The 251,998-nt window shown below is 46.3% G+C and overlaps 5 protein-coding genes and 1 long non-coding RNA gene across 30 annotated transcripts; 3 read left to right on the forward strand and 3 right to left on the reverse strand.

Moving 5' to 3' along the window:
• Positions 1-40,753: 40,753 nt before the first annotated feature.
• On the reverse strand, positions 40,754-51,139 carry LOC122457478. The gene is made up of 3 exons (XR_006277012.1): positions 50,835-51,139; positions 42,278-42,366; positions 40,754-42,093 (listed from the first exon to the last, which is right to left on the reverse strand). It is a non-coding gene; the product is annotated as an uncharacterized LOC122457478 (long non-coding RNA).
• Positions 51,140-53,979: 2,840 nt separating this feature from the next.
• Positions 53,980-177,810, forward strand: DOT1L (DOT1 like histone lysine methyltransferase). 16 transcript variants are annotated; one of them, XM_038384309.2, is made up of 28 exons: positions 53,980-54,177; positions 104,133-104,176; positions 107,622-107,696; positions 110,938-111,001; positions 112,754-112,982; positions 120,707-120,801; positions 125,390-125,452; positions 133,566-133,621; positions 137,168-137,247; positions 141,019-141,087; positions 142,986-143,092; positions 144,151-144,192; positions 145,821-145,904; positions 146,687-146,921; positions 147,407-147,520; positions 149,563-149,654; positions 153,437-153,538; positions 155,016-155,153; positions 156,033-156,158; positions 157,020-157,504; positions 157,780-157,903; positions 158,881-159,027; positions 161,937-162,066; positions 163,675-164,291; positions 165,015-165,220; positions 167,478-167,542; positions 168,129-169,103; positions 174,152-177,810. In XM_038384309.2, exons 3-28 carry the CDS (start codon positions 107,659-107,661, stop codon positions 174,157-174,159), a joined length of 4,491 nt encoding a protein of 1,496 aa, XP_038240237.1. In that variant the 5' UTR covers positions 53,980-54,177; positions 104,133-104,176; positions 107,622-107,658; the 3' UTR covers positions 174,160-177,810. The 16 variants fall into 16 exon arrangements, with proteins under 16 accessions (XP_038240237.1, XP_038240227.1, XP_043358690.1 ...); XM_038384299.2 differs by lacking the exon at positions 53,980-54,177 and adding an exon at positions 78,356-78,646; XM_043502755.1 differs by lacking the exon at positions 53,980-54,177 and adding an exon at positions 78,388-78,646 and having other exon boundaries at positions 158,881-158,976; positions 165,099-165,220.
• PLEKHJ1 (pleckstrin homology domain containing J1) lies at positions 103,086-196,067 on the reverse strand. 4 transcript variants are annotated; one of them, XM_043502761.1, is made up of 8 exons: positions 195,873-196,043; positions 194,407-194,474; positions 192,304-192,370; positions 189,261-189,351; positions 188,635-188,698; positions 143,295-143,357; positions 105,636-105,666; positions 103,086-105,532 (listed from the first exon to the last, which is right to left on the reverse strand). In XM_043502761.1, exons 1-8 carry the CDS (start codon positions 195,964-195,966, stop codon positions 105,435-105,437), a joined length of 576 nt encoding a protein of 191 aa, XP_043358696.1. In that variant the 5' UTR covers positions 195,967-196,043; the 3' UTR covers positions 103,086-105,434. The 4 variants fall into 4 exon arrangements, 3 of the variants coding, with proteins under 3 accessions (XP_043358696.1, XP_043358697.1, XP_038240241.1); XM_043502762.1 differs by lacking the exons at positions 103,086-105,532; positions 105,636-105,666 and adding an exon at positions 140,820-141,931 and having other exon boundaries at positions 195,873-196,041; XM_038384313.1 differs by lacking the exons at positions 103,086-105,532; positions 105,636-105,666; positions 143,295-143,357 and adding an exon at positions 183,544-187,543 and having other exon boundaries at positions 195,873-196,067.
• A 41-nt stretch (positions 196,068-196,108) lies between these two features.
• SF3A2 (splicing factor 3a subunit 2) lies at positions 196,109-206,520 on the forward strand. Of its 4 annotated transcripts, none has more exons than XM_038384388.2 (10): positions 196,165-196,276; positions 196,572-196,750; positions 197,743-197,913; positions 199,530-199,601; positions 201,084-201,130; positions 202,563-202,672; positions 203,648-203,697; positions 204,179-204,319; positions 204,929-204,997; positions 206,034-206,520. In XM_038384388.2, the coding sequence occupies exons 3-10, from the start codon at positions 197,788-197,790 to the stop codon at positions 206,367-206,369; spliced, it is 951 nt and encodes a 316-aa protein (XP_038240316.1). In that variant the 5' UTR covers positions 196,165-196,276; positions 196,572-196,750; positions 197,743-197,787; the 3' UTR covers positions 206,370-206,520. The 4 variants fall into 4 exon arrangements, with proteins under 4 accessions (XP_038240319.1, XP_038240317.1, XP_038240316.1 ...); XM_038384387.2 differs by having other exon boundaries at positions 196,184-196,257; XM_038384391.2 differs by lacking the exon at positions 196,572-196,750 and having other exon boundaries at positions 196,109-196,257.
• Positions 206,521-207,430: 910 nt separating this feature from the next.
• AMH (anti-Mullerian hormone) lies at positions 207,431-220,135 on the forward strand. 2 transcript variants are annotated; one of them, XM_038384435.2, is made up of 6 exons: positions 207,431-209,362; positions 212,825-213,003; positions 213,424-213,519; positions 216,042-216,165; positions 216,580-216,763; positions 217,675-220,135. In XM_038384435.2, the coding sequence occupies exons 1-6, from the start codon at positions 208,735-208,737 to the stop codon at positions 218,591-218,593; spliced, it is 2,130 nt and encodes a 709-aa protein (XP_038240363.1). In that variant the 5' UTR covers positions 207,431-208,734; the 3' UTR covers positions 218,594-220,135. The 2 variants fall into 2 exon arrangements, with proteins under 2 accessions (XP_038240363.1, XP_038240364.1); XM_038384436.2 differs by lacking the exon at positions 213,424-213,519 and having other exon boundaries at positions 207,433-209,362.
• A 935-nt stretch (positions 220,136-221,070) lies between these two features.
• On the reverse strand, positions 221,071-238,368 carry JSRP1 (junctional sarcoplasmic reticulum protein 1). Of its 3 annotated transcripts, none has more exons than XM_038384438.2 (7): positions 238,189-238,368; positions 233,923-234,060; positions 230,095-230,141; positions 225,389-225,536; positions 224,494-224,646; positions 222,896-222,990; positions 221,071-221,870 (listed from the first exon to the last, which is right to left on the reverse strand). In XM_038384438.2, exons 2-7 carry the CDS (start codon positions 234,038-234,040, stop codon positions 221,322-221,324), a joined length of 1,110 nt encoding a protein of 369 aa, XP_038240366.1. In that variant the 5' UTR covers positions 234,041-234,060; positions 238,189-238,368; the 3' UTR covers positions 221,071-221,321. The 3 variants fall into 3 exon arrangements, with proteins under 3 accessions (XP_038240366.1, XP_043358611.1, XP_038240365.1); XM_043502676.1 differs by lacking the exon at positions 238,189-238,368 and adding an exon at positions 237,920-238,008; XM_038384437.2 differs by lacking the exon at positions 238,189-238,368 and adding an exon at positions 236,545-236,702.
• Between the last annotated feature and the right edge of the window lie 13,630 nt (positions 238,369-251,998).

Consider the following 251,998-nt stretch of genomic DNA (forward strand, 5'->3'; position numbering starts at 1 on the left):
TCCGCCTCCTATGTAGAGGCACAGCCAGGCGACTCTGCGCGCTGTCCCGTCAGCAGGCATCGCCCCCGCAGCTCCCATTGGCCATGGTTCCCAACCAATGGGAACTGCAAGGGTGGGTCTTGCGGTGGGGGCAGTGTGTGGAGCCCCCTGGCTGCCCCTATACATAGGAGCTGGAGGGGAACATGCCACAGCTTCCTGAGAGCTGCATGGCATGGAGGCTAGCAGGGCACCTGCCAGCCCCGCTCCACTGCACTGCCAACTGGACAGTCAATGGCCAGGTCGAAAACCGGACACCTGGTCACCCTACACCGATATCCTGAGATTCAGAGTGTTGTTGCTAAAATGCCAGGCAAGTCACACTACGAGGGAGCAGTCCAGAATGATGAGTCTATGACAGCACTTCAACTCTGAGGCACCCACCATCACTAGCTGCTTTTGAAAATCTTGGCCCTGCAAAGCACCATGAGGAGAGATGTATGCAGTGCAGATGTAATGCTGCTTCTCCCAGTGAGAGGCATTTTGTGGTAAGCCTATTGATCAGAGTTACTGCTAGCAATTCTCCAAAGCAGAAAATAATATGGAACATCACCCACTGTGCATGCACAGGACGTGCTCTCCAGAGTAGGTGACGTCTCTTTTAAAAGGCAGGTGGTGCCCTGGATAAGGAGTGACAGAGTAAAGGGAAATGTGGAGTTAAGAAATACATGATTAGGGCCCATTCTTCCATCCAGTCCTTTTCTTCCAAAAGGACAGGAATTTAAAGATGACCTTCCACAGGTAAAAATGTCTGTGTCCTCCTTGGCTTCTTTTGTATGGATAAAGAAGGGATGAACAATTTTTTACCTTTTGTTTTTTGTTTCTACGTGTTTTTGACAAGGTTCAGGTCTTATTTATGCTGTTTTTGCCTGAAGGAATCTATGTACAGCTGGAGCACTAACAAGATTGTGACATCAGAGGAACTGTAAGTGAAACTGGCTTAATTGAGAGAGGAAATGATGCAGGTCGTCTGTTTGTTTACTTGCTTTGTTTTATTCAGATCACTTATAAAGTCGTCATCCCCTGTTCATTCAGTTGGGGCATGCTCTTGCCCCCATTCAAATAAATGAAAAAACTCACATTGACTGGCAGAGGGGCAGGATCAAATCTTTAAGGATTGACTATGAAAGCCCTCAATCCCCATCTGAGATCTACAGTGAGGCTTCTGGGAAAATCAGAATTCACTTTCCTGATATTTCTAATATAAAAAAAGATGGGGGGAACTACTTTGGATTTTAAAAGTATTTAAACATCACAAAAAAGGGCAAAATCCCAATTTTTCTTTTCCTCTATAGATGACAAAACTCTCCTCCCTTTTCAAGCTGAAGGTTTAATCAAAATATTCCCTGACACAGAGACATAGGTCATCAACCTTAACAGGCTTACAGAGGAGAAAAGAGCTACCAGACCCAGTTGTGGCCAAATTCCCATAAACATGGGTTGGCTCAGATTACCAAACTTGGATCCAGTACTGTACTTGATCTGGTTTTAAAACACTCTACATTTTGAGGACCTGGCAGCTTTGGTTCCTGATGGAGATGGGCCACAGACTTTCCTATTTGGTTCAGCTCATTATAAAGATTTCTAAACAATTGGGACAGAACCAATATCTTGGATGCCACACCACTCCCAAACTTTGGCTGGTGTGAAATCTGCTTGGGATCATCCCTAATTAAGACCCTGATCTCACTTATTGTCAGGTTAATGTACAAGGGCCTTCCCTTAGCTCTAGAATTCTGTTCGTATGTGACACTAGCAGTCCTGATTTTATGTTATAAATAATGTTACCTTCTGCTTTTGCTGATGTACATTTCTAGCAGGCATCCTCTGGAGACAAAGGTTACCATTTGTGCCAATATCTCCACCCACCTCACCCCAGTCTGTTCACATTTCAGTTATGGGCTCCAGCATGAGCAATACAAGATCCCCAGGAAGGCACTGCAGTTATAACCCAGTGTAAACAAATTAGCAAACAGCTAATGCATCGTAATATCTTTTTATGAGAATTACTGCTAACAGCCTGTCTCCTCTTAGGGGAAAAACCAAAAAGGTGGCATTATCAACCACTGTTTCTTTATACTCCCCCATCTATCTGTCTACCCCTCTGCTGTCTTTTGTCTTAGATGGTAAAATTGCTGGGGCAGGGACAGCCTTTTTGTTGTGTTTGTGCAGTGCCTAGCACCATGGGGTGTTGGTCCTTGATTAGAACTCCTAGTTTTAGTTTCTGATGGAGATGGGCCTGAGCGGTTCAATTCAGATGCCGATCCATATTTTTTCCCCAAATGCAGGAATGTCTGGACCCCGGGTTTTGGTTCCAGCCCATCTTTTGTTTCCTGTTGAAGTATCAAAATTCCAACCATAAGGCTCAGATTGGATCATAGCTGTGATTAAAATTAAAGACCTCCCAGGCGGGAAATGGGGTGGAGAGGTGGGAATAATGAAGACACAGTATTTTATGCTACATAGTTTGAAAGAACAAGGGTTTATATGACTGACTGAACTGTAGGCCCATAGAAGTTAGAGAAAAGGCTTCTATAAGCCCCCTACTAGAGGTAGTTTAATATTTTAAAAAAGATTTAAAATGTGAAAAAAAATAGACAATTTTTGCTGGGTTGTTTTTTCCCTTGCAGCCCTCCCGGCCATTTTTTTGAGCAGCTCTGGTCCCACCTAATCCATCTCGCCAGACAGTTCAGGATTGCTCCCAACCTTCTCCAGCCCTTTGTCCCATCTAGCTTCAAATAGACTGGCTGGCTTTGTCCTTGTTATCAGTCATGCTAATCAATATCCCTGTGTAAACTGATTCCCCCTTAGAAGAAAGTTAAAGGAGCACTATTGCTCAGAGCTCCAGTATGAAACTGGAGAAAAGCCTTTGAGAGTCTTTGGGTTACGTTTAGAGGTGAGAGCAGCAAGGGTGATGTCGTGGTGCGCATCTGCTACAGACCACCAGACCAGGAGGAGGAGGTAGACGAGGCTTTCTTCAGACAACTAACAGAAGTTTCCAGATCACAGGCTATGGTTCTCATGGGGAACTTCAATCACCCTGACATCTGCTGGGAGAGCAATACAGCAGCGCACAGACAATCCAGGAAGTTTTTGGAGAGTGATGGGGACAACTTCCTGGTACAAGAGCTGGAGGAACCAACTAGGGGCCGTGCTCCTCTTGACCTGCTGTTCACAAACAGGGAAGAATTGGTAGGGGAAGTAGAAGAGGGTGGCAACCTAGGCAGCAGTGACCAGGAGATGGTCGAGTTCAGGATCCTGACAAAAGGAAGAAAGGAGAGCAGCAGAATACGGACCCTGGACTTCAGAAAAGCAGACTTTGACTCCTTCATGGAACTGATGGGCAGGATCCCCTGGGAGACTAATATGAGAGGGAAAGGAGTCCAGGAGAGCTGACTCTATTTTAAAGAAGCCTTATTGAGAGCACAGGAACAAACCATCCCAATGTGCAGAAAGAATAGCAAACATGGCAGGCAACCCACTTGGCTTAACAGAGAAATTTTTGGTGAGCTTAAACACAAAAAGGAAGCTTACAAGAAGTGGAAACTTGGACAGATGACTAGGGAGGAGTATAAAAATATTGCTTGAGCATGCAGGGGTCTAATCATGAAGGCCAAAGCACAATTGGAGTTGCAGCTAGCAAGGGATGCGAAGGGTAACAAGAAGGGTTTCTACAGATACGTTAGCAACAAGAAGAAGATCAGGGAAAGTGTGGGCCCCTTACTGAACAGGGGAGGCCATCTAGTGACAGATGATGCAGAAAAAGCTGAAGTACTCAATGCTTTTTTTGCCTCAGGCTTCACAGACAAGGTCAGCTCCCAGAGTGCTGCATTGGGCAGCACAGTATGGGGAGGAGGTGAGCAGCCCTCAGGGGTGAAAGAACAGGTTAAGGACTATTTAGAAAATCTGGACATGCACAAGTCCATGGGGCCGGATCTAATATATCCGAGGGTGCTGAGGGAGTTGGCGGATGTGATTGCAGAGCCATTGGCCATTATCTTTGAAAACTCGTGGCAATCGGGGGAGGTCCCAGACTATTGGAAAAAAGGCAAATATAGTGCCCATCTTTAAAAAAAGGCAAGAAGGAGAATCTGGGAGCCTCACCTCAGTCCCTGGAAAAATCTTGGAGCAGGTCCTCAAGGAATCCATTTTGAAGCACTTGGAGGAGAGGAAGGTGATCAGGAAAAGTCAACATGGATTCACCAAGGGCAAGTCATGTCTGACTAATCTAATTGCCTTCTATGACGAGATAACTGGCTCTGAGGATATGGGGAAAGCAGTGGACGTGATATATCTTGACTTTAGCAAAGCTTTTGATATGGTCTCACACAGTATTCTTGCCAGCAAGTTAAAAAAGTATGCATTGGATGAATGGACTATAAGGTGGATAGAAAGCTGGTTAGATCGTCGGGCGCAATGGGTAGCGATCAACGGCTCAATGTCTAGCTGGCAGCTGATATCAAGCGAAGTATCCCAGCCCCAGGGGTTTGTCCTGGGGCCGGTTTTGTTCAACATCTTAATGATCTGGATGATGGGATGGATTGCACCCTCAGCAAGTTTGCGGATGACACTAAGCTGGGGGGAGAGATAGATACACTGGAGGGTAGGAATAGGGTCCAGAATGACCTAGACAAATTGGAGGATTGGGCCAAAAGAAATCTGATAAGGTTCAACAAGGACAAGTGCAGAGTTCTGCATTTAGGATGGAAGAATCCTATGCACTGCTACAGACTAGGGACCGACTGGCTAAGTGGCAGTTCTGCAGAAAAGGACCTGGGGATTACAGTGGACGAGAAGCTAGATACGAGTCAACAGTGTGCCCTAGTTGCCAAGAAGGCCAATGGCATATTGGGCTGCATTAGTAAGAGCATTGCCAGCAGATCGAGGGAACTGATTATTCCACTCTATTAGGCACTGGTGAGACCACATCCGGAGTACTGTGTCCAGTTTTGGACCCCCCGCTACAGAAAGGATGGGGACAAATTGGAGAGAGTCCAGCAGAGGGCAACGAAAATGATCAGGGGGCTGGGGCACATGACTTTCCAGGAGAGGCTGAGGGAACTGGGCTTATTTAGTGTGCAGAAGAGAAGAGTGAGGGGGGATTTGATAGCAGCCTTCAACTACCTGAAGAGGGGTCCAAAGAGGATGGAGCGAGGCTGTTCTCAGTGGTGGCAGATGACAGAACAAGAAGCAATGGTCTCAAGTTGCAGTGGGGAAGGTCTAGGTTGGATATTAGGAAAAAATATTTCACTAGGAGGGTGGTGAAGTACTGGAATGGGTTACCTAGGGAGGTGGTGGAATCTCCATCCTTAGAGGTTTTTAATGCCTGGCTTAACAAAGCCCTGGCTAGGGTGATTTAATTGGGGTTGGTCCTGCTTTGAGCAGGGCATTGGACTAGATGACCTCCTGAGGTCTCTTCCAACCCTAATCTTATTTCCTTTTGTTTGGAAAATGTGTTGTGGGGAAATGTGTTGTGATTTCCATGACATGGTTAATTTCTAAAAGCCTGTTGCTTCCAGAAACAGCTAGTGTATATCTACACTATTGAGCTACAGTGGCACAGCTATGGTGCTGCAACTGTGCCATTGTAGCGCCATAGTGTAGATGCCTCCTATATCAACACAAGGGGTTTTCTGGTGATGCAGTTAGTCGACCTCTCAGAGGCGTAGCTAGGTCAATGGAAGAATCCTTCTGTTGATCTCACCAAGTCTACAGTGGAGGCTAGGTCGACCTAATTACGGTCCTCGGGATGTGAAATTTTTTCCAGCCCTGAGTGATGTAGCTAGGTTGACCTAAGTTTTAGGTGTTGACCATGCCTCAGTGTCTAACCTTGTGAAGCAGCTGACATGTGGCAGACATGTGGTCATACTGCTTAATGTGCAACCAGAAGGCATTCAGCTAGCCTGGTAATGAGTGCAGTATAAGGACGTACAGAGAAGTGAATAGCTGGTGCTGACCACTGTTGGAGACAGGATGCCAGAATAGGTGGACCCCATGCTACTCCTATGATTACAAAATACTCTACAACCATCAGTTAATGTAACCGTATCTAACACCACTATCAATGGGGGAAGTGTTACCCTCTTTTACAGATGAGAAAACTGAGGCAGAGACTCAGTGACTTGTTCAGTGGCTTGTCCAAGGGAGTGTTGCTAGTTCTCACAGCTTTATGATTAGCTGTCTGACCGTAGCACCTAGGAGCCCGAGTCACTGCTGAGGACTCCACTGTGGCAGAAAAAAGTAAGTTTCTAGCTCCCATGTCTTTGGAGAAGAGCTTGAAACCATCACACGCACACAAACACACACAGCAAGTAAAATAACCTGATATTTACTATATTTAATCCCAAACTCATGATTTTAGGTGCCTGTCTCATGGTTTTTGACCGCTTGGGGTTAGTGGTAGTGCCAAGCTCTCATGGGAAGCATGTGGCAGTGATAGACAATTGGAATGCTGGGCTCCTGACTCCCATCCTGTCCCTTAGCCATAAGATCACCCCTGCTCCCGTGCTACCTGGAGGGATATGTCTATTTATCTAAAGTATTTATAAGTGATTCTATTGACTGCCTTAACAAGGGGAATTCTGTCTAGTGGTTAGAGCAGCAGAGAGAGAATCAACACTTTTGGGCAATGGTGCTGGAACAATTTGTATAGTGGAGGTGCTGAGAGTCACTGAATCAAACTGTAAACCCTGTATATGATGGAAACCACTTCAAGCTGGGGGTGCTGTTGCACCCCAAGCACTCCTAGTTCCAGCACCTATGTTTTTGGGTGCCATTCCTGTTCTGTGGAGAAGTCCAGTGGGGCTGGAACATTTTTTACAGTAGAGATGCTGAAAGCCAGGGGTCCCCACCCCAAACTTTTTACCTTATCCCTCCCCACTTAAGTCAGTCCTTCCTCCCTATAATACAGAGAGAAATGTGTCTTTGTATGATGCTAGCAATAGATTTTCAGCAACATAAATGTGGAAGATACAGATGTTCTTTTCCACAGGGGTGGGCAAGCATAGGCTTATTCTAGGGAAAAATGACTTTAAATTACTCCAGATTTACAGCACATAAGTGAGTTCAGAGTTTGACCTACTATCTGTTTGTCAAGGAATGAGCATGTATGAGCTTAAAGCGATTTCTCCTTCGTTGTGGCCTGGTTTTCAGTGGATTACTCAGTGGAGAAGTCCTTACTCTTGTGAATAAGCCTATCCAATTTCTAGGGACTCCTTGTGTGGGGAAGGACCATCTGTATGAGTGAAGGGTTGCAGGAATGGGCCCTATGAGGTTTAATTTCTTTGACTAAACAGTTATTTCCTATGCTACCCCAGCACTCTTAACTCTCTCCCCGACACACACACACACACACACACTTGCAGAGATGAGATTCACACAGTTGATTCCATGTTTTAAATAACTTCATCCCCGGCCCTGCAGACAGGAGTCTCTGATGGAGCTTTAGGAGAGAAATTGGGCCAGTGTTTGAAAAGGGGACCTTGGAAAGGTTTGCTCTAATAAAGCCGAATTCAGTGCATGCCTCTGCGTTAGGGTGACCAGACAGCAAGTGTGAAAAATTGGGACAGGGTGATAGGAGCCTATATAAGAAAAAGATCCAAAAATAGGGATTGTCCCTATAAAATCTGGACATCTGGTCACCCAACTCTGCATGCAGCGTGCAAGTGACAGCAATGCACCTCCAAGGAGCTCTCCACAGATTAAAGGCTCAAGGCCACTCTGTGGAATTTGTAAGTTTAAAATATGGTTTAAAAATGTATAACATTCAACATCCTGGGGCCAAGCTACAGGGGAGGAGCACATGCAGGAGGCAGCATGTGGCTTTACCCTGCAGAAAGGGCAGGCAGGGTTGGGGGGGGGGCAGATTTTCAAGTGCTTGGGGCCTGCAAACAGAGCCAGATTTTCAGAGAACACTCAGCTCTCCTTTAGCCTCCAAAACGTGCAGCCATATGTAGAAACTACTCAACATGTTGGGTTCTGGGTGGTTTAGAAAAGCCGGCTCCCACTGCTGAGAGCCAGGGACCGGGCGTCTCAATAGCCTGCACCCTGCTCCCAACCCTTGGAGGGAGGCGGGCCTAGTGGTTTGAGTATGTGAGTGGGAGCCAGGACTGCTGGGGTCTGCTCCCAGCTCTGCAGCTGGCTCACTGGGTGATCCTAGGAGTGTAATTTCGCCTCTCCGGGCCTCAGGTGATGTTGCAAAAGCACAGAGGATGCTCAGGGGCTGTGCAGCATCCCGGTGAGAGCAGCCACCTGCTCAATTAAGAGGAAGCTTCTCCAGGCCTTAGCAGAACTAGCCCTGGTATAGTTAGGTGCCTAATTCCCATTCATTTCAATAGGAGTTAAGTGTCTAAATACCTGTGAGGATCTGGCCTACTGTCTCCAGCATTGCTGGATCTCCTACATGGTCCAGCTCTAGTGGTCAGGTTTTCAAGGCAGCTCGGTGCCCATAATCAGGGCCAGATTTCCCAAAGGGCTCAGTGTGCTGGGCTTCCTTGGAAGTCTGGTCCCAGCTGTGGCTTTCAGTGTCTGGGCACCAATGATTGGCTGAAGGGATCTCGGCAGCAGCCCAAGGATTTCTCTGGGTGCCTCTCAGCCAAGCCCAGTGGCTTTGGTTCACAGGGAACAGGTGTATGACCTCCTTAGAGGGCCGCAGTCTATAATGGTTGTGTCCCCCCAGGCAGGTCTGTAACCTCAGAGCCTAGCCCTACACCATCTGACACTGGCTCGGTGAGCAGGAAGGAAGGTGGGTGGAGAAGGCAGCCTGCAGCTCAGGGAAGAGGCACTAAACAGCAGTATGCAATTAGCTGTTTCTTTCTACACAACAAGCGGGGAGAGCCTGGAATCAGTCCACTGCCTAGGAGGGCCGGCTTCCCATCAAAGAGCCGGACGACGCCCCGGAACCGAGATATGGCCGTGTAACCGGGCTGTCTAGGCAGCACTCCCTTGTGGCCCATCATGGCATCACTTTCCTTCTGGGGGTCCCCTACAGTCGGGTGCCGCCCCCAGTGCCGTGGTGCCCTCTGGCTAACACACGCTGGAGTCCGACCCCTTCCAGACCGTTAGAGTCCAAAACGAAAAGGAAAACAGTGAACTAAAAGATCATCTTAATCTGCGGCTTCATTGACCAGACCCCACCCTTCTGCTCCAGGCTTGTCTCTGAGCATCTAAACCCTTCTTGTCCATCTTCCCGGCTCTGGTCGGCTCATCCACCAAATGGAAGCTGTCTTAGCCTCTTAGCTGGGTCCTAGGCTTCCCTCCCTAGGAAGTAGCAGAGATCTGGTCTCCTTCCATCCTGGTCAGCCCTGAATGGGGCTGGGTCTCCTCCTTTTCACCCCCTCTCCATGCCTGTCATTGGCTGCAGGTGTAGCATGGCGGGGTCAAATGGGTCCACAGGCTTTCCTTAACCCTCTCCTCGCCAGCGGGGAGCCTGTCTGCCTCATTGGCTGCGTGGGGCCCACCTGCCCCATCACAGGCCAGCTACCAGGAGTGCTAGTTGACAGGTGTCCTTGAGCACCAGGACTGAGATGGGGAGCTCATTACACACCATTCACTGGAAGATAATACAAAGCCCAAAGCGGTGCCGGTAACCTACAGGCGGAAGGCTCCATTCCCCTTACTGAGCCATGGGCATGCAGTCCCACCGGGGGAAAAGACTCCTCCCTCCACTCTCAATATAGCATCTGTGATAACTCTTGGCCTGCAACCTCACAGAGCTGTGCCAAGGCGCTTCTCTGCTGAGCCGACCTGCTCCTGTTATCCCAGTCCGCCCCCCTCCTCCCCGCCTCTGCCGACGTCCCTCAGTCCTGATCCACACTTCCCCATGGCACCCCTCATACCTTCAGTCCTCCTGGATTCTCTGTTTTATTATGATTATTCTCCACCTTTGCACCAAGCACTTCCTGGGGGGACTGAAAGTGTCTCACTCAGCCAGGCTGGATGAAGGGGCAGGGTAAATCAGAGATGGGCCTTTGATGTAGGGTGACCAGATGTCCCAATTTTATAGGGACAGTCCCGATTTTTGGGTCTTTTTCTTATATAGACTCCTATTACCCCCAACCTCTGTCCCGATTTTTCACATTTGCTGTCTGGTCACCCTACTTTGATGTGAACTTTGGGGCAGTTTGCATCCTGACCTGCACTATGCAGCTCCTGCCTACTGTGGATAGCTCCTCCACTGACATTTCATCATCATCCCCCATGGTAGGTGTGGGACGGTGTGTTTGCCTGCCCTCTGGCGGAACATACTATGAAAAGCAAAGCAGCACTTCCATTTGCCTTCTTGTAGTAGCGGAGGCTGTGAAACACGGCTGAGCCGGCAGATTCAACTTTGCATTGCAGCCCTGAGCGAAGGGAATTATGCTGAATGCACTTCAGCTTGTGTCCAGTGCGGCCCCAGCAATAACTTTTAACACAAGTTTCATCCTTTTCCTTGAGCTGAATCACACAGCAGCAAGAGAAGCAGCATGTAATAACCAGCTGGGTAATGTGGTTTCAAGCTAACTTTCATGCGAAAGGCTCGAACAGTTAAGAGTACGTGGTCACCTGCAGAGCTCAGCAGGATTTTTTTTTCCTGATGAACAATTGGCCAGATACACTTGGGGTGGGGGGGCGGTGCTTCCTATCAGGGATTGGCCACAGCTGGAGATGGGACGTGGTGTGAGGATATATGGGCCTGGAAGATGGGTCTGCTGGTTTCTGGGCGCCAGCTATGTCCATGCTGCTGCCTGACAGCTCTGGTAAAGTGGGGAACAGTAGCGTATGAGCCCTATGGGTTCAAGCAGCACTGGATGTCCTGCCCACAGAGGCTCCACCTGGCAGAGCCTCCCATGTTCCCTGATTGGCCCAGGTACAAGATTTACGCCCTATGGAAAACCCCTGGAGGAAAGAGTGCTGGAACAATTTCTGTAGTGGGGGTGCTGAGAGCCATTGAACCCAACTGTAAACCCTGCATATGATGGAAACCACTTCAAGCCAGGGGTGCAGCAGTACCCCTATTTCCAGCACCCATGCCTGGAGGTTGTCTGTGCACCTAGTGCAGCCTTGGCTTGCCACTGCAAACAGACCATGCTGTACACTCCTGATACCTCACTTTGCTCCTGGGTATAGCCCTAGCAACAATGACAATATGCTTAGACAAGGGTCCGGTGGGCCACACCACCTGGCTTTGTTTCAGGCATCTGAAAGCTCCACCAGGGAATTACTTATTTGAATCAGCCACGTCAGTTGTGAACTACCACATGGCTGCTGCCAGTCTATGGCTGGGCAACGTCTCCTCCTGACTTCGAGTCCTAACGTCAGGGCTCAATGCGCAGAGGCTTTGTCTCTGAGATGGGCTAAGTGACCAAAAAGTGCCAGCCGGCGGTGACTGATGGTGACTTTAATCCTCTCAAGGCCAGTTCTCAATGACACATCCCTGTTACTGATCAAATCAAACCCTTTTATACCCAGTAGTTGCCGCTGGCAATGCGTATGAAATACCTTCAGGTGCCTGATGTCTTGTTTAAGCAATGCCCATGTTTCAAATCTGTATAAGAGGATGAAGAATGGCCGGAGCTCTGCTCCTGATACCTGGCCCCGCTCCTAGTCTTCAGCTCTGCTCCTGACCCCTCATCCTGCCTCTGTTCTGCTAACTCAACTTTGACTAACTCACTTCACTCTGACCTGCTGCGGCCCATCGACTTGGACTCTGGCCTGATCCTACGGCATGACACTAGTATGGAGTGTTGACCCTAGACTGAACTCAGACCATGTCCACCCCAACCCAGGCTCCACCTCAACACGGACCCCCATAGCTGGGGGCCTGACACAGGGAAGGGGATACACTGGGGTGGTCCCAAGAATCCTTCTTCTAGGTGCCAGGCTGGTGTGCTGTGCTCAGGGTCTAACCAGATTTGGAGTCAGGAAGGAATTTTCCCCCAAGTCAGAGCAGCAAGGACCTTGGGGAGGTTTTCACCTTCCTCTGCAGCATGGGGTGTGGATCTCCGGCTGGGATCATCTGGGTACATCTCATGTAATCAATTCCCTGCCATTGCAGAGGCATGAGGCATTGCTGGCCCCTGGGTCTCTGCCTGTGGCACACAGGTTAGTCCCACTCAAGTTATCGGGCTCATCGCGGGCTACTGAAGGCCTGTGCTATGCAGGAGGTCAGATTCAATGATCTGATGGTCCCTTCTGGCCTTAAACTGTGAAATGATGGACTTACATGGGGCCTGGTTCGCTGTCACCCTGCCACTTGTGTCATCATTTACACCCAGGCCAGGAAGGGTTAAAACACCACCCTGCAGATCTGGTGGCATTTCACACTTGCTGTGCATCAGTGTGAATGACACGTGCAGGACCACAGCGATCCAGGCCTGCAAACTCCAGATGCATATTTGGACCAAGACACTAAGATCTAACACCTTGGTGGCAGCTATTAAGCTGCCGCGTTAATATGGGAAGACATTGCCTAGAGGAAGCAGCAATCGTTACCCACAAAGCAGCCGCTCTGACTTGAAGGGCAACGGGAATTGTTTTTGTTTAGAAAAATCTTGAAACAAAAAACATCCAGACGCTGTCACAACATCTTTTCCCAAAGATTTTAGAGTTGTCAATTTGCCAAATCGTCCCATTTCCTGCAGAGAAGTTCTGGTTCCAACGTCTCAGCATTTTCTGATGGGAAAAAGTTTAATTGAAAAATGCCTGACCAGCTCCTCTCCCAACCTCCTCTGGTGTCAGCATCTGATACAGTGAATGCTCCTTCTGGAAGGAGAGAGAGGGAACAACAAAAGCCACTTAGCTCATGCCCCTTCAGACCTTTTAATTTATTTATACTGTGTTCATGTTATGTAATGGAAACGACAGCCCGTAGCCAACAAATCCAAAAGCCTACAGTGTGGTGCTGATGGATAGAAGAGGCAATGTGGTCCAGTGGGTAGGGGCACAAGAATTGGGAATTAGGAGACCTCAGTTTCTCTCTGGTTCTTTTGGCCTGCCTTGTTTCTTTTGATTGCAAATTCTTCAGGGCAGGGCCTGTCCCTTACATGATTGTAATGGCCCCAATAATCTATCAATGTTTGTACAGCACCAAGCAGACTGGTGACCCTTGCTGGGCCGGGCCCTGGATGTGTTACTGTAATACAAACAATAACAACAGCTAGAGCACCAGCCTGATAGGGAAGAGACAGGATATAATTATATCGCTGACTTAGTGGGTGAGCTGGGGCAAGCCCCTCCACTTCTCTGTGCCTCAGTTTCCCCTTCTGTGAAATGGGGCAAACGATACAGCTTGCCACACTGAAGGGTTGTGAGGCTGAATTAATAAGGCTCTGAGATTCTTGGAGGACTGATGCTATATAGGTACACACAAGGCAGTGTGGCCCTAGTAGACAGAGAACTGGGCCTCAGGCAACCTGGGATCTACTCCCAGCTCAGCTGTGGCCCTGCTGGTGACCTTGAGCAAGTCACATTCCCCCCCCCACCATGCCTCAGTTTCCCAAGCTGTAAAACCATGGGGCTAATGCTTTGTAAAGCACTTTCAGACCTACTGATTAAAAAGCACCAGAGAAGAGTTCAGGTTGTTGTTATTATTGTAGTTGTTATTATTACGTCCTGCCTCCATTCAGGAGGTAAAGTAGCCGGGCTGGAGTCAACATTTGCCCACACTTTGTACCAGTACAAATCGGTTATAAAATGCTACCAGAATGGTAGCACTTTGCAATCATGTAAGTGACCGCACAAGATGTAGTGCCAGGGAGGAGGAGGCCTCAATAAGCTCCACAGTGTTTCTGAAATTGTCCTTTTCCTCTGGGTTTCTCTGCCAGAAACTGAAGCGAAGACGGTCAGGCCTACAAGCTGGAGCGATGGCAGTGCGGCCTACAGGTCAGAGCTGGAACCAGGAGTCAAGAGCAGGGCTGGAACAAGGCCAGAGTAGGACTGGAAGCTAGAGCAGGGCTGGAGCCAGAGCCTGGCTGGAGCAGGCTGAGGCCTGTGGAGGTTGTCCCTGCTATCAGGCAGAGAAGACATCCCTTCTAAGCCATGAAACAACCTCATTGATAAGACTGAGCAGCTGGTTCACCTGTGAGGCTTATATACCTGCCCTGAGAGCCACCAGACCAGCTCATGGATTGGCTGGAGCCTAACACAGGAATAACTCATCCCCGCCTGTGGCTTAATCAGGGATGACTCACCCCCTCTATGCCCTGGTCTACACTAGGCATTGAGGTCGAATTTAGCAGCGTTAAATCGATTTAACCCTGCACCTGTCCACATGACAAAGCCCTTTTTTTCGACTTAAAGGGCTCTTAAAATTGATTTCCTTACTCCACCCCCCACAAGGGGATTAGCGCTGAAATCGGTTTTGCTGGGTCGAATTTGGGGTACTGTGGATGCAATTAGACGGTAATGGCCTCTGGGAGCTATCCCAGAGTGCTCCGTTGTGACCGCTCTGGACAGCACTCTCAACTCAGATGCACTGACCAGGTAGACAGGAAAAGGCCTGCGAACTTCTGAATTTCAATTTCCTGTTTGGCCAGTGTGGCAAGCTGCAGGTGACCTTGCAGAGCTCATCAGCAGAGGTGACCATGATGGAGTCCCAGAATCACAAAAGAGCTCCAGCATGGACCGAACGGGACATACGGGATCTGATCGCTGTATGGGGAGAGGAATCCGTGCTATCAGAACTACGTTCCAGTTTTCGAAATGCCAAAACATTTGTCAAAATCTCCCAGGGCATGAAGGACAGAGGCCATAACAGGGACCTGAAGCAGTGCCGCGTGAAACTTAGGAGCTGAGGCAAGCCTACCAGAAAACCAGAGAGGTGAACGGCTGCTCCGGGTCGGAACCCCAAACATGCCGCTTCTGTGATGAGCTGCATGCCATTTTAGGGGGTTCAGCCACCACTACCCTAGCTGTGTTGTTTGACTCCTTCAATGGAGATGGAGGCAACACAGAATCAGGTTTGGGGGATGGGGAAGATGATGATGATGAAGTTGTAGATAGCTCACAGCAAACAAGCGGAGAAACAGTTTTCCTGACAGCCAGGAACTGTTTCTCACCCTGGACCTGGAGCCACTACCCCCCGAACCCACCCAAGGTTGCCTCCCGGACCCGCCAGGTGGAGAAGGAACCTCTGGTGAGTGTACCTTTTAAACTACTACACAAGGTTTAAAAGCCAGCATGTTTAATGATTAATTTGCCCTGGCATTCGTGGCACTCCTGGATATACCCCCAAGGCCTTTGCAAAAGGTTTCTGGGGAGGGCAGCCTTATTCCATCCACCATGGTAGGACACTTTACCACTCCAGGCCAGTAGCATGTACTCAGGAATCATTGTAGAACAAAGCATTGCAGTGTATGTTTGCTGGTGTTCAAACAACATCCGTTCTTTTCTTTCTGTGTTATCCTCAGGAGAGTGATATCATTCATGGTCACCTGATTGAAATAGGGTGCTTTTCTTAAGGGGACATTCAGAGGTGCCCATTCCTGCTGGGTTGTTTGCGTATGGCTGAACAGAAATGTTCCCCGCTGTTAGCCATGTAGTGGGGGGAGACAAAATGCGACTTTGTAACGAAAGGACATGTGCTATGTATGTAATGTTAACAGCAAGGTTTACCATGAAAGAGTGTACCCATTGTTCTATAAAATGTCTTTTTAAATACCACTGTCCCTTTTTTTTCCTCCACCAGCTGCATGTGTTTCAAGGATCACAGGATCTTCTCCTTCCCAGAGGCTAGTGAAGATTAGAAGGCAAAAAAAACGCACTCGCGATGAAATGTTCTCTGAACTCATGCTTTCCTCCCACACTGACAGAGCACAGACGAATGCGTGGAGGCAGACAATGTCAGAGTGCAGGAAAGCACAAAATGACCAGGAGGAGAGGTGGCGGACTGAAGAGAGTAAGTGGTGGGCTGAAGAGAGGGCTGAAGCTGAAAGATGGTGGCAGCGTGATAAGAGGAGGCAGGATTCAATGCTGAGGCTGCTGGAGGATCAAACTAATATGCTCCAGTGTATGGTTGAGCTGCAGGAAAGGCAGCAGAAGCACAGACCACCACTACAGCCCCTGTGTAACCAACCGCCCTCCTCCCCAAGTTCCATAGCCTCCTCACCCAAACACCCAAGAACGCGGTGGGGGGGGCCTCCGGCCACCCAGCCACTCTACCCCAGAGGATTGCCCAAGTAACAGAAGGCTGGCATTCAATAAGTTTTAAAGTTTTAAACTTTTAAAGTGCTGTGTGGCCTTGTCCTTCCCTCCTCCACCACCCCTCCTGGGCTACCCTGGTAATTATCCCCCTATTTGTGTGATGAATTAATAAAGAATGCATGAATGTGAAGCAACAATGACTTTATTGCCTCTGCAAGCGGTGATCGAAGGGAGGTGGGGAGGGTTAGCTTACAGGGAAGTATAGTGAACCAAGGGGTGGGGGGTTTCATCAAGGAGAAACAAACAGAACTTTCACACCGTAGCCTGGCCAGTCATGAAACTGGTTTTCAAAGCTTCTCTGATGCGCACCGCACCCTCCTGTGCTCTTCTAACCGTCCTGGTGTCTGGCTGTGCATAACCAGCAGCCAGGCGATTTGGCTCAACCTCCCACCCCGCCATAAACGTCTCCCCCTTTACTCTCACAGATATTGTGGAGTGCACAGCAAGAGGTAATAACAGTGGGAATATTGGTTTCGCTGAGGTCTAACTGAGTCAGTAAACTGTGCCAGCGCGCTTTTAAACGTCCAAATGCACATTCTATCACCATTCTGCACTTGCTTAGCCTGTAGTTGAACAGCTCCTGACTACTGTCCAAGCTGCCTATGTATGGCTTCATAAGCCATGGCATTAAGAGGTAGGCTGGGTCCCCAAGGATAACTAAGGCATTGCAACATCCCCAACGGTTATTTTCTGGTCTGGGAAGAAAGTCCCTTCCTGCAGCTTTTGAAACAGACCAGAGTTCCTGAAGATGCGAGCATCATGTACCTTTCCCGGCCATCCCACGTTGATGTTGGTGAAATGTCCCTTGTGATCCACCAGTGCTTGCAGCACTATTGAAAAATACCCCTTGCGGTTTATGTACTCGCTGGCTTGGTGCTCCGGTGCCAAGATAGGGATATGAGTTCCGTCTATGGCCCCACCACAGTTAGGGAATCCCATTGCAGCAAAGCCATCCACTATGACCTGCACATTTCCCAGGGTCACTACCCTTGATATCAGCAGATCTTTGATTGTGTTGGCTACTTGCATCACAGCAGCCCCCACAGTAGATTTGCCCACTCCAAATTGATTCCCGACTGACCGGTAGCTGTCTGGCGTTGCAAGCTTCCACAGGGCTATTGCCACTCGCTTCTCAACTGTGAGGGCTGCTCTCATCTTGGTATTCTTGCATCTCAGGGCAGGGGAAAGCAAGTCACAAAGTTCCATGAAAGTGCCCTTATGCATGTGAAAGTTTTGCAGCCACTGGGAATCGTCCCAGACCTGCAACACTATGCGGTCCCACCAGTCTGTGCTTGTTTCCCGGGCCCAGAATCGGCGTTCCACCGCCTGAGCCTGCCCCATTAGTACCATGATGCCCACATTGCCCGGGAACATGCTTTGAGAGAAGTCTGTGTCCATGTCCTCATCACTCTTGTAACCGCGCTGACGTCGCCTACTCACCCGGTTTCGCTTTGCCAGGTTCTGGTGCTGCATATATTGCTGGATAATGCGTGTGTGGTTTAATGTGCTCCTAATTGCCAAAGTGATCTGAGGGGGCTCCATGCTTGCTGTGGTATGGCGTCTGCACAGAAAAAAGGCACGGAACGATTGTCTGCTGTTGCCCTGACGGAGGGAGGGGCGACTGACAACATGGCTTACAGGGTTGGCTTACAGGGAATTAAAATCAACAAAGGGGGTGGCTTTGCGAGAAACTGAATGGCCGCCTCAAGGATAGAACTCAAAACCTCAAGGATAGAACTCAAAACTGGGTTTAGCAGGCCATTGATTTCACAGAGGGAGGAAGGGAGGGAGGAGAAAATGAATACAAACCAAATCTGGTCTATTTCTTGTTTTGAGCCACTTCATCTATCTTTATACATCTTGCTGGCAGCAGACTGTGCAGTACGACCGCTAGCCATCGTCACCTCCTGGGTGCTCAGCAGAAGACGGTGCAGTATAACTACTGGCCATCGTCTTCTGCTAGCTGCAGATTAAAAGACAGTGCACTGCTGGTAGGACTCAATCGCCATGAGACGAAACAAGGGAAATGACCTGGCTGAGTCACTCCCATGTTTGCCCAGGCGCCCGGTTAAAAGAGCACCCAGGACTACGTCGATGACAGCTACCAGTCATACTGCACTGTCTGCTGCCAAAAGGTAATAGACTGCTGCTGTGTAGCAATGTAGTACCATGTCCGCCAGCACCCAGGAGACATACGGTGACAGTTAGCTTAGCGGGCTCCATGCTTGCCGTGGTACGGCGTCTGCACAGGTAACTCACGAAAAAAGACGCAAAACGATTGTCTGCCCTTGCTTTTACGGAGGAAGGGAGTGAACGGGGGCCTGACGATATGTACCCAGAACCACCTGCGACAATGTTTTAGCCCCATCAGGCACTGGGATTTCTACCCAGAATTCAAATGGGCAGTGGAGACTGTGAGAACTGTGGGATAGCTACCCACAGTGCAAAGCTCCGGAAGTTGACTGTTGCCTCGGTACTGTGGACACAGTCCGCCGACTTCATGCACTTAGAGCATTTGTGTGGGGACACACACACTCGACTGTATAAAAACGCTTTCTACAAAACCGACTTCTATAAATTCAACCTAATTTCGTAGTGTAGACATACCCTATGACAGTCCAAGGATGACACCTGATCGCTAAAGGGATCCTATTTTTGAGATCAAATCCCCGGGTGATTTGAAGGGCCACTTGGTAGGGTTGTGAACTCTCCCTGCAGACAGAGGTGCCCTTTTAAAAAAAATCACACACAGCTGCAGCCCCAGCGACAGGAACAGATTTCTCCAAGCAAGGAAAATCCTCCCCTAACTTCATGAGTTTACTGTTAGCAGCCACTCTGAGCGAAAGACAGCTCGGTTGGCACCTGTGTTCATTCCACTCCGCTCTGGATCCATGCTGAATGCTCCTTCCAGTCCTCCCCTGGGCTCCAAGCTTCTGGCAGAGCCGAGCCACTGCCGCTCGGTGCAAACGTCTCTTGGACAAACATTTAGTATTAAAATATCCAAAATGTTTCAATCATTGAAATGAAAAACCAGGGTACTTCCAGGGTCCCCAGAGTTGCTCCCAAGACACAGGGAAACCAGGACTGTCCTGGGTCAGCCAGGGTCAACAGTCACTTCGCTAGCTGCATTGCCTACAAGGGAACCCTCTCAGCTGCTGTGACCCAGTGCAGTGGCCAGTCACAAATGCCCTCCTGTCTCTTTAAAATGAAGCCCAGGGTGGATCACACCCTGGCTCTGTCATGCCTGGCCACTCTCAGCTCCGCAAACCTGCTCTTTGGAGGAATTTTCTGTCTTCTTGACTGAGTTTGACACTGCTTTCGGGCAATGACACAGAGGCCACTACAGATGCCGGCAGGGAGCAGCTGGAGGGGAAGGATGGTCTAGCAGTTAGGGAGAACACATGGAACTTGTGTCACATCTCTGCTCCCACAAACTCTCATTGTGACCATGGGCAAGTCTCTGTGTCTCAGTTTCCTATCTGTGAAATGGGGAGAATAGCCCTGCCTCCTAGCTAGATGGTGGGGATGAGGATCCTAGCAGCACCATAGGTAGTGCCAGGAGGCGAGCGGCTGGACAATGCTCTGAAAAGAGAAGCTGGGTTTAGGAGAAATGGACAAATCCTCAAAAGTATTGTTATGAGCTGGATTAATTAAAACCCTATTGAGATTGGTTGGTGTGAACTCATCCTTAACGTAACTGTACGCATAAGGCCAAAGGTTAGGGTTGCAAATTTGCTGATGGCTGATAAGTGGGCCCCTGAGGCTCTGCCCCTGCCCTGCCTCTTCCCTCCAGGCCTTGCCCCTGCCCCGCCTTTCCCCCCAGGCGCTGTCCCCGCCCCACCTTTGCCTCCGAATCCCCCTTCCTGCACCGCCTTTTCCCCCATGCCCTGCCTCCTTCTCTGGTTCTTCCCCCGAGGCCCCGCCCCTGCTCCACTCTTCCCCTCTCCTCCTGTAAATCACTGCCCTGCCTGCCCCTTCCTCTGCTCCGGACCATCTCCACCTCCCTCCCCCCGCAGCTGGGCTCCCTCTGTTCCGGGGCTGGGACGGGAACTGCTGAGGTCTGACAAGGAGCCTGCCTGCAGATAGGGGGCAGCCCCGGCTGAGCAGAGGCTGGTGCAGGTTAATCACCCAGCGCTTACCCCCACCCCGCAGTATCCTGACTTTTGGTGTCCAGTCAGTACATCTGACTGGACACTGCCAGGTCCCCTTTTTGACCAGACTTTCCAATCAAAAACCAGGCACCTGGCCATGCCACCAAAGGTGTGTGTGAACCCACCCAGGAGCTTTTGGCTGAGTATTGTTTTGGGTGAGGGGCTACGTGGGGAGAAGCCATCACACAGAAACTGCAACAAGAACGTACAGCGAGAGACAGCTTGAAGGAGCAGCTGAAAGGTCGGTGGCTGACCCTAGAAGAAACAGGGGAAGAGGTTTGGTTTGGGTGCAGGCTAAAAGAGGCTGGGAGCAAAGCTGTTTCCTGCTGCTTGATTCCTTCTGCATTCAGAGACAAAGGGCTTTGTACATTCTTTGTAATAAAAAAAGCTGCACCAAAGAAAATACCAGACTCCATCACTTTGTACGTGCCCAAGCGGAAAACACACAGGGCCCCAACTTTGACTAGCTGCTCGGGTCAAAAAGGGGCAAGAGGATTTAGGCTCCTAACTTCCACTGGACCGTAAATAGCTTTGAGGATCTGGGCTTCTGTGACTAGTCCTCACCCTTCCTGCTCTCTGCTTTCATCCCACTGGTTCTGCACTGCCCATCCTTAGAGGACCTCAGCTCCAGGGGTTTGCACTGACTCAGTCTCCCATGCGTTCCCCAGTACTACAAGGCCCAGCTGGGAACAAATGCCCCAGCTCTCTCTCTGCTGGTCCCTTGCCTGCCAGGCGTTGTGGATTGCTCCCCGTTATTCATGGGGTGGATGCTGGAAGAGGCTAGCGCAAAGAGACAGTGCATTTAGTGCCAGCACAGGTCCCGCTGGGCCTCACAGCAGTTGAGTATGGGTGAGGGGATGCCAAATCTGGGAATGGTCAGCTAACGAGATGATTGGGGGTCACCCTGGCTCCGAACCGCACAGTGCTCCACCAATCCTGACTCAAGCAGCACACCAGCCCTGGGGGGTGCGGCCCAAATGTTCTAAAGACCTTGTTTAAAAGACAGGGAACTTAAGACAGGGGAGGAAATGACTTTGCTCAAGTTCATGCGAGTCATTGACAGAGCCTGGGAATAGAACCCAGGAGTCCTGACTCCCAGCCTCTTATTCTGATCATTCGATGAGAGGCGAGGCTCCGAGCCTGTGCAGTACGTCTCCGCCGGGCTCTGTCACTAGCGCACGCAGGCCCTGCCATGGGGATGCTCAGCTGTACAGGACCAGGCAGCAATCAAGTGCCGCTGCTATTTCCAGGGGGACCAGCCTCAGCAGAGACACCAGGAAGCATCCATCTTGGAGCATCCAACTCTCGCCTTTCCGGGGCCTCAGTGTCCACTAGATGGCATTGCTCTTCCAAATTGTGCCAGGAGGGCAAGCTCTGTGCCTGGTCTGACTCACGCCCAGGCAGGGGACAATCTAGGAGCTGAGAGCTGCTTGTAGCCGCCAGGTGCTGTCCTGCAGGTGTGCGAGCAGGAAGCTCCCTGCCTGGCTGACGGTGCAGCACCTCAGTGGCTGCTCCCCTGAGAGGTGGCCAACGTGGTGCAGGGGAGCGGGCAGGGAATCAAGGACTCCTGGGTTCTATTTCTGGCTCCGCCACTGGCTCGCTACGTGGCCTGCAACGCGCTGCACTGTGCCTCGGTTTCCCCATCTGTAACCCAGGGATCCCTTGCCTGTCTCGCGCTTGAAGGGCAAATGTTGATGAAGTGCTTCCGGGTCCTTGGATGGAAGGCGCGATGGGCCAAGTATTGTTACCAACACTGCGATGTCAGAGCTGGATGGAGTACCCGGCCTGGGATAGCAGGGGGTAACAAAAATCAGGACTGAAGGGCATCAGCAGAGCTGGGGTGGTCCAGGACCGGACTAGCTAGGGGTGCTGTAGGTTAAAATCACCTGTTTTTTTTTTCCACCAAATGCATCTGATGAAGTGAGCTGTAGCTCACGAAAGTTTACGCTCAAATAAATTTGTTAGTCTCTAAGGTGCCACAAGTCCTCCTTTTCTTTTTTGTTAAAATCACAGTGCATCTGCAGAGCTGTGTGAGAGGGGCCCAAGACTGGAAGAGCAGGGTGAGGTCAGGATTGAGATGCTGTAGGTCTGGGAGCTCAGGGCTGGAGATGGAGGGTGGGGGGCTGGGAGTCACGACTGAGGTGCACCAGCAGAGCGGGGTGTGGGGCTGCTGGCACACTGAGCTGGATATTGTACAAGGGCTCTATTCACTCCATGGCGGCACACAGCACAGCTGATTTCATGTTACTCTCAGCCACACAGTGAATATCTCTGAATCTGGCATCTATTTAAATTCTCTCCCCTCACTGACAGGGCGCCACTGATTTTTGCTTCCTTCTGCAGCTTCTTTGTCTTCTGTGATCCTCCCCTTTCACACAATCCCCTTATTAAATGGGAGGACAGAGCAGGCCTGGCTCCTACACCTGACAGCATCATCCCCGGACAGTAATGCCGTCCGGCAAATCCCCCTCGGGTGCAGAGTGAGAGTTAATCAGCCAGGGGGAAAGGGGTGCTGCAGCCCCTACCCTCTCCTTGCTGGGAGCCTGACCTCCTTTGCGCTACTAACATTGCTCTCCCAAGTATGTGACTTTCATTGTGTCACCGGAGGAGTGAGATCGAAGAGAGATGGCCCTGCAGCCACCTTTTCCCCTTCCTCCAGTGGGGAAGTGAGCCAGTGTCTGACCTTCCGGGCACTGGAGTGACCACTAAGGCAATAACATTAGATCAGGGTAAGCAACAGTCATGAGGACTCTGAAGCAAAGAGCTGCAGCCTGGTGCCAAAGAGGAGCTTTGACAGTGGGAAGAGGAGAGGCCAGACGCTCAGCTGCTGCTGTAACTGGTGTAGCTCGGCTGGTGTGGATGGATCGACTCCCATTTACAGCAGCTGAAGGTCTGGGCTGAGCCGTTCAAGATTCAGTGTCTGCTGAGAAAGCCCAGTAACCTCACATGGCCTCCGGAGACATCCCGGCTTTTAACGCAGCCCCGCTGCTTTGCAGAAATTGTGGGATGGGGTTTGGGTTTCTCCTTGGGTCACCTTTAACATTCATGGGATGATCCGATTTCCCAGGACTGCACTCTGGCTTCTTCTTTTCCTTAGCCAGGAGCAGGGCAAGCTGCCCCCAGCCCGTTCCCTGGCTAGCCCTTCTATTCCCGAGATGCCTGTCACCTTTCTACCCGGCCAACACATCTCAGCCCTGCTAAGGAGCACTCATCTCTGGGGATGAGTGTTCAGCCACCTTTCACCCTCTCAGTTAACATCACCCAGTTATGATAGGGACACCTGTCCCACTAGGAACTGGATAAAGGCCTGCACCTCATTAGAATCACAGAAATGTAGGGATGCAATGGACCTCGAGACGTCATCTAGTCCAGCCTCCCGTGCTGAGCCAGAACCAAGTAAACCTAGACCATCCCGGAGAGGTGTTTATCCAACCTGTTCTTAAAAACCTCCAATGACACATGGAGTGAAATTGATCACTGTTCTCTCTAACATATATCAGTCCTTAGCATGTTGGAAAGCTGATATCAGGTACCCCCTCAGTCTTCTTTTCTCAAGACTAAACATGTCCCATTTATTTAGACTCTCCTCATAGCTGCTATCCTCTGGACTCTCTCCAGTTTGTCCACATCTTTCCTAAAGTGCAGTGCCCAGAACCGTACGCCAGTCAGGGCCTCACCAGGGCTGAGTAGAGGGACAGTTACCTCCTGTGTCTTACATACTACTATGACCCCACCCAGTTGCTGCTAGAGGGTAGCAACTTTCAGTCAGAGGGCGGGATTAGAACCAGTGACACAGAGGTGAAAGGCTCTGGCTCCCATTAGCATGTCTACACTTAAAATGCTGCATCGGTGCAGAGCTTTAATGAAGATGCTCTGTGCAGACGGGAGAGAGCTCCCTTGTCGGCGTAGTTAATCCACCTCCACAAGAGGCGTTATCTATGTTGGCAGGGGAAGCTCTTACAGATATATACATAATTATCTTCAATGGGAATTTTGCTTGAGTAAGGACTGCAGAATACTGGCAGGTTAAGCTCACTCGATTTAAACAAGGGTTAGCTGGGTTCTATGTGTCTGCATTGGGAGTTTGCGCTGGTTTAACTAGGGCAATTTTAAATAGATTCAGTTAAACGGTACAATTTTTCTAAAATTACTATAGACGGGGACTTTAAGCAGAAGTGGTAAACAGGCTTCCAGACACCTGTCTTTCCAAAAGCTCTCATGCTGGTTTTATTCCACGGCCTTATCTCCAGATGCATTGATTAAACACAGGTGCAGATTGGAACAGCAGTTGCAACAATGGCAATATAATTGGCCAAAATTTTCAGACTTGTGTGCCTAAAGTTCAGCTGTGGAGTGGATTCAAGACCCTCCTGTCAGGCTCCCGGCTTTGAAAATTATACCCATTGCAGGTGATCAGGTACAGCTCAAATAACTGCAGTATATTTTATGCAGCCTTTGGGGACAGACATTTCAATACATGCCTGGTTCATGCAGGCCAGGATGTAACAATCAAAAACTCTACCTGGCTCCCCATAAAGGGGAAGGCTGCGCAAGGCCAAGTAAATTCTGCAAAGAGTAACTTCCCGCTGAGCCAAAGCTAGCCCGGCTCCCGCCGCCTCTGCCAGTAGCTGCAGAAGCCTACAACCTCTAAGGCTTCTGCTTCCAGGCCCATTTGTAGACAGGTTCAGGACACAGGTTTGGGTAGATCCTGCTCTCTTTGGAGGCAGAGGGAAAACTCCTGATGGTTTCAGTAGGAGCAGGGTTGGCCTTGTAGCAAATCCAGTCACTGGCCAGGGGACTCTTGAGAGACACAATCCAGCAAAGCACTTAAGCCCATGCTTAACTTTAAGCATGAGTCAACCCATTGAAATCAATGGAGCTTAGAGTTAAGTTTGCACCTGTGTTTTGCTGGACCGGGGCCTGCTTTGACTCTGAATTGTGAGTCAATGCAGAAGTGGGCCTGGCTCACATGTTCCCTCGGGTGAGCGGAGAGTTCTTCCTTTTTGCACTTTCCCCCAGCATCCTCCGTCAGGGGACCCTGAGGCCCCAGATCAGCTGATGTGGCCTGATCTGGTCAGTGGTGATTGGCTAAATCGCTGTGTCAGTCAGCTACCACAGAACACATTCTGAGGAAGAAGCCTGGGACACACCCTCTTAACACACGTAAACCCACCTTCTCCAAACTAGGACCCTCCACCAGAGAAGTAGGTCTCATCATGGAGCGGGCCCCCCAAATATCCTGAGAGCGCCCGCGCCAATACAGAAAAAAAAACCCAAACCCTCTTACTGCACACCCATAGTTGACAGCTACCATCCCACAGTGGAACCCGTATGGGGTATCGCTAAACAGTTACAGCCTATACTCGATGGGGAAAGCGTCCTGAAGAAATTGTTCCCGAATCCCCTCTTCTGGCCATCAAACACTTAAGTTCCCTCTAAGCTGTGCGGCCATGCAGATGGCAAGAGGTGCCTTTTCCCCAGCCCCAGCCCCGGAGCTGCCGTGGCCAGCGGGAGGCGCCCCTCCGCCAGCCCCGGGCTGCTGCGGCGAGAGAGGGCTGGGAGGAGTCCTCTTTCCCTGCCACAGCCCCAGGGCAGCTTTCACCCCAAACCCCTCATCCCCGGCACCACCCCAGAGCCTTCACCCCCAGCTGGAGCCATCACCCCCCACGCTCCAATCCTCTGCCCCAGCCCTGAGCCCCCTCCCACACCCAAAACCCCTCATCACCAGCCCCACCCCAGAGCCTGCACCCCCAGCCACAGCCATCACCCTCGCACCCCAACCCTCTGCCCCAGCCCTGAGCCCCTTCCATACTCCAAAACCCTCCACCCTACCCCTACCACATATCACCTCCATATTAGGCACATAACAAAATTCATTCCGCACATGGACGTAAAAAATTAGAGGAAACATTGTGAAACACCGCCCCCCGCCCCGAACCTCTCCAAGGTCATCATCAGAATCATCACCATAGACCAGGACCGACCAACTCAAAGCGACACCAGCCCCTGCCATAACAGAGGCAAAACCTGCAGACCTATCTTGATTGCTACAACGCTCACCCCCTTCCCCCCACAACACATCTTTCAAGACCCATGGGTCCTACACACGCCCATCACAACACATGGTAAACCTCATGCAGTGCATTAAATGCCCCAATAACAGCTGTGTGGGCAAAGCCAGACAATCACTACGCTCTTGAATGAACTCGTGGGATAAAAACACCCTATCGCGTTCTGGGCAAACACTTTTCACAAAGTGATCACTCCATATCTGACCTCTCAGTCCTCATCCTCAACAGAAACCTGCCCAACACCTTCAAAAGACGAGCCTGGGAGCATGGGCGGTGGGTATAATAGGCCAGGGAATGTTTGGTGCAGCTGCCGCCAACCTGCCGCTGGATGCCTGGGCCGTGGTAGCCCTGCCCTTTCCCCGAGGCCCTCACTGCGTGCTGCTGCTGCCTTCCAGTAAGTCTCCATTCCACCACCACCACCCCTCCGGAAGTCCCCGCTGCGTCCCACCTTCTCTTGGGAGGGGGAGTGAGGAGGGATGAGGCAAGCCAGAGGCCGGCGGCATCTGGTGGGAGAGTGAGGTGGCTCGTCTGGGCGCTGAGGCTGGCGCGGTGCTGGCGGAGGCGTGGCAATGTGGGGGACGCTGGGCCAGGTGCTCAGGGGCTAGGGGCTCAGCCAGGGGGCCTTCAGGGGCAGGGGGCCAGCGGCTTGGCCCAGTGCTGGTGCTCAGGGGGCTGGTGGCTTGGCCCGGCGCTGTAGTCGGCCCAGACCAGCAGGCCGGCGCTCAGGGGGCCAGCAGCTTGGCCCACGCTCAGGGTGGGGGCTCGGCCCATTGTGGCTAAGTTGGGAGGCCCTCAGGGCTCCTCCTGATGGGGGGGTGGTTTCAACACTCCAGTGTGTGGGGGCGGGGCCTCAAGTGGAAGGTGCACGGCCGGCAGGCTAGCCTCCCCAAAGCAGGGGTTCACCTGCCGCCCATGCCTGGGAGTTTAAATTTGTAACTTTGTTAGATGCTAAAAATCATGGAGTTAATAAAAGATACTGGCTTTTTGGCTCATTACAACAATCTGTAACTCACCCCTCCTTTGTCCTGTGACAGAAGAAGTGTTCACCGCCCACCTTACGCTGAACAATCTAGTCCATCTTGTATTTAGCTGTGGGACGCTGAGTGCCTTCCTAAGCCATTGTTGCACTTCACTGTGACTTCAGTGAAGACAGTCCCTATCCCGATGGGAGGGGTTCTCCTGTCCGCGTAGTTAGTCCACCTCCCCAAGAAGCAGGGTGTTAGGTCAACAGGTGAATTCTCCCATCGACCTAGCGCTGTCTACACTGGGGGGGCCCCTTGTTCTTACGGATTTTGGAAAGTGCTGTGGATCCACTGATTGAATAATGCCAAGAATTCTGATTGTGAATTAATATTTTATAAGCTAATCACTGACAGACATTATTACTGCTCACCGGTCTTTTAGGAGCAATTATTATGAGTGTGAAGCTGACACAGCAGCCCTGAAAGAGCAGGGCTTGCCAAGCTGTTTGTGGGCTCCTGCCCCATTGTGTATACAGAATCCATACCATCCGCATAGACCACTCCTGAGTCCAACATCTCCGGTCCGGTATGTGGGCCTCTAGAACCCATAGGCGCCAACTTCTGCTCCCTCCGGTGAGTGCTCGATTCCTCTCTGCCCCCGGCCCCAGCCTGACTCCACCCCTCTCATCCCTGCCCTGTCCCCATCCCAACCCCTTCCCCAAAATCCCTGCCCCAACTCCGCCCCCTCCCTGCCTCTATTCCGAATCTTTCCCCAAATCCCCACACCAGCCCCGCCTCCTCCCCTGAGTGCCCCACGTTCCTGCTCCTTCCCCCCGTCCCAGGAGTGGCCAAACAGCTGTTTGGAGGCAGCCGGGCAGGCAGCGCTGGGAGGCAGGCGGAGGACCGGGGACGCGGTGTGCTCAGGGGAGGAGGTGGAGGAGGAAGTGGGGGGGGAGCTTGGCTGCCAGTGGGTGCACAGCACCCACTAATTTTTCCCCATGGGTGCTTCCTCCCCAGAGCACCCACGGAGTTGGCACCTATGCCAGAACCACCGGAGTGGGTCTCTCTCCTGCTGCTAGATCTGCAGTAAGCTCTCTCTCTGGATCTGAGAAAAGGCCTTTCAGCATTTCCAGTCATGCATGGAGTAAATGGGTGGAAAAGGGAAAGTAGCAGGGTCCATTTCCAGATTGCTAAGAGGCAGGAGTCCAGCATGCATGGGTGGCTGCCCTTCTGCCTGCCGGAGGGAACACATACAAATGCAGCGCAGCTGAAGACACACAGAGAGCCAAGTGACTCTGAGGAAGGCTGTAGTAGTGGGAGGAGGGAGCAGATGAGGTTATTTATAGTCAGAGGAACAATATAATAATCATGATCACAGATAATGACAGAGCTATCCCTGAGTGCATATGCAGAGCAGAGAAATCCAGCTGGGGACACGTTATACGTGATGGGGCATAGAATCATCGTGCAGGAGGGATGGTTGAGTAAGAATAATCCCCAGGTTTGAAATAACTAGAATCCTCAAAATCACACATATAAATCCAAGCTAGCTCTGCCCTTCTTCCTTCCAAGCCGGTATACCTAGATCCGCACAATTTACTGCATGTTTCAGATAAAACCTTTCCAAGCCAAGGCTGTGTGTGGTCATGAAAAAACCCAAGCACATTTGATCAGAGCAGATGTCTGTGCCTTGTCCCCCTTAGCCAAAAACAGCCCTTCCCACCCACAGTAGATGGGGCACTAGATAATTCTTTCCACTGGTGGCACTGCTGTAATCAGATGATTCCTGCAGGAGTCTAGAATATAAAATGCTGTGGAGTGAAATGTTGAGGGAATAAAGTGGGAGCCTTCCAAGCTCTTGTCACAACCCCAGAAGGCCTGGAGTCTTCTGCTAAAATGATCAGCAATGAAAACATTCATGCTAATGTAACGCCCTGTCGTTGGGATTAAACCGGGGACCTCGGGAGCTTAGTGCATGAGCCTCTACTGAATGAGCTAAAAACCAACTGACTGTTAGCTAACGCTGTAGAGCAGACTCATTTTCTCTCTCGCTCTAAGTGGTCTCAGTGCCACTTGATGGGACAGAACCCCACCCCCAGAAGGTGTGTGGGTTACACTGATATTTACATTGTTGTCGTTAGGCTCCACAGTTGAATGGGGCAGGCTACGCCTCTTAGAGCTATCGAGTCAGTCTGTCTCTCAGAGCGCTGGCTCAGCATCAGAAAGTTGTATTTACAACAGCAAAGGGTAGAAACTGCTTCCCCTCTTTAGACAGTGAAAGCTTAGGTTGTACAGAAGTTTGATGGGACCTCCAGAGAAGCACTGGAACTTCTGACTCCCGTGAGGAGTGGGACAGTCCCAGTTCTTCTCATAGAAAAATGTTGAAGGCCCCACTCAATACAAGTGATTTCTCATTTTGGCAACATTTGTAACTTACTGTCTAGTAGCCTTAATGGCACAAGTACAATCCAGAAAGGACCAAGTTACAAAGCAAACAGCCAAAGATGGACCTCTTCCAGGGAGGGGGAAATTTACCAGAGGTCACTATCCTACATGCACTAGCCAGGTGGAGAAAACAGGGGGAGCGGAGATAAAAAAGGTGCCACCCACTTGTATTCACCTGGCGGTGCTCCGGGTCTTCAGCAGCAGGACACTCCCCCCGCCACCGAAGTGCCGCCAAAAACTGGAGCGAATGAAGGACCTGACGCCGAAGAGCCGCTGAAGACCTGGAGTGCCGCCTGACCACTCCCCTCCTAGCTACGCTACTGGTTTGAATGACAAGTTTCTGCACAATCAATAGAACTTGGAGGAGCTACAATACAAGAAAACTCTCTTTTCTATAGTGGTCCCTCACACAACTCTATCCCCAAGCATGTCACAAAGTTAAATAGAAAAAAAATCACTCCTGGAAGAACAGACATGTCAGGAAGGTTGGTCCTGTGGTTAAAGCAAAAGCCTGGCCTACAGGAAATGGTAGGTCAATTCCCAGATCTCTCACAAACTACCTGTGGAACCTTGGGCAAGTGCTTACTTTGTGCCTCAGTTTCTCCATTTGTGAAATGGGGATTATCATATCATCTCCCTGCACCAGAGGCTCTATTTATTCACGTTTGTGTGATACCATGGTGATGTCACATAAGCTCCTAAATAGAAATGTCAGCCACAACCTTTATGCTGTGTCGGTCCCAGGATATTAGAGAGACAAGGTGGGTGAGATCATATCTTTTCTTGGACCACTGCTGGTGAGAGAGACAAGCAAGAACCTCTGCAAGTTATAAGACATTGGAAAGGACTTTTTAGAATGAAAACCTGTGGGCCCCTTAACTACAGCTGTCACTGTGCCTATAAAAAGCCAAAAGTAAATACAAGTAGAGAGAAAGAATTTAAAAGGCAAAGGCAAGAGTAGGAGGAGATGAGGAGGAGAGACAAGAACAGCAGAAGAGAAATGTCTGTCATCCTGTCACTGGATGACTGCCCATTTAAGGGGAGAGGGGCCCAGCCCCAGCTGTGACTAATCAGCTGTCTCTAAGGGGTCAGATGATCACCTGAAGAGCACCTGGTCCTTATTAAGGACAGTGAAAATCCTGCAGGGAAGAGGTGGGAAGGTGGTTATTGCATGACTCCCAGAGAGGAGGAACTACAGAGAGGGGGAGTTGAAAGGCTCCAGCGTGGGGGCACTAGGCCAGGGCAAAGGCCTGAGAGAGGTGAGGGAAAAGCCTCTGGGAACTGCGCTCATGTTGGGTGGAGGAGGAACTACTATATTTTGGTCCTTTGCCCAAGTTTTCTGTTTAACCAATAAAGCATGTGCTGGGTGGAGGGGAGGGAGATCCTGCCTTATGGAGGATTTTGCTATTGTGGAAGCCCGGTTTGGTTCTGATTTGGAATGCCAAGCAAAAATCTCCAGTCTCTTTAAGGGGAATGGCAGTGACTGGCTGTGGGGCAGTCTTGCCTGGTGGGTTGCCCTGGAGTGATGAGCCCTGTAAGCCTGGATTGCAGAGGGTGGGTGGGCTGGCAGGAAATCCAGGTACGTTTTTGTCAGAACTGTGCCCACTTTCTAGAAGCACTGAGCTGAAATGGAACCATCTCCATGGAACGTTTCACTTTGGCAAACTCTAACTAAACTGCTTGGGGAGAGGTGAGGGGGTTCTGATCTGCTCTACCCACAAGGGAAGGGCCTGAAACACTGCTGAGGGGGCATCGACCCCTGAGGGGCTGGTGCGCTACCCCACTGGCTTACACATCCCTCTTGAATGGGGGAACTAAGGCAGAGTGGTGATGCATTTGGTGTACAGGCAGAAATAGGCATATAATCCATGCCCTGCTCGCATTACGGGCCTTGGTCATGTTCAGTATTGGGCATCCCTTTAACACTGCCCCAATGCAAACTGTCCATAAGGCTTGTTCTGTAACCCACAGTCCTCCTCCTGGAATCATCCATAGCTCCAGAATCATCTCCACTCTGTCATTCTCTGAGCCCTAGAGACCCAGGTTACTGCATGGGAACACATGGCCTGACTCCTTGGTATGTGACAAGACATGCTTCCTCTCCATTTAACTACCTGCCATATGTTCCTCCCTCAGAGAGGCTTAGTGCACTGTCCAGCTATTATTCCTTTGAACCCCGGGGCTATCATGAGAGATGCTGGTAAAATGCTTTCTTGGCACCGGACAGCTTGAGGGTTAACCACTTTCTTGTCTCCTCCACTTAGCACTGGGGAGAGCCAATGGCCATAATGGAGGCACTAAGCCCTTGCAGAGCAGAGCTGCGGCCGTGCATGGATCTTCACCACTATTGCTTTGAGCAGTACTTATATGTTGAACAGAGGGGACCCCTCCTCTTCTGGATTCCAATGCCGGGAAATGTTTTGGAACAGCTACGCTATCCATCAAGCTGGTGCAAGTCCCCAGGCCCCCCATGCACCCTGAGTTTTGTCCCAGTGGGGGCCCTGTGAACAGGAAGCAGCATAGATCCAATTCATGCCTCTCCCCCCACCACGCTGCCACCCCTTGAATGTGGGCATGTGGGATTGAATCACAGCTGGGAACCCCGGGCAACCCAAGGAGTTGGCCTTGTTCTTTAAAGGCTGGGAAAAGAGCAACACAAACAAACCCAAATGGCTTTCATGCTGTATGGCTTGTTAAACCAAGAGGATTGCGGGGAGGCAAAGGAGCTCACAGTGCCAAGGGTTTGACCCTGCCTGGCACATATAGGTGCCACACAGAAGCACAATGGGTGAGCAGGGCAGGGAGTTCCAGGGACCCTGATGCTGCACAAGGAGCCCTAGGATCTTGGCCTGGCAGACCTGCCATGTCCCATTCCCTCCAGCTGAGATGAAGTCAGAAGGAGCTGAAGGTCCGACTGTGGCTTTAAAATAAAATAAAATCAAAAAAGTCTGGGTTGATTTCTTTGGCAAAGCAAATCTGCTGATAAATAAATGAACACGAAGGAGGGGCTTGGGCTGGAAGCATCCTGTGCGGGAGGTTGGAAAGAAAATCAAGTTCATGTTGTTAAAATTGGGATGGCTTTTAAACTGTAACACAAACCAGCCAGCTATCTCCACCTGTTCCAAGGCTCATATGCCACTGTACACCCATGGGACCAAAGTCAGCCTTGGGGGAAATGAGCAGAACATGCATAGGAATGGCTGGTTACTGTGTGGTCCCAAGAACCTTTCAGCCCAGCAATGACACTCCACCCTTCTCCAAAGCCTTCCACTTGAGGATGTGAGAGCACTTTATAAACACGAATGCACAGTCAACCTGTGGAACTCTTTGCCAGAGGATGTTGTGAAGGCCAAGACTATAACAGGGTTCAAAAAGAAACTAGAGAAGTTCCTGGAGGATCGGTCCATCAATGGCTATTAGCCAGGATGGGCAGGGATGGTATCCCTAGCCTCCATTTGCCAGAAGCTGGGAACGGGCGACAGGGGATGGATCACCTGATGATTACCTGTGCTGTCCATTCTCTCTGAAGCACCTGGCACTGGCCATTGTCGGAAGACAGAATACTGGGCTGGAAGGACCTTTGGTCTGACCCAGTATGGCTGTTCTTATGTCTTAGCCCTTTCTGGGAGACAGGTCAGTACCCTTATCCTCCTCCTATAGATGGGGAAGCAATGTCCCAAGGTCCCAGATTCGGCCTGATTCTGATCCCCCTCACAGCAGGGCAGGAATAGCTCCACTGAAATCAGGGCATTTACGCTGCTGTAAATCAAGCGAGAGAAAAATCCGACTCAGGGGGCCTTTATTATCCTGTACTATGAGACCAGAGGGGCAGGACTTCACACAGGTGTGAATGAGGTCAATGGAGAAGCAGGCCCACTAAGTCACAGGCAGTGAAGGGAAGGAAAAGCCAGATCTCTTGACTCACAAGTCTGTGCTCCCTCTGCATGCAGGATTTCACTTTCCCAGAGGAGCCTATCAGCCCTGTTGCATGGATAGCATTATAGCTCTCAAGATGCTTTTCTAGCCACTGGGGGTGGGGAATCAGCAGGGTTCACCACAGAACACAATCGTCCTGGGGAAGTTTAGCAAAGGATCACATGGCTGATTACCCTGGGCTATGAGCAGTGGTGCTGCTCTGGTCCTATGATGAATTTGCCATGGGACTATTCCAATTCCTTGGCCTCCAAGCACAGTGTCTCAGGATCTCACTACTCCTCCCCCCATGTGCAGGGGTTCCAGTCTGCAGTGTAAACCCAGGGCAGAATACTGGTCTCTGACCCCTTTTAAAGGGACTGGGTTTTCCTTCACTGCTGCATAGCTTGATTTATACAATACCCAGCATTTTCCAATATCTGGTGAAACTTACGTTCTGGTTTATCCCAGACTCCCCTTACTCTTGGGTTTGGCTAAGGACATCTTCATTACATCTTGATTACAATCTATACCTTTGGGCATGGTGCTGTTAAACTGGGGCTGTGCTCCTCCCCAGAGGAGGCTGCAGCACAGATTTCCCCCTACCCCCACATGCATCTCTTTGAGCGCTTTCAGGAAATGCTACCATCACACCCAACAGCTGATTGTAGACGCAGCCCTGTCCTTCAGCTGATACATTAGGTTAGTATACAGCAGCTGGGGTGATTTGGAGGACCTGGGGTTCAGGAGACCAGGGTTCTATTTGCAGCTCTGCCACTGACCTGCTATTGTGACCTTGGGCAAGTCCCTTCCCCTTTCTGGGCGTGTATTTCCTGCTGCCCTTTGTCCACCTTGTCTATTTAGACTGTAAGCTCTTCAGGGCAAAGACTGTCCCTCCCACAGACAAATCTGCCCTGGCTCTGTATCTGTACAGCCCCTGACACAAAGGGGCCTGCCTCTCAGTGCCACTATACTCCAGACAGTTACAGTACGCTGTCCTATATAGTGCTGGTGAAGCCAAGGTTAATTTGTAACATCCTGGGGAAATAAAACTTGCTTGACTTCCTTCCATTAGGGAACCAAACACACTGAGGAATGGGGAAGTGATTTAACTTCTTGCATGAGGCCTCCTATGCAAGCTACAGCATAAAGGCTGTCTGAGCTTCCACATCTGCACCCCACAGCAATTCAAGGTGCTTTGGAAGCATTCTTGTATCCATTATTGCAACACGTGGATAGAGATCTTCAACTCAGGGCCAACTGAAGCCGCACTGGCCACAGCATACTGTCTCCAGCACGGACAGAAAGCTTCCCAGTAGCAATCAGTTCTCGCACAGCCATCTCACAATGCCATGCCTTCGTTTGGCATCTGCCACAAAGCCCTGTTCCCAGCAATAAAGCTGAGAAGCAGTGACAGGTGCTTTGGGAATCCCCAACTGCACTAGATCAATCGATTCCAAGGCCAGTGGAGATCAATGTGATCATCTAATCTGACCCCCTGTAAAACACAGGCCAGAGAACTGTCCCCACAACCATTCCCAGGGCAGATCTTTCAGAAAAACAGCCAATCTTGATTGACAGATGTCAAGTGATGGAGACTCCACCACGGGTAAATTGTTCCAAGGGTTATTTACTCTCACTATTAAAAATTTACACCTTATTTCTAGTGTGAATTGGTCTGAATTGCTTCTCTCTGTTAGATTGAAGAGCCCATTAACAACTATTTATTCCCTAAATAAACCCTTATAGATTGTAATCAAGTCACCCCTTAACCGTCTCTTTGTTAAGCTAAATAGATTGAATGAGCCTGTCATGATAAGGCAGGTTTTCTAATCCTTTAATCATTGTCATGGCTCTTCTCTGAACCCTCTTCAATTTATCAACATCCTTTGTGAATCATAGGCTCCAGAACTGGATATACACTTCCAGCAGCGGTTGCACCCATATCAAATACCAGAGAAAAATAATTTCTCTACACCTATTCAAGTTTCCCTCATTTATGCATCCAAGGATTGCATCCTTTGACCCACACCTTCACACTGAGAGCTCACGTTCAGCTCATGATCCACTATGACTCCCAAATCTTTCAGAGTCCCCCATCCTGTAAGTACAGCCTACATTCTTTGTTGCTAGATGCACACATTTATATTTAGTCACATTAAATCGCATGTTGTTTGCTTGCACCCAGTTTACCAAGCCATCCTGATTGCTCCGAATCAGTGACCTGTCCTTTCATTATTTACCACTCTCCCAGTTCTTGGCATCTACAGACTTTATCAGTGATGATTTTATATTTTCTTCTAGATCATTAATTTTTTTCCAGAACATTAAAAACATTATATAGTGTAGACCAAGCACTGATCCCTGTGGGACCCAACGATTCCCCCTTCTCAATTACATTTTATGACCTATCAGTCAGCTTTTAATCCATGTCATGTGTACAATGTTCATTTTATATCTTTCTAGGTTTTCGATCAAAATGTTATGTGGTACCAAGTCAAATGTCTTACAGCAGTCTATGTATATTACATCAACACTATTACCTTTATCAGCCAAACTTGTGATTGCAAAAACAAAGATCAACTTAGTTTGACAGGATTTAATTCCCATAAACCCATCCTGATTTAAAAGAGGAAAATATAAATTTATTTTAATACTTTGTTAATCAAATTCCATATAAACCACTGCATTATCTTGTCTGGGATTGAGGTCAGCCTGATAGCCCTACAATTACCCAGGTCATCCCATTTAGTCTTTTCAGATATTGGCACAATATTAACTTTCTTCCAGTCTTCTGGAAATTCCCTAGGATACCAAGAATTATTAAAAATCAACTTTAATGGTTCAGTGAGGTCCTCAATCAGCTCTTTTAAAACTCTTGGATGCACTAGTAACATGCTGGCTAAGCGCACGTGACCATGTCTCCCCCAGTGACTGTAGCAGCTTGTTACTTAGTAGCAGTTAAGTGGGTTATTCCTCTGAGGCCGCTAGGACAGTTTGTGTACCAGGTGCTGCAGTGTCTTGGGTTTAATTCCCAGCTGTCTGGGTGTGGAGCTGACACTCATTGCACAGATACACAAACAGGTGAGAGGCCCACGGCATCCGGATGGGCCAGGACACCGCTGCATGGACATGCTTTGTAGGAGCCAGCCAGCCACTCTGAGCCACTGGCGGCCCTCTGCCCGTTTCCTCGCTTCGCAAAGACACAACCGCCCTTTGGAGTGGTTCCTTATTTCCCGCCCCATTAACGAGATCTCCTTGGCAATGCTTGCTCCTCACTGGGATGGGACCTCCTGTAGCTTGAATCACGGGTGAGATCTGCATTTTAGAACACATTCCTGCTGGCGGGACCCTCTCTTCTTCCAAGACAAACAGTTGGCTGAAGTTTTACAGGAGTGGAGAGAGATTTCCGTGCCCCCCCACGCCCCCCTGACACTAATCCCATAATGGAGCAGGATCCCATACTATTCTGGGCAGCAGCCAAGGGTTTTCTCATGGGAGCCCTAATCTGGTATAATACAGCAGAAAGGGAAAAAGCTTTTTGAGCTCATTCTTAATCTGGAAACTGAAATGCAAACTGTGTTGGGGGGAGGGGGAGTTGAACAGAACAGGAAGGGCTGGAGCACAGGGATGGCCCTGGAAATTAACACTTTGAATAGGGAGTGGAGGGATTGGCATATTGGCCAGTCCTTTTTCAGTACAGATTTACAGCCTGCCTTTGGTAACAGGGGTGTGGAAGGAACCAGCTCAGCAAGTCCCTTGTGGTGTAAAAGGCAGGCCCCGGGGAGCGTTCCAACTGGTAATGATACGAGTCAGGTGACTTTAACCTCTTTTATAGCTCCCTTTATGCTAGGGCTGGGGGAATAGGCTGGAGCCGGTAATCTGCAGCCGGCACATGGAAAGCAGTTTGTCATTCCTGAAGGGGAACGAGCCTTTTCCAGCAGCTGCTCCAGCACCTGACTCTTCACCCTAAGCTAAATCATGAGCCAAATTCAACCTGTTGGGGAACCTGGCTGGCATGCAGAAGTGACCTTCCAGGCCCTCCCCTCCACCAATCACAGGTCAGTTGTGCAGTGTACAGGGGACTGCATGGGGTTTACAATGCCTGCACCTCGGATTATCAGTTGCATCGCAGTAGCTCCTAGGAGCCCTAGTCACAGAGCAGGATCCCCCACCCCTGCCCTGTGCTAGGTGCTGTACAAACACAGAATAAAAGGACACTCCCTGCTTCAAAGAGCTTCCCATCTAAGTAGAAGGCAAAAGTCCATGACTGGGGGGGGCCACACAAAGTACAGTTCAGTCCCATCTGCACTGCACAGCTGAACTCCGTTGGAGCGCGTCGTGGGACGCCCCCATTGTAAATGTAAATTGGACATGGCTGATCCCAGCCTCAGTGGGGGCCAGGAAGGCACAAGGTGGAAATTCCATCCCAGCTGATCCGTTCCACTGAAATCTCCACTTGCCTCGCTCGGGATAAGAAAGCATGGTCTAGCTGCTAGAGCTTAGGGAGGAGCATTCTCACTGCTGACGTGTGCTGGGACCTCCGTTTTCCCCTAACATGAGGCTAACATGGGCCTTATGGGTTGTTTCAGTGCTCGCCTTGGCTTGGATTTCAAGCTGTGCTGAAACATGTTCTAACCCACATGTTCCAAGAGCTCGCCCACATGAGAAAGTCAGACCAGCTTAAACATATGTAGCACCTGTGTTTAGACAAGGCTTAAAACCCTAGTGCAGATAAGGCAGCATTTACTAGGCTAGAGATTTAGAACCCGTTAGCTAATAAAGTGTGATCTGGATCAGATTTCAAGGTCTCTGCTATCCCCTAAAGCAGAGAAGTGGCCAACCCAAACCCCTGGATTTAAATAATCCCGGACTTTGAGGAAGCTATCCAGATCATAGCAAAAAAAAGGGGTGGGTGGGGGCGGACGGACAGACAGACAGAGGTATGATGCCTTCCCTGCAGAGTTAACTTGGGTGATCGGTGCCCGGGTTAGCCTTGCTGGAGTGTAAGCAGCCACACTCAAGTTGCTGTGTCTATAGGAGCATGCACCCCGCTGTGTGCATTGCTAGGGCTCAGAGGAGCACATTTCCATGCTACTTGGTGTTATAGTGAAATAAGCCACTCTATGAGTGAATTGTGGGTGAATGTGTCCTTCTGGGCAGGTGGGGCGGGGGGAGAATTGGTGGAAGGCACTGGAGGACTATCCGCATTAAAGTCAGAGCTTATATGGCCCCTCATGGCCTATTCCCACCTCTACCCTTGATCTCTCAATCAGTATCAAAAGGTCAGCTCCTGCCTCCGTTCGCCCCATACTGCCAGCCTCCTCTGCCCACGGGTTAAATTTTCAGAGGCCCACCTTCGTGGTGTCAGAGTTTAAGGCCTGAAGACCCCACTAGGTCATCAAGTCTGACCTCCCCAATATCACAGGCCCCAACACCACCCACTAAACTCAACAACTGAAATTGGATCAAAAGTGTTACAGCCCTCAGGAGACTTGACTGGTACAGGCCACAGGCAGGGAACAGGAGGGACTGAGGTGCACTAGTGCTTGAGCATCCCCCCACTTCCCCCCCCACACACACAATGGCAGGGAAATTATTTAGTGATATATACCCAGATGGTCCTGGCAAGTGAACTGCACCCCACACCACAAAGTGAGGCAAAAAACCACCCTATTTAGCAGACTTGGGAGAATATGCCCTCCTGACCCCACATATGGGGATCAGTTAGACCCTGAGCATGTGAGCAAGAACCAGCCACCCAAACACCTCAGAGCACTGGCCCATCTCATTCGGTGAGCCATCTCTAGCACTTCAGAGGAAGGAGACAAAAAAACCCAACCCCAGAATACACTGGGGGGAAAAAAAGATCCCTTCCTGACCCCCTGCAGGTGACCATCTGAATCATGACATTTTTAGCAACATAAAACATGTACTGGAAGGGATGCCCCAGGGCTGCCAAGCCCTGCCCCACCAACACAAGCACCCCCCCCCCCATCATATAACCTCACTCATACATTTATCCCGCTTACGCTGAAAACTAATTAAGATGTTTGCCCCCACAACTCCTGTTAGGAGGCTGTTCCAGAACCTCCCTCCTCTGATGGTTAGAAACCACCACCTCATTTCCAGCCTGTGTTTATTCCTGGCCAATTTATCTCCATTGGTTCTTGTGCCAGCTTTGTCCTTTAGATTCAGAAGTGCTTCTCCCTCCCTGATATATTTATACAGAGCAACCATACCTCCATCCCTGGGCTGCAACACCCCCTCCAAAATGTCAGCATGGCTATTTTCAGTGCCCTCGAGCAAGTCTCACAAGCCCGAGGCTGCAGACCTGGGCTCTGAGACTTGCTGCTGCAGGTTTTTGAGGGTTTTTTTGTGCAGTGTAGACATACCCTTAGGGCGATCAGGTAAATGGAGGGCCTGTCTTTCACAGCTGGGAGTTACACCCCACAAACATCTGCAAAGCCACTTCATTGTCCTCCTTAAGGCTCTCTTTTGCTGTGATGCCTCCAAAAAACTGACAACAGTTAAGCCCCTGGTGCACGGAGACCACTGTGCATCATGTTGACCAACATTGTCTTATTGTTTTCTTGTCCATCCCATCAGGCTGTCTCCTCTCGTCTCACGCTTGGAATCTTTGGGGCAGAGACTTTCTCCCCTCCCCGCATATTTGAACAGCGCCTAGCCTGGCCTTCTGGTCCAGGACTTGGGCTCTACCATAATACAAATACTAATAAAGTAGTTTAGCCAGCATCCGCACTGCAGAGTGGCCAGTGAGGGTCAAAGTGGTACCTAGGCTCTAACCCACACCCTCAGCTAGCCCAGGATTAAAGCACCTCTAAACTTGCCTGAGAGGGTTGTGTGTGGACAGGAGGTAGATTAGGGTAACACCCAGGTGAGAATCCTACTTAATTCTGCAGTGAAGCCAGCTGCTGCCCCTTGTGTGCATACAAAGGAACATTTGGTATGGAGAAATTGAGAAATGGACATACTGAAGTCAGAGAGGATTTTAATTGCCCTGGTCCACAGCCACCAAGACAAAATTAATTGCACTAAGAGGCAGAAAGGTAAAATTGAGTCCGATTTGAGCCTTGCCTCTTTCCCCACAACCTGATGGAAGGTGAATGAGCTTTGATTCTAATAAGCAGGTGGAGCAGAAGCTAAGAGGCCTCAGCTGATCTGAATTTGAAATCAGAATCACAGAGGCAGCTCACAGGCTGAGGAACATTGGAGGATGGGATCTCATTGATAAATGCCACAACTCTCATCTAATGGGGCAGTAGTAAAACCAGGGCATTAGTATTAAAGTCTGCTCCAAGGAAGAAAATGCTTCATGGAGGCACTTCACTACCTTTTGGGCATAGGGTGGTTTATTGACAATCATCTTAGAGGATACACCCCATACACTTGGAAAAAAACAAACAAACAAACCACCAAAAAAAACCCCAGGAGGAGGCATGAGGGAGGGGGGCAGGAAATGGGACCTCTGTGTCTCAGAGTTTCCCTTGGATCATCCCATTAGGAAGGAAGGGAATTTATTCATATAGAGCAAGCAGGAAGTTCGAGTCCCATCTCTCCCAAAAGGCCAATGCAGCCCCAAGCGGCATTAATTTTGAGGAGGATTTATTGTTGCTTGCCAGGAGTCAGAGTGCATGGGTGTCCTTGCCTCTTCCCCAGTCCACTCCCATCCCATCCTACTCATAGAGCATTGAGTTTCCCTGCAAATCTAGAGACAGGTGGAATGGTGCCAGGAGACAAAGACAACTGATCCCGCCTTCTGTGCGGGATACTGGGGTGTATGTATGTGTGATCCACAAACAGAAGGGACCCTCTGCTTGCAGCCTATGTATGTAATTTATACAACACAGTCGTGCTTTCCTGAAATCAGCAGTATTCCACCAGGGATGGATTTGGCCCCACATGTGCTATGTTCGGTGATGAAGTTGACACGCAAGCAGCTCCCTTGCTGAGTCACCGGATGCCAGGCTTGGCAGGGAGCAAAATGACATGACAAGGCCTGCACTCTGCCCCTAGAGATTAAGCAAACACCTTGGCAGTGCCAAGTCTCTTACAGCTGGTGCTGAAGTGTCAGCAGTTAGTAAGCTTGCAGCTGACTGGGGAGACAGCCTCGGTTTGAATCTGCCAAGGAGTTTGTGCAGGTGGCTTTTAGCCCTGCATGCCTGTGCCGTCTGTTAGCAATCAGACGTTTCCATGAAGTGCCTGTCTCATGCTGGCATCTGGACACACTTTACGTAAAGGAGCAAAGCAACGTTCTCCCAGATACAAAGACAGTGAGCTTCACAACACGGCTATGACCCAACCAGCTCCCGTAGTCTGAAAAAGCCAGTGATGGGAGAACCCAGTCAATAGGAGCAATGCCAGAGAGAACTTCATTTTTGTTTCCAGCATACTGTAACAGTTAATCAGTCAGTTTGGGCCTGATGCAAAGCCCGCTGCAGTCGATTAACTTCAACAGGTTTGGGATCTGGACCATCACCCTGGGAGGTTCTGCACAAACCTGGCAGGAATTTAGCTGGCTTTTTTTGTTCAGTGATGGCAACAGTCTGATAATTTTCCCGGCTTCCTCCACCCTGTTTCCTACTGAACCTGGCGAGAACAGTAATAGCAACAAAAATTTTCACCTCCCCTTGCAGAGCAGTTTACAGCCTGCCATAAAGGAAGCCTCGTAACACTACTTTGTTACCAAATGGCAAAACAGGATATTTGATTCTGCCTACCTAAGGGCCTGATCCTGCTTGCACTCATGCACAAGTCATTTTGCTCACGTGAACTGCCCCACTGATGTTAGCGGGAGCAAGTAACGTGAACAGATTACTTATGTGTTTGCAGAATCAGAGCCCTCAATTAGGAAGTCACCATTTTAGGCATGGGAAATCTCAGACACCATTTGCCAGTGGGTTCAGAAGGGCACAGCATCCAGAACTGGGGCCAGATTTTCAAAGGTGCTCGGCCTGTTGGGTGCTGATCTCTTTGGAAGTCTGAGCTCCCTTGAAAGTCTGGCCCATAAAGATTAAGTGACTTGCCCAAGGTCACACAGCAAGGATGTGGCAGAACCACCAACAGAATGCAGATTTCCTGAGTCCCAAACGCTTTATGACATATGCTGACCCTATAATTGGCTTACTCCTCAACAGTAAAGAACAGATTTATAGAGGATCAGGACGTCCCAGACAAACATGCTCCTGTATACATCCCAGATCTGCCAAACCACACTTAGCAATGAAAACTCTTGAGTGTTTCGGACATTCAGTTTGGATAAGATCTTTTCCAAAAGCAGAGCCATCACAACAACGTCAGCTGCAACAGGCAATCCCTTGGCAAATGTAATGGCCAAGTGAGGTTCAGTAGACTAGAAAATCCCTTGGAAAACAAAAGACACCCCACCACACAAACCTCTGGAGAGAAGAGATGAAATTAAGGCTTTTTCTACAAAGTGGGGGTTGGGGTTATTCTGGAATAAATATTCTGCTATTACAACGAGGAGTCCTTGTGGCACCTTAGAGACTAACATTTATTTGGCTGTAAGTTTTGGTGGGCTAAAACCCACTTCATCAGATGCATGGAGTAGAAAATACAGTAAGCAGACTATATATTATAGCACATGAAAAGATGGGAGTTGCCTTACCAAGCAGGGAGGTCTGTGCTAATGAGGCCAATGCAAGCAAGGTGACCCATGTCCAACAGTTGACAAGAAACAGAGCATCAGCAGAGGGAAAATTACTTTTTGTAGTGACTCATCCCCTCCCAGTCTTTATTCAGGCCTAATTTGATGGTGTCTAGTTTGCAAATTAATTCCAGTTCTGAAGTTTCTCACTGGAGTCTGTTTTTGAAGTTTTTTGGATGAAGAATTGCCACTATTCTGCTACTGTTAGTCTGTTATAATTTTGCTGTTCCGGAATAACTCCCCTATGTGGGCCTTGTTCAGGGACTTTATCCCGGAACAAATACTTCACTTCAGAATAGCAATGCCAGTCAATTTACTGCATACACTCAAGCTTTAAGACAGTGGTTTTCAACCTGTGGTCTCAGAGTAGCAGTCATGTTAGTCTGTATCCGCAAAAAGAAAAGGAGTACTTGTGGCACCTTAGAGACTCACAAATTTATTTGAGCATAAGCTTTCATGAGCTACAGCTCACTTCATCAGATGCATGAAAGCTTATGCTCAAATAAATTTGTGAGTCTCTAAGGTGCCACAAGTACTCCTTTTCTTTTTCCCAGGCATGGTATGTAGTGGGATGAATACCAGGGAAGGACTGGGAACCCCACTGTTTAGGACATTTCAGACTAGATGAGACAAACATCCCATATGCAACAATCCCATATGGGCTGCCCCCCCCCCATCATCAATGTCTATGGTTGCACAGGGGCAGCAGGTGATTAACACTGCTTGTGTATCCATTCAGCAATAAAGGGTTGCATCATTCTGTCGTTATGGCAACTGCAGCTAGAGATCCCCGGAGAGAATTAGCAGGGGTAGCTGCCTAGGACAGATGCTGTTACATCACATAGCTCCTTTCAGAGCAGGAGGGAAGTCCCTGAACGAGAAACAGTGCTGACGTAGCCATATAAGGCAGCATTGTAAAATTCTACTGGCCCAGTGTCCTGGGACGAATGGGACATTAGTTGATTTTATTCCCCTCAGCGTAAGGCCAGAGGAGCAGCATTTGTGCTGGAGTAGTAAGCTCTCAGGTCTGTTTTGCAAGGTTAAATCAAGGCTCTGCCCTGGAGACTGAGCTACGGGACACGTGTTGGCTCCAAACATATTTACAACTCCCATGTCGGGAGGGGCCCAGAGGAAGCCAGTTCCAGAGAACAGCATGGGTCCCGAGAAACCCAGGAACTGTGCTACGTATTCTTCTGCGCCATCCACTCGCACCTTACCTATGAGCTATTGACACGTATAAAGATATGGAGCACTCTTAACAACATGCAACTGCCTCTCCTTGCTGTACTAAAACAGCCCTCTCCAAGAGTTATATATAGGCTTTTCTCTGGTGCTCTGCATTGTGATGAGTGCCATGCCAATATTCATGAATTTACCTTCACGACACTGCTCCGAGAGGTCGAGAAGTATCAAACCTCATTTAACAGAGAAGGAAAATCCTCAAAAGCAGTGCCTAAACTATGGGTGCCTCATTTTTTACACCCCCAGCAGCAGACGCTTTGGGTCCAATTTTCAAGAGGTGCAGAGCACCTGCAGCCCCAATTGACTTCGGCTTGAGTTGGAGAGGCCCAGCACTTCTGAAAATAAGGTTTCAAAGGGTTTCAGTTTGGGGACCCAAAATGAGTGGATGCTTTAAAATAAATAAATAAGAAGCGTTGGCTTAAGCCTCTTGCCCAAGGTCACCCAGGCAGCCTGTGGCAGAGATAGGAACAGAATGCGGGTCTCCTGAATCCCAGACCAGTGCCTGGACACCAGCCCACACTTCTGCTCTACAGCAGAGTACAAAGCTCTGTAGCTGAAGCATTTGATGTGGCGGAACAAGACTTCCCTGCTCTATCTTGCCCTGTGAGGTATCCTAAACTAAGCTGGGTTCTTATGTGGATGGAACACTACCAAGGAACATGATAGCAGTGCTATTTCCAGGCAGGAACTAAACCCCCAGAGTCCTGACAGCGACAGCCTGGTTCTAGCAGATCCCACAGCATTTTTTGTCAACAGTGACCTAAATTGAGGCAAGTATCCAACAAAACACTTAACCAATGACTATAGTGGCAGGCACAGAGAGTCTAGGGCAGGGAGTAAAGGAGAATACCGCACACAACTGAAACCATCAGGGCAATTTTGGGAGCTAGAATGCATGCTGGGATTAGCCCAGGACAGTTGGGTTGTCATCCCTGTTCTTGCAAAAGATGTCTAGCTGGCAGCGGCAAGGATCTTTGATGACCCCAAATAGTCAGGGCCCAGATCCTTTCTCTCTCTCAGTTTGAAAGAGCTGCTGCTCTCTGGCCCTGCCTAAATATCTAACCACATGGTGCTGGAGTTACAGACTTCTCAGCTTTCTGTGCTGGCCTGTCAGTGCCATTAATAAAGTCTCTGCCCACTAGGGCAGCAAGGAGAAGACAAGCGATAACGGTCATGCCATCTCTTCCCTGGAGAGCAATTCTCAAGTTTTCTGCCATGGGCAGCAGCATGCGCCAAGGCCAGCCCAGATGCATAGGAACAGAGAGCAGTGGAGTAGCCAAGCAGAAAGGGAAAGCTGATGATTTATTATCTAAAAAGAAAGGGAGTACTTGTGGCACCTTAGAGACTAACAAATTTATTTGAGCATAAGCTTTCGCGAGCTACAGTGGGGAGATTTATATACATCCCTACTGTATTTTCCACCAAATGCATCCGATGAAGTGAGCTCTAGCTCACGAAAGCTTATGCTCAAATAAATTTGTTAAAGCTTTCGTGAGCTACAGCTCACTTCATCGGATGCATTTGGTGGAAAATACAGTAGGGATGTATATAAATCTCCCCACTGTAGCTCGCGAAAGCTTATGCTCAAATAAATTCGTTAGTCTCTAAGGTGCCACAAGTCCTCCTTTCTTTTTGCGAATACAGACTAACACAGCTGCTACTCCGAAACCGATTATCTAGATCGCTCCATCCAGTGAGTTACACTGCAAGAAATTGCCCCTGATGTTTGCCAGAGGAAGCGCTCTCCTTTCCAACAGCAACAAACATCCAGGGAAAGTACAGCGACATGATTTCCCATGCACTGGGTGCCTTAAGGGGGCTTGAGGTCCTAAAGGGACTAACTCTCCTCTCACTTGCCTCAGCTTTACACTGCGATGGAGTTACTACAGATTTATATCGAGATGGAACCAAGCCTCCAATTTACAACACAGAGGCCCTCGGGGCAAGCTCCCAGGAACCCAAGTGCCATCATGAAACTTGAATAAAAAGTGCACAGGCATCACCTTTGTATTCACTCGTAGCTGCCCTTCCCTGCCACAGCCTGGAGGCTGCAGATATATGCCACTTTTACCCTGGCTTGGCTCTATCGACTTAAGTTCTAGGAGGGAGTGAGGGGAGAACCAGGACCTGGAATCGAGGAACTCTCCTATTTAAGACAGGGGCCATGCCTCTGGATTGTTCTGGTTTAGGTCTTCTTACCAGTTAATGTTCTCCTCCTGGACTAAACAGTTCCTATGGAGAGCCAGGAGCCCCTCATTTCAGAAAGACATTGTGGGGGGTGGAGGGGAAGAAATGGTACCTTTGAAATCAGAGAAATTCTAAAGGCAGTGAGGCTGCCACAGGCAGGACGAAGAGCTGGGCCTGAATTTTGGAATGGGTTCCAGTGCTGCCAGTTCTTGCAGCTTTTAATCAGAAGCTTTGCTATATTTGTACTTTCATTAAGGCCCCAGCTTCCGGATTCACGGGAATCTCATCTTAAAAAAAAAAAATCTAAAGTAAGTTGCTAGCCTTTGTGGTTGCAAAGAAAACCTTGAAAACATGACCCCCTAAACATACCAACACCAGCAGGTAAATAAGAACCCCAAGGTTCTCTCCCCCCCAACAAATATTTTAAGCTACGCTCATGACTGGCCGAGGGGGCCCCCCTCCACCTTATGATTTTTTAACACTTAGATTTAGCAACACTGGAGCACCCAACTCTGGAGCTGGGGACTGTTTCTGAAAAGCAGCAGCAGAAAGGACATCCAGGGGATGATGGGCACTTGCAAGAGTGTCCTATAAGCCAGATCCATCCTCCTATAACCCCAAGGATTCCCCTGCAGAGACTGCTCTGTTTCATAGTGAAACACTGAAGGAGGAAGATACCCAATTGCAAAGAGCTCCTGGGAACAAGCCAGCACTTTGCATTACTAGCACCCCATGCAAATGCTGCCAGCTTCCTCCACCCTCCCCAGCGTTTTCCTTGCCCCTTCACCTGGATTTCCAGTCTTCTCCTTGCTTGAGGAGGAACTGTCTCTTATCCCCACTGCCCTGCAAGTCAGAGAGTCCCCATCCCTCCCAAGCCTATGGTTTTGTTTTTTCCCTTGCCTACCTGGCAATGGTTCTTACACAGGCCAGATGGCACCAAGTGCTTCTCTGGCTATAGCTACAAGGAGCAGAGCTTTCCAGGGCACAATAGAGCTGTTTCTGCTAGGGAGGCAGCAAATGGAAAACAAGCAGGCTCAGGAACTCCAGCGACACAGTGAAGCAGCAGGCAGGGATGATATAAAATAAGAGCTAGAGAGTGAGGAAAAGGAAGGGTTTTTCCCTCTTCCAGCTTTGCAGCATGAGACTGAGCAAAACGAGATCAGACCCTCTCTAAAAATGGCTCCCTGCTTCTCAGGGAAGGATGACTAGCTGCAGCTCCTTTTCTCAGTTGGCAGGGGCAGCACCATTGAAGTGCCCGGGGCCCCCGACAGCAATGGATGAATAAGCAGCTGGAGCAAGTTTAACCCCCAGAGAAGGCAGAGGCAATGCTGGCAGAGAGACAAACAAGCCAAACAAATGAGGGTATGCTGACTTCTTGTCTTCCCGGGGTTGATCTGCCACCCCATCACCACCAGAATACCCTAAATGCTTCATGTCCCCGTGCTGTAGGAGAAGATTGTTACCTCACTTAGGCAGCTAAGGTCTGGGGAGATTAAGTGACTTGCCCAAGGTCTTACAGAGCGTCTGTGGCAGAGGCAGAATTGAACCCAGATCTCCTGAGTCTGCATCCTGTGCCTTAACCACTCCCTCTGCCCTCTATTCATCAAGACCATGCACAATTTCATAGCATTGGAGTCACTGCTGCTCCTAGACTCATGAATAGAAACCTTAGTGAGACATGTCTTTTCCCACCTGTAGCTGGCCGGGAGGATGCACCCAGTATCTTCCAGATGAGGGCTCAGCCACAGTGAATCACACTCCTGTCATCTTCAGTCTGGATTGTGATAGCTGACTACAAGGACCACACAAAATAGCTTCAGACGCGAGATATTGTCTTGAACCCAGACCTGCAGAGTCACCCAGCGAGAGCCGTACCACCACGCTGCAGGGGCGGACGAGGAAACTGCAGCTGATAGTCCACAAACAGGGGCTGCACCGGTTGACTCACAAGGATCATCAGACTAGCAGCAGACCACTATAAAACTCCTCTTCACATAAAGCTGCCCTTTCCGGCCATGCCCCTTGTCTGAGCAACTGGTTGCTACTTGCAGCAGAGACCAAGTACCTGCTTCCTCCAAGTTATCTTGCCTTGTTCCTCTGACTCTAGTTTCAGATTCCAGCTTGTCTCTTGATGTGACTTCTGGCTCTGACTCTGGCTGTGACCCTTGGCATGACTCCTGACCATGGTGCTACTCCGGGCTCCAACCCGTAGGTCAGACTGCCCACGTTATTGGCCCTGACAGACCTGCAGCACACACCTTCTGGATGAGGAGGCTCAACAAGAGCCCATTTCACTGGCATTTTATTCTCTCCATTGATGCCTTGGCTGTTTCTGAAGTCACTTTGAGGTCCTGGTCCTATATTTCCAGGTCTTATGGGCTAGGATCCAGCTGTCTTGGACTCTCCATAACCCACAGTAACAGCTGACAGAGACCAGAGTCAGATAGGGTGGTCTAGCAAGGAAGAAATGAACTGTGGAAATCCTTTTGCGTTGGCCACCTGGGGCTTGTCTCCACAGCAAGGTTAACTCATGTTATATCTTGGTTGTTCCTGTTAACTTGATCCCAGTCCCCGCGCACGAACCCTCACTCATGTGCACTTGTGCTAATGACTCAAGTTGGCTGGTGCAGCTAGGGGTAAAGGCTAAAGCCCAAATGAGCCCAACCCGTTACCTGCTACCACCACCACGCTGTACAGCGAAGGCAGTCTGGTAACCCTTGAGTGCTGCTGGTCCTCCAGTGCCTTCCCATAACTCCCCCTGGGTCGTACGTTCTTGCTACCTACCTAGTCCCCGCTTCCAGACTGGAAGGCACCAACCAATTTATAGAGAGACTAGAGACAGTCCATAGTGGCTGAGTTTACTGCTGTGCTCAGAACCATGCAATGTGCTCCAGTGAAGACGTGTCTAGGTCAACAGAGAATTCATCTGTCTACTTAGCTACCACCTCCAAGAGATGGATTAACTACACTGATGGAAAAATCCCATCCATCGAAGTAGGAAACATCTACGCACAGCTCTTCAGTGGCACAGTTGCAGCACCAGAGCTGTGCTGCTATAGTGTAGATGTGCCCTTATTTCTAGCATGGCTGTTCTCACTTGTGCTAGGTTAACATGAGAGGAGTAATTCAAGTGTAATTCACTTGAGCTGACTCTGCAGCAAAGATGCTCCCTATTAGTCTAGTAACCTTTCCTAGATGTGGGGTGGAACAAAGACCCGACTCTCCAAATCCTTGGGGAAACCCACTGGGGCTGGTTTGCCAGACCAAACTTTGTAGGTAGTTTACCTGAAAGCCACAAGCAGGAGTTATTCCGACAAAGGTGGAGTGCTTAATGAAAGGGCGCAAGTCAGACAGAGCTCTCCATCACAGAACAACATCTTAAGGTGTCAAAAAAGAACCAGTTGTTCCATTTAGATATCACACATAGGCACGCAGCATCCAAGAGCCATTATTTCTAATTTCAGATGAGAGATCAGAGAAACAAAACAAGAACGTAATATATTAGTGTGGACGTGCCAGAAAAACAACAGCAGATCTATACCTGCCGCAATAAATCAATAACCTATGTGAAATTTCTGCAGGCACAGGCAGGATTCATTCAAGAAATCCTCAGAACTTACATTACTCTTTATTAACAACTGAAGAGTCTGTTTGGGCCACACAGGGGCTTTGACAAGGAGTTGATTAAGGAGCAATGTAAGGAACTCAGAGCAAATTCCTTAAACAATGCTGGCTGTCCCCTAGAGAACTCCTGCCATGTATATTTATTTAAGTGTAATGCAACTTTGTGGTAGGTTAATTAAATATTAATTGATTAATCAATCAGTGGCAACTATTGCCTTGAGTTATTATCTTTTATTCATAAAAAAGTGCCTAGTTACATATCTAGGGATTTTTAAAACAACCAGTAAATTAATTCAAAGCAATAAAGAGAAGCTTCAGCGGTAAGATTTTGCATCACCCAAAAAGCAGCCATCTGCAGTGGTCCTTTCGCGCACTGCACGGACCACAAAACAGAACCCTAGAATGTCAGCAGGGCCTTGGAGATCTTTTATGAAACACTCCAAGCATCACAAAAAAAACAACAAAGTCCAGACAACACAACAAAAACATTAAAAAACCCACACACATGTAAAAGTCAAAAATAGAGACTATACTGATGCAAGACAACAGCCCTCCCCTTCCTTCCAACATCTGCTAAGCCTCTGTCACTGCAACAAGATAGCTACATACCCCTGTCTCCCCACCCAACTCCTGGGCCTCCATCTCCTCCACCCAATTGGCCAGAGGGAAAAACTTGTTGCTCAACTCTATAGGTAAGAGAACAGGTCCCAGAAGGAGAGGAGAGGGGAAACAATCAGGGGCCCCCAGCCCCAGAGAATCCCCTTCATCTGAGCTAGGACCTGCCTACCTCACCACCCCTCTAGCTCTGAATGATAGGGGCTTCTGTGAGCTGTCCCTCATCCAGAGCAGAAGATGGAGTTGCCCTGGGAAGAAAGGAGATGCTGTCTGGGGAATAGGTGCGGAGACAGCAGCCCAGGGCTACTGCGGAGAGGAAGCTCCTCCCTCCCCATCAGCCCCACCAGTTGCTATTGCTGAGACCCTACCAGAAGAGCTCTTTGCATGGGGCCTACCAACCTGTACCCCTTTTGATACAGCTCCAGCACCAAACCCACCTTCTCCTCTTCATCTCTCCCTGCAGGTACCTCCCCCTCCCTTTTCTCCCCTTTCACTTCTAAGGACTCACTGGAGCTCTGCTCTTCCACCTCCCTGGTCCTACAGGGCGGGGCATTATCCCTGCTCCAAGCCGATGTCCTCTGCTGACCCACAAACTCCCCAGGCATGCTCTGAACCAAGAGCCTTCCCTTCCCCTGCCTGCCCCCTGAGCTTTGCCTCCACAGCCTCACCAGTTCTCTCTGACTGGAGCTCTCCACCTCTAAGCCCTCCCCAGCCACACCTGAGGCAGCTGATTCTGGATGTAGGGTCCCAGATGGTCCTGGCTCTGAATCAGGGTCCCATCCCTGATAGGCTCTCCCAAGACATCCTTCCTCACTGTGCCCCTAAACCCTGCATCACAAGCATTTATCCCTTCTGGGGCACAGAGCTGCCCCATGGCCATATTCCTGAACATTTGAATAACTGCCTGCAAAGTGTTCCTCAGACCCTTACAGCTGTGGGGCTTCCCCGCATAGTTAACATAACCCCTTTCCCTTACCAACTCCACCAAACTGGGCAAGTGCACTAGTCTATTATCTACCACACTCCTCCACAGCTTAACCAGAGTGGACAGGGGAATATGTCTAATGCCCAGCCAGCCATAACTTTTTTCCTCCCTTGTCAGTATTGTTGTTTCCTACCTTAACCAATTCTCAATTAATTCATAAGGTACTATCTTGTTTCTCATACGGCTTCCAAGAACTCTCCATTAGGGAGTTGTTACAAAAGCAGAGGTTGACCTCCCTCGACCCCGGCAGCCGAATTACTGCTATGTGGTCTGAAGGCACAAACCCCATGACTTTCAATACAAGATTATCGAGTAAGAGAGCTCTTTCTGGCATTGGTGTTGTTAGGAAAACTTAACACAAACAGACCATATGCCCCCACACCCATCACCAGTTAGTTGTCCCTGTACCCCACTTCCATCCTTCCTCCCCCATCCCACCTCCCAAACTCAGCCTCCTGCCTTACCTATTGGCCATCACCCCGTCCTCCTGGTTGCTTCAAGCCCTCTGCATAAGATACCCCCACCCCACCCAGTAGTGGCGGATTAACCCCTCAATTGTCATTGTCCTGTTCTGTACTAGGGGCTGCAGCTCTTGAGAGGACCCAGGCTGTGCTGCATCCATACAACACTGACCTCTGCAGTAGTCCCACTCTCCCAGAGAGCTCAAGCAGTAAATTTGCCTGTCTTATCATCCCCTTTTGCTTGTGAGACTCTTGTGGTGCAATCAGGGTGGTTCATCGCAACCTGCTCACTTTCCTCCGTTCCACAGCCATCTCCCTCCCTCGATCCAAGCTCCACAAGAGTAGCGACCCCCTTCACCACCAGCCCCCTACTAGGCTCTCCCCTAGTCACAGGTGACTCACCAGGTACCTGGGGAACTGCTCGCTGTGCCCCAGGCCTCAAACCAGTCTCCTCTGCAGCTGCCACACCTGCTGCTTCCTCCATCATCATCATCAGCAGCAGCAGCAGCTGCTGCTGCTGCTCCTCCTCACAGACCTTCTGACTCAATCTCCATCACCAGAGGTGAGAGCGAGGGGCCTGGCTTGTGCACCGGCTTGTGCCCCTGTTCTCTTTCCCCCATTCCTGGCTCTACCTCATTCTGTTCCTCTTCCTGGAATTTGCTCCAGCCACCCTGCCCAGCCCAGCCATGCCTGTCCTTCTGCCCCAAAGCCTGGGACTGTTGCTGCAGGACAGCTCTTCACCTTCTCCTGGATCTACTTCCCCCACCTCTCCAAACTATAGGCGTTCCTGAACCCCAACATCCTACCCTGTCCCCCTCACTGCTCTCAGAAGTCTGCTGGTTGCAAGAATTCCCCTGGGTGGGGAAGGCTCCTCAGAGAAGCCCTTCACCTAAACCAATACTGGGAAGACAGGCCCCATTTCTCCTGCCCCAGCCCTTCTGGACAGTTCTAAACCACTCCCCATAAGTGCCTTATTGTACCCTTCCCATTACTGCCCACCCTCCCAATGCCTCCTTCTGTCCTCCTCCCTTCTTTTTCCTTCTCCTTTTTCTACCCTTTGCTCCTCCAATGAGAGCCTTACAGGAGAGAATCAGACCTTCCCGACAAATCCCCTAGGCCTCCATCCTAAAACTACTGAGTAGCTACAGGCCTGTTTAACTCAGTAGTCATCTTGTTCCTCTCACCCACACCTAAAGCTGGCTAGTCAGGAACCTACCCTTCCTCTGACAGCCTCCATAAGGGGGAATGAGGCAAGTCAGATTCACCTGGGACTAATTAACTCACTGAGGACCTGAGAGGCAGTTAATTATACAGGGAAGCACCTGCAGATGATAAAAGCTACTCCCCCAGGAGAAGAGTAGGCTAAAGAACAGAGGTCTCTAGGGGAGAAGAACAGCTTTAAGAAAAAGAAAGGCCATAAGGGGAGGGCTTCTCAGGGGGAGCTGGTGAGGGTGCTCACTAGGGAGGGAAACTGAGGAAGAATGCTCCTAAATGAGAGAGGGTCTGACACGGAGGAGCCATGAGTACTAAATCTTAATGGAACCTGACCCCGTGGAGGGACTTCACCAGGTAGCAGCAGAAGCTCTAGAGCAGAGGAATTACAGGCCCTTCCAAGGAAGGTTTGTCATGGTCTGACTTCTGTGGGGACTGGACCCAAGAGGAGAGATGTTTCCTCAGCTGATCATAAGAGGCCCTGGCTCTAGAAAAGGATTCTGGGTCAAGAGGTGCTCTTAACCAAGGGGCCTGGAGATACTTTGGGTTGATGGACCAAAGTTAACTAACCCCCTTCCTCTCTAGCTAGAGATTCTGGGGTGGAGGCCTATTTATATAATGTTCTATCTTTGGGTTTAATAAGTTGGACGCCTGAAGGGGCATCATTCAACAGGCATAAGTCTCCTTGGGCTTATTGAATGCCCATTGGGGAAACTGAGGCAGTGATGTAATTGTGAATGCTGAGCTGGGCCTGACAGGGTGTGCTCCAGGAGTGAGGCCCCCCTTCACAAGCTGCCTGGCTCTTCAAACAGTAGAGTCCTGTGAGATATAAAGATGCAGCACACAGAAAGACCACCAAAATAACCCCAATGTGCCCCCAAACAAAAGCCAGGAAAGAGAAATGAGCTGTGCACCACTTTCTAAAGATCTACCAAATTCAGGCCTTGTTTGGCCGGTTGAGCAAGTGAATTCTTTAGGTGAGGCTGGGCCTTTTTTATGGCCTGGCCTGCCCCCAGTAAAAACACTTTGGTACTGGGTTTGGGATTTTCAAAGGCATCTAAGCTATTCCATGCTAGGGTTGGTTGACAATTTTCTATCAAGACTGTCTTTGTTTTCAGAAAAGGGTGTTTTCAGCTAAACAAAAGGGTTGTTTTTTATCAAGGGTCTGTGCTGCAGAAAACTTGACTTGTTTTTAATCAAAATACTGAACTCTCCAAATATTTCAATTTGGATAAGCCGCCACATAGGAGTTGTGGTTCTGTTCCGCATTTCTCTGCTGGGCTCCCCCATGGACTACATCTCCCATCATGCACTGCCTCCCGTCTCTGAGATGGGAGACTATAATGCATCATAGGAGATATAGTCCAACCAAGGAGCATAGCTATAGAGGAGAATGCAAGCAGGCAGCACCTGAACTACAACTCCCATGAGGCAGCCTGGCAGAAGTTCCAAATCAAACCATTTCAATTTTTGGCTAAAATATTTCAACTTTTTGTCAAAGTGTATTTTTTTTTTTTTTAAAAAGTGTGTGTGGGGGGGTGGGGTGTGGATTACAACTAGCTCTATTAAGAACACCATTCAATAGGGGTTGAGGCCAGATTGTTAAGAGCTCTGTTCTCTCTCAAAAGCCTGGTTCTTATTTCAGTGCCTAAGGAGATCTGTACCCACAGGCTGAGCTCTCTGAGAATAAGAGAGCTTCTCCAAATGGCTGTGGGGGAGGTACTAGTGGTGGGGATGCTTAGTGGCACTCCTACTTCTGGTGCTCTCTCTTTTCATGAATGTTCTTGTGAATGAAACTCGCTCACAGGATGGGGCTGGTTTTGCCGAGCTCGTGTCAAACCCTTGAACTGCAATCCTAAGGCAAAGAGGAAGCTAATGCGGTTGTGCTGAAGAACTGGTGAAATAGGCCGGTAGCTAATACTGCCTATGTCTGCTTTCTAGACAGTGGTTCTGGATGGGGCACTTTGTTCTTCCCCAGTTGGGATTGACCCTTATCCAGTCCCAATCAAGACAAGGGATCATATGGGTTGGCTGGGGGAAAACATCCAGAACATATGGGTGATGAGCAATATCCATTTCCTCCATACAAGGAGTTTGTCTACCTTGTGTGATGAAGGTGAAAATCTAGGGCAGTGGTTCTCAAACTGTGGGTCAGGACCCCAAAATGGGTCCTGATTCCCTTTGAATGGGGGTACCAGGGCTGGCTTAGACTTGCTGGGGCTAAAGCCCAAGGGCTTCAGCCCTGGGCGGTAGGACTCAGGTTGCAGGCCCCCTGCATGGGGCTGAAGCCCTTGAGAGTCTGCTTTGCCCTCTCCCCCCCCGGGAAGTGGGGCTTGGGTGAGCTCAGGCTTCGGTCCCTGCTTCCTGGGGTCGTGGAGTAATTTTTGTTGTCAGAAGGGGGTGATGATGCAATGAAGTTTGAGAACCCTGATCTAGGGGGGTGACTGGACGTAGGCAGGTCCTAGATCAGCGATCACCAATGCAGCGATTGCGATCGATTGGTCGATCCTGGGGACTCTCCCAGTCGACTGTGATCTCCAGTCATGGTGTCAGAGTGGGACTCCTGGAAGGTGCCGGCAGGGCCCTGGGGTCTCTGTGCACTGCTCCTGCCTGCAAGCACTGCCCCCATAGCTCCCATTGGCCAGGAATGGGGAATTGTGGCCAATGGGAGATTTGGGGGTGGTGCCTGCAGAGAGGGGCAATGCGCAGAGCCACATGCCCCCCGACCCTCCCAGTAGCTGCAGGGGTGCGTTGAACCTTCTGAGAGCAGTGTGGGGCCTCAATAGGCAGGGAGCCTGCCTTAGCCTCGCTGCGCTGCTGACTGAGGTAAGTGCTGCTTGGTGGGAGGCTGCACCTGAGCCCCTCCCAGAGCCAGCCCCACATATCCCCTCCTGCACCCCAAGCCCTGAGCCCTCTCCCAGAGCCAAACCCCCTCCTACACTCCAACACTCTGCCCCAGCCAGGAGCCCCCTTCTGCACCCAAACACCCACTCAGAGCTTGCATCCCTCACCCACTCCTGCACTCCAACCCTCTGCCCCAGGCTCAGTCCAGAGCCCCCTCCCACACTGCAAACCCCTCCCAAACCCCTGCCCCAGCCCGTTGAAAGTGAGTGAGGGTGGGGGAGAGCAAGCAATGGAGAGAGTGGGGCATGGAGTGAGCGGGGTGGGGTAGATCCTGGGTTACCCTGAAATTCAAAAAGTGATCTTGGGCACAAAAAGGTTGGAGACCACTGGTCTAGATGAAGTAGCAGCAGCTGAAGAGCAGAGCCCTCCTCTGCCCATCTTCAGTTGGTTTGGAAGCCACCTTTCCTTTCAGAAGTGACCTCACATAAGTGATCTGCTTCTTTGCCACTGCCAGACAGGATCACTGCAATATGCTGTATACAGGGCTATAGCCAAGAACCACTCAGCTAAGCTAGGGCTGAAGGCGCAGCTACCATGTTTAGCAGTATGTCTCCCCGGGAGCATGTGAAACCTGTGCTCTGTATCCTGCACGGGCTTCTTCTTCATTTCTGGGTGCAAATTAAAGATCTGAGGCGTGATTCTCCATCACGCTGCATCGTGGGTTGCTAATTACACCAGTCTAGTGCAATGCAAATGTAAAATGCTGCCAGATCAGAATGCCTTAAGTCTGCTTTAGATATTGCTTTTGTGCTTATTTTGGTTAGAATTGTGATTTTTTTTTTCCTGCCAAAATAGTTATACCAGTAAAACTCCTAGTGTGGAGATAGCTGCGCCACTATATAGGTCCCATACACTGGTAAAGCTTATTCATTATGGGAAAGAGCTATACTGCTATAAGGCACTGTTATACCAGTATGACTGTCAGGTTGGTTGCATCATTCTATACTGTTGTAGTTAAAATGATACAACTTTTGTGTTGAGACAAGGCTTTAGAGTTGTGAGTCCTCTGCCCCTCAGTATCATTCTGCTAACATGGGATGAGGAAGATGTTAATCTCTCCATTGGATTGGTTTTATTTCTCCTCCACTTCTTGCCATGCTGAAATCAGAAGAACCGAAGCATCTTTTGGTTCGAAGTATAAAGACCAGGTCAAAGGGAGTGGGGAGGAGATTTGCTGGGAGAAAGGTGTGCAGCCTGGAAAGGCAGTGAAGTTTGGGAGCTATCGAAATCATCCCTGGCACGTATCGCCTTTGAAGCCCTGAAAGGGCATAGGAATGGCTGTTCTTCAACGGATTCTGTCTCATCCCACTAATAATGCTTGGCACTTCAAGATCTAGTGCTTTTCAGCAATAGATCTCAAATTGCTTGCAAAGGAGGGTGAGTTATCCCCATTTTACAGACAGACAAGCAGAGTCATGGAGAGGTTAAATGACTCGCCCATGGTTACACAGTAAGTGGCAGCCAGGTCTCCTGACTTGGAAATCCAATGTCCTATCCAATAGACCGTGCTACCTACCATGTAAGAATCTCCAGGGAAGTTGAACTTCTAATATGTTAGTTAGTTGAACTGCTCTTGTTAAAATACAAATTGCCACGGCTACATTAACACACACGTAAAATACACTTTCCCCTAGAGAAGACAAGGCCAAAAGGGGTTAATTCGGAAAGGTCGGTACTCAGCTCTTACTGGGAAATCAGTGCCAGAAGGAGCTGCTGCTGCTCTGGTTGTCTCTCGGAGTGCATCTGGGCTTACGCTGCAGAACTGTCAGCACTCCCACGTGCAATTACTAACGCCCCTATTGGTGGCCCTTCGCTGTACTGCTGGAAGCTCCTGGGTTCCAAGCAATCCAGGTTTCTGGGTCTTTGTTCCCATCCTGGGAAGGTTGTTTTTTTTCCCTTTGAGTCTGTCCTTTAAATTAACCCTACAACATCTTTAACCCTCTTGGAACTGGAGGAAGAGCAAAGCGTTTCAGATGTCTTAGAGCCAGCTTCTATACCACCTACCTCACCTCTCTCCATTCACCTTCCCTGCCAATTGCACACAGCTTCTGTCTGCTGTGGCCTGACAAGCACAGCTACTAATCCATCACCTCGTTTGGTCTACCTGCCTGCTAGGCCAGATCCCCTCCCTATTTGCTCCTCTAATTCCCCAAATCCCATCCCTTCCCTATTGCTAGTGTCTCTTTACCAATGGGCCCAGATCCTAGCCCCCTATTTCTTCCCTGAGACCCTTTCTAGAGTAGGAAATTGGACATCTTTCAATCATTGCTTTTTTGGTTGCCATCCTGGTGTACTCACAGAGCTGCTTGCTACAGGATGAAGGCCCAAGACCAGTTATGTCGTCTGTCTTCAAAGCAGAGTTTTTCCCAGACTCTCACCTGAGTTTTTGTCCTAGCCACCCTACTGTCCTATAACTGGGTTCAGTGTGAAATCCAGCTGAGCGAGGGGTGGTTACACCTTTACAATGTGTTGTTGCTTTAGCTGAGATGCTCACAACCAGCCCACAAGCATGTAGTCACACCCTGAAGCGTCAGTGTGTTAGATAGCCCTGGTTCAGCAATCCTGACTCCCGACAGCCTGTCTACAGCCCCGCAGTGGCTTCCAGTGACCTTAATACACACACACACCCAAATTGTCCCCAAACTGCGTGCTCTGCAATGCCAGCCCTGGACAGTTCATAGAATAATAGGGTTAGAAGACACCTCAGGAGGTCATCTAGTCCGATCCCCTATTCAGAGCATGACCAACACCAACTAAATCGTCCCAGCCAGGGCTTTGACAAGTCGGGCCTTAAAAACCTCTAAGGATGAAGATTCCACCACATCCCTAGGTAACCCATTCCAGAGAAACAATAAGGTTTCTTTGTGCCTCAAAAGACACCAGTCACATCACAGCTTATTAACTTAACTGGGGTAAATACACCCTTCCATTTAAACACAGCACTGAGCTGGTTTATAGTGAAAATAGAACCAGTTTATTAACACTAAGACATAGGTTAAGTGATGCCAAGTAAAAGGAATTAAGTTAGAAAGGGTTACAAGCAAATCAAAGTGAAAACGTGCATCTAAAAGTCTAAAATTTAATCAAGCAAGGTACAGGCTTTGTTCAAGTTGGTTTCTCACTTATATTCAGGTTTCTTAAGACTTCAACCGACACCCTTGGTTGAAGGACCCATCTTTCTCAGCTTGCAAAAGCTCTGTTCCTGTGAGTCTATCTAGTGATGGAGCCAAAGACGGCTTCTCTCCTTGTATTCTTCCAAAGTTCAATGAACATGTTTCAAGAGGCAGGATGACCTCATGTTTTCCTTCCAGTGGTCTTCCCATCCCCCTGCTCACTTGTATGTAAATGGAGCTTCCATTGCTTCTGGTCACATCTTACTTAATTTCACTGGAGACAGGTAAATAGCTGCTTTCCCTACTGTATGGGGGGAATCTGTTTCTCCCTGTTTGGCCACAGACTTTAAAAATAATATCATTAAGTATCCATACTTCCTCATATAGTATTAATACAGACATTTTGCAATGATATTAATCACTAGTGTGTCATTAGCTTTCAAAAAAGACTTCATTCTGTGTACTTTTATAATACAGTAATATTGTATACAATGAGCTGATTCAAATGCTTAACACTTGGGGTTCAGCCTCTGTTTTTCTAGACCAGTAAACCTTGGAAGTGGATTCTGAGGGTCACCCTCAAATTAAAGTTTATTCACGCTGTGAGGAAGGTGACATGGAGCATGGTGGGGAAGGAAGCTCCATGCTCTTTCTTCCCCCACTTGTCAGCTTAATAGCTTTGTTTACCTAATATGTAAAAATGGACCACTTTTGTCTGAAGATCAGGTTGGTCAGAGACTCAAATACATGTTCCTTTGTCTAAGGCAGACCCATTTACAAACTCCCCCTGACATGCCTGGTGTTAACACGTTTTAGTCATCTAGGGTTGCCAATTTTGGTTGGATGTATTCCTGGAGGTTCCATCACATGACAATCTTTAATTAAAGATTAATTTTAATAGGGCTGTCAAGTGATTAAAAAAATTAATCATGCGATTAATCACACCGTTAAACAATAATGGAATACTATTTATTTAAATATTTTTAAATGTTTTCTACATTTTCAAATATACTGATTTCAGTTGCAACACAGAATACAAAGTGTACCATGTTCACTTTATATTTAATTTTTATTATAGTATTTGCACTGTAAAAAAATAGTATTTTTCAATTCACCTAATACAAGTACTGTAATGCAATCTCTTTATCATGAGAGTTGAACTTACAAATGTAGAATTATGTACAAAAACCCCTGCATTCAAAAATTAAAATGTAAAACTTTAGAGCCTACAAGTCCACTCAGTCCTACTTCTTGTTCAGCCAAGTTTTATGTTTACGGGAGATAATGCTGACCACTTCTTAATTACAATGTAACCTGAAAGTGAGAGCAGGCTTTTGCATGGCATTGTTGTAGCCAGTGTCGCAAGATATTTGCATGCCAGACCTGCTAAAGATTCATTTGTCCCTTCATACTTCAACCACTATTCCAGAGGACATGTGTCCATGCTGATGACGGGTTCTGTTCGATAACAATCCAAAACAGTGCGGACCAGTGCATGTTCGTTTTCATCATCTGAGTCAGATGCCACCAGCAGAAGGTTGATTTTCTTTTTTGGTGGTTTGGTTCTGCAGTTTCTGCATCAGAGTGTTGCTCTTTTAAGACTTCTGAAAGCATTCTCGACACCTTGTCCCTCTCAGATTTTGGAAGGCACTTCAGATTCTTAAATCTTGGGTTGAGTGCTGTAACTATCTTTAGAAATTTCACGTTGGTATCTTCTTTGCATTTTGTCAAATTTGCAGTGAAGGTGTTCTTAACACGAACATGTGCTGGGTCATCATCCAAGACTGCTAGAACATGAAATATAGAGCAGAATGCAGGTAAAACAGAACAGGAGACATACAATTCTCCCCCAAGGAGTTCAATCACAATTTAATTATCGCATTTTTTTAACGAACATCAGCGGCATGGAAACAGGTCTTCTGGAACAATGGCTGAAGCATGAAGAGGCATAAGAATCTTTAGCACATCTGGCATGTAAATATCTTGTGACGCCAGCTACGATATAGTGCCATTTGAACGCCTGTTCTTGCTTTCAGGTAACATTGTAATTAAGAAGTGGGCAGCATTATCTCCCATAAATGTAAACAAACTTGTTTCTCTTAGTGATTGGCTGAACAAGAAGTAGGACTGAGTGGGCTTGTAGGCTCTAAAGTTTACATTGCTTTGTTTTTGAGTGCAGTTATATAACAAAAAACCCCTGAATTTGTAAGGTGCACTTTCGTGATAAAGAGATTGCACTACAGTATTGTATGAGGTGAATTGAAAAATACTGTCTTTTGTTATCATTTTTACAGTGCAAATATTGTAATAAAATAATACAAAGTGAACACTATACAGTTGTATTCTGTGTTGTAACTGAAATAGATAATTTGAAAATGTAGAAAACATCCAAAAATATTTAATAAATTTCAATTGATATTCTATTAACAGTGCAACTAGTTGCGATTGATTTTTTTAGTTAATCATGTGAGTTAACTGCAGTTAATTGACAGCCATAATGTTTAATTCCTGGAGACTCCAGGACAATCCTGGAGGGTTGGCAACCCTAGAACTCCAGCATATATCCATAACTCTTCATACCTGCTGCGTATGTATGTCATGCAAGAATATTAATGATCAGTGAGTTATTTTTTAAATGATACCTCACAATGCATAGTTGTACCAAGATTATTACAATAGCATGTAGGGTGTGAATACAGGGGTGCTTAGGATCACCTGGTCACAGAGTAAAACCTTTTATCCAGGTTCAAAGGTGCTTTAAACCCAGGTTAGCTGGCCCAGCTGGAGGGTGTGTGGGTTAGAGCCCAGACTTGGCTTTAACTCAAGTGGGAAACAAACCACCCACTTTGCAGTGAGCATGCAAGCTAAATCACTTGAGTTCTAATAGGCCTCCTTGCCTTCCCACAATTGCCCTGAGGCCATATTGTCCTGTCCTTCCACCTACTCCCTCCTTCTGCACCAGAAGTCACCTATCTGTTTATATCCACCAGCTTGGTATTTAAAATCCACATTCCATGCAGCCTGCTACATTTCTACAAGCACTTGCACAGAGATGTTGTCTGGAAACTCCTCCTTCCACTGTGCTGCCAGCTGACATGAAGGCTCTGGTGTACCTCAGATGGGAGGTCAGTAAGCCTCACTATTTGGGGAGATAGATCTGAAATTGGGGTAAATATATGTGATTAGTGCTCTGAGCCTGATAGGTAATTATCTCAAATTACTCTCAAGTCTTAATGGCCCAGACAATCCACAAGCAAGGGTCTAACCAGGTGACCCCAATGCAGACATATAGGCACCTAATGCAGATAGCAAGCTGCTCCGGTCTGCTCAAGGCGGCTATCTTCTTGGGGATGCTCTCTTCTCCCTCTGACAGACTACTCTTGCTGCAGCATAGCCTGGGCCTGCCCCTTTGCCTGCCTCAGCTCCTGCTCAAGTCATGGCCAGTTGCCCGGCTGTCTTCACAGTATCTATAGCTAAGGATCCAGATCTGTCACCAAGGTCATGGATTCCATGACTGCAATGGACCTCTGTGATTTATTTGTCCAGCAGCCCCCGGGGCTGGAGCCGGAGCAGCGGCGGGGCTGGAGCAATGGCTGGTGGTCCAACCCTGGCGGGGCTCTGAATGTTTGTCCTCCCCTAATAGGGGGTATTAGTAAAAGTCAAGGACAGGTTGTGGGCATCTGTGAATTTGAATACTCATGACAAAATCTTAACTTTATTTACATCTGAATGGGTCTTTCTATCTGCTTTTAATGTGTTCTTCTCTAGGGGCTATACCTCCAGAAGAGGTCTCGCCTCAGAGCAGATCTACTGGACAGCTGAAATACAATAGACCCACAGCATCTTACCCCTCCTGCCCCCATGCAACTCTTCTTCCATTCTTTCTATGCTGGGCAACAATATAAAAGCTACAGCTTGGTCTCCCTGCCTCCTGCTGGGATTTTTTTAGATGTGAGGTGCCACTGCAATAGACATAACTAGAAAGTGACATGCTTTTGATGCTTCTGTAGGCTGAGTTCACCCAGGGACTCTTTGCATTCTGCCAGTCCCTGTGCGCTACTCCCCCAACCTCCTCTATTTCAGGGACTTCTTGAAACCCGCACAAACGTTCTTGTTTGTTTTTCTTTCTGTCTGGGAGCGAAGGCAGTTCCCCCTTCTGGTTTTCTGATGACTTTCCGCCCACCCCCCAATCAATTGAGATCTGCCCACTGATGCCTACAACGTTCCTTAAAATGCCGGAATTGATCAGACGTGGCCTTCAAAAGTTATTGCGTTACATCCAAACCGAGAAATGTCACCTAGCCATGTGTAGAACCTTGCTTCGCTTGGCCCATAATAATCTGACACGCAAAACAGGCTGGAGGGGGTGCTCACTGCTCTCAAAGGACTTGCTGCTGCAGGAAGTGCTACTAGGGAGCCAGTCAACGGCGCTCTGCCCTCTAACTCAGTCCTGAGCACACTGTTAAGGGACGCTGTGCTGCTGGAGGTTGCATCTTTCAGATTAGATATAAAACTAAAGTTCTGACCACATGTGGTCACTATTATCGGTTATTTATAGTCATGTAACCAAAAAGTTACATGAGGTCCCTTCCACCTATTTATTTCTATGGTTCCATGATGATGATTTATAAACCTAAAAGAGGTTAAAGGTGACCTGCAAAAGACTTAAATTTTTTTTTTTTGTATTCCTCCTTGATTTTTGCCTTAGAGATGCCAAGAATGTGGAGTCTGGTCAGAGAAGTTCTTAGGGATTGTGTGATGCCCCACACCTTAAAGGAAGGGCTGAGGTGGGGATGTCCTGTGTTTGTGCAGCACTTAGCCAAATTGGATCATTGGTTTCTGACTGGAGCTCCTAGCGGCTACAATAATACAATTAATAATAAGAGAAATGAACTTTTAACAAAGACATTCTGTCTCCCAAGAGTTCATTAGGAGTTAACAGGTGTTGAGAGAGGGTGGTTTTTTTCTATTTGTTCTCTCAAGTGTTCAACTTTCCCTTTCTTGTGACCTCATAATTTCACTAGTTCTCTGTTCACCATAGAACAGTGATACTCAGGCTCCCGAGGAGCAAGAGGCTGTTTAAAGTGTCTCCTGTGGCTCTTTGCTGCATATATTAAAACACTGTGATTTAATTATTAACCAGTCCAAGTTATTAACCAATCAGAATGCTTTTACTATGTTATTAACCAATTGTAATTGATAAAATAATACTTGGTCAGTCATTTTGGTATGAGAAATGATGGCTGGGTTGGGCTGGCCTGGGGCTCAGGGTGGCTGGGTTGGGCGAGCTGGTCCTTGGGGCAATTTGGCTGGGGCTCCTCCAGCTGCAGTGGGGTGGAGGGGGAGCCTCAAGGCTCTGGCAGTTGAGGGGGGTGGAAGTGGCGGGGCTGGGAGGCTAGCCTCCCCAAAGGGCAGGTTCATGAACTGCCTATGACTGAGAGCTGAGTCTCACTACTACAGAGTCATCGAGGGTAGCTCAAACCTGAATTTCTGAGGCAATAAACAAGCAGATCTCTTTTCATTTTCATAAAAACCTCTCAAGCCTCCTTTCTCCAACACGAAGGAGCATGAGTGCACAACTCCTTTTTTTTTTTTTTTTTTTTTTTTGGCGGGTTACTGTTAACATCTGCTGTGTTGCACCTTAGACAAGTTTTTATGACAAATTGGGCTCCTTCCCGATTACAGGTGCTATATAGATCACAAGATTGTTTCATTAGTTGAGGGAGCTGGGTGAAAGAATAGGATCTATAGCACTGCCCAAATCTAAAGAAAAGCCCCCTTAAAATAGCTCGTTTTGGGTCATATCTCAGTGATAGGTAATAACACCACCTAGTTTTTATGACAGGTTTCAGAGTATGCTGTGTTAGTCTATATTTGCAAAAGAAAAGGAAGACTTGTGGCACTTTAGAGACTAACAAATTTATTTGAGCATAAGCTTTCGTGAGCTACAGCTCCGATGAAGTTGCATCCGATGAAGTGAGCTGTAGCTCACGAATGCTTATGCTCAAATAAATTTTAGTCTCTAAAGTGCCACAAGTCCTCCTTTTCTTTTTAGTTTTTATAAGATGCTTTTCATCAGTAGATCTCAAACCGCTTTGCAAAGGAGGTGCAGCAGAACCTCAGAGTTAAACACCAGAGTTACGAACTGACCAGTCAGCCACACACCTCATTTGGAACTGGAAGTACGCAATCAGGCAGCAGCAGAGAGCGCGCCGCCCAAAAGCAAGCCCAGTACTGCGTTAAACATAAACTACTAAAACAAAAGGGAAGCAGCTTTTTTCTTCTGCATAGTAAAGTTTCAAAGCTGTATTACGTCAATGTTCAGTTGTAAACTTTTGAAAACAACCATCAAGTTTTCTTCAGAGCTCTGAACATTTCAACCTCCATTCCTGATGTGTTCGTAACTCTGAGGTTCTACTGTAAGTACCATTTTTACAGATGGGGAAACTGAGCCACAGATAGGTGAAGGGACTTGCCCATGGTCACCCAGCAGGTTAAGAGCAGAGTTGGAAACAGAACCCGGGTCTATTAAGCCCCAGTCCAGTGCAATCATCACACTGCTTCTCCTAGTCTAATAATGAATAATCTAGGTCCTGCTGGCATACAGATCAAATCATATTTTTAATGAACTAGCTCATATTTTTTTAAATCTGGGTGTGTTGACTTCTGCATTTATAAGAACACGTGTACAAAAAGGAAGGGAAGCTGAGTCTCTTCCAGTACCAGCAAGGGCTTTGTCAATATAATCTGCAGGTTGATGATGACGGGCTCCTATGCAAACAGGATGCCTCTGCTGTTCTATCCAGAGTCACTTGGTACACGTGTATAGCTGTTGCATGTACATTTTATATAGGTAACTCTAGAGTGAATGAGGCAAGTGAGCCTGCCCTTTTCTGCACTCTTTTAGCTACATCTATAACACCTAGGGGATCCTACGGCACTTTACAGACTTAAACACGTATACAAATTGTGGCCCCAATCCTGCAATTGTATCCAGGTGAACAGACTCTTTAAGAGCCCTGGGGCTCCCTGAGGTGGTCCAACTGCATGGATCCAATTGCAGGATCTGGGCCTATATTTAAAAAAATTTGCTTCATCCACCACTACTATGTGGCAGCACAGAAACACTATATTTGTAGTTTCGGATAGGAAGTTAATATGAATTTGGTGTCAAATAGAAACTACAGGAAAATGTGGGGAGCCAAATGTAAAGGCCAGATTGGAATTTTGTCAGGACACTGGGGCTAACACCCTGTGCTTGTGAAAAGGACTGTGGGCTCCTCACTGGCCACAAATTCCTAGATCACAGTGCCAGGGCTTAAATATGCTGCTAAGGCAATTAATTTTGTACTGAATTGGACAGAGGAGCACCAGCTCTGCTTCCTGTATGCTCTGCATGATCATGTGCTTAAGGACTCCAGTCAGGGATCAAGAAAAGGAGTACCTGTGGCACCTTAGAGACTAACAAATTTATTTGAGCATAAGCTTTCGTGAGCTACAGCTCTCTAAGTTGCCACAAGTACTCCTTTCCTTTTTGCCAATACAGACTAATACGGCTGCTACTCTGCTAGTCAGGGATCAGTACACCATTGTGGTAGGCACTGTGAAAGCACATATTATCCCTGACCCAACAAGTTTACAAGCCAAGTTCTGAGAGGAAGGTTGTGCCTGGGTTCAATCCCCTGTTCTGCCACAGGCTTCCTGGGTGACCTTGGGCAAAGTTTCTCTCTGCCACCTCCATCTCCCATCTCTAAAATGGGGGGGAATAGCATTGAGGAGCACCACAGAGGCTCCCTTGAGAGCTCAAACTACAGGAATCAGGTGTCATATAAAAACCCAATCTCTCTAGATGGGTTACAAAAGAACACAATGGGTGGGTGAAATAAGCATGTGGAGGATGAGGTAACAAGTATTAGTACAGAGTGTCATGGCTGCCTATTGTCAGCTAGCAGAGCATTGTAGGTACTTAGATTTTCCTTGGAAGTCTCCCTTCCGAGCTTAAACCTCACCTGGCCTGAGACAGGTTAACCTGCTGCCAAGCCTTTGAAGAGATGATTGTTTTAAAGCATTTTCTTTGTTCTAACTGGGAGAGTCAAGATGCCATTGTTAGGGGCATGGGTATGCTCTTTGCCAAAGGACTCTGGCTGAATGAATGCAATTAGCACATGAATTGTTCAGATAGTTGCTGGACAAGTCTATAGTGATTCAGTATCACCCAGCTTTGAAGTTTCCCAGGCTGCTTTGTCAGAGCTAAAAGTAAGTTTAACGTTCTAGATTATCAAGGGGTGCAAATTCAGTTTAGGAGCGGGTATACATAATCTGCAATTTCCCCGATTGGGGGTAAAAGTTTAACGGGTCAAAGTACAGACATTGAGCTATGGGGGCATATTGTCCATGTAATGCCCACGTTCAGGTGTGGAGTATAATGAGTGGGTACTATGATGAGGATGGATCTACCCTCATTTGGTGGGATTTAATGTTCAGTGAGTTTATGGTTCCAGTTAATGGTCCAATGGAAAAAGTCTCTCAGTCCCTTTCCCATAGTTGATGCACGATGTCGTACCAGCTCACACCTCCTGGTACTGTTGGTGGCCGGTGATGTGTTCATTGTAGATGTCCCTGGACCATCAGATGGTGTCCGAGACCATGAGGCGCTGCATGAGCCATGCGTAGCGTCGACCGATCCCGCAGGTCCGCAGCACACGCTCGTTGCAGGGGTCCCAAGCGCCCAGGGCTCCGACGATCCGGGCATCCATCTGCACCTTGCAGCCCTTCGCTCTCAGGGTGTCGGCTAGGGGGGCGTATTTTTCCAGCTTACGAGCTCGGGCTTTGCGGAAGGCAAAGGAGACCATGATGTCGACGAGGATGATCTTTTTCTGGGCCTCGTCAGTGACTACCACGTCAGGTCGCAACTGGCTGTCAGTACGGGGGATGGCGCAGTTCACGGCGACCTCCCCCAGGCGCAGTGCGATGGCTTTCACCAGGTGGTTCTGGATGGCGTGATGGCACAGCTGCCAGGCTCTGGAGTGGGGCTTGCAGCTGCATAGGACGTGGGGCAGGGTCTTGTCGGAGTAGCCGCACTTCCTGCAACGCTTGTCTTGGTTCCCGTGGCGGATGGCTCCGTCGAGCGGGACGCAGTTGAGCCGGGCACGATGGATGAACTGCCAGTCGGCGAAACGGGTGAAGCCGCCCCTGCCGAGGAAGTGGTTGCTGGCGTCCCATTTGCTGGTCAGTTCGAAGGCTTTACCCTGGTCCAGTTTATGCTTCAGGATTTCCATGTGCAGCGAGTGGATGGCCGCCTTCAGAGTCCTCTCCAGCATGCCCCTAGTGCTCAGGGTGACAAAGGTGTTGTTGGACCTGATCTGTGGCACCAGGACTCCCAGCTCCTGGCGCTCTTCGCACTACTCCCAGCGGCAGCCAATGTGCTTCCCCAGGCAACGCATGGCATTGTGAGCGCAGGACCACAGTGACGCGATGTCGCCACCATCCTGTCTGAATTCGCCATCCAGGGAACGGCTCAGGAAGCTGGCGGTGTGTTGGTTGGAGGGGCCTCTGCCAATCCGCTTCTTTGTTGCATCATGGATGGCGTTTGCTGCGATGTTCCTTACCATGGCATTACTACACTCCATGCACTGTCAAAGTGTAGGTAGCCCAAGAGCTAAATTCAGCTCATAGGCCTTACCTTAGTTAGCTGGTGATAAAAATGCATCTTTTCTCCTTGTGTGAATACCCCCCAATAGAGTCCTGCAGTGGGACCCAAGCCTTTATGCAGTAACTTTGCCTGTAGACTACAATGCTCTATCTCAAGCCATGATGCACTGAGCCACAGATTTCAGAGTAGCAGCCGTGTTAGTCTGTATCCGCAAAAAGAAAAGGAGTACTTGTGGCACCTTAGAGACTCACAAATTTATTTGAGTATAAGCTTCCGTGAGCTACAGCTCACTTCATCAGATGCCACAGAGTCATTTGGTGAATTGCGCACAAAGAGCCAGGTTAAAAGGCTCGGAAGGCAAATAAAAAGAACCCCAAATCTATGATTTTTACATAATCACATTATTTGAAAGCCTATCTCATGATATTTGGTGAGCCCAACTCATTATTTTTGAACATTTGGGGATTGCAATGCTGCCACCAGCAGAACAGGGAGGATAATCCTGACTCCTAGCCCTATGCTTTGACCATCAGATGATGACACTTCACTTGGGTACAGGGAAAGTGGGGAGGATGCAGAGGGGAGCCAGTGTAAGAGCTGGGTTTAGTATGGAGTTTTGGGGATCAGAACTCCTGTGTTTACCCCACTTTGGCTGCACTGGATGGTAGGTGGATCCAGGACAAGATATGGCCACGGCTAATCCTTTAATGCATAATGTTTGTCTTCTTTCATTGGATCGTTTTCAGTGCCATGGTTTGGAGCCCAGAAGCTTCACTCTTGCCATTCAGAGGTTGCTCTAACTACCTTTTCATAAGTCTTTTAGCTGCAATTATATGGCTTAACCAGTCAGAGTACAAACATTCTTCTCCCTGGGTAAGCTTGGGGACAGCTGGCAGTCATGCCTGCCTGGCCATGCCCTGGTTTGCTTCATTTAATAAATGCCAGTGACTAATGCAGTTATCTTGTTTGGCTTTGGCAAATGTATTTTTATATTTGATCCAAATACATTTGCAGGAGTAGGAGAAAGCCCTTATTTGCAGGAGGATTGCGGGTGTGTGCAAGTGACCTCGTAAAGATAATTTTTTTAGAAACGCCACCTTTGATGCAATCAGGTGCATTCTGCAGACAAAAATAACTTCCTGCTCTTGACTCTCTCTAAAAACCAGAGACAAAAGTCCATCTCAGGCAGGGATTGTTTAGCAGTATCTGGAGAAAAGGGATGAATGCTACAAGAGAAATCTTGCCAATCTTCCTCTTCAGTTTAAAAAGACTTGCCACTGAAGACAATACAAGTGTGATTATTTTAGACATCTTAGAAAAATGTGTTTAATCCTGTCTCTCTCTCTTTTTAAATGCATAACTGCTTGCTAGCAAGCTTGGATCAACTCTTTCAGAGCATAGATATATATTAAAATGTGATGACTCAGAGGGATTAATAAGAGCATTCAGAGCATTAAATCTTTGATCTCCAATTTCAGTGTTGCTCAATGTGAAGTAAAACGAAGATCTCAGTCTGGTTCCTAATATATAGGTGTGTCCACTGCACAAAAAAATACTTGCATAGCTGACGCCTTGGTTCCTTGGTTGGCCGTCTCAGCAGAAACCTGAGATTGAATTAAAAATTGGATCGATCTAGCTACCTCACCCAGGACTGTGAAAAATGTCATCTACTGTGCCCCATAAGAAGGTTGACCTAATTCCTGGTAAAAAGAAAAGGAGTACTTGTGGCACCTTAGAGACTAACAAATTTATTTGAGCATAAGCTTTCATGAGCTATAGCTCACTTCATCGGATGCATTTGGTGGAAAATACAGTGGGGAGATTTATATACACACACAGAGAACATGAAACAATGGGTTTTATCATACACACTGTAAGGAGAGTGATCACTTAAGATGAGCCATCACCAGCAGCAGGGTGGGGAAAGGAGGAAAACCTTTCATGGTGACAAGCAAGGTAGGCTATTTCCAGCAGTTAACAAGAACATCTGAGGAACGGTGGGGGGGGAGAAATAACATGGGGAAATAGTTTTACTTTGTGTAATGACTCATCCTTTCCCAGTCTCTATTCAAGCCTAAGTGAATTGCATCCCCAGTTTGCAAATTAATTCCAATTCCGCAGTCTCTCGTTGGAGTCTGTTTTTGAAATTTTTTTGTTGAAGGATAGCCACCCTCAGGTTTGTAATCGAGTGACTGAAGAGATTGAAGTGTTCTCCGACTGGTTTTTGAATGTTATAATTCTTGACGTCTGATTTGTGTCCATTTATTCTTTTACGTAGAGACTGTCCAGTTTGGCCAATGTACATGGCAGAAGGGCATTGCTGGCACATGTTGGCATATATCACATTGGTAGACGCGCAGGTGAACGAGCCTCTGATAATGTGGCTGATGTGATTAGGCCCTATGATGGTGTCCCCTGAATAGATATGTGGACCGAGTTGGCAACAGGCTTTGTTGCAAGGATAGGGTTAGGGTTAGTGGTTCTGTTCTGTTGTGTGGTGTGTGGTTGATGGTGAGTATTTGCTTCAGGTTGAGGGGCTGTCTGTAAGCAAGGACTGGCCTGTCTCCCAAGATCTGTGAGAGCGATGGGTCATCCTTCAGGATAGGTTGTAGATCCTTGATGATGCGTTGGAGAGGTTTTAGTTGGGGGCTGAAGGTGATGGCTAGTGGTGTTCTGTTATTTTCTTTGTTGGGCCTGTCCTGTAGTAGGTGACTTCTGGGTACTCTTCTGGCTCTGTCAATCTGTTTCTTCACTTCAGCAGGTGGGTATTGTAGTTGTAGGAATGCATGATAGAGATCTTGTAGGTGTTTGTCTCTGTCTGAGGGGTTGGAGCAAATGCGGTTATATCGTAGAGCTTGGCTGTAGACAATGGATCGTGTGGTATGATCTGGATGAAAGCTAGAGGCATGTAGTGTAATTCCTGGTGTAGACATGGCTAGGTTGATGGAAAGATTATTCCGTCAACCTAGCCATAGGCGCCAACTTTTCAAAGTGCTGGGAGGTGCTTAACCCCCAGCTCTGCCCCAGCCCCACTCCACGCCTTCCCCCAAAGCCCCACACCCCTGACTCTGTAAGTACCATCTGTAAGTACCTCTTCCCTGAGTGCGCTGCATCCTCACTCCTCCCCCTCCCTCCCCAACCTCCTTCACACCGTGAAACAGCTGTTCGTGGCGGGCAGGAGGCGCAGGGAGGGAGAGGTAGGCACTGATTGGCATGGCCCACCGGTGGGCAGCAGGTAGTAGGGGCAGGTGCTGACCTGCGAGGCTGCTAGTGAGTGCTAAGCATCTACTATTTTTTCCCTGTGGGTGCTCCATCCCCGGAGCACCCATGGAGTCAGTGCCTATGAACCTAGCTATCAACTCTCGGAGATGTGGATTAACTATATTGATGGAGGAACCATCTTTGCTACAGCATTGCAGCTGTCTTGCTGTAGCAGGTGTAGCGTAGACCAGTGGCTCTCAACCTTTCCAGACTACTGTACCCCTTTCAGGAGTCTGATTTGTCTTGTACACCCCCAAGTTTCACCTCACTTAAAAATTACTTGCTTACAAAATCAGACATAAAAATACAAGTGTGTCAGCATACTGTTACTGAAATATTGCTCACGTTCTCATTTTTACCATATTATAAATCGGAATATAAATATTGCATTTACATTTTAGTGTATAGAGCAGTATAAACAACTCATTGTCTGTATGAAATTTTAGTTTGTACTGTCTTCACTAGTGCTTTTTATGTAGGCTGTTGTAAAACTAGGCAAATATCTAGATGAGTTGATTATTCCCTGGAAGATCTCTGCGTACCCCCAGGGGTACCTGTACCCTTGGTTGAGAACCACTGGGGTAGATATGCACCTAGTCTACACGTAGTATTTATATGGTGTAGCTATTTCAGTTAGGGGAGTGACTTCTTTTATAGATACAGATAAACTAGTGTGGACATAGCATATACCTAGTATATATAGTATATATACCTAGTATACCACTGGTATAGTTTTATTCCCCTTCCCATATAGGAATAAGCTATCCTGTTGTTATTGCATTCACACTAAGAGGTTAAAGCAATACAACTTTTGGGTATAGGCAAGTCTTAAGGTGTCACATTAGGTCAAAGAAACTTTCTGTGTGCTCGTGATTTCTCTGTACGGGTGATAAATATAGTTTGGCCCGGAGGGATGTCAAGCCATCACCTTTTGTTGAGCATTAAATTTCCTTAATTCAAGAGCTAACAGAGCCATTATTCACTCAAAAAGCTACAAGGAGTGACTATTTGTTAAACACTGACAATGGGACAGTCCTTGCCCTGAGGTAATTGGCTTTTAGAGGGTTTGTATTGAGTTGACCCAGAGGGGGCTGTATTTCAGTGGTGAGTGAAGTGATTCTTGTATGTATGTAGCTTGCAAAGTGCTTTGGGATGAAAGGCGCAGATGTATATGATTTTTTTTTCAAATGTGGTAGGACTTTTCCAGAAAGATTAGATATGAACTCTGTTGGTTTGTTGTTGAAAACACACACTTGCAACATCTCAATTCATGCTTTACAGAGGTCAGTATCATTACCCCATTTTACAGGTGGGGAAACTAATGCACAGTGAGTTTAAGTGACTTGCCCGAGGTCATCCACCAGGCTAGAGGCAGAGCTAGAACCAGACCCCAGCACTTCTGAGTCCCAGTCCAGTGCTCTATCCATTATACTGCTTCCTCTTATTATGACTCTTTTTAGAACAAATGGGTATAAACTGGCCACCAGGAAGTTTAGACTTGAAATTAGACGAAGGTTTCTAACCATCAGAGGAGTGAAGTTTTGGAATAGCCTTCCAAGAGAAGCAGTGGGGGCAAAAGATCTATCTGGTTTTAAGATTCTACTCGATAAGTTTATGGAGGAGATGGTATGATGGGATAATGGGATTTTGGTAAGTAATTGATCTTTAAATATTCAGGGTAAATAAGACTAATCCCCTGAGATGGGATATTAGATGGATGGGATCTGAGTTACTATAGAAAATTCTTTCCTGGGTATCTGGCTGGTGAATCTTGCCCATATGCTCAGGGTTTAGCTGATCGCCATATTTGGGGCCGGGAAGGAATTTTCCTCCAGGGCAGATTGGAGAAGCCCTGGAGGTTTTTCGCTTTCTTCTGTAGCATGGGGCATGGGTGACTTGAGGGAGGCTTCTCTGTTCCTTGAAGTCTTTAAACCATGATTTAAGGACTTCAATAGCTCAGACATAGGTGAGGTTTTTTTGTAGGAGTGGGTGGGTGAGATTCTGTGGCCTGCGCTGTGAAGGAGGTCGGACTAGATGATCAGAATGGTCCCTTCTGACCTTAGTATCTATGAATCTATGATGTAACCACTAAGGCCCAGATCAGCCTGTAAAAACTTACTATACCTGTGCTTAACTTTACATCCCATGAATCAAAGAATAATAGAAACGTAGTGCTGGAGCCAGGACCAAGTAAACCTAGAACATATCTGATTGGTGTTTATCTAACCTGTTATTAACAACCTCTAATAATGGGGATTCCACAACCTCCCTTGGAAGCCCATTCCAGTGCTTAACTATCCTTATAGTTAGAAAGTTTTTCCTAATATCTAAACCAAATGTGACTTGCTGCAGATTAAACCCATTACTCTTTGTCCTATTGTCAGTGGACATGGAGACCAATTGATCACTGTCCTCTTTATAACAGTCCTTAGCATATTTGAAGACTATCAGGTCCCCTCCGCCCCTGTCTTTTCTCAAGACTAAACAAGCCTTTCCTGATAGGTCAGATTTTCTAAACCTTTTACCTTTTTGTTGCTCTCCTCTGGACTCTCTCCCATTTATCCATATTTTTCTTAAATTGTGGCACTCAGAACTGAACACAGTAGTCCAGCTGAGGCTTCAGCAGTGCCAAGTAGAGCAGGACCATTACCCCCCCTCCCCCGTCTTACATATAACAATCCTATTAATATACCCCAGAATATTAGGCTTTTTGGCAGCTGTATCACATTGTTGACTCTCATTCAATTTGTGATCCACTATAATCTCCAGATCCTTTTCAGCAGTACTACCATCTAGGAACTTATTCTCCATTTTGTAGCGGTGCATTTGATTTTTCATTCCTAAAGATAGTACTTTGCACTTGTCTTTATTGAATTTCATCTTGTTGATTTAAGATCAACTCTCCAATTTGTCAAGGTCATTTGAATTCTAATCCTATCCTCTAAAGTGCTAGCAACCCCTCCCATGTTGATGTCATCCATAGATTTTATAAGTATACTCTCCACTCCATTATCCCAGTTGTTAATGAAAATATTGAATAGTTCCGGACCCAGGACAGACCCATGCAGGACTCCACTAAATATGCCCTCCCAATTTGACAGCAAACTATTGATAAGTAATCTGAGTACAGTCTTTCAACCAGTTTTGCACCACCTGATAACAATTTCATCTAAACCACATTTCCCTAGTTTGTTTATGAGAATGTCATGTGGGACTGTGTCAAAATCCTTACTAAAATTAAGATCTATCACATCTACAGCTTCCCCCCATCTGCTATTTGGTTGGTTTGGCATGATTTGTTCATGACAAATCCATGTTGGCTATTCCTTATAACCCTATTATCTTATAGGTGCTTACAAACAGTTTAATAATTTGTTCTAGTGTCTTTCTAGGTAACATAAGAACAGCCATAGTGGGTCAGACCAAAGGTCCATCGAGCCCAATATCCTGTCTTCTGACAGTGGCCAGTGCCAGATGCCCCAGAGGGAATGAACAGAACAGGTAATCATTAAGTGATCCATCCTGTCACCCATTCCCAGTTTCTGGCAAGCAGAGGCTAGGGGTACCATCCCTGTCCATCTTGGCTAATAGCCATTGCTGGACTTATCTTCCGTGATCTTGTCTAGGCTGACAGGTTTATAATTTTCAGGGCCTTTTTTGTTGCCATTTTTAAAGACAGGCACTATGTTTCCCTTTTGGCCAGTCACCTGCGACCTCACCCATCCTCTGAGTTCTTAAAGATAAGGTTTCTTCTGAGATGGTTCTTTAAGTACCTTAGGGTTAATTTCATCAGGCTTTACTGACTTGAATACATCTTAGGCTTTGTCTACACTAGGTGGCTTTGTTTGTCCATAGGAGAGAGCTCTCCCTCTGACAAAAAGCTTCTACCCCCAATGAGCGGTGGGAGGAGAGCGCTCCTGCTGACAAAGCGCTGTTCACACTGGCGCTTTTTGTTGACAAAACTTTTGTCTGTCGCGGCGGTGTTTTTTTTTTTTTTTAACACCCCTGAACGATAAGACTTTTGTTGTTGACAATGACTAAGTTATCTAAGACCATGTCTACACTGCCACGTATGTGGGCAAAACTTTTGTCGTTCAGGGGTGTGACAAGACCCACCCTTGAGCGACATACATTTTGCCAGCATAAGCACTCATGTGCACGGCCCTGTGTCCCGCGGGAGGCGCACTCCTGTGGACATAGTTACGGCTGCTCATTGAGATGGTTTTATGATGTCGACGGGAGAGCTCTCTCCGGTCAGCATAACGTGGCTACACAAGCGCTCTTACAGCGGCACGATCGGTCCAGCGGTGCGGCTGCAAGCTCGTAAGCGTAGACAGAGCCCAAAATTTCTTTCACCCGTTCTTTCCCTATTTTTGGCTTGTGTTCCTTCCCCCTTGTTGTTGTTAATAATGAAGAGATCTGCTCACGATTTACCCTTTTAGGGAAGCCTGAAGCAGAAGGGGCACGAAACACCTGGGCCTTTTGGAGGGCGCCTGCTAGGAGTAATAGTCCCGCTGCAGTCAAGGGGGCGACTTGCAGCCTGCAAAGGGCCTTGGCAGGACTGGGGCCCCAGAACCAGGTCCTTCCAACCCTTGCCTAAGCCTCAGATTTTAAAATGAAGTTGTTGGGGGGGGGCGCCGTGCAAGCAGGAAAAGGGAAAGTGGGGCCTCTTGTAGGGGATAGCGCCCTCTCCTCAAGTGAAAGGTGGGCCAGGGCTTGGTTCGGGTTTGCGGTCTCCTTGCACACACCCAGCTGGGGGGCTGGCGCGGGGGAGCGGCCCCAGAAGCCGCGGGGGAGGCGCGTGTCTACGGGAACTGCTGACCCAACCTCCTGCGCCCGGTACAATCCCAGCCCCCGCACTCCGCATGTACTGCACGTTTTGGGTGTCCTGCCTCCCCCCCCCCGCGCCCCCCGCGTCCTTTGCACGTTGGTACCTTCCACCCCGGAGCTCCCGGGGGAGCCCCTGAACAGGGCGGGGGCAGGGCGGCTGCGCCCCCCCCCCCCCCCGCCGCAATCGGGGGCCGGCTCCCGGCGGCGGCCCTGCACCGTGTCCCCCAAAGGGGGCACTGGAAGCAGCCCCCCCCCCTCGTGCTGGACGGGGGCAGGGAGCGAGGCATGCAGCATAGCTTTGGGGAAGCAGGCTTAGTGGCCCCCCCCCTCGGGGGGGGGGGTTGCCCCTTTTGCACCCAGAGAAACTTGCAAAGCGGAGGAGGAATAAATAGGAAGGGCCACGGCGACCACTCCTGTGAATAAAGCAAATCTGCAAACCCCCCCCCCCTCCCCGCGCCACCGTCCTACAGCTACAAGGGCAACAGACTCAATTAACTAACCCCCCCCCTTCCCCCACTAAGAGAGAAAAGGGAGGGGGCGGGGGGGGCAAGGATCCCCCCAACGTTGTTGGTCATAGTAAAAAAAAAAAAATAAAAAAAAAAAGGGGGGGGGGTCAAAAATCACCCGCCACCCCCAAATTCCCCCCCCCCTCCACGAAGCTCCCAAGGTTAAAAAAAAAAAAATCAAAATAGAAGCGCACTGAAAAGCCCCCGCCATAAAGCAGCAACAGGCCGGGGGTGGGGGCTGTCAGCAGGGAGGGCAGCTGAGGACAGGGGGGGGGGGGCTGGCTCGCTCCCTCCCTCCCTCCGCCCCCCCCGCGTCTGGCGCGTTGGTCGGGCCCGGCCCCGGCGGCTCATTGTGCTCGCTTCACGCCGGCCCAAGATGGCGGCGGCGCTGGAGAGCCCGGCCAGCCGCTGACTACAATAGAGGGAGGCGAAGGGGAGCGGGCGGCCCCCCCCCCCCCCCCGGCCCGCACTCTCCGAGCGGCTACTCTAGCATGGTGCGGGGCCGCCGCCGTCTCCTCCTGCTGCCGACATGGGCGAGAGGCTGGAGCTCAGGCTGAAGTCGCCCGTGGGAGCCGAGCCGGCCGTTTACCCCTGGCCGCTGCCCGTCTATGTGAGTATCGGCCCGGCCCGGCCCGGCGGGGGGCCCCGTCCCCGCGCGACACCCCCTGCTCCCGCTCAGAGCCCCCCCCCGCCCGCCCTGGACACCCGCCGTCCCTGCTCCGCACCCCCCTACCTGCGGTGCCCCCCGTCATATCCCCCCCCTTGCCCCGGCCCCTCCCGCTCCTCGTCACATCCCCCCCCCCCCCGACCCTCTCTTCTTCCCAGACCGACCTCCCCCCCCCCGCCTTTGACCGGTCCCCATCAGGCTCCCCCTTTACCGGGTACCTCCCTGCTGCCTGACAGGTCCCCCTGTTCTGGGCACTGCCCCCCCCCCTAAGGCTCCCCTTGTCCGGGCACCACCTTCTGCGGACCCCGCACCTGGGCTTCCCCGTTGCCCCCTGCTCTGGGCACTCCCCATTAGGAACCCCCTGAGCCTGCTCTCTCTCGGGCACCCCCTCTCCAGGCCACCTTTGCCCCACAAGTCACCCCTGGTCCTGACACCCTTCAGACTCTGCCTTTCGCTAGGCACCTTCCCCGGTTTCACTTTCATGGGTTGTCATCCATAGACTGTCCCGTCTCCCCTCAATCCCCTCATCTGTCTCCCAAAGAAAACCCTTGTCCTCCTCACCCCACCTAAACACTCCCTGCCCAAATCACCTCTCTGCTCCAGGCAGCCTCTGGTCTCACCAGGCCCAAATAGTTGCCGCTCCTTCCACAAAATCCCTCTCTTTTTTTTTTTTAATTCCTTCATCTCGTATTTTCTGCCCCAAACAATCCCCCCTCCCCATCCACTTGGGTGTCTTTCTCCTTCCTCCAAATCTTCAGTCTGTTACTGTTCCCCAGTCATCCTCTTCCATGTTCTGAATACTCATCCTCTCAATGGAAGAGATTCCTGTTTATCCAACCTCTCTTTCCCAGTCTTCATCCCCAGTTACTTCCTTGCTGCCTGTCAGTCGCCATCCAGACACCCCTATCCCCAATAAACCAACACCTCCCCTGTTTCCAAACCAACCACCTTTCTAGTCTATGGATTCCCCCTCTGCCCTCAGATAATCCCATTTTCTCTGGACCCCCAACCCAAACAAACAATTCCTTTCTATAAATAAACCCTCCTGATGCTGTTTGGCATTATTTTCTATCATTATTTATTCAAGCCCTTTGGCACCCTGTTTCTAACCCACCTTGCTCTGCTCTCCTCAGTCCCCTTTTTCCATTCAGCCCAGATCTGGATTGGATATTTTCTGTCACATTCAAAGTTTTTCTTTCGGGGTGGGGGCTGTAGCAATTTGTAGCATTCGAATTACTGTAGTGTAAATAAATAACTATAGGTTGAAATATAGCAAAGGGTGGGTTCTTTTAGTCCGCTCAATTCAGGGCGGTGTTTCTCTTAGAAAAAGTGGATTTGACCTCTAAAATTGGTTGAACTTCACAGATAAACAGGGACGCCTGGGGGAGAAGATAGCTAATGAAAAGTTTTTCTTGAAAAGCTCCTTAGTTCCTCTGACAGGTTAATAAAATTGTTTCAGACTAGATCAAGAAGGATTTGTAATTTTGCAAATGTGAACAAATCTAGGTTCTTCTTTCTGGTGGTGAAGTGGGGGTGTCTCAACTGCTCTGACGGGTTGGGGAAGGAGGTTAAGGGTGTGGGGGAAGGGGGAGAGAGATCTTAATTCCCAATAGGGAAGGGAGGGTTTTGGAATTTGTGTGTGGTTGCATAAGTGCAGCTTTCCTTGACTTTTTTGAATACTTATTTAAATAAGTATTAATGTAAATTACCTTTTTATTTTGTCTAAAGAGAATTCCAAGTAAACTTTTCCGTTGATTACACGTTAGAATCCCCACCTTCTCTCAGATATGACACTGATTTCCCGTGTGTGTGTGTGTAATTTTTTAAAATAATCCACAAACTTGACTGTCTTTTTCTGTCTGTCTTGAATCAAAGTGCTAGATATGTCATCCCTTAAAATGAGAATTTATGTTCAAATTAGTAAAAGCCTCACCAAGGAGAAATTTAGACTGTTTGTCTACTTATATATGGTTAGATGTCAGTGCAAAACCAATCTAGCCTCAGCATGAAATATTTATCCCCTGCCATGTAAAAACACAGGGTGTGAATTGGCTTGCAAAGAGACAGGCAATAGTCTTCTAAAAACTGGTTTGAATGCTGTTGGCTTTCTTTGTAGTGTTTTGGTGTTTGGACACGCTAGGATTTAGTCTAAGTATTTTTGTAATGCTGATGCAACTGCAATTATATACTATCTTGCTTATGGTCGGGAAGACCACGGCATACTTGCTTTCTGACTTTTGGTGCTGTTGGATGTGCCCGTGGTTTTCAAAACATCCTGCATATACCAGGGCTTGCTATTTTTGATCATCCTGCTCCCAGAGCTTGAGCCCTCCACCACACACTAGTTAATGCAGCCTTTCCTGTTTGGGCAGCTCTGTCGTGTGTGTGTGTGTGTGTGTGTGCGCGCGCGCGCGCGCGCTGCACTTGAATTGACAGAAACTGAAAGTGTAATAGTGACCAATTTAATTTCATGCTTGTTTTCACATATTAACTTGCCTCTGGAAACTGATTGTATGTAGCAATAAATATTTTCTTGCATAAGTTAAGGCTCAATCAGGAAGAAGGGAATGGATTGGTGATATTTGTTTGAATCTCCTTGCTTAAAAAAGGAAACCTGAATTTAATGTTGTTACAACTTGTGAAGTAGGAATAAAGAAATTATCAGGGGAAACTTGGCCAGGTGTTTCTAGGCTGCATCTAGTCTAAGATGTCAGAATATGCAGATTCTCTTTTACAGTTCATCAAAATGTAGTGGGCAGGGTGCCTATCTGCATATGTTATCTAAGATTTAAGACCTGCAGTCGAACCCGAACATCCTGTCGTTAAAGTGGCCTCTCTGGGTTGCATATTTTTTCCCATAGTGTTACAGAAGTGAATGGTTCATCTGGAGCTAATCAATATTTTGTACTGCAGCTCTTTTGAAGAGATCACACTCCATAATTGTGTGTACTTGCTGCAACTTCAGCAATTGCAGCAAAGAACTGTAATGCTTTAAAAAGAAATCCTCTTTGAACATTGCAGTGTCTGGCCTACTAACATTGTACTGTATTGAACGGTAGACTTTATTTCCCTCGTTGGCTCAGACTCTAGTTGGCAGCAGGGTGTATGTACCGTTGTGGTTTTAGAGCTCAGCTCTGTTTGACGTCAGCAGAATGTTTCTTAGTTTCACCACTGACTCCACTTGCTTCTTGGTATCTAGGAGGCAAGGTGAGGTGACTTCAAAAATTAATGTTAAAGATTTTTTTTTTGTTTAGAAGCATCTTTATTTGCAGTTTCTCAAGGCTTATACGTCTCTGTGCCAACATTACGAGAGAGAATTTGTGAAGTATGGAGAGAAAATAAAACAGCACTTCCCACTAATTTATTTCTGAGAGCCACATGAATGCTGGAGAATCATATCTGCAGTATCAAAAGTTGCTCAGGTGTTGCGGAGCTGCTGTTTGGTAGCACAGTTATGTGACTTAACATTGTATTAGACAACATTTGCAACTTTTTATTTGTTACTACATCCAGACTTCATTTCACTTAGCAGAGTGTTTTTGTACCATGAAAAAGACTATGATTAAAAATGTTCATATTAATGGTGAATGGATGTTAGCAATTTAATTATGGTATGATTTTATTTGTTGTTGTAAAGGCCAGTTGCTTATTTTGTGTACAATAGGAAAACTGGGATCTCCTCAGACTGCTGAATTTGCATAATAGCTCAGCTGACAAACTGATGCATGTCAAGATGTTAAAAGAAACCTGGGAGGGTGATGTGAAACGTGTATTTCCCTACAAGACTAATTAAGACCGTGGGAGGAGAGAGCATTGGTGTTACAGATACAGCCTCCCACTGGCTTACATACAAAACTGAAAGTATGACTCTTCCCCCGCCTTCTGCTTTCCTCAAAGGCCACAGTTTCCTAATGAATACATGGTGAGCAGTTCTGTCCGTAACACGCTGATGAGTAAGTTGAATAGTGCATGGTGAGTAATCTTTCCCCCCCCACCCATGACTCAGAAAATATTTTCTGATGTTGACCTCTGGTTTTTATGAGTGTCCTCCTTAATCAGAGCTGAGGTGGGTTTACCCTTCTGTATCACAGCTTAACTCCTTGACTCCCAAAATCCAGCCCAATGCCCACTTGCATTAAATTCTCAAGTGCCTAGAATATTAAGTCTTGTACTCTGCTTCATTTATTGTATTAAAGCTTTATTTTAATGACAAATGAGAAGTTTAATACACCTAGATCTATTCTAAATGACCCAGATAAGGTTTCCTTACTTTATCACTCTGCTGGCCTCTCACTTCACTTAGAATTATTTGCTCAAACTTCAGATTTCAGGTATATGGACTAATACATAGAAGATGTCACTCTTGTTCATACTTCAAAACATAGATACACAGGTTTTGAAAAAATTCCTGGTTGTTTACTGCCTCAAGATAGATATAAAAGACACAATGTTTGGGGTCTTCTCACAAGCAAGTTCCATTTGCAAAAATCTGATGAAAAGCACAATCCCTGTTATCTCTGAGGGTGTTGGAGCTTATACTGGGGCACTAGGTCTTGTTTGCTTGCTGGGTGCCATTATGCAGCCTCCTATCAGGATGAAGTATCCCCTTCAGAACAGGGAGTAGCCTGTGTGACTGTGCAGTCTGAATTTTAAATCTTCAAACTAGCAGCAGTGATGATAAATCTGGGTTAAAAAATCTGAGAATAATTCAGTGTTCTATTGCTGTTTGTGCGTGATGGTTTTTATTCTCACTGCTATCTTTCTGCTGAGCTCTGATGGCAAAAATATTCCATTGGCCAGCAAAATTTTGTCATAGCATCATTTTTGCAGCTGTTTGAGAGAGGCATTTTTTGGCATATGTGTCTATTACTGAGAAGTAATGAAATACAAGTTTGATATAGTATTGACTTTATTTGTAGAAGTGGGTGGGTGCACAGCATCTTTTTTTGCCCACTAGCTAGGAAATACAGGCTGTGACACACATGATATCATTCTGTCTCTAATGGAATGTGTTTTTTCTGAAAACTCGGGGGCAGGCACTAATGATTAAAATCACCACGCAGCAGTGTGTCACCTTTTAAAAATGTATTAAAGGTTAACTATGGAGATGAAAAACAAACCCTGTTTAAGATCTTATGCCCACTCTGATTGTGGGAAGCAGCCCTGTCTGGAATGTAGCTGTTTGCATCAAAACTGCATCTTCCCTGACTGTTAAGGAAAACAGCTTCTGTTAATATAGGAGTGGACTCCAATGGTGTGCTGTCACCTAAAGTTTTCCCAGTGGGCGTGGTAATGGCAGTGGCTCTCCAAAAAAAAAAAAATCACGATACAGACTTCTTAATCATCAGAAGCTGTGTGTGTGATGGTGACTCACAGAGTTGGGAAACGTTGGAGCTGAACTGATATTTGTGGTTGTGGGGAACTTTTTAAAAAATGTCACTAGTGTAGAAAAGACTTTGAAGCTTTAATGGTCTTCCCCTTCTCTGATCATCCAAACCTTGCATGCACTTTGAACGTTAGTTCTGAGTAGGCTAAATCCAGGTAATTACTGATTTGACGATTTCTCAAGGTTGTCTGGATAATAAAGTATATGGAGATAAATACTTTCTAACCAACAAAACAAACAGAAGCAAGTGAAAAAATGAGCATTATAACATGATTAACATAATATAATATGTTTGCATTGTTGTTGTAGCTATGTTGGTCCCAGGATACTAGAGACACAATGTGGGTGAGACGGTATCTTTTTTTGGACCAACTTCTGTTGGTGAAAGAGACAAGCTTTTGAGCTACATAGAGCTCTTCTTCAGGCCTGGGAAAGAAATCTTTCCTGAACCCCTTCTTCTGGCCTTCAGATAACAACCCCCCCCCCCCCGCCCTGGCCTCAGCAAGCTCATTATCAAAAGCAAGTTTCCCACAGACCAAGACACACCAAATCAAAGCAGCACCAGACATTGCCTGAACAACCTGCAGACACATCTCCACTGCCACAATGATCAATACCCCCTGCAACACACCTTTCAAGATCCATGGGTCCTACACATGCCTATCACAACATTCGGTGTACCTCATCCAGTGCACTAAATGGTCCAATGACAGTGTGGGTGAAACCAATCACTATGCTCTTGAATGAACTTGCACAGAAAAATGATAAAAGACAAAAACACCATCATATAACCTGTGGGTGAACACATTTCATAACTTTGCTAGATACTAAAAAATCATGGTCTTAATAAAGATACTGATTTATGGTTTATTACAACAATCTGTAACCCACTGATTCCCTCCCCCCTCTTTTTGTTCAGTCTTATGACTGCAAGGGTGTTAACGCGCCATTTCATCCTGAATGGTCCCTTAGAATGTGTTACCTCCTTACATTAAACAATCTGCTCCACCTTATATTTAGCTGTGGTATTCTGAGGCCTGGTCTGCATTAGAAGATTAGGTGGGTATAACTTCATTGCTCAGGGGTTTGAAAAATCCACCCCCATGAGTGACGCAGTTAAACTGACCTAACCCCTAGTTTAGACAGTACTAGGTTGATGGGAGAATTCTCCCATCGACCTAACTACCACCTTTCAAGGATGTGGATTACCTATGCTGACAGGAGAACCCCTACTGTTGGGGTAGTGGTACAGCTGCAAAGCTGCAAGGTGCAGCTGTCCTACTGCAGCATTTTAAGCGTAGATAAGCCTTCAGTACCTTTCCCAGACTCAAAGAAGAGCACTGCGTAGCTCGAAAGCTTGTTTCTTTCACCAACAGAAGTTGGTCCAATAAAAGATACTACCTCATCCACAATGTGTCTATAATGTAATTTGACAGTTTTTCTCCATTTTCTTCAAAATGCAAAATGAAACTTGGCATGTGCTCACAATGAGGTTTTCTGCTCTAGTTCAGGTTGTGAAAATATTGCCACCCTATAACTTTTCACGCCCCTTGGGTTACCATAGAGTAGCAATTTATTTTCTCTGCAAAGGTTCTCGTCAAATATAATTTTCTGTGGGTGATAACCAAACATTTACTCAGATTTCTAAATGGTTTGATTCGGAGTGGAAACTGACAACACAATACCTGTATTTGCATCCTAGCAAAAGCTCAGTAAGCAAATACCTTTCTCTAAATCCTTCTCCCACCTCAAAACAAGATCTCCATTAAAATTAAGTCAGGCTATTGTGTGAAAGTACCTTAAGGCCATTTCTTCTACAATTCTGTTACTGCGTCCTTGTATTTGAGGCATCTGAGAGGCATTGACATGAAATGGAGGTTGTCAAAGATGTGTGGTGGTCGTTTTTTTTTTTTTTTTTTGGGTAGAAGATGGGTGTTAACCCAACTGTCCTGGCCAAAGTTCCAACTGTGACAATATTTTATTTAACTAAAATTCTCCCTGTGGTTTCAATTAGACACAGTATAGAACTGTTTTTGCAACTGAAAGTTCTCAGTGTTGAGGGAAATCCATCTCACCATATGCAGCTCCCACCCTTCTTCCTCATGGCAACCCACTTAAGGAGAAGATTGTCCTTTCAAGTATCAGCCATCCAGATGAATTGTGCTTCCCCTGGGATCTTGTGAAAGGTATTTTATTCCTTGGTTTGCAAGGTTTATGGGATATGTAATCACCTTTCTCCCCGAACAGCCATACCTCTACTTTTGCACTTTTTCTTTTTTTTTTTTCATGCTCACCTTCCCCATTCCTCCTTTTTTCTTCCTTTGTTTCAGCTCTTAGAATTAACCTTTTGAGTAGGCAATTAAAACCTCCCCCATGCAATAATGAATACACATGATCAATAGTATAGTAAACAAACTTGTCCATTGTATTAATAATTTTTTGGTTATGTATCTGATAGTTTGTATATGGTATATTAAAATACTGTTTGCAGTTAACTTTACTTTCTCTTCCTAACAAAAGTTGCCATGGGGATGGGGAGAACTCACACCAGGAGTCCATGAATGCAATGAATTTTGCAGTTGAGTACTAAATACAAAAATAAAACAGAAAAATCTAAAGGAAAGCCAAAAAACAAAATTGAACATCTTGGTTATACTTGCCATGTGGTACGAATTGGGCTCCTCAGCCACTTAAAAACCCACCAGTGAACCCCTTTGTCAGACCTTGTCCTTGCATCAAGGGATAGCCAAAGACTTGCCATGTAACTTTTGTATTCTGTAGATATTGGTCTTCCAATGAATCGTTGTTCATTCGGTGCAAAGACGTAAATAAATGTAGTGGAAACTAGTGGAAGATATTTGGCGTATGAAGCAGTTTAATGAGTATTTAACTACGTTTTATTCAACTAGCCAGCAAGGTGTTTAATTCCATTATCGTATATAGTATAGAAATTCAGACATTAGAGAATTAAGGAGTAGTTGCTATTTTTAGGATATAGGAGGAAAGCAAGTTATGTTTTACAACAGGAAATCTAAATTATGAATTTTCATAGATATGATCAGAACTATGAATAACAAAGATTGTTTCTGTTCTATAGTCTTTTTTTTTTTTTTTCCCTTCCCAGTTTCATAAGTGAATGAGTGACTTTTTGAGGAAGCTATGAACAAAGGATATTTTGGTGTCAGGCTAGGGATCTAGGGAACTAATGAAGATTGCTGAAATAATCAGTGGTGTAAAGAGAAAAGCCTTGGAAAGTTCTGAAGCAGCTTCTTCCATTTAATATCCCAAATATATTGTTAGAATCTGCCTATACTAAAAGGAAACGTTCAGAAAACTTCTGTTGGTTAATCACGTGTAGCTCCATTGTTGGTAGCAGCATTGGGAGCTCTATAGTGAAGAGACAATCCAACCTTTTTAGCACTGTCATGTATCCCTTTTTAGATACAAAGTTTAAAAACTGCCCTCAGCTGTTGTGTAGTGTTCTTGTAGTGTGCACTGTCAAATAGCTGCTTCCTGCTAGTCCAGATGTGGGTGCATTTCAGTGTTATGGGAGGTGTTCCTTCTAGTTTGGACATCGATTTGTAAAGCCCTTTGGTGTGAAAATTGTTCAGGCAAGATTTTGATAGTATAGGGTAGAATTCAGTGAAATTAATGGGTGTTTTGCCATTGACTTCTGTGGAGCCAGGATTTTACTGTTTTCAGTGAATCTTCATTACATGGAGTAAACAGGTTGGAAGTGCTTAGCCTTTGATTTAATTTTTGCCTTTAAATCAGGAATATCTTCAGATATTACAGAGTTGTAATGACAATATTTACCAGCCTTTAAAATTAATCTGGTCTTTGAAAGCTTTTGATGGTCTCATTATAAGTGCTATACGCAGTATGAAGTCTGTGGCAGTGCAACAAGTTGAAACTCATTGTAGGTGCAGCACAGTTGTTGTTGTTATTGGTCTCAACACCCTCAGAAACATTGTTCTTCTCTGACCTTGAGACTCCTTAAGGAATATAGGTTTGTATTCCAGCATTTCTGATGTGTGCATCACTGTAATAAGTAGAAGGTAGCCTCAGATAGTTATGGTATTTCCATCTTGGATTAAAAGAAAAAACTTCCTAAAATTTAAATCGGACTGTGTAAGGTACCAAATTAGCAACAGAATAAATAGGTAATGGTGTGTGGGTGTGTGTGTACATAAATAAAACTTATGTGGTGAACAGAATTTCCTCCTCCTATTTGAAAACATAAATTTTATAGTTGGGTTCAAAGTAAATGAAATGCAGTTTCTGTCTCTTTAAAAACATGTAAAAAAAAATTGCTGTTAACATTCTTCTAGGTAGTGTGATATGTTCAATTCTGAAGGGCCTCTGTGACTCTTGAAGTCCATCCCACTTTTCTGGAAATGTTTAGTGGTTGCTTTTCATTGAAAGTTAGTAAAGGGTTTATTCTCTTGGGAACTCTTTGTCACCAAAAGATGCTGAATTCGTTGGAATGCATTTGGTAGGCAAATTCTGTTAACCCATTGCACAGTTCTGAAACTCCTTAACGTTAAACACACTAAGTTCTTTTATGACGAATGCCCTTGGTGTCTCAATATTGTCTCAGAATTTTGAAAGAAAATGTCCTTATCTTCTAATTTTATCCTTTTTGATTACTCCTTTCCCCATTTCTGCGCCTAATGGAACTTGAAATTAACATGACTTTGATTTATTTATGTTCAAGCTATTAGTATGGTTTTGGGACTAAGTGTTCATTTGTATCAGGAGTAACATATGCAGAACATTCCGTTTGCTTAGGTTCTACATAGAGAGAGAAGTTCTGGCAATGAGAACTTTTTGGCAACCGCTTGTGTGGACACAGATTGGTTTATTTCAGTTTAATTTAACCCTTTTCCCAACTGACTTGACTTAAACCAAAAAGTCATTTTTATACCAGAATAAGTGTGTCCATATCCAAACATAGGTTTATCCAAACACACAAGTTGTAACACTTTAACTACACTAGTCCCATCCTTCTTACCGTGGACATGGTTTTACTGGTATAATTTTATTCCCGCATGGCATTGGTTTTCAACCTTTTTTCATTTGTGGAGATCTCAAATACTTTGAATGGCGGTGTGGAGGGAGAGGAATTATTTAAGCTCAGCACCAATGTGGACACAAGAACAAATGGGTATAAACTGGCCACCAGGAAGTTTAGACTTGAAATCAGACGAAGGTTTTTAACCATCAGAGGAGTGAAGTTTTGGAATAACCTTCCAAGGGAAGCAGTGGGGGCAAAAGATCTATCTGGCTTTAAGATTCTACTCGATAAGTTTATGGAGGAGATGATATGATGGGATAATGGGATTTTGGTAAGTAATTGATCTTTAAATATTCAGGGTAAATAGGCCAAATCTCCTGAGATGGGATATTAGATGGATGGGATCTGAGTTACTATAGAAAATTCTTTCCTGGGTATCTGGCTGGTGAATCTTGCCCATATGCTCAGGGTTTAGCTGATTGCCATATTTGGGGTCGGGAAGGAATTTTCCTCCAGGGCAGATTGGAGAGGCCCTGGAGGTTTTTCGCCTTCCTCTGAAGCATGGGGCATGGTTGACTTGAGGGAGGCTTCTCTGCTCCTTGAAGTCTTTGAACCATGATTTAAGGACTTCAATAGCTCAGACATGGGTGAGGTTTTTCATAGGAGTGGGTGGGTGAGATTCTGTGGCCTGTGCTGTGCAGGAGGTCGGACTAGATGATCAGAATGGTCCCTTCTGACCTTAGTATCTATGAATCTATGGATCTTTTTTGAATCTTAGACATAGGCTGTGGACTCCCAGGGATCCGTGGACCATATGTTGAAAACCAGTGCTACATGGGAAGGAGAACAAGCTATACCAGTATAAGCCATGTTTATTCTGATGTAATTGTGTTCACACTAGGGGTTGTACTGGTTAAACTATTTCGGTAGAAAATTGCACCCCTAACCAAAGTAGTTACACAGTACACAAATTATGTGTAGACGAGGCCTACAGTGGTATAAATTTACAGATTGAGTTATACCAGTGCAGCTTTCTCATGTAGACATGGCCTCAGGCTCTGTTTACACTACAAGTTACGCCAGAATAATTTATAGGTTTCAGAGAGGTAGCCATGTTAGTCTGTATCAGCAAAAACAACGAGGAGTCCTTGTGGCACCTTAGAGACTAACAAATTTATTTGGGCATATGCTTTCGTGGGCTAGAACCCACTTCATCAGATGCATGGAGTGGAAAATACAGGAGCAGGTAACATGCCTTATGTCCACGAAAGTTTATGCCCAAATAAGTTATGTCACTTGGGGATGAATAAATCCACCCCTCTGAGCAACGTAAGTTACGCTGGCGTAAACACCGGTATGGACCGTGCTATGTCGGTGGGAGAGCTTTTCCGGCTGACATAGCTTCTGCCATTCATGGGGGCTGGAGTAGTTCAGCCGATGGAAGAGCTCTCTCCCGTCGGTTTAGAGCAGCTACGTTAAAGAACTTACAGTGATGCAGCTACATTGGTTGCATCCCTTCCAATTTGCTATCACATGAACCACCTCCCCTTGCGTTTGCAACATGTTCCTGAGGCAGCTACAACAATTGCTTATGTGGAGATGTAAAAATATTTAATGCTTTTTAGCTGTCTTAGTGCAGTGTAGTAGGTGGAAACAAGGAGGAGCCAGCGCTATATGATCCAACAGTTCTGCAATCTATATCTATCACTCCTACCCATAATATTTATTTGGGTCCCATACCAGTTTAGGAACCTCTAATTGAGAATATTTTCCCCATTTAATTTATCATACTTTCAGTATAGGTTAGATCTTGGCCCCAAATTCCCATTTTTTTTTAAATTTAGCAACCCCCACCCCTGCCTTTTTTTTTTTGGTCCCTTAAGAAGGCATTAATGCACTGCAGGTTTTACGTGATGTTTTCTGGCCAGCTGTGTGTAGTGCTATAAATTATTTGAAGCTTTGATTGGAGCCTTGGTTGTGGTTTATGACCTTGCCATGTGAGAAATAATCTTTGAGCTGTAGTTCTTTGATTTAATGAAGATAAAGAGAATAGGGGCACATTGCTTGCTGGAGGGAGTCTAGAGATGTCTTTTTGCTTTATACCTCCTCCTTGGAAGGAAACCTCAGTTGCAAGGCAATTCAGAAGAGGTTTCTTGCTCCAATGTGTAAGGGAAGTATTGTATTCCAATTGCTACGCTGGAAAATAAATGACACCAACCTACTCTCAGCTGAAGGCTGATGGCATTAATATATATAGCCCTGCAGTATGAAATATTGCACAGATATGACTTTAGCTTTCTCTTCACTTTGTATTCAGAGGGACCTGAGGCATGTGAGTATAAGCTCACCAAAAATTGGTAGTGCATATGCCAAAGGGTCTGAAACTTCTGAGAGAGTGACTCAAGATAGTTGCTAGCTGCACTGGAGATCTTGAGACTTCTCAGTTCATTCGGTTCCCTCCCCAAACAGTATCTCTTTCCCTTTTCCCTATCATAGCTGGAAATGCTTCTTGCATGGGGTTTCAGACTTTCACCATTACCTGTAGATGTTTGTATCCAGAATGATTCCTGTCTTCAAAGACTTAGCTGCATGTCTGCCTGGGCAGGCGGAAAAATAAGTTAAAATGTTGTATGTTCCAAATCAGGATGTACACAGATTTTGGCTGCTCATATAGCACTGGGTTTTGAAAGAGAGCATCTGAATGCCACAGAGTAATGTGGCGCATACTCCTTCCCTTTTCTATCCCTCTGGGGTAGCCATAGCTCAGAGTAGCACTATATTGACACCCCTTTTGGATCTACAGAAAACCTGTCCACTTGAGCACAGATGGAAGAAACCTGGGGGATATTAAAGACACTTGAGCCACTGATCACTTTGGGCAAATTGGCAAAACAGGCTGTTTTTCTTGTCCCACCTTTGTGATGTCGCTGCTAAGCAACCTTGTCTGTAGGTGACCACAAGGGTGTATGCACCCCTTGATGGTGTGGCCAGCTGGGCCATGTTTTTGCTAATATGCAGATTGGCCCTTTGCAATCAAAATACTTTTATCAAAGCATGAGGAGGAGCTCAGCAGTATTCTGAGACTGGCTAAGTGGTTGGGAGAGCCTGAACTGCTGTGATTTTGTGGCCAGGAGAGGAGTGGTTTCCAAAGTAAGGCCAGCTTCTGCCATGAGGGAGGTGACTGAGACAGCAGCAACATGGAACAGAACAAGCATTTTTTTTAATCAGTTTGCATCATCTGCTGCTTCCTTTGAGTTGTACTGACTGACCTAGTAGTTGTTGAAGGACTCATGAGAGACCTCTTCCTCCTGTTTTGCAAATGCCTGACCACAACTAGCTTGCATGTGCCCAAATTGTCTTGGGCAGCTCTTACACAATTCTGAAACTAGGCTTTGGACACCTTTCTTTAGGGAGGAAGTGTGTCCTAGTTGCTAGAATACTTAAAAGGGACTAAGGTGTCCTGGGTTCTATTCCTGGATCTTCCATTGGCTTGCTGAGCCATCTTGGGCAAGTCACAGTCCCTGTCTTTGCCTCAGTTTCCCCATATGTAAAATGGGGGTGTACTGACTTCCTTTGTAAAGTGCTTTTGAGATGTACGGATTAAAAGTGCTATAGAAGATCAAGGTGATATCTGTAAGACCACCTCCTCAGTCCCACTTATTTGTGTGTGCCCATCCTCAGATTTTTCCCATGAGGGTGGTTTGGCATACTGAAAATCTATCTCCTGCTTCAGAGTAGCAGCCGTGTTAGTCTGTATTCACAAAAAGAAAAGGAGTACTTGTGGCACCTTAGAGATTAACAAATTTATTTGAGCATAAGATCACGAAAGCTTATGCTCAAATTAATTCGTTAATCTCTAAGGTGCCACAAGTACTCCTTATCTCCTGCTTGTACTTCAAAATACCCCATAGAACCCTTACACAGGGCATAGTGTATTTAAAGCACTGTACAGACAGTGACTAAACTCACAAGTATTAGCCTCATTTTACAGATAGGGGAGAATAGGTAAATGGGTATTTATGCTATCTTAAGCTTTAGAAAACATAGCCCTCATGAGACTTGCTACAAATATAGACTGCAGGACAGTTGTATGAGAATGAACTAAATATAAAAGGACATGCATCTGGAAGAGTGCTAGGATGTGGTTTCTCACTTCAGGCACTGCCAGCAAAACATTTTAATTGAACATGCTGTGCTTGTTTGTGGAAAAATGACTAAAGTGACATATTCACAAATTTAAGGAATAGCTTTTTGAGATTCACTTTACATTAAGAACCTTTTCATCATTAAAATAACTCTCTCCTTCCCCCCCCCCCAACATACCTGGGTGTCTGCGATGTAACACTATCATGCTGAACCTCAGAATTATTTCTAGGTATCACCTTTAAGATTTAATATGGGAAGGTTACTTTAAAGAGCACTAAAGCAAAACAGTATAAATGGAGGGAAAATTTTTTAGAGAAGGTTATGTAGTACTTTCTGTTCAGTATTGCACCACTGGCCTTCATAATAACTGGGTAGATTGCAGCAAAAGTGTTGTAATAAACTGTCAAAGTTTGACATTTCAGTCTATTATAGGCTTCTAATTCAGTTATTTTCATTGGAAATTGCTACAGTATTAAAAAACAAAGACATAGGTGAAAGGCTGTCTGTCTACTGCTGTCTAGTAGTAGTGTTTGCTACCGAGTTTGAAGAGTGCTTAGTCCAGTGGGGCCCGATCCTTGATTGATTCCTAAGTACTACAGTAATAAACATGATTAATCCTTAATATCTGCTACTCCTAGTCTAGAGAATGAGAAATAGAGATGAAGATTGCCTTTAAAAGTTTGGTTTTCCTTGAATGACGGTCACAAAGAACTTCTTAAGAGAAAATGCTCAAACTTTTCAGGCAATATAAGAAATAAAAGTATACTCTAATCACAACAAGCAGTTCTGATAACAAGAAGGAAAGGGAGTGGAGCATGAGATTGAGACCCATGTTCTAGTCCTAGCTCTGACACTTGTTTAGGCCTTGCTCATATTCAGAGTTGCATGATTTAATTTTAATTAAATTTAAAAACAGGTTCAGAACGGTGAGGCTATTTGATTCATTTTAAACCAGGATTCTATTAATGTTATCTTAACTCAATAAGGAGTCAAACAAAATCAGAATAAACCAGTTTAAGTTTACTTGAGTTTACCCATTAAACTGGTTTTGTACTAGTTCAACTAAATCAGTTTAAAATCACACACTTAATTCAATTGTTGCAATTTGTATAGAGACAAGACCTCAGTGCCAACTTGGGCAACTCACTTTCTTTTCCTGAGGTCTGATCTACACTTGAAAATTAGATATGTCAGCGTTGCTCAGAGCTGTGAAAAATGTTGCGTCTTGAGCACCGTAGTTAGGTCAACCTAACCCCCACTGTAGATGCAGCTAAGTCGATGGAAGTTTTCTTCTGAGAGGTGCATTAACTACCGTTAGTGTAGGAAGCATCTATGCTATAGCGTTACCATGGTACAGCTGCAGAGCTGTAGTGTAGACATACCCTGAGTGTGTGTCCCCATCCTTTTAAAAAGGGATAATTCTTTATCTCCCTCACAGGAATGTTGAGACTTACCGTATGTCTACACTACAAATGGGATTGGTCCTGCTTTGAGCAGGGGGTTGGACTGGATGACCTCCTGAGGTCCCTTCCAACCCCGATCTTCTATGATTCTAATGCTACAGTGGTGCAGCTGCAGCACTGGAACTGCGCCGCTGTATTGCTCTAGTGTAGACTTGCACAAAAGGACTTTCATTGGATACTGTGTTTGGGGAACTGGTTTAACATAACACAGAAAATAATCCGCTGGTATCAGCTGCATTTCCACTGGGCTTCTGGTTTAATTGTATTGGTGTATATGTATACTGGCAAACCTTTTCAAGTATAGATAGGTAGGCTGGTATTTTCAAAAGTACCCAGCGTTGACTGGCCGCCTACTTTGAAAATCCAAACCCGTGATATTGTGGAGTGCTTTGAGGTCCTATACAAGTATGAAGTGACCAAATGATTTTCTTTTTCAAAGCACTTGAGACAGATTGACTTCTGAAGCGTATCGGAAGGAGCAGCCATGCTTATGGAATATTGACTTCTTTTCACTGATGCTCCTTTTCTTCGTGCAAATGATACTTTTTAAAAAAGGATTTTAGGTAAATTAATAGGGATTAATTCTGCCTTTAGATACTCGTGCTCATGCAGGGCTCCTATTATGGCCAACTGTACATGTACCAGGGGCATAATTAGGCTTTCATATTATGCACAGTGTATACATGTTACTATCATAACAAAAAACCTCTGTTTGATACGGAAATGGTCCGCGGGCCCCCCCCCCCCTCCCCCCAGTTGAAGAGCAGGAAACTTGTTTTTTTTAAACTTCTCCAGTGTTGATCTCTTGCTGTTTTCTGGTGTAAAGAACACTGGAACTATAGAGGAATATTATCACTGATGGATGTACGTGACATTTTAAATTGTATGCTTTACATGTCTGCAGAGATCAGTTGATCCTTGAGAGGATAATTTTGAAATCTGAAGCTATGCAACTGTAGCCTCTAATATTCTTTAAAACTTGGCAAAATAATATTAAATTAAACAAACTGTATTGATATAACTTTGACTTGAACCTACAAGTTGATGTGTTTTTAAAATGGTCTAAATGCCATTCTTGCTGTGATTAAGATGGTATTACAGCCTATGGGCTGCAGTTGCTTACTGCTTTGAGGCCCTAGCAATAGCTATTCCCATTAGGGAAAGGGCTGTCTCTCTTTTCGTTTTCTGTTTGTACAGTGCCTAGCACATTAGGTTTCTTGGCTGCAGCTAGGACTCCTAGGTACTACAATAAGGCACACAAATAGTGCTGATAACAGACATTGCTTCGGCTTTAAATCTGAATCTCTTTTTGCTTGGGTGAATATGTTTGAACGATGTGTGGAGTGTGGAATCCAGTATCCTAAGAACTGGTACTGAGAGACTTCAGTAAGGCTGGTTGGAAAATTTTCCAGAAAAACTGTTTTTTGGATGCAAAACTGTATCTTCAACAAATTATTTTTGCAAAATATATCTGTTTTCTCCTCGGAAAAAACAATCAAAATCATTTGGCTGGAAAACTTTAGATTTTGTCTGAAAACTCATTTATGTGGAACATTTCAATGAAAATAAGAGTGTTTTCATCCGATTTCTGCAGGAAAGAATTTGGATCACTTCTAGCTGTGTGTTAATACACTTACACATGTTAAAAACTAGTTATGAAAGTAGCATTGGATGTCAATGGTACTTGCTGTCAGTTGTGGACTGCATCTTTATTTTTGATACTTGTAGTTTAGACAACATTAAAGAGATAATGTTTCAGTATGAAATAATGTGCATTCATGTTGTTGAAAGGATTCCAAATATCTTACAAACTTCATAAATACAACTTCACCATAGAAATGCAGCGAGGCCAACAAACAGCACATAACATGCTCCTCAAGAATGGGGGAATGGGAAATTTGAACTGAGCGAATAGAACCCTTTCCTCTTACAAAAAGTGCTATGGGATCTTCAATTATATACAGAGCAGACAGGACCTTTAGTTCCTGAGACGACTCCACACTAGTATAGTGTGTCATACTTGGTTTATCCTCCTTGGAAGGATCAAAAGTTGAGTTGATCCTGTTTGGGAGTTGAATCTGTGATCTGGGGAGTTGAAACCTGCTGCTTGTATAACTCGGCCACCCTCATCAGCGTTATAGACAATTGTAGGACCACAAACAAGACATCTGACAACTGTTTGTTTAATAGTGTGTATGTATCTACTTTTATGAAGACTTATAAAAGACAAAATGCCAGTTCAGCTTTACAATTTTTTTTTTCAAAGGTGATTGGCAAAGGAAATGAAATTGGACTTGTGCCCTTCTTTTCCTTTATTATAAGTGTGTGGGTTTTCTTCCTTTTCTCTCCCTCCCGCCCCCCAGCCTGTAATTTACCTTTTAGAAATATCAGGATCTCAAGTCTGGCGGGCTGGAGGACTGGAAGGCAATGTTAGGGTTTGTCTGCCCTGGGAAGTTTTACAAGTTAAAATGACATAGTTATACCAGGTTTCAGAGTAGCAGCCGTGTTAGTCTGTATTCGCAAAAGGAAAAGGAGTACTTGTGGCACCTTAGAGACTAACAAATTTATTAGAGCATAAGCTTTCGTGAGCTACAGCTCACTTCATCACTACACAGAAGAGGTGTAATTCCCCTGTGGAAGATGGCTGCCCTCCCTTTCTTCGTGTGTTTTTCTTCAGACACAGAAGATTTTATTTGGAGTTAACAACCATAGTTAGTTCATCCCATCCATTTGGAATACCAAGGAATGTGATTAAAAATAACTTCTGTTTTGAATTTCAGTGCCATTGAAGCAGAATGAAGTAAATTGCTAAATTGATTGTGTTGTTTTGCCCCACAAGTGAGTTCTCTGGTGTGTGCAGCATAATTATGGAGGTACTTATTTGCACTGTTGGGGCTGTTACACCATTGATTCCCATCCACACTGGCATTCCACCAGTTGAGAATGGGACAGTGGCAGATGATGTCATGGGAAACATTGCTTGGAGCAAGCATGATCCAAATGTGACCATCTGTGGTGTGTTAAGAGCATTTTTGGGTGTGGAGGTATGGCATGTTACAGAGCATACAAAGAGGACTATATGGTGGTTAGTAGGTCAAATTCGCTGCTTAGTCAATGACTTGGTTTCTGGTTTCTTTTGTTAGGTTTTACTCCTTAGGTATTTTGTGGCTGCTGCCATCCCTGGAAAGTTCAAGGATTTTCACATCTGAGGCCATGTCTACACTAGCACTTATGTCGGCAAAACTTCTGTTGCTCAGGCGTGTGAAAAAACACCCCCCTGAGTGACATAGGTTTTGCTGGCATCAGCGCTTATGTACACAGCACTGTGTTGGCAGGAGACACTCTGCCACTGAGGTAGCTACCACCACTCGTTGAGCTGGTTTTATGATGTTGACAGGAGTGCTCTCTCCTGTCGGCATAAAATGGTGAGCGATCTTACAGTGGCACAGCTATATTTTAAGCTTGTAAGTGTAGACATGGCCTGAGTCTGAAGCTACACTTGCTTGTACACTTGGCTACACTTGCGAGTTACAGTGCAATAAAGGAGCCCTGGGCGCCCTAGCTCGCTATCCGTCCACGCTGGCAAGGCACGTTGAGTGCTCTGTCTCCGTGGCTACAGCGCTGCTGGTACTCCACCTCGGCGAGTGGAATAACGTTTGCTGTGCCACCACTAGAGTGCCGTGGCACCAGTGTGGATGCCCTGGTCTGTTGTTGCATTGTGATTGGCCTCCAGAAGTATCTCACAATGCCTGTTCTAGCCGCTCTGGTCATCACTTTGAACTCTACTGCCCTGCCCTCAGGTGACCAACCATCAGACCCTCCTTTTAAATTCTCTGGGAATTTTGAAAATCCCCTTCCTGTTTGCTCAGCCAGGCGTGGAGTGCTCTCAGTGCAACTTGCCAGGTGACCATGCCTCCACATGCCAGGCAATCACCAGTATGGAGCAATGGTGAGGTGCTGGACCTCATCAGTGTTTGGGGGGAGGAAGCTGTCTAGTCCCAGTTGCACTCCAGCCATAGGAATTACGATACCTTTGGGCAGGTATCAAGAGCCATGCTGGAAAGGGGCCATGAACGGGACACACTGCAGTGCAGGGTTAAAGTGAAGGAGCTGCAGAATGCCTACCGCAAAGGCCAAGAGGCAAACGGCCGCTTCAGTGCTATCCCTGTGGCCTGTGGTTTTTACAAAGAGCTGGATGTGATACTTGGGGGCGATCCTATCCTCATGCCGAATACCACCATGGACACCTCAGAGGCCAGTGCAACAAGGCAGGAGGAGGAGCAGCAAAGCGGGAGTGAGGGTGCTCCAGCCGAGGAAGACACCCCAGAATCCCTAGATGCATGCAGCCAGGAGCTGTTCTCAAGCCAGGAGGAAGGTAGCTAGTCATGGCAGCCGGTGCTTGGGGAAGGACAAACACCAGAGGAGGTTTCCGGTAAGCGGCTTTTATTTTGGGAAGGAAGTTATTTGGTGCAGGCTCTTGGGGTGAGGAGGGTTATGGCCGCATGCATGCCTAGATGCGGAATAGGGCGTTGAGGTGCGCTCTCACATCATGGTAATCGGCCTCAGTGATCTCTTCAAAGGTTTCAGCCAGAACTTGGACAATGCGCTTGTGCAGGAGAGCCACTGTGGTCCTTGTCCCAGTCAGGCTAACTTGTCCGTGCCATTGTGCCGTGAGGGGCTATGGGACTATTGCCTCACACAGACAAGTTGCATATGGGCTAGGGCGGAAGCCGCATTGCAGTAGAAGATCCTCCCTTGCTTCCCTGGTCACCCTCAGCAGTGAGATATCTTCCAGGACAAACTCCTGTGGAAAATATGGGGACAGTGTTCAGTATAGGGGTCCCCTGCCGCTGTTGGCTCTCCCCAAGGCACAGAAACCAAGAGGACAGTACAGCCGTGAAACAATTAGTCATGCTTGACCCTGTGCTTACTCACCATTTTGGGGCTCCCCTGGGTTATGTGTGCTCGATTTGGGACAGGCAAATTATGCTATTGTGTAGACTGTGCTTGGCCTTGAATACGGGGGAATCATTGCTCTGTCTGGTGTGAACAGTGCTGCCTCTGTTAAGTGTTGCATTTTGCCTTTACAGATGCAACCTTGAGATCTCAGCCGTTCGTGTTATCAACGGCCGAGAGGCTGCAAAGAATCAGGAAGAAGCCATGTAGAAGCAAAGAGGATATGCTGCATGAAGTCAAGCAGCATTCAACCAATGAAAATAAAAAGGTGCAGGAGTGGCGGGAGAGTGAAAGGAGGGTCCACCAGCAGAATGCGGATTGCTGGCACCAAAGCACAGAGTGGCTGATAAGCATCATGGAGCGCCAAGTGGACTTGATCCAGGCACTCATAGCCATGCAGGTGGAGCACTACCGCCCCTGCCCCCGCCCTGCAGCCCTTGTCCCAAAACTTTCCTTTTTGCCACCATGTCACTTCCAGATCACTTTCCCCAACATCCGGATTCTTGCCTCCAACATCTGTAGCTTCACCACCCATCCCTAAAAATTACAACCCTTACCCACTTCACTCAACCCCCATCACCATGCAGTATAGCCATCCTGAAGTGAAGCACGCATTGATCAGCACTCCAGACAGGACACACGCAAATCTGTGATTGTACCGTTCCGTTCCCCACCCCACCCCATCTCACCTCCTTGCCCTTTGTGTTTCACAAGCAGTTGTGTTGTGTTTCTTTTCAATAAATTGATTTTTTGGCTTTGAAAACATTATTATTGCATAACATAAAAGAAACCTTAGCCCAGGAAAAAAGGCACTGCAAGTCAGTGCATCATACATAGCAAACACAGATTCCTACCACACTTCGCTCCAGTGCAGAGCACCACACCAGACATTACTGTTGGCTTTCAGCCTCAAATTGCTCCCTCAAGGCATCCCTAATCCTTGCAGCCCCATGCCGGGCCCCTCTAATAGCCCTGGTCTCTGGCTGTTCAAATTCAGCCTCCAGGTGTTGAACCTCCGAGTTCCATGCCTGAGTGAATCTTTCACCCTTCCCTTCACAAATGTTATGGAGGGTACGGCACGCGGATATAACCGCGGGGATGCTGTTATCGGCCAGGTCCAGCTTCCCATACAGAGAGTACCAGCGACTCTTTAAATGGCCAAAAGCACACTCCATAGTCATTCTGCACCAGCTCAGCTTGTTGTTGAACCCACTCCTTGCCGTTGTCAAGGCTCTCTGTGTAGGGTTTAATGAACCACGGCATTAAAGAGTAAGCAGGGTCTCCAAGGATCACAATGGGCATTTCGACTTCCCCTACGGTGATCTTCTGGTCTGGGAAAAAAGTCCCAGCTTGCAGCTTCTTGAAAAGGGGAGTGTTACGAAAGATGAGTGCGTCATGCACCTTTCCGGGCCACCATGCGTTAATGTCGATGAAATGCCCACGGTGATCCACAAGTACCTGGAGAACCGTAGAGAAATAGCCCTTCGGATTAATGTACTTGGACGCTAGGTGGGTTGGTGCCAGAATTGGAATATGCGTCCCATCTATCGCCCCTCCACAGTTAGGGAAACCCATTTGTGCAAAGCCAGGCACAATATCCTGCACCTTACCCGGAGTCACGGTTCTTCTGAGCAGGATGCGATCAATGACCCTGCAAGCTTGCATTAGCAGGATTCCAATGGTCGACTTCCCCACTCCAAACTGGTTAACGATCGATTGGTAGCTGTCTGGAGTTGCCAGATTGCAATAGCCACCCACTTCTCCACCATCAGGGCAGCTCTCAATCTCGTGTCCTTGTTCCGCAGGGTCGGGGCGAGCTCCTCACACAGTCCCATGAAAGTGGCTTTTCTCATCCAAAAGTTCTGCAGCCACTGCTCGTGATCCCAGTTTTGCATGACGATGTGATCCCACCACTCCGTGCTTGTTTCCTGAGCCCAAAAGCGGCATTCCACGGTGATGAGCATGTCCTTGAATGCCACAAGCAAACTCGTGTCATTTGCGTTACTCGAGTAGATATCGTCCTCACTGTCTCTTTAGATCTTAAGGAATAACTCAACTGCCAAACGTGACGTGCTGGCAAGACTCGCCAGCATATTCCTCAGCAGTTCGGACTCCATTCCCGCAGACCGAAAGGGAAGACAGCGCACAATACAAAAACCGTTGAAAGATGGTGCCAATTGTGGACGGAATCAAAGGAAATGCTGGGATGTGAAGCGATGCATCACGGGGCGTTGGGATAGGACCCAGAATGCCCTGCACTCCCCGCCCCCTTCTCACAAGCCACAGTGCCAGAATGGGAAGAGGTGCTCTGTGGGATAGCTGCCCACAATGCACCGCTCCCAATGCCGCTGCAAGTGCCGCAAATATGGCCATGCCAGTGCGCTTGCAGCTGTCGATGTAGACAGACTGCAGCACTTTCTCTGCTGCGCTGTATGAAGGCGGGTTTAACTCACAGCGCTCTACATCTGCAAGTGTAGCCATGCCCTGAGACTACTGATCCCAGACAGCTTGACTCTTCACAGTTACAGCCTTAAGTTCTCAAAAAGAAAAGTACTTGTGGCACCTTAGAGACTAACAAATTTATTTGAGCATAAGCTTTCGTGAGCTACAGCTCACTTCATCGGAAGCATTCAGTGGAAAATACAGTGGGGAGATTTATATACACACACAGAGAACATGAAACAATGGGTTTTATCATACACACTGTAAGGAGAGTGATCACTCTCACGAAAGCTTATGCTCAAATAAATTTGTTAGTCTCTAAGGTGCCACAAATACTACTTTTCTTTTTGCGAATACAGACTAACCCGGCTGCTACTCTGAAACCAGCCTTAAGTTCTGACATTCTAAAAATAAACCCCCTTCCTGACAGTCTAAAGAGCATAGTTTCTTTTATATCTGTGCCTGAGTAGTAGGTTAACAGATGTTTGCCCTTCCTTATCTCTAGCCCCTTTCATTGTCGTCTCAGATTCCTGTTCAAACCAGTACCTAATTAAAATATTACCTGTGGGTGTTCAGGTTGCAGGGCATGTGGATTTGCTCCCACAGTAGTTGTCCTTTACCACATGCTGAAATTTGGTTTTTAAAAGTAAGACTTGATGTTTTGAAGCCAAATTTAAAACTGGGTATGTATAATAGGAAACCTACGTATCCCCAAATTTAGCTGTGAGAAATATGGATTTGGATTGTGTATAACCTCCATACCACTGAGAGAGAATTCAGAAATCAGTAAAAGTCTATTAGCTATGTGTGTGCATATACAGGCTATACGGACTAAATAATATATATACTATATGTATAAGTGATCGCTATGTCACAAATGCATTCTATCATGCGTATTTGATCACTTTGCCTGAGTCTGCCCTTGGACAACTTTTAAAATTTCAAACGTCCCCCATCTTTCTTTTAAATCATTTTGCATTTAAATGTTTCCTCTTTTCCTCAAATGTGGAATTTCCTACCCACAAGCCCTTCAAAAATTATCCTGTCTGAGGCCCAGGATGGAAAATTCAGAACTTGGAAGCTCAGTGCTTGCTTTTTGCTCAGGAAAGTCATTTTAATTTAAAAAAAAAAAAAAAGTTATGACTCTTAGGGTTATTTTTAGAGGTTTCTCTGTCTCCTTCTGAGCCCTTTACAGTTGAACTCTTGGTAACTATGGCTCTGGGCTTTGCAGGATGGATACAATAAAATATTTAGAACCTCCCATAATTTTCCTAAAACAGTTTTCTGTAACATGTGGCATATGCAGAAGGGTTTTATTGGCACTCATATGGAATGAGACCTGCAGAACTCACTTGTGGCTTTACCTAAGTAATGTGGTATCTCAAACACATACCAGTAGAAGCTTTGTGTCACACAATCCTGTGCGTGTGTGTGTAACACAATGGACAATTTCAATGGCTTTATAGTGGTAGAAAGGCCTCAATGTAGCTGGTGTTTGGTGTTGCCAGTTTTTATCACTAATATCCATTCTTATTGTTTAGTTGATAGTTTATTTTAAAAAGCCATTTGCTGATCTAGAATCCTATTCCACATATGGAGATGTAAGCATGTGCCAGATGCTCAGTGGATGAAATCAACTGTTTGTTATGTAACTTGCATTCAAACACCCACCTCACACTAATCCCCAAGGGTATTGACTATAACATTTCTTATTTTCAAGAAGTGAAGGTGAAATAAGTGGAAGGGCAGTTTTTTAAAAACCTTTTAGTGGTCTGTGGAAACTCAAGAAAACCTATTTTCTTAAGCATAAGAAGCTTTGTTGTCTCTCAAGAAATGTACATTTTGAATATATTAACTGCCCTGGGTGGCAATTAAGGATTCCTGCCTCTCTGTAACTCCTAATCTACTTTAGAAGGTTGAGTCCTGTAATCTTTGGGGATTGATATGAATGGTGTTCTCCAGATGTCTGTCTGAAACTGCTTCTCTTCTCTCTCTCTTCCCCCTCCCCTTTAATTTCAGGACAAACACCATGATGCTGCTCATGAAATCATTGAGACAATTCGGTAAGTGTTCAATGCAGAACTGGACAGAACCTTTTCTTCCATGTTGGTATTACTGTATGTCTCAAATTAGACATTGGGTGTGGGGGAGGAGAGGGGAACAAATACAAGGGAAGATAGCAATCTAATTATGCTGTAGCAGAACTAAACCTGGACACTAATCAGAATTGCATTACAACTCTGTAAATTCACGCGATGCAGTAACTTCTCCTCCCCATGCCCCCAATTTAATCTTAGTCTGAAACAAACTGTTCTAGTCTGCAGTTGTTCTAAATGAAATTGTACAACAGTATCAAATTGTATGTTTGTTTGTTTTTTTGTTTTTTTTATAATGAGGATTTTTAAAATTCAGTCTTTGGAAGCATAAGGCTAGGAACTTAAACAAACAAGCGAAACACCACCACCATCTATGGTCTCTTCTTAGGTTCTGGCCCAATTTAAGCTTACGCTGTTCACTTCTATTTCTTAAAATAGTTCACTGTGGCTACAACTGGGCAGTGGCACTGGCACTCAGAAGGGTCAGGCGTGCTGCCTGCCTGAGCATAGTGGAGCTGCATCAGTGGGAGGGTGTGGATGAAATATTACTGGAAAGAAGGCAGAGTGTAAGAGGGTTGAATGTTTTCAGGCACCACTACAGCCACATGCAGTTTGTGACACAGCAATAATTCATACTCACTGTGGTTTTGGCAGCCTTGAGGAAAAAGTTGCTGGGTAGGAACACTCCCTAATATGACGGGGTTTTTTGTTTATCCACAACAGAGAGTCCTATTTTAAAATTTTCAAGCATACTTCCCCTGCGTTTGTGGATAGAAAATGTTATCCCTGTTAAGGGACCGTGGTTTAGCCTTGTTCCTTGACATTTCTTTTTTTAATCCACAAAGGCCTTGTCTGAAACTTTTTCAACCATTTCTGACAGCAGTTCAGCGGTAGTAACATTAGTAAGGTTGGGAGCCCTAGCTCTCTGGCTCTTGACATCTGTTTTCAGTAGTACATCAGTTTGACTTGCTCTGAGCAGGTTTAACTGCTACGCTACTGAAAGTGGCTGCTGGAGTAGCAGTCATCTGCACTCGGACTTTCTATGTGCACACCAGCCAATGGCAAGAAGAGTCATTGCTAGAACACAGTTTGGCCACAATCATGTTTCATAGCTTTATTATAAAAATGGGGATTTCTGTAGTGCATACAGAGCTTTAACATACTTTTGTAACGATCAGTCTTACCCGTGTACCAAATTAACCACAGTGAATGCTTGTTGCTTATGCTAGTAAGCTGTCCTATGGAGGTGTGAGGTGGGAGGATATAGAGCTGACCACTGGCTTGAAAAGTTGTGATATGAATAGTTGTTTGCTGCATACTGGCCTAGTTTGTGGGGAAAAAAATTGTAGAGAGAAAAAAAGTGAGGTTTTAAGGAGGGGAGTCTTCATTAGAAGAACAGAAAGAAATGTAGTTCACAGATACTTACCTTTATGCCTTTTTGTAAGGTGCTGAATGTCCTAAAGAGCAATGAGAAGAGGAATATTAGTGATTTAAGATTGTCATTTGGATACTAAATGCCCATCTCTCACATTGGCTGTTTGGGACGTTTTGGACACTTTAACCTATTCAAAATAAAATCAGGTCACCTTTCAGCATAGTAAAGTGAGAAAAGTGATTTTACTGAAATGGCACTTTTAATCAACAGATCTGCTTCCTGTACACATGCAATCATGTCTTATGACTTTGTCTAAAATGTGGTTCTTTTTTGGTGCGTATTTTTGCTACGATCAGTTCCACTGCAAAGTGAACACAGAGATGGAGGGGAGAGAACCTGGAATCTTTATCAGTAAATCTATTAACATAGGGCATGTCTATACATACAGCTGCAGTGCACGTGGTGAAGATGCTCTCTACCGACGGGAGAGCTCTCCCATCGTCATAGAAAACCCACCTCCGTGAGCAGTATAAGTTATGTCGGTGGGAAAACCTCTCCCACTGACATAGTGCTGTGCACATGAAAGCTTATGTCAGTCTAACTTATGTCGCTTGGGGGGTGGAATATTCACACTCCTAAGCGACATAAGGTTTGCTGACACAGGCTGTAGTGTAGACATAGCCTAAGTTTCAGTTGCATACTCTTTTAGCCAGGGTGATCCACAAGCCAGAAAGAACTCAGCTTGACTGTCAGATCCTTGGTTGTCACAATGACAGTTTCAGAAATGTTCTTTTTAGTAAGCTGACCAAATTGGATACAAAAGTGGAGATGATAAACATGGAACCCCACGAAACCATTGTTGGAGTCCTTATAGGGCCACAAAGCATAGAGGTATAACTCTTTAACGTTTCTCTTTTGAAAAAAACGAAACAAATGCTATATAGTATTCGAGGAATCAATCTGTCCATAATATCAAGACCTAAGAGGAAGAAAATGTGGTTCCCAATGGTATTATGTAGAGCACTCTGGATTTTGGATGATGCTTCAGATCACTGTTTCTCAGTTTGATGATTAGAAAGGAAAGGGTGTGAAACCCCTTTTTCTGATGTGGCTTCCCTGGCCCTTTACAAAGACTTTGTTGCTCCAGTAACTTGCCATCCAGATTGTGGCCCTCATGGTTAGTTTTTAAGTTGTCTTTGAAAATAATTAACTTTTTCACATTTGAAATGAAATGCAGAACTCTGTATTTCTTTTGCCAGATTTAGCTTGTCAGATATCCTGGTAGTGGCCTCAGTTTTCCATTTCTAATATGAGCAGAATACAGGGCTGTATTAATCCTGAAAAAACCACATGCCTTTAAAAAATCAAACAACAAAAACATCAAAACCACTATCAAGTCTATTTCAAGCTGGGTCACCTAAGTGGAAATACAGTACACTGCATTGGTAGAGGGCGAAAGCGCCCCCTCACACCAACTCTTTTGAAGGTTTCATTTGTGCTGAGGACTGCTGTGCATTTTCAGACATCAAGTTGCAGGAGATGACTTGTATCTACGTGTGGCAAAATAGACAAGTAGCTTTGTCTAAGGAAGTGGTTGTTCATAACTTTTTAAAAAAATAAATGCATTTCAGAATGATTTTCTGTGCTTCACATTTCCCATTAGATTAGCATTAGCTGTGGCTTTTATTTTTACATCAACTAAGTATATTTGTCACTTCATTGTGAAGTCAAAATGGAGTTCATGTCTATTCAAGAGCTTTATAGTTCTGCCAGTGGTAATGGGCACTTAACTTCATATTCACTCTTGTGTTGAATAAGAACTCTTCCAGCCCCATAATTAGCATTTTGTGATGTCTACCTCGCTTCTCACAATATTGCAGTCTTTCATGCTTTCTGTAACACTGTCTTTAATGTATAGGAATGTCAGTTTTAGAATCCAGGCGGATTGCTGCTTCAGTAAAAATAAAAACTGCCTCGTTAAACACTAATGTAAAAGATTTGGGGGTCTGTTGTATTCTGATTCTTGTCTCATTGCAGGTGGGTCTGTGAAGAAATCCCAGATCTCAAGCTTGCTATGGAAAATTATGTTTTAATTGACTATGATACAAAAAGGTGAGAGGAACTCCCCCTTCCCCAAAAGGGCAGGCCTAAATGGCTTGTTGTGAATTGGTCTAAGAATAACTAATTACCGACACTGCAAACTGAGCTGAAGTTTTCTTTTAGAACTGGCTTCAGACTCTACAAAGTTATTTTGGTAGGAAATGTGTAACAGGAGTATTGGCAACGGCTGCTGGATTTAAGGACATAATTGGAAACTTCACATAGCAGAAAGCTGAGCTGGTGTACGTTGGAATTACTCACCCTGAAACAATGATCTGTATCTGTGCTGTTGGGCTAAAGCCAGCATTCGGAATCTGAATGGCATTGAAGTTTCTGCTTTTGTAGTAACTAAGAATTCGTGTTGGGAAAACGCTATGCCAGAGCTGCCCATGGCACTACTGATTTTTCTCTCCATGTTTGTGGAAGGTTAATTTTCCCCACTCCTCTCCTATTCAGAATCAAATATGAGTGGCGACACTATAAAAACAGAGTTTCAACTCAAACTGTTCCTACAGCCTTTGTCTCTGGAGAAGCAGGAGCAGTGCCTGATTCACAGAACTATGTGAAAACACGTACTACATGGACTGGCTTGACAGGGTTGTGTTGTAGTCTGCTCTGTGGGTAGAGATTGGGAGGGACAGAATCTAACCCTATGGAATTCTTTTGTTTGTAATAAGTTCGTTTGGAGACAGTTGAGAGATTCTATATTTTTGGCTCAATTTGACTGCACTAACTGAAAATGGAAATGGAGATGACACTTGCCTGCAGCCAAGTTGTGATTTATGAAAATCCATGGAATTTCTTTTATGGAAAAGATCTAAGTTCATCGGTGTCCACAAAGTGATCATGTCTCCTGAGTGGGATTGAGACAGGTGAAACTGAATCAGGTCCTAATTCAGCGTTAACTCTTTGAGCACCTGGATGGCTTTTGCAATGTAAAAGGACCGCTCTTTGGTGCTATATTATTCCTTTTATTTTATATGGTCTCATCCTACTAGCCCCTCCAGCCTCCCAAGGAATTAAATAGGAGTAGTGAGTGCTCAGTACCTCTTAATGTCAGCTCTATGGTTTATATGCTGATATTGTAATACAGTAATTTTGTAGTACTGGTGGGATATGTATAGGTGTGCAGCCTCACTTTTTGTCAACAATGATACTGAATAAGAGAAGAAACAATCTGTCCTCAACCACACCTCACTTATTTCTCAGAAGCTGTTCAAAGAAGCCATAAACCTGTCATCCTGTTTAATCAGTTTATTTTCCTTGGGGGGGGGGGGGCAGAATTCTTTGAAAAGTTAATCCTAGAAGATTGGCTGCAGTGCTGCAAATGCAGAGACTAGGAATGAAAACCAGTGCATTATGGAAATGCAACTAGACACTCATAAAAATATTTTTCAGTCTTGCCTGTTTTTATTAACATGGAATTAAAACCTGTTAATTGGCAGCCCAAAATGAATGCAAAGCAGCTGTGTTCTCAGATGAGGAATCAGAGGCCACGTCTACGCTACCTGCTGGATTGGCGGGTAGTGATTGACCTATCGGGAATCGATTTATTTCGTCTAGTGTAGATGTGATAAATCGATCCCCGATTGCTCTGCCGTCGACTCCGGAACTCCACCACGGCGAGAGGCGGAAGCGGAGTCGATGGGGGAGCAGCGGCCATCAATCCTGCGCCGCGAGGATGCAAAGTAAGTGATTCTAAGTTGATCTGAGATATGTCGACTTCAGCTACACTATTCTCGTAGCAGAAGTTGTGTATCTTAGATCGATTTCCCGCCTCTCCCCCCCCCCCCGCCCCAAGTATAGACCAGGACGTAGCTAGTTGTGGCAGTGAAGTCAAGTTTATGAGAAGTTAACTTCCTTCCCTTCTCCTCTGTCTTTCCTCCTCCCTTCCTGTCTTGGGGTAGCTGTGGGATATGTTACTCCAATTACTCTGTGGACTGGCTTTTCTGCTGCTGCTTTCTGGAATCTAGTTATGTAATGATGGTGGGCCTGACAGGTATCCTTCCCTCCTTGACGCAAAATAATTCTGTAATCCTCTCAGCCTCTGCAATTAAGGTGCCTGGCTAAACTGTGAACCCAACTAACCCACAGAACAAGCAGTATGCTTCCCTTATAAAGCAGATGTCTGGCGGATGAAGTTGTATTTGAAGAAGTTGTATTACATGGCACACTGCGTGTTAGAACAGAATAGAACTGAGCTCTGGAGAAGTGTTTCTGAGTATCTTCATAGCTGGATATGGTGGACACAGGAAGGAACAAAGCAGAACAGTTTACAAGTCATCAACTGAATGCATCCAATGAAGTGAGCTGTAGCTCCCGAAAGCTTATGCTCAGATAAATTTGTTAGTCTCTAAAGTGCCACAAGTCCTCCTTTTCTTTTTACAAGTGTAGTGCCTTAAAACATTTTTTGCATGTAGGGAAGTAGGAGGAAGCTAAGAGAGCCCATGGGACTTTCCAGCTTGAATTCCTGATAGGTCAGAAAGGAAAAAATGTAAGATAGCTTCGAGTTATCTCCATAACTTAATTTTCCCCATTCATTACAAAAAGTCTTTGGTTTTAGAGTAGCAGCCGTGTTAGGCTGTATTCGCAAAAAGAAAAGGAGTACTTGTGACACTTTAGAGACTAACAAATTTATTAGAGCATAAGCTTTCGTGAGCTACAGCTCACTTCATCGGATGCATTTGGTCAAATGCATCCGATGAAGTGAGGTGTAGCTCACGAAAGCTTATGCTCTAATAAATTAAAAAGTCTTTGGAAGCTGAACGTTGAAATCATAGAATCATAGAATATCAGGGTTGGAAGGGACCTCAGGAGGTCATCTAGTCCAACCCCCTGCTCAAAGCAGGACCAATCCCCAACTAAATCATCCCAGCCAGGGCTTTGTCAAGCCTGACCGTAAAAACCTCTAAGGAAGGAGATTCCACCACCTCCCTAGGTAGAAATCAGTTTCTTTAAAAGAACTCTTTTTCCATCACATGGATACCATGTATAGAATGTCTAATGAATCGTTGGGTTGCTAAAGTCTCTTATTTAATGAAAATTTATAAAAGTGTAAAATTGCATAAAGAATTAATGATTGTTGCCCAAAAAAAAAAAAAAAATTAGCTACAGTATGTACACTTCAAAAAATGTAGGTCAAATGTTGTGCCTACCAACCTTGGCAGTGTTACTTTAATGTGCATAGCTGAGCATTTCAAGACCCTTTCTACTGTTAATTGACTAGCAAACTTCGCTTTTTTTCATTTCCCAGCTTTGAAAGCATGCAGAGGCTTTGTGACAAATACAACCGCGCCATTGATAGCATTCATCAGTTGGTATGTATTTACCTTTTGTTATGCTGTGATACCTATCTAGTTGGCTTTATTCAGGCTAGTGGTTTCAAATTCATGTACTGAAAATGACAACTAAGAGCTGACTTTCTTAGCACTCAGTTGTGTGTTTGCTTAACAGCACCATTACAGCATTTCCATTCATTCGGGAGTTAATAAATCATCTATTAAACCTTGCTTTCTGGGTCAAAACTTGGCACTTGAGGATTTGAATTTATATCTTTATATAAGAATGGCTTAATTTTGCTAAAATACAGGTTTGCAGGCTCTTAGTTCCTAATGTGCAGCTGGCACTCTTGCTTTGACATTTGAAATAGCTCAGTTACCTTTGAAAAGGGGTCCTTTGCATGCACCATACCTAGCTTTTTTCATCAGAAATTTCACGAGGATTTAATGTATACACGTTTACTTGTGCGTGTGGGGATTGAGACTTAAAGGTTCCTTAAATAGTCCAGATTAACTTGTGTATCGTGGTGATGATCCATAGATTAAGAATTCCCTTACTGTTCAGTAAAGCTATATTTTAGAGCTGTTCTGTTGCAAAGGATCAATCGCTATTAAGGAAGAACTGGAATGAAATCTAATTTAATAGATTTCTAATAATAGCCAACTTTTTTGGTTTTCTTACCCCAAGTTTAAGGCTGGTAATGAAACATAGTAAGAATAATCTAATAATAATAATTAATTTATGGAATTTAGATGCCAGTTCTGTCAGTAGTATCTGTCGCTGTGCTTAACACTCATTCAATTTAATATTACATCTTCTACAAAAAACACAATCTCGGGGCCTTATGAAGCACTTTGACCTATCAAACACATGTTGGGGACTGTTATCTTTTGTGGGAGCATTCAAAATAGACCTCAGAAAGATATGGTCAGTAGGTTAGAACTTCTCCCAGATTTTGCTCCACTTTGGAACCTACAAATCTCCATATCGTTTTCCTGATTCATAGATGCTGGCCACTTTAATCTTGTCTTTGTTAATAGCTTAAAAGTTGGAATTCTTCAGCATTTACAGTCACTCACTGAAATGAGAATTTAGTCAGTTTCACTCTGTCCTGCTAGTGCCCTGCTGAATGTAGGAGCCCAGGCTAGCTAACAGAAGGAGCAGAAGTGGTGATTGGCCTCTGAGGTAGCTGCACTGAGCACTCAGAGGATCAGATAGGAAAGAGGTGACTGTCAGGAAAAGGAGATGGAAAAGATGCCCAGGAAAAAAAGCTTACAGACATGTTTAAAATCCAAAGTGGGGAAGACAAGAAGAAGTTCAGAAACATCAGTAGATTCTATTTAGGAATGAGATTATTAGCCAGCAGAAGCTTAGATTTTCTCTCCCACTCCTTCTGAGCGTGATTCCTCCCATGCTACACTTCATGGCAAGAAAACAAACCCCTCTTTATGTTGACGGTGCAATGAAATGCAGTAGTTACATCTAGTATGTAGGCATATCTTAGATGCTTTTTCCCCAGTGTATCTAGTATGCAGTCTTCGAAAATACCTATTGTGTGAAGTGACACAGACAGTAAAGCAAACCAACCTCCCCAAGCTGCATTGCTGCAGAAGTTCTTTAGCATGTCTTGCTGCTGCTTATGGAAGGACTGTAGATCAGTTTTACTCATGCAAGAGAAGAGGTGGAGGAAAATGGATTGTCTTTGTGTCAGTCTCCCTTCCACCCACAAATGCAGGTATGTCATGATGTATTTTTCTTGTTTACATTCTCTTTCTGCTCCTCACTCTTAGTGGAAAGGAACCACCCAGCCCATGAAACTGAACACTCGTCCCTCCAATGGGCTCCTCCGTCACATCTTGCAGCAAGTATATAACCACTCGGTGACAGACCCAGAGAAACTCAACAACTATGAGCCCTTTTCCCCAGAGGTGTATGGAGAGACTTCCTTTGATTTAGTGGCCCAAATGATTGATGAGATTAAAATGACTGAGGATGACTTGTTTGTTGACTTGGGCAGTGGTAAGTGACAAACTGCTTTGTTTTCCCTTTTCTATCTCTGCCCAGGCTTTTTTCTCCACTGAATAAAAAAATGTCAATAACTTTACATTTGGAAAGTAACCCATCCCCACAGATTGTGTATCTGGCTGTGCACTCCTGACGGATAAATGCTTTCCTTCCTGTCTTGCCAGTGGGATGTGACACAAAATATGTCACCCACCCACGTGAAGGAAGGATTGATACTTCAGGAAACTTAATTTAAGAATACTCCATTTTTGTCACCATAGATAAATGTAGTCATTTTAAAGTATGGTTGGCATCTGAAATGATTGTGTAAAAGTTCCATTAACAGAGTCCATATTTTATGCTTTCTGGCTTCTAGATCCAGTTTAAGTTCATGCATCACACTTTTTTTTTCCCCGAGTGTCAAAACTGCAAACTCCACCTGTTACCTGAAAATAAAGTGGGTTCTTTCTCTGTCTGACACAATCTCCAGCAATAAAGATTTTATATTTATTGTGAGGCCATATAGAATCCAGCTCACTCTTCCATAGCTGCATCTGTGCTACAGTTAGCAGTTTTAACAAAAGTAAAAATCTTTTTGTCAGTTAAGTAACTAGATGTGACTCGAACACAGATGTGGAGCAGATATGTTGAGTAAGATGATGATCTTGTTTTATTTGCTTAAATCTGATTATCAGCAGGAAAGGAGTAATAAGAATTCCCCCTTTTTAATGTAGAATTGTCTTAGGTTGAAGTAAATGAAATATATATCCTCTTGCTTTCTCAACAGTCATCCTTTATCCCACCAAAGGAAATGGGAACCTGCCCACTGAAAATACAGGAGAATTACTAACCCTACTTCCATTTTATATCTACTAAATGAAATTCCAAGTTAATGGTATTAAAGCAGGCCACTCACAGGGGACAGAATTTATCCCTCCCCTCCTTCCCCCCAATCTGGTAACTATATTTTACGTGTCCAGTTAAATATAATATGAGACACTTCTAAAATGCTGTTTAGTCAGGCATGGTGCCTTGCTGTACAGAAATAACTGCTTTACCACAGTTGTGTGAAAGTGTTTGTTCAGTAAGGTCACAATAAGAGATCACATCTGGAAGTCGCACAATCTTGCTGTTTGCCTAACAAGATGGAGGAGGAGTGTCTCATCTGACTGATGCTTCTGAGTGAAATGTTTCGTTTTCCTTGGCCTCTAACGCCACCAAAAACAAAACCAGATATTTATCACCATAGAATCCCAAACCTTAATATTGGACTAAGACAAGCCTATGAAAAATAAGAACTTTTATTAATATCTGAAAAGAATGGTTTAGCATGCAGTAGCCTCAACCGTAATACTGTGATCACTTTTATGTGCACTGGTTTTCAGTTGATGGACACACTAAAAAAAAAAAAAAAAAAAAAATGGTTACTCACCTTCTCATAACTTGTTCCTTGAGACGTGTTGTTCAGGTCCATTCCAATCAGGTGTGTGCACACTGCGTGCACAGTCGTCGCAAAGTTTTCCCTTAGCAACTCCTGTCGGGTTGGCTGTGGAGCTGCCTGCAGTGGCGCCTTCATGGCGCTCAGTAAATAACCCTGCTGACCCGACTCCCCTTCAGTTCCTTCTTGTTGGCTACTCCGATAGAGGGGAGGAGGATGTTTATTGGAATGGACGTGAACGACATCTCGAACAACAGTTATGAGAAGGTAACTAACCGTTTTTCTTTGAGTGCTTGTTCACGTTGATTCCAATCAGGTGACACCCAAACTCTCCCCTGGAGGTGGGGTCGGAGATAAGGAATTGCTGACTGGAGTACTGCTCTGCCGAATGCTGCAAAATCTCTGGAATGCTGGGTGATAGCATAGTGAGTGGTTAAACTTATGCACCGATGACCAGGTTGCCGCTCTGCAGATCTCCTGAATGGGGATCTGGGCCAGAAAAGTTGCTGATGAGGACTGCCCTTGTGGAGCATACTGTAATAGATGGGGCTGGGACGTTAGTCAGCCCATAGCATGTGCGGATGCAGTCCGTGATGCAGGAAGAAATGCATTGGGAAGAGACTGGGAGCCCTTTCATCTGGTCTGCCACCGCCATGAACAGCTGATTAGATTTCCTGAAAGACTTAGTGTGCTTGATGTAGAATGCTAGTGCACGCCAGACATCCAGTGAGTGAAGCCTCTGCTCCTGTGCACTGGTATGAAGCTTGGGATAGAAGACTGATAGAAAAATGTCTTGGCTAGTATGAAATTGGGACACCACCTTGGGCAGGAAGGTTGGGTGAGGCCTGAGTTGCACGTTGGCCTTGTGGAAGACTGTGTACGGTGGGATGGAGGTTAGTGCTTTTAACTTGGACACCCTCCTAGCCGATGTGATGGTGACTAGGAATACCACCTTCCACGACAAATACAGAAGGGAGCGAGTTGCCAGTCGAAAGGGGGCCCCATTGGTTTGGAGAGGACCAGACTGAAGTCCCATGCAGACACAGGTCATAGAGTCTGTGGATATAATCTTTCCAGGCCCTTGAGAAAACGCCCTACCCTAGGGTTGGTGAACATGGAATGCCCCAATTTTCCCTGGTGGAAGGCCGAAATAGCAGCAAGGTGTACCCTGATGGATGGCTCTTTTCAGGTGCAGGAGGTAATCCAGGATGAGTGGTATAGGAGCCTGAAGTGGAGGTGTACGATGCTGGGCACGCCAGCAAGTGAACCTCTTCCACTTAGCTAGAGAAGTGACCCTGATGGATGGTTTCCTGCTGTCGAGCAGAACCTGCCTGACCAGTTCCGAGCACAGGAGCTCCATTGGCTTTAATCATGAAGCTTCCATGCCATGAGATGGAGGAACTGGAGGTCTGGGTGGTGATGGTGACTGTCGTCCTGGGTGATGAGATCTGAGTAAAGCAGTAGCAGGATTGCGGTGTCCACAGACGGCTCCAGAAGCGTCGTGTACCAATGTTGGCATGGCAGTCCTCGGGCCAACAGAATTATTTCTGTCTTGTCTCTGCGGATCTTGAGCAGCACCTTGTGTATGAGTGGGACCGGTGGAAAGACATATACGAGGAGGTCCCCCCAGGGTAGCATGAAAGCGTCCAAGATTGAGCCTGAGCTATTTCCGGAAGAAGCAGAATGTTGGGCACTTTCTTTTGCTTCTGGTGGCAAACGGATCTACCTGTGGAAACCCCCACCTATGGAAGATGGAATGTACGACATCTGGATGGATGGACCACTTGTTGTGGAACGACCTGCTGAGGTGATCTGCTAGTTCGTTCTGCACTCCCAGGAGATATGATGCCTCCAGGTGAATGGAGTGGGCTATGCACAACTCCCATAGCTGGAGGGCTTCCTGACATGGGGGGAGGAACAGGCTTCACCCTGTTTGTTGATATAAAACATGGCAGTGGTGGTGTTGGTCATCACTGCCACACACTGGCCTTGTAGTTGGGACCGGAAGGTCTGGCAGGTTTGTTGCACTCTGAGCTCCTTGATATTGATATGGAATGAGAGCTTGTCCTGCGACCATAGGCCTTGCTTTCGGAGATCTCCCAGATGAGCCCCCCAACCCAGAGCTGACGTGTCTGTTATTAGGGCCAGAGGGGGTTGTGGGCTGTTGAAGGGGACTCCCTCGCACAGTAACCGAGGGTCGAACCACCATCAGAGGGACTCGAGCACTTGCTCTGGCACAGTGATCACTGAGTCCAGGCTGTCGCACCCTGGGCGGTAGACCAAAGCGAGCCACGCTTGAAGGGGTCTGAGCCTCAGTCTGGCATGTCGGACCAAGTGAGTGCAGGCTGCCAAGTGGCCGAGGAGACTCAGGCATCCCTATGCTGTAGTAGTCTGGTATCTCCTGAAGTTTTGAATAACGTCAGTTATGGCTTGGAATCGCGTCTCTGGCAGTATCACCCTTGCCTGTACCGAGTCCAGCACCTCCCCAATGAATTCTATTCTTTGGGTCGGTGGTAAGCTCGACTTGTTCACATTGAGGAGGAGTTCCAGTCTCTCAAAAGTGAATCTGGTTAATCGGACTTGAGATTCTACTCACTCCCTGGAGCGCCCCTGTATTAGCCAGTTGTCGAGGTAGGGATATACCTGCACCTGCTTTCTGGGAAGGAAGGCTGCTATTACTGACATACACTTGGTGAACACTCAGGGAGCTGTTGATAGACTGAATGGGAAGACCGTGAACTGATGATGATTGTGGTTGACCACAAATGTAGAAACAGTCCTGTGCTCAGGCCAAATGGCTATGTGGAAGTGCATGTCTCTCATGTCGAGGGTGGCGTACCAGTCCCCCGGATCCAGGGAAGGGATGATCGTGCTCGGGGATTCCATGCAGAACTTCAACTTCACCATGAACTGGTTGAGTCCTTGCGGGTCTAAGATAGAAAAGGAGATCCTCCTTTGCCTTGGGGATTAGGAAATAACAGGAGTAGAATCCCTTGCCCCTTAGCTCCCAAGGAACCTCCTCCGCTGCCCCTATGGTGAGGAGTTATTGCATTCCTGGATAAGGAGTTGTTCATGAGAGGGGTCCTGATGGTCCTGAAGGGTTTGCTGCACTTTGCGGGTCGGTCCAGATACCTGCAGCTCTGAACCCCTTCTTGTGGCTAACCCCGATGAGAGGGTGCGGGCAGCAGAGTCTGTCACATCAAGGGAGGCATGAAGAGAGGTTCATGCCACCGCCTTCCCTTCATCAATGATGGCCGTGAATTCAGCCCTGCAGTCTGATGGAATTTGCTCCTTGAACTTCAACATGGAGTCCCACAAGTTGAAGTTGTGTCTGCTGAGGATAGCTTGTTGGTTTGCTACACTTTGCTACAGGTCCCCCATTGAGTAGGCCTTTCTACCAAAAAGGTCTAATCTTTTAGACTCCTTGGATTTGGGAGTTGGTCCTTGCTGGCCCTGCCTCTCCTTCTTGATGATGGCGGTCACTACTAGGGAGCAGGGCTGCAGGTGTGAGAACAAGTACTTGGATGGGACAAAGTACTTGCGCTCAACACCCCTTGCTGTAGGCGGGGTCGATGCTGGAGTCTGCCACAGTGTTTTGATATTGCTCTGTATAGTTTTAATTAGGGGCAGAGTTACCCTGGAGGGACCCTTGGGCGCAGAGTGCTCCTTCTCAGGATGCATTGCTGTTGCACCTGGTCCTGGCTTTGGCACCAGGGAACAAACCCTGTCTGTCTTCTTGTGCCGCTTATGTGGCACCGGTGAGTGTGAGCCATGCCTGTGCTGAGGAGTGCTGGTGCTGAGGGTCTTTTGAATCAGAGTCTGTCTTCGGCACCGTGTCATGCACTGAGGCTGAGGCGCTCTGCACTGACATGCTCTGTGGACGGAGAGCGGACTCCATCAGAAGTTGTTTCAGACGGAAATCCCTCTTTTTTTTTTTTTTTTTTTGTCATAGGGCGGAAAGATTTTGCACCTGTCTGTTTGGTGCTCTTCCCCCAGACGCTTCAGGCACGCGTCCTGGGGTTCGCCCGTAGGCATGGACTTGCTGCAGGTCCCGCAAGGTTTAAACCCTTGGGCCCGAGGCATGCCCTACAGCCGAGGGGAGGTAAGGAATAGGGGATGTGTCCCCACACCCTAACCCAAATTATATACACTAAACTAAACTAACTGCTAATTGAAACCTAGACTAAAACTACAGGCTAAAGAAGAAAACTAAGGGAAGCACTTGCAAGGCAAATGAACGCTGTTCCAACGGACATCATGGACGGTAAGAAGGAAATGAATGAAGTGGGTCCATTTCGGCACTTATATATTGAGTGCCATGAAGGTGCCACTCCAGGGGGCTTCGCAGCTGACCCGGTGGGAGCTGCTAAGGGTAAACTTTCTGATGACCGTGCACACGGCGCGCACGCACGTGATTTGGAATTGACATGTACAAGCACTCGAAGAAGAATAAAGGATTCTGATTTCTCCTCCCCACAACTCTTGTTAACACCAATGAAAGTTTGCACATAGATGGCAGAATTGAGACTCAATTTCCATAGTATTCTAGTCAACACAGTATAGTGTACAGAGTACATTAGAATACCATTGTAGCAGTAGCACAATATCCAGCAACTTTAGTGCCTTTCTTACACATCTATGTATAGGAATCATTCATCTGCCACAGAGTGTAACAACCGCTGGTGAAATGTTGCAGCCATTTTTTATCAGTAACTCTGTCCAACCATTTAAGATTAGAAGCCAACAATATTATGTCTGGTTGAAATGGAATTTTAGGAAGGCAGAACATGGTTGTTCAAATTGGAATTAGGACAATTGTTGCAAAAAAGTGGTATCTTTAACCACAAGTGGTCTCTGACGAGAGAAGGGTAGTAATGACTTCTGATATTTTTATTTGGCCCATATAAATGCATATAGTTTTTACTGCTTCCCTCATCCTCCCCCATTCCATTTGTTACTCAATAGTTGCATTTTATTCATATTGTAAACTGTTTTTACTCTATTTATACAGTATATAGCAAAATGGGGCCCAGAACCTGAATGGGGCTTCTAGGTGGTACCATAATACAATTTTTTATTATACAGGACTGTCAGTATGTGGTTCCCCATTATACCAAAGTGGGTATTGTGTCAATAATGATTTAATGGCAAGAGCACCACCACCTCAATTACTAGTGCTACTTCCTGCAGGCAGTCAATGAAATGGAAAATGACCATGTGTTTTCTGTGCAAATGTGCTATCTTCTTGGCTTGAATATTTTTGTTTCCCTTGTGATCATCTATGATTCTATGAGAAGTGCATTAGTGAGGCAATGCATTTTACTTTAGTCCAGTACAAACAGTGATAAATGTTGTATTAGAATGAATATAGAAATGGTTTGATTGGGAGTTGTAATCAATTGCGGTAAGAAATAAATATAGAATGATTGCAACAGCTTATAAAGATTTTATCATGTACTTGGCAAAATCTGGGTCAGATGTGCAAGCAGAGGTTCAGCTGTGATTTTTTTTTTTTTCCTTTCCCCCCACAAACCAAAGAGATGTAATGAGTGCAGACAAGGTGTGGGAATGGCAGCTAATTACTGCTGGAGCAGTCTCTGATGCAAACATAATTGAGACTGAGTGATGGGAAGTTCGTACATTTTTAAGTAATGTTTTGTCTTGCAGTTTAGCAAGTTGCTTCTGAAATTACTTTGATGTGTATTGATCATTATCCTTTTTTATTGTACTAGGAAATAATACTCCTGTCTTGTGTATTAGCATTTTTTCCCCGTTGTGCTGAGACTTTTGTATTAGTTTTCCATCATGATGAAAATCAGGTATAAATGTTTTGTTACAGCTCTCTCCATTATACTGAGAGATTTGAACTGCAAAATTTATCTAGCTGCTGTTTGGTTTTCTTGCAGAAACAAAAAACATTCATATTTACTTCCTGTAGGACATAAGTCTTTTTAGTGGAAAATAGGCTCCGGTATTGAGGTGTAACTGTTTTGAAGTTGAAACTATTTTTTGTAATGTAAATTGTCGTATGTTTATCAATCAATGTGCTATATTATTTGTATTCTGTGAATGGCTATTGTGCTAGGTATTGTACATTCTTATAGAAAGAGACAGTCACTGCCCTGAAGAGCTTAGTCTGAATAGACGAGACAAAAGGTGAGAGGGAGAGATGCATTATCCATACTTTTCAGGTGGGGAATTGACGGAGATGTTGTGAAATCCCTGCATACATCTTGGTCTTTGTTTTAGAAGCAGTCTCCTGTGTACAGGGGGGCTTAACTGTCTCTCTCTTTACCTGCAGGTGTGGGTCAGGTAGTGCTTCAAGTTGCTGCTGCCACAAACTGCAAACATCACTATGGTGTGGAGAAAGCTGATATTCCGGCCAAATATGCTGAGGTAAGTTGCATCTCAAGGAGTATGAGATTGTAGGTGTTTGATTCCAGGGTTGGCTCAATATCTTGTCTTTCAGGTAACTGCTATATATTACAAAGTGGGAATCCTGAGTTTGAATCCTAGACACTCTGGCTCCTTAAGTCAGTAAGGGCTGGAAGCACAGCAGTGATGCAAATGATATGGGGGGGGTTGTGCTTCTTGTTGCTCACTGGCAGTGCTCACAGAAATATCATTAACTGGTCTCTGAAGAGAGCTTAGTTCAGGCCTGAGAGAAAACCAGGCAGAGTGAGGCTATGTGGTGATGGGAAGCTTATACAAAGGGAATAGAAGTCAAAAGGGAAGATGCAGGTTTAACCTAGACATCGTACTGCCTAAGCTGTGGATTTCAGAACCCCACTCGGGTCTGGAATGAGACTTTGAAAGGGCTGTGTCACGGAGGCTAGTGCTGTGTAGTGTTGAACACATCTAGGAAGGAGTTGAGCAAGATCAGAGTAGTGGGAGACAGAATAACTAAAACTCGTAATTTTTTTTAAAAAAGCGGCAATCTGGATCATGCTAAGAATGTTCTTTAGCAGCCCTAACTCTTAAACCATTGAGTCTAGATATTAAATATGTTAATATAGCTGGAGCTGCAGAGTAATTGAGACCTATTGATTGCACTGGAGTATTCAGTTAATAGCAGTGCTCAGTATGAACCCAAATGAAGTACTTAGGACAATGTCTCATAATAAGGCCATTGTACTTAGGCAAGTAGTTTTCTTTACACTTCCATTAATTCTATGTCAATAGGGACTTGCAAAGTTAATCAACTCCAAGGGAAACATGGAACCCAAATGAGTTGCAAACAAACAATAAAAGTTGGTCAAGCCTTGCAGTAAGAATTTTGTACTTCCTCCAGTAGGTTGCATAGAGCTTCACGCCTTTAACTCCTTGTTCAAACTAATGGATTATGGTCTGTTTCAAATACAAACTTTAGTTTCTTAAATAATGTGAACATAAGCTTTAGAGCTTCCTTTTCAGATATATATGTAAAAGGCTCTGATGCCATCATGAGTGCCATAGAAGGGCCTAGGAAATAATTTGTCCTTACTCTTCATGGTAATCCCTTGGAAATATCGAGCTGGAACACTTTTACTAAATCTTTCTCTGTCACCTCCTTGCGTGAGTATTCTGACATTTTAGAGCAGCTCACAAAGGCTAGGTTCCTGGCTCTTTATTTAGTAGTAATCACTGTTTAAAAACCACTTATTTGTGAGAGAAAATACATATGGGGCCAGAGTTTTGTTTATACAAAGGCACTTTTACGCCACTCCAGAAGTACCTACATTAAGGACTGTTTACACAGAGCAGGGTGAAGGGGCCATAGTGTAAATGACCAGCAGGCAGTAAAGAATTACATGAACTTTGCCAGTATATGCAGAGAATATAAATTGTTAGGAGTACTAATCCTGATGGTGTCCCTTTTTAATAATGCTGTGTCAAGTACAGTAACTCCTCACTTAAAGTCATCCTGGTTAACATTGTTTCATTGTTACATTGCTGATCAGTTAGGGAATGTTGCTGATCGGTTAGGGAACGTGCTCGTTTAAAGTTGTGCAACACTCCTTATAACGTTGTTTGGCAGCTTTGTCCACTGCTTGCAGGAAGAGCAGCCTATTGCAGCGAGCTGGTGGGGGGCTTGGAACCAGGGTGGATCGGCAGCCCCCTCATCAGCTCCCCCTTCCCCTAAGTTCCCTGTGCAGCAGCCGCCCAGCAGGCTACCAATTGTCGGCAGTTCTGCTGTCCCTTCCCGCACTGCCATGTGCTGCTCCTGCCCTCTGCCTTGGAGCTGCTCCTGGGAGCCTCCTGCTTGCTGTGCAGGGGAGGGGGGAAGAGGGGAGCTAATGTCAGGGTGTCCTCCTGCCCCCCCCCCCCACTTCTCCATATAAAGCAGGGTGAGGACAGGACAGGACTCAAGACAGAGAGATTCTTATTGGCTACAGCTGCTGTCTCAACTTCCTGATTTTTTTTTTTAAAAGCATTGTACTTAGAATGGGGTCAGTGTATTTAAAGGGGCAATGTGCATCTCTCTGTGTGTGTCTCTGTCTGCCATGCTGTCTCCTCTTCCTCCATTCGTGCTGCCTTGTAAAGTGTGAGGCTACATTAACAACAATGTGTTAACCCTTGAGGGATCAGCCGAATGCTAGTTCATCATTTAGAAGTAAGGCATCCCCTAAGAAATATCCCATCCTCTTCCACCCTTTAACTTCACCACCTCAACCACTTCACAATCATCATTGCTGTGTACAGTATTAAATTGCTTGTTTAAAACTTATACTCTGTGTGTGTATATAGTTTTTTTTGTCCAGTGAAAAAAATTTCCCTGGAACGTAACCTCCCCTCCCCGCCCCCCCCATTTACATGAGTTCTTATGGGGAAATTGGATTCGCTTAACATCATTTCGCTTAAAGTCGCATTTTTCAGGAACATAACTACAATGTTAAGCGAGGAGTTACTGTATTTTATGACTTTACTGGGTGAATAAAGTGTACCATGTGTGGCCTTGTCTCAGTCTGTTCCGCTCATCCTGGTGGATTACTCGAGGCTCACTCTGACCCTCTACATAGCCCTTCTCCCTCTAGAGGCAAAGGTCACAGCCTACTGAGCCATTTTCATTATAAGCCAGTAAGGAGGTTGGTGAGAGAACTGCCACAATCTCTGTTGTCCCTACGTGCTTATTCCAGAACAGGTTAGCCCTCTGTCCTGACAGGGGCCTGTCTTCCCCTCCAAGGAGGTGTTTCTGTATTGGCAAGTTGCGGGGAACCCGGGCCTGCCCTCTACTCTGGGTTCCGGCCCAGGGACCCTAATGGCAGCAACCAACCTTTCGCTGCCAGATTTGCTACGTTTCCCTGGACCACTTCCCTACAGCTCTCCTGCTTCTCTCTTAACACCTTCTTCACCCTTACCTTAGGGCTCCCTTTCCAGTGGCTTGAGGGTGTCTTCATTACCCCGCTCTTCAGCTGCACTTCCTCTCCTTTGGCTCCCTGGCTCTCCTCAGCCTGATAGGAGTGAGCCCTTCTATAGTATCAAGGGGCCTTAATTAGAGTCAGGTGTTCACATTAGCTTAACGGCCTCACCTGACTCTTTGCAGGCTAATTGGAGTCACGTGTCCACCCTAGTCTGGAGTAGCCTTTGCTGTGGTCAGTCAGGGAACAGAAAAAAGCTTATCCAGTGACCAGTATATCTGCCTTCTACTACTCTGCTGTACCCAGCTGGCCTGGGTCTATCACACGTTATCCTTGCACTTATAAATGGCTGTCCATTGGATTATCGACTTGACAACTGCTGCAATTTAAAAATGTGTGAATCTGCCCTTAAATAGCCTCTCTGCTTCTTGCTGAATTTATATTGGCCCACTTTTTTTCTCAACAGATGTTTTCAGTGATTGTATTGAGCTTATAGTTGAATTTGTCCATAGTAACATTTCTCTGGCTACTACATCACTTTATGCAGTTTTAAGCTTTCATTTAAATAGGGGGGAAAAAAACCCTAAGTTTCTAGTCTGTGGTTTTGAAGAAAATCTTCCAAAATGTGAACTGATGTTTCACTGTCTTTTGACTCTGGAAATGGAAACAATATTTCTGAGTGGTGTGAACTGTCTTGTTGTTAATTGGGTGTGTTAACTCTGAAGCCTAATGGGAATACAAATGTCAGCACAAAATGTTTCACAGCTGACAGAACATCAGAAACCTCCAGCTGATCTGAGACTGTAAGTGGAGCTTGGGATGGTGGATGAAACTTGAATACCATTTCTTTCCTCCCAATCTGAGCCCTGAGTATGTGGACCCAATTTTGCAGTTTCAGTAGGTCTTAAATTGTGACACTTTCTCGCTCTTCCCCGTACACATCTGGTTTTAGTTTTAAACGGGATGAATAGGTATAACTGACCCTCACTGCCACAGTGCAGAAACACCATGTCTTCTATGCCCACAGTTTATAGGAGGGGATAAGCTTTCAGAAAAATAGCAGTGCTGCTTCTAATTTGCCCCAGACTGTCTGGATGTGAAGGATTTTCAGCTCCTTTCTCCTGCGTCTGGCAATGGAAACCTACTGCCAACTAGTTTGGTTTGAACCACAGCTGCTGGCAGTGTGTTGCAAGGCAACTGCAATAGTAACTGAAAGAAACATGCCTACTATTGCTTTCTCGTTCGCCCGAGCAGACCTGTCTTTACCCCCCCTTCACTAGCTGGGCTCCAGTAGGACTATGTTCACTGCCTTCTGCTTGCTCTGGAATTATGTAGCACCATCCTTGGCAGACTACTGAGCAGTGTCAACTCAGTGTCTTTAAGGCTTCCCTGGAGAGGGGGAGAAGAGAATAAGTCAGTCTTGATACCTTGACACCAGTGAAGTAAAGGAGTTTCCCCATGGGAACTAGAAGGGTAGACCTTCAGTATGTGTGTCTAGGATTTTTCAGAATTCCCATTCAAGTGTTAATGGCAAAGAACTCTTATAGGCCCATGAGCATTGTCAGAGTTGCCTCTTCTCTCACTATCATATAACTGGTATTGCGAGATGTCCTAATGGGTGGTTTTGTTTTTCCTCCCTCTTCTAGACGATGGACAGAGAGTTCAGAAAGTGGATGAAATGGTATGGGAAAAAACATGCAGAATACACAGTGAGTGAAACTCAGCTGAAAATCTTTGTGCTCCACTTATTACTGATGTTCAGAATTTACAGGTCCCCCTCCTCCCCTTCCCCAGCCAAGAAGCAGCTTCCTGGCCTTTATCTTGCTGCCGCTGAGTGATGCTCTTTAAAAGACAACCTCCCAGAGCCCTCCTCTTGACTCACTTGACATTTGGTGTGCGTTGTTGGGAATGTTATTGAGGCTTCCAAAAATTCTTGGAAGCCCCTTTCTTATAAACTCTCGTTACTCAGGCTGTTTTCTGCTCTCACATTCAAACATTAAGAAAATTGCTCCCTGATTAGCCACTTATCTGTGAGAAATTCATGTAATCCTGTTCTCTAGTGGCTTTCTCAGAACCCTGAGAATACCCCTGCTTGTTTGTGTATTTTTATCCCAATCTTCTCTTTTAAAAAAAAAAAAAAAAGGAAAAAGATAAGAAAATATTGTTTCAGATCTCATAGCTGCCATGCTTCAAGTCAAAGAGGGTTGAGTTGGGTCAGTGTTGTTCCCTAATCATTTGGAGGAATTGCCACTGGATGATTCAAGGGAATCTTCCCTTCTCTGAGGTTTCAACTAGCTACCACTGCAGCACTCCTAGCCTGAGGGCAATTGACACAAACAGATCCTGGTCTCTCATGTGATTTGAACAGAGCTACGTCTAAGCTACTGGACCAGTCTGATCTACTTGCCTTTGAATTTCCAAATATTATCAAATGGCCTCTTGTTGGTAGTCAGGGTTTGGCATGAAGATTAATTTTTCATTTACAGAGAACTCAAGACTCATAATACTCGCATGTCCAGTGACCAGCCTTGAATGTAAGGGCTCTCCTGCTTCTTGAGAAGTAGGCCATCTGCTGGATTAAGGTGACAATGTTGCCTGTCTCGAAATATCCCCTTACTGAAACTGACATATAGTGTGTGGCACTGTTCCATTAGATATATGCTGATTTCATGATAGGAGTAATTTGCAGATGGATTAATGTCAAGGCTGCAAACTCTTTCCTGCTGTGAAACTGTATGCAGGCCTTCCTTCCCAGGAAATGGCCATATGGCAGTCTTCCAGGGTGCTACCCAGCTGGCATTATATGAAAGAAATCTTTACTGAAGATATTTCACTTATGATCCATGTAATTTAAAGAATAGGGACGGAACCTAGACTGAAATACTGAATATGTATTGATTGCTTTAGGCTGCGAGTATTGCCACATTGTATATTACATGTGACAGAATCTGACACTATAATGGAAACAAGACTGCTTATTTTTGTTCAGGTCTTTGACTTTTATAACCTTTCCTCCAATGGTAAGGACTGAGGCCAAAATTTTCAAACTTGCATGCCTAAAGTTAGGCTCCCAAATAAGTGTCTTGCTCTTTCAACGCTACTGAGCAGCTGAGCTCCCACTGAAGTCAGTGACAAGCTGGGGTTCATGGCACCACTAAAAATCAGGTCACCTTCTATATTGGGGTTCTCAGACTGGGGGGTTGTGACCCCTCAGAAGGTCACAAGAGGTTACATGGGGGTCTCAAGCAGCCAGCTCTGTGAGGCTGGCAGCCCCGAGCCCCCATTAAATGAGATTACTTCCCCTTCATTTTTAATTTATAAGTGGAGTCACACTCAGAGGCTTGTTGTGTCAAAGGAGTTGCCAATACAAATAGTTTTGAAAACCACTGTTCTGTATGAATTTAGGATTCTAACATTAGATCAACTAGGTTTGAAAATGTTCTCATCACCTCCTTATCATATACATGGCAGATTTTACTCACTCTTTTTTGACTTCTAACACCACTTTTTCATCACTAATCTGCTGGCAGTATATGTATGTGTATCTCGAGCCCTGACCAGAATCAGATAATGAACAATTTTTCCCCCAAGTCAACATATCTTAGCTAAGGATATGCATTTCCTGGTGGATTGCAATGGACTCTTTCCTTAATGCTTGTGGTATGGACATTGGGTAACAGAAATGAGTCCCAAATCCTTCTATATTTAGTTCTCCCACATGGCAACATGCTGAGAAGCCATCTTGTCTTTGGCAGTAAGACAGTAATTCCATCTATTACCTCCTGTAGTAATACAGGCTGTTACCACCGTGACTAGAATGCATTGGAAGGCACCGGGCTGAAAAGCTTCATCTGAGTGTATGGGACGTAGTGGTGATAGACAGTGCAGCCGCACTTCAGAGTCCTCTTTTGCTGCTTGTAAAATGGCTTGGTTACCACCACCCATTATCTCAGAGAAGGGGTGCCTTAGATGTTTTCAGGGCGCTCTCGAGAGCCCAGTCGGTGACAATCGTCAATATGACTAAGGACTGGAGTGGTTTGTGACCAACTAGATTTTAACTGTATAAATTCCATGTAACTGGATTAAAAATTATAAAGTTAAATATTTTCAGAAGACTAAAGCGTTGCGGGGGAAGAAGGTGGGAAGATTGGCAGAAATTCGTGGGAACAAGTCTCCGATCCTAGCTGCTGCTTTGTATAAATTATTTGGACAGTGGTATTAAGTTTATGCATATTGTTGCTGCCTTGCTCGAAAAGTCAAAACTGTGACAGACACGACACAGCAATAAATCCTACTGTTCCTCCTGCATGAATTTTTTTTTTTTGCTCACAGCTAGGTATTCATAGTTTGACTTTAGTACAACTGGCTCTGTGTTTGTACTCTGAAAAATGACTGACAATAACATCTTGGGGTTCACGTTGACTCCATATCCAGTGTGCTCAGTTTACAAGTCAGGTGATGGGTCTTCCCTAGTCCAGTCCCTCAAAGGTAGCCTGGAATTTGAAAACTGAATTGTTCTCTCTTCTGGATGGAGCATCATCACCAGCAATGGATTCTGAAATCAGAACTCGGTTAAGAATTCTATTGATTCACAGACCTAAACAAACAAGTAAATAAAATATCTAGGTTAGTCTTCTGCATTCCCGTTGCATTTGGTCTCCAGTGCTAACAAGAATAAAAAGGAATAAGATGTATTTTAGTGAGAAGAGTCAGAATACAGAATTTGCACCGTCAGAATACACACACAGCAGATCTGTTGAGTAAGCAGATGCCATTTTAACATTGTCACTTTTCAGTCCATAATTGCATTGTAAACTTCTCCAGCTGGTGCAAAACATCTTGAGGCATTTTGGAGTTCAAGGCACTTGCTGAGCTACAGTTGCTAATAATGGGTTATCGCTGAAACTTAAAGGTAGGAGTTCCTATTTTGGGCAGAAGAGAGAGAGCAGAAGACTGGAGAAATTTTTGGAGGAGAGAGGTTGCTCTTTTCTCGCCTTTCTGTGAAAACATAAACCACTTGGAAAAAACCCACCATCTGTGGCTATTGGTGCCTTCGCATTGTTGCTTAGGACACCGTATCCTGCTGTGGGTCACTTGAGTCTTTTGGACAAGAGTGTTCCACCACCAACCTAAACCCCATTCACTGTCTATTAATTCTTTCTTTGTTTTTGACTGTAAAAGAATATTTTCTAGTATCCATTTCCGTGGAACTTGTTCCTTGAAAGTTTGCAAGGTTAGTTTCAAACTTTTTTTCAGGGTAATTGTTGTCCCAAGGAAATCAGCGTTTTTCTTAGGTGATTAGAACTGGATAATTACATGGTCTTTCTTGGGGAATTTCAGCACATGTTCAGTTATCAAATTAAAGCTTAAAAACTCAGTATTGCAGTTAACACAGACATATGGTACTTTGCCAAATTCACACATCTAATTTTCAGTATGGTAAAAGGTTGAGCTTTTTCTGGTTTGGTCTGGATTGATGACAGAGCAATTCCCCTGCTCTTCCCCTGCTGCCAGAAAGAGCTTGCTCTAGCCATAGGGGAAAACTCTTTCCAATGCCTGAGTCTTGGTGTAAAGTGAGGGAAAACATGTAGACTCTTAAGGGATGGCGGGAGTGTAGGTCAGTGTTATACAGTGTGTAATCTTTCCTGCCCCCACCCCCAGTGGAGTTATACAAGTTTCCATGGAGTCCTACTGTAGCCATTTGTAGTCCCCAAATCCCTGCTGGCCTGTAGTGGTGTCTTGGGGCATTCATACAGCAAGTGGTCTGCTTCAGAGTTACCTTAATGAACTTTTAAATCCAGTGTGAACACGGGTGTAAATTTTGTTAAAGATGAGGATAAAACTAGGGTTCACTGTTTTGCAAAATCTTGTTTGTCTGGCTTTGGCTTTTTAAAATCAAGAGTGGATTGGATCATAGCGTTCTTTATCCAGCCTTCCCAACACTTCGGTATGGGAGGTATGAGGGCTGGGAATGGAGAACAGGGAATCCAGATAAGAGAATCGTAGGACTGGAAGGGACCTTGAGAGATCATCTAGTCCAATCCCCTGCACTTGTGGCAGCACTAAGTATTATAATATATGTATGAGTATAACTTTACTGAGACTGTAGATAGGTCTAATGGCTGCTTGGAGTTGTGAACTTGATTTATCCCTCTCACTCAAGCAGACTGTATCATAGAAGGAAATCTCACTCGCCTAGGTATTTACTCACCCCGTCCCAACCCCACAAATGAGCTTGGGTGCATGAATGGTGGATATGTGTAGTCCCTACAGCAGTGTCTTTTCTCCTCCTCTCTTGTAGCCAGCAGGCCTCACCTAGCTTTTCTGGTAGGCTTGGGTGTGTCCTGGATGCCATGTGTTGCCTTTTTCACAAAAGTCTCGCTTCAGAACAAAAACAGTGAGTTTTGTAAAGCACTAATCAGTATCTCAAGCTTCCTTGATATCACTTGCACTGATGTATTTTGTAGGCACATAACTGTCATTGCCTGTGCTTAAAAGCTTCAATTGTTTAACAGTGAGTTCTCTGCAGTAAGGGTGTGGGCAGGATGTGTATTTGTCCTAAATATTTTTGAATGCCCTATTTCAGCGGGAAACTCGATGTTTTGGTATTTGAAAAGCCCTCCAAACGTCCCCTGTGGCTTTGACATGATGCCACATTTCAGAGGTTTGGATTATTGCCTCTAGTTATTTTTGCAACGAACAGGGGCTTAAAAATAACCATGTGTACTTTTCCAGGCAGAATTAACTGTTTTTGTGAGCCAAGCACTTTGCCCTGAGACTGCTAGAATGAGACTTTGTGTATTTATGGCATTGTGCAGTCAGAGCTTTACCGCAGAGCCTTCCAACGCAGGTCTGGGGAGAGAATATTAGCTGCTGTTATATTTTTGGAGCCCAAAGCTCTGGGAAAGGGGACTTGGCCTTCAGAAGCAGCTGTTGTTATCCCATATAATGAAATAGACCTGCAGTAGTGTGTCTCTTGTTGCTTCCTATGGGCATGATCTGCCAGTTTGCTTTGAGTTGCAGACATCAGCGACTGTGTACATATTCCTGCAGTCTCTGAAGAGCAAACCTAGCTGTCTGAAAACGGGAGGGAAAACCTTCCTCTGCTTCTAAATTTAGAAACAATGGGGGCTGGCTGCTCTCTGAAGTGGATTTCAGTGAGCTAATTATCCGTTTAGATAAAGCAGGTCCCCTGTGTTGTCTAATCAGATGAAAATATCTGCATTACAGATCGTCCTTTCCATTCATTATTCACTAAGGAGATTAAATTTCTATGTGTGAGAGAGCACTGTGGGGGTAGGTACACTGATTGGAAGAGACTGAGTGCCTCCCTACTGCTGCTGTTTCCATCTCACACTGACAGGCTGTAGTTTTCCTGTGTGACCTCCACTGTACCGCATTCTGTACTTAAGCAATGCAATATCCCATTAGAAGCTGGCTGTGTAGCTGTTTTAATTACCAGGGAAGAGCTCAAATTTCCTTACCACTTCTTGTCCCAAATGAAATTTTGCGGATTCTTGTTTGTGCCACTTGTTTTGGATACTGTTGGGAGATCTTAAATTGAGATCTCCACTTTGGGGATGCTTGCGTTCTCCCTTGGGGCTGGTGAAGGTCAGTGGTATGACCTGAGGGATGATGGGTGGTTAGCTCTCTTCACTTCCCAAAATAATAATTAAAAATTAAATAATTAAAAAGCCCCTCTTATACTAACAAACTTTGCAGCAGGCAGTTCTCCCACCTCGTTGGCTGGAGGGATACTGCTACAGTAGGGAGATAAGCCCATAAATGGTTTGAGACAACTAAGGGAGGATATGATCAAGGTCTATAAAATCATGACTGGTGTGGAGAAAGTAAATAAGGAAGTGTTATTTATTCCCTCTCAAAACACATGAACTAGGGGTCCCCAAATTAATAGGCTGCAGATTTAAAACAAAAGGAAGTATTTTTTCACACAATGCACAGTCAACCTGTGGAACTGCTTGCCAGAGGTTGTTGTGAAGGCCAAGACTGTAACAGGGTTCAAAAAAGAGCTAGATAAGTTCCTGGAGGATAGGTCCATCAATGGCTATTAGCCAGGATGGGCAGGGATGGTGTCCCTCACCTCTGTTTGCCAGAAGCTGGGAATAGGCAACAGGGGATGGATCACTTGATTCCCTGTTCTGTTCATTCTTTCTGGCGCACCTGGCATTGGCCACTGTCGGAAGACAGGACACTGGGTTAGATGGACCTTTGGTTTGACTCAGTATGGCTGTTCTTATGTACTTACGCATCACATAATTTCCACACTGCTTTTAATTAAATGGTGGTGGGTCACTGGTGCAGGGTCCTCTTCTTTGCTTCCATATTGAGAAATGTACCAGTTATCTGCTAACTGGAGATAAGAAACTGTTTTATAACAGTGGTTCTCAACCAGAGGTCTGAGGCCTTCTGGGGGGCTGCGAGCAGGTTTCAGGGGGGCCACCAAGCAGGGCCAACATTAGACTCACTGGGGCCCAGAGCAGAAAGCCGAAACCCTGCTGCATGCGGTTGAAGCCTGGGCCCTGAGCCCTACCACCCGAGGCTGACGCCGAAGCCTGAGCAATGTAGCTTTACGGGGGCCCCTGTGGCATGGGGCCCCAGGCAATTGCCCTGCTTGTTATCCCCTAATGCCGGCCCTGGCTTTTATATGCAGAAAACATGTTGTTGTGACACAGGTGGGCCATGGAGTTTTTATAGCATGTTGTGGGGGGCCTCAGAAGGAAAAAGGTTGAGAACCCTTGTTTTATAACACAGTTGGGCACAGCAATGTTTAAACATGGCTTTTTTGTAGTGTAGATGAGGCCAAAATGACTACCCCTTTTAATGCCAGTTTCCCATTTCTGGTGTGGATTTTAGCCAAGCACTGGCTAAATGTGCGTTAGCTTCTACAGTACAAAAATAACCATGTTTGAACATGGTTGTGTGGTCCACTTGAATTATAATATGGCTACTTGTTGGCTGGGTGGACAGGAAAAACATTTTCATGTTTAACCCAGGTATGTGAGTATACTAGACATCTGTCATAACCAGCACCATTGGAAATACTTTTCTTCATTAATCAAGTGCAGCTAATTTAGTATTTACAATATTGCATGTTGTAATTACAGAGAATACTGCAAATTAGTAATTTTTAGGGAACACTTCAAATATCAAGGTAACTTAGGACAAGTCTACACTAGAAGCGCTACATTGGCATAACTACGCCACTGTAGTGCCTTTGGTGAAGACGCGCTATTCTTACTGCAGTGAAAGTCAATGGTTGCTGAAGATGCTCAACATCCCTGAAAAATCTGGTCCTGAAAAATCAGGTCCTCGTGGTGTCAAGATGAGCACCCAGCCGTTGAGGAAACCTAACCTAGTGGACACGTTTGCAGATTTTGGCCTAAATCTTCATGCTTCAGTTCCCCATCTGTAAAATGGGAATATTTCCCCTCCCCACCTCTCACCACACACAAAGGGGTTTGAGAAGGTGCATTCATTTAGTGTATGTGATGAGCTTGGGTACTGCAGTGATGAGTCAATAAAATCTTGTGTGGTGTTGCAATATTTGGATGGTGGGCAGAAAATGATTAGCTCCTCCTTGAGGGTAAAAGGACATCTGGATATAGGGAGTGGGCAAGACTCCTTGTCTTGAGGAGTGAATGGAGTTGTTTGAAGGGATATGGGGTAGTTTTCTCCCTGAGGCATTTCCTGAAGATTTCAAGTGGCCCTATTCATAACCAGCGTCACTGAGTCTAGTATGTTAGCCTTGCCCTTAACAAAGCTGAAAGAGACATTCACATTTTTGTCTATTTTTTTTTATAGCTGGAAAGAGGTGACTTCCTCTCAGAAGAATGGAAAGAAAGAATTGCAAACACAAGGTATGGTAAAACAGTTGATTGTGGCTTTATGAATTTGTAATATTTGTCAATGTATCATAATGGAAATTGGGAGAATGGCCAACTTGTAATACAGAATTTCCATAGCTGATATTTAAAGCCTATATGTGAGCTTCCATGCTAGCAGTATGGGGAACCTGATATCTGACTGGAGGAATGGGTTTTCATGCATTCCCAGAAGTATTAATGGGAGTTCACAGCATAAATTCCTCTTGCACAGCTAGAGTAGACCCCTTTTATGTTTGCATTTCCTTTAGTCTATCAGTGACTCCTGCGTAAGCACCAGCTTGAATGGCTGGTACTTCATGTGGCTGGGATAGCTGCTTACCTTGATGGTAAGGCTGATCTAATTGAAATAGACTATTCTGTTGCATTGATCCTCTTGGATAGTTGAATATTCACCCAAATTGAAGATCTGTATTTAGAGATGGAATCTTTAAAAAAAACAAAACAAAACAAAAAAACCCAACCTGTGGCATACTGCTGCTGAAGAGGGAAATCTCATGGTTCAAAACGCTCCTAAATTTTTGTGAAAGGTTTCATGTTCATAGAGCCTTGTTAGTAGATATTAATCATGTACCATGATGGATAGAAAAGAAAAAATTGTTAATGGCAGATGTGCTCCTAGACCACCCCTTTTCTTGGAGAGATGGAAAACAGTTGACAAAAAGGCTCATTGAAACTCTTCAGGGCTGTGGCAAGTTATGGACAGTTTCCAAGACCATGTTTAAGAGCACACTCAGGAAAGGCGTCTGCCAGGCTGATTTTTGTATTATGTATCCCAGTTAGACTTCTTGGGCTGCCTTTTAATTTGTGGGCAGACTTGTCCCAGCCATGCAGTGTGGTGTGGTTTTGCTTTATTAGTTGTTTGCATCTTTACACACACATCCCTCTATACCCCTTCCAGCTTTCTTCCACTTCTTTGGAACAATTTTTTAATATAGGCTGTAGATTAGAGCCTTGCAACCCGATGGAACCTGACTACCAGTATTGGCTCGAGTCGGGTTGGCTCTCCTTCTCCAGCCCATGGGGTGGTGCAGCAGTGGCTACATATCCTGCTTCTGCTGGCACTGTTATGTAGTAGCACACACGCTGCAGTGGAGTGAGTGTGCAGAGGAATCACGGCACCTCTCACTTTTGCAGCACAAGCAACGCATTGGGGGCAGCTGTTGGCGAGAGAGGGGCATGCAGCTACTGGCTCATGCACCCATTGACTCCAAGGACAGGAGGAGGAGAGCCATCCCTGGGGGAGGAGGCAGCAGCTGCGCTGACTCAGGTTTAGGTTGGAAATTGATTCGACCCTCTTGGGCTTGGGTCCAGATCAGGCCTAGCCTCGAGCAGACCTCTGCTATAGGTTGTCTCCTATTGTACATGGAGACACTGGTAGATCTATGGCAGTAAATGATGGCTGTTTTTTGCTACTTTGAATAGCATGCAGTTGATTGTCTTCCTACCAGCCCACAACCATCTCCTCCTTCCCACAAAAGTTCTTAAAGCAAAAAATTAGTTTTTCATCCTCAAGACTTAGTCATTTGAGTTTTTGTGACTGCAAATTGATCAACATCTGCTGTTTTAAAGAATGTTTTGATTGATATTTTGGCCCAAGTCAATTACCTAATAGTGAAATTTCCTCCTTCATTTTCTGTTGTAAGCAGTGTGAGCATCCTAGGTGATGGCCTTCATGATGATAGTAGCCACTTGGATTTTTAAGAGCACTCCTAGCTAGTTATTTGGTTAAAGGGTTTTATGACGCCATCCCCAATCCAACCGCATCAGTTACCTAATCTAAATTGTGCTTCTAACAAAGTAGATAATAGAAGTTCCAAAGGTTCAAACTCTTAAAAATGCATGTTCACTCTTGCATGCATACAATTCTTGTTCATATTTGTGCTCTCACAACCGCTGATGCTTAAGCAAGATGTGTGGCATTTATTATTATTCATACTGTCTGCACTTGTGGTTTAGCAGTCTGCACTGAAAAGGCAGTAAACCAAAAAGGAGAAAGCCAAGTTATTTTGGTCTCCAATGTTCATAGTAAATACTCCATCAGAATGAACATTTTAAAAAGATTTCAGTGGACTTTATTTCTTTTCCCTTTCTCCCCTTAAAATTCTCTAGTGACTTTAATACATGTGGCTGTGCTCAGTAGGCTTTTTTTGGCATGGGGTGGGAAGCAGGATAAAAGGAGCCCATACTGGCCTCGCTTGCCAGACAAGTTTCCCATCTTTGTAAGAGCAGGGGTGGGCAGAAAAAAGATATTTTTTTATTGGCACATACTTTTTTTTTTTATTGTGGTTTTTAAAGAGTTTTGGCTATGCTGCTTAAACCTAGTGCCCTTTAAATGTGTGTGTTGTATGGAGGCACCAGAAGGGGAAAGAAGAATCTAAGTTAGTATCACTTGCAAAGAAATAAATTCTTATAAAATAGATGGCATTGGCTGAAAAAAGTCCTGAAGAGCTTGATCCTGCAAAGTGCTGAATATCTTCTGAGAGGTGTCAAGCATCCTTATTTCCCACGGAAGCCAGTGGGAATAGAAGACTTTTGGAAACACCATATCTGACCCAAAGTTAAATACTTTCAAAAATACACCCAGTGTAACGTGTATTCTCCATTTGTAATGTGTCCTGTTTCTTACTGCTTGTGGCTGAAGGTGTCTCTCCTTTTTTTTTTTTAAACTTCATGACACTTTTCATCTTCACATGGCCATGTTGTCTTGCAACTTGTTCAATTTCTCTTTTCAAGTCTTAAATAGTTTTGGGGGGTGGTGAACCCCTTGCCAGATTTAATCCCTCAACCATGAAAACCATAAATGTTTCCAGTGTAGGATAGAGCCGAAGACAGCCTTAGGGATAGCAAGGCTTGTTGGGAAAGAGCTAAGAGAACACAATTCTCAACTGAATGCCTGACTGTTAACCTTGTGAAAAGACCTGTCGAATTTCACCACCATTTGTGGGGGTGGGGGGTACTTTGTAAATAAATTATTACTTGTAAATACTTCTTCAAATTACCAAAGGTGTAATTGGATTCAACACCCATCTGTCGAGATGGGCTGTCACCCATTCCTTAAGTGTGATTTAACAAGTGTCATGAACATGTTAGCAGTAACTATGTTCATATACGCTGTAAAAGGGCCACCAGAGATTATGGAGGCATGATGAACATACTTTTAATATTATGATAGTGAAACTTGCCAGTGTAGTTCTTAACTTATGAATTCATGGTGCAGAAGCTGCTGATCTGATGAATGGAAGTGTCCTAATATGATACTTTTTCACATGCAACATTTCAGCAAACAAGTACTGTGAATACTGACTATTTATAGCTTATTACTTTGTGTAGCTTGCAAGTAGAAATTTTTGGTTTCTCGAGTAAAATAGCTATACGCCCCCAGGATATATAGCATTCTCTTGTTTCAGAACCATGCACATCATTCATAGAATATAGCTGATTGCATAGAAGTAGCAGTGTGTATAAAATAAAGATGCCATTTGTCTGTTCCTATTTAATAACTAGACCATTATCTTGCAGTGTTATTTTTGTGAATAATTTTGCCTTTGGTCCTGAGGTGGATCACCAACTGAAGGAGCGATTTGCAAACATGAAGGAAGGTAACACATCGAACTTAAACTCTTTTCCGTTGGTTTCCTGTTCACTGTGGGAGCTGCTGAATATTCTGCTGTTGTTTTTTTCTTTGCTGTGCAGTAGTAGATTCAGGGTTTACTAGCTGCTGCAGCATGCCGTCTGTTCCTGATGTGCTATCTCTAGCAACCAGCCTCCAGTTTAAAAGTCTTTTGGAATCATAAGACATCCCAGAAGGTCTCTTGCGTTGTTTTAAATGTTCCTACCATCTATGTATGCAAACTGTTTCTATGACAGAAGGGCATTTCCATGGCAGCACCTTTCATAATGTTTTTTGAATATTTAATCCTGAATGCGTTTTTCAGTTTTAAATACTCTATTTATATGCAAGTTTGGCAACATCTACAGCTCAAAGAGCTTTGTTCTGTACTTAAAATAACACTAAGATTATATTTAAAAATTCCTAACCTGCACTAACACCTTAGATCATTGCTTCTGAAACTACAGTCTGCAGAGCCCTTTGTTGTGCTCTATAGAAAAATGCACTGAGAACCAAACCATGAGGGATTGTGGTGATAGATCTTTGTCCCACGAATTTACCCACAGATTAGAAAAAAATTGAGAAACCACTTCCCTTGATTAACACTGAAAGTTCTAAACCATTAATCTTTTAATCCTAGCTTGCTTTTCACACTTTACTCAATTTCACTGTCCAGAATGATTTGTCTCATTTTGTTTTGTTTAGTCACTTTTTCTTCTGGTTATTACGCACTATACCAATGGTGGTATGCTTGGGTTTGGATGGTTCAGGGGGTTATTAATGAGGAAACTGATCTTTCTGCATCAATCTGTAGGGTTCAGATACTCTGTTTGTGGTGATGACCTATTTACAGTCATCTGAAGCCAGGTTGGTGGGTTCCATTCTGTTCCTTGTGAACAGGTATGGACATGTGGACAGCCACCACAATGGCGACTAATTGGAGATTCTACCTCTTGTCTGAGTAAATAGACCAAGGTCTAAATGGACTTGGAGACTGGACTGCCTTCTTTTCCTACAGGTGGCCCTTCATGTCAGGCCTTAAGGACACTGATGACTGAGGCAATTTGCATTGCCTCTGCTCTTGCTGTATATCTTGTGGCAGTGATAAGGTTTCGGTCTCCAAGGGTGTGTTTACATTTCAAAAAGAGACCTGTGGCAGCAAATCTGAGTCTGGGTCAACTGACTGGGGCTTGTGCTACAGGGCTAAAAATAGGTAATGTAGTGCAGTGTAGCCATTCCCGCTTTGGCTGGAGTCCTGGGCTCCGACACCCATGCCGTTCACTAGGTCTCGGAGCCCAGGCTCCAGCCTGAGGTCAAATGGCTACTTGATTATTTTTAGCTCCGTAGAATAAGCCCCAGTCAGTTGACGCAGGCTGAGAGACTCACTGAGCCGGGGTATATGGGTTTTTGTTTTTGTTTTATTTTTAGTATAGACACACCACAAGATCAATTCAGCATGTTCAACTAGTACTACATTCATTAGGTGAATTGTAGTTTATTGAGAGGCCATGTGGTCTCATGGATTAGGCATGGCTCTGGAAGCCAGAATCTCTAGAGTTCAGTTTTACTGTGCCACAGCAGTCACTCAGTCCATCTTTTTCTCTTGTTTAAAATGGGGATCGTTATACTTACCTATGTCACATGGATGTGGAGTATTAATTAGGTAATATTTGAACATGGAAAGTGTTACCGTTAAATACCCTGGGTTTTTTTCCTCCTGAGAAGTTGGGCCGTAAAAGCTAGCAGTGAGAAATGTCTAACAATGTCATGATGGTCTTTAACTTGGCTGGGGTACTTTTAGTTTGGTAGTTTGTTCCTGCCCTTCAGTCCTTCAGACACGTGGCAGTTTAACTTGGTTGTGACAAATATTACAAAAATAGTTGTTTAACTGCTATTGTAAGGCAAATGTATAGAGTGGGCTATCACAGTTCTAAGTAGTTGTGGAAGTGATACTTACGCAGGATTATTCCCTCTGAGGCCAAGCCTAGGCATAAATAAAATAAGTAAATTCCACAACATTATAGTTGTGACACAAACCAACCAAAGTCAGAAGAGTTGCAGTGTGTTTGATTCTCTAGCTTTACTTCAGAGTTGGGCTTTAATTTGTATTTAATTTAATAGAGGCATGAGACATGGAGGCGTCATGCACCAGTAGATAGGGTACTGGACTGGGAATCCAGGCGACTTGGGTTCTCTTCCCAGCTCTAACTATGGTGGCTGGGGACTGGACTCAGTAACCCAGGAGATCCTTTGCGGGCCTACGTTCCTAGGACCTGCAGCAAGGCACTTCATCTCTGTGACGCTCCCTGTTGGTATCCTGGGTTGTGAGGCACCTCACCACCACCTGCCCTTACTGTGAAGCAGTCTTGCCTTTGCCTGCTGTGGATCAACTCTTTGAAACCACCAGCCTCTGGCAACACAAGCGCTGCCTTGCACACTGTCACTTCCTCTATACAAGCTAGTGATGGGAACCCCTGAACCCTGTGAGGGTTCCCTGTAGTGTCCAGCCCCTTCTCCACTGAGCGCTCACTGAATTACCAAGCTTACTGTTCCCAAACGGGTTGTAAGATTCAGCTCAGGATCACTGCTTTGCTTCACACCACAGCATTTAGATACATTTATAGTGAAAACCAGAATGTTTTTTCCCCCCAAAGATCAGAGATTCAAGTGATAGTAAGAACATTGGAAACAAATGGTTACATTTAAAACAAAATCATAACATGTTTTCTACAGACTAAACTGTTAACCTCCTGTCTAAAGAAGTCTATCACACCCTTTGCGCCCTTCTTCTTCCCCTCATCCCCCCGCTGTTCTCTTCATTTTTATCCAAACCTGATGAAGACCCCTTTTTCGCAAAGCAAACTTGTTGCCCATTTACTTACTCAGTGAAGAGTGCCAGGGTGTCATCTTTATCCCCTGAATATTCCAGAGCAAACCTTTGGTGCGTTAACACCCCAGTCCTCCACATTTTTTTTTCCCCCAGTTACACACACACACACACACACACACTCTCTCTCTCTCTCTCTCTCTCTCTCTCTCTGTGTTCTCACAATCCTTCATTAGCATTCAGTTCAGACTGTTGGGTGGAGACCCACTGAGAACTATACAATACTTAATTTGCATTTAAACACCCAATTGGATAACCTGTTTTTCAGGTGATGACTAGCCCCTAGACACAGAATTTAAGAACATAATTTTCAGTGTATATACGTGACGTCTTGCATAATATGCATTCTTGGGTTTTACAATGATGTTGCTGATCAGTGTGACATCAGCTTTTATGTGAGACCTCAGACGACACTCTTTTGGTAAGCTAGAATATAAATATCACACTCAGGAGATTCCTTTAACCCCTCTGCACCCCCTGCTTGCCCCTTGCCAGTAAGAAGTTCCTGGGTCACAGTGTGAGTGCCTATATTTCCCCAATGGTAAAATGGGGATAATTATACTTTTTAGAATGTTTTGAGATGTGTACATGAAAAGCCCTATCTAAGAGCTACCTAGTGGTACTATTATTACTATTATTTGAATAGCCTGGATGTTGTCAGAGCTTATTATTTGTATATCTTTACCAAAAACAAAAACCCCAAGCTTTTTTTTTTTTTTTTTTTTTTTTTAAAGTGACTCAGTGGTGTTAGTGCAACTGTTCATGGTTGCTATTCTGGCACTAAATATGAAGCAATATATAGCCCCTACTTTCTCCAAAGGGTTTTTGTCAAAGAGTAGTGGTAACTGGATCACTTGCATCTTTTTTTCCCAGGTGGCAGAATCGTGTCCTCAAAGCCTTTTGCACCTCTAAACTTTAGAATAAACAGTCGAAACTTGAGTGGTAAGATTGGCTTTTCTCTTTGCTTAAATGTGACCTATATGGTGTTCAATATATGACTTTTTTTTTTTTCAAAAGGGCAAAAACTCAGTAGAAAGCTACTATTGTATGTTAAAGTTAAACACCAAGTTGACAGGTGCCTTCCAAATATCAGAGAGAGAGACATGTCACAGCTCTCTAAGTATTGATGAGACTTTGCATATTAAAAGCTAAAGTTTGTCATCAGCACTTAATCCTATCCAACCTGTCTCATGCTGACCAAAATGGCTCCCTCTCACAAACTCTCAGCAAAGGAATTTACTTTCCCTAAAAACAAACTGCTATAGGAATTCAGATAAGAAGGCCTCAGAGGAAATGACTTTCAAATATTGGGTACAGAGAGAAAGTGTGGAAATTCAATTACAGGACCTAAGCTCATCCAATTACTAATTTACATGGGAAATACAATATCAAATAAATATGCCTGCAGTGTTCTAGTCCTGGGCCTCATTCCAATCTTAATGGCTTTTAATTTTTTTTTTTTTTTTTTTTAACTTTTAGGGAAATGCTGTCTACTTAGAGCTCATGGCACCAAAATCTGCATTTCCCTGACATAACAGGAAAGTGCATTCTCTTGCTCTGTGGTCCTTCATGCGTTCATCTCACCAGATTTCCCATAAACATTTTTATTCACCAGTTTTTGCCCTGATGTGACACAGCTGGCACACTCTGCCTCCTGTTATTGCTTTGCTTTTAAAATCTGTCTGGTTAAATGCTCAGTTAATAAAACTGCATTGGTGACAATAATGTTACCTTATTTTAAAGCTCTTTGTAATCCAACTTCTTTGGGACGTTCTTAATTCCTCTTCTGGAGGGGGAATATCATTAAATGGGCTATGGTGAGAGCGGAGATTTTGGGACAGATCAAAAACTTTTTAAAAGTTTGGTTAAACTAGTGATCATACTGGCTGTATCCTAAACCTCATATTTGTCTGCGTATAATGTTCCTATACATTCAGACTCTGGTGGATCAGCGTCTTTCAGCAGAAATAAGCATCTGTAATCTCTCCTACACAGTCATGCTATTCACTCAGACATTTGGTGGTTACAATTTGTTATGTAGATAGGATCCAGTAGTATTCTGTAGCTAGGCTTAAGGCCTTGGTTACAGTCAAAGCTTTAGCTTGGATATGTGACCCCTTTCCAACAAAATTAAGGCCCTGTCCATACTGTCATAGCGATATTGTCAGTGGGTTCATTGAACAAGTTATTTTGGAAGTATAGCTGGGCTCACTGTTAGATTGAAAGCCCACAGTAGCTCCTTTTACTCCAGAATGGTTGAGTATCAGCAAGAAGAATAAAAACTATACAATCATAGAATATTAGGGTTGGAAGAGACCTCAGGAGGTCATCTAGTCCAATTCCCTGCTCAAAGCAGGACCAACACCAACTAAATCATCCCAGCCAAGGCTTTGTCATGTATACCCTAAATATGCATTTTGCATATCACAGATTTTTACCTAAACTCATAGTGATATGTGGAAAAAATACAGAATTACCTAAAATATATAAATTAGACCACAGTGTTTCCAGGTCTATTTGAGCAGTTAATTAGCACCATATAATATGACTGAATATATCCTCTTTAGGAAAGGATTTACTCACTTGGCATTAGGGCTCTGTGTGTGTATTCCATGTAGATCACTTTGAAATGTTGGGGGTACAGGGGTTAAGTCCACCGTGGAGCTGCTCAGAGTTCCTGCATGGACTGGCTGGGCTAGGTAGAAGGCGTTCTGTATGCTAAGGCTACCATTGCTATGTTAAAACAAAGTTCTGAAACTGCTGGGCCACTTTTACTTTTGATAAGTGAGAGTGGGAAATGGGGCTCACCTTGATTTCCTAACTGGCCTTTTTCCCTTCAGATATTGGCACTATAATGAGAGTTGTGGAGTTATCACCACTGAAAGGGTCGGTTTCATGGACCGGGAAACCAGTTTCTTACTACCTGCATACTATTGATCGCACCATAGTGAGTATAAACATAGGCCAGTGAATCTTTCATTTTTCCCTTGGAAGCACCGTGTTAGTCTCGTACTCTGGAATTCTTAGTGTTCTTCCCTATCTTCCTTTTGCATTTAGGGACATGCATTATGGCTCTTGGGAGCAGGGGACAATTTATTCACACAGCATAGTCTCTTAGCATGCATACACATACTCAAATTCCACTTCACCTTTGATTCCTTCACTGCAGCAGGCTTCTCAAAGGATGCAATTCTGTGGAGCTCTGTGGTTGTCTGTCTGTGTGTAAATAAATGAGTCAAAATACACTTACATATGAAGAAATGTAAATTCCTCTAGCATTATAATTCATTGACTCTGCTGGTGTTTTTCCTACATAATAGCTATTTCATTCTGAGTAAGGACTCCAGAGAGGAAATTTTTAAAAAATCAAAAGTGTGCTGTATAATAAATGTGTGAAGCATCTCCTACTAAGGCATCAGGATACTTTATAATAATTCTCAATCTGAATTAAACTTTGAGTTGCTCTAGTATTAGCTTAGGCATCTTAAATGCGCCTGTGCATTCACCTTTATTTTTTTTTGCTTCATAAACGAAGCCCATAGAAATGTAACTCTTATTTTGTGGAGAAACACTTCACCTTCATGATCTGAATTTTTGTAACCTGCTTGTACAACCTTGTTTTATAAATCTGCTCTAGTTTGCCTGTGTTGTAGATGTGTATGTTAGAATGGAGATGCATGTTTTATTTTAGTTCAGTACTAGAATAGAGTTGCCTCCTATTGAAAATAACCTTCTGGTGACTAGAGATATAGAACACAAAGCTTTGTAATAAGGATGTGCTGCACTGAAGATGATAAACCATGTTGAGGCTTGGACTGTGTCCCACTACACCACATATTTGCTTTTTTCCAGAAAGAATGAAATGGAAATACCTTCTTGATGTAGCTTATCAAAGGGGAAAATTGTCAGAACATCTGCAATTTTGTACTCTTGTTAGAAAGCAGCATTTTACGCATCAGTGTATTCTGATATGTATAATGACTACCTTTATCTTTCCCTTTTCAGCTTGAAAACTATTTTTCTAGTCTCAAAAATCCAAAACTCAGGGTAAGTTGTTTTTAAATTTTTTATAATGTATTCAGAGTAATGAAACATCCAGTATGATCATTTTAAGCATTAGCTTTATAAAGACATCAGAAGCAGATGGGGAAATATGTTTCAAACTCATCAAGAAACAATATCTGCAGACAATTAATCATGTTGGAATGAAGTAACTCGTGACTGCAGTAGTGCTTTGACAGCACATCCAAATAAAATAATAATTCTTAAAAATGTATCGGGGAAGCCTAGAGTCCTTGCAGTTTTCCACTTGTATTGTATTTAAAGGATTATTAAATGTTAATGACATTAACAGGCCAGATTTTAAGAATGTAATGATAGCTTAATTCTCCTGTCTCAGTGCTGAGCCTTGTCAGTTAGTGAGTTTTTGAAGAAAGGCCCTCTCAGCTATTACTTTTGGACCTACCATTCACTTGGAAATGGAACCTATGTCATTGATCACTGTGCTTTACTGCAGTGCATGGAATTCAAAACTTCATGAAGGTTTTTGAGACGTGTCTCACTGAATGGGACATATTAAATAGTGGTGAAAGATGATGGCTTAGATGTAAATTACAAATGGCTTATGGGGCTAGACTTTTCTGTACCAATCTAGGAAACATCTTGCATTTGTGGAGCCTCTTAATGTCAAGCTTTAGGGCTCAGTCATTGTCCTCCAAACCTGACCTTTAATGGCATTTGAGGTTGGGGTTAATGGTAGCTGTTAGGTTTGTGGGTTTTGGACTGTTGATTTCAAATTTGAGAGAGTGAGATTTTGACACTAAGCATGGAGAAAACCCATCAAATTTTGTCTTCAAATATTTGTGAACTAATCACACAAACTATTTTTTGGCAGTTGCCTGGCTGCTAACAATGAAGATATTGAATTACTATGAGAGAGCTGGAGTTTGCCATAATCCTCTGACTTACTTTTACTTAGTTCCTAAAGATATTATAGTTGGTAGAATTATCAACACATTAAAGCTCATCTGGAGAGTACAAGGAAGTGTGTTTGTGGAGCTCTGTGGAGTTTCATGTCCTTAGTGACTAGGCAGGACTCATGCTTTTTCAGCTGCTTTTCATCTGGATTGTCTTATCTACAGATTTTGTTAGGATTTAATTAGGCTCTCTTTCAAAGAGTTGATTCATGATTTTATATGGCAAGGCCCTTAAAGATGCTGCAGTGATGCAACGATACATGAAATGGTGCTTATAGATAAGGTTCTTGATGTTTTAACAGGCTTTTTAAAAAAGTACGAAGACCTACTCATTAGGGTGGAAAACGTGTGGCTCTCCCTCCCTACCTTGTGGTTGCTTATCTGCATAGATGCTGTTTAGGAGACTGCCATGGAATATAGTGTAGTTCCAACCCTGATATTCTTAAAGCTAATTTATGTTGCCTTCCTTTTCCCACTTGCTATGGTCTGGGACAGGGTAAGTCAGTGTCTTCCTGCTTACTAAGAAAAGATGTTCTGTCATTCCTTAATCACTCTGACTAGTCCTTATGATGTTCTTGCCTATCCCAGAGGAACTAGCTTGGCAAGATTGGAGTCTGTACTTCAAAAGGGAGAATATAGCAACTATCTTTTGGGCTTATTTTTGGATGTTTTTAATGCCATTGTTTAAATTGCCTTTAGGAGGAACAAGAGGCAGCTAGACGTCGTCAGCAAAGAGAAAACAAGAGCAACACAACTACTCCAACGAAGGTGCGAGAAAACAAGGTCAACTCTCTTGAATATTTACACAAAAACCATGTTCTCTCTTTATTATGGCGTGAGCTTGCAGTCTGTACCAACAATAAAAGCTTGCCTACATAGGGAGTTTGACCTGAAAATCTATTCCAGAAGAGCTTCCTGCATGGATATACTGTTAGCAATAAAAATCACTTTATTTCAGAATAATCAGTGTTGTTTGTGAGCTCTTCTGGAATAGTTTATTCCAGAGTAGAGTTTCTGGTCTCTTTTACCGTGTTGACACGCTCTTACTCTTGAGTAGGGGTTCCTAAACATTTGCAAGGGCCGTAGCACATGGTAATAGTTTGGTATGTGGACCACACGCTTTCCCAGCCATAAATGCACAAGCTACCTCCCTGTTATAAAAGGAGCAATTGCTCACATGGATAAATAATAGGAGGAAAGTTTTGAATGTGACTTCAGCTTTTATTTCAGTGCAGTTTAGTAGCTTGTAATAAGGCTCCCTGTGAGCAGCAAGTTTTGTATGGATCAGTTTGAGAAATCCTGCAATGGATAGATCCAGAGGAGAGGCAGCGTAGTGTATTGAGCGTAGCATACCTGGGTACCAGGGACAATTCCAATCGCAAATCTGACCACTAACACTTTGTAGCTTTAGGCAAATTACTTAATCTTTGCGTACCTCCGTGTCCTTCCTATAAAATGGGGTTGATACTTGCTTATTTCAAAAGGGTGTGGTAAAGATTAACTGATATTCTGCAAATGTAAATTGCTAAATATTAGAAAGCTTTTTCTCTTCAACATTTCTTTAGGATTCTGGTGCTGAAGAAGAAAAAGTTGGGACAAATGCAGTTAAAAAGACATCTCCCTCCAAAGCACGCAAGAAAAAGCTGAGTAAGAAAGGAAGGAAAATGGCAGGGCGGAAGCGAGGGCGTCCCAAGAAAATGAACACTGCAAATACAGAGCGCAAGACCAAGAAGAACCAAACTGCACTAGAGCTTCTGCATGCTCAAACTGTGTCTCAGACACCCTCATCCTCTCCTCAGGGTAAGCTGAGAAACTCAGCGGTTGTCAGCGGAAGAGCCTCTTCCATATGAGTCTCAATTAGTGTCCAGGAAAGTTTTTACTCTTAAGAGTGGATGCTCAGAGCTCTTTATTCAGAGACCCACAGACTTCTAAATCTTTCTTGTCAGTTTCGCATACCTCCTCTCCCTGTTGCCTATTGCATTGTGTCATTGTATCACCTGCTTTCCAGCTGGGATGATTGACGCTCAGCAGGCTGTTAATGTTAATCCAGACTTCTCCAGAATGGGGGGCAGCAGAACAGAGGGGTTGGCTGAGTTTGCCTTCACTGATGTGTTGGGCACAAATCCTGAGTGTATTTTGAAAGCTGATCTGTTGCATGAGAGGGACTTAGCCAAATTATTGGGTCCTGTGCTGTAAAAAAACATATTCCCCAATGGCAAAGGGCATCTTCCTCATTTGCTATGTTTCATTATTTAAAATGTGGTCTGCATTACTTTCGCCTCCAGATGCATACAAGTCACCTCATAGTCCATATTACCAACTACCTCCTAAAGTGCAACGGCATTCATCTAACCAACTGTTGGTGACTCCTACCCCACCTGCACTACAGAAGCTGCTAGGTAAGAGTTCCCCTCCTGATGCATAGAGAATGAAAGGAGTAAATAATGGGTTGATCACAGTTTACTATCTGGATGGTGGTTTATATCATTGCTGTGATATAAAGATTCAAGGGAAACTGAAACACTAAAGCTTTAATTTTGGGGGAAGAAAGGTATATTTTAATACAAAACAGTGAAGTGCAAAATATTGGCAGCTGGAACTGGATTGGTAATGGGATATGGAGCATTTCACCTGAGGTCCCCTAAAATCAGTAGTCTGGCTGCTGTTTGGCCTTTGTGAAACGGGTTGGGGTTGGGGTTGGGGTGTGGGTGGTGGGTGGGGTGGGGTAGGGTCTTACTTTTTTTCCTATGCAACCAATGGCCTAATATCCCCTTTGTTGGCAATTCCAGCAGAGGACTGAATGTGCCATGGCGAGACCATTTTGCTCTTAGGGATAGTCCCTTCAGAATAATGATGAGGTCCATTGGGGCCTGGGCAAAGGTGGTAGATGCATGCTGTATCAAATGAAATTTAGTCTCCATTGACTTTTTAAATGGGGCATTTCACTAGCACTAAAATACAAGTCAATACAAAATACAATAAAATGTCATTTTTAAAATTTGGACCATGTTGGCAACTATGTTGCTTGTTACAAAAACCTTTACACTGAAGATGCTAAACCTCTGATAACTAAGGAGAGGTTGTTCCTACAGTAAGTCTTTGTCTTGCATACATAACACTGCAGGAGGGAAGGGAGGACCTGCCAGTTCTCTTCCAGCTTTCACAATTGCCAGCGTGTCCGTTCTTTTGCATGTTGCTTAAGTTGAAGCCTTGGTCTACATGTACTGCATTTGACTGGGTTTCAGCGCTCGTGTGGCATGAAAAGGAGCCTGGGATCATCAGGAAGCCTTACTACTTTCCCAGACAGACACTGCTGGTCCAGAAACAACTCTGCATTATTTTAAAATAAGACGGTGCTTTAATTTAATGAATAAGGAACATGGGGGGCAGAATTCTGTTTTCCCATAACCAGAAAGCAAAGTAGAAAAATAAAATCAGATGTTCTGAGGGTTTTGGAGGACAGTGAGGCTATACTGTCAGGGAGTCTGTTCTAGATATAAAAGATGGTATGAAGAAAAGATGTGGAGTTCTTTCTAGGGGGAGACCTGGAGAGCAGTAAGATGAGTTAAAATGGCAAAGTTATAGGAAGCAAGCAACAAGGGGTGAGTTCTGTATAAGACACAGTATCTTGAAGATTAGGAAGAAATTGAAGGCAGTGAAGAGATCAAGAACGTACTGTCATGGTGGGAGGGAATCAGTGAGAAAGATGACTTTAGCTGTGGCTTGACGGATAGACTTGAGGGGTGCATTGTGATTAGGGAGATTACAATTAATCAAGAGCATGGACCAAGGTTTTGGGAGTGAGGATGGAGAAGAAGGGGGAGAATTTTGGGGTATTATAAAGAACAAGTAGAGTTTCGCAGCTGTTTAGCTGTGAAGGAGGAAGGAGTAGAATGACCCCAGGCTGTGAGACTGGAAGGATGTTGGAGCACTGTGAGTGCATTTCTCTCATGATTATAATGGGTTGCCTGTTTTATTGCTCCTGCTTGCATTAAAGTCCATTAAGAAACTCCTTTTTCAACACGCACATCATTAGGGTTGGTCAGCTTCCTGTCTGCTTCCTGAAAATGTGCTCTTAAAAATGTTATAATGAGGGAGCTAATCTATGTGGTTAATGCATGATGCACAGACCAGCTAAGAGTCTAAATAATATGCTATTGGAGAAAGTTCCAGGTTAGTTTTCTTAAAACATTATTTTTCCTGCAAAGGAAAGCACATTACTGGAATAACCATTCCTAGAGCAAAAGATGGTGCAAAACAATTGTATTTAAAATAATTGAGGTCAGCTTGCATTGTAACTAGGAGTTTTCAGCATTCACCAGAGTGAGCTCTACAGCCTCTGTGTACATGTTAACCCCTGCCAGTAGGGAGAAACCATGGTCCAAAATACAAGTTTTTAAATTTTTTCTCCCCTTCTGTCCTCCACGCATTTGTGTTACAGACTCTTTTAAGATCCAATACATGCAGTTCATGGCGTACATGAAAACTCCTCAGTACAAAGCAAACCTGCAACAGTTACTGGAGCAGGAAAAGGTGAGTGTCTTTTTTTTTTTTTTTTAAATTGGTCTCCTGACCATTTCTAGCTATAGATATACAGCCTCCACATCCCCTTCCACAGATATTTGAGAAAATGCCACAGACCCAGAATTCTGGATCAGTATTTACATAATTCCACTGTAGCCCCTGACCGAGTTAAAGGGCCCTGCTTAAGAGAGACTGTGCTTTTTGCTTAAGGCACAGGATTGAGAGTCCCGTGTTCTATTCTCAGCCGTGCCACCAATTTACTGTGTGACCTTGATGAAGTTTCTTTGCCTCTCTGTCCCTGTTTAATGGGGATAACGTTCCCTTTTTTCACAGGATTGTCCAGATTTAATTCATTGTTAAATTCCTTTTCATTAAACTCTGTTAAATATGGTTGAACTATTTGCCTGAGTATGGGATCACCTGTACAGATGAAAATGAGAGTTTCCCAACACTAAATAATAGCAGACAGACAGCAGGAATTTGAACTTCTAAGAGAAAGTAGTGCCACACTTTAAAGCACTGTCATTTCAATGGCCGCTCTTTCCTTGATGAGCTTCAGAAGAGGAGGTGACCAAAAGTTATATGAGATGGTCTTTTCCAAACTGGTTACAATCTCAGTCAGGTAATTGTGGCTCAGTAAGTGCTATTCTGAGATCACAGATGGGTCATATGGGACAATAAAATTGTGCTAGAGAAGATAAAATAGCCCTTATTCTGGTTTTCTGGAATAAAGTGTCCATTGAAAGCTAGTCTCTGAGTCAAAATGCCTTTTACAGTAGTATGTGTGGAAACCAGGAATTGCAATGAACCCTAGGCTAGAACCCTCAAACTAATTTAACATCAAGAAGTTGGTTTGTTCACCTTATAATAAATGGAAGAACTAAAACAAAAGTAAAGGAATAGCCAACAGTCACACAGCAGGTTGGATAAAATATCCATAAGTCCCTGAATAGGTGTTGGGGCATGTTATAAAACCTAGAGCGATGTTTGTAAGGTGCTTGAGAGCCTAATGAAAAGCGTTATAGTTGTAAAATTTATTATGCATGAGCTTCCAGTTCAGCTGAGCAAATAAGTATTTGGTACAGTAGCTGAACCAAAAAAAACACTCGTTTGTTTTGAACCAAAACTGATTTTTTCCCCATTTTTTCCCTCAACAAAATGAAAAACGGAAACTTTTTTGCTTGGGTTGATTCAAACAATGTTTGAGTCCAATTGACATTCCTGAAACTTTTCAAGTTTTTTGGCTAAAACTGTTTGCCGAATTTGCAAATTGTTTCCGTGCTTGAAAAAAATGCATTTTGGGGTAAAATTCATAAATACCTGCTGACGACAAAAGTCTCGCAGCTCTACTTTCAGTGCTCTGCCGCAGCAGAGCTATCTGTCCAGCAGAGGGAGTACAAGTTCACTATCCAAATATCTTTTCCTTCTTGGTTTTGCCCCAGTTAGGGAATTAATTAATGCCCTTATAAATAGGGATTACGAGTAACGGAGCCAGAATAATGGTTCCTCCACACAACTCTACCTACACAGTAACATTCTAAGCCTCAACACCTTGGGTCTTCCATTTCTAAGCCTCTGGCAATCTCGGAGAAGAATGCTGCTGGATTATTCCTATGATAGGTTTCAGAGTAGCAGCTGTGTTAGTCTGTATTTGCAAAAAGAAAAGGAGTACTTGTGGCACCTTAGAGACTAACAGATTTATTTGAGCATAAGCTTTCGTGAGATACAGCTCACTTCCACTAAATGCATCCGATGAAATGAGCTGTAGCTCACAAAAGCTTATGCTCAAATAAATTTGTTAGTCTCCAAGGTGCCACAAGTACTCCTTTTCTTATTCCTATGATGTGATGCACAATCCAGGGTAATAGCATAAAGTCACCAGACTGTTTCACAGACTTTATAGAATTTGTACTGTTCTCCATATGGGAAGGCTGGTGTTATCCCTTTGCTGAGAATAGTCAACTGCTGCTTGCTGCATTCACTGTGCAAGAAGTGCTTTGAGGCATTATCAGTGATGTTTGACAGTCCCCTACCACTTCGGCTTGTGGTCCCCTAAGAAACAGAGGACAAAAAATCCTTCTGTTCACATGCTTGGTGTCAGGAAAATGAGCAGCATAATGTTAATTCTGTCCTCTTGCATGGCCTATTGTGCTGTATGCTGGAGTTGTGATTTCAGACTGTATGGAAGAGGGAAAGTGATGGTATTTGACACCTTTTACTCCCTGGAGGAAACTAAAATGTGACACTTTATTTGTAAGTCAAAATTTCTTCATGGAGTGTAGTATTGGGCACTGAGAGAATCACTAGTTAAGAATTGTGAAACCTGAATCCCAAACTGCTCTGGCTAAATAATTTGTTCTGTGGTATGTACTGGTTAAAGTACTGCCTCTGACTATGTGTCTTATTATGAAAACCTAAACGTTTTTAATAAAGCTTCTGAAGTGCTGGTATACTAATGTACCCTTAGATGGAGCTATCGGCTACTGTACTGGCTGTAACACTTAATGAAATGCTGGGTGTTCATAGCACAAATGATTTCACAGCCTCACCTAAGCAATGGGTTTAGTGCCATGGTGATTGTGCTTTTTCCCTTCCCAAAATCCTTGGAGGAGGTGACAAGGGGGGGGTTGATTGTTGTTGAATGTAATACTCCTGCATTTCCCCCATGTCTAGAATACTGCTCCTTATCCAGATGGATAGCTCTTGAGTGCAAGACCCCTTCTTTTTTCCATCCAGCCCTTAGCAGTGAATACTTTGCTTCTGCAGAAATCCCCTCTAGAGTTGGGAGATAAATGGGGAAGAATCACAAATTTCTGGTTTCTTTTCTCCTCCACACACTATTGTTTTTCATAGAAATTTTAACCTTTTCCCAGTTCTACTCCTGTCCTTTGCAGGTATAGGGAGTGTGGGAGACTGGGACAGAGAAGCAAAAATGTAAGGAGTGCTTGTGGTGGTCTGGTGAATGTTCTGCGCATGAATTGCCCTAGAAATCTAAGGGAGAGCAGGTAGTATAAGGAATTTTGAGAGAGGCTCCTCTCGGACGTGACTTAACATATTTCTGATTTTTCCCTGACATACTTTCGTTTACTGAAGTTCTTTGAAGAAGAATATTCTTTGAGAATTTTGGGGATCTGTGTTCTATTCCCAGCTCAACCACAGACTTAGTGTGTCCTTGATGAGTCACTTAATCTCTTTGTGCTTCAGTTTCTCATGTATAAAATGTGGTTGGCACTTGAGTTGCTGAGAGATTATCCTGATGAATACTACAGAAAAGCCTATAAATAAATATCTGTGACTTTGTTTTAAAATATGGTTTCATCCACAATGTTAAACTCTAGGAAATACAGAACTGCAGAAGTTGGAGATGGAAAAGGTCTATGAAGAAGTCTATTTCCTCTTCTCTTCTAGTGCAGGATCATTCTTAACTGTCCAGTACAATTTTTAATATTTCAGGTGATGGGACTTTCTCTGTTTATCTTGGAAGACCATGCCACAGTCTTAGATCTCACTCTTATGATAGGTTTCAGAATAGCAGCCATGTTAGTCTGTATCCGCAAAAAGAAAAGGAGTATTTGTGGCATCTTAGAGATATATTAACAAATATATTTGAGCATAAGCTTTCGTGAACTACAGCTCACTTCATCGGATATCATCACCTTATGATAGGGTTCCTAATTCTTGCCTGTGTAAGCATCTGTATCTTTGAAATGCCAATTGTTGAGATGGAACTTCCCACGCACAATACAATGGGAGTCTGACATAAACTTTGCTGTTTTTTTTTACTTTTCCAGGAAAAGAATGCTCAGTTGCTGGGGACAGCACAACAGTTATTCACCCACTGCCAGGCACAGAAAGAGGAAATTAAACGGCTCTTCCAACAAAAACTTGATGAGGTATGGTTTGGCCTGGAGGAAATGGACTAAAAATGAACGTTTGCAGATAAATATTCTTGCTGGAAATTAATAATCCAACCTTCTTGACGTGTTACTCTGGCTTTGACATCTTGGCTCTTTCCTGCAGGTGGCTGCACAATGGAATGTATTTCCTTCTCTTGTCCAGTCCATCACTGATGCTTAAGTTGTAGCTTACCAGTCCCACCACCATATCTTGATCCCAGAAGAGGTGTTAGTGACAGTCCTCAGGGCTGATTTTCCATTAAGTAACCAAGGAGCACACAGAAAGTACATTCATTTTCCCTAGTTGAGTAGACTTGCCAAGTCTGCCTAATCTTTCTCCAGAAAGTGCACGCCTGCACCTGGGTGATTCACGGGCTTAATGTTGCCGTTATGTCACTACACCATTTTATTTGTGGATTGACCCTGCTCCAGCCACTTCATCTTATGAAGGGGGAGAACAGAACATGCTTGGAAATTGAACAAAAGGATCAAATAAAAATATCTTGCCACCTCAGAAGCAGTGATTTCATTCACCTGCATCGTAAAGATTGACAAAGTGATTGACAGTGGTGGGATTAATCAGCAACTGCACCCAAACCTCTTATGCACAACCTATTCCTTGCTGCGCTGCTCAGCAGAGACCTCAAAGCTTCATTGAATTGGTGCTGTGATTAAGCCCCTGGACTGCAAGAGATCTGGGTTCAGTTCCTCGTTCGGTCAGACTGTGAGAGACCTAGGGCAAGTCATATGATCTCTGGGACAACATTTCTTCCACCTGCTGTCAGTCTTATCTGCTTGGCCTGTGAACTCTTTAGGGTAGTCTAGTACTGTCAGGCCTTGACCTCATTTGGAGAGTCTTTGTGCTACTCTGGTACTACCAATAACGTTGCATGGCACAGTAATAATAGAACAGCTAGCCGTATTTACCCACCGCTTTTCATCGGTAGTGCTCTGTGTCTTGCAAAAGAGCTCAGCATTGTTTCCATTTCACAGATGGGGAAACTGAGGCACAGTAGCTTCCTATTTGCCTATAGTGGCTCTAAAAAGCATGGGAGAGGGTACAGTGGGACAAACTGGCAGGTACCACACCACCTTGACAAATGCAGATAGGTCAAATGAAAATTCAGAGGCCTACAAAGAAGCATGCTGCTTCATGGCATGAACAGGTGATCATATGGTCCAACTAGGGGTCAACTCCTGGTTTGTATTCCAAGCTTTGCCAATGACTTGTTTGTGACTGCACAAGGTATCTCATGTCTCTGCCTCAGTTACCCATCTGTAAAGTGGGAATGATGATGGTGGTACACTGCCTCTCTGAAGCATTGGGAAGTTCTAATAACTGTAAAAGTGGTGTGACTCCTCTAAAGACTGGCAATATAGAAATGTGAAATATTATTATTATGTGTTTGCTGACTCTGAAATTGCAATCCTGAGTCCCATTTGAATCTGATCCTTTCTCCCCCTCATCCTGTAGTTGGGAGTTAAGGCTCTGACATATAATGACCTGATTCAGGCTCAGAAGGAGATCTCTGCTCACAACCAGCAGCTGAAGGAACAGACAAAGCAGCTGGAGAAAGATAACAGTGAACTCAGGAACCAGAGCTTGCAGCTGGTACGTACTGTGCTTCCATATGACTAGCAATGTGTGAGCCAAGTGATGGCCATTTTATATATAGAAGGCAGGTCATGAACTGCTATTTTCCCTTTTATATCTTAATGAGAACAAAAACTGAACGGAAATCTTCGTTCCTCTAGAGCCTAGAAGAATGTTGTCCATGCAAAGAATGCTACACTAGTGATGGGAAGAGCTTGTGTGTCCAGTTCTTGTGCTCACTGTCTGGTTTCTGTGCTAACTGTGGCATTCCTCTAGTCCTAGACCTTTTGGCTTCTGAAAACAGTCACCAGTTGCTTACTTTTCTTTCTCTTGCTTCTTAATCAAGATGCATTTCAAAAGAATGAATCTTGATCCAAAAGGTGGGGTGAGTGGTCCATTCTCAGAATGACTTAATTGAAATCCAGAAGTTTTCTGAAGCGACAGCTGATTTGGGTGGCCCCAACCTCGTTCACAGTACACAGCTGTGCAGAAAGACTCTGCACATATGGGATAGCAGTTTGAAGTGGAGGTGATAGAACACCATGGACAAGAAGTTTGCCCAGGGCTCATTTGGCTGTAGCTGTCATTTATATATCCGTCACTTTCAGCAGTTCGCACAGTTAATATTAGGGTGGTGGGAGAAGCTGTATGCAGAAGCATTTAGGAATGTTGAGTAATGTTAGCCTTATAAGCCCCAACTCCAGCTGCTTACATAGGGATTAGAAACCAATTTTTCTGTAAAGCTGCAGTGTTTGCCTTGAATTGAGAGCTAGTTTTCAGTATGATAGAAGTTTCCCTTTAAATTTCAGTGGAAAGGAGGATGGAATTCTGCCCTGCTCTATTGATAGTTTGGAATTGTGAAATATGCCACTGATCAAGCCTTTAATGCACTTGCAGCTTAAAGCACGATGTGAAGAACTGAAGTTGGATTGGTCAACGCTGTCATTGGAGAGCTTACTGAAGGAAAAGCAGGCACTGAAGAATCAGATTTCTGAGAAACAAAAGCACTGTTTGGAATTGCAGGTAGAACCAGGAGCAAATTTAATGCCACTAGCTTGTAGTAGTATTCAGCCAGTATTCCAGTTAGGGCACATGTTAGTTTTTTTGCATTACGTGACATTGGAATGTAAACCTGCTGCCATGGTGGTAGTATGACAAAATGATTAGAAGGTGGGTTGATAAAACTAGGAAGACCAAAGCTGCAGATAATCTTGTCAGGTATACAAAGGGCAAATAATGGAAGTTTGCTCAGTATTGCTCTGAGCTTCTGAACCTGAGCATCGGTTTATCAGCTTTTCTCTGTGTCCTTAAAATGCTTTGTCTAGTGAAGAGGAAGGTCCTATTGGTTTTGTTCTATTTCGTTCTGTTGCTCCTATATTGTATCTCCTGTGTGTGTCTCATGTCAGACATCACTTCCCATAGAAATGTCTTGCCAAGAGGACCTTTCTTTTCACTGTGGGGTTGGTTCTCTTGGCTTCTCATAAGAAGTGGTAACCCAGTCCAAATGTATTATCGGGCACATGGTTGGACACTCTTAGTATGAGGTGTCATTTCTCCCCTCCCCCACCGTCCAAGAGTGTTAAATTAGGCTGTATTTTTATTTAAATCTGACTTTTTACAGACTCTTTATTGGAAATTGTCTGACATGCTCTAGAAGATGTTCCCTAGTAGTCTGTTTGAACATTCTTTTTTCTACCTGTACCTTTGTTTCACAAATCCAGAGCGGTGTATTGAAATTTGTTTTTTAAATCATAGATTGTTTGCTTTGAGTTATCACCAAAAAAGGGGACACTTTTTCTGAGAAGCATCTGGAAGGGAAAACTCCAAAATGTGGTATAATTCTTAGGTACAGTCTTTAATCTTTGTCCTCCTTTTCATTTAAAGATCAGCATTGTGGAGCTTGAGAAAAGTCAAAGGCAGCAGGAGCTCATGCAGCTGAAATCGTATATGCCTCCTGATGAGTCTCTGTCGGTACAACTACGCAATAAAAACCGTTTAAGCCGTGAGCCCGAGGCCGATCATGGCAGATTCCAACTTGAGCTTGAGTGCTCTAAATTTCCTATGCCCCATATCAATGGCATGAGCCCTGAACTGTCCATGAATGGCCATGCTACTCCCTATGAAATCCATAATGCTCTTAGCAGGCCCTCTTCCAAGCAGAACACCCCTCAATACATGACCTCTCACCTGGACCAAGAAATAATTCCTTGCACCCCAAACCACAGCAGCAGACAGAAGGTGGACAAGACAGCAAGCTTGTCCTTACCTGATTACACGAGGTTTTCCCCAGCTAAGATAGCCCTAAGGAGACACTTGAATCAGGACCATGCAATCAATGGAAAAGCAACAACTAATGAGTTACACCAGAGGTGAGAGTGGTTAGTTCCTGTGTTGGGAAATGAGGTGTGGTAATGCTTGTCGTGTTGCTGGTAATATACCTAGACAGTAGAAGAAAATAGAATCTCTGCCTATACTTTAGCGTGGTGAAGCTTGGTTGCATAGTCATTTAACTATAAGCCAGTATATCAAGCAATGCCAGTTGATTAGGTGAGCAAGGCAATAATGCCTTGAGTTTGTAATAGGAATTCATTTTGGACGAAGGGCATTAGAAGGAAAAAGCTGACTGTGTACATCTTTGTTCCAGAGCTGACCATGTAAAAGAGAATGGCCTTACATATCCAAACCCTGGCATTTCAAATGGCATAAAGCTGAGTCCTCAGGAAACTCGGCCCTCTTCCCCAGTGGCCTTACCCATTGCAGGCGAGAAGGTAATGAATGCGTTGGCTTCTCTGCACAGAGCTGTCAATAGAAATGATGCTTCTGACAGAGCAAAGAAATAAAAACTCTAGGCTAGAAGGTGTGGACTCCATCCTTTCTGGTAGCCATAGAAAGGGCTAACTCAGCATTGGGTGTAACATGAAAGATGTCAAAGGAAGATGTCAAAAGAAGCAACTGGATGGTGGAGAGTGTCTGGTTATGAACTAGACTGGTGCCTTTCACTGAACTCTGTAAAATGAATAGGTGGTTTTGCTCTAGTTCACTTAACCAATCCCACCTTACATTACCTGGGTGTTGGCCTCAGCAGAGAGGCTGAGGAGAGAATGTACCATGGAGTGTGAACTATCCTCTCCCATGGAGAGGTGCCCATTCTGGAGCAGGGTAGAGGCACGCGAGTGGGTGGCAGTGATAGGAAGGTTGCAGTGCTGCTGCCTGCTCTGTGTCTGTTCTGTGGATAGAGGGCTTCTGTCTACAGATTTGTCGGACAAACACCTTTCACCAGCAGCAAATCAATGGTTACGTTTCTCATTGATGTAAATGTTAAGAAATAAGAGGCTGTGAATCCCCAAGCACAGGTAAGGATGTGGGGAAACAAGCTTTCAAAAACTCCCTCCCTCTCCCCCTTGAGGCCCACATTGGAGCCTCCCTCCTTCCTGTCCAAGTTAATCTGATTCAGATTCCTGAGGAAACTGCTGTTTGTCTATGGTCGCAGTGGGTTGTTGGCTGAATTGATGTGCTGTCAATTTGCAACACATTCAAACTTCCCAAACTCCCTTTTTTCATATATAATGTGCTGCCTGATGGAGAAAAATACAACAGCAAAGTGCCTGGGGGAAAATGCACGCAGCTTATCTGTATATAAAAACGTCAACATATGCAGAGAAGTAGCAGGGTTTGATCGTTGTTGGGGGAAATTCACTAGTGAGTAACAAGCCCCCTTTGAAACAGGCTGCCTTTGTGTTCACAGGTTTTGCGAGAGAGGACTTCTGCGAGTAATGGAGAAACTATCACCAGTCTACCTATCAGTATTCCTCTCAGCACGGTGCAGCCTAATAAACTCCCTGTTAGTATCCCTCTGGCCAGCGTAGTCCTACCTAGCCGTGTTGAGAAGGTGGTGAGTAAGGGATTGTCAACACTTTCCATCCCTAACTAAAAACCAAACTGGGGAATAATCGTATACGTGCACCAGAATCCTGGCCAGGACGTTGAACTAGAATACCCTTGATGCTTTTGGAGTGACTGCTGACGCTGTCTCTCTACCTGGATCTAGGACAGTTATTTTCCTAGAGTATGTTAGACCAACATGTGTCCTGGACAGGGTGGGAGATGAAGTTCCTGCCCCAAACAACTTTTATGTTCTGAATCTATGGCATGCTAGAAGGGCAGGCATAGTCTAATGGGTAGGACATGAGCCTATAAGTGAGGAATCCCAAGTGCTAATTTCAGCTCCACCATTGATTTCCTATGTGACACCGGGCAAATGAACGTCTGTCTTGGTTTGCTCATTGGGATAATGGGGCTACCTCGTGTGGGTGCTGAGGTTGAGTTTGCACGGTGTTTTGAAATTGTCACATGCCAAGCATGAGCTGTTGCAGTGGTGTTGGCTTTTTTCAGCTTTCACAACTGGAAATGTTTTGGGACTCTCTTGTGATCTCAGCAGACTTATGCTGGGGCGTCTTCCCAAGTGGAAGAGCATGAAAGGACAGTGGGGGAGGGAGGATCAGTGCTTGACAGAGCAGGGATGTAAGGCATCCAGTTCCCACCAGTGTTTCTGCCAAAGGGGATTCCAGTAGATTACTAAGGAGCATTCACTACCTTTCTGTGGGAAGCATGGATTTGGAATCTACCTGGATGGTAGTGGAGGGAAGAGGAGGGTTAATGACTCCCTTCTCAGCCCATTGAATCATCTAAAACCTACTGGATGCTTCCCAGTTTGTGACCACCAGTGTGGTGTTTGAGTCCCCTCCAGCAGTTCACCAGTACAGCCTTGTGCAGCAACATACAATTGGACATAAACGTCCCCCTGTAGCCCACTTTCCGGCATGGGAGAGGGAGAGATCTCTCCAGCCTGAGATCATGTATCCCATGGCTTCTGCCAGCCTCCCCCTTGTACTTCCTTCATGTCTTTAACTGTTCCCAGTTGATGGGTTGATTGCTCTTATTAGCTCAACAGCCTCCTGCCTAATTAAGCCATAAAGCACCCATCTCCCCCCTCCCCAGCCCCCCCGACTAAATCCACTTGGGGGCAGGGAGGAGAGTTAGTACTTAGTGGCCAGAATTCTGGGTCTGCTCTAGCACTCTGTCACAGGGGGTTCTTTCTTTGATGAACTAAATAAGGGATCGTTGCACAGAGGCCACAGCGAGCTGCAGTTGGAGGGTATCGTAGTCTGACTCCCCATGTCCCTTGTCGCAGCAAACGGCCTTGCAGTTGTGTTGGAAAGCCCCTGTTGTCTTAGTTCCAGGCAGATACATCTCTTAAAATGGAAGAAGGTGGCATTGATATAGAATTACACTGCTGCCCTTGGGAGTTAGGGACTTTTTTGGGAAATATCCCTTGCTGATAACTGGTTTTGCAAAGGGAGAGCTTGATTCTGAAGTCTGTGAGCACCTGCAATGTGTGCATACATGCACTGGGCCAGATCCTCAGCTGGTGTAGTGTGGGATAGTTCCATAGAACTCAGTGGGCCTATGCTGCCTTGTATCAGGTGGGAATCTGGTGCTCTCTTTAATGTTCCTGATGGCTTATTCATTATGGATGCATTTTGAGAACAGAAATACTCAGGATGACACCAGGCCTTCAGTCTGTGTGCACTTCTCACTGATTTCAGGGGAGCTGTGTGAATGAACTGAGGGTACGATAAAGCTCTTGGTTTTTTTTCCCATCTATACTAAAACTATAGTTTTGAGGGACCTCATTACGACACAGTTGTCTTGGATCACAGGCAAAGGGACCCTCTTTGATGTGTTTGTACAGCCACTACCACACTGGGATCCTGGTCCATGACACGGGCTTGTAGATGCTAACTCAATATAAATAATAAAAGTTGTTGTCTAGATGGGATCCAACTGTGTCCCATAACTGGGCTAACCCTTGAATAGAACAAACCTCTAACCTAGTGGTGGAATGCTCCTAGGTCATGCCTAACCAATCACTATTAACTATGATGTAGCTGCAGTAGGTTTGTCCCCTAATCTAAACAGATCTGTGGCTTGGTTATAGCTGCAGGCATTGATGGGACCAAAGAGTAAACCATTCTATATGTTTTTAGTTAAACCTTTGTTCCTCAAAGGAGAGGAATCACTTCCGTCCCTTTCCTCTCTTTGGTTTGTGAGCACAGGTTACAGGCTTGTCTAACACCTGAGTTTCTCAGGTACCTGGGAACCCTGTCCAAAACAAGCACTTTCTTGTGCTTTTGGAAAATGTGGCATTGCATGTGAAACCAGCAATTCCAGAAACAAGCTACAACACAGTAGCAGAAAGACTAACGAGGCTCTGGAATTACTGCAGGACTCTAATTTGTGCACCAATATATTCCTAGCTGTATGAGGTCAGAGACATTAATTTTTATTCCAGGTGCCAGATTTTTTTTTTTTGGTGGGGAGTGGAATATTCCTTGTGCATGGACAATGACGCTTCAGGAGATGATCAGATGAAGCCCCTGGGATCCTACAGTGCAGTCCCCAGGGCCTGGCTCTCACTACTAATACAGAAGGTGTGGTCTGCAGAGAGGTCATGTCTCAGCATGCAGTGATGCGTTATGGTGGAAAGATTATTATATGCTGGGACATGATATCTCTGCAGGCTACATGAAACTAGATGCAATAAGTTGCCAATGCAGCCCTTAGTTTGAGCAGCCTGGAGTTAAACTGCAATTTTCTGAAAATATACAAAATCTAGAAGGTTTAGGAAATCCAGAGGGATTTAAAGTCACAAACCTACAAATGCCCATGAGTTCCGTTAAATGAACGGCTACTGAACAAACTTTCTGGACTGAAGTGCCTGTGTTTTTTCGCCTCCTCCAGAGAAGCACACCTAGTCCAGTTCATCAGAATCGAGACTCGTCGTCAACACTTGAAAAACAGTATGGTGCTAGTTCTCATAATGGTGTAAGCAATGCTGCTGGAAATAAGTCACTGGCTTTGGCTACCTCAGGTAATGAACACCCCCTCTACGGAGCCTCCATGTCTCTTAGCAATAACTCTCTTCATTGTGTGTTTGAGCTTTTGGGCACTTGGGATTGAGAGCCCCTGGTGCTGCAGAGAGCTGGATGTATGGTGCAGTTTCATATCAAGAGGTTGAATGTTCCTGGGTTAAGGAGAAGGACCTGGATTGGGGGTGTATGTAGTAGGACTGAAAAAACACAGAAGGGAAGGGTCATTCATTGGTGAAAACATATGAGTGTGGCAGTTCAGACAAAAGAATCACAAACCAAGATGGGCAGTGTGTTCCCATTGGTCAGTCCTGACCACCCAGTGCAAGAAGTCCCCCTTAGGCTCTCTTCCAGCATCTGTATAGATTGCATTTACTCACATCCAACTGCTTGCCCGTGTGTGGCCCCTCTTATCCTCCCGATTCTCCTAGCTGCAGTTGCTGTGTGGAATGCTGGCAGACTATTTGTGCTGATGAGAGGAAGAGCTAGAGGCAATGAAGGATGGAACAGATGGTCTCCCCACCCTTGGGGAAATCCTACCTCCAGCTGTACTACTGTGGTGGATCCTGTTGCTCCCCAGTAATCTGAGCACATTCCCAAAGGGAACCCTGGCACAAAGAGAAATGAGTCAGGCCTTTTTCAGTAGTCTGGAAAGGCAGCTGTTGATTGAGTCTGCTACTCTCAACAACAGGGAGCTTAGCAAACCCACTACACTCCTACACTCCATTCAAGGGGCAGGAGCCGTTTCCCAAAAAAGCACCCAGAGACCCTTTATTCAGGCTTCTTGGGACTAGTGAGTGCCTCTTCAGCATAGCCTGCAGGAAGCACTCTTCCACAGCTGTATCCTCATCAGACTTGCACTGTCATTCTTCCTCAGTGCTCCCCACCCTCAGGGGCTTTGTGTGATTAACATCCTTTCAGCAGGCAAGGGTTGAAGGCAGCTCCCTCTGAAGCCAGTTATAGTCAGTGCTGTAGAGTAACATTGGGTTCCCAACTATCCCAGGAAAGAAGGTCTTATCTAAATTTCATGCATGATGCATTGCTGCAGATACTTACTGAACTTCATTACTCCCCTTATCCTCAACTCCCACATGGGTTCCTTCAGTCCCCTGACTTCCTGAAGATCCACCACAGTTTTCTCCCTGCTTCCTTTTGGTTTGAGCTATGGGGTGGGGCTAGGTGTGCAGATGACAGTCTCTTTGGAAGGAAACTGGCTGATTCTTGCTGTGTGGTTGGCTGGAGCAGAGAGCTTCTTCAGTTCTAATTCAAGGTGAGCATTTTATCCTGAGAAGGCACTTGAGTTGTGACAAAGATTGGGTTAAAGGCAGGAAACTTGCATGTTATGTATGGACTTTTGTGAGTCCGTAAAAGGGAGCAGAGTGAACTGACAAATTTAACTTAATTCACCAACGCATACCGCTATGTTCTTGGCTTCACTGTGTGATGGGCAGCCTTGCAGAGTTCAGTACATAGTATTATGCAGATGACTGGAAGTTTGCTTTCCCAGAATTGCCAGTTAGGATAGTTGAACACTCAGACATGTCCCAGAAATTTAGCATTGGCAGGTACACATCATTGCTTTTATTGAGTGAGACTTTCCCTTTCCACAGGTTTTTCATATTCTTCTGGCTCCATGGCAGTTAATGGAACACTTTCAAACAGCCCAGCCCACCTTAACCATAGTGTTGATCAGGCAGCTGTGGACGACTCCGGGAGTTTGTTTAATTCGGTAGGGTCTCGGAGCTCCACTCCACAATATCCTTCTTTGCTAATGATGCAGTCACGGAACTCTGGGCAGAACTCCCCAGCTCACCAGCACTCAGCAAGCCCCAAGTTAAATGGTGCCTCTCAGAGCATGGTAGGGGTACTGCAGTATGTGGATGCTCAGAAGATGTTTACCGAAGGAACAAAGGGGGAACTTCAGCCTGATACCGCCTTTTCAGATCCTGAGAACGAGGCCAAGAGAAGAATCATCTTCACAATCTCTCCTAGTACAGGAAGTGTAAAACAGTCTCCTTCTAACAAGCACAGTCCCCTGACTGCAAGCATTCGGATGGACTGTGGCCAAGCATACATGCAGGATGGGAAGAAACGAGGTCGAAGGAAGAGATCCTCCACTGGGAATCTAAACATGAACTCGGGGGTGTCACCTAAACGCAAATCCTTACCAACTGTGGCTGGACTCTTTGCTCAGCCTTCAGGCTCACCGCTTAATATAAACTCAATGGTAAGGAAAAGAATGATGGGAGTTATGGCTAAGTGTAGGCATGTTTGGCATGTCAGTACTCTACATTGTTACAATTTTGGTATTCTGGACTATGGCATAAAAACCCATGTGAACATGTTTCTCTAAGAGCCAACAGGTTGTTGAAAGTTACAGTGATCCATTTAGATGAAGTTACAGAATCTTCTAAGTCCTCTTACCTTCCCCTCAAAAAATTCTATTAAGTATTAAACAGAATCTTTAACAAAATTCTGATTCTACAAGTGATCGTGAAACGTTTGCTTTTTGTGAAATCAAAATTTTACCCCGTCTAAAATAAATTAAGTGACTTGAGTGCTTATGTCCCATTGACTTTAAGCAAATACTGTTCAGTAAGTGTTATCTTAAAACACACAGCAGATCTTCCTAATGAAGACCTGTAGTTTGTATTCATCATGGCATCAGAAATTGATATTTGAGGTGAAATGTTCTTGTCCGTTTTTCATGCATTTAACTGTCTAATTTTATGATCTTCAGGGTCAAGTATTCAGCCATGAAAGCTCAGAAAGGCAGCCAAACATTGTGCAGGGATTTTAGGGTTGTGACACTGAAGCATAGCATGACTCTTGGTGTTAAACACTAAGCTAGTCTTAAAGCTGAAAGCCGCGTGTGAGTGAATACTGTCTTATGAAGTTCTTTACTAAAAGAATATTTTCATCTTTAACATTTTTTTTCTTCCCACCCCAGGTCAATAACATTAATCAGCCTTTAGAAATAACGGCCATTTCCTCCCCTGAAAACTCCCTGAAGAACTCTCCTCTTCCCTACCAGGACAATGACCAGCCTCCAGTGTTGAAAAAAGAGAAGCCCCTGATTCAGACCAACGGCGTTCGTTACTCGCCACTGACTTCGGATGAAGAGCAGGGATCGGAAGATGAGCACAATAGCACCAGGTGAATATAACTCTGTCGATGTCCGGTTAGCAGCTTTATCTGATCTGAAGATAGGATGATCAGATGTCCTGATTTTATAGGGACAGTCCCGATTTTTGGGTTTTTTTCTTATATAGGTTTCTATTACCCCCTCCACCGCCGTCCTGATTTTTCACATTTGCTTTCTGGTCACCCTATCTGAAGATGCAGCTCTCTAGGCCTGGTCCGTTAGTTCATCAAGTACAAAGATCTATCTCATTAACTCATGCTGCTTGTCAGCCAGAGTTTGTTTTCAGCATTATATATATTGTGTACTTTAGTAGCTAACATCTCTTGATAAACAGTGAAGGTGTTGGAAAGCAGAATGAGCATAGGGAACCTGCTCCTAGCTGAGTTTTTAATGCTTGCAGTGGGTGGTTTTGTTTGGAAGAATGAACATAAACTTTGCAGGAGTGCTCACTTCAGCACCCTGACCAAGTCCCACCTTTTGCGTAATTTTTAGCTAAGAAAATTCCAACTTCCATTTCAACTTGATACAGAGTTCTTCACTTCCTATTCCAAAGTGTTGGGTTGCTCTATGTTGTTAAACACCTGTCACGTTCTCCCCCATTTGTGGGGTGTAGTAATGCTCTGTGTGTATGTGAAGTACTTAAGAGTAAAGGTGCTGTTAATCTGGCTGCTGAGGAAGGAAAAAAGCAATGAAAAGTTCATGAATAAGTATTCTGGTATGTAGGTTAAATATCCATCACAACCTCTGTTCAGAGTCCTTTGGTAGCTTATTTCTTGGTAAGGATATATTCCACTAGTACAGTGGTTCTCAGCAGGGCTACGCATACCCCTGGGGGTACACGCAGGTCTAGATATTTGCCTAGTCTTACAACAGTCTACAAAAAAAAGCACTAGTAAAGTCAGTACAAACTAAAATTTCATACGCACAATGACTTGTTTATACTACTCTATATACTATACACTGAAATGTAAGTACAACATTTATATTCGTTGATTTATTTTATAATTATAGGGTAAAAATGAGAAAGTAAGCAATTTTTCAGTAATAGTGTGCTGTGACAGAATGTTGGGAATTGTTAAGAAAGGGATAGATAAGAAGACAGAAAATATCATATTGCCTGTATATAAATCCATGGTACGCCCACACCTTGAATACTGTGTGCAGATGTGGTCGCCCCATCTCAAAAAAGATGTATTGCAATTGGAAAAGGTTCAGAAAAGGTCAATAAAAACGATAAGGGGTATGGAACGGCTGCCGTATGAGGAGATTAAAAAGCCCTAGGATTTTTCAGCTTGGAAAAGAGATGGCTAAGCGGGGCTATGATAGAGGTCTATAAAATCATGACGGGTATGGAGAAAGTAAATAAGGAAGTGTTTACTCCTTCTCATAACACAAGAACTAGGGGTCACCAAATGAAATTAATAGGCAGCAGGTTTAAGACAAACAAAAGGACATTTTTTTTATACAATGCACAGTCAACCTGTGGAACTCTTTGCCAGAGGATGTTTTGAAGGCCAAGATAATAACAGGGTTCAAAAAAGAACTAGATAAGTTCCTTGAGGATAGGTCCATCAATGGCAATTGGGCAGGGATGGTGTCCCTAACCTCTGTTTGCTAGAAGCTGGGAATGGCGATGGGATGGATCACTTGATGATTACCTGCTCTGTTCCCTCTGGGACACCTGGCATTGGCCACTGCTGGAAGACAGGACACTGGGCTAGATGGACTTTTGGACTGACCCAGTATGGCCGTTCTTATGACACTTATCTTTTTGTCTGATTATGTAAGCAACTAGTTTTTAAGTGAGGTGTAAGAACAAGGAGCAATGGTCTCAAGTTGCAGTGTGGGAGGTTTAGGTTGGATATTAAGAAAAACTTTTTCACTAGGAGGGTGGTGAAGCCCTGGAATGGATTACCTAGGGAGGTGGTTTTTAAGGTCAGGCTTGACAAAGCCCTGGCTGGGATGACTTAGTTGGTGTTGGTCCTGCTTTGAGCAGGGGGTTGGACTAGATCTCCTGAGGTCCCTTCCAACCCTGTTATCTATGATTCTATGTAACTTGGGGGTACGTCAGACAAATCAGACTCCTGAAATGGGTACAATAGCCTGGAAAAGTTGAGAGACAATGCGCTAGTAAATTTGCATTGTACATTTTAAAATTAGTTGGGCAGACACAGAAACACACAAATCAAGAGGTATGTCATAGGCGTAACTCAGTAACTGCAAGACTTCAAGAAGCACTGTGTAAGTAATCTTTTTCTTTTCTACTAGGATTGAGAGGAAAATTGCAACGATATCATTGGAAAGCAAATCTCCACAGAAGTGTATTGAAAATGGTAAGTTTGGGGAATGTTAACCATCCAATGGATTGTGCTGCCTGCTGCCCTATAGTTTTTAGACTGTCAATTGATAAGCAGGCTTCCTGGGAAAGAACTTGTGGCATATAGCAGACATGCCTTTCAAAGCAGAAGTCTGTGCTAATACGGATCCTTAAGGGGATTGCCTTCATCACATTACAAACTTTGGGGCCATCTCTTTGTAGTTGGTTGCTTCAAAATCCCTTTTAAATTTATGGGCACAGGTTGTAGTCCTGTCTCTTGACACCTGAGATAAAACTATGGGTGGAATAAAGCATTTAGAGGGTTTTACTGTTTTCCTAGACAAGGATGCCTGACCAGTTTTTGGCTAGGTGTGTGTCTGATTTGAAGACTGATGTAATCTGCTCTTCCAATAGCCTAATCAGTCCTTTTGAGATGCACTTATACTAGGGTCATAGAGGGATTAATAGCTGCTGTGAACTTTCTCCCTGTGTGTTCAGAAAGCAGAATCAACTATTAAAATGAGTAAATTGTTGGACAGATTGTGCTTACTGAAGATTAAATGAATTGTTCATTGATGCATGCAACCCTTCTTCCAAACTAGGTGGCAGTTTATCTGGGAGGAGACAAGCACAAACCAGTGAGAACATGAATAGCAGTAAATGGAAGTCTACCTTTTCACCAATTTCTGACATCAACCTGACCAAAACTACAGATAGCCCATTGCAGACTGTTTCATCTCTGAGCCAGAATTCCCTGTTTGCCTTTAGGCCGTCCTCTGAGGATGGCATGGCCATAGATGCCAAACTTGCAGCACACACAAGGAAAAACATCACCATGTCCTCCTCTGGGACTGACGGACTCAGCCCCAATACAAACTCCGTTAATGGATCCATGTATAACGGTGGACTGACCACAGACATCGGTTTACACAGCTTTGTTGATGGTGCTTCTCTTCCTCATAAGACTTCAGATGTGACGACCCTCAACTCCTCTCTGGGTTTTCAGTCACAGAGGAGCAAAGATGTGGGGATTATGGAGACAAACCCCTTTTTGAACAAGAGGCAGCTTGAAGGCCTAGGCAGCATGAAAGGAGAAGACTTAAACCGGTCAGGAGTCAAAAGTAAAGAGATCAGTGAATTAACCATTCGTCCAGGGGCTTCTTCTGAAAAAAGTTCCTTGCAGCACAATGGCAAGGTCGGCAAAGGACGGGACCGTGATGTGGAGTTTAAAAACGGCCACAACCTTTTCATTTCTGCTGCTGCTGTATCTTCTGGTGGCCTTCTCAATGGCAAAAGCCTTTCCACTGGTGTCTCATCTGCAGGCAACCCAGCACCTTCTGTTCAGACGCACCATCCTTTCTTAAACACATTGACCACTGCATCGCAGTTCCCCCTGGGCCCCATGGCTTTGCAGGCAAACCTCAACTCGGTCACAAACTCCTCAGTATTGCAGTCCTTATTTAATTCAATGCCAGCTGCTGCCAGTCTGGTCCACGTGTCATCAGCTGCAACCAGACTGACTAACTCTCATGCTATGGGGAACTTCTCTCCTGGGGTTACAGGTGGAACAGTTGGAGGTAGGCAGAACTTTGTTTCTCTGGTATAAGGGCAAGGCTAGAGGAAAGTGTGGCTGTGTTTCTCTCCAGGTACAATACCATTTCACTTCTGCAGGAGGTGGAGCAGCTCTGGATTGACTCTGTCCTGCATCTCTCACGACTGATAGAATAATCAGCTTTCTTTCTGCTAGATGAACATAGAACTAACATTAAAGGAAATGGGAATGCACCTAGATGTTCTGATTTTCATAACACGCAGTTGCGTCAGTTGTCACTATGCTGGAACTAGTTTAGGTCTCCCTGCAGGTCTAAAGGTTTAATATGCTGTGCTGCCCTCTCTGAATAGTTAAGGATATCTGACTTGTCAGCTTCAGTGAAGGTTGAGATTAGGATATAAAATTCTTTCCCCCTCTTCCTTGTTCGTGCTGAATATCTGTATCCTTTTCAGATGAGATGCTGATGGGATTTGTGTAGGATCCTGCTGGCTCTTAAACTGAGACATAAGAGAGCGTTTCTGAGCCATGTGCACCTCTAGCATTCTGTGCTGCTGTTCTCGTGAGACAAACTAGTGGAAACTAGTGAAAGCAGATAGGAAAGAATCTTCCTTTAACCCCAAAGTATTGGCAGGTTCAGACAGGTCCTGCCCATAATCATTCATTCACCATGTTGGGAAATCCTAACTCTCACCTCTTAGCGTTTTAGATTTGCTGGACATATGCTCTCTGCCCTTGCAGCCTTGTAAGTGGGTAAGCAGGAGGGAACAGCAGTCATTTGAGTCTTCAGGTAAAGAACTCTAGTGACTGGATAATCTCATCAAAAGCTTACCATGTGGCATAGAATCAAAAGGTCTGCTTTCTCTTGGGTCTGGCCATTGTTCCCCATGGCATTTACAGGCTGGCAGTAGGAAGGTAAGTGACTCTCTTGTACTTCCTGGCCTGCACCATTATCTCTCATTGCTTGCTGCTATTTCATGCTGCATATTTTGTATGGGGCTGTAACTGCTATGATTTTGCTTTTTTGGCTTTTTGTTGGTTTCTCTTGTCACTTGTGACTGTACAAAGCCCATCTGCTGAAGCTGAGTTTCTTTCTCCTGTTTGCAGGTATTTTTAACCATGCGGTGCCTTCTGCCTCCTCTTCTCATCAGTTTGGAGCCAGTTTCAGCAGCAGTGCTGTTTCTAGCAGCACAATGCTAAGCTTAAACCCTCTGCAGGCTGTTGCCAGCACCTCATCCTTCCAGTCCCCCTCCTCTAGCTTAGTAACATCCAGTGAGAACAGAGCTGCCCAACACCTGAACAGAGCGCCAGTGCAATCTGTTTTTCATACCCCTACTCCACCCCCTCCTAATGTTTCATTACCTCCTCCTCCTCCATTACTTGCTTCTAACTCTGAGCCTGCACTCCTGCAGAACTTGCCGTCCATCCCAGCTAATGATGCTTTTTTACCATCCTCTGCTGCTGCTTCTGTCCAATCTGCTAATGCTTCTTTGTCTATTAAGCTAGCTTCTCTTCAGCACAAAACTTCCCGTCCCTCCTTTACAGTCCATCACCCACCTCTGCCCCGTTTGGCGCTGGCACAGACCGCGCCCATGATCCCGCAGTCCAACGCAACTGGCACGTCCGCTATGTGGGTTACACTTGGCATGCAGTCTCCTTATGCTTCGCACCTTTCTGGGGTTAAGCCACGATAAAGAGCTTGCTTAGCTAACAGTTCTTATTTTGTAAGGTAAGGCTAGAGAAAACAGGAGGTTTGTACAAGATACTAAATGACCTTCCTTTCCTTTTCAGCCATCAGCCCATAACTGAGCTTGGAATCGGGGTGGGGACAGGTTCTTTGATTTAGAGATCCCAATAAAATTTGGAGAGCAGGTAATCTCCAGGCAAGCACCTCAGTTTTGGTAATCAGGACTTCTCGACACACTGAGTGCCCATGCTGTAACTCATCTGGTATCCAGGAACGTTGTGTTCAGGCTGGGGTAGCTGCAATTACCGATTTACGTTATTTGAAGCAATGTTTCCTGCAGTACTATGGCTTGAATACTTTAGAATATGTGCCGCTTTGAGAGCATGAGAAATATTAGGAAGAGAAACTGATGGTTCATCTTTTCCAAGCATCTGACTTGATATACAGCCCTTCAGGGGTTTGCTGCCCACTCTGCGTTTTGCAGGGTTATCTCCCTCACAAAAGGGTGTGCTCCCGTGCAGGTTGGCATGTCATTACCTTGCATGCTGCTGTTGCTTTGACAGTAGGTGGCAGCGTGGTGACGTTTGTGGCATCATACCAAATTTGCCCTATAAGGCTAACAAAGGAGAACTCTAGGTCATAGGCTACAACTTTTTTTTTCCCCCCTTGGAAACAACTGAATAAGGATGATCTAGTGCAGGGTTGCAGATACTGTGAGCCGAAGCAGAGTGCTGTGGAAAATGGAGTTACAAAAGCAGCCTGGTGACTCATGTCTGCCTCATAGTGGCAACCTGATCTAATAATTCTCTGTATAATCTGCCTGTGATTATCATTTGAATTAGATAAGAATAAAGCAGGAAGTCTGCTTCCTGTCCCTGATAGGTAAAGCACAACAGATTGCATCAGCCATTGGGCTGTTGCCTGCCTTGGCAGTCTTGGGCTTGCTAGATTGACTATGCTAGGTTAGTTAGTGGAATACCCTATGCTAAAATCTAGCCCAAGCTAAGTAAGGAATGAGGCTGTGGAAGAGAGGAAAAACTCTGGAAGGTGTGTGTACGCATGCATGTCAGCAAAGCAAGTGTCAAAGAATCTTTCAGAGCAGCTGCAGAATGATGTGCACTACCAGAAAGTCTCATATTATCCTTATGAAAACCTTTGCTTTTTATAATGCAGTTCAGGATTGCCTAGTTAAGCCCTCCTGCAGGTCCTTGATACTGCTGCTATCCTCTGATACAGAAGTACATGCAGTAGAGCAGAGGTGGGCAAACTACGGCCCACGGGACCGTCCTGCCCGGCCCTTGAGCTCCTGGCCTGGGATGCTGTCCCCCCTCTCCCGCAGCGATGCTGCCCTGCAGGCAACATGGCTTGTGCCCCCCCCCCCCACCTGCCAGGCTTTCCAATAAGCCTGTCCTGCCACTCTGAGCTGCATGGTAGTGGGGTGGGTGGAGTTGGATAAGGGGCGGGGGGCGGTTGGATGAGGTGGAGGTTGGGGAGCAGGAGAGTTGGATAGTGGGTGAGGTCCTGGGGGGGTAGTTAGGGAGTGGGCAGTCAGGGGACAAAGAGTGGGGGGGTGGTTGGATGGGTCAGAGGTCCCGGGGGGCCTGTTGGGGTGGGGGTGTGGATAGGGGTCAGAGCTGTCGGGATAGGGAGCAGGGGGGGTTGGATAGGGGGTGGGGTCCTGGGGAGGCGGTTAGTGGCAGGGAGGTCCTGGGAGGGGGTGGTCAGGGGACAAGGAGCGGGGGGGTTGGATTGGTCGGGAGTTCTGAGGGGGGCAGTCGGGGTGGGAAGTGGGAGGAGGCGGACAGGGGGCAGGGGCCAGGCTATTCGCAGAGGCACAGCCTTCCCTACCCGGACCTCCATACTGTTTTGCAACCCCGATGTGGCCCTCGGGCCAAAAAGTTTGCCCATCCCTGCAGTAGAGGGTAACACCCTTTGCCTTTTGTGGCATTTAACTAAATTACAGTACACCTGAGATTCTTATCAAACACTTTGCATGTAGATAGTGTGTTTACTGTCATATTCTCCAAATGTGATCAAATCCTCACAACACTTTTATGATATAGGTAAGTTACCTCCAGATTTGCAGATGGGGGAAGCTGAAGCAGAGAGGTCAAGTAACTTGCCTAGAGCTGCAGCAGCAGCTGGAGTCAGTGGAAGATGGAAACAGTCCTGAATTATAAAGTGGAATAGGGTGGTGGCTGGAAAATAGGCTTGAGGAAACGGGGGGCTATGGATGGAAAATTTGAATTTGGAGAAGAGGGGTGTGAATAGAATGTGAGGGATTTTTTATAAATATTTTTTCATTAGAAAATGCCAGTTTATCAAAATTGAAACTTTTTGCAGACAGGCATTTGTTTAGACAAAGCTGTTATCTGGAAGGTATTTCAGGTTGCAGGGGAAGAGACCCTCTCCTCAGAATAATCAGCTAGACAGGGCACTCACCTAGGATCTGGGAGATCTGGTTTCAGGCAGGGTCTTGAACCTGTCTCCCACATCCCAGGTAACTGTCCTATCCACAGGGTCACTGGGTGCAGGGAGCTTTCTCTGTTTTTTTGGGAAAGCTTTGAAAAGGTCTTGGTTTCGTCCTGCTGCAGAACAAAACCAAACGGCAGAACTTCAGCAGTTTTCATTGACAGGAATTCTTGTATTCGGGCCAGTCTAGATGTGACTGTGGCTACGTTTTTGGGGTCCTTTGTTTATAGCTGTATGATGTGGGTGCGAGCACTGTGAAAATGCCTTATTTTTATTAAGTAAACCACACCTGAAATTAGGACTCCTTGGTGCACTGTACAAATTCATTAGATAGTTCCTGCCCCAAAGTGCTTCCAATCTAAATGACAAGACATTTGGGGGGGGAAGAGGCAGCACCAGAGATGAGCAGTGTGTCTCCTTTATAAACACAGAAGCTAGATGTAGGGCAAAGGCTTAGGAACTGTGGCACTGGATTTGACACATGGAGGTGCCTAGGCCAGCATATGAAAAGGTCAGTGCAGATAAATATCCAAGCCCCCAGTTCAGCATGGTACTTAAGCATAGTCCTGATCCAAAGTCCATCACTGAAGCCAATGGAAAGGCTGCAGTTGACTTCCAATGGGCTTTGGATCAGGCTCCATATGCCTGATTTAAATACATGAATAATCCCAATATCTTCAATAGGATGACTTCTGTGTTTACCCAAGGAGGGTTGGGGTGTGATGGAAGAGACCTGTTGAGTTATCATCTATCTCTGATTTTGACTGATATCAACACATGGTTTGTTCTTCTTTCTGTCCCTGTTGATCCTGGCTAACAGGAGGTTTAAGAACTATATAGCAAATGACATTTCTGGCACACACTGGATTTGATGCATCTAACTTAGATGGGTCTCTTCCTCTCCTCCTGTCCCACAGGTAACTAGGATTTCTACCTCAACCCAATGTGACCTATGCAAGGACAACGTGGACCAACTTCACTCAGCTTCCACTGAAAGGTGCTCGCCTGGCCTGGCAGGGGTTTCTACTCTCTTACTACTGGACAAAGTAAACAAACAAATAAACAAAAGACCTAAATAACAGAGAAAATAATATTCTACTGTGAATCGGAGTTGAAAAATAACTGCAAAGGAAAATGCTTAAAAAAGCTCCAGTTTGTATTGTCGATAGTTTAGATAAAGTATTTATCTTTTTTTAAAAATGAAAACAATTTTGGCTTATTTTATTCCATCTAAAGTCATAAAAAACCACAACTCATTGAAACCATTCTCTGAATAATAAAGGACTGGCACACCAGCAGAGATGTAAAGAGCCTCCTCTCGGTGCTATTTCATCCGTCAGAACTGTGCCTCTCTAGTTCAAATCCTTGGTGCTGAATTTGAGGGTTGACCAATGCCAAACCCAGTTCTCAGAAAGGTCTGCTTTTATTTATTCAACTCACTCTGTTCATATACCAAAGTCCATTGGCTTACAGCAAAGCAGGAGCTACAGAGAATGGCAGTCTTTTTGGTTTTGGGTGGTGGTGGTTTTTATTTTTAACAGAGCTTATGGCTCAGTTATCAGGCATTTAATATTGTTTGTTACAAACAAGAATGCAATACTCCCCTCTGGAATGGCAGCTAGATTACTTGATCTGACCCGTGCAAACTCAGCTGGTTCAGACACTTTGAACAGAAGAAGCATAACTTAAGTCTAGTCCTGTTAGACTACTTCACTGGGCCCATTAAAGCCTCTGGTGGCGCTCAAGTCACTGTGAATTTCAGTAGCTAGACTGTTAACTTGTTTTGGGGTGTCATTTGGCATATGAACAGGGTGCATAATCACTGGTGTTGGTCAGGCCCTTTTTAACAATATTGGGAAGATTGAAAACCAAGCTTCTATGCTGGGGCAGATAGCAGCAGATTTTCTCAGCTTGTTGTTTTTGTTGAAGTACAATGTATTTTGTTAGTAAGGTTTTGATACTTGATTCCGAAATGGCTCAGCCTTGTACATTTTACTGACTTCTAAGTGCATTCGCTTTTGTATTTCTTTGCTTTGAATAGGTTTAAATGGTAGTTCACAAAAACACCACAATCTAGCTTAACTTGCTGCCACACTATCAAACTGGTGCATTTTGAATTGTATTGTGACTTGGTGTTCTGTGTACAGAAAAGCATCACTCCGAGCAGTGACCGTATTTTATAGATGTGATGAAAATTTATAAATTTCATAAACTTTATTCAGTTTATTTTTAGGTTGTGTGATGCACAGTAAACTTGTAAAAAGTTGTTTTTATTTATTCAAGTGCACAAAACGGGGAGGAGGATCCATTAGTTCATAAACATCAATCTGCAGCATAGAATGGACCAAGCGTCAATAAAGGAAACCACAGTAACAGAAGGGGAATCACTACAGCAAAGTGACTTGATTCAGAACACATCGGTGCTAAAGTGAACCCCTGCTGGCCTAAGTTCTGTGTGGGGAGATACGGTCGTATTGTGTCAAAGGCACTTGGTGTCCTCCAGCAAGCAGCCATTCACTATAGAGTTGATCTCTCCCTTACCAACTCCCTAGTGCGGTTTCCCTTTGTCACAAACTGCTGGGCTTCGTGAATCAGCTGCCTGATTGCACTTGGAGCAGGCCAAATATCTCTTCACACTCTCCTGTGCTGTGCTTCCGTGGCTGGTTTGATCGGTATCTCCGTGAGTACTGTGCTGGTTCTGTGTGTCCAGAGGAGCTGGTGGAAGTGTTCTACTTTCCTATTCTCATCAGCTCCCTCCTTTCCCCACAGGAGTGAATTGTCCTGGAAAGTTGCAGTATCCTGATTGACAATGCTCACCTTCAATGTATTTCAAATTGGCTGCTTCCCTCTAGACCACGTAGTGGGCAATGGAATAGAAGTTAACAAGCTCGGTTACCCTCTCCACTCCTAAGTGTCTCAGCCTCTCCAAAAGATGCCGTGTGTGCAGAAGCTATTAATGTAATGTTGCCTTATTATTGATCACTAAAGGGACTGATCCTTATCCCTAATTTCCAGGAATATTTTTAATCATTTTCTGGTTTGTGCATGGGAGAGGAGAGGGAGGAGGTGATGCATCTAGCTGGATTCCTAGCAGCAGGGAGAGAACCTAGAGAAAGGAAATTAATGCTGGGGGAGTGGTAGCTGAGAAACATCCAGTAGCTTCTAGTGGAAGCCATAAACAGTTATGTCCTGGAATCCAGGAAAACATGTAACCCAGTTATTGTTCAGCTGTGAATTGGGCAATGCCAGCCTGATCCAGATCTTTGGGTAACGGAAAGGTGCAGGGCCTTCTCAGCAGTCTTAATCTCAATTAAAGGCAACAAAATGCAAACTCAGTACCTTGGAGGATTTTAAAAAAAAAAGGTAGGTAGTGAAATAATGTGAACAACTGCTTAAGGGCCCGTAGCTTTACCCCGCTATATGTCTCGGTTACATCCCTGATTTAAGAGATGGGTGGGAAATGCATGACATCACTTGAGTCAGTCTGCTTTCACCAGATAATGAATTCCCATCCTGGTCATGTGCAATGGGAGCAAGACCTGCAGCACTTCCTAGCCATTATCCTCTTAAAGCATATGACCTCTTCAGCACTGTTGTTTTGCTAAAGGGTTTAATGAGAGACTTTGTTGTATTGTGAGTTTCAAACATGCTTGTGAGGGCAGTTGGCCCTGCTGGGATTCCAGAGCTTCTCTGCCTTTGTTAGCTTCTTCCTTTAAATTTGACTGTTGCAACCTTCTGTGTTCTGTGCACCTTGCTTGCTTGCGGATTTCGTCTTCCCAGTAATCTCAGTTGAGATGGACTTCTGGGTAAGTGTCAGGCAGGCTGATCCTGATTCAGGGCAGAGTAATGGTGCAGGCAAGGCTATGGAATTTGTTGCTTCTCACCAAAAGGCGCCTTTTTCTCTGTTGCACCCTGGGAATCTCCACTTTTCCATGGAGAAATTGGGAAATAGATTTTTAAAGTTTTGGGGAGTCACATGATGCACTGGGGTCAGGCAAGAGACCTGGGTCTTACTCCCTGTTCTTTCACTTACTCACTGTAATCTTGGGCACGTTGGTTCAGCATCTCCATATGTTTCCCCATCTGTAAAATCAGGAGGATACTTGCCTTGCTTCATAAAATGCTTTGAGATCTCTGGGTGAGAAGCTCCATGTAAGCGTGAAGCATTAATAATAAAGATCTAATCTGCATGGCTGGTAATTTATGGATATTTGTGACCTTAGTAAGAAAGCTCGGTGCCAGAGCTGTGAGACCTATTCTCAGTAACCTGAGGTGGTACTTTATTTATTTTAATATTATTTAAGCCAAAATGTGAAGTGCAAGAAAGGAATTCTTTCTGGTTTACACTTTCATATGCTTGGCCCAGTCATTCTTCTACTGTCACAAATGTTCCTTCTCATTCACATTGCTGCTGCTGGCAGGGGGACTCGTAATGAAGCTAAAATGCATTTTGTAGCATCTACATTGCCAAAAAATTGAATTTCCTGAATGTTGTGTTGAGCTAAGCCTGTGTGGCCCTTTGTGAAACAGCGAGGTGGGGGGTAGATGTTTGCAGATGCAGAAACAAGTTGTTACACACCACCAAAAAAGGGAAGAGTGCATCTGCTCCAGTTGTCTGGTTTGCCTTTCCCAGCCCTCGGACAACATCTTGGAGTGTCAGAAAGTTAGGAGAGCTCCCAAGGCATTAATTTAAATTAGCTGTTTTCGGTGGATTAGTCATTCAGTAAGAATTCGGATATGGGACAGTGGTGGCTGAGGAATCCACTTTCCCTTGTGTACATGAGGGCTGCATTGGAATGGGACCGGAGCCCTGGCTGTTGTTGACATGGTTGACCTCCTGTCAAATCAATTTCTGCCTGTATTTCCTCATCTGTAAAATGGGGATAACGGCACTTGGCTGCTTTTTGTAAAGTGCATTGATCTTCCTGGGAAGGATCATAAATACTAGGTATTAAATCTAGTCACTCATTTAAGTGCAGGTTGCAGGAGTGATGGTTTCCCCAAGTACTTGGGGAAACTACTGGGCAGCAAATTGGGGAGGAAGGGGAGCAGAAAGTGGGTTTGTTCCTAAATGTGCAGAGTCATTTGATCCTCTCAAATGTAGTTGGTTAAGGGTTTGTATGGAGGATCCCATAGCCTTCCATTTAAAAAAACAAACAAACCTGAGACAGATACATGCAGCTCTCTTTAAAGCTTCCCATATGTATGAACATCAGAGATGATCCATTGAGGGTGCCCTCTCTCCTTGAGAGAGGTGTTATTGTTAGCAGTGCCACTCCCCTGTTTGTTTCCTCCCAATTTGTTTATAATCTAGACTGTCAGGTGAACCAGGAATTAAAGCCAACCATTTAAAAATTGCATATTAAAAGAATTCAAACTTAGGTGAACTATTGTGGTAGCACTTAGGGCTGCTGGTTGTAGATCAAGTCCCCTTGTACTAGGTGCTGTAAGAGAGAGAGCTCCTGCCCCAAAGCACAATCTAAGTATGAGATGGCAGGTAGCACAAGAAGACAATGAGACTTTCTAGTTGTTTGTTATTATTGCTCCCTTTATTGTGGGGATAAATATCTGTTAGAACACAAATTGTATTCACCCCATTGATGATTGGCTTTGTGAACAGTCTCAGTAGAGAGGCCAAGAATTGGAGTGGGCTATGTAGGCTGAATTCCCCTCTGTATAACAGTTGTGCAGGTAGGTACATTGACTGGGGGTGCGGAGAATCTTGTCCAATGACTGCTTTTGCTGTCACTCGAGTTGTGCTTTCTGATTGCTGCTTGCTTCTGAAGTGATTGTGCCTATCACTGGCCTGTGGATAGACAAGAGCTTTAAAGCTCCAGTCCATGCCATCCTGTCGCACTTTCCCACCCCCAAAATCACACGGCTTTGTTTTTAAATTGGTGCAGTTATTAAGGTGCCAGAGCCTGTTTTAATATACTCATGTTAGCTGCATAGCAGTGAGTGACCCTGAACTCATTGATTTGGGTATTGGAGAAAGTCATCTGAACCAGCAGATTTCAGGCCCTGTTTTTAGAAGAGTGAAAACAAGCATTTACATTGTGTCTTTCATCTAAAGATTCCAAAGTTCAAGCAGTTGCTTCAAATTTGCTTGACAGATGTGGCTGTTTTTAGGTTAAGTTACATCTTGGGCCATGCAAACCTTTAGCTGGGTGTAGCTTGCAGTGGCCCATGTGCCTTACCCCACTGATGGATGGATTTCCTCTCATTTCTTCTGGGGGTTTGTTGCTTGAATACTGCAATACTGTTTTTAATTTCTTGGCTGTGAAAGTTTGTCTACATATGGGATGAAGTAATTTTGCTTCTGGGGAAAATGGCATCTGTTTAAAAATGATCGAATGTCACATGCCTCAGAAGATTGATTGATTTGATTTTTTTTAAGCACAGAAATGGAACTAAAAATGGATGGAGAGGCAGGGAAAAGAACATCATTTACACCCAATCCTCCCTCCCTCATTCCCCTTTATACTGGAAATGATGACAAAAAATGGAGGGTAGAAGGAGATGTAGCTGTAAAATTGTTTGCGAAATGGAGGCAAGTTTTATTCCTATCTTGGGTGATTCAATCCTTTATTGATAGCTGGATTTATTTAAAGAAAGATCCTTGTAGAGGAAATCTGTAATCCCTCCCTTCCACACCTTCCCTTTCTGGAGAAACTGACAATAGCTCTGGTTAAATAGGTGATAGGGTAGGTGGGAAGGTGACACACAGCCAACTGCTAGACTTTCATCTCTGGAGACCTGGGTTCAAATCCTGATTTGATTGTGTATTAAAGTAAATTGGGTTTCAATGATGTTTGTTCCCAGCATCCTGCCATTTTGCTGAGAGTCCTAGGACCAGGATAGCTGGAGTGTGTCAAGGCAGGGAACTGCATTAACCATGCTGCATCAGGGACAATTTGTAATGCCTGCCATATGCTGTAGTGTCTACTTAGGTCTCGCTAATGTGAGTGGTCATTTGTGGGAACACAGTCGCTTCCAATTGTTTTCTTAAAGTCCAACATACGTTTCCCTTCTCTCAAATGTTCATTCATGGAGCCCAGTTCTTTGTGACGTCTAGGGAGACGCAGACAATTTCCAAGGGTGTTTGTAAGATGAATTCAGGGTTCAGTCCATCTCTCTGGAGTCAGCCAGGCAAATTTTGACTTCAATGAGAGCAGGATTGCTCCCTGTGGTGTAGCTGGAGGAATGGATGAGGTAACTTCAGCATAAAGTGTGTGTGGTGTTTTTCTGTTATGTTCCGGTCCTGCGAACACTGACTCCTCTACCAGGAGTATCTCACTGGTAGTAAATGCTATGCCCCCAAGGAAGTGTTGGCAGGATCAGACCCTTAAACTGCTAGTGTCTCATCACTCTTCCTATTTATATATAGATACCACACACACACACACACACACACACACACACACACCAACCAGTCTGCACAGCTGAAGGCTGCACGCCACCTTTCCCATGGTTGCTGGAATGGGTGAGGGAGATGTCAAGAGCTGGGGCTTGCTGCAGTCTCCCATAAGCTGCTGTTTTAGGGACACATTTTCCCCTCACTGACTAGACTTCAGGCCTACAATAAAAGCCACCCTCCACCCATTCTGAAAATGGTGCTATTTTCCTCCCCAGGGACTATCAATACACTTGACAGTTTTCTTCACTGACCTGGAAGTAGCCTTATTCATTAGAGTCTAACCAGGATTGCTAAGTAACTTCAGTCACAGGTGCTGTTCCCTGAAGAGCTGTAATTAGCTTTCTAACTCTGTACTAGCTGTGAGGGCTCTTTTAGGAATTTATTGACCACATATAGTCGGTTTGCTTTCTGTATTGAAAGCAACCCTTTTGTATACCAGAGCTTGGAAGCATGAAAACTTTGACACCCTTTTTTTTTTTTTTTTAGAGGGAGTTTTCCTAATTAATACTTATAGGTTGTTGCTGTTAATAATTCTGCTTCTCTTGTTTTGCCTGAGCCAAAAGCATTAAGAGCACTGGTAGCTCAGAACGATTATTACTTTCTAATAAGAAATGGAAACTGTACAGTGGACTATAAATCATTAATCTATTTAAATCACAGTTTGGGGAGAAATTAGTAAGTGTTTTTGTGAACTATCTCTGCAGCACTGAGGAAAATCACAATAGATGAGGTTTTTTAAGTATAAATTTAGTCAGTGTAAAAGTATAATTTTTTTTTTGTTAATTCAAATTCCCTTCCCCTGAACAATTCCATAGATGACCTTTTGTTTTTCACGAATGAGTTGGACTTACTTTTTATTAAATTTTGTGCCATATTTTATTTATCCTTTATGAATTATAAATATCTATCTATTTAGACTGAATATTGCAATACCAGATGCTGTTGTTGTGGAACTTCAGGGCATAAACCCAAAACTAAAACTGAAAATATCCCTCCAGTATATTTAGCGATTGTGACTGTGTCTAAAAGTCTTTTTAGTTTTCATGCTTTAATTTCAATATTAAAGATGAGCTAACCACTTCCTAAAGGTTTGAAGATGTTAAGCTGAAGTTCTCTCAAGTTTGACCCTGTGATTCTAAGGTACATCTGGTTGCTTTTCTGGTACAGTGGAATTGTCCTTTGGAAAGGTGATATTTCTGGTGTCAATAAAGAGAAAGCAGAATGGACTAATCCAGCCTGCTTGGCTCCACCCTCCTGCCCCCCAATATAAATTCTTGAAGTGGTCAGTTTTAAATTAAAAAATTCTTTAGGTCTGTTCTTTTTAAGAAAGCATTTTAGGAGTGGGAGTCTGTCCTGGCTGGGTGGGACTGGACAGAGGAATGCAAATGAAGTTGCTGTTGCTCAGGAATTGATTAGTAAAACTTTTAACTACTAATAAAAATCCATTTTTCAATGGATTTAAAACAAAAAAATACCCATTTTCTTGCTTAGAACATGTGATATGGGATGTTTCCTAGTGAATAGGAATTAGTTTATACATTTTAGCCTATGAAATTGAATTATTTAAAATTCAAACTTCCCCTAATTTATCTTTATTTGGTTTTTTTATACTGGTATGTTGCCCTGTCATTCTTCCATAGAACTAGTGTGAATTCTTCTGGTGTGTATATATGTATGTAATATTATATATATATATATTATATATATATTTTCCACCCACCCTTCTAATTTCCACAATGCAAGAATTAGTTTTTTTTTCTCCCCTCCCTTCCACTTTAATTTCTTGTCTTTTACCTTGATTTGTAATTGAAATAATGCTTTGAAGTTTTGTCTTTATATTAAAATGTATGTATTTTAATATATTGTACGGTGGTGGTGCTTCAGTACTTTAGCAGGCGGGTTGTTTGCTTTCTTTACATTTCCAATGAGGGTTGCATTTTGTATCCTCCACAGCACGAGTGCAAAGATCCCTTCAATACTCTCCAGTTGCTACAGCAGTGGACCTGCAAGGCTCCTGTATTCTTTCACTGTCACCGAGTATAATTGGGCAATTGACTTGACTTCAGCTGTAACAGTAGAATATTCACTTTGAGCCTCCATTCCCCTATAAAGCACTACATGATCTTCTGAGGAGCTAGCAATTGAAATTCACATTACAAAAAGCTTTCCCTTGACTCTTGCTAAGTGACTTGGTTGCTCAACTTAATTTAGCTTTCCTTAAACTCTCCTGCCTGGAGCAGAAGTGATGGTTTAAAAACATTTGCTAAATTGGTATCTTACAGTGGAGACAAAAGGCCTCACCATTCAAAGCAGTCACATGCTCCACTGAATAGAGATAGATTTAAGGCTGGGCTTATGTGAGGAACTTACAGGGTCACAGCAACACACTGAGCAGGTGCTCCATTCTTAGACACACATTTTCTTGAGTCCTTCCTTTGCAGGGCTTCCCTACAGTGAGTCAGGCCCCAGTAGAAGAAAGCATGGCAGGAGAGAATTCAGGAGCCTTTGACCTGTAGAGGGGATAATATTGGCTGCTGCTCCTGCTATGGGATCTCTGCTGTTACAGTCCCACTAGGAATCTCCTACCTAACTGCCCTACTCCTGGCAGCTGCTGTTGATTTTCACAAGGGGATCTGCCATACCCATTTCAGCCCCACTGCTGCAGCCAACCATTCTGGCTCAGACATGGGTAACAAGGGTGATGCTTTAAGCTAGTTTAGTCTTTCTATTGACTCTGACAATTACACCTTTGATCTGCTGTTTGCTTCCTTCCTGTCCAAAGGGTCATATCATTTTGAGTTCAGTGTGGGCAAACATTAGGGTAGGTGTTTCCTAAGAGCACAAATCCCACTGAAAGTCAAGGGAGCTTAGGTACGAAGGAAAATCCAAACCTTTACTGATTGAAACTTTTATTCCACTTTAAACCTTTCTTTTTGAAGAAAATGCACATGGGATTCTTACACAGCAGCTGCAATTTACACCCAGGTTAAAACAATGAAAGGTTTATTTAAAACATTGATTGTACAACCTATGAACAGCATCAGTATATAGTACTTTTGTTAGAGCAACTAACCACAAAAATGAACCTGAACAGATAATAAACTTCTGCATATAAATGACCAGTAATAACAGATTCCTAAACCAGTTTCCCATTAATCCTGAAATGTAAAGCTAGTTTTGAGTTACTGGGCACCTATGCTCATAACTATTCACAGCATGTCTTCATACATTCAATTACATAATGAAAGTGAAATTTACGTACCTCCTAATCTAAGCAAATAGCTGGAGATGTTCCTTGCTCACCTAATATACCCCCCCCCCAACAAAATGCCCATTTCTATACAGTGTGCAATGATAACTAAGCTTAAGGTCTGCCCTTTGAAAGGGTAACAAGAAAAAGCTAGTGTTTTTGTACAGGGAAGGCAAAAGAGGGAATAGTTATACAGTAGTTTGAGTGGTCTAAGTAACCAGTTCTCCAGTTCTGAAATCTTAGCTGTCATGAGCTATGTTCAAATGGCCACCTGCCAGGATTTTAAATATTGTGAAAGATTTCTCAGGTAAGGTGACCGTAGGGCATCAAGGGACAGTCCAGTAAAACAAACATTGAGAATTGAGTCAGCCAGCGTACTAAGCAACGCTGATTCTAAAGGCAATTGCAAGCTGGCTGAACAATCAAACAGGGTTTGAACACGAGAGAGAGATACTGGGTGTAATCTTTTCCCTAATTCAGATTGGTTTATTTGGTATGAAACTTGCATTTCCCAGCTTTCTCCTAGCTAAAAAAAGCTCCAGCTTCCATAATGTGATGTACTAATGTTATGGGGTTAATAAAAAGCCTGCTCCTGGCTTAGGCTGAGTTGTCTTAGCCGACTTACAGGAGACAAGATAGTGGGAATACAATTCTTCCTATCTAGCTGCTGACAGGGGGGATGGGAGCATAACCCTTACGACAGAGTTCAAAGCACCCTCTTAAACACCATTTCCTAGGTCAGTTGATATGGAGCCTTTGCCTCAGCTTCGGTGAAAGTGGGCAAAGACTTTAACTGCAGCAATGAGACAGCTGCTAGAACTGAGCCTACTTGGAAACTTTAGCAGCCCCCAGATAGCGAGAGCCATATTTGAACAAACCTCATCCTTACTCTGAAAGGGGAGTGCTAGGCTCAGTACCAAAACCATGGATCTGTGTTCTGTTCTACCTCAGGCCACCAGCAAAAGCAATATAGAGGCAGCTGAGGTCATGTTCTCTAAAGCATAAGCTCTAGTGTGCTCTTGCCTAATCCTCTCTTGCTGCCTCCTGGGGCAATGAAGAGGAAGGCATGGCTGGGCTCCCAAGGTGTTCCAGGGGCTCCCCCACTCTTACCAGCCAGAGGTTCACCACTAAGCCCCAGAGTGAGCCACAAAGTGGAGGTACAACTTCCATCACCCAGCTGCAGGCTGCTCTCCAATAGCATTCCATGTGGACAGGACAAAACATCAGTTAAACTCGTCTACTACATCCTCTTTGTACAGGGCTCATCCGCCGAGTCCTAGAGCTGCATGTAGAAGCTACTAGCAACAGCCTCCATTGAACACACGTGGTCCTGGTGCAGAGGTGGGCAGGGCCCCCCCCCTATCTCTACTGGAGATAGTAAAATGTTGTAGCTGATGTCTTGTACTAAAACAATGAGCCTCAACTAATGTTCTAAACCCCAATTATTTCCTCCTTGGGAGTCTCCTAAGTAAGAGCAGTACATGCCTGAAACAATTGCATCCTGCAGTAAAAAGCTGCCTCTTAGCTTGAGGGTTTGTCCCTATGCACTTACGTTGGTTTGTGTTAACAGACTCGGTACTGCTAAGTCAGCAGGTTCAAGGCTGGCAAGAGGCTAAGCCGTGTAGCTCTAGCCAAGAGCCCTACCACAGAACTCATGCCAGGCTGTAACTTCTCTACTGGTAGACTTACAGCAGTTAAAGAAGGTGGCCTTTTGTTTCCATCCAAAGGGAATCTCCACAGAGGTGCTAGGGGGAAAATGCTGGTCCCTGCTAGGTTATTGAGGACGAAAGCCATTGAGGGAGAAGGCTGCCTGCAGCTAGGGCCTCCCCTTGCAGCTGCTTTGGGGAGAAGCACTTTAAGAAAAAATTAGATCAGGTCTCCCAGCCCTCCAAAAATCATTGTGGATTGCTTTGATCTTTTCTGCTCAAACTCCTAAGGATGAGGGAAGCTGCAGAAACAGATGAGGGGTGTTGTATATGGAATAAAGCCTGAAGTAGCCCTGTACAGCTATTCTTCATGCTGTGGGACCCTGTCTCCCAGCTCAGCATGGACAAGATGTGGTTCTACCCCCCCACAGTTCTACCTCTCACACTGCCTCCAGTAAAGGGGACTACAGCAGCATCCACCCAGCTGTTTTTGCTAGCCCCACAGTAGGCTGCCTGCTCTGGGAAGCCAATGACTGTACAGCACCCCCCCAGGCAAGGGAATAATGCCACTAAGAACCACAGCTTGCTCTCAAGGTCAGGGGGAGGAGTTTGGTTTAGACTGCCTCACTGCAGGTTTCTTTCAAACCCTTGCTTTGCTCACTCCTGGGCACTGGTGTGAGAGCCACACCCCCACCCCATGCAGGAACTTGGAAGTGCATTTTAAAGATGCTGTAGGGTGGCTCGTGGTAGCTGGATTCATCTGCATTAGTTCAAAATTAGACCTTAGTAACAGTGTTAAGCTGAAACGGGCCCCAGTCACCCTGCGTAGATGTCATCATGCAGTCGCTGCTGCTGTAGGTATGTATAAAGAAATGAAGACACTGCCGCCTACAGCTACACTGTCAGCTGGAGCAGCAACAGCTAGGGAGGGGGGCAGGAGCACCAGCAGTCACATAAGTTAACCCTGTTTAGAGTAAGGGCCAGTTCCTCCTCCCTCCATTTGGGGGTAGCAATCCATAACAGAGGAGGGCTTCCCTTACCTGAAACAGCTGCTCCCTGCATCTACCTTAAGTAGCTGAACAGTGTCCAGTACAGATCTAGTAGCTAGAGTGAGCCCGACAGAGTTAAGTGAGGGAGAGGGGTGAGTCTGGCATTTCAAGGCCAACCCCACCACTATGAGCAAAGGAATGCTATCAGCCAAAAAAAGAACCCCACCCCCTTAAAAGACCCTCCTCCTCCCCTTGAGATTAGCCAATTTTGCAAAAGCCAGCAAAGCATCAGCTGGCTCAGGGCACCCAGGTGACAAACTCCAGCCACCAAGGGGCGCAGCAGGCTGCCTGCAGAGCTGGATGGCCAAAGCCCTGAGGCCATTCCCAGCAGAAATGCTGCCACTTCTGGCATGTTTTTGGCATAAAACAGACACTGGCCCTCTACCCCAGATCATCCCTGCCTTATAATAGCACCACATGCTGGAAGACCACTGGGCTGCTCCCACCAGGACAAGTGCAGCCAGGTTTCCACATCAGCATCATAGCTGATCCCCTGAGACTCTTAATGGGGGCTTTCAGTGGCCCTAGGGGCAAGCATCTAGTGAGTAACGGGCAGCCCATAAGTCCCTCAGCCTAGCAGTTTTATGGTCCATCAAGTTAAAGCTGACACAGCAATGGCCAGTTAAGACTCTTGCTGCGGGGAGATGGGAGCTCGGAGGGGCTGAAGACAAACAGGAAGGGGAGTGTGCAATGAATCCGTTAAAAAAAAAAAAAAGACATACAAGTTATCTGGCCCATAAGTAAGTCACTTGGTCCCAGAAGCTCCCCCCCCCCCAACAGGGGGTTGGTGTTTTCACTTCCGCCCTCCCCCCCCCCCCCCCCCGAGGTGGCTGAATGCCCATTAAGCCCCACCGGGGTGGGTGGGGGCAGAGGCTGCCAGGCTATAGCTTGCGTGTTCCCAGCTGGAATCGGGCTTCCTCGGAGATTCCGTACTGCTCCAGGGGGTCCTGCAGCGAGAGCACATGCCCGTAAGTAAGGGGGAGCAAAGCACCCATCCTGCCTTTCCCGCACAATTCAAGGGAGGTTTGCCCCGGCTGATCTCAATGCCTCCCCTTATAGGGCGGGGCTGCCTCACAAGGCTGCAGTACACGGGGACAAGCTGCAGCATACGAGATTATATAGCCAGAGCCATTCCTTTACTTAAGGCCTGGGCATTCAATTATGGTCAAATTAACTTCTAGCCTGAGTGTTGATTCCTAGTCAAAGCAGGAAACACAGGGTGGTGGGAATGGGGAGTGTGGCAAAGAACAGTCCCTCAGCCTTTGGAGGCTGTGAGACAGTTATGGGAGCCATTTTTTTAGCCATCCTAGCACAGAAGCGTGCGTGCTGGTGTCACACGATCACCCTAAGGCTTGCTGGTCTCTCCATCAGAAAGCAGGAGCAGGGCAGAGGTGGGGAAGCCCATGAGTGCACAGGCAGAAGGGGATCTTACATAGCCCTTGCCTGATTTTGCCAGGTTCAAACATTCATTAATCAGTGTTAAATTAGTAAGAGCTCTGCCAGATGAGAACTGGGCATCAGGCCAATTACACCCCTGCTTCACAGCAAGCCCCATAGAAGACGTGACAAGCTATAAGCACTTTGCATTGCATAGGCAGGTACTTTACTCAAGTACCAAGCACCTGAAAGACAGAGTCCCAGCCACCCCCATACACCAGTGCCACTGCACTGAGCAGGCTCTAACCTGACCTGCACTGGAGGTTCCCCAGCAGCAGGCATGAAGTTAAATGGGCCATTGCTGCAGCAGTCTGTACAGCAACCCTTGGGTGCAGGCAGGTTCCTTAAAACCGACTGGAAGCCCTGACACTGATGGTTTCAAGAACTAAGTTATTAAGGGGTTGCTCTTTCCCATAGGCTGCAACAAGCCCCGGCGGGAGGGGGGGGGGTGCAGAACAACAACAACCTCCCATGGTTCTGGTTGCTCCAATTCTCTCCTGGTATAAACCAGGCAGCAACCCCCCCACCTCTCCCTAGGGACTGACTGTTCCTGGCCTTAATGGAAGGCAAGGGGCTAGTGGATGATAAATCAGACACTCACCTTCCCGGTCATCTTCTGAATCTCATTCCGATAGAAAATCAAACTTCTTCTCATGAACTCGTAGCTGTGAGGACAGGGAGTGATTAGCTGAATCGAGGGGATGTATTTCACATGCTGCTCAGAGCCCTACAGAAGGTCTCAGCTCTAGCACCAGCGCACATTCTTGCAGCAGTGCTCGTGGGGCATGGGGCAGACTTTATGCTAGATGGCCAGTGGGCATTTTCCCCCACAGGCCACTGCAAAGGACCATTGGCCACAGCCACCGTCCCAGCCTTGTCAACAGAGCGAATGCGCCTTGTGGCTTCCTATAGTCGTCTCTCCACAGAGCTTAGCTGGCAGTTTTCCTAGTGCAGTGCCAGTGGCTGTGATCAGGGAAGCCACCAAACAGCAAGTGAAGGATCAGTCCAGGTCCAGGAACAATTCCCTATTCAGTGACCAAGATAACGACGTACAGGAGATGTCTCTACTGCACTGGGCAGAGAGCTCCTGGTGCTGCTTGCTGCCAAGCGAGCTCCCTCTTCTCCCCCCAAGTCCAGCGGGGCACACCCAGGGCTGAGCTGCGTTCTGCAGAACACGAGAATAGCGCAATGGTGGAGAAGTTCCCCCCGCCCAGCCGGCTGCCCTACCTGGCTCTTCGGAGAGCCTCAATCCACTCCTGGCATTGCTCCTCAGTGTCACATTCAAAGGAGTATTTCCTGTCCGGCTCCTCAATGAAACCTGCCGGGGACAAGGAATGGATGGTTGAGAAACGCTCCCTGCACCCACCAGCAGGTGTCACTGCGTTCCTCAACACCAGCAACCTCTTCGCCTGTGCCAGGCCACAACTATCCTTTTATTTATTTAAAAAGGGCAGGAGATCCACTAGCAGAAATTAGTAGGACCAAGCCCCAGCCCCCTTTCTCTCCCCATCATCTCCTCACTCAAGCCCCTTGTGTAGCATGGCCTCAGACACACTGCCCCACTCCCCTCTTTCAGCAAGGGACACACCCAGCCTCCCAGTCACACACTTTCCAGTGGGACCAAAGCTTTAGTCAGTTGCTTTCAAATCCTGAAGGGGCAGTTTGGGGCACAGCTGCCATGAACCCCCCCAGGAAAGCCAGCGGCAGCAGCACCCAGTAATGTGGTTTGTCACAGGCACAGCCCATTAATCCCCCAGTCATTTTATTCTCTTGGAAAAGTTACAGAACAGCCAACTGGGAAAAGCTCACTGCCAGCAACTGTCCATCGAAAGTGGCACAGACCCAGCGAAAGGGGCTCATATCCCCCTTAATGCCCATTTACAATGGCTCAGGCTCACAGGGAGAGGGATAGCTCAGTGGTTTGAGTGTTGGCCGGGTAAACCCAGGGTTGAGAGTTCAATCCTTGAGGGGGCCATTTAGGGATCTGGTGGCAAAAATTGGGGATTGGTCCTGCTTTGAGCAGGGGGTTGGACTAGATGACCTCCTGAGGTCCCTTCCAACCCTGATATTCTATGATCTATTTGTACCTTTCAAAAGACACCCTACCACAGAGCTATATGAAGGATACACAAAGGAATCAGCTCATGCATCATTGCAATGCAGCCACCTCTGGGATCGAACAGGACAGCTGTTTAAACCACACCAAATTTCAGGAGGGACAGCAAAGAGCACCACATCTCAAAGCTTCAGCAGGGAACGTAACGAGGGAGAATGTAGCTGAACAAGTTGGAATTTGACCAGGACACTGAGCCTAACACCTCAGTTCTCAAAGAGAGCCACCAGCTCTTTAATGAGCTCAAGCTGAGGATATAAAAGAGTATTACATGTACAAAGGGGGCAGAAATGAGATGAAGTTATCCTAGAAACAGGAACTGACCCTTCTTGGCTCTTTTCCAAAAGCTAACACTGCTGCAGAGTGGAAATCGACTCCCTGTGTGACTTCAATGCTTTATCAAGATCACATCAGACCCTTTGACTAATTAGCTCTGTTCTTTAGGATATAATTAACATAGATCTGGGCTCCAGCTTGGAGATAACTCAGCCAAATTGCATCACCAAATCCCTCTATGCGAAGCAGTGCAGGCAAACGTCTGAGGGAAGGAACTGCCACCTTGGCCTGCTTTGTTGCTGACCTGCAGCCTGTCGTGCTTCTGTGCAGAGCTTTGGGATAGCTGGAGTCTGTGACAGTCATTCCAGTGGGATGGCAGGGAAGGGCTGGATGACTCAGTGGGGTGGCAATAGGCTGCAATAATCTGTCACTTCAGAGCACGTGGCAGACTCCAGCCCAGGACAGCAGTGAGAGCTGCTGGCTCATCATTAGTACACGTGAAGTGAGCTTTGATGGATCTGATGAGCGTGAACATCACAAAAGTCACCACTAATTGCCCCATTTTGTTAGCAGGCTGAGTAAATTCACCTGTCGCCCTGGGAGGTGATCTTTCCGGAGCAGGAGACACCATGTTGGGATGGCATGGGAAGCTAGCAGTGCCCTTGCTGTACCCATTCAAGGGATACAAGACTCCGGTCTCTCGGACTGCCAATCCAGCACCATTTAGCAGAAAGCTCATGTCCCAGGGTTACTGCTACTGCTGAAGGGGCGGGGAAGGCCCCGGAGCAGCAGGAATTCAGACGGCAGGCTGGTGCCCGGGCAGCTCTCTGTAGGCACACTCCGTTTCAAGAGGGTCCAGCGGAGACCGTGGGAGTTCGCCTCCATTCCAGCAAGCAGGGACTGAAGGCTCCGCACGTTGAAACAGCTGCGCCGACAGCCAGGCCAACAGATATGGGGATGGCCTTGGAGGAAACATCCTGTTATTTTTGCCACATACCATTTACACAATGATTGCTTGTTGGATGAAAGGCTGCTTACAAAGGACAACAGGCCACGAGCCAGCTGGAGCCACTGCTATCGACACAAGGCCAAACAGCATGGCGGGAGTACCGGGAATAGGACAGCCCTGACAAGTGCTTTATCTGAGCCTCTTCATTTTATTTTTACCAGAAAAAAAGAACCTAGATGCAGCAATGCGTCAATATCCAGTCTTCCCAGATGAGAATTTCTTCCACTGGTGTTTAACAATTCATACATTTCCACAGCTCCTTTTATCCCACCGAGCTCTACAAACTGCACCCAGGGATCACTTCAGCTAGCAGTGAATGCAGCCACCTCTGGGACAGAGCACAGCAGCTACTTAGCACACAGCATCACTGTATCGCGGCTTAGGAGAGGGAATGAAGAACTGAAAATTCTTATTGAAAAGCCTATTGATAATACAAGGGGGAGTCAAGAGGCAAATATATAATTTGTCCAGGGCACCAGAGCTAGCGTCCTGACTGACAAAACGCGAGACAGGGTCTTCGGTGACCGCAAGTGCTAGGGGTCTTGGTTTTCACACCTCAGCCATGAGACCGCCTCTTCAGAAATGCAGTAATTATACCACAAAGTGGCAATGATGCAGTACAGAGCGGGAAGGGGGCCTCTATTGAATCCCCAACACCACTTCCTACAACACCCAGGATTTTTCTTAAGCGTCTCCCCTTTCAAGTACTGCCTCTGCCCCATTTGGGATCTGACACCCCCCCACAATACGGTACATAAGCTGACTCCAGAAATGTTTACACTTGCCCTTCCACCGCTTGACTGAGAAGGAAAAAGTTACACACCACATCTTAAGGAGAGTGAAATCCATGAGAATCTTTATCCAAAACTCACTGATTGAAAAGACATTCTCCTCTTCTTTGGTGATTCTACAGTGTTCCAGCAGCAAAGCTCCAATTGGCTAGAAAGAAACCCAAAGAGAAGGTTTAAGACACCACTCCCCATTGTTCAGCCAGTTCTATAAACATGCAAGACATCATCTTGAGAAAGGGAACACAGAGTAATGTGGGGGACATAGTGACTGATTCATGAGAGAAAGATACAACTGAAAAGATGCTAGTGCAGAAACTACATTTCCTAAGGTATTTTAGTTCTTTGGTACTAGCTAGATAGTCACAGCTCTTTCACAGTTTCCCACGTTTAGTTTGCTATAGCAGGGCTTTCACAGCAACTCAAGCAAGCAAAGATACTGATAAACCACAAAAACTACTGAGGGATGGACTTCAGGGAAGGCATCGTAACCTGAATAGAACTGAGTGAGTTTAATGTGGAGTGTTCTTTAGGCAGCCAATTTCTTTGTCTCAGCAGTCAGGCTTCACTGTATAAATATATTTTGTGCTGATTAGTATTTGTACAGTGCTTTGGGCATTTATATTTGCTCAGTATCATTTTGGTGCTTTAACAAACAGCTCAGTGATCTGCCCAAAGAGAGATGAAGGTAAAAGTTTATTTCTTGTTCTCCAGAATCAAGTCCGCAGAGCAAGTTTGTCTGAAAGATGCAGCAGGACAAACAGAAATCCAAATTTAGGTTTGGTAAAGAAAAAGCGTGAGACTTTGCAGAAGACTAATGGAATGTGTCAGTGCATTCAAACAATGAAATTTATTTTAAAACAGTTTATTTTAAACAAATGAATTTCACCAGCAAAATTTGCAACTCATATATAATATATATATAGGGCATGAGCAACCAGAGAGCAAAGCTAAGTATAAACAAAACTGATTGTGAAGTGTGGCAACTTCTTGGCCAGATCCTATGATTGTAACTCTCAGAGGAGATAGATAAGAAGGAGAAAATACCCTAAAAAGTGAGAGTGCAAGGATTCTTAGCCCTGGTCTACACTGGGGGGGAAGGAGGGAGAAAAATCAATCTAAGTTACGCAACTTGACGTACTTAGATCAACTCACCCTGGTGTCTTCACCACAGTGAGTCGACTGCTGCCGCTCCCCCATCGACTCCGCCTGTGCCTCTCACAGCGGTAGAGCACAGGAGTCGATGGGGGAGCGCTTGGGGGTCAATTTATCACATCTAGACTAGATGTGATAAATCGATCCCCACTGGATCGATCGCTGTCTGCTGATCCAGCAGGTAGTGTAGACATACCCTTAGGGTCACATGTATTTGTGATTGGCACAAACTACAAAAATATCAACCCGAAAACCTCGTCTTCAAGACTGTTAAGTGGCATAGAAACAATGCCATGCTGCACTCATCATGCGTCTTATATCCAAGCACTTTATAAAGTGGGTTTTATTACCACCAATGAGGAAACAAATGTAAAGAGAGATCAAATGACTTGCTCAAGGACACGCATCAATTCATTTGCAGGAACAGAACACAGGAGTCTTCAGCTCTCAATTCCTCTGCTCTAACAACCAGACTTATAAAGGTCCAAGTAAGGAATATTAATAAAACACAACTATTACATTGCTTCAGGATTTTCTTTTTACTTTTACCAGGTCTGGCACATAGGCAATGATGCAGGTATTGTTTACAAAGGCATCTCAGTTCCATTGGTAGGGGATTAGTTTAAATTTAAAATCCAGCTCACTAGTTTCACATAAATGAATTGCAGTCCTGCACAAACGCGTGGCAATGATTGTTTCTCAGAGATCGTCCCTGGACCATAGAACCAGAAACACAGTGGCCAGGGTTGGGTGGCACAGTGGTTACTTATCAGGCCTAGGCCAAGCAGAGGTTTCATAAGGTTTGTCAAACACCAACAGCGAACATCACATCATGATTATTTCAATTGTACGTTCTTCAGGGCGTGGGCCATCTATTACTCCGTGTTAGTACAGTGCCCAGCACAATGGGATTTTACTCTTGGTTGGTTCTTAGACACGGGTGTAATAAACACATTGAATAATAAGGCAGGTTCCTAGGACACCAGCTCTAACCAGCACATGCAGCCAGTTTGCCACAGGTTATTTCCATACCTCTGCTTCATCTGTTCGGAAGTAGAAGAGAAAGTTGACAACAAGCTTCACAAGGCGTTTCTTCAGCACTGCGAAGGAAGAGCATTCAGAAGTGAAGTCTGAGAATTCAGAAGTGGAGGATAGGGAGCTGGAGCTGTTTGGGAAGGGAAGGGAAGCGACAGGCCCATTCCACCCTCACTGGTACACAGCAACGTGCTGCTAGGTTGCATCTCCGCCTTGCAGATTAAATGGACTCTATGAGGCAGCTCCATTAGAATTTAAATCACCACTGCTTATTGTAAGCAGCTTCTGGCATTTAATTCTCACTCAAGCAGCTCTTTGGTGACCACACCTCGAGCAATCTTGGGTCCATCCCGGACTTGCCAGCCTTGGCTAGGACATCACTGATGAATTATAAAACTATAATCATGCAGGCTTCCATAGCAGCTTCCAGCTGGCAGGATCCCAATGCCTGCCGCCAGCTGCACACGGTACGCCACAGAAAGGCGGCCACCTACAAGGTGGAGGGAGGCAGCCCACCCACATGCACCCCCTCACCATGGGGAGCGAGGAGAAGAACTCAGGGGTGGAGATACCAGCATAAACGCCATCTCTTAGAGAAAACCCCCACACGGTCCCCGATATCCCCACAGGGCTATGCACAGTGCAGGGGGCTCAACGGAGCTGCCTGGGGAGGAGGAAGGGTAAAGAGATGGATTCAACGGGGGGGGGGGGGAGGGGGGTGGCTAATAACCATCTCCTGGGTGGGAGAAGTTGATCCCCACGGAAGAGCCCCCTTCCACCAGCCACGGGCGCCCCCCGTCTCCCCAACCCCTTCCCCCATCCTTGCGGCTCACCCAACACACCTCAGGTCCTGGCCCACCCCCTGGCTCTTCCCCATCAGGCCCCCCACCCCCACTCTGGTCCTGGCTCTGCTTATTGGTTATTCTACTCTGGTTATTCCGCCCTCTACCCCCCCAGCCCCGCACCCCCCCGAACCCCAGCCACGCCCCGCACCCTCCCCACTCCCCGGCCCTGCTCCCCCCCGGCTCCTGCTCCCCCCCCACTCCCCGGCCCTGCGCCCTGCTCCCCCCCGAACCCCAGCCACACCCCGCACCCCCCCACTCCCCGGCCCTGCTCCCCCCAGCTCCTGCTCCCCCCCCCCACTCCCCGGCCCTGCTCCTGCTCCCCCCCCACTCCCCGGCCCTGCTCCTGCTCCCCCCCCACTCCCCGGCCCTGCTCCCCCCGGCTCCTGCTCCCCCCCCCGCTCCCTGGCCCTGCGCCCCGCTCCTGCTCCCCCCCCCGCTCCTCGGCCCCACTCCTGCTCCCCCCCCGAACTCCAGCCCCGCCCCGCACCCCCCCCACTCCCCGGCCCTGCTGCCCCCCGGCTCCTGCTCCCCCCCCACTCCCCGGCCCTGCGCCCCCCCCCCGAACCCCAGCCCCGCCCCGCTCCCCGGCCCCGCGCCTGCTCCCCCCCGCGCCCTCACCGCTCCCCTTCTTGGGCACCCGCATCAGGATCTCCGCCGCCTTCTCCGCCGGCTGCCGGGACAGGGACAGCAGCTCCCGCTCGCTGTAGCGCATCCCCCGGCCCCGGCCGCGCGCACCTGCGGAGGCCAAACGAGCCGCTCCCGGTCCCTCCTCCCCCCCCCCGCCCGAATGCGGAAGCGCCTGGCCCCGCCCCCCAACCCGGAAGCCTTTTGTCTCTCGGGACCCCGCCCCCCTCGCGAACCGGAGGCGCTTCCCCCGCAGCCGGAAGTGCCGCCTTCCCCGTCCGCTCGTGCAGAAAGCTGCGCGTGCGCAGTGAGGCGGGGGGAAGGGGGGGGTCTTCGGCGGGCCTGAGAGGAGCCGCGAGCGCTGGGGCGAGGAAACATCGTAGGCCTCGGGGGGGAACGTGAGCTGCCCTCTGCGGGGGGGGGGGGTCTGGGGGCGAGTTGGGTTGGCGGGTCGAGGGCCGGGGGGGGCTGTTCTGAGAGGCCGTTGAGTCTCGGCTGGTGCTGGGACAGGGAGCCCAGTCCCGTGTTGGGGCTGAGGGGCCGTGAGACCACATGGCAGGCGGACGGGCAGGACGTTCATGGGGGGCTTGTTGCCCCCTCGCTGAACTCGGGGGGGGGGCTGAATGGGATTTGGGGCAGAGGTCGGTCCTTCCTTCTGAAAACTAAAGGCCACGTTTCGCTTCTGCTTTTCAGGGGGAATGAGCAGCCCCTGCCCCAAATCCTACATGCCCCAGCAGCAGCTGTGCTCGCTCAGCACCTCTGACAGTCCAGCCTCTGTCTTCAAAATGCTTCTCAAGTCCAGGGGCTGCTCTCCAAAGCTGAGGCAGCACCTGGTTTGCCTTCAGGAGCAGATTTGAGCCTCGGAGACGGAGGTGATAATATGGCTTGAAAATCCTAGCTAGCTCTGTGCTTTTAACATGCATGCTGTGGCCACTTCCGCAGCTCAAAAATAAGCATTATTAGCATTGCACCAATGAACTTACTCACAGTAAACTGCTCTTAATGAGGATTATTATGTTCTTGTGCAGGCCCCACTCAGGACCAGTGCTTTGACGCTTCAAGTAGCAATGTACAAACACCTCTGCTGACATGGTGTCTGCCCCAATTTGCTTTTAGTTGATGTGCAGTATTTTTCTGCTTATTGTTTAGTTCTTGTATCATTTGGTTCTTTTACATGTAAAATACTTGAAGTGGCAATGCAAGGTACGGTAGTTACTGCAAATAATCAATGATTTGTAGCCATGCTGAATTTCAAATTGTGTTACGTATCCAACTTTTACAACACAGATCTGGTCAGTAGATATGCCCGCTAATTAACTAGTAGCTTTCGAACACTTTTGCCTGATTTGTGAGCCTGTTAAATATCTCAGGCAAAAGTGCAGAATCTTGAAATGGAGAAAAATATGTAAAAGGAGCCAGAAAAAGGAAATCACCCGTGAAATTGCACAAGGCTCCCATCGAGCCATTGTATTAGGTGTGCTAGTGCTGTTTGAGGGTGCTGATTCTGATCCTGCATCACTTCCTATGGTGCATAGCAGCCAGCGGGCTTCTTATGAGAGTCGGTTTGTAGACATGGGGTTTATGCTGCTGAAATTAGGTTGGAAAACTTAGTGGGCAAGTTGGGTGAGAGAGAGCTTGCTAGCAAACCTTGGGGAATTTGGTAACAGGAGAATTGGTTCCTACTTTATGCAAAGGCTGTTCTGGAATCTGGACTTTGAACATGGCAGGGGATGAAATTCAACCAGAGTCCCATCAACACGTGACTGTTTCCATTGGGCTTTCTGCAATCCAGCTGCCAATGAAGGAACATGGTGTAGCCTTTAAATAAAGACTCACTGTGAATTGTACTCTTTATTTTTCTCAGACTCCTTTTCTCACCTAAGTCACTTGAAGTGCAAAAGCCCCAATCATGGATTTTCAACATCGCCCTGGAGGTAAAACTGGGAGTGGAGGCGTAGCCTCATCTTCGGAAAGTAACCGAGACCGCAGAGAGAGGCTTCGGCAGCTGGCTTTGGAAACTATTGACATCAATAAGGTGAACTTTGATCTCATTATGTACATAAAGAGAAGTAGACCTATTGACTCTCACCAAAGAGATGTGTTACAGGATTGCCATAAACTGAACAGGTGATCAGGAAAATATTTTAAAATAAAAATGGATTTCAACTTTTAAGAAGTAATATATAAATGGCCATAGGGAATGAGTATTACACTGTACCAAATTCCAGGACTTGCTGTATTCAGACCAAGGTCAGTACCAAAAAAGAACCCACTATTAGACTGAAGGATCAGTTGTAGTTTCATCTATATTATCCCTCAGACTACTAGGGCTAAATATGACTCCTGTGTATCAATGGAAAGCTGAGGTATTGGCCTTTCAGATTATATGATAGTGGATCTTTAAAATTAGTTCCATGATTTTTTCTAATAACCCTCTTTTCTTTCTCACCCATACCCCAGCTCTCTCCTAGTTCTGATCTGATTGGTTGTTCAGTGGGTGTTACCTCACAAGCTTAGAGTTAGATCCAAAAACTGGGGTTCCCATTTTCTGAAAAATATAAAACTAAAATCAAGTCAGTCTTGAAAGTGATGGGAAATAATGCAAGACTGTAATCAGAATGTCATTGACTTTAAAGTCCAGTATGATGCAACTTAAAGATGCTAGACGTGATTTGTTCAGAGCTGTAAAACTCTGCCAGAGCCAACAGTCTTTTTCTAAGTGGTGATCCTGGACCAGGGATTAGAGAGAGAGAATTCTGATCTCCTGACCTGTTGTGAAGAACAACTAAAATTTCAGAATTTTCCACCAAAACCTTAAAAGATGGAGGCCCAGATTACACTCTTATTTTTTCCCTCGCTGCATTCCCTGCAAAGACTTTCCGTCCTTGGTCTTGAGTAAACAGAATAAACATTTTAAAGCCATCTACTTTCTTCCACTTCTGTTTTTCTGCTTCTACCCTTCCCTAAAATCTGGGAGGAGACCCTCTTTGACTGCTGTGTTTAATGAGTAAATAGCAAGAGCGAAAGAAGGTGCCTGACATAAGAATTCTAGTGACTATCCCACTTACGGGCACTGGGTTATTAAGATTATTATAGTTTGCATTAAATCATTGTAGAGTGCTTATTCGGGCCCCAATTCTGCATGTTGTGATGTGCAGGTAGACTGTCCATGCAGCGCCCTATTGAAATCAGCGGAGCTCTGTTCATGTTCAGAGGTCTACCTCCAGGAAGTAGCTTGTGGGATCAGGGCCTTAGTGGAGAACTAGGGATGGGAATGAAATACTTCTCGTGCCCTCCTCATTAGGAGGGATTTTAAAGACTGAACTGAAACACTGTCATTTGATCATATAAACAGTACATCTACTTTGATTGCAGACTTTTCCGGGCAGGACCATACTTTCCCATTGCCATTTGTACAGCATGAAACATGCAGTTGATGCTTAACAAATGCATTGTTTTTTAATCCTTTTGAAAGGAATGTTAGCCTCATAATTGAAATCAATGAGTCTAAGATTCCTCTCTCCAGTCCAGGAATGATCTTGCTGTATGTATACTAATTGCCTTTCGTCTGAAAATTCAGTGTAGTGCAGGTTGCTGATATTTGCATTTGACTTCTCTCATTCAGTTCTTGTTCTCTTATCCTCTCCTTAGGATCCTTATTTTATGAAAAATCACTTGGGTTCTTATGAATGCAAACTCTGCCTAACGCTGCACAACAATGAGGTGAGTTGAGCATCTGCCTGTTGATCTTAGTGGAAAACCACTGTTCTAGAGGTGCATCGGGTTCTGGCAACTTTGATTCAGAGTGTGTGGGGGCAGTGAGAGTAAAGCACATTTAAACTTATGCTGTAAATCGGGTGCTCTGGTTTTGTGCACATTCTACACATTATTCAATGCAAATTCTTCTGCCTTACAAAATATGGGGTTGTCGTTAAGGGGACCCTAAATATGCACATTATTTGGGAGCAGATCCAAGAATAGCACAGAAACTGGCATCCATCTTCAAAGCAATAAAATGTTAGCTACCTCTCAGGAATTTCCTAAATCAATATCTTTTCATATTACGCTGTCTCAGTGTTACTTGTTAATGTGAACTCCCCTTCAGAGCAGTTCTGTTTTAAAAGAACTTTCCTTTGAATTAATCAAAACTGTTCTTGTGTTGGGTGTGTATTTGAATAAGCTTCCAGTGGGTCAAATTCAATCATTCATCAAGCTTGAGTGAATGTCTTTAGGTCTTCTGTCTACTCTGCTGTTGAGTATAATAGACACACAGTTCTGCTGTCTTCAGATGTAACCCCTTAGAGATAGTCTGATTTCCAAGGGGATGACTCCTACAAACTGGCTATTTTTTTTTTTTTTTTTGGAGGACATTGGATAGAACTTGTCCCTGTATTTCACTTTGTGACAAAAGGTTCTTACAATACCTAAGAGCAGTAGAAATGTATACACGAGATAAAAATTAAAAAAGCCGATGGAAAGGTTTGATTAGGCTGAAAAACATAGACTGTGTTTTGTAATGCGCACAGCACAAAGCTAATGCAGGAAAGCTAGAAAGTGGTTGCTGAGAAACTGAAACAAAATAAGTAAATTTGCCATTTCATATTATTTCACTTTTAATAATCTACCTAGTTTAAAAGTACCTTAAAGATGCCTTTTTGTTTAAGGGGGGGAAAAAAAGAAAATTAACTTGACGGTTTCTTTGTAAGAGCTAGGGAAAGGAGCATAGTTATATGAATTGAGGTTGGTTTTCATGGGGAGAGAGTAGTAGATCCAGACTCTTGTCTGGAGAAAGTACTGCCCCACTGTCAAAATCCCCATTATTCCCTGTGAGGTCTGTTACCCGACTGCCAGTTCCTGAACTGACCATTGGGTGTGTGGGAGTAGAAAACGGGCGAGACTGTGGGTTGAGAGGTAAGGAAGTGGAGGGTTGGGACACGTAAGAGAGGAAGGGATTGGTGGTTGAGATTTGGGTTGGTGGAAGGGATGGATGAGGCCCTGGGGGAAAAAAAATTTTTTTTCCAGTTCCTCAGTGCAATTATGAGGAGGAATAAATTTTCCCTTTGTGCTGTAAGGATTAAAATGTCAGCGTTTCTTAGAGCTTCCTTCACAGGACAGTTTAACTCCCAATAGTATCTCATCTGTGACAGCTGGATACCTTCCAGCTTACTGTCATATTTAATTTTCTTATGTCTTGTTTTGTTGCAGGGAAGCTATTTAGCACACACCCAAGGGAAAAAGCATCAGACCAATTTGTAAGTTCTTAACTGCAGCATTTTTCAGTCTCTGGACATTTTAAAATACATAGTCACTTTTTAATATGTACTGGGTATAAGTTTTAACAAATACTTCATCCCCGAGTATTTGTTTTGCAGTAGAAATCAGAGAGCAAAATTAGTTTTGCTGTATGCAGGAGGTGAAACAGTCCAGTTTGGTTTTTAAGCTTCCCTCTTTCCCTGGGTGCAGCCCATTAAGTAGTTATTCTCAGTCTCATGTCTTATTCTTATGTATTGAGTGATTAAAGTGGCTGAACACAAGGTGGCTGCTGCTGATGGCGAGGAATATCTGGGAAGCCATTACACACAAACGCATTGTACATGACATCACTAAAATACAAATACGTTGTAAGGAACAGCAAGCATGGAATGTTTGTGATCTATATGGTGTCTAATTCTATGACCTGACAAAGCAAGTTATGGGTCTTCTGGAGTACAAAAATAACTTTCTTTAGGGCATTCTGAAAGTGAGCAAAAGCTCATGAGGGTGGGGGATTTGAACATAGAGTGTGAAAGTTTGATAAGCTGTTCGATGGACGTTTTAGAAGCTTACTTCCAAGGAGCTGAGCAATGAAGTGGCTTAGGGTGCTAGCCTAAGAAGAAGGGTGGCTCACTGGTTAAAGCATTAGCCCGGCATGTGGGATACCAGGTTTAATCCCCTGCCCTGCCACAGACTTCAGGTGTAACCTTGAGCAAGCATCTGTGCCTCGGTTCTCCAACTCTAAAATGCAAATTGTGCTACCCTGCCTTGCAGGGGTGTTGGGAGGAGAAATATGCTAATGGTGCCATACAGTCTCCCTTACTGTAGTGTCTAAATCCTTAGATAAATACCGTTTCATATTCGGAGCCTTTAAATCCATGTGTCAAGACACCACATGCAGCTTAAGGTTATTCAGTGGGCCTCAGTTGACAGTCTTTGCTAAGGGGAAGCTGTGGGTCACAGTTGACCTTGATTGACGGAGTGGAGTACTGGGTCTGGACCATACTGTCTCTTTAAAAATAAATAAGTAAATAAAATTTAGTGCAAATAAAGAGCTTGATGCAGAGGGGTTGGGGCTCCCCTCAGTATGTCCTTCTCAAGCCAGTGCTGGTGAGCCCTTAATTTCACAGGCACTAAATTCACCCACAGAATTAAATAACAAAAGTGCCCTTGATTCAGTTGGCAGGAGCCTGAAAGCTGGAGCAGCTTCATGTTCTAAGTGGAATGTGACGCACATGGGAGCTCCTAGTTCAGCACTGTTGCAGTGGTGGGTTCAAATTCACAGCCTTATGGGCTGTAGTTTTCTGCATCAGGGAAAGGGTTGGGAAGAGACGGATGGCAGGGTTTCAAGGCTGGAGAGAGTACTCTGAATTGAAAGGATGACGTTCCTAGGTGTAGTTAGATGTTGACCGTCTCCTGTCCTGATTTCAGGGCTCGCCGCGCGGCCAAGGAAGCTAAAGAAGCCCCTGCCCAACCTGCACCAGAAAAAGTCAAAGTGGAAGTGAAAAAGTTTGTGAAAATTGGACGACCAGGTTATAAAGGTAGCTAGTGATTGGCATATCTGTTACATCAGGGTATCTGGTGCTCTTTGGTGTTTGCTTGAAATGCAATGCTGTGGGTATTAATTATAAATAAGCCTTTTAGCAGATCTGGTCACAAATTATAGGCCCTTGTCCCTCTCTCTTTGCATTATTTTGTTTGCCCATAGAATGACTCTTTACAGCTGGCAGTCAAACAAGGATCTGTTCAGTAATACGTTGGTAGTCACGATCTTTCAGCTGTTACAGTATCAGCGATGCAGAGGTGGACAACATCAGATGTAATCTGGCTCTCCTCTGCCACCTACCATTGTGCCGCTCCCCGGAGTATAAGTCTCCCCCTTTCCTTCCATAAATGCTGAGGGTCACTAGTGAGATTTGTAGTATCAACTTTGCCCCACCCATTTTTATTAAAATAAATAAATAAGAAAATCCCATGGCACTAAAAATGAGGCTTTGTCATTGTGTTCTTGGCCAAAACTTCCCTTCTGCTTCTTCCATGTTGTGTTCCCCTATCTCTACTTGTTTTGCAGTGTGCTGTGTGCCAGTTCTCTGCCTCTGCCCCAGAAGTGGCTGCACTTCACTGGTGCTTTATGTATAGTTTAACCCTTTGGGTTAAAAGCTATCAAATAACATAGAGTATTTAAAAACACTAAAAAACTCTGAATGTTCACGCAGTTGTATTTCTCTGGAATGGTGCTATTTGCAATACTATCAGTTCCTAAAATAGGATTAGCGTCAGTCCAGCCTCAATACTGTATTGCAGTGGTTTTCAATTTTTTTTCATTTGTGCACCCCTAAAAAATTTTGAATGGAGGTGCAGACCCCTTTTGAAAATCTTAGACATAGTCTGCGGACCACAGATTGAAAACCACTGTTCTGTGGTAATGGCAACCTTTTGTGGACCTCTTAGACATAGTCTGAGGACTCAAGGTTGAAACCACTGCTGTATTGAACTCATTCGTTGTTCTCTTACAGTGACCAAACAGAGAGATCCAGAAATGGGCCAACAGAGCCTCCTCTTCCAGGTAAGGTACTATTTACGAGCATCTCTCAGAGGGATGCTAGGTTAAGGAATTGCTCAGCTGGAAGTTCCCAGGAGGGCGCACTAGAAAAGAGCGATTGGCACTGTGGGTCTTGGCTCCATTCCTGGTAGACACGTTCCCACTCGATTAAAACCAGCCATCATCCTATTCTTGACGGGCTGAGGATTGAAGGGGCCCTGGAGATTGAATCACCCTCTTGTTCCGAGGGATGGTCTCTGTAGGACTGCGAATTGGCACCAGTGCTGGGGGAAACTTTCACTGCTGGCACTACTCCTGATGATGCTGTAACTATCATTTGGGTGAATGGAGGAACCCATGACCAAGGCTGTCAAGCTGGTTTCTTTCACTAGCAGTAAATGTACTAACTTCTCCATATGAAGGATATGCATTGGCCTTCTTTATAGCTTGGGGTGTTTTGCCACAAAGGAGGGAGGAATGAGTATGCTACAATATCACCCCACAGATCGATTACCCAGAGATTGCTGAAACCATCATGCCTAGGCATCGGTTCATGTCTGCATATGAGCAAAGGATCGAGCCCCCAGACAGACGTTGGCAATACCTTTTGATGGCAGCAGAGCCCTATGAAACCATTGCTTTCAAGGTACAATTTAAGGACTTATTGGCTAATAGTGATTGGGAAGGTGTCTCATAGACTTTAAGGCCAGAAGAAACCAACATGATCACCTAGTCTGACCTTCTACATATTGGTCTCTCTGCCACCCCATGCACTCTCTGCATTTGCTGAGCTCACAGTGGGAATAAAGAGCAGGGTAGACCTGTTCCATCGAGCCTATGTGGATGAGGGGGGTTTGGTTGGCAGTGTTGAAAGAGGAGGGCAAGCACAGACTGCTGGACCATCCTTTGGGATCAACAGCAGCATGTGGCTGAGAGCATGGAAATCAGGGCATCTGAGCAGCCGAGGAATTCACTGCCTCTAGCACAGAAAGGAGCCCTTTGGGCCTTGCTCCCGAGTCCTTTTTTGCAGGTGTTAAGAGGAGCTGTTTTCTGTTGATACACTTGCCCTTGGCAGATATGAAAGCAACTTAATTCCTCCCCTCTGTCTATTAAGGTCTGATACTAGCACATCTCACAAAAGCCTGGAGGAATAGCTGTTTATCTTGCAGCTCTAGTGCTAAAAAAAAAAAAAAAATAAAGGCCATGGAGCTAATCTGGTGGTGCTAATAATAGCTCTTTACTCCTTTTGTTACAGGTGCCAAGCAGAGAAATTGACAAAGCAGAAGGAAAGTTTTGGACCCACTGGAACAGAGAAACCAAACAGGTAGCTGGTGACTCATTTTTCTCACTTCTTTGAGAGGGAGTGAAAAGATAATGGGAGTGGGATCGGGAAGGAGCATAGGCCAGTGGTTACCAGTATACTAGTACTTATGCTTCATGTTCCTTCAGTGATGAGCCTCAGTGCTGGCCTGCTGAGCCTCGCAAGACCAGGTTCTGAACTCCAGTCTCCAGTGTGGGTTGAATGCTTGGTGATGGGTCTGGCTGATTGATTACATTTATCCAGTTTCGTAAGGACTGGGCACAAAGACATTGCGTGCTCAAGTTCTTCTTTCCTTGATCCTGTGCTCAAAATTCCGTTTTCTCTCTAACTTGTCTAATGTGTCCTTGGCACGTGATGTGAACTTCCTTGGCTCATGTGAGTTACTAAAGGGGCAGGTGTTCACCACCCAAAAGCACAGTTTCAGTAAGCCCCATTATTGGAATTCTCAGCAGGGAGATGGAGGTTTGAAGGGGTCATCAAGACTGAACTCCTCGCCCATAGAAGGGGTCCCTCCAGGTTAGGTTGAAGTGCATTTTGGGGAAGCTAGTCCAGGAGGCAGAACTTTCCACTTAGCAGCAGCGCAGCCCCAAGGAACCCATACATAGCACCATGCACTGCCCCTAACAGGCGCCAGCGACTCTGTGTGTGTGTGTGTGTGTGTGTGTGTGTGTGTGTGTGTGTGCGCGCGTGCACACACACGAGACCGCTGGGCATAGTAGAGCAGGGATGGGGTGATCTAAATAGAGATTGGATGTTAAATTGATCACTAATCGCTTAGTGTTTACTCAGAACCCAAAGAGGGTGTTTTGGAGTATTTAGAATGAGAAGTGGGACTGTGTTTGGTCCAAGCCCAGGGGTTGTCTGTCGATGGAGAGGCTGACTATGATGTGATCTGACCCTAGGGCTGAAAGCATTAAGCATAATGTTTCGATGGTTAACCATGTTTCTTGGGGTCCTGGGAGAGAACATGGCAGGGCAGCCACCGTCAGGTTCCCAAGCTGTTTTGTTGATATGAATCTGTCCCTGTTTTTTGCCCTAGTTTTTCCTTCAGTTCCATTTCAAAATGGAGAAGCCCCCAGCTCCCCAGAGCATCCCTCCTGGACCCCCAGCTGTGAAGAGGCCTCCACCGCCTCCACTGATGAATGGCTTGCCCCCACGACCACCTCTCCCGGACTCCATGCCGCCGCCGCCACCACCTCCAGGAGGCATGACCTTGCCACCCATGCCTCCATCTGGACCTGTACCGCCCCCAGCACCACCTCAGCTGCCACCAGCTCCTGGGGTACATCCCCCTGCTCCTCTGCCCCCCATGATGAGACCACCTCTTCCCACAGAGGGGCCAGGAACTATTCCCCCCCCACCTCCTTCCAACTGAAAAGTTCCTCCTGGACTCTTTTCCCAGTGGACTCCTTTTGATTCGTGTTTAATTACAGACCGTTATTTGCTCAGAGGGAAATCTTTGTCCTTTTTATATGCTAATAGCTTTGCCAGAATCCTGTAGGTTCATTAAAAGGCTTTCTACGTTGTTTTCTGTATCTACGTCTGTTTCTTTGGATCAAGAACATTGCCTGTATTTTCCCATTAGTAGCATTAAAGGGCTCAAGAAAATGGGTAGATAAGAAAACATTGTCAGCCTTGCTATCCTTAGTGGTATATATTGGAAGTTCATAATCCAAACAACGGAAAAATAAATAGAATTCCCAGGAAATCTCAACTATATAACTGAAGTAACCATGCATTCATTAAACCTACTTGAAGTGACATCAGCTCAGTCTCATGAGCTCCAACACAATGCTTCTCCCGGTGTTGTTTTTGCTTAGGAAGGGGGTCATAGCATTTTGGAAACTGTTCCATGCTCTATTGTCGCTTAGGATACCTCCCCCAGCCCTGGGAAAACTTTTGTGGGATTCCATGATGGCTGACTTTCCTCTGCCTGTCTCACCCACTCCACAATTTAATCTTGTACTGGCCTTCTGATGAGCATGCACAGTGTGCTCCAAATTCAGAGTTGCTCTGTGACAGTTAAGCTTCCATTGACTGGAGTACAGTTGCACTTGTTTTGCTAGGTTTGGATCTGGCCATATGTGTCTCAGCAGACTCTTGATAGAAATGGATTTTTGCCCTGTGGGCTGTCTCTTGCTGCCTCTTATATACCCAGCGCAGAGGCTGTACGGTGATTCTGTCTGCAAACTTGCGTGGCTTCTGTCAGACAGCTGTGGGCAAGGTCAGCGTAAAGTACAATTTTGAAGTGGACAAAGCCACAAACATCAGGTTTCAGAGTAGCAGCCGTGTTAGTCTGTATTCGCAAAAAGAAAAGGAGGACTTGTGGCACCTTAGAGACTAACAAATTTATTTGAGCATAAGCTTTCGTGAGCTACAGCTCACTTCAACAGGTACGAAAGCTTATGCTCAAATTTGTTAGTATCTAAGGTGCCACAAGTACTCCTTTTTGCGAAAGCCACAAATGTATTTTTAAAATGAAAATTGGCTAATAGAGCAATTTTATTTCTTTATTTTTTTATTTTTTAAAACTTGTGAAACAATAGTAAGAGGGATTTCTCTTAAGATGAGCTGGTGGTCAGCTGGTACTCTGAAGCCTGCATCTTAATAGCCTTTGTGGCTTGAATCTGTGTCTGTCAGGTTGAAATATCATGCCCTGAGATGGGCTGGAGGCACTGTCACTTGTGAGTCTCACAGTAGAAGAGAACTCTGAGCAAACAAGCCCTTTGGTCTATTACCAGACCGTGGTCTCCAGTGTTGCTGCAGATTGAGACATTTTGCAGTGTCTAGCTCATGAGTATTACACACAGGCCCTGTGAACCAACAGAAAGGTCTGGCTCTGTGTTGAACTTGGCTTTGAAGACACAATTACCTTTTAAAAACCTGTGGGCATCAAATTTCCATGGAATAGATGTGGTGGCCAGCCTTAGCCGTTTGGTACTGTTGATATCGGAGAAGGTAAAAAAGGAGAAGTTGCCAGTAGCTGTTATGGCCCAGTCGGGACAGGCTATTATAGGATTGTTCCCTATGTTATCTAATCCAGTCCAATTCTTGTCTCAAGGTCTGAGGCTTCCATTTACTTCCTTTGGGCAACCCCTTCCTGATGCTCCTGCAGAATGAAATATTTTACAACCCGAGCACTGAGTTTTTTGGGAGGAGCTGGAGCAGAATGCGAGTCTTTATGAGGTGACCTCTTTAAACTGTCTGCAGAATGGAAGAGCTGGTGCTCCCAATAATCAAGGGAAGCTTCTCAGTAGAGACAGCTGATCAGTCTAGACCTACCTTCTCTCAGTTTCTTCCCATTACCCCTTCTTATACCCATTCCTTCCAGTCTAACCAATTCTGACTCCCTGGATGTTTCAAGTCCTAAGAGAAATGTCTGCCAATCCCAGTGAAGATTCAAGCCAGACTGGCTTTTTTTTCCTCCCCACCCTTCTTTAAAAACATCTTAAGTCAAGGACAAGCATCCCTACAAATAAGGTAAACAGCTTTAATTTTATAACATTTCCAAGTGCTAGATGCAACGCCAAAAATAGAACAGAAAAACTCCTTTGAATCGGCCCTCCCTCCTTTATAGCACATTGGCCTCTGAATTTTTCTCAAGGGAGGTGTGTTCTGCATTGTCAACCCAAGGTCACTTTGTTTGAACGGGAGATGCAGTCCTCCCCTTACATAAGTGTTTCGAGGGATGCACTCGAGTAACTCTAGCCTCAGAGTTTAGAGCTGCTCAGAGCTGGAACATGAGGCCCATGCTTGGAGTGGCTTTGCAGTGCCTGCTGCTGCTCCTCCCCTTGACTGCTCTGCCTAGAAAAGGAGGCATTGGGGGAGGACTTTCACCTGCTGAAGAACTGGAAATAACCTTTTCAAAGGAGTTGGGACTTGGAGAGGAGCAGAGAGAAAAGGAAGATGAGCACATATATGAAGGAGCAGAACCCAACTTAATGGCATTGACGTCCAAGGTCACAGGTGCTACTCATCTTTTGAAGAGTGACAAGCCAGGAGATGATGTCAAAGGAGCAAAATGCCATCAGCTCATCCCTGAGGAGGCAGTTTTCCCAGTTCTAGGGTCAGATTCCAGCCTGCCCCCTTGGTCCATGGGTGGGCTGGAAGGGCCAGTATGCACGGTGAAAATGGGCAGGAGGTACGGCTTGGGACAGAGTCACTTGGAAGTCGTGGGGGTCCTTACCAGCTACGAAAGCGATTTCCTCAAGATGGTGAGACATTCAAGCTGGGATCAAGGCCGGTTGGAGACCTTTGGGATCTGTCCTGCTGGGGAGACCCATTCTGCTCTCCTGTCTCTGAAACACATCAGTGCTCACTTGGCTGACCCAGGGGAGAACAGGTTCCTTGTGCTGCATCTTGAAGAAGGTATGTGCTAAGAGAACCCTGAACTGACTGACAGGTTGAGAGAGATGCTCAGATACCATTTTAAGTGTGGTATTACCCAGCAAATATTGCTTTGCACAACAAAGAGGGGGGTTGGTAGAAGATGAAGTGGGGGAGGGAAGGAGAGTCCCTCTCTGAGTAGAAATTACCTCATCAGTATACAGAGTAGCAGCCGTGTTAGTCCGTATTTGCAAAAAGAAAGAGTACTTGTGGCACCTTAGAGACTACGCTCAAATAAATTTTCTAGTCTCTGAGGTGCCACAAGTACTCCTTTTCTTTTTGCTAATCAGTATAATAAACTTCCCATTTGTCTTTAGCCACCATCTGAATTGTGGTGATCACCTCGAGTGTGTCCCCATCCCTAACAACTTCCTATCCTCTGCTGTGACTTCCAGTGTTGCTGGGTTAATGGACCCCACCACTGTGCTCGTTCCTGGCCTTTGAGGGCCGTCTCACTGGTTCCTCCAGTATTTATGGTAAAATCCAAAGGATCAGTTTAGACCATGTTCTCTTATTGGAGAAAAGAGGGGGGAGAGAGGATATGTTCCTAAAGGTGGCAACAATATTCTTGCCTGCTCTTACCAGTGACCCAGTTCATAGGCACTCTTCATATCCCAGCGGTGGGCCTGGCATAAAATCCTAGAGAGAGCCGATCGCTGAGAACAATTCACTCTCTTGTTCTTTCCTCAGTAGTGTCAATCCCCCGTGTAATGTCTCCAATCTTGTTCTTGAAGCATATCTTAGTCCTTGCTGCCAGGGTGAGTTTGCCTGTGTAAAAACCCTGCAGTTCCTCTTTTGCAGTACATGGCACGAGGACTCTTAAGCAGGCAAATGTGAATGGATCTGTCCTGGGGTGGGGGTGAGGAAAGGGCAACACTGAGAGTCTCCTCAACCAGTGAGGTTCTGTCTTTGCCCCTGTTCATCCTGGCAGCCAAATCTGTGTCTGAGGGATCTCTTACCAGCAGCGTTCTAGCATAGGCAGGGATTTGACCTGGCTGAGAACTGTGCTAGTTAAAAAGAGTGAACTTTCTTCCCACTCTCCTACGCCCACCCACCAGCCTACAGCATATTTAAATATATAACTCTTAGTGCTGGCGTGAGATGGTCAGATTAGATGACCCTAATGGGCCCTTCTGGTTTTGAAATCGTTTTAGTCATATGCAGCCACAATGGCAGTGTTCCCTCGCTTTGCTTCCCCAGGTCAGGGGTGGGATCATGTCCATGGATGAAAAGGGAATTCAGTCTCTAAGGCGCGTCCATTTTTTTTGGCCTGTCTGCTGTGGAGCTGGATTTTGTTCCATGTATGCCTGCCTGGCATCCCTGAGCACCCAGCAGCCGTTGAAAACTCTGCTGACTTGGTCTGGGTTTGAACCAGCAACACAGAGCTGGATAGTGCTGGCCCTGGTCGGCAGTGCCCCAAGCTATCCAGTTCATCCTGAAGCATGGCTTTGCATTACTGTTCTCAGACAGACAGAAATCTTGGGCATACTTGGTGAGGAAAAAACACACTATAACTGTTCCCAGGACAATTGTATTTCATGTGTATGGCTCTGAATAATCTGTCAGTTCTGGCCAGGGGAAGCTTCCCAGGGCCTGCAAAACAGCAGACCGCTTTTGCTGTTACAAAAAATGGTTACCTTTTTAGTGAAAACAAATTTGCCCCTCAAGTTAGCAAAATGGTGTCCCCTAAGCGTTCAGCCATATTTTGCTGTAGTATCACTTGCATTTGCTAGTTAGCAATAGTCACGTCACTTAAGTAATGCAAAGTTGTTAAGGACGTTCTTGCAAAACCAGGTTTACGGCGGCTGCGTGGTTTGCTGGATTGAACCAGAGTCCTGGGAGTCAGGACCTGTTCAGTTTCATCTTGGCTCTGATGCCTTTCCTAATGCTCTGATCTCTCCATGATCACCACACCCAGCACCGCTGTAGTCAAGCTCCTGGCTGGACTCAATGGCATGAGTCACTTAGCCCAAGTTGGTACCCCGCAACTGAGGTGCCCCAAATCAGTGGCAGTTTCTAAACGTTTTTGGTCTTAAACAACCTCTGAAGCATCTGGCACCAGCATTGCAGGGAGACAGGATACTGTGGTAGATGGACCATTGGTCTGACTCAGTCTGGCTGTTCAGATGTGGGCATCACTCCTCCCACTCCAGCCCTCTGGTCCCTACTTCTGAACAGGCTGTAGCTTCTGATCCAGGATGTGCATTTTGCCAGGACGGGTTATTGTTGGGATGAGCAATTCACCTTGCTCTGTGGCTTGGAGATCCTTGAATGACTTCCCCATTACTGCTTCTCCCGCTACCTCCTTTCTAGGAACTTCCTAAATAAATCAGTGGTGAGCCCCACAGGAGTCAATGTTAAGATCTTGTGCTCCTCTTAGAACAGCTTGTTACAGGACTAGCTTCTGCCAGAGAATGCATTTCTGATGTCCTCCAAGTGCCTTATCCCATCTCCTTGAAAGACCACCTGCTGTGACCAATTTCAGGAGGCCACACACATACACACTTACCCCGGATGCTGCTGTGGGTACGGAGAGCCAGCAGCTGGAGGAGTGAGAGCCTGGAGAAACTAGACAGGTCAGAGTTTGAAAAGGGGGAAGGTTTCAGTCTTGTAATGAACTGGGTGCAATGTGTGGGAGAGTCTTCTAAGGAGCAGGGTCTGGGCTTTCGAAGCAGGAAGATCTGGATTCTGTCCTGAGTGCTACTGAGAAGTGCAGGCTGGACATAGTGTCCAGCACAGTGACAGCCAGGAAGTGATGATTGGAGGGCATCCCACTGAGCCCAGAGAGACAGGGAAATTGCCCCTTGCTGCAATGTGTAGGTACAGCCAGGATTTGTTAAAGTGGCACCTGGCTTGATCTTGGCTTGGAACAAGGGAGGGGCAAAAATGTGCTGAAATTCCATGCTGTGGGCAGGGCAGCAGGAACAAATACCTTCTAATGCCTCCAGTGGACAAAGGGTTGGGGTAGATCCCTGTGGCGGCCCTGAAACCAAAGGAGCCTAGGAACTGGCAGTTCAGACAGGGATCTATTCTGCTCATTATCCTGGCTCCAGCAGTGGCCAGGGCCAGCACCAGCTGCTTCAGAGGAAGGTGAATAATCCCAGCAGTGGGTGGTGATAGAAAAACCTGCCTATAGGGAAACTTCTTCTTAATCCCTGGCAGTTACCAATTGTCTTATGCCCCGCGACAGGAAGGTTTATAACTCTAATGGTTTTGTTTTCTAGCTAGTGCCAGTGTGAATTCCTCAGCCATTATCACAGTCTGCCTAATCCCTTGTTTTGTTTTGTTTTTTTTTCTGGGTTTTTTTTGTGTGTTTGTCCCTTGAAATGCTTGGCCTCTGACATCTTATGTCCAGGAGTTCCACAGGTTACCTGCATGTTAAAGGTGTATTTCCATTTACCCAGTGAGAGAGTCATGCTGTTCATGTTGGCTTTTCTCTGGCAGTGAAGTGGGATGCTGAGACAAAGCTCAGGTTTAAGCTGGCTTTTCAAGAGGACGTGGGGCTGTCACTTGGAGAGCTCCAGTCTGCCTTGCTGGTGTTTTATCCTGGAAGTAGGGAAAGGAAGGGCAGCAAAGCAAGAGAGAAGCTCCTGGCAGCAGGAGAAGGGCTGCACCAGAAGCAGGTAAGCAGCTGCCCAAGGCTGGCTTTCTTTATCTGTGCCCAACTGCTATGCCCAGAGCAGGCACAGCTGAACAGTGGCAGGGCCTGCTCCCCCTCACCAATATGCCTCGTCCTAGATCACTAACAGGGCTGTCTCCACGACCCAGTCAATCCTTGGCCCCCTCTGCTGCTCGCAAGTAGCGTCTGCCATGATGGGGTTTTTTTGCAGCATAGATCCCCACACTAGAATCTGGATTGGAACCTGGCACAGACAACCAACCAGTAAGCATGTTGCTTTAGGTTGCCTTGATCACCTTGAACCATAACTTTTATTTTGTGCCATGATTCTGGTGCCCACCCCTCCACCCTCTCCTCCATGGATTCTCTTGGAGTCCCTGATGTAGTAGCTGGAGATTTGATGTGCCCCCTGGTGTTCCTTTAGGTGGCGCTCTTATCCCATCATCCAAACCGAGTGCTGTGGGAAAGACGGAAGGGAACAGGGATCTGTGTGTGCAGCCAGAACCTCCCATGCTCCTTGGTGAGGAAGGCAGAGAGCTCTCAGCTTCCATCAATTCATCACCCGCTCACTGGCCAGCACTGCCATGCGCCAACCTCTCTAGCATCAGCGTACCAGGCTGTGTCCAGCAAGGAGAGGCAGGGGTTACTCCTGGGAAGGGTGGCTCCCCGGCTGTGGCACCCCATGTAACCAGGCAGCAGGGGCAGATGCACCAGCGCTGCTTGCCTGCTGCTCTGTCTCCATATGAATCCACTGATAAAATGCATCCAGTTGCCTGAGCTGCGAGTGGCTCTACTCTGAAGGGCGACTGTAAAAATGGCCCTGTAGGGCTCTGTATATATTGGCTGTTGGCGATTCCAGCTCGAATGTGCTCACTTCACATGGGGCATGCGGTGTCATTGAACTTGTAACGACAGCCCTGGCTGGGTCATCAGCAAGGAATAACACTAGCTCATGCAATTAGATATCGAAGCGCTAAAGGACCAATTATGTTGGCTGAAGCAAACTCATAACTGTCTGTACGTGTTATCCCCACTGAAGGGGGACACAAAGCCACACTGTTTGCTGGCATTACACCTGTGGACTCTAGCTGGGCTTGAGTACCAGAGCACTGGACTCTGGTGCTAAAAGCAGCCGTGTAGACGTTCAGGCTCTGAAGCCTGGCGGGGGCGGTGAGTGGGCTTCAGAGCCCGGGCTTCAGAGCCCAAGCTCTGGCCTGAGTCGCAATGTCTACACGGCTGTCTTTAGTGCCGGACTCAGAGCGTGAGCCCTGCATGCTGGAGGCTGTAGAACTGGGCTCAGACTCAGGGCCGTGGGCTGCCATTTGCCATGTAGGTGTATCCTGCGAATGACTTTCGCTGTCTCACCTGGCCCGTCTCCTGTGGTAAGAGTCTGCGGGCCAGATTCTGCCCTTGACGACAACGGGGTTGAACAGGAGAAACCAAAGGCTAAATTTGGCCATGCAAGAGGAATCTAGTACAGTTCCCTGGAGGATGCACATGAAGGACTAGACTCCAGTGCCCTTTCCTGGAGCTGGGCTGGGCTGGCCTGGCATCGCTAACAGGAACAGGCTCTGGTGTCTTCTACAGCTGGGCCAATTGGGCTCTGATAAACACATGGGGCGGAGCTGTTGAATAAGGATGAGGCATTTTAACGGTCACTTTTCAGAGCAGAAGTACCCACGAATGGCCAGATTGCCAAGAGCTCAGCCGCCATATGGGCACTAGAAAAATCTGGCCGCTTATTTAAGTGCTTTCCATCAAGCAGTTCTGCAGCAGAACGGTGTGACTGGGGGCAGTGCCCCCTACAGGCACACCTTTGCCATCTCACTTTTCTGCAGGAACCACCCCAGTGAATATTAAACCCCCTAACCTTGGTGCCTTGTCTCTCGGCACAGCCACTCCCTGTACATAGAGAGCAGGATTTGTTTGTCGCTGATGCAAACCAGGCTGTCTCAGCTGATCCCGCTACTGGAGATTGAGCCTTGTGCATCTGCTGGATTTCAGCTCCCAATGGGAGTGCGCAGCCAGCTGGGTAGATCCGCTCTGCACATGTGATCTGAGCCTGTTTGAGGCTGAACCACCGAGAGGAAATAAATACAGAGACCGCTAATGGCGTTCTGACTGTGTCCAGCCAAATCTTGTAGGGTTTTGCCCTATGTTGGGAAGGAGCGAATACAGGAGCCCTGTCGGAGGCAGGGGCAAAGCTCCTGTTGCCTTCAGTAGGGCAGTAATAGACCCATGCTGTGGCAGGCGTGTGAGAGCGCTCCCTCAGGACACGCTGGAGCGCTGGTCAGGCTCCCCTGGCCTAGAGCTGCCCGCGGCTGGAGGAGGCAGCTGCTTGCCTTCAGGGGTCTGCCACCCAGTCAGCTGCACAGGGAGAATCCCACGCAGCTTAGAAACTCCCTTGTTTCTTTAAATCTGCACTTACGACCAAGCCCCAGGCTAGGTGGGCTCCGCGTCAGCGTTGCCAGAATGGCGGGCTGGGGGCCGCCCCCTGAAGGAGCAGGGGGGAAAGATTCTGTGGCTGCTGGAGCCACTGCTACAGACTCTGGGTCTTTTTTCCTTTCCAGCACCTCCCAGTGCTGAAGAGATGGACCCCCCCTCCGCCCCCATTCCCTTTTCTGATCTGTTCCCCAGGGGCATGGCCCTGCCTGCCGCCTCCGATCCCTGCAGCCCTGGGAGCAGCTCAGCAGATGCGCTGATAAGCCCGAAACTGCCAGGAACAGATTGTAACACTGCCGTCAGCTTGTAGATCCCAGGAGGAAATGGACAGAGCTGCTCTTTGTAGCCAGCAAGGCCTTTGGTTTGCAGGCAGAGGGAGATCCAGACCAGACGCTGCCGTTCCCCTCCAGCTCCCGAACACTCAGTTTCCGCCAATTTATATTCCTTCACGCTCAGCTTGCTGGGCGTCTGCAAGCCCGTCCCCTGGGTACCGCTGAGCTCTTGTCCCACGGCATGGGGTGAGCCAGGCAGGGACGGGTTCGTGTGCAGAGGGTCGCCCCTGTCGCTCACCCCTTCTGCTCTCCTCCGCTCTCTCTGCAGGCTCTCTGCCTCTCCAGAGACACCCGGTACCTGCTGCTTGGGGCCTCGGTGATGTCTGCCATCCGTTCACACGGGCAGCTCAGCTTTGACGTTTCCTTGGCAATCAGGCGTCCTGGTGACGGAGGTACTAGAGGGGTGACCCCAGGCAGCTGAGTTAGGAAGAGCTGCCATCAGAGAAGAGGGCTGGGGGGCCCGAAGCCCATTGGGGTATCAAGTGTCAGTTGGGGGGAGGCATGATGGCAGAGGTAGCTCCCACTGACTGCCCGCTGTATGCAAACTGAGGGGTTATCTGCGTAGGCAGTACAGCCTAGGGGTTAACGTGGGGGAGTGGCAGCCCAGACTCCTGGGTTCTGTCTGGGGCTCTGAGTGACTTTTGGAAAGCCCCATCATTTTCACCCCCAGCTGTACTGTGTGGACAACTCTGGGCTCCACCCCAGGGGCTGGGTGGGTGTCTGGGGAGGGCACCAAGACCTTCAGTGGGAAGGCGCGTCCTGCTGCTGCTGATTCCTTCTTCTCCTTCCTCTCTGCTCCCTGCCAGGCTCCCTCCTGCCCCCCCTGGAGGCCCAGCAACTGCTCTTCGGTGCAGACGAGAAGTGTTTCACCAGGATGACCCCAGCCTTGCTCTTGCTGGTGAAGCCGCGATGCGAGGAAGACACCCCGTCCCCCTCTTCCTTCCTCTCGGTGGGCGGTGTGCTGGAGACGGTCCCTTACCCGCAGCCCAGGTGTGCAGGCTTTTGGGATGGAAACGGAGGCAGGGGACTGGGGATCTCCCCAGCTGACTGATAGGTGGGAGGGGAGCATCCGCCACTCGGCTGGGGAGACCCCCAGTCACCTGCCGTCAGCTCTGAGCAGCTCTGCCTGTCCTAGCACCCCGGCTTTGCCCATGGGGTTAGAACTGAGTCAAAGTGTCTGACGTTGGAGTTGTGCCGGTGTTGGGGGCAGCCCAGTCACATTCTGAAGATTTGGAGGGGGCAGGGGCTGACGGCCTGGGGAAAGGGCTGCCTCCAGCTCTGAGGGAAGCATGTTCCCCTTTGAGGGCCACGTGAAATGAGTTGGGTGGTTCTCAGTCTTGTTCTTGGGAGACAGGTGCCCATGTGGCAACCCAGCCTGTTGCTGCTCCAGCACAGAGTCCCAAGGGACAGCGAGCCCTGCAGATGGTGCCGCGGGACAGTGGGAGGGGGGCATGGGTGGGAGGCTCGTGCGGCTGCACCTGCTCTGTGGCTAGTGCTCTGCTCCGGTGGCTGCCAGCTGGGCACCATTCGCCAGCACTGAGCTCCCTGTGGGGCACGAAGAAAGTCACTCGGGCTCCAGCCCCACAGCGTTCCTGGGTTGGGAGACCTCTCCAGTGCAGAGCCTGGCAGGGGGCACGGACGTGCTTGGAGACTGGGTCAGGCCGAATGGGCTCTGCAGTGCCTGTGTTAGGGGCTGAGCCCTGACAATGGCATACGGCAGGAGTGGGGCAGGGAGGGCCAGGCCCTGCGGTCGGTGCCTTGCCCCCTGGGGGAGGGGAAGGCCCTGTGCCCATTGTGGGGTGGGGGGGCTGGGCCCTATGGGGGAGGGGGAACCCCCAGGCCTGTGGTTGGGCCCATCGCATAAAGGACCCTTTGTGACCCGGTCTGTGCCTCCCTGGCAGCTCGCCCACTGGCAGCAAGGCCGAGGAGCGGGCCTCTAATGCAGCTGCTGGCCAGGCCGATGCTTCATCCCCAGCACCCGGCAGCCACGACCAGTTCCTGGGCAGCCTGACCAGGTTTGTCAGCAGGGTCCTGAGCCCCTCAGGGGAGCCGCCTGCTGCCTCCGGCCTCCACCACTGGCTGGACTTCAAAACGATGGAGACGCTTCCTCACCAGCTGCTCAACCTGTCGGAGCAGGCAGCCCTGGAGCGGCTGGTGCAGTCGGACGAGCCCCTGGTGCTCCTGTTCCCCCAGAACAGCCAGGCCCTGCTGGAGCAGCAGTTCGGGCACTGGCGGTTGGAGGGCAGCCTGCTGCAGCTGCTGCTGGAGAAGTTCCAGGCTGTCATCCAGGAGCTGAGGGAGATCCCAGCCTTTCAAGCCAACACTGACCTCTTCCAGCATCTCCTGGCCTTCTGCTATTACCCCCTGGGGTCGGGCAGCAGCGACCCCAAGGAGCTGCCCCGTGGCCACCGGAAGCTGCACACACTGCTGCTGCTCAAAGTCTTGCAGACCGTTCGCGCCCACTGGCAGGAGAAGAGGAAGGTGTCCCGGCAGAACCGCAGCGCTGGGCCCCAGGCCTGCTGCCGGCTGCAGGAGCTGACGGTCGACCTCCACTACGAGAAGTTCATCGTCGTCCCCAAGAGATACATTGCCAACAACTGCGAGGGCCCCTGCCGCTTCCCGCTCTCCACCCGCATCCCTGACTACTCCTCCCACACGGTGCTGCTGATGGGCATGCAGGAACGGGGCGCACCCCTGCGGCGCAGCCCCTGCTGCGTGCCAGTCAAATACTCCGACAAGGAGATCATCAGAATCACCACGGAGGGCATTCAGGTCACTATGTTCCCCAACATGGTGGCAGAGGAGTGTGGCTGTCGGTAGAGATGCCCGGCCTGTCCCGTCTCTCCCTGGCGTCCTTTGGCCTTCAGAGTTTGGAGGGAGGCGACTGAGCTGAGGCTGGGACCTGGGCTGTTGGCTCCACAGCTGCCTTTCCCCAGCAATACTGGCTCCGTTGTTTCCCTCTGGCCCTGGTAGGTTTATGGGCCTATCGCGCTCCAGGAAGCTGAGGGCAGCCCCAGGTGTGTCTGCCCCCCTGGGCCCACAATGGCAGCAGAGCGCAGGGGTGGCGCAAGTGACGTGTTCCTGGAGCTCAGAGGGCAGCAATAGGCCAAATCTGACCCCCCCCGCCCCCCTCCAGCTTTGTTAGAGGTGGGATGTGGAGCAGCCATGGTGGGCAGCAGCACCCCGGCCCCTCCCTGCCTGATGCTTGTATCTGCAGTTATTTATCCATATCTTATGGTTTCGTTTCCCACATTTAGTGCTGAGTGTGCTGAGGGCAGGGGGCGTGCTGGGGGAAAATCTGTAACTGGGGGAGGGGGGAGTCTGATGCAAACATACTGGTGCCACTGATGGATGCTATGGGCTAGGTTGGGTGCTGGGATTCGCACACAGGCCACTTCATCATGGAAGCAGAGGTTCAAATCCTGTGCTGAGAGGCAGTGCTAGGGTAGGGGCCTAGGGAAGGCTGGAAGATCGGGCTGGTGGAGCACGGGGTGCTGCAGAGCAGGTGTGTGGTGCCTTGGGAGGGCAGGGCTGGGATCAGGTGGGGGTGCTGCAGGCCAGCCATGAGGGGCATGGCACTGCTGTGGGTGAAGCTTGCCTAGCCTCTCAATTCAACTCCAAATCCACCCCAACATTTGTGTGGCTGAAGAAAGGAAGATGTGTGGGGCAAGCTAGGGGGTTGCAGTCTGCCCCAGGGATCTAGCAGGGTGCTGTAGGGGCAGCTAACTCAGCCCCACACGGAGGGAGTGCGCTGTGGCTCTTTAGAGCAGGTTCTCAGCCCACAGACCGCTTGCAGACCAATCAGCACACAGCTGCAGCCCGTGTGACATCCTCAGGGCCATACAGGGAGTGTATATATTGTGTGGATGCAGCCCGTATAACACACAGAGAGCTGTATATGCAGCCCCCAAGGGTAAATAGGTTGAGAACCAGTGTTTGGAGCAATGCTTTGAGGAGGCGGCTCCTTGACAGAGGAGCGAGAGAAGGAAAGATCTGCTGCTCAGCAGGGCTTTGGGGACCCTCCCTCACTTATCACAGCTGGCTAATCCCAATGCTGGTGGGCGCACACCCCCTCCCCAGACCAGCCAGGGCTTTGCTTGGGTGCAGCTCACAGTCAGCCCCCTGGTGCAGAATCCCCGAGTGACCCGGGGCCTTCTACAGCTCCATGGAAGCTGATAGGGAGCTCAGGTTACAGGCCTTTGCCACGCACCTAGTGCTCTGCTGATTCGCCTAAATTTTATAAAAATCTTGACCCGGATTTGCTTTTGAAACCATCCAGTTTAATACATTATTAAAAAGGACATTTTTGCTAACTCAGTAGAGGTCAGAATAAACTATTTACCTCAGCTGTTTGGGGCTGCAGTGCTTCTTGTGTTCTTACTAAAGCATTGAAAAGTAGCACACTTCACTTGTGTTTCTGTACATTCAAACTGCCCCTATACGGGGCTGCACGGGAAAATAGGGGGTTGTGCCTTTTTTGCTCCTGCCTTAGAAGGAAAACTAGAAGGTTTCTCCTACCCCAGCACCCAGCTGCTTGGCTTTGCCATTAGCCCTTCAGCTTTCCTTAGAAGTCTCTAGGGATGACTGGAAAACGAGTAGGATTGTAGCATCGTGGTCACCATGGAGGTCTGAAACCTGAACCGTTGGCAGGGAATGGGATTTCGATTCAGGCTGTTAGAACCTTTTGTCTTTTCGTTTGGTTTTGTTAACACCAATTTAATTCAGATGTCTGACAAACAGTTGGGAGAAAAGCTCTCCAGGTTAAAAACTTGACACCTGTGGACCCTGAGAGAGCTCTTCGTACATGCAAAACCTCCAGAGTGTCCTCCAGCAATACCTGGACAGTCTGGTTATTTCTAAGGTCACAAAACAAGCAGAAAAATAGTGCTGGTGGGGCTAGGGGACCTCTCATGAAGCAAGAAAGGACAAACATTCCCGCCCCCCCTTTCAGCTCTCCTTTAAGCATCGAACTCAGGGGAGCCCAAATTTGTGCCTGAGGCTCTGGCTGCTCTCCCACTCCAGCAGCGATAACCAGCACTGAGGTAGGGCTCCACATGGGGATCTCAAAGCTTCTCACCCGCACTCACAGCGATTCCCTGGGCCACAGTAAAGTATCATCATCCCCATTTTACAGCTGGGGAAAGACAAGGCACAAAGAAGTGACACAACTTGCCCAGCACCACCCAGCAAGTCAGTGGCAGAGCTGGGACCAGAACTCAGATCTCCCCCTGCCCACTCCATGGTTCTAACCACAAAACCCCGCTGCCTCTCTATAGCCACAGACAGGGACAAAGCTATCAATGGCAGGTGTGTTTAATTCCTGGGAAAACTCGGCAAACAAGCAATGTTTATGGAGGGGAAAATAATCGCCAGCAAATCTCACAGGTGAGCGTGGCTCTCCGGGATGAAAGGACAGGCTGGTGCTGGGCTGATTAAGCACTGCCTTCAGGCTGGAGCCTGGGGGGGGGCAGGGAATTTGGGTGCTCCCCAGATTCAGTGTTGTTCAACCCCCTTGCTCAGGAATATTCAGACACGAGAGGGCAGGTTCTCAGTCGTGCCTCTTGCCTTCCTTGAGCTTGTGCTGCTCCCATGGCTTCCGGCCCTTGTGCTCGTCTCGTTGCTGCTTGGAGTCCTGCTTCCAGCTTTCATCGTGCCTGTGCTCCTTGCGGCCTGGCCCTTGGGCTGGGGAGTCGGGCTTGGGGTGGCGGCCCTTCCTCTCCCTCCGCTTGCCCTCCTTCCCCTCCCTACCCCCACGGACTCTCTTGTTGCTGCACTGCTGCACCTCTTCCTCCTCCTCCTCCTCCTCCTCTTCCTCTTCAGAGCCTGCTGGGGGCACCCTGTGCATTTTGCTGGCCTGGCGCTCTGGGGGCCTGTCCTTGGGCTGCATCTCCTTCTTGCCGCCTCTCTCCAGCGGAGCTACCACGCTCTCTCTGGGCTTCTCTTCCTCCTTCTCCAGTGCACTCGGCTTCTTCTGGCCTCTTCTTGGCTCTGCCCTGGCTGGGGAGTCTCGCTGCGTTCCTTCCACCTCAGCTTCCGGATCTTCTGCTGCTTCCGGCTCCAACCAGCTCAACCAGCTCTTGAAAAACCACAGCTCTCCCTGCGGGGAGAGCAGCGCAAGGCAACGTGCCCACTCTTACCCTTGGGTCCTAGGCCAGCCCAGGGCGCCAGGACCCTTGTCTGTTCATCCGGCCATTGCCATGGCAGCTGGAGCTAATGCCATCTTTAAAGAAGACGAAAGCAGTTCCATGCAGGACCCTGCCCTCGTTCCCTCCTGTTTACACAGAGCCTTGGCCCCGCTCTGGCGTGGCCAGCAGTGACAAGTGACCTACCAGGCTTGTCTGTGGCCCCAGGGCACTTGGAGCAGCAGCCAGCCAGACAAGGTCAGCGCTCCCTAGTCGCAGGGCAGACCTCCTACCTGTTACAGAGAGGGGCTGGGAAGGTCGGTCACTGCTAGTCGGTCGGGACCTTCTCAGGGGGTATCTGGTGCCAGGGCTGCCAGCAGTGCCACCAATACCGCAGCTGTGGGCTCTCTAGCTCCCTTCTACCAGCTCAGCATTTACCGAAGCTAGGCCTGATTCTGGGACATGATGAGTGTCCTTGAAAGTGCCCTCAGTTTCTATCTACTCCAGTGGTGCAGGGGCCTGTGTCTTGCAGGATTGGGCCCAATGAGCTTAGACTGGCCTGGCTCCTCTCTAAATGGGTCCCAAGGCTCTAGGTGGCTGTGGCCTGCCCCTGCAGCCCTTCTGATGGGGGTCACCCCCTGACTGCTTGTGTGAGTAAGGGCTGCAGGATGGGGCCCTGTCCAAGGTGAAAGCTGTTCTCGAGGGCTCAGAGCGCTCTGTGCTTCAATGACATATTGGCTGATTTTCTCTGGTTTGCTTGGGGGGGGAGGGGAGGAGAGGATGGCACACAGGGCCTCCCCCCCAGCTCCCTCCCTGACAGGGTGCCCCAAATGGGTTTCGCTGCCATGACCTCTAGCCCAGCACGCGAATGCAATCACTAGTGGAGGGCAGAGTTAAAACCTACCTCCACCTTCACCCCCCCCCCGCCCCGGAGCCCAATGGCTGCTTTTTGGAAGTGGTGCCTCCAAGGCCCCTCCTGCACTGCTTCTCCTCGCCTTACCTTCTCGCCGGCACCATCCTCGGGCAGGCTGCGCTTGGGCTGGGCCCACACTCTGGGCTGTGTTTCAGGAACCTCGTCGTTTACGTCAATGATGTCTGGGAAGGGGGAGACAGTGGACAAGTTCAGCCCTTTGGAGATGCACAGAGGGAAAGACTGTGCAGTGTTCCTGTGTGCTGGTACACAGCTGCTGCTTTCCACCCCAGAGCTGGTTACACTTCAATGGGGAATGCATTAGAAATAGGCCCAAACCAAAAGCCTGACCCAGAACTGCCTGAACAAGGAGGACATGCTGGTTTAGATCTGAAGAGGTGGTGTGGATCCATTTCGTTTGTAGATCTATAATATCCAGGGCTCACAAAGTGCAGTACCAAGGCTTGCCTTCACTCCCCCTTGTGGCGGCTTGTCAATAGGGGATACTCCAGGAAAGTAATCCAAATTAATTTTTAAAGTGGATTTGTTAAACCACATTAACTTGCTGTGTGGATGATCTTATTCAGAAAAAAATGGCTTTTATCTGAGTTTGCTTAATTCGCTTCCAAAATGAATTAAGTCTGAATAAGATAATCACACAAGGATTTAATGTAGTTTAACTAATCCACTTTAAATTTACACCTTTGCTTAATTTGGATTACTTTTCCTTAGTGTCTCCATGTAGACAAGCCCTGGGCAATAGGCAGGTAACTATCATTATCCTTACAGATGGGGAAACTAAGGCCCAGAGCGAGGATAGGCATCATTTTCAGAGTGCCCACTACTTGTGGGTGCCTCTGTTTTTTTTGGATGCCCCACCTGCGCCCTCTTTTACTGCCAGATCTCAGTATGGCTGGTGATGCCTAGTCTGAAAATGCTGCCCTATGGATCTAGGTGTTACAGGTTACTCATTTCTGCTACCCTAGTTAGTAAATGCTGGAGGAGCTTCTGTAGCTGGTTGGTTCCTGCGTGCACAGAGATCTGGTGACGGGTTTGGGCTCCCAAACAGATTTCTTTACACAATTCCAGTTCACAGTTAAATCCTCACCTTCCAGGCTTAGAGAATTCGGCTGGAGGAGGATGAGCCCCAGCAAATGACAGAAAACGGCCACAAACTGCCCTGCAGCTCAGGACCCTGTCCGTCTTTCCTGGGCTAGCATGAGGACTCAGTACGGACACTGCCCAACAAGTTTATCTGGCAGCAGGAGTTTGCTTCTTGCTTTCCAATCTGCTTAAAATCCCTGGGCCCTGGGCTTGGAGTTTGGAGACCCAGCTCTGCCACAGACCTGCTATGCCAGCTTGGGCAAGTCCCTTCACTCTCTGTGCCTCTGCTTCCCCTCCCACCGGTCTTGCCTGGTTTGACTGTAAGCTCTTTGAGGCAGAGATGGCTCTTGCTGTGTAATTTGCACAGTGGGGTCTACATGGCACCGCTAATACTAACGCGCTACATGGTCAGCCCCAGAGCTAGCTCCCCCCACTCTGTCCCAGTCCTGTGTTTCGGTCCCGTGTCCCCTGGGTGTGAAAAGGGGGGTCTGTCTCCAAGCCCAGCACCCCCTAAGACAGGCTGCTCCCCGGGACGACCCTCGATGCTGCGCAGCTCCCAGCCTCGCTGTTCTGACGTCTCTCACCTTGGAAGACCTGGAAGCCCATGCTTAGCAGAGTGACAAAGGAGGCAACCAGAATGCACTTGTTGAGGGTAAGCCCCTCCCAGGGGCTCTCCTCCTTCATGGGGCCGATGGTGCGGGGCTCGGCCTTCCTTTTCGTGGGAAGAGTCTTGGGAACTTGCAAGACACAAAGAAAGTGATGTTACAGCAGGGGAGCAGGCCTGATCTGGGGGAATGGGCTAAGCATGCTAAGAGGGGGAACAGGGATCCCTTAACGTCACCTGGTCTGGCCACAAAGAAGACATAATGGTACGATCCCAAGGGACTCCTGTCTGTCTAGTTGTATCCCAGCTAGCGGGGATTGTCCCCATCGCAGGGCTGGGAGCATAAGGAGGAGAGGAAATAAGTGGGAATCCTCACTCCCAGCTCACTGGGGTTCACTGGCTCCCCCTGCGGGGAGGGAATCAAGCTACTCCGTTTTGGGCTGTGATTGAATTGCAATTTTGTGTGGCTCTACCGGCAAGGTTCAAAATGGGCCTACTATAAACTGTCTAGCAGTGGGTCGGCTGGATAACTAAAGTCCGGACTCCTGGGTTCTGTTCCAGGCTCAGTGACTCAATAGGGGCAAGCCACTTAGGTCAGCATTTTCAAAAGCAGGGCCCTAAAGTTTGGCGGCTCAATAAGCGGCCGAGTTTTCAGAGGTGGTGGATACCTGCAGCTCCCCGTGGAATAGGACTGGGATGATGGAGAAGAGAATTCATTTCTATCACCATGCTTTAGGGTTCAGTGCTCCTAGGCTGATGGGAGAAATGGAGACCGAAGGGTTTGTGCTTCACGCACTGACGCAAGAATCGCTAAGCTGCTTTAAAGAGAGGAGTTGTACATCCACTGTGTTCCTGCACACTACACACGAGGGTACCTTGTGGCGAAGCAGAGCTGGCTGTCTCCTCTACCTTTTCTACCCTCGTCACTGTCTTCTCTGTGACTGGGGTGTCAATCATGCTTTCCACAAACTCGTCTAGATCCTTCTCAACAACGTGCAGCATGTTTCTCTCCTTCTCTATCCCCTGAAAGATGAAGGAAAGTGAATGGGTCACATGGCCAGCACAAACAGGGCAGCCAGGGGAAGAGAAGCAAAACTGCTCAGGGGATCTGTCTGCAACTGATATGGAGAAAAAACAAGCAGTGCACTGGTGCACATGTGTTCTAGGGCCCCTTCCGTCCCCATTCGAGAGCCCAGGTGGCTGATAGGGCCCTAGCTAGGAAGCTGCTTTGCTCCACAGCTTGTGCTCGTATTCGCTGGAGGTCCCTGGTTCAGTGCCTGGCACCTTGGCCGTCACATGATTGGAAGATGTGAATATGGGAAACAAGAAATACATTCCACAATGTATACTTGACTTATGGAACTCACCACTGATGGACATTATGGAGGCAATTACATTAGGACGTTTCAGCCAGGATGTGACAGGTGGCTAGAAATAAGATGAACGTATACAGCTATGCTAAGCTAAAAATGGCAAGGGTACTGTGATCACACCAGCTCCTGAAAGCTAAATAGGGGTGGGCTGGGCCAGGTCCTGGGGCAAGAGGCCTCTAAGAACACCCAGCTCCTGTAGGAAATAACTTGGTAGGTAGCACTCTTCTTTCTGATACTTTATCGAGCCAATGCCTCAGCAAAGTGTTGGAGGGGGGGGACGGTGCTGCTGTCTTTCAGATGAGATGTTAAACCAAGGCCCCAACCCATTCTGGTCATCATAACAGTGGAGGCTTTTACCCTGGTGTGTTAGCTACGTTCCAAACCAGAGACAGTTTGGATCCCCTCAGCAACAAGCTACAATGAGCTGAAATGATGTTTGCAAGATATGATTCACCCACCAGATGTCTCTATATGCTGCCTGCACAGACTTCTCGACAAGACACGGTGCCTGGCAAAGAGGAGACACATAGCGGGGACTCAATCTGTGTGAAACCCTGGCTGTTTGTCCGCACTTTGCCATTTTCTTTAGCAAACACCTCCTGTTTAAGGAGGACTGATTCCATGTACCAGCACAGTATTCTTCTCCACTTCCTGACAAAGTATCGAGGACTAAGGGCTGTTAAACAGCTATCGCCCTCCACCCCAGAGGTGGATGAATTGGACAGACTGCCACCCTCCTGGCCTTGACCGATCTGTGGGACTGGCAACAAATGGCAATGCAGTTCCCAGCAAGGCTGGTCGGGCTGCTCACAGCTCTCGTGTCTACACTAGGGAAGAGCTGTTGGCAGGCAGAGAGGATGGGACAGTGGGTCTAATGAAGGGAACAAGGACAGAGGGGGGCTGTAGTTTGTAATGTGGGGGGGGGGTGCACCACTGCCCTCTGCTGGAGAGACCCAGACTCACCTCACACGTAGTCAATTATGAGGCCCATTAGCGAGTGCTGCCCAGAGAGGATAAAACTTTAATACTAGTGTCAGCTGCTGGAGGTTCTCCCTGAGGTCAAGTGACAAGGCCTATATCTGGGAGCAGTTCTACTCCCTATGCTGCACGTGGGCAGTTTAGCTAATGACTGTGCTGGGCCACCTTTGTACCCATGGATCCATTCTCATGAGGCCCTATTCAGGGCCTGCCAAGCTCTGTGGGCCATGGCACGCTGAGGAGCCAATGGTGGTGGTACAGTGCCTGCCAACAAGTGCTCTTTGAGTGTCAAAGCCTGGAAGCCAGAGAAGAGATGGCAACACAAAGGAAAATAAACTCAGGGGTAGGGGAAATATTCATTACCCCACTCTCTGTCTAATCTCACAGGCTCGACATGTTGCTTGATGATCCACTGTGAAGCTGAACCTGACAGGGTTCGAGCATCAGCCACAGGGTGAGAGATCTACTAGAATCCCCTTCTGTATTCGCTCTGCATCTAAACACTCCTGCATTATACAATACCCCCCAGCGCAGTGTCCCACTCCGCCCCAGAGAGCCTCCTGTGGAAACTGGCTGGGGCTGTGGGGGGAAGCGGTGCCGTGCTGAGCTCAGGATACAATCACACTCTTGTTGGTTCATTTTATTTATGTGATTGAATCCCTGGCACGTGAATGGGAGCCAAACCTTTGGTAAAAGGCATTTTGCTGAGCACAAGCGCTTTGCAGAACTGCTTAGCTGCAGCCACTAATCCGCTTTGACGTTTCTGCCCAGAGGACAACGGATCCTTTGGAGAGAGGGAGCTCAGACATGGAGATAAATTAGGCATCGAGGCCTGGTTCTGGTTCTAGCCCTAGTCCCTTCCTGCTAGGGTACAGAGAGACCAGGGCTCGCCCATGAATCAGACTGTAGAGGTGCTGTACGACTGACTCATTAATAAATGTGTCAGAGGCACCAGTTCATAGCAGATGCGGGAGAGCTGCCAGTCAACTCAGATCAGTGACAGCAACAGCTGAATGATGATACCTTTGGCTCTGACTGTGCACGGGTGGCTGTGATTCCCCTCAAAGCCCTGAGGAAGCCATGTTTCCAGCTAAATGTCGCCGACAGAAAGGACTCTTGCTTTTGTTCCCAGTGGGAAACATTGGAATTTCCTCACCTGCATAAAGCCAATAGCCCAGCCAGTCCTGTAGTTTGGATCTGACTGTGGCCAATGTAATGTGCTACAGGGGAAGGTGGAAAACCCACACGATTCATCGAACTGTGAAAAAGCAGCTGCTGCAGGGAGTCAGTCCTGACCCCCTCTGAGGATTAGTTTACACCTTGAAGCATGAGGACTGATTTCTTTTATAGTTTTATCTTAGCTAGTGTCACTAGACCCAACTGACCCCGCCCCACTATCCCTGCAGCAAATTGCTGGCATGGAGAGAGGGGTTAAAAGAAGGAGACCTAGCCCAATGCAGGGCTGACCTAGAAGGAGTGCAGAGCTCTGCTTCTCCTGCTGTGAGAGAAGCCTGCTTACAGCCTAGAGACTGGGGTAGCTTGCTGGGTGGATAAGGGATGAACCGACCCTTAGGAGAATGGCTGGAGTACTGGTTATTGGAAGACAAGCCCTGAACAGAAGGGTGGGGTCCCGCTGAAGGTTTGCTGCATTTCCCTGTTTTGAGTTGTGGTTTTTCCTGATTTCTTTGGACCTTAATACCCTGGAAAGGACTGAAGTGTGCCTTGGCTGGAGGGTTAATGCACAGCTACATTGGACCCTGTGAGAGACAGGGACCTACCAGCGGAGACGTGTGGTTGGGTGAGTTGTGCCCTGATGGGCGACAAGGGGGCTGCGTAGTGGTCAATCTGATCACTGTGATGTTCTAAAGAAGGTTTCCTCTCAGCGAATTGGCTTCCTTTTAATTTCAATGAGTTCTCTCCTGCTGTTCTGTTATGGGATGAGATAGACAGGAGGTCTGATTGGCCTCCTCTCACTCCTGTCTTCCAACTAAATGCTCCTAGTTTTATTTCTTCCATTATCACGTTCTCAGTGGTATTTTCAGCAACTCCCCACAAGCCCAATGTATCGGCACCCCAGAAATTCCTCTATCACCCCACAGCGCATCTGCATCAGCTTCCCAAACTCTCCTTTGCATCAGTACCCCTGAGCACCTGCACCCTACATCCCAGCTTTTCAATAATTAAGAGCCTGTTCTCCTTTGCACATTCTGTTGCTTGCTGGATGCTTAGTAATGGTGCTCTTCCTGCCCAGTATCTTCTCTCCTGCTGCCTCACACAACGCCAAGTTGAGCATAACCCCTTAGTCCTAGTAGTTTATGGGAGGCAGTTTTCCACACTTGTGACTGGTCTCTTCCTCCCTGTTCCCCGCACCAAGCTATGTCTTATGCCTACAGGTAACAAGCAATCGTCTCCTTGCTGCTTTCCTCCTCTACTGTAAGGCCTTCTGAGGCACCGTTGCCTAGATCCTCAGAGGTATTTAGGTTCCCAACTCCCATGGAAATCAATGGGAGTTAGGGGCCTAAATACCAGGGAGGATCTGGGCCTGTATGTCCTTACTCCTGTAGAAGTCCTGGAGTTGATGAAGCAGAGGTTTTGAGAGCACATGCCAGGAGCTCTTCCCCCAGGGAATGGAGGGATCAGGACAATGAGCTATGGAGTCTTTCACGTCTAGGTCCAGCCCAGCTGGGTAAGAACTGCAGATGGCTTCCATCTGATGGCTGTGTGGTGTCCGGTGTTAAATGATTAGTAGGAAGTGGGCCTAGTCCCAACAGACACCTCACCCCCCTCCCTCCCCGCCGGCAATCTGAGGCCCAGGGCTGAATGGGCTGTGGGACTCCCCTCCTACGTAAGGGGCAGCCCCTCCTGGCCAGAGTTAAGGCACATTGTCATGACAATACAGTGGGTGCTTGCCCTTTGCTGTGGGCAAGCTGAGGCCTTCACTCTCCAAGGCTGTCAATCCAGCACCTCTCACCAGTGCTAATTTAATCTATCAAAATCATAAGAATCCAAGGCCCTGCTGCTGATTTAACTGGATGTACCAAGTATGCAGGCAAAGCTTGGGAAAGGGCCCACCCTGCCCCCCAAGATCCGAAGACCAGGCCTCTGCTGCCTTTCTTGTAGGCCATAAGGGCTGTTGCAAACATCTAGTTTCACATCGCTCGGGCCTTCAGCACCGAGACCGTAAGGCTGGAGATAGTTATAAACAGGGTTACTGAACAGTTGCTACTTACGTGTGAGCTGTTGTTTACCTCCTCTTCGCTTTGTGGCACCTCAGCATCTGTGAAAAACAAGTGACAGGAAAATAAAACATACATTATGTTATAAACACGAAGTATGGACAGTATGAGGGGCTCATAGCATTTGATCATCTTGTCACCTAGTGGCTGCCTGCAGAGAGGATAAAAGCCATACTACTACTACATCAATAAATTCTCCTTTCATTCAAGGAGCTGTGCATCTGGACCCAAAGGTCCTAGCCTCTATATAGACCACAGAATCATAGGACTGAAAGGGATGGTTAATAGGTCATATAGTCCAATCCCCTGCACTCATGGCAGGACTAAGTATTATCTAGATCATCCCTGACAGCTGTTTGTCTAACCTCTTAAAAATCTCCAATGATGGAGATTCCACAACCTCCCTAGGCAATTTATTCCAGTGCTTCACCACCCTGACAGTTAGGAAGTTTTTCCTAATGTCCAACCTAAACTGCCCTTGCTGCAATCTAAGCCCATTGCCCCTTGTCCTATCCTCGGAGATTAAGAAGAACAATTCTTCTCCCTCCTCCTTGTAACAACCTTTTATGTACTTGAAAACTGTTACCATGCTGCCCGTGGCCCATGAATTCGTGCTGGATCCCAGGGATGAAGTAGTCCAGGGATGAAGTAGTGCTATGTTGTGCAGTGAAGAGGATGCAATTACTGGGGAAGATGTTTGGGTGCTTTTCTCAAATAAGTAATTGCTCAGCAAGGCAGGTTTTCACACATATAATTAGATGTAAGCAGGAGTTCAAAGCCAGTTCTCAATTTGCCACACTGAAAATTCACTTTCACAGCAGCAGCCCAATTGGCCTTCAAATGAAAAATCTGGGTGTAGGAATGGAACCTGGAGCTGGCAAGCGCCAGGCTACTGAAAGTGATGGGACAAACTCCCTGAACCTTCCAGGCAAAAAAAAGCTGAGGGAGAAACAGTGATGTTCCCCTCAAAACACATTTAGCTGCTGGCCAGGCATCCTGGCTTCCTTCTCTGCTCCAGGGATGCACTGAAAACAGGGTCGACATCAGGTAGTGGTAGAAACTGCAGCCACAGGTGCAACGGTGCAGTGGGGGTATAGCTCACTAGGGTCTTCTGTCCCCTTATATTTCAGACTGACTGGCAATGGCTGAGGGCCTCCCTCTCTAACCCAGGGGCAGGCAAACTTTTTGGCCTGAGGGCCACATTGGGTTTCCAAAATTGTATGGAGGGCTGGTTAGGGGAGGCTGTGCCTCCCCAAACAGCCAGGCGTGGTCCAGCCCCCGCCCCTTATCTGACCCCACCCTACTTCTTGCCCCCTGATGTGCCCCCTCTGGACTCCTGCCCCTGTCTCCTGATGGCCTCCCTGGGACCCCTGTCCCATCCACCCCTCGCTGTCCCCTGACTGCCCCTGGAACCCCTGCCCCAACTGCCACCTGCTGCCCCATCCAACCCCCTCTCCTTCCTGACTGCCCCCCTGGAACCCCTGCCCCCATTAAACCCCCTTGTTCCCTGCCCTCTGACCACCCCGCCCCCTATCCACACCCCTGTCCCCTGACCACCACCCTGAACTCCTCTGCCCTCTATCCAACCCCCCCTGCTCCCTGCCGCCTTACCACACTGCCTGGTGCACTGGTGGCTGGCAGCGCTACAGCTGCGCCACCCAGGGCACCAGGACAGGCAGCCACGCCACCTGGCTGGAGCCAGCTACCCTGCAGCACAGAGCACCGGGTCAGGCTGCGGCTCTGCAGCTGTGCTGCCCGGCAAGAGCTCGCAGCCCCGTCGCCCAGAGCATTGCGCCGGCAGCGCAGTGAGCTGAGGCTGTGGAGGGAGGGTGTGAGCCTCCTGGGCCAGGAGCTCAGGGGCCGGGCAGGAGGGTCCCATGGGACGGATGTGGCCCACGGGCCATAGTTTGCCCACCTCTGTTCTCACCTGATAGAGCCTGAGTGACTAATGACCTGAGATGCACAAGAATCCCCTGAAAACACCCCAGGACTGCAGTGTCTCAGCTGTATGATCTGCAAGGCTAGAAAAGGACACTGGGTGCAGGCTGGATGCAGGAATGACAATAACCTGAAACAGTGATCTAAAATACAGTTAGCCTGAGGAACCCAGCCCTACTTCAGAGTTGAGATCTCAGAGATCCCCTGTGCTACAGAAGATGACAATAACCCCCTGGGAAGCTGAGAATTTTTGTTTTCCCGTGGAATATAACATTTATATCTAGTCAGAGCAGATTGAGAGATACTGACCCCTGGGTTACCATCTTACTCCCCCAACCTACTTCCACAGCTACATTTACAGCCCACTAACTGGAGCCCTGCAGCAGCCCCATCGGAAGGGATCTCAGCTTTCCAATGGCATGTAGTACCAGGGGCCTGAGCGTTAGCAGAGCGAGCACCCAAAACTGCAATTGGAGGCAGATACAAAGCACCTCTGAAAATCGGGTCCTTATTACTGGATCTTGAGACTCTAGCTGTTACACTTCATTTGTGATATGATGTTAAAAGAAAAAGCAGATTGGTAATTGGATTTCTCCGGTGGCTTGATACAGTAAATATAATGATGCATTCATTGCATGATGGGATTTCTCCTTGTTTAGCTCTTAACTGTCATTTTCTATTTCCATTGGTTTGGCATGTTATCAAAGTTCAATACAAACTCATTAAAATAATGCCTCAATTTAATGAGGCTCTGTCTGTCTTGGGGCAATCTACAGTATTTGCAGGTCCCATCCGGCCTCATTGAAGTCAATGGCAAAATTCCCTTAGTTTCAGTGGGAGGCAGGATTGGGTCTGAATTGCATATGGTATGTGTAAAGGTTCATCAAAGCTCTGGAATTTTTTAACCTTCGGACTACCAAAGGACTTTCAAGACCAGTAAGATTCCCCACCTCCACACCCTAGCACTAGTCATGGACCAATGAATAGTAAGAAAATACAGATTCCTGAAATGTAATTTAAAAGGTGATGTCAAGAGAAGAACAATTGAATTTGTTCTTTTTCTTTCTAATGTGTAAAGAAGGCCTAATTTATTTATTAATAATTACAAAATTCTACTTGTGTTTTGCATTAGAAATATCAGGAATGTTAAATCTGGTCTTCCAGAAAACAGGGAGTCTTTGATATCCCAGAGAAGACCAGAGTTATAGACTGGAACCACTTTCTGATTAAAGATGTAAAAATGAGGAATCTTGAACAAAAGAGCTTTTCTCCCAACTGTTTGTCAGGGTTTGAGTGACAGGCATTCCCAGAACCATACAATCCAAAATATTTTAGGCAGTCTGAATAAAAAAGACTTCCCCTCTGAATCCAATGTTGTTATCTTGCTATATATGTTTTAACCCTACTAGTTCCCCAGACATCCATACAGTGTTCTAGGAAAAAGAGTGCAACGGCCCTGAATTCCTAGTATAAGCAAACATGCAGAAAAAAGAACATTTAAAATCTTCTGTTGGGCCTTTAAGTAAAATGAATGCTATATAAAGAAGCAAAACTGGGCATAAAAATCTCATATCTTCTCCTTTAGAAGTCACCTTTAAAGAATGAGGCAAATAGTCCAATGCCTACATTCCTGACATGGATCTTACCACATCTTGAAAAGCCCGCACTAAGCTCTCTGCAAGTTCTAAGGTCACTTAATAATTTTCAATAAGCCGTTCTCACTGCGAAGATCAGGATTTTAAGCATATAATCCCCTCACAAGACACCTCAAGGAACATTTCAGTGGTATCAGCACAGCCCAACTGCCTTTTAACTCCTTGGAGGCAAGAATAGCCTGTGCATCCATTGCTGGGGAAGTCCAGTGTCAACGTGGGGATGAGGTACCTTTTCTCACGTCCTCCCTCGACAGCCTTGGAATGCTCTCTCCCAGCACTGGCAGCTCTTCTATGGCCTCAGGACACTCCAGGTCTCTCTCCAATACCTCACAGGTGCCTGTTGCCATGTCACTTCCAGGTAGTCTTGCTAAATAGAGAGGGGTAAAACAAATGCATTGCATTCGGCACACAGCGCAGCTTGCAAGGGGGAGCACTGGCATCCAAGACAACGGAATTCAGGTGGAGTGCCTGAATGACACACATATACATGTAAAAAGAAAAGGAGGACTTGTGGCACCTTAGAAACTAACAAATTTATTTGAGCATAAGCTTTCGTGAGCTACAGCTCACTTCATCGGATGCATTCAGTGGAAAATACAGCGGAGAGATTTATATACACAGAGAACATGAAACAATGGATGTTACCGTACACACTGTAACAAGAGTGATCAGGAACGTGCCTCTGATCGTGTGGTTGATGTGATTAGGCCCTATGTTGGTGTTCTTACAACTACAATACCCACCTGCTGAAGTGAAGAAACACATTGACAGAGCCAGAAGAGTACCCAGAAGTCGCCTACTACAGGACAGGCCCAACAAAGAAAATAACAGAACACCACTAGCCATCACCTTCAGCCCCCAACTAAAACCTCTCCAACGCATCATCAAGGATCTACAACCTATCCTGAAGGACGACCCATCACTCTCACAGATCTTGGGAGACAGACTAGTCCTTGCTTACAGACAGCCCCCCAACCTGAAGCAAATACTCACCAGCAACCACACACCACACAACAGAACCACTAACCCAGGAACCTATCCTTGCAACAAAGCCCGTTGCCAACTCTGTCCACATATCTATTCAGGGGACACCATCATAGGGCCTAACCACATCAGCCACACTATCAGAGGCTCGTTCACCTGCGCGTCTACCAATGTGATATATGCCATCATGTGCCAGCAATGCCCCTCTGCCATGTACATTGGCCAAACTGGACAATCTCTATGTAAAAGAATAAATGGACACAAATCAGACGTCAAGAATTAGAACATTCAAAAACCAGTTGGAGAACACTTCAATCTCTTTGGTCACTTGATTACAGACCTAAAAGTGGCAATTCTTTAACAAAAAAACTTCAAAAACAGACTCCAACGAGAGACTGCTGAATTGGAATTAATTTGCAAACTGGATACAATTAACTTAGGCTTGAATAAAGACTGGGAGTGGATGGGTCATTACTCAAAGTAAAACTATTTCCCCATGTTTATTTCCCCCCCACCCCGCTGTTCCTCAGACGTTCTTGTCAACTGCTAGAAATGGCCCAACTTGATTATCTCTACAAAAGGTTTTTTCCCCCTCCCCCCCACTCTCCTGCTGGTAATAGCTCACCTTACCTGATCACTCTCGTTACAGTGTGTATGGTAACATCCATTGTTTCATGTTCTCTGTGTATATAAATCTCCCCACTGTATTTTCCACTGAATGCATCTGATGAAGTGAGCTGTAGCTCATGAAAGCTTATGCTCAAATAAATTTGTTAGTCTCTAAGGTGCCACAAGTCCTCCTTTTCTTTTTGCGGATACAGACTAACACGGCTGCTACTCTGAAACATATACATGTGTGACCACATCGCTGCAAGCAATCACTAGCCTTGCTGTACAAACAGTACCAGCCGCAGCACTTCCAGACAGCCTTTCAGTGGAGGATCTCAAAGACTTGTCACACACTCTCACTACCCTGCTGTGGGCTAGGCCTACTCTAAAAAGGAATAATGTAAGGTACAGAGTGGTTAAGTGACTCAGCCACAGAAGGAGTCAGTGCCAGCACTGAGATTACATCTCAGGAGTTTCCTGGCTCCCAGTCTGCTGCTCAGCCCATTAGACCAGAAATCTTACAACATATATATGTTTAAAGGATCAAGATTCCATGGATCACAGCAGGAAAATACCATCGGTCCTTAAGATCCTGTTAACAGCGCACCCCACTTGAAATGCCCATGTTCTACTGGAATTTGGATACATAAAACTGAGATCCAGCTCGTGTGTCATCATTAAAGACCCTATGGCAATTTTCTAAAAATAGAGGTGTAAACCATGGTGTTCTGAACAACTTCCAATTTGGGTAGTGCCACTGTCTCTCTAACTTCCCCCTCAAATTCCACTTCTGCTTTGTGACCTGCTTTTAACTGTTGGGCAGTGTTGCTGCGTCCTGTTAAACCGCTGCAGGGCTCCACCTCGGAGACAGCTGCATTGCAGGGATAGGTGAAGCAATTCCCATGTCGAAAGCCCTTTGAGGCAAAAGGTGCTGTAGAAATGTGGGACTGCTATCATTAACAGCATGCCAGTGTTCTAATGGCACATGTGCTAAACCCAAAGCAGTTAACACTTTCAGTGCTGCTGCTCCCCAATGCAATCTTCTGTGCTCCCCATTTTCAACTGATTAAGGCTAGCAGGCTGTCAGGATGCGTCAGGTACGTGCATTGACTGTTAGGAGGTTCAGAGTTGGACTCTTCCTAAAGCAGGGCTTGCACAGTGAGTTCTGAAATTCTGGGCTCGCTCCCCCTTCTGGGCTCAGCTCCTTGTCCCTGGGTAGAGTCTCCAAATAGCAAACCTATCCCCAGGGCTCCAATACCTGTCCTAGGCACCACACCAGCCATTGGTTGTGAAGGTTGTATCCACAGGGGGACGCCTGAAGATGTGAAGGGCCCCAGTTGCCCTCTGTGTCCCTCTGTTCTAACAATGAAGTCCTTGTCCTCACCCTGTGCCCAAGCTGGACTGATGCTGCAGGAGCAAGAAGCTTTGTGCAAATAGGAGAGTGAGGCTGCTGCCTACCAGGAAGGGAAATTTTCAGTCTCAACAGTTCAGCGCTGAGTCATTGATTTCTCTCGCGTCCTGGGCTGCGGCTGCTCGGCTCCATCTGCAGGAAACCTCCTTTTCCAGGCAGCGTTAAAGGAGGTGACGCCAGAACTTGAGCCTGGCTGGAATTTCTCCGTCTCCTCCGCCAGTTCACTGGCTGCTCCTGCCTCCCAAGTGCTGAACTGGACTAGGGCTGTGACACGGCTACAAACCAGAGGTCTATCAGCTGCCAATACCAGATGTGGTTCATGGAGACCCTGAAGTCCCACTAATGGCTGTTACCTGTGCCAATTATACCGTACCACATCTGACAGAACTTCTGGGCTGGGAGGTGGCGTGTGCTTACACACAGACACCATTGTTTCAGGAGTCCGACAGCTGAATGTGGGACATTTTGGAACCCCATTCACACCCATCATGTGTCCCTGCCTTCACAAAGCAAGGAAGCCTAAGCTGACAGCTTGGGTCTCATAGACTCATAGATATTAAGGTCTGAAGGGACCATTCTGATCATCTAGTCCGACCTCCTGCACAATGCAGGCCACAGAATCTCACCCACCCACTCCCGCGATAAACCTCTCACCTATGTCTGAGCTATTGAAGTCCTCATATCATAGTTTAAAGACTTCAAGGTGCAGAGAATCCTCCAGCAAGTGACCCATGCTGCAGAGGAAGGCGAAAAACCCCCAGGGCCTCTTCCAATCTGCCCTGGAGGAAAATTCCTTCCCTACCCCAAATATGGCCATCAGCTGAACCCTGAGCATGTGGTCAACAGAGTAGATGGTCCAAATGGTCGTAGAACAGGTTACATCAGCCAGTAGAACAGAATTTGGTTTAAAGGGTCAGATCTCTGAGATCTCAAAGCATTTTACAAAGTAGCAGTTAAGATACTAACACTGTGTTAACTGCATAGGCCAAATTTAGCAATTACAGCTCACACACATAGTCTCTGCTATTCAAACTCGTTCCTCCACTTTGCCCTCTGAATCCTTTTAAACACTCACCTAAGAATGTCTTATGGTGTATTTCCCCTGCACACAACCATACACTTGCTCTGTTGGTTGTATACGCCTTAGTGCAGGACTCTATAAAGAACCTAACATGTCTGTAGACATCATGGAGATAACATATAAATAATCCTACAATTCTACCTTCATGTCAGCAACAACTTTTCAGAGACGAGCTGAGGTCCAAGATCTGAAGTGTGACTTCACGACTAACTCACACCAAGCAAACTTCCAAAAATAGCCCCCTTCCCCGTTCCATCAGCTCCTTCAAGATAGCAGAATTACAGGCTCTTTCTGTACACAGATCTATCCCCGGCTAGCCAGCAACTAACTTTGGATTCCAGGCAAGCATTCTGAGGCCATGGGTTTTCCTGTATTTGCTTAAAAGAGTTAAAACCCCACAAAAGGCATACCTAGGGCTTGAATGCAGCCGTCTTGCCTTCAGCCTCTTGTCTGGCTCAGTCTCTACAGAGTAATATACAGCAACAGGTGCCGATTTCTGCCAGAGCAAAATATCAACCAATCACAGGAAGCTAATGCCACCATAGCTTTAATATTCAGCCCTGGGAGACAGAAGAGGGTCTGACTTCACTCTGAAAGTGAGAGAGAGAGAGAGAGAACAACATGAGGCTCATTTGCTTCCTTTCATGACAGATCCATCTGCTGTCTTGGCTGCTCTCAGGAACAAGGGAACCATGGAGATGTTATACATAGCTGGGATATAGGATGGGAAGGATGAAGGAATAGCCCATGAAAAGCAATAGGGTTGGGAATACGCTGACAGGAATATGGTGCTAGGAAACCGGGACTGAAAATCTGTCAAATGTTCATTCCCCAAACTGGAGCTTGTTAAGAGCACAATAGTGCAAAGTGCTTTATTAATGAATGTTTGTAAAGTGCTATTGCATATAGTGCTGAGTAGCGCAAATGCAGTTAACTTGAGTTGAGTAACTCCTCATTTCCAACAGCACATGCAAGAGGAGAATCGGGCGGAGTGGATTCAGACGCTGAAGTTACAGAAGGGCAAAAAACGGACATTTCCTAGTGTCAAGAGCAGGTTCTTTATTTGCAGATGACTCAAACGGCTGAACTTCAAACGTGGGACCTGCTCCTATAACCTTTATTCTCATGAGTCCGACTGAAGACAATGGGGCCACACATGGAAGGGGGATAAAGTTGGGCACCTTGCTGCGTAGAGGACTGCTCACAGCTATGTTGCTGCCCTGTTAACCCGGCCTTGCAAGGAACTGGCTCCAGCCAACCATCAACACAGGCAGGAACTCACCCTGGCCCCTCTCCTTCCATCGCACTCAGTCTGATATCTGCCCCTGCCACCCTATTGTGAGGGGTACTTGAAAGCTTAACTGGGAACATTTAAATACTAACATGATTAACCACGAGCATTTCCCTTCTCCTTCCTCCCCCCTTAAAAAAACAAGGAAACTAAATACCCCGCAAAAGACGCTAATGCAAAAATTCTGTTGCACAGTTAAATAATAGTTTTTAAAAATAGGGAAATGCAAAAAGCAAGGTTCCTCCAGTAATACAACCCACATCGGGGGTATTCTGTGGGCCAATACCTGGGGCAGATCTTGGCCCCTGCACAGTGGTGCCAAAAGAGCTGGAAAACCAGGACTTCTGGACCCTGAGGCTACCTCCTGGATGTGGGACTCCTTAGGTAGGCTACAGCTGCTATAGCGGTGTCCCTTTGGCTCCTGCTGTGTGTGAGTATAGGGTGTGGGAGGCTGTCCACAGGGTCTTTACTCCCGGAGGTTACTGTATCCTATGTGGGGCACTGGCCCAACAGCCTGTTGGTCCCACAGCAGAGTGTGTAAAAGGTAATTTAATACCACTTTTACCCCCACACCTGGATGCAGCCCAGGATCGGGGCCTATATTTCTAAAAGCAGAGGTCCCAGGCCTGTAAACCCGTCCTACTACACGAGTAGTATCACTGGACTTATTGGGACTACCTGCATGTACGAAGACTACTGCAAACCTTTAACTGTGCATGTAGCAGGTAATATTAAGCAATTAGCACAAAAACAGAACACTGTATTGCCAATCCCAAGCATTCAAAAATCAGGAAATTGGCTTACACAGCATGAGATTTAAAAAAAAAAAATGAAGTTTTGGTTGTCTTCCTGGGCTTATAGTTCATCTTTTCTCTCCAAACAAGATGACTAGAAACTTAAATTTTGGGCTTTTTAAAATGGAAGTAGAGATTCCTGCGTAATTACCAGACTCCAGCCACTGCGGCTTTCAGAAAAAAACAGAGATAAATTGTTTGTTAAAATATAAATATTTTCAATAGAGCTGAAAGCAACTGAAATATCAGAACAGGGCAGTTTCTTTCATTGAGGTTCTTCCCCCCGCAAAAGAGTGCTCTGCGGTAAAAGCTTTAATTTCAGTTGCTGTCCCTGCTCTCCATCTTACATGATGGGAAATCAGACTTTCCTGAGGGACTCCAAACACAATAGTTAAACATCTGATTGCCCAACTAAAAACTGTATGAGTGAGTGATCCCTAGGTCTGCGCCTAGTCCAGGGCACTGCAAACACTTATTGCTAGTTGTTTTTAGGCTATCAAAGCTTTATTTTAAAAGAGTAATGATAAATTAGTTTAAAGATGACCTTTAAAAAGTGTCCTTCATTGCTGCTTTATGATGTATCGAATGGCTTGACCTTGTTTCAAGACTTAAGAACCCATTATCTAGCCTTCCCAGGACCAAAGGGTATTAGCTGAAAGTGACAGGGAGGCAGCATGTGAAATGGAAGGAAGTTACTGGGGTCACTGACATACCTGATTCAGGAAAACAGATCGACACGGAGCCAGATTTGCAAGAGAGCTCAGCTCCATTTAGGCATCAAAATAAGTGGCCAGATTTTCACATGAGATCTGCATGCTGAACTCTTTTAAAACCTGGCCCCGTCTGTGGATGCTATGCATCCAAAAGCACAGCCTATATGGACTAGTGGTTACTATATGTATTCAGAAAACCAGAAAGGGACTGTATGCTTTTCAGGGTAGGGACTCTGTCTTCCCTCTTTGCGGGGACAGTTCCAAGCATGCAATGGGCCGAACTGTAATATAAATATTATTTACTGCTGTTACTGAAGACTGAACCCAAAGCTTTCAGTGGGAGTGGATGTACCTTTAAATAACGACGCTCTGTCTGTACTAACTTGACTGGCTTTTGTTCTTTCTTCATATTTCTTGCTGTGATTTTCCTGCCAGATAAGGTCATTGTAAGTAATTAAAAAGGCATATTTGGTTTATTGGGTTAAGAGATGTAATGAAACAAAATTCTAAGTGGCCTAACTCAAAGCAGAAGGGATTTTGATTCAATCATCTTTTATTGGTGCTCATAATATCATAATCCTACTTCTTCTAGACTCTTCCAGGAAAAACATGATAGTCAACACCTGAATTTTCAGTTAAAAAAAACAAAAACAAGCAGTACTTCCCCCACTCTCCTTTTCATAGCCATCACAGAGCAGCAAACTAGGACAAATCCATTCCCCCCCTTTATGGGGAAATCTTTCAACGAATATACAGGTACCTACAATGAACAGGGAGTGGGGCTGGTTTGCCTCCACAGGCAAATGCCTCCACATCTTTAGCTCTAAAGAGCTCACTGACAAGTTATAAACACTCCAGTCTCCACTGGACAGTTTAACCAAGGCAGATGCAGGAAGGAGTTTCCCAGAGGCAAATTCTTTTCTAATCCCTTGAAATCCCACGGGATTCCAGTTTCTCACCTGACCTGAATCAGATAAAGTGTTTCTGGGACCAAACGAGCTCAGAGAAACTCCGTAGCATTCTCTAATTCGCTGAGATGACGTGAAGCAGAAAGTCTCTGCTGGAATGATGCTGGAGGGTAATTGATCAGCGCTGGCCTGGTGTCATGCTGCATTTAGGCTGTGCTGAATGCTCACTGAGGGCTTGCAGTGCTAAATATTGAGTTGCTGGGATTTTATTTGTAAATGGGAACTTCATTTACTTTATGTACCCCAAGCTGTAATCATGATTTATGACTCGTCTATGTATGGAAACATCATCTGCTTTACTTCAGGTTTCGGAGTAGCAGCCCACGAAAGCTTATGCTCAAATAAATTTGTTAGTCTCTGAGGTGCCACAAGTACTTCCTTTCTTTTTGCTTTACTTCAAATATTCCCATTGCTCATGCTCCGTTCAGTGGGTTTACATGACTGAACTCCGATATGAGGTAAAATGATAATCAAGGCTGCAGCATGACCAAACCAAATTCTGCAACAGCAAAATTCTTACATTCCATAGCAACGTTACTTTATCCAGCTACTAGCATATTTCTCTCTCCCTCCCTTTCCACCCTCCCGCACATACTCCTGTTGCTCACAGTTGAAAAATACTCATAAACAAAATTAGTTGAAGATTTTCAACAATGATTAGTATTGAAGATGGATTTTCACTATGCCCTCCAGGCAGCTCAGCTCCATTCTCTGGCTCTCTGCTCCTATGACAGCCAGTAACTCAGTCCAAAACCACCTCCTCCTTCCCATGTGTGCTAGGGAAGGAAGGAGTCAGTAGCCAGTTTCAAAAAAAGAAAAGGAGTACTTCTGGCACCTTAGAGACTAACAAATTTATTTGAGCATAAGCTTTCGTGAGCTACAGCTCACTTCATCGGATGCATTCGGTGGAAAATACAGTGGGGAGATTTATATGCACACAGTTTCAGTGGCTCATTTTCCCAGTTCTCAGTTGCTCTGCAGTCCAGGTTTACTGGCTTGCCAATCTATGCCTCTGGCTCCCCTGACTCCATCTCTGGCTATCCATGCCTTGGCTGCCTGGTTCCATGGACCAGTAAACAGAGAATGCCCTGCAATCCACTCCACCACTCCACCTCCCCCCTTTCTCTTGTGGGGAATGCTGGAGATCAAGAGGAAGCTGCAGGCAGGTTCCAGCAGGGCAGGGAAACTGAAAACAAACACCTGGCTGCAGCAAAATGGTGAATTCTGCAGCAAAAACGCTGAACTGAATGGCATTTTTCTGAAAAGCCATCTTCTGTGGCTGCAGAATTATGGAATCCACAAGGCCCTGATGGAGACAAATGGGACAAGTCACACCACTCAGAGCTATTGTTTCAGGCAGATTGATGTAAGCGACACAGCAATGGTTACATTTGGTTTGTTTTCCAAGTTACCTCCAGAACAATAGGGACCACAAACCTTTTTTTTTTTTTTTTAGTGGAGATTCAAGACTACAATTCTGTAGCAAGTGCCACAGATACAAACTCCCCAATTACAAAGGGCACTGATTATAATTTGACTTCTAGAGCTATCATGGAGGCTCCTGCTAAAGAGATGATGCAAGATATACTACCTTGGGCTTTGATCTTATCAGACCTCAGAAGCTACGCAGAGAGACAAGGTGTTTAATAGAAGTTGGTCCAATAAAAGATATGACCTCATCCACCTTGCCTCTTTAATATCCTGGGACCAACATGGCTACACCAAGCTAAGCAGAGGCAGGCTGAGTCAGTGCTTGTGTGGGAGATTGCCAAGAATATCTAAGTGCTAGAGAAAACGCTTGTCACAAAGTCACAGGCCTCATGCTCTGGAACTGTTCAGTGTGAAGCCAGACAGGACTTTGGGTAATGTGACTCCCCTCAGGGCATGCTGTCCAGGACAAAAAGCCTCCTTGGCTATGGCCTTCCTGGGTCTGACCTCAGAGCATTCAGCACCCCTGTTCTTACCGTACACTTCCCGCAGCAGGTCCACCTTGACGGGCCCCCTGGGGAAGCCAGATGGTCCCTGCACCCCAACTTCGCAGTCAGCAGTGACTCCCAGCCCGTGTTGTAAAACATAAGGGTTTATTAGTCAACAGAGTTTGCTAGCACAGAGATCAGGAACTTGCAGCAAAGTCCATCTGGAGTGGACCCTGGGCCTGGTGCTCCAGTCTCCCCGCTCTGAGTTCCAAACAGGAGACTGACCCCTCCCAGCTGCCCGACCTCCGACACCCCCGTTGCCCTTCCTCTGGTCTTTGTCTTGCTTCATGGGTCAAGTGTCACTTGGTTGCATCCCCCTCCTGATTCTCAAGTTATGAGGGGCATCGGCCATCACTTACATGCAGGCAGCTGGAGCCAGCTCACCTGCCCCCGAGGGTCTCAGCAAAAGTCACACACCCTTATTCCCACCACCTAGGCATTGGTGCAATACACAGGGAAACTGAGGTACACACAGTATTCATGCAAAACAGTAAGACTCACACAGGCTCATGTACAAAATAACAAGGGGAAAACCCCCACTTCATCACAACGCTGACTCCCGTTTTCATTAAGTGTGGAAGGAAAACGCTCTCACCTAAATAAAAGTACACACCACCTGCAGGCCAGCGATAAGCTCTTCTTCACTGTGAAGGCTCAACAGCCAGACTTAAGATGGCTGCAGCAAGCTCATAATGTGAATTGTTTAGGAGGACTATTCATTCAATGCAAACCAAACACCTGGGAATGAACTCTCTCTCTAAGGTACTTCTCTGGCCCTCATTACCACAATATCTGGGCACCTCCCACTCTCTATTGTATTTATCCTCACAGAATGCACAGTGCTATTATCCCCATTGTACAGATAGGGAACTGAGGCACAGAGGCTTAGGTCGGGATGCACAAAAGGGGTTTAGTGCTTAAGTCCCAGTTTCGGGACCTCTGCAATGCACAAAACTCCCACTGAACCCAAACTCGCTTGACACCTACATTTTTGCAGTAAAAGTTCCCTCACAGCCTACGTTTCTGTCTCTGAGCATGCATACTGCTGCCTCTCTCCAGCCATCTGCTGCCTATCTCCCACGTAAGCCCCAGAGTGATTTACAAACTGGGGGAAGACCGGTGTTCAGCTGCCTACTTTGAGTGCATGGCCCTATCTGGTAAGATCCCACTGAGCACACCTACTGGATTGGGCCCCTTGGGTGAGTTCACACAAAACTGCAGATGAGGACGACCTCCCTCATTTTTAGCCCAGTGGTTAGAGCACTCACTTGGGACAGCCAGGTTCAAGTTCCCCTCCGCGTGTGTGTGGGAGAAGGGATTGAACTGGGATCCACCACCTCTCAGGTGAGTGCCTGAACCATGGGACTGTGGGATATTGAGGTGGGGCTCCCTCAGACTCTCCTGTTGAAGTTGTTGCACTGTGGATAAATACAAGAAGAGTCTTTGGAACCAGGGAACTGGACTTTAGGCCCCCCAAATCCTGGGTGAGCACTCTACAAACCAGGCTATTGAGTCAGTCTCATGTGTGCGTGCTCTCTCTGGCCCAAATGACCAAGTATTTATCCATAGTGCAACAGTGTTGTCAGGAGAACATGAGGGAGCCCCACCTCACAATATCCCATAGCCCCGTGGTTCGGGCACTCACCTGAGAGATCGCAGATCCCTGCTCAACTCCCTTTCCACCTCCCTCCAAAGCAGGGGGACTTGAGCTGGGGGTCTCCCACATCCCAGGGGAGTACCCTAACCACTAGGCTAAAAGTTACTAGGGAATGCCTCCTCCTCTTCTCTGCCTCCCCCCTAAAATTGCAGAGGTGCCTGACTTCAGGAAACAGTGAACAGCTGAGGATGGCTAGCAGGGGTAGGAACCTCTGCGGGAGGCAGGGGGGAAGGCTCAGCACGTATCCCTCTGGTTGGCATCTCCCATTGCCTAGCATAGGGAGCTTCCTTCCTAGCGTGCTGACTTTTGTGAATTGCAGTCTAGGTGCCTTTCTCTCCCCATTCATTGTACAGGAGCCTAGGAGCCTAACTCGTGCTTTGTGAATTGCAGTAATTTTCTAGGGGCCTTGACACTGGGTGTCACAATGCCTAACTCCTGTGCACCCAGGCCTCAGTGACTTGCCCTAGACAAGGTGGGAAATCTGGGATGGAGTTGGGACTGATGCCAGGACCTCGGCTAGTGCTCTAACCACTGGATCATCGTTCCTCTCTAATTTAGCAGTATCTTAGCACGCCTTTGCAGCTAAAAATGATTTATCTTGGGTAATAACAACAATAATTACTAATCCCTAGCTCTTATCTAGTGCTTTTCATCCATAGATCTCAAAGCACTTTACAAAGGAGCTTTGTATCCTTATCCCCACTTTACAGATAGGGAATCTGAGAAACAGAGAGGTGAAACGACTTGCTCATAGTGCGAGTCCTTTCTCTTACACTACACTATTATAGGAAGGCCTGAAGGAGGACAGGTATTGCACCATGACTCAGCCTCTTTCCGGTCCCTGGTGGCAGAAGGTCCCTCAGGGGCTGTAGTGTCCCAGGTGATTATGGTTGCCATAGCAACTCAGAGAGAGCCATGGTTTTTGATCTAGTACATCTGGGGATTTTAAAGACCAGGGCCAGGAGTTTGAAATGGATCCGGTACTGGATGGTGGTCAGTGAGGCTCCAGGAGCACGGGTGATATGTGCTGTCAAACTGTTCCATTCAGGAGGTAGGCTTGCCTATGATAGATCAAGAGCAGTTTCTAGTTTCTGCAGGGCCTTTCCTGTTCCTGTTCCTACACAGGATACTTGGCAGGGGGCAAGCCTGGAAGGGACACAAGCAAGAAACAGCATAGCTAGGCCCCCATCAGAGGCGAAACAATGACTCCTCCTTGCTCGTCAAGACAGAAGGAGGCATTTCTGGAGATTATTTGGGTCTCCAGTACAATGATGAATCCAGCAGGACCCCAAGACTATGTACTATGTTAACCACTGGAGCGCAGATACCCCGACAGAGGACAAGATCACAGTGTGATAGCTTCCTCCTGCATGTCAGCTCCATACTTCCTGTATTTAGCTTGAGCCAGCTGCCTTTCATCCAGCTGGGACAAAGCAGAGGCTGTGCTGGACACATGGAGCTATGTGTCATCAGCACACTGATGGTGTCAGAGTCTGTGTTATCTGATCGTTCCCAGCAACGGTTAACAGCAGTGGCAACAGGACTCAGGCTTGCAGGACTCCCCAAGCAAGGGTCTGCCACAGAAGAACAGGGGACACTAGTCTAATGCAGTTCCCTAAAAGCTCTTTGGTGTACCAGCAACTCTTTGTGATCGAAGGCATCAAGTGCAACTTCTAGATCAAGCAGAATTTACATGGATGTTTCACCCATGTCTGTGGCCATAAAAGGAAAGGCCCATCAGCATCACTGTCTCTGTGCTCCACCATGTCTGAAGGGGTTTAGTTTACTGGTACTGGTCAGGTGGAGCTGACTACACTTGTTCTCTCTGCACATTAGAACGGAAGAATTATCAAAATTTCAGACTCTGACCAATTATTGGCTTGAACAAGCCCTAATAATCTTCCATTCTGGCCTCAAGCCAACTTCAATCACCTGTCCTGCTGCAGTGGTAAAAATTCAGGTGTTCAGATAACATGAATCAAGTCTGTCACATAGAACGGGTTTCTGTTTTCAATTCTTGGTTTCTTGCACCCCAGGCTGTCTGGGGCTGACAGTGCTTGTAGAACTCCTGGGTGCAGTTAGGAACCCCTTATTGCCAGGGCCACAGTGCACTTGGCATTGCTACATGACAGGCCTGAGTTTGATTTGTACCACGGGCCAGCAGGGGCTGGAAATGCCTTTTCTTTCAACAGCAACCCCTCTGGCCAATTCTGTGGTTGGAATTTGAGAAGTCTCAAGAAAAGAGCGGGTTGGTCTTAATTGGGGGATCTACAGGGCTCAATCTAGAGCTGACTGGATCTTTTTTTGGATCAACTCCTGAAACAAGGAAAAAGCCCACAGCAACAAAAATGGGGGGGAGAACAGTTTTTAACTGAAAATGAGTTTTTTCCAGTTTTGCACTAACACAAAATAACAAATTTTGAATGAAATGAAACACTGCATCCAACCTAATTTTTTTTCTTCCAGTTGTTGGTTAGTACTGGGTTGGTTTTGGGTGCCTTTCACTTTTTAAAAAACTTCTGTTATGTTTCTAAATAAAACATTTTGAAATGAAAAGTCAAAATGTGTCATTTCAAAATGGCCACCATGAAATATTTCCACTTCCAAAAAAAAGAAATCCCAATTTTTTTCCAGCCCAAACTACACAAGGAATTTGATCCAAATGTGCAGTTTCAGTGCTCTAAAAATGCATTTTTGGAGAATTTACTATTCCCCAATTGGCCCTGTTCTAGTTCCATCAAATGTAATCTCTGTATGTCTTTCTGAGGTGGTATCTAGGCTTGTCCATCATATTCTCTGTCTCATCCCTAGTCTGAGGTCGTGCATTCTGGCTACTCTCCTTTCATACAAGACAACTGCAGGCAGCACCCATACTCCAGAACTCACGGAGCAAAGGGCCCAAGAACCTGATGTTCCTCCTTGAACCTTGCAAGCCCAATACGTGCGGGAAAGGAGCTGTGTCCCCTGTCTGGCATTTTTCACAGGTATTTCTGACTATTTAGTATATGTTCTAAATCTGAGTGGCACTGGGGACTGCACTAGAGAGTCCCTCACCTTTAGGTTACTGCTTCAAAGCCAGTTGAGGTCATCAGTGATAAAGCTGTTACTATCTGACTGAACTGAGTTTGCTGGGTCTCTATTTGCCACTGGACTTTGCAAAGCCAACAAAGGAGACAATTAGTGCCAATCTCAGCATAGAATGCAAGGACAGAATACACCACAGAACATGAACTCTCCTCCTGCTGTTAGAGGCCATTCATCCAGCTGAGGGGGAGGCACATTGCCAGGGGAGGCCTGATGGGGGTGTGGTGTGGGGGGAAGCTTGTTCTAGCAGTGAGCATGTTGTAACTTATGGAGTGGATGGCTTTCCCTTAGGGATCTGAATCAATACCTTTCACCAGCCCTGCAGTCATATGAATGTAAAAAAGCTTTTTTAAAAAGCACTCGTAATCTGCTGTGCCTCCCAAAACCCTTACAAAATGTGACTCCAGCTCTGTAGGTAGAGTGCTTTAGCAAGCTCTCTCTGTGATCAGTCTTAGGGAATCAAGGTTTTGAAATGGCCTTGTATATTACATGATCTCTCTCTCTCTGTGTATGTGTATATATAGGACACACACACACACACACACACACACACACACAGAGAGCAGCTCCACATTAAAGCAGATCAGATCACACTCTAATCCACGTGTGACCTAAATACCCAGACTTATAAATCTCAGAAGGTTTTCACTCTCTTTATTTGGCAGGGGCAGCAGCAATTGGGTCAGTTGAAACAGGAGATGCTGGATCCCATTAAATGCTACTTTTAGTCTTGGCTGCTTTCAATAATTGTTCCATTATACATTTTCTCACAGCCAAGTGCTGTTCAGGGATAATCATTATTCTCTTTGAAGATTTGCAGCCGTTAGTACCTCTGAGGAACATATAAGTGAGCGATTGTTTGAACGTGACATTTCAAAAACACTGTCCTTGGGACTGCCATGCAGGAAAGTGAAAACAGGCCCCACTGTTTGGCTCTTAAAGGGCCACTGCTGAGAATTAGTAGGTCTAAGAGTCAATCTAACCTGAAATATTAGACTCCATTTGACAGATGAGGAAACTGAGGCAAAGGGCGATTCAGGGACAAGGTTGACTTTTATTCCTTGCAATGTGTAAGGAGTAGCATGTAGCTGCACAACCTAGGAGCAGAGCAGGGAAGGAATCATGCCTCAGTCACAATTCCCTCTCTGTTTTCTCCCGTTCCCCAGGATAATAATCTGCTATTGACACTGACGAGTCCTACTTCCCCTCCCCCCACTAGCCGGCTAAGTCATGCTGACGTATTCCCAAAAAGAAAAGGAGGACTTGTGACACCTTAGAGACTAATAAATTTATTTGAGCATAAGCTTTCGTGAGCTACAGCGTGAGCTTTTTTTTTTTTTTTTAAACTGAGGTTGCACATTGAGCAGATGTTTACAGAGAAATATCCCTAATGACTCCAAGATCTCTTTCTTGAGTGGCAACAGCTAATTTAGATTCCATTTTGGATATAGAGTTGAGATTTTTTTTTAATGTGCATTACTTTGAATTTATCAACATTGGGCAAGAAAATGGCAGACGAAATTCAGTCACCTAGTTTTGTGAGATCTCTTTGTAACACTTCACTGTCAGCTTTGGACTTAACTATTTCGAGTCATTTTATATCGTCTGCAAACTTTGCCACCTCATTGTTTACTCCTTTTTCCAGATCATTTATGATACTGAATAGCACAATTCCCTGTGCAGATCCTTGGGAGACCCCACTGCTTACCTCTGTCCGTTGTGAAAACTGATCATTTATATCCACCCTTTGTTTCTTGTCTTTTAAACAGCTACTGATCCATGGGAAGATCTTCCCTCTTATCCCATGACTGCTTACTTTGCTTAAGAGACTTTTGTGAGGGACACTGTCAAAGTTCAAGTACCCTACATTGACTGGATCGCCCTTGTCCACATGCTTTTTGACACCCTCAGAGAATTCTAACCGATTGGTGAGGGATGATTTTCCTTTACAAAAGCCGTGTTGACTCTTTCCCAACAAATTATGTTGATCGCTATGCAGTGGTGCAAGTGGAATCCATTTCTTACCGGTACCGGGCGGGGCGGGGGGGAGGGAATGGGAGGCCTCCTCAATTACAACACAGAATACAAAGTGTACAGTGTTCACTTTATATTTTATTTTTTATTACAAATATTTGCACTGTAAATAACAAAAAATAATTCAGATTCTTAACTAACTTCAGATTCTTAAATCTTGGGTTGAGTGTTGTAGCTATCTTTAAAAATTTCACATTGGTTTCTTCTTTGCATTTTGTCAACTTTATGAAAAACGTGCTGGATCATCATGTATTTTGAGTTATAACTGAAATAGAGGGTTGGGGTGTGGGGGGGTGAGGGCTGGGGAAGAGGGGTCTGGGAGGGGCTTGGGGCCAAGGCAGAGGGTTTGGGTGCAGGGGTGAGGGCCGTAGCTGGGGCTGCGGGCTCTGGGGTGGGGCAGGGCTGGGGATGAGGAGTTTGGGGTGCAGGCAGGCTGCCCTGGGGCTGGGGCCAGAGAGGAGGACTCCACAGTCCCTCCAGCCCTCTTCCCCCCCCCCCCCCACGGCAGCACACTCACCTGGCACCATCACTGCACATGCTCCTAGGGTCCAGGCCCCCCTCAGGTCCAGGAAGCCCCCTTGCCTCCCCTGTGGTGTGTGCGGGGAGCGGGGGGCTGCCATCACATCAGCCTGCTGCCGGTGCTGCTGCCTTTTGTAGCCAGCAGCGGCCGGCAAAGGAGAGCAGGCTGCAAGCAGGGGCCCTCTGGGGGAGGCAGGTGGGGGCGCCAGACAGAGCCGGGGGAGAGACCTGGCCCCAAACATTGGTGGAGCTGGGCCACGGGGTCCTGAATTTGCTGGAACAAGGGCACTACAGGCCCATATATCTCGCTGCCCCTGACAGTTTCCCCTTTAATAAATTCATCCCTGAGGGGTGTTTCCAGTTGAACTGTTTAGTCCTCTACAGCTGTCAGCTTTCCCACAGCCCTTATTTTAAAAACTTCTCTACAATCTTTTTAATTTTACATGTCAGCAATCTGGTTCTGATTTAGTTTAGGGGGAGCCCATCCTTTCTTTATAGACTCCTCCTTTCTCACAAGGTTTCCCAGTTCCTAATAAACCTAAACTCCTCCTCCAAACACCATCATCTCATTCACACATTGAGACTCTGCAGTTCTGTCTGTCTGACCCTGCGCAGGGAGCTGGAAGCCTTTCAGCAAATGCTACCATGGAGGCCCTGGACTTTAATCTCTTACCTAGAAGCCTACAGTTGTCCTGCAGTACCTTTCTTTTACCTTTCCCTATGTCACTGGTAGTCCTACATGTACCAAGATCACTGGCTCCTCCTCAGCACTGCACAGGAGTCTCTCTAGATGTCTTGAGATGCTCACAACCTTTGCACTCAGCAGGCAATTCACCATGCAGTTCGCCCCGTCATCACAAACAAACTACTACAATGGAACTTCAATCTTGAGAGCGGCCTTTGATCATTACTGAAGTACAAAGCATTATTCCAGGTTCTGTAATCTGGAGTTTTTAGTAGCAAAAGGCAAGAGCGTTATACAACTTTAAACCAACTCTGTCCCTTTCAAAAGATGTGGAGAGAGACAATCTTCCCCGGGACCATGCAATCACAGCAAATCTTTAGGAATAAGCCTCTTATGGTGAATAACGAATCCAGCACACAACATGAGGGCCAAGGAACAATCCTGATACCTAACTGGAGTGGCACATGCCTAGTAGCTAATTATTCCTGTATTTGCAGTA

The sequence above is a fragment of the Dermochelys coriacea genome, chromosome 25 (assembly GCF_009764565.3).
Source record: "Dermochelys coriacea isolate rDerCor1 chromosome 25, rDerCor1.pri.v4, whole genome shotgun sequence".
In the NCBI taxonomy this organism is placed as follows: domain Eukaryota; kingdom Metazoa; phylum Chordata; order Testudines; family Dermochelyidae; genus Dermochelys; species Dermochelys coriacea.

Excerpts from the sequence above, each read along its gene's own strand:
- JSRP1 (XM_038384437.2), bottom strand. The coding sequence starts at position 236,569 with ATGGCTGGTGTGGTGCCTAGGACAG. Across the intron at positions 224,647-225,388 it reads CAGCTCTGCTTCGCCACAAG|TTCCCAAGACTCTTCCCACG; the intron begins GTACCCTCGTGT and ends GTGTCTTGCAAG. Across the intron at positions 221,871-222,895 it reads AGGATGGTGCCGGCGAGAAG|GGAGAGCTGTGGTTTTTCAA; the intron begins GTAAGGCGAGGA and ends CTCTCCCCGCAG.
- SF3A2 (XM_038384391.2), top strand. The coding sequence starts at position 197,788 with ATGGATTTTCAACATCGCCCTGGAGGTAAAACTGGGAGTGGAGGCGTA. Across the intron at positions 203,698-204,178 it reads AACAGAGCCTCCTCTTCCAG|ATCGATTACCCAGAGATTGC; the intron begins GTAAGGTACTAT and ends ATCACCCCACAG. Across the intron at positions 204,998-206,033 it reads GGAACAGAGAAACCAAACAG|TTTTTCCTTCAGTTCCATTT; the intron begins GTAGCTGGTGAC and ends TTTTTGCCCTAG.
- AMH (XM_038384435.2), top strand. The coding sequence starts at position 208,735 with ATGAGGCCCATGCTTGGAGTGGCTTTGCAGTGCCTGCTGCTGCTCCTC. Across the intron at positions 209,363-212,824 it reads TGTGCTGCATCTTGAAGAAG|TGAAGTGGGATGCTGAGACA; the intron begins GTATGTGCTAAG and ends TTTCTCTGGCAG. Across the intron at positions 213,520-216,041 it reads AGAACCTCCCATGCTCCTTG|GCTCTCTGCCTCTCCAGAGA; the intron begins GTGAGGAAGGCA and ends CTCTCTCTGCAG.
- DOT1L (XM_038384299.2), top strand. The coding sequence starts at position 78,566 with ATGGGCGAGAGGCTGGAGCTCAGGCTGAAGTCGCCCGTGGGAGCCGAG. Across the intron at positions 120,802-125,389 it reads TTCCGGCCAAATATGCTGAG|ACGATGGACAGAGAGTTCAG; the intron begins GTAAGTTGCATC and ends TCCCTCTTCTAG. Across the intron at positions 159,028-161,936 it reads CTAGCCGTGTTGAGAAGGTG|AGAAGCACACCTAGTCCAGT; the intron begins GTGAGTAAGGGA and ends CGCCTCCTCCAG.
- PLEKHJ1 (XM_043502761.1), bottom strand. The coding sequence starts at position 195,966 with ATGCGCTACAGCGAGCGGGAGCTGCTGTCCCTGTCCCGGCAGCCGGCG. Across the intron at positions 192,371-194,406 it reads TCCGAACAGATGAAGCAGAG|CCAATTGGAGCTTTGCTGCT; the intron begins GTATGGAAATAA and ends GTTTCTTTCTAG. Across the intron at positions 143,358-188,634 it reads TTCAGAAGATGACCGGGAAG|ACAACCACAGAGCTCCACAG; the intron begins GTGAGTGTCTGA and ends ACACACAGACAG.